Here is a 252,053-nt window from a genome sequence, read left to right as displayed (position 1 = left end):
TCTAAGGTGTTTTAGCTATAGCAACTAGTTGAATGTTCACAGTCCTGTAAACCCAGCCTCTATCAATATTGTCATGTTACAGAGGACAAGCCTGAGGTACCAAGACCTCCTGTAGCTTGCCTGTGCTCCAACAGAGCTGAGATTCCAACAAAGGCAGTTTGGCCTCAGAAACTGAGTAAAATAGTTCAAAGTTGAGGCATTGGTGGATGAGCAGACAGAGAGCGTGGACACCTGTGAGCCTCTGCAAGCGACAGGTTACCTAGGCAACTTACTGACAACCTGAAGGCTGGAAATGCTCACCCAGCACCACGAGGTCCAGAAAATGCAGCTAAACATTTAACGCTGACACATGGCAGCCTTGCCTACCTAAGCTGGCAGTGGAGCTGCTTCTCTTTATTCACCTGGCTTGGTATGCCACAGCTTGAAAGGACAGAACTGAAAGATGTAGAAGTCACATAAATCGTAATCATACACCTGAAGGAACTGAGATGAGAGAAACGGCCAGACCACAGTCTTTCAAAGTGAGATGGCCTTACTTTGTGACAAGGACATTCCTATTTATGAGTGTCTGATGAAGTCGTTGGACCTGCATCTCCCCTATTTTCTGCCTGAATTCAGATACGCAGAGGTCTGGGACAGAGGTGACAATTGTGTGGATCAGAACCTATGCCCAGGACAGGTGGTCACTCTTCCAACTCAAGCATGCCTAGCCTGGAAAATCACCATCAGTGATACTGGCTAATGCTGCTCCTACACCTGAATCCTGCACCCCTAGCTCCAGGGTTCCTTGAAACTTCCCCAGCCATCAGGATCGGAAGGAACCCTCGAAGCTCCGGGATCACAAGAACAGCAGGTAAAACTCTGCTCCTTCATCAGGCAGGCCAGGATTCCTGCCTTCTGTTCATGAAGGTATGTTTGCTGATTAACCACCTAGCTTCCCTGTCTTTGTTTCCACCTTACCAAAGAGGAAGCAGACACTCCTCTCCTGCCAAGCTCGGGAGAGTAAAGATTGAAAATCAGATTCCTGAGCAAATGCTGAGTACTAGGTGCAGGCTGTTTACGGCCGTGCCATGCTCCAGACGCCTTCTTCACCATGCTCCAGTGCCTCCATGCCCCAGACATATAGCATCTATATAGACAAGGGTACGAACTGCACAGGAAGACTTCAGCACCGCCATGGTGCTGGCACTGTAAAGCTGGGTGTTGCGATTGCCTCCCATGGAGGTCTTATTCCACGTGCCGTTTGATTTATGATGGTTTGGGTTTCCTCTTATCTCCCTTCCTAAGGAGATACCCATCTTTTGGCAAGGACTGTGCCAAGTTCGCCTTTCATTCGATGCACTGGAGCACATAAACATTCAAAGTCAAAGTACAAAGTCAAGGTAAGTGTGTTAAACTAAGTAATCAGAAATTAAAAAAGGAGACAGATGCAGTGGTGTGCACCTTTAGTCCCAGCACTTGGGAGGCAGAAGTAGGTGGATCTCTGAGTCTGAGGCCAGAGTTCCAGGGGCTAAACACAGAAACCTTATTTCAAACAACAACAAAAAAAAAAAAACTAATTGATTGATTAGTTAGTTAATTAATTAATTAAATTTAAAAAGGAGTCACTTGTAACAAAGAGCAGGAAGCATGGATTTTGTTAAGAGCCTGTGGTGGCTGTCTTTATGGATGTCAAATAGTCCACACCAAGGGCCTTGTTCTCTCCATCACGGCATTCCAAGTCCTATCAAGGAGACACGGTTATCCCTGTGAATACAGGAGAAGTGAGAAGCAAGGAGGTTAAGGCACCCATCAAAGGTCAGGTGCCAGGTTTGTATCACAGCTGAAGTTTTAGCCCAGACGCATCTGACTCGCCAGGAGGAGTAGACATGCTACCTTCTGCTGTCTGGCCAAGGGCCATGCTTGGTATGTTCTAAAATGGGATTTGCATCTTAAATAGTTGAAGAAAAAAAACGTTCTATTACATAAAATCGGATGGAATTATTTTGGTGTTCATAAACCTCTATCAGGACTCAGACCCATTTGTTCATTTATGCCATACCTGTCTGCCCTTCTGCTCTGGGACACAAGCTAGGATGTCTGCACGAGAGAAGGCATTGCCCCTCCAAGCCTGTGCTTTTGACAAAAGAGTTTATGCCACTTGCTCTATGTCACATCAATCCTTACAGACAGACAAACAGGAGCTTTTCTTACTTCAAGGAAAACTTCCACAAAATCCTTGCTCCCAGGACGCCACACATCCCTTCCCCCAGCCCCCGCAGTAGGTGCTGGCATGGGACTCTGACTTTTGTACGCATGCTCAACCATCTCTAATTTTTGCCGTCACTGGCTCACAAGGGGATTCTGAAGGCATTGCTGAGGGAAGCCACCAGCCTCTGGGAGAGGAGGGATGACAGGCCAGAGCAAGCCCAAGAAGCAAGGCAAAGGGATTTAGAGCCAGAAGCCAGCTTAACTTTATAAATTCCTTTGCCCCCTTATTCACGCTTTCCTGCCGCATCTTGTTCGGCTGTGGACATGCCCGGGCCCCAAGCAGGGACAGGCAAGCAGGAGATGATGAAAGCACAGGACCTTTAGGCCCTAGATCCTCAATCCAGCCTCCACCCTGACCTACCTTGACATATCCCTTCCTACGGTAGTCCTCAGTTTCCTCATATGGAAAGTGAAAGCCTGGCCCAGGTGTCCTGACAGACACACCCTCCCAGAGCTGGCTGCCTGCAGATAAATATATACTGTATTGCTTGTGTAACTCGTTAGGCCTCTCCCCTGCCTGTCTTCACGGTGAATTAAAAAAAGCAGACTCCGCTGTTTGTGGCATTCTTTCATCTGGTAGGGCTTTTGAGGGGCTGCATGTGTCCAGCTCTGCAGAGATACAAAATAAGTGAGGGTGGCCTTCCAAAACTGTTCCAGGAGCTACGCAATGACCCCAGGCAAGTCAGGTTCCCAAACAGATGCTAGGGACCCCCTTTAGATTCGATGTGCTCCTTGTGCCTTGATTTCCATGCTTTCACTAGTGCCACAAAGCATACCCATGGCCAGAGCATCCTACATCCATTTTACAGATAAGAAAACTGAGACTCTGAAAAGTTACCTGCAAGCCAAGTGGCTGTTAAGAGCGGAACTAGACTTCCAGTGCTGGTTTCATGGGCTCCAAAAGTCTCTCTGGTGAGCTGTGTCTTTCAGCATAATGGGCTGCATGCCTGTGGGTGTGTGCTGCATGATCTTCACATATGCCCTTCCACAGCAGCAGAGAGAATACTGAGCCAGCAATAAAGCCTTCTTCTAGAACCAACGCTCTCTGTAAGCCATATATCGTCAGGTGATCTCCCCCACCCCCACCCTCACCCCCAACCCTGCCAAATCTGTTTCCCTATGGTAAAACCAGAGTGAGGGGCTGGGAGGCAGCGTGACGGCCTCAAAGCCCAACCCAGAACCGTAAAAACACAGAGGCTCTCCAATAAAACCCAGTAGTTGGTCCATACAGGTCCAAATCACTAAGCTAAATTAATTTTTTTTTTTTTTAATTAAGATGAAATGCAGACGTGGTAGCGCCCTTCTCATCCCACCCTGCCTCGTGTTTGTTAACTTCTGGCACTCGGGTCTCTGCTCAGGCTTTGACTGCATTTGAGTCTTCAGAGGCTCGTGGGGCAAGGGGCCATCAAAGCTTGGGCATGGCTGTGGCAAGAGACAAGACCCACAGCCTTAAGGATAGGCAGGATTTAGACAATGTTACAGGCAGAGATTCAAAGAAAAACTAAAAGGCCTTTTAGGGAACCTGGTGAGGTCAGCGGTTGGTTTTGATGGGAGTTAGGAAGTTAAGGAGGGCCAGGAAGCATGGGTATCCTGAGTGCTGTCAGGAAATTTAACACGTAAATTGACCGAACAAGGTAATGCACATGTAACCCCAGTACTTGGGAGAAAGGAGGGGATCAGGATTTCATTGCCAGCCTCTGCTCTGTAGAAAGTTTAAGGCCCACTACGGCTCTATGAGATTCTGTTTTTTAGAACCAAGATAAATAAAATAAGATGTAAGTTGACATCCCAGTTGCAACTCAATCTCTATTTTCAAATACTACTAACAAGTGTTTCTTGTAAAGATTTAGCCCTAGTAGGGCTTTCTCTATTAAAAAAAAAAAAAAAAAAAAGTACATGGATGGTCCTAGAACATCTTGTAATGCCAGAAAACAAGGAAATAATTTTTTAAATCCTCAAAATTATTGCCATTGTGACATCATGGTAAATATTTTATTCTACGGTTCTTGGCTCACAACTTTCTCTTTAAGGCAGGCTATAGAAACTAAAGGTTTTTTGTTTGTTTGTTTGTTTCCCAAGCAGGGCATAAAAAAACCCTAATCTTCTCCATCTTTCTGTCTTCGCGGTATCTATAGAGAAATGATCTGACCCACTGGGTCTGATGGTAGGCCAGAAGAGCCCGATTCAGAGTCCGCTGCATGGAACAAAGGCAGCATGGAGCCAAAGAGACACTGGACAGGCAGGGCTGCTGGGTCTCGCCACCCTTTTCCACCCCAGCCTCTCTGTGCAATCCTATCTCTCCACGGTCGTCCCTGCTTCAGTCGTACTTACTCAGCAATAGCTTTACCAAGACTTAAAAAGACGGGGTTCCGGATGCTTGGCGGTAGCTGAACATGCAGAGGAACCTGGAGGGTTGTACACCCCGCAAATGGAAATCCTCTGTCCTGCTCCTTGCACCGCTCCCGGAGCATCTCTTTAGCTGTACCCTGTGTAAGCCTGGAGCTCCAAGTACCCAATTCATGGGGTCTGACCAGCTCCGGGAAAAATGGTCATGACTTAACCCGGCTGGCAGATGCACAGCTGATGTCTGCTGCAGGCCTCACTGCTTACCTGTTGGTGGGGGGGGACACTCACAAAGTGGGGGTCACCCAAGTGATGTGTGTTGCGAGCAAATGCTAGGAGAAACTGGGCTGGTGTTTTCCTCTGTGTCCTTATTATTGCCAAAACAAGGGGAGCTCAAGAAAGTGTCATATCAGAAAAGAGCCTGAGGGGGGATGACAAATAGACGCAGCACAGCCTCCTCCTGGATGGGAGAGCCATGAAAAATGACAGAAAGTTTGACGCCAGAAAAATAACACGTAGCTCTTTGATAGTTTAACACTAGCCTTTGCTGGAAGAAATACATTTTACGGTCTTTTTCCAGGGCAGAAATCCAGTTATTTGTGCTTTGCTTTCAACTGTGTATATGTGACAATTACTAACAGATGGAAGCCATGAACAGAAAAGGACATTGTGAAAAACTAAGGAAATCTGAGTAAACTATGGATTTTTATCACACAGTGATATATCAGCACTGGTTCATTAATTTTGACAAATATAGCATACTAATGGAAGAGGTTAGTAACAGAACACCATGTCGATGAGGGGGCACATGAGAACTTGGTGTACTGTCTGCTCAAAATCTCTTTTAATCTAAAATTGCTCTAAAATGTAAAGCCAACTGAAGTAAAAGCAAACTTAAAAAAAAAAAAAAAAAAACTCGTGGCCAGCATTAGCAGACACTTTGTTAGAAACCCAGGGTGAGGCTCCTGTCCCAGAACCTGCCTCCTATGAGCCAGAGATGCTGCTTAATAAAAAGGCCAAAACCAGCTTGCATGGGCCTCCGGGATGAGAATCTGAGAGTCAGGGATGGGCAGGATCACCCTGTCCTTGAGCCCATCCAGACAGCCCTGGTGTGGAGCTCCCCAGCTGACGGCTCCAACTGCCTTACTTAAGTGTCCCTAATCCAAACGCCCCAAATCTGAAACTCTCTAAACTCTGAAAGGTTTTAAGTGCTGCGGTGATTTTTCCACTGGTGGAAAATTCCACACCTGAGCCCTCACGGCTGCGTTGTAGTTGAAAAGAGTGTATGAGATTCCCTTCTGGTTGAGTATATAAGGTGTATGTGATACATAGATAAATTTCGTGATTCGTTTTGGGTCCCGTACCCAAAATAGCTCCTCATGTACTACTATGTGCAAGTGTACACGGGATATATAAACCCCAAAAGGAGGGATAAAGGACGGAGGGCAGACAAAGAAAAAACTATTCACAGGTGAGGAAGAGGTGTAGTTTCCAGCTTAATACCCGTCGGCAGGGCTGGCTACGACCCTTGCGGCCCTGGACAGCTGTCCTCGCGCAGGCTCCACATTATGACAAACACATCTAAACACAGCCATGGTAGGGGCTTTGAGACAGAGCAGCGGTTACGAGCACGTTGCTCTTGCAGTAGACGCAAGTTTGGCTTTAGCACCCACGTCAGGTAACCCACAACCGCCTGTAACTCCAGCTCTGGGGGTCCAACACCTCTGGACCTCATGGGCCCCTGCACCCACACGCACACACTCACAAACAGGCACAAACACAAATTTTGTCCACGCAGTGTCTGTGGCCTAGTTATAATTTCCCTTTCCGGATGACGTCTGAAATGTATGAAGGGGTGTGGTTGTTTTGTGTATGCCTGTGCTCCCAACTAAGGATGAGCAGGAAAGACTGAGTTCCTTCCCAGGCTATATTACAAGCAGGGCCCTATAGCAACCACAAAAAAACAAAACAAAAACAAAAAAAGTTTTTTGTTTTTTTTTCTAAGACAAGGTTACTCTGTAGCTCTGAAACTCACTCTGTAGATCAGGCTGGCCTTGAACCCAGAGATCTGCCTTCTTCTGCCTCCTGAGAACTGGGTTTAAGGACATTTGCCACCACCGCCTGGCTAAAGAAAACCTGAATTTATAGTTGTTTAAAATTCTTGGTTGTCAAAGAGGAAGGACATCAGAAAAAGAAAAAAACAAGAAACAAGCTAGAAACCCACCACGGAGGGCCTCTGAAAGGCTCTGCCCTGCAGACTATCAAAGCAGATGCTGAGACTTATGGCCAACTGCTGGGCAGAGTGCATGGAATATTATGAAAGAAGAGGGAAATAGTAAGATCTGGAGAGGACAGGAACTCCACAAGGAGAGCAACAGAACCAGAAATTTGAACACAGGGGTCTTTCCAGAGACTCATACTCCAACCAAGTACCAGGCATGGAGATAACCTAGAACCCCTGCACAGATGTAGCCCATGGCAGTTCAGTGTCCAAGTGGCTTACATAGTAATGGGAAGAGGAACTGCCTCTGACATAATCTGATTGGCCTGCTCTTTAATCACCTCCCCCTGAGGGGGGGAGCAGCCTTACCAGGCCACAGAAGATGACAATGCAGCCACTCCTGATAAGATCTGATAGACTAAGATCAGAAGGAAGGAGAGGAGGACCTCCCCTATCAGTGGACTTGGGGAGGGGTATGCATGAAGAAGGGGGGGAGGAGAGAGGGGCTTATGGGGGGATACAAAGTGAATAAAGTGTAATTAATTAAAAAAAATTCTTGGTTGTTTATTTGTTCTTTGAGATTCGTGCAAAAATCTGAAAACCTCAGCTAAAAGACCTACAGGAAATAAATACAAATGCTAAATGCAATAATTAATGAAGAGGTTTTAGCTTGGCATATATCCATTCTGGTCTCATGGTTTTCTTCTGTTCTCTTCTGTCTTCAGCATTTGGATTTCTGGATTTGGGAAACTCTCCTAAGAAGCCAGTGGCCAGTGACAGCAGAGGTGGAAAGCACCTGGGACGCACCTGGAAGCCTCTGCGGCCACTATTCAAAAGGAGAATATAAATGATAGGGTGCCAGGCTGGTGCCCACCCAAACTTCGCTTTCAAGAGCACAGCGCGGGCGCTTTCCTACAGCTGCCTTCTTGTCGTCTTTGGACTTGCACGGTGGAGGTGTAGACACGAGTTGAAGTTGGGATTGTGCCAATGGATGAAGGTGAGTTGAGGCTTGACGCAGCCAGAAGGCCAGGATGCAAAACTTGTAATCATGGTCACACCTTGTCTTCCCCTCCAGGGACCCAAGAGAGGCCTGCAAATCGCAGCAAGGAGTCTGTCTTGCGGGGCAGGGAAAAGCAGTGACAGCTGTGTGACCACCCCCAGCCTTCCACCTCAGAGAACACACAGGAAGCAGAGCCACCCGACCAGATGTGCACCTACCTGTCTATAGGATCTATATGGGCCAATGCATTATTCACTGATGCCATCTTTTTGGCAATTTGTTCATTCCTATCATACTCAGTGCCTTACCTGAGCCGGTTAAGCCCATCTGACACAGGCCCTGTGGGTGTGAGGAAAGGAACATCAGACTATGCAACGAAACGACAATAATAGCAAACCAGCACCCAATGTGTCTCTTTTCTAGCTGCACCTTTGGTTGGGCATGCCCTTCATCATCTGGTTTAATTCTCAGAAGAGTCCTTGCAAGTGAAGAGGATTATGACTCCCATTTTACTCCAGAGAGACCGAGGCTGGGAGAGGTTCAATGTTTTCGGAGTCATATGGCTACAGATAGCCAGATTCAGGAAATCCCAGGCAATCTAGCTTGAGCCCAATCTTTTTTTTTTTTTTTAAGATTTATTTATTATGTATAGAATGTTGTGCTTGCATATACATCTGCACGCCAGAAGAGGGCACCAGATTTCATTTTAGATGGTTGTGAACCACCATGTGGTTGCTGGGAATTGAACTCATGACCTCTGGAAGAGCAGCCAGTGCTCTTAACCTCTGAGCCATCTCTCCAGCCCCCGAGCCCAATCTTTGAACAAGGTCCCCAACCTGTTTTGTCAACTGCTTTCTTTGTGTGTGTGTGTTTACATTGTGTGTGTGTGTTGTGTATGTACATTGTGTGTATAAATTGTGTGTGTGTGTACTTGCATTCATGTGTGTGGGTATGGCACATATATGGAGATCAGAAGGCAACCTCAGTTATCAGCCCTCACCTCCCTTCTCTTCTGAAACAGGGTCTGCCTATTGCCTCTTCCCACTGTATATACCAAGGGGCTGGGAGCGTCCAGGACTTCTATAGGCTCAGACACTTGGAACACTTCCCCCAGTTGGTGGCATTGTGTGGAGAGGTCAGGGGGAGGTTCAGCATTGCTGGAAGAAGCACATCACTGAGGGTGGGCTTTGAGAGTAAAGCCTTGACTCACTTCCCGATATATACATATGTACTCTTTGACAATTTCATGCATGTAAGCAATGCATCTCCATATATACCCAACAATCCCACTCTGTGCCTAACCCCCAAGGTGTCTCCCTCACCACTTCATGTTTTCATCTTATTTTTAATAGCACACTGAATCCAGTTAATACTTCTTATACATCTGGCTTTTTAAGTGGGTTCTCGGGATTTGAACTCGGGTCCTTACATTTTCACAGCCAAACTCTTTTCTCAATTAAGCCATCATCCCAGCCCCCATTAGCTGTCTCACCTGCTGTGGCAGGTAAGATAGTACCCCTTGCTTCTGCTCACCACAGAATGAGACAAAAATTGTCCATTATGATTCTGCACACTCGTGTGGGACTTTCATATGGAGCGGCCAGTACTCACTCAGTATCACATAGCTCCCTATGTCTTGCAGCGACCGTGTGGTGTGGAAGGTGGGGGAAGGTTTTCTGTCCCCATTCAGCCCATGAGGGGACTGAGCCTGACAGGCACGAAGAAGCATGTCAACAGTCACTGTAAGAATTTAGGGAAGGGGCTGGAGAGATGGCTCAGAGGTTAAGAGCACTGGCTGCTCTTCCAGAGGTTATGAGTTCAATTCCCAGCAACCACATGGTGGCTCACAACCATCTATAACAAAATCTGATGCCCTCTTCTGACATGCAGGTGTACACACATTGTATACATAATAAATAAATCTTAAAAAAAAAAAAAGAGTTGTAAAAAAAAAAAAGAATTTAGGGAAGGCTAAGTAGAGAGTGAACTGGAAGTGGGCAGGGCTTTAAAATCTCAGAGCCTAGCCCCACTGACATACTTCCTGAAACAGGGCTGAACCTTCCCCAAACTGCTCCAAACAGTTGGGAGCAAGAGTTCACGTGGCCAGGTCTGTGAGGTACATTTCTCATTCAAACCACCACAGGCTTGGAGGTGAAAGTTTAAGGAGGTCATCATTTCTCAGCCACCTTACAGGACCATGGCAGGTTATCCGTTCCCCCCCCCCATTTCCTGACTGCAAACTGAGACTAACCGGTATGACCTAATCTCACAGCATTAGGTGAAGATCAAATGAGAAAATCTGGGTTCTTTGTAAATGCTAAGGAAGCAGACAGATACCATTATCTTCCATTTGCTAATCATTTTCATCCCTAATTGGCTGTTCTCCATAAAGTAGGTACCAGATTTGAGCATTAAAATTATCTTACTGGAAGAGATGAAATGGATGAAAGGCAACATGCGCATATTTTCACACACATGCATGCACACAGACACAGACATACAAACACACGCACATTCACACACACACACACACAGACACCTGTTGGCATTAGAAACTAGGTTTGGAGCAATCGTCAGGAAGTCAACACTAGCCTTGAAAGAGAAGTGTCAAGTTTTTCAACCTTTGCACCACACTACCAAAGGGCATTGGCCCTGACTCATAGGTAAAACAAATATTTTTTACTCCAGTGTATTTCTTTGTTCAATATGCTCTTCCTGTTTCCTCTGAATCCTCTTCACACGCATCAATCCCATAGATACTTTTGAGTACTGACCCTCAAACTTGAAATGTGATTTTGAAAACATCTCACAGGCACTTTGTAGAGATTCTGCGTTGATTCTGACCTCACAAATCTGCACCACAAGCAAGTTTCCTGGGAGACTCGTGCGTTCTTTGGGATCCCTTCTGGTCTTAAAGAGAAACCCATTCCTTGAAAACTGCTTCAGCTTAGTTAGGGCTGTATATTGTCCGTACCCCACACTCAGTGAAGTTGGCACTAACAAGCAAGAACTATGAGAAAGACTGAAACCCACCATAGTGGATCCTAATCTCATTTTATAATCTCAACCGTCTACATAATTTACACCTCTTCATAAGGATCAAATTCTAGAAGCATTATCTTTCCCAGATCTCTTTTCTAGACCTACCAGACTAGATTAAATGACCCTTCTTTGTGGTTACCCCACCTCGAAACCACACACATCTAGTTGTGGACTTTACCGTTAACCTTTCCCCCAGAAGAGGCCGGTTTTCCCCTTTCCCCAGCACATAGGCTGTGTCACGTCTGTTTTCACTAGGCTGTTCTAGAGATGGCCACTTGTGAAGAAATCAGCAGAGTTCAGGGATGAACCATGAAGAGACTGGTAGCACAAGGTAGATAAGAGAGGGCAGGCAGAGGCTTAGTGTGAGTATGAAGGCCTCATCCTAGGATGGAGCCGTGTATAACTGTGAGGCTGATTGCCAGTGAATAGGAATTTTTACTTTGATTTGGAATACGCGGAGAAATCATTACAAGGCATGGGCAGAGGTGTCTTTTCAGTGCTGTGGGAGGTGTTTAGCACTCTATACTGATGTTGGCATCTTAGGCTGGTCATGCTAAGTCATCTCTGCTGATGCAGTGGACTGTTACAAATTATAGTACTCTTCACCACTCTCTGGTTACCTCCTCGTAAGAAAACCATGCTTAGCCACACTGTGGAACTCACAACTATGTTAGAAAGTGGGCAGCTGTGATCTGACTCATTTCCCAAGAGTCAGTTGGGTATGCCATCTGCTGACATCATAGAATGGAGACAGTGAAATAGCAGAGCTCACATCTAACCATGTGGACATGGAATGCAGGCAGTATACATGTGGAAAGTGTCACTAAGATGTAATCTGGACTTTCCAGGCTTATGTTCAGATGCCCACATGGCCACTTTTGTTTATATGAAATAAAAAGACAGTTTATACTCAATCTTGTTGGCTTAATAACACGTGTCTCTGTGTGTGTGCGTGTTTCCTCTTTAGGACTCGGTTTGATGTCTACGAAGTAATAGGAAGAATAACAATATTATAAAAACATCAAATTTTAACGAATGCTTATGGGTCAAGCTCAATACTTCTTAAAATATTGATTTCATATTCCAACCAATCTCTCCTCCCTCTTCTCATCCCAGTTCTTCTCTCCCATCTCCCCCACGCACATCCTCTCCTCCTACATTTCTTTTCAGAAAAGGGGAGGCTCTCCATGAATATCAGAGTCAGAGAGCCCCTGCTCCCACTATTATGAGTCCCGCATAAAGACTAACCTACACAACTGTCACATATGCACAGAGGGTCTCGGTCAGTCCCATGCATGCTCCCTGACTGGCAGTTCAGTCTCTGTAATCACCTATAGGCCCAGGTTAGTTGATTCTGTAGTTTTTTGTTTTGTTTTGTTTTTTGGTGCCCTTGACCTCTATGGCTCCTACAGTCTTTCCTCTCCCACTTCCACAGGATTCCCCAAGCTCTATCTAATGTTTGGCTGTGGGTCTGTGCATCTGCTTCCATCAGTTGTTGGGTGAAGCCTCTCTGATGACAGCTATGCTAGGTTCCTGTCTGCAAGTATAGCAGGGTTTCCTTAGCAGTATCAGGGGTGTGCTCCCTGTTGGCTTGATAATGTGTCTGTGAGTGTGAGAGTGTGTGTGTCTGCCCTCTTTGGAACTAACTTTGATGTCTACAAAGTAAAGGGAAGTTTGACAATGATAAAAATGCCAAATATTAATGAATGCTTGTAAGTCAAGCTCAGTACTTTTAAAAATCACCTCTTTATAAAAAGCAACTTAGATGAGGATTATTATTAAGCTCAGCTTATAATTCAGGGAATAGCCATGGACTGGTTAGGATACTTGCCCAAGGATACTACAGATACTTAGATACTTAAAATAATTTAAGATGCTGAGAATTATTGATGGAAGGCAAGTGAGTAGTTGACATGGCAGTCCAGCCTTTTGATATCTGCAATTCACCAGGGATCTCTGAGACCTTGTCCATTAGAATATGCCAAGATCCTGTGACACTCCCATGAGGTCACAGTGTGGCCTCATCTTCAGTTTTCAAAGCAAGACTCATTTTCACCACTGCCCTGGTCTTGCAGGGTAAAGAAAACCATGCTTACTATGCTGTGCATGTCTCTGAGGAAGGCCTTGAGAAATGGAGGGGCTGCTTAGTCCCCTACGGAGGCCAGGCCTCCCTGCTGAGGCAGAGGCCCACTCCAGTTACATTCCTCTCCAACGCTGCATCTCGCTGTGTGAGAAATGTGCAAAAATTTGCAGCCAAAGCAGAAAGCTTTTTTGCTCTTGCCAGGGGACCTCTCTTAAGAGAGAGAATTCACCTATTGGAGAATTGGGGATGGCCAGGGGCTGGAGGTAGTCATCATTGAGTCCCAGATAATAGGCCTAAAGAATTCTGTTCACTTCATCCCCCTATCCCTTACAGCAGGTACTGAGAAAGGAGCAAGAAACTAGAACAGCCCAGGAATGGATGTCTGCTGCTTCCATAGTGCACCGGAAGCCGGACACACACAGGCTTCTCCCTCTTCTGCCAGGCAGGAACGACACTGTGGGGGACCATTTGTGTTCGCTCTTATGCTCTCTGGCCCCCTTGCCCCACATCAGTCGTTTGGGAATGAAATGGATTCAAGTCCTATTGACCCACAAAGGTGCTGGGTCCTCAAGAGGAACAGGAATCTCAAACTAAGGAAGGTTCCCAGGACCTATTAGCCCTGGGCACTAACTGGCCCTTGTCCTCAATTCTGCACATAGCAGGCCCAACGTCTCCTGACCTCTGGCCCTGCATTTTAGTCAAGAGAGAAACCCCAGGGCGGGAGCCCTGTTATCATCACCTTGCCTGACTATGGGAAAGTCACTTTAAAATGGTACAGCTAATCACCAGGTGTGACAGCACAGAGCTTTCATCTCGGCAGCTCTAGCCAATCTCTACGAATTCAAGGCCAGCCTGGCCTACAGAGCAAATTCCAGGACAGCCAGGGCTACACAGAGAAAATCTGTTTCAAAACAAACAAAAAAAGTGATGTCCCTCTATCTTCCTTCCCGTCACAATCTCTTCCCTTCCCCACTACTACTAGGAAGTGTGGTAGATTCCGCGAATGCTGCCAGCCACTTTGCTCTAATTCTTGGCAGTCCTAGAAAAGTGACATGGCTGACCTGTGTTTACAGGCGTGTGAAAATTGTACTCCACGTCTTCTCCACGTCTCCCATAGCAGAGTTCATAGAAATGGGGTTCCGTTTTGTCATCTTTAACAGGGTGGAGTTGAAGCATGGGACGACTGAGAATTTTGAGGACTCTTAACATTTGTGTAAACGTGGTTTCCTACAAGAAAGGTCTCCCTTTACACCACAGGTCAGAGGTCCCACTACCACTGTAGCCTTTTGTCTATGCTCTCTGACTATACACTCTGGTGCCCTCCATTCATGGCTCCCTACCATGCCTTCTTTTGAACCACAAAGTTCTTACACCCTCCCCAGTCTCCCCATAGTCTCACATCCCCTCCCTCCCAACCCAGCTCCCAGCTGATCTTGGCCTTGACTCACTGGTGCTGAGTCAACAAAGAAAAGCAGAGCCTTCGGGCAGCTGGACAGTGGACCAGGGCCAGAGCCTGCAGGAGTGAGCAAAAAGGCAGGCCAGAGGCGGGGAATCCATCAATCAGCTTGTCACCAAGTCTTTGCTGAGCCCCCCTGAAGACTTGGTCCCAGGCCGAGCTGCATAATGGGGGTCCAGCGGAAGACGGAAAGAAGACAGGAGCCTTCATTTTGTTCTGTAGTAGCTCAGGAGTTTGCATTGGGGCTCCTTGTATTTGGAGATCACCAAGCGCAGCCTTGCCTTCACACAGAGGTGGAGGTCACACGTTGAAAGGAAAAACCAGTGCTGGTGTGCCGCGTGCATAGGGAAGGTAAGGCAGCACCCAAGGAGGAGGGTCTTGAAGCTGCATTTGCAAAGCTTTGGACACAAGGTCATGTGAGCTGTTTATAGAGATGGGAGAGGGATGAATGGAAACTGGTGATATGAAAGCCGCAAATCACTGTTAGCCCCCACATTTCTCCCTCACAGCCTGCTAAGTGCAAGGCACTGCCTTTGAGTCAAAGCACTGTTTCTACAGTGTCTCTGCCAAAATGAACCTACTCTAAGAAAGTCTCTTTCAAAGATTTTTAAGTTTATATGAGTTTTAACCTGTACTCCATGCATGCAATGTCTGTGTCATACAACCCATTGTAGTCTTTTAATGTTATAGTCTTACTGGAACCCCTACAACTGGAGTTACAAGCCATTATGAACCACCACGTGCGGATTGGGAATCGAACCCAGGTCCTCTAGAAGAGCAGCCAGTGCTCTTATTCTCCAAGCCATCGTCCAGACCTAGCAAGTAGTTTTTAAGCCCCACTTGCACACACAGAGCAGGTAGGGGCCCATAAGCGATGTGAGGGAATAACAGGGCCTGGCATGAGGAGGAAGGCTGCACTTGAAATCCTAAGACCCTAGAAACTGGAATCCTCACACTACTTCTCACCGCCTGCACAACCGACTTATGCTGCTGTCATTTGGTCCCTGGACTTGTGCTGGCTTCATCTTCTGAGGAGAAGGAACCACAACCTCACTGGCCTTTGTGAGGAAGCAGGGCTGTTGGTGTGTTGTGGACACTGGGAAGCAATACGTGTGCACAAGGCAGCAGGGAGAAAAGAGCTGATGGTCAAGTATCAGCAGGGGAAAAACCCTCATTCTTCCAAGTCTGCTAAGACTTAGCAAGCACTCCCCCTGCTGTTCACCACCTGTGCTCCTTTGTCATGGCCTTAGCTTGAGTTAAGAATGTGCGTACTTTTGAGCCCTGGGTTAATCAGCAAAATCCCACTATCAGTTTTAGCAGTATCTCATGGTATTAGCACCTTCCTTCCATCTGATGCTAGTCTTTCAATGTTACAGCCTCATGATTTGCAGAGGTTGGCCTCCAACAACCAAGATCCCCTCACCAGATGCTACTCTACCTTGGTCTCTTCATTTATAAAAAGAACAAAGCTTTTCTGATACCCAAGATAGCAAACAGGGAGATGAAGCTGAAGAACATAACTCCTGGATGAAGTTTATTCTTTCCCCATTCAGTGACCCCCTTTTTGAAGTGGAAAAATCTTACGAGTTTTTGTCATCTATAAAATAACATCAGTTTCTTGCATCTGGAGCAAGGCAAAGAGGAACGAGTACAGGAGAAAAGAAAAGTCGATGACAGAAAGGCATTATAGTAACACTAGCAACAATACAATGAAGCACAGAGCATGTGGCTCCAGCATGGGTGATGCTTAGGGAGCAAATAGGACATGACAGAAGATGGGGCTGGCTACATAGGCAGGACTCAGGTCACGAGGCCTGTAAAGTGTGCTGCTACAGTTCCCTGGAGCTGGGTGGCATTAAATAGAAGGAGCTAGCTCGAGCCCTTAGAATACAGCCTGGATCACACAGAGTGGATGTATCAGGCATTTCTCTCCCCAAAAAGCTAATCAGCACCAAGAGAATGAAACATGGCGGTATATAAGCAGAACAGAATTATGAGTTGAACGCACAGAGGAGAGCTATAAGAGCAGGATGTAGTGGAGTATGCCTATAACTCAGCATTCAAGGGGGCTGAGAGGAAGGAAGAGCAAAAGCCCTAGGCCAGGCTGGGCTACATAAGGAGACCCTATGCAATCCCCACCACGATCCAAACAACAAATAAACAACACCCAACTAAATGACAACAAAACAAACCTAAAAAACTTAGAACATCAAAGAGGAGACTCACATGCAACGCCAATAAATCAGTAAGTACTAACCTTAACCAGTGGACAATTTCAAGTGTGCACATGAGCGTAAACTCAGAGTAGAAACAGTCCCTCTTCCATGGGCATCCCTCAAGATATACTTCCACAGAATCTACCACCAGCTCCACTCAGAAACTGGGATCTCTCTGAATAACAGTAACCTCTTGGCACCCCTCTGTGGCCCTGGATTTTGCTTAGCTTTCCCACTCTGACTTTTGTCTTTCCCACTCTGCTTAGTCACAAAATCCAGAGCAGGGCAATATTGTTACAACTCCCTCCTGTATGATGTTTTCAAAGAAAAAAAAAATTGTGATGAGCCTAATAATGTGGTCAGAGACCTGTATACCTTGAGTTGGGGAACTATTGGCACAATCTTATTCCACGGTGTATATTTATTTTATGGTACATTTTCACTGCAAAGAAGTTTTTATAGTTTTAAAAATCTTAAAATGAAGACACTAACTTTTCTTTTTTGTAACTAGCGGCTCTAGAAAACACACTCAAGTTCATCTTAATTGTGTATTGGTGGGGCATTTGTCCCAGAAGGCCTATGATCACTAACTCCTTTAGGTCTACTTCTTTACCTTAGTCTGCTTGGTTACAGTCTGACATTGTGGTAATTTAAAAAGAACTCAGCACTTACTAACCTTTAAGTCTACACAGGCTAACCATTTTGAACGTTGAGGCTTGTCTTAACCTGTGAGGATCATGAATTCTAAGTGCTGTGTCCTTTCCCACTTATTCTGTAGCACCCCCTTGTGTTCTATATGATGCTTGCAGTCACTACATTTCTGCTTTGCTGTTGTTTTTTTGACTTGAGATAAAGATTTGTCTAAAATTTTCAAGGTTCCAAGGTTAAAGGGCACCATACAAAATTTCAAAACCTAGAGTAATTAGCAACTGTACAATGACATGTTAGGAGGGTAATTTCCAAAGCCAGTAAACAAAATAAATTGTGGACATCTTGATGCACAAGCAATAACTGCCGTTCCTTGTTAAAAGTTTTAGGCACGCCTCAATGTTTAATATCAACAAAATGAAGTGGAAAGTCACAAAGTTGGGGGTAGCTCTAGCTCAGCACAGAAAAAGGTTTTTGTGGTGAGTCTCTGTAATGGCCATCTTTGAAGTGTCAAAATAATCTAAGTATTTTGGTTTTGCTTGGCATAGATACCTACGTTTAGAAACATATAAAAATGATGGCACACGCCTTTAATCCCAAAACTCAGGAGGCAGAAGCAGGCAGATCTCTGAGTTCAAGGGCAGCCTGGTCTACAGAGTACAGCAAAAAAAAAAAAAACCCTCAAACTTTAATAGCTTGCTTCTGGCTTTCTGCTGGCTGGCCTTGTAATTGGGGATCAGCTGGTCCCCTGAAGGGAGAGCACTGCTGAGTTCTTTGATGTTAGTGTGCCCCAGGAACACTTTCAGAGACACTGACGCTTACTGTTTCAGGTTCCACGTCTCCGGGAAACACTCAAAGTCATGCATATGCTTTCTCCTCATCACTATGTGTTGTGCTGTTTAAAAGTGGGACCATCCCAACTTTTTCCTTTCCACTTTTCTCTTTGTGTTCAATACGTCCTCATGGTCTATAATGTACATCTAATTCTTTATAATTTAGCTCTTTATTCAATTTATACTTTATATAATTGAGCTTATCTGTCTTTAGCTTTTAGCTATTTTTTACATGTCACCTGACATATAGGCATGCATGAGCTCTCTACTGTGTACTACTGGGCCTACTAGTTCCTTGTTCTTTCATGTGAGGGCCATGCTGCAGTATGAATCTAAGGCCTTGACTACATCAGGCAAGTCCTCTACCCCTCTTGTGACTGAGAGCTTCTAATTGTACTTCTGTTATAGCCATACATTATGATTACTATAATTTATAATACATGATTACCAGAGATTATGACGTTTTAATTTATAGCTCGACCCCTTCCTGAATACAAAAATCTTAGAACATTTTAACACCCTTCACAAACCTACATCATTTTAAGGCATCCTAATAATGTAGCCCAGGTTGACCTCAAATCTGCCATGTAGCTGAGTGACTCAATTTGATTATCTGACCTTCACCTCCCAAGTGATGAGATTACATACATATACCAGCTTAGAAAGCATCAAGAAATCAGTAGCCTGTTATAGCCATTATTTGCTGCTTTTAAATTCTATATTGTATTGTTTTGTGTAACATTTATAGGGTTTTGTGAATATGTGGCATGCTATCTTTCATTGCTTTTGGAAAGTTCCTAGCCACCATCTTTCTCACCTCCGGTCTCATATGCCCTCATGACATCTCTCACTTTTCCCCATTGTTTCTGGATTTCTTTTGGCCATTTTTCCATTCTATTTTCCCTTAAGTTGTATTTTAATTCAGACTCATCTATAGAACTTTTAATTTTACTTACTAAAATCTTAAATACAAGAATCATTTAACCCCAGCATTCTCTAGGTATAGGCTGCAGCTGAGCTGGAGGCCAGCCTCTTCTACACAGAAAAGCTCTAGGTCAGCCAGGACTATATGTGAGGCTGCCTTAAAGAAAATCACTTTATAGGAATACTGATGATTCTAGCCCAGTAGTGACTACAGCTTACACTTTATCATGTATTTTATAGAGCTGGAGGAGTTGGAATAGTCTCAACATATTTCAGGAACTAGAAATGCTCTTTAATTACAGTATCCTTGTGTGTCTGATTCTCACCCTGTCCTTATTGTAACAAAATACTTGGGCAATCAAGTTTAAAGGCTAGAATCAACGAACCAGATGGTGTATCTAGGTCACCTTTTCTGCCTATTGGTTTATGATAAATGAGTACAAAATAACCAGTTAGTATTTCCATTTAAATATAGCTAAAGTAATGTTCCCTAGAAGAAACACATCACTCTTTAGGTGCTGGGTTTTAAGCTTGGAAAACAAATATGCCTTTGATGAGGCAGGTCTAATTCTCCGTGGGCGGTCCCCCCTCCATCATTTGATTTCTCACATACCCTGGTTTGTGGGCAGACAGCACCATCGACCGGTAGCATTTTTAAAGTTTTTTAAAACTGTAGCCTTGGCTATCCTGGAACTCACTATGTAGACCAGGCAGAACCACCTGCCTCTGCCTCCAGAGTGCTGGGATTACAGGTGCATCACACCACAGGGCTAAAAACGCCTCGAAGTCAACTGTAATTAACCCAGTTTTTCTGGCAGTGCTTGCTGTGCCGCATCACCACACTTCACTGCAGCCTCGCTCCTGAACACTGTGATCACCACACAACCCTGTACACAGCCCCATACACCTCAGGCTTAACACTATTGTTATACAAACAATTCTAACAGAAACATATTTCAATCAGAAACAAAAGCTCTTAGTATTTATCTAACATCCTTTCACATCTACCAAATTATTCCTGGGTTGATTATATTTTGCTATTATGTTTGAACCTAAAAACTGTTGAACAGTTAGTTGGTTTAAGTTTCATCTAATGAATTTTGGGTTATAATTAGGGTCTATCTCTGCCATTTTTTTTAACCACTAAGTGGCACTCTCAGCACTGCCAATTATAAAGCTGAAAACAAACTCTGAAAGTTGCTCTACATCCTGTGGTACCACATATCCAACCAAGATTTTACACGTGTTCACGTTATGCATGTGAAAGTCAAAAAAAAGTTCAAGCGGTCAATTCTCTAACCTACCATCTGGGCATTAGGCTTGACAGCAAGCACCTCTACCCAGAGCTGTCTCATTTGGCCTAAGACTTAATTCTTTGTGTAAAAACAAACATATCACTTGTTTTTGTTTTTGCAAATGATAAAATTACAGTATCTGCAAATGTCCGATTGCTATGTCTCCTTCATATACTTAAGATACCTAGAGCCACATAAAAACTTCAAAAAGAGAAAATGAGCACAAAGCAAGCCCTGGTCTGATACATGCTCTGCTCATTTTTAAGAGTGTCTGTCGGTTAAATAACTGCACAGCACCAAAGGCTCAGAGAAACCTCGTGATGACAACAAGCAACTGTAAAGTGGAAATGCTCAGCATGGGAAAGCTCAGGGTATAACACAACCTGACCAATGTAATTGAAAAAGCAGAAACCTAACTTCTAGCCTTACCCCCAACATTTGCTTACTTGCAGCTTCTGTAAAGTGTCCTATTTCCTTAGCTGCTGAACACCAAGCTCCAACCTCTAACTGCTATCACTAACAGCTGTCCATCATCCATCTGACTGTCACAAAGCAATGGAAAAGAGCCATGAATCTTGGGTCTGGAACCTGAGACCCAAACCCAAACCCAAACCCAGCTCCATCACTTACAAATTACATAGATTTCTTGGGGGTTAAGAGTACTGGTTTTTCTTCCAGAGGATCCAGGTGTGATTCCCAACACCACATGGCAACTGGTAATTCCAGTTCCAGTATATCTGGTGTCCTCTTTAGGCACCCGGCATACATGCATAAAAATCAAAAAAATATATATATATTTCCATTACACAGAGAGAAAGTGTATATAAGCACGTATATGTGCTGCACAGGTTGAACTGCTTGCCCAAGGTTTAATGAACCCAAACTACAATGCCACACCAGCTGGCTCCTTTATCAGCTCTCATTTCTACACAAAGAACAAAAACAAAACAAAAACCCTTCAAAACTCCAAGTTTGTAATCCTAACCTTCACCACATATTCTACCCTAAACCAGGTGCTGTGTGGCAAGAACTCACACTTGGAGGAGGCCACCCGGATGCACCAGTAATCAGGGCAGACATTCCACCATTCACTTGCGAATTCCTGTCAAGGCCTTTCAGCCACCGCCTCTGGGAACTCATCCCTCTTCTTGCCCTATTCCTACTGGTTCACATTATTGAATGCCATCTCACAATACAGAACGCCAAGGGAACCACTTAGAAAAATAGTGCATAACTGAGGATACTCCACTGAGTGGAATAACTTGAAATTTGAAGCTGTTGCTGCGATAGGTCTAGTAAGAGCTAAACCCACAGGAGCACTGCCAAACCTAGAGTAAGCCTTACAGTAAGAAAGCCACTAGGCAAAAGTGTGTGCTGTACAGAAGACAGATATGAGCTCACAAAAGGGCAGTCTTTACCTTGAGGAAAACCAGGTCGGCAACATTAAATCACTGCTATGGATTTGGAAAGCACTGAAAGATCAAAAACAGTTTGGAGGTTTCAGAGTAGCTTAGACACAGCTGAGCAATCTGGCAGCTAACTGAATGGTTTGAGGGGCTAACCGTAAAAATAATCCCAAATAAATTAAACCCTAAATTTATTAAAGGACCCTCATTCTTGATATTTACCTACGCACTGTCATTTGTTATATTCAGTTTAATCTTAGGAACTCTAGTTTGCAGACAATTCGCAGTCAAACCAAGCTATGCACACAACTGTCTTGTACGTTTTACAACTGTACCAATATTTTAAGTGTACTCTTTCTGGAAAACTAAAAGGCACACACCTACACGTTCAATGGAGGACCAGTCAGTCATTCAAGGCTAGCCAGGGTCATACAGTTTATCCCAAAACAACATATACCAAAATGTTATAATTAACCACTAACAAGGCCAGAAAGTTACGTAAATTAACCCATTTATTGCAGACTAGGCAAGTCTAAACAGCAGTGCATCTACTGGTCCTTCAGTTCCTTGAGTCTTCTGATGGCGGACTTCACTGTGACGGCAGAAGTAGTGCTGTTAAGAAAAAGTTTCCAATGGGATTACACACATTAATATACAAAACCTAAGTAAACCTGTCTCCCTGTTACCCTGCAATCCTGAAAACTGACTTTCTCCTGCAAAGAATTGCTCTGAAAGTCTCCTTCCCCAATACCATGGTGCAGTGAATCATACTGTACCAAGTTGGAAAGTCACACTGGCCTGATGGCATCCTTTAAAAGCCACAACTTCAGGCCCTAGAACAATTCTAAGTTCTCAAACATCTGAGTCTCCAACATAAAAAAAAAAAAAAAAAAAAAAAAAAAAAAGGCAGACCCAGACACCACGAGACAAAACAAAACAAACCTATGGTGCTTTCCTCTGAAGATAGGAGAGCAAAGGCAGCTTCAGTACACATGCCCTAAGACCAAACAGCTAGAGCATACATTATATATATGAATATTCACCTGCCAGGACACTCTCCTTTCCATTTTTCCTTTTGCTATCCTAAAACCCACACTATCTTTTCAACCTGCAGCCCACACGTTCAAGACTACATACATACTACTCAAGACACCAGAAACTTCAGGGCTAGCAAACTACAGAGGCCCCCAGGGAGGGAGCTTTAAATTTCAGATGCTAAAGCTCTAAGAACAAAGACAAGAATCACAGGTTTCACCTCAGCAACAACTTCTGGTCCAGCTGGCCTCACAGCACTAAATATGCCCAAACAGCCTCAAAACTGTCTATAAAACCCTAAACCAACCAACCTCGTTTAAAAGGCTATTTTTATACTTGAACTTGGCTTCTAGTGTAAGCCAAGTTCATCACAAACTCAGAAACCAATAATGGTTCCACAGACATCACAATTTCCCAAAGATCCCAGTGACTGCACAATTCAAAATATGAGAATCAAAGTCCAATTTATATTTCTATTTTAACGCAAAAAAATATTTATATATATATCCTGTAACTTTTTTGTTTTTGAGACTGTGTAGCCCTGCCTGAAAACTCTTAACTTTTAAGAATCCCTAAAGCACATTTACTTTGCTGTTCATAAAAATTATGACTAGCCCAATATGTGCCGGGCCTGGAACACGGGCTGCGTGGTCCCATAGACTTCCCCACCCAAATGTGTACTCACTTGTAGGTCCAAGCCCCACCAGCCACTGTTTTCATGCAGGATCCACAGTGCCAGATGCCAACGGCTCGTCTCTTCATCTTGGTCTGTAAAGATTTGAAAAAGGCTTGATGACGCTTTTCCCTCTCTTCAAAGCCATTTATCCTTCAGTCCTTCAGTGTTTCCACGGAAACGAGGCATGTTTTGCAAAAAGCAACCCCATGCCCTCGTACCTCACTTTGGCCCGCCGCTTACAGCGGCCTGAACTCACGAGCAATCCTACCCTCTCCCCTCCCCACCCGAGGTCGACTTACCTTGCCACAGAAGGAGCAAGTGTACTTGGCGTGCTGGCTGATTTCAATCTTCTTCACCATCTTCCGGAGGGAGGCGCCATAGCGGGTCCCGTATTTCCCGACGATCCCGACCTTTTTGGTGCGTTTAGCCTGTGGGCAGACGAAAACAGACGAACCAGCGATATTTAGCGCGACGGGAAGCAGGTCTCTGCACGCCTGCACACCACGGCGCACGTCGGCCGGGCTCTAGCGTTCCCCAAGCTCGACCCGCAAAACCAGCGTTCCCGGGAGCTGAGCTCCGGAGCCGCGCAGGGCCAAGTCCCGCCGAGCCGCCTCCCGGGCCTCCAGGCGCGGCCGAAGACCCCGACGGCACACAGGACACGAGACAACACAGACTGCCCGGGACGGGTGAGGGCGGAAAACTCGGCAGGACGGCAGATGCAGACGGATAACGAATTCCAAAGTCGTAACGCCAACACTCACCATGTTACCGGAACCGAAGCGCAGCCCGAAGAGGAAGAGACGCAATACGCATGCGCGGTTTTAGCACGGCCACCGGAAGTGACGTAGGCGTCCTCTCTAGAACCTGAACTCTGTGTGCTAGAGGGTATTCGCTGTTATTCCGACCGGGCCGTGGGAAATGTTTACATGGGCAGAAGTCCCATCTCTTGTTCTCAGCTGTGATCACCCCTTAGCTTACAAATACATTAAAGTTCTGCCAAAGCAGATGTGACTTTTTTCTGTTCTGTTCGCGAGGAAACAAGTTTTAGGTGACTTGTTTTTAAGTGTCTAAAGTATAACGTTTTTGACTGAACTTCGTTGCTTTCCCCACGACGTTATACTTTCGAAAATCCTCAAACCCCGTGTCAGATGCTGCCCATAGTAAAAGCCGAGAATCTGCTCCCAGGCCAAGTTGCCAGGTCAGCTGGGAATCAGTCGTTTTCGTCACAATTAAGAGTTACGAAACGTTGCTCTGGGGATACGGTAAGGAAGACCGATTACCTGAATCCAAGACCCTAGAATAGTGGCTTTAAACCTATGAGTCGCGATCTCTTTGGGATTGAACGACCCTTTCAGAGAGATCGCCTAAGACCATCGAAAAATAGATATTTACAATTCGTAACAGTCGCAAAATTAGTTATACAATAGCAATGAAAATTTTATGGTGGGAAGGGTCACCTCAGTATGAGAAAGGATGAAAGGATGGCAGGATTAGGAAGGAAAGTTAAGAACCACTGCTCTAGAGCCTGGAATTCTAAGAAAATTGCAGTTGGATTGGAGATGGCTCAGCAGTTAGGCGCACTGGCGAGCCCTAGGGTTGGATTCTTAGCCTGACATGGCAGCTCACAACCACCTGTTAACTCTTAAGTTTAGAGGATCTGAAGCCTCTTCTGGCCTTTCTGTGCACTGGATTCATGGTGCACAGTCCTTATATGTAGGCAGAACACTACATGTAAAAAAATTGTTTAATTAAGAAAAAAATAAAATTAAAAAAAATTGTTTAAAAGGAAAAATATAATTTCAAGGCTAGGATGATGTAACAGTCCAGTTTTGCCTTCGGTTTGGCCACTTAGTCCTGCCTGGGGCCGGCCTTCCCTTTCATTTCAGAAACCATTCCCCTGACCCCATAAACAAGTTTCTGGTCCAAGCCTGAAACCTTAAATTCTAACATCTTACTCTATGATCACCATTTGTTATCTTCTTCCCAGCTCTCTCCAAAGGGTGAGTGAGGAAATCCACTTTCTCTTTAAGGAGAGGAAGGAAGTAAACTGTTGACCTTCCTGCTTGGATAGAAAGGTGTCCTGGGACAGAAGCCTAGGAACCACACATATCTGAAGAGAGAAAGTACCGCAATGGAAGGGTATCCTGAGACCTGGGAGCCCAGGAACCACGCAGCTCTGAGAGAAGGCCTCAGCAGAGGCATTTCGACTCCAGGGCAGAGTATGCCCTGCTGAGCTCAGGAGCCTCAGCCACATTCCCTCTTCACTTCTCTTCTTGGCTTTCAATGAGTCACAACTCAAGATTTATTGGAGGTATGAATCCACCAATAGATGCCCCTATTCAAGGAAGGAGACAGCAGGAAACTGAGCAGAAACAGCCGTTATATAGGATTTTCTAGGGGCTTTACTCTCTAGGGCAGAGATTTTCAGGGTGAGGAGTGTTGAGATTTGAAGGCCTAAGCTTGGGGAAGCTCAGGGATTGGTGGGATCTTGGCCAGACTTTTCACCTAAAATTAGCATAATCTGGGAGAGGTGCTTTTCTGACAGTTACAGGGGCTGGAAAAGCCAATATGTCACTTTAGGGAGGTCCGGAGGAAGGGCTGGCTGCTGGAACTCCTCAGGCAGAGCCCGGTTTCCTGCCTTGATGGGTTTCAAAGTTTACAAAATATACGAAGCTTACAACATTTACAAAGTCTACAGAGTTTACACATGGACTCATGGAAGGCTTTCCCTGTGGCTAGAGTCAGGGTGAATAACTATTAGGTTTTTGTTGTTGTTGCTGTTGTTTGTTTGTTTTGGTTTTTTGAGATACAGTTTCTGTGTGTAACTCTGGCCATCCTGGAACTCACTCTGTAGACCAGGCTGGCCTCAGAAATTCACCTGTCTCTGCCTCCTGAGTGCTGGGATTAAAGGCATGAGCTCCCGCCACCACCACCACCTGGTGTGGCAGCAAAACTTTTTTAAAAGTGTGTTCTACATGAATGTAGAGGAATCTTAATTCAGAACACACGGCTATTCTGGCAAGCTCACATCCGAAGACCTTCTAAGCCTGTGTGGTCTGGCTGGAATACAAACACACCTTTAATCCGGGAGACAGAGGCAAGCAGATCTGAGTTCAGGGCCAGCCTGCTTATAGAGCAAGTTTCTGGTAAAGAAAAGCTTAGGTCTAGGAGTGGTGGTACACACCTTTAATTCCAAACAATGAAGGTAAAGTTAATTTGTAAAAGGAAGCACTCATATTTGAAAGTAATGTCTAATTGAGTAGCAGAAACAGTGATGAATCAAAGAAAGATTTGACTGAAAAGGATATGCCCAACTCTTAGAAAGGGAAGGAAAGCCTCTTAAGGGGCAATTCAGAGGCCCCTGGAGCCCAGATTTGTTGACTCTGTTGATCTCCTTGTGGAGCTTCTGTCCCCTCCTGGTCCTTCTTGTCCCCTCATTCTTCTATATGACTCCCTGTGCTTTGTCCAAAGTTTGGCTGTGATTCTCAGATCTTCTTTGATCTCCTGATAGGTGGACTCTTTCAGAGGACATCTATGGTAGGCTTACATCTTGTACCTTCTCTTCATCTGCTTTCAGTGTCTATTCTGTTTGCCCTTCTGAATGAGAATTAAGCATCCTCCCAAGGGTCCTCCTTGTTATTTAGCTTATTTAGGTCTGTGGATTGTAGTATGGTTATCCTGTATTTTATGGCTAATATCTGCCATAAAATAATAATAATATGATGATGAAGGCAATCCTGATGAGAATTGATAGGCTGGGGTCAGATGGTAGGAGAAGAGGGCTCCCCTTTTCTGAGGACTAGAGGAAGGACCTGGGGGGAAGAGCAAAAGAGGTTAGGATCAACGGGAGACAAGGGAGGGAGGGATCTATAATCAGGATGTAAACTGAATAAATCATAAAAACATAAAATTTTAAAAAGGGGGCAGTGCAGAAAGAGAGGAGACAGTTTTACTGGGAGGGTTTTACAGAGAGAGGTTGAGAGAACAAGCTAGACACAGGTGAAGGCCAAATGAGCCAGATGAGGAGCCAGGAGATTAGAGCAGATTGCTGAAATTAGTTTAATGTCAAGCAGAGTAATTCAGAAGCCGAGAAAAAAAAAAAAGCCAGATTGAATAAGTCAGTTGGAAGAAGAGTTTGAGCCAAAACAGCTGAATTCACCCAGCCAACCCAGACCTCATCAAGAACAAGAAAGGATGAGCTTATTAAGGAGTAAGTTTCAGAGACTGAAAGCATTCTAGGCCTAGGTTAGATTGTATGGAAGCTAGAAGCTTCCGGGACTAGGCCTAGATTAGCAGAAGGAGGAAGAAAGCCTTCCAGACACTTGAAAAGGTGAATAAAAGTTCTTTTTACACTTGAAGAAATAATACCATTTGTTAGCAGGGGGAGATTGTACACCTTTGGTTCTGGTACTCAGGAGGAAGAGGCAAGTGGATCTCTGTGAATTCAAGGCCAGCCTGGTTTACAGAGTGAGTTTCCAGGGCAGCCAGTGCAGAAAACACTGAGAAACCCTGTTTAAAAAAAAATAAAAATGCTGCCTTCTTCCCGCCACCCCACCTCCAAGGGATGGCCAGGAGAAACAAAGCTCAGATAGCTATGGAATAAGAGTGCAAGAGAGGAACCTTGAGAATGCTGCTAGGCATCATGGCACTATCTCGCCTGTTCCCAGTCAGAACACTGATAATGAGCAGCTTCGTTTCACACATCTAATATTTAGTTCAAATGATTTCTTGTGTGTTTTTGTTTCTTCACAATTATATTGAAAGTAGCTTGTAGGCAGGCATGCATTTCATACCTTCCCTTCCTGAGAGAAGGAGCTGGAATCAAACCTTGAGTCCCGAGGACTATGCTGAGAGGGTCACAGGTACTCAACGGCAGCAGATAGGGCATCAGTGATGTCTGTGGCACTGTTTGAAAGGTGATGTAGAATGGGAACAGTCTGCTTAAATGTACGTTCCATTCAGTTTTCCTCATGATCATTTACAGTTGGAAAAAATTTAATTTTAATCTGAATTATTAGTATAACAAATTTCATGCGTTTCTCGGGAACACACACTTTGTAACTGGAGAATGGAGGTTTCTCTACTTAACAGTTGTGAGATTTTTTTCCAAGTTAACTTTTTTCTGTGTTTTGGTTTCTCAAACTATGAAATCTGGATAAGTGTAACACCTACTTCATAAGGTTGTGAAAAACCAACGGGCTGAATGCCTGCAGGGTTTATCCCAGTGCCTGGAACATGGCAAACACCATACAGCTGTAAAATAGCAGTGTCTGGATGAAGAATGGAAGGCTCAGAGTTTAAGAGCCCTGCCCAGGGTCTCACAACAGCGTTGGGGGTGGAAATAGAACACAGTCTTGGGCTGACTGATCCCAAAGTCATTTCTCTTAAATGTTACCAGGCACTAACCCATGTCATAGTAACACTGATGAAACAAAACAGAGGTCAGACAGGGTCCAGGCCAGATTCTGTAAGTACCTATGGTATTTGGGGAACCACAGTCCCTTAGATAAAGTGCCACTTCCCCACTTCCCAGTAGCCAGTATATTTACAGTGAGGGCCTGGGCTGGGTAACCTCTAAAATCATCTATCCCTTCTTTTCTGTGGTTCCAGGAAGAGTTTCCCAACATTGAGTACTGTTGGGACAGTGGTTGACCATGTAGTTTATGCCACCACTGCCACATACAGTTTTTATGGAACAAAAGATTTGGCCTTCCTGCTCGGATGAAAAGGTGTCCTGGGACTCAGAAGCCTAGGAACTACACAGATCTAAAGGGAGAAAGTATCCCAAGGGAAGGGCATCTTGAGACATGGGAGCCCAGGAATCACACATCTCTGAAAGGAGGCCTCAGCAGGGGTATAGCAACTTCCAGGGGAGGGTGTCCCCAGCTGTGCTGAGGCCCATTCCACTTTTCCATCTCTTCCCTTCTTCTCTTCATTGCTTCTCCAATTCTTCCTATGAGAGAGTCACGCAGCAAATCTCTTAAAATAAATTTATTAGGAGTTGGGAGGGTCCAAGGTGTTGTAGAGGGATGAATCCGGGATTGGCTGCCCCTGCTCCCGGGAGAGGACAGCAGGGAACTGAGCAGACACAGCCTTTATAAAGGATTTCTTAGGAAGTGGAACTCTCTAGGGCTGAGATTTCCAGGGTGAGAATTGGTGGGATTTCAAATCCTGAGCTTGAGGGAGCTCGCAGATTTGGTGGGTTTTCCTGCTCAGGGATTGGTGGCCTTTTGTTCTTTCACCTAAAATTATCTTAGTTTGGAAAAGGTCTTTTTGAGGGGCTAGAGATGACAGTTCTGACAGGTATAGAGGCTGGAAATGCCATTATGACAGGGAGGTCTGGGGAAGGGGCCTGGCTCCTCAGGCAGGGGCCTGCCTTGCGGGTTTTCAAAGTCTACAAAACTTATAAAAAAATGGTATTGGTTTACAATCCAAAGAATTAATATCCATGAACTCAAGGAAACAATTGAATAAGTACATGATAAGAAGAGAAAAATCTCTTATAGAACAATCTTAAGTAATTTATGTTAGCCTTGTGGTTGGTGATACATGCTTTTAATCCTAGCACTTGGGAGGCAGAGGTCTGAGTCTGAGGCCAGCCCAGACTGGACTGAGTTCCAGGACACCCAGGGCTACACAGAGAAACCCTGTCTCGAAATAACAACAAAGCAATTTATGTGGATACTCTGCCTCCCATTAAGCAGAAGCATAACTGCCAGTCTTTTGAGTATGAGCTGTACAGACCTTCTTCGAAAGAAAGGCCTTTACAGTAGCGAGGCCTCCAAAGTACCACCCTGACCATGTGATCCAGGTCAACATTAGCAATGATGTCATATTGGTGACCTGTGTTCCTTTTATGATTGATACTTTGCCTTTGTTACTGCGATGTCTAGCACAGCATGATTCTGGGCCCCTGACCTGGGTGGCAGGAGAAGAGAGAAAGGACAAACGCTCAAATACACATACAGAAAAGCTGGAATCAGGAACGTTCTCCTTGTGAAGCGGGACCAATTACACAACAACGGGGAACCTCAGTGCGCTAGGGAAGGAGAGCTTAGTCAGTGTGGGTGGTCTCTGTGGGGAACCAGCCTCAGGCTGTAAACACCCAGGAGGAGGAAGCTGTGATGGCTGCCCTCTTTACACTGTCAATATTCCCTCACAGAGTAGAGGAAGGCTTTGCCAGTTCCCAAGGGGTTTGGGGCAGCAGTTCTTGTCAATAGGACACATTCACTCAGGACTTTATCCACTCCTTACATATTCCCTCAAGTCTCCCTCCACCCCTGATATGTGATAGTTTTCCAAACCCCATCATATTTCTGGAGATGTATACAGGGGTATGGTGTGCGTGTGTGTATGCATGTGAAGGCCTGAAAGACATTAGGGGTCTTCATTGATCATTCTCCACTTTATTCATTAAGGCAGAGTCTCTCAGTCCACCACAGAGCTTGTAAACCCAACTACTCTGGATAATCAGCTTATTTCAGGGATTCCTTGTCTTCTGCCCCCTACTGCTGGAATTACCCAGCATTTATGTGAGTTCTAGAGATTCCTGTCATCACACCTGAATGGTGGGTGCTTTACCTACTGAACCCTCTTCACAGCCCCATAACCCTGTTATAAACCATGAGAAAAATATGAAATTCTAATAAGCTCCTACAAAAAGGCTTTACGAGAACTCAAAATTGTCAGGTTCAACAAAAACTCAGAATGGGTCAACTCCAAGACAGGCCCGAGGTCACATCATGACTAAAGGTATCACAGAACCACAGGACAGAACAAAAGATATTGTGAAAACCAAGATCTGAATAAGTCATGGAATAAAACTATCAAGATTAGGTGAAAAGATATACAAACTCTCTGCACCATTTCATCAGTTTTCTGTAAATTCAAAACCGTTCCAGGCACCAAATGTATTTGAAACCACCACTCAGAGACACCATAGCTAATGACTGCAGAACTGTGTTGGTCTTTGCTTCCCAGCGCACTAACACAAAGCGTGGCATGTTCTGTGTAAGGGTATTTGCTGATTGGAAACTTCATCTTTTGTATGACACGTGATCGGTTTAAGGAAGAGTTTTGCAAGTTTGGATTTTCTTGTCTTCCAAGGTCAATCCACTTACTCTAGAACTGGGTGGGAAGTGGGGGGGGGTTATTCTAGACAAACTAGAAACTAGGGTTCAGAGGCATCTCGGTTTGCCTGAGGATATGCAGCCAGTGAGCGACTTTTAGACTTATATTCTGTCTTCCGTATTTGAAAACTTAAGTCACTGGGTTTGTTTCCTCTGCATACAGAATGCCACACACTCTGTGAGGTCGTGGTAGGCTAAAATAAGCTTGAGGTGTCCAGAGGGCACTGGCTCTGTGGTGGTGATTACATGGTGGAGGTGCTCTCGGTGCCTTTCAATCTTGTCTTCTCCATGCTCCAGGGACTACAACAGGGACAAGCCTTCGATTCTCCTTAATTTCTTCAGCCTCAGCACAGTAACACAACCACTTCACAGTGACCATCACAGGGTGTAAGAATGGGTTTAATGCATCTCAGTTTCATGTCAGGCCCAGCACCCCGCTTTTGCCTCCTTAGGGTGGAAGACTAGAAGAGGCCCAGAGAGCAGCCACTTTTTTTCCCCCAGAAGGAAAGCAGGGTAACCCTAGAAAACTCTCCACGTAAACTGTGCCTGCTTGCAGAAGCTGTACAGCAAAAACTTATTTGTGTTAGTGCAAACAAATGGGATTGATGTTTGGTGGCTGCGGTGTGGAAGAAACAAGGATTCGTAATGGCTTTCCTGTCTAATCTGGGCCTCCTAGGCAGGCATAACTGCTGCCCAGCAGTGGCTGGGTGAGTAGGCACTGTGGTTTTGGGTTAAGGCAGTCTAGGCAAACTCTTTACCGTGGTTCTATAGTCTAATATGGATCACCATTCAGCACGTTAACTGTCTCCCCTGGCATAGCCTCTGGCCTGGTGGGGTTGGAGGGGGGATGGGAAGAGACAGTACATGGGTAAGAATGTGACAGCAGCCGAATGAGACACTTCACAAAAGGAAGAGATTGTTCATGCTCAGAGGGATTTCATCAAACTGAACGTTCTCTCTAAATAGAAAGCTTGAGGATTTACAAACAGCTCTCATGAAGTCAGCTATTAAGTGACTGCAGAAAATTGTTCCTCTCGTAAAGTCTCAATTTGTCTTATTTATGGGCAAATTTCTATCCCATTAGAGGATCATGAGTTATAGATGTCCACCCCATCATGCTCCCATACACGTCTAAGTAAAAATCTTCTCTGAATTAATCACCTTGTTCTTCGGAAGCACTCCGAGTTCACCTTTCACCCCTAAAATACTAAAAGTCACTTTCAGAGAGGATCCTTTTAGCTTCTAAGCCAACCAGTTTTCCTGGGGCATATGCAATATTTTATTCTTAAAAAAAAAAAAAATCTGAGGTGCAAGTCCATTTCATGACAGAGATATAAGGGTTTATCCCAGAGTCACAGGAATGTTGAGTCCTATGAGGCCTCCATAGCAAGTCCTGGACACAGGTCAGCATGCCCAAATAGACTCACACACATCCATCCTGGCCTCTCTTCTGTAGTTTCTCAAATTCACTGAAAGCCATCTGGCAGGATCACCAGTCACTGAAAGGGAGACAGAGTAGACCAACCAGAAACAGTGGGCGAGGGCATACGGAATGGACCACTGCATTGCAACAAATGCAGTACAGTTTTTGTAAAACCCATTTTTAGGTCTATGCGGAATAAATTACAGGCTGTCCCATCTCAAAGTATATTAGTTACTACCTCTAGGCAGTAGTAAGCTAGGAGTGAGCGGGACAAGAATGTAGACTTTCATCTTTTTTACTTATAATGTACACTTCTAGAGTAATTTTACATCAAATATATAGTAGTGAATAAACATCCCCACAGGACGGTCTTTTAACGTGTGGTGCTGCATCGTCATCCATAAAAAATTAACCTTGATCCATCTTCCCCCAGGTGGATAAAGCTAGACATTAAAGGCAAAACAGCTTCTAGATAGTATCTCTGTAACGTTGGGCTTGTGCCTACCCAAGTGCTTATTTCAGTTAACCGTTATATGAACTTTTGGTATATTTCACCCTAAGAGTGAAAGGCTTGGAAGAATGGCTGATACTAAAAACCATCAAACGGAAGTAGAAGGGAAACGTGGGCAGAGGCTGCTGTAGAACCGAGGAACTGCCAGCTGCCAACAGTACCCCAGAGATGGGCCCATGGGCATCGTTGTGCCATTTGCTGAGGTTAGGAATGTTTCCCTGAGACCCTATAGGAAAACAAAACCAAAACACAGGTATCGGAGACCGCTCTAATGAACCCCTTCCAAGCCACATACGATGCTATTCTTGAACTTGCTTCGTGAGAAGTAGAAGGGATAAATACTTGATCAGACTTGATGTATCCATTTTTGCAAAATAAGGAGCAGTCTCAACCTGCGTTCTTTGTTTTCCTGTGGGTTCTCATGACCCTGGAGACAGCCTCAGGTCATGGGGGAGGGCTCCCTGATGTCTCTGAATGTGTGTTATCAAACACACACAGTGTGTGGTTGTCACTATGTGATTATGCTGGTCTCAACCAGAGGCTGGCAAACTACGGACCATGTACAGTGCCTGCCCCCTGCATGTTTCTGTTAAGTTTGTGACCTTAGAATGTTTGAATACTTGCAATGGTTTTAAAAATCAAAATAAATGCTGCTCTTCCGGCTGGATAAACCAACCTCACAAAGGCGTGTGCTTTTTCTTCGATTTAGAAGGTTATTACCTTAGAACAGTGCCTGATATTATGAGATGCTGAATAACTGTTTGTAGTTGTTGAACTTTTTAACTAGATATTGGGGGTTATACAGGAAGCACTTCACTATTTAGGATTGTAAATTACGGGCTGGAGAGATGGCTCAGCAGTGAAGAGCACAGAATGCTCTTGCAGAGGACCCAAGTCCAATTCTCAGCACCCACATTGCTGCTCACAACTGTCTAACTCCTTTTCCAGGGGATCTGACACCTTCTCACAGATATACAGGCAGTCAAAACACTGACGTACATAAAATAAAAATAATTTAAAAAGGATGTAAGTTACAATTACTCTAAGCCACTGTCTCTTTTAATCCAGAAAAGCTAAAAGTAATTAAGCCTCTAAGCAGGCCTCTGTCTAAGAACACAGGAAGGGAAATGCTGGCACCTACCGGCCTTGGACTCTCCTGCTGCATGGCAAAAGGAATATAGGCTTTTAAAGAAAATACTTTATTTCAATGAGTTCCATGATTTTTTAATGTTTCCTTCTGTTTTTTCCTTCCTTTGACCTCTTCAAAAGGGAGAGGTAAAGCTATCCCAGTTATCAGAAAATTCAAGTCTTCCTCTCTTTGGTGGACTGTCTGCGAAGGTGCTTTCATCCAAGAGGTCTCCCAGATCCTGGGAACTACCGGAGGTTAGTTCGAAGGACTCTGCTGCCTCCAGGAGTTCCATGTCACTTCCATCTTCTTCAAAAGACTGCTGGAATAGGTCATAGATGATCTTCTGCTCTGGGTCCTTTAGTAGAGAAAGAAAAGAAACTGTAAAAAGCAGCAGCTAGTCCTAACACCGACACTCATGACAGCGCTAAGGTGAGAGATTGTGCATATTCTTCAACCAGGGACCTACAGTGCTCATCAGCTTGGTGGTAAACCAGTATCCTGAAAGAGAAGTCCCCTTCTTGCTGTCTTCTCTGTTGCTCACTGGCTAAAGACAAGCAGAAAAGATGGGTACAAAAAAGAGGCTGCTCTCCCAGTAAGATGTATGATGGGAATGGTTTTTTTTTCCCCATTCATTTCTTATTTTCCATATCCACACTTGAATATTATAGTAGCTCCGGAAATCTCACTTCTTCCTAAGCCCAAGTCTTTCTACATGGAAATAAGTTAAGCTGTAATTTGTCTTCCATGATGCATTATACCTCATTTTCAGAGTGGACACCTCTTCTTGTGTCTGATGTGAAAGCTACAGATGATCAAAATGCACATCACATACATCTGTCGATCACTGGCAATGTCACTGCCAAGCCCAGCACTGAAAACCGTAACAGATGGCTAAGTCTAAACTCTTAATGCTGACTATCTCCTCTTATAGGTCTATACTTTTAACACCATTGTAGAAATCCACAACACTGTTTAAAATCAAATGCTGAGTCAGGGAGATTGCTCAGTGAGGAATAATGCTTGTTGCTAGGCCTGCTGATCTGAGTTAAATTCCTGGTACCTGCACATGATGGAAGGAGAGAACCAACTCCTGTGAATTGTTTTCTGACATCCACATGTGTATTGTGGCCCATGTATGTGGACACACACACACAGTAATGAATAAACGTGTTAATAATAAAAATACTCTCAACTAATTCCTATATCCACAAAACACAGCTTCTCTCCCTCTTTACAAATCTACCAGTATTTTTCATAATTCCTCTGCTCAAAATTGCCAGTAGTTCTTTGTCTCAACAGGTTTATTATTGCCATCATTTTTTTTTTTCTTAACAAGTTGCTTTAAAAAAGAAAAGATTTTTCCTTATGTGTGTACAAATGTCATGTACATGGGTGCCTAAGGAGGCCAAAGGAAGGCATCAGCTTCCTGAGGTTACTGGAAGTTATGGAGTTATAGGCAGTTGTGAGATGTCCAGTGTGGAGGCCTGGATCCAAACCCTGGTCTTCTGGAAGAGCAGTGAGTGCTCTTAAGCTGTCCAGCCCCTCAGGTTATTTGTAACTCGAGCCATATCAGTTGGTATATGCAAAGACTACAATAGCTCAATTGCATTTCTGTCCCTGGTGTCTTCCCACCTACAAAAGCCTGACTTGACTCCCAAGCAATCCTTTACCAAGATTCCTTTTGTTGCGCCACGGGCTCTCTTGTGTCTACCTGGCTTTCCTGCTTTCTGGATCTCTGTAATTAGGTCTCACCGTAACCAGTTACTATTTTTTAACAGAATTCCTCCACACTGATGAACATCCTTGGAAACTTCAGGGGAGCATATCACATAAGAACTCCGGATCATTGCATTAAACTGTGCCCCAGGATCCCAGCCTTTCAGAACAGGAAGTGATACTAAAGACCACTGAGGGCTTCATGTCCTTCCAAAGGATGCACTCATCAGCCCCTTTGTGAACAAGAGCAAAGTCAAAACTGCAATGCACGGCCGCCCAGTCCTGCTCATGCCCATTTGATTATGAAGGTAACAACACCACTCACAACCTGGAACATGTACAATTAACTGGAAATGAGTTCCAAAATCAGATTATTCTTTCATTTCCCCTCTTGGAAGGAAGGTTGTTTTACTGAACATAAGGTCTTTTTGCTTTTGTCTCCACAAAGGAAACATTTTCTTTTTCCAGTCGCTAATGAAATTCTCAGCTCTATCTTAATAAAAATAGGTAAGCTGATAAAGTTTTAATAAAAATAAATTCTGATAAATCTCATTTATATCACTCTGCACTTGTATTTTGGGCAGAAAGTTTTTAATGGGTTCAAAGTTTCTGAGTGAAAGGCCAGGATGAGAAAAGGGTTGATGAGAATCTCTCAGAAGCTTTTTTCTCTTCAAAGGGCAATATTAACTCAGGTGTCCTTGGCACAGTAAACACCCACAGGAGTCAGCGTGCCTTCAAAACTTCAAGGGAAGGCCATTTTAATGGCACCTTACTTCATGCCACCATGCTTCCCACTATTAAATGTTTTCCAAGAATTGCCATGGCCATGGGGTCTCCTCACAGCAATAAAACTCTAAGACATATGGTCAGAATTGAAAAAGTATATTATCTGTTGAGTGTGGTATCTCAGGCCTATAATCTGCTAACATTTAGAATGCTAACAGAAGGACCTTGAGCCCAAGACCTGCCTTGGGCCATAGGAGAACCTAACTTAAAAAGCCGATTATTCTGCCAGGCAGTGTTAGTGCACACCTTTAATCCCAGCACTCAGGAAGCACAGGAAGGTGGATCTCTTGATTTGAGGTCAGACTGGTCTGCAGAATGAGTTCCAGGACAGCCAAAGCTATACAGAGAAACCCTGTCTCAAAAAACCAAACCAAACCACCCTCTCCAAAAGAAACAGTGAGAACCTCAGACTTTGGTGCTGTAGACCCATGTTCTACAGGGTCTCATTCAGAGAGGAGCAGCAGTGAGTGGGTGTGAAAGGAGCACATGACGCCCTGAGTGAACCTGCACTGTTGACATTGGCGCACCCCCACGAAAGACCCACCACCTCAGACCCACGGGAATGGTAAAGTCTCTGGTAGAGAGCAAATGTTGGCTGGGTGTGCAAGGAGAAGTATTTACAAGCAAATGACCAGTGTGTGCAAACACTAACCCCTACAGCTTCCTCGCCCAAGATGACTGTATCTGGGACGGCTTCCCACCTAAGCCTCCAACCAACAGTAGCTAACTCCTCCTTTACAAGGCTACGCAGAGTAAACGTGAGGAGGTTCTGGCTTGTTTACGAGCTGCTGCTTCTAGAAAAATAAGCCTAGCCTATCTGATCCCGGCTTTTCTGTATGTGTGTCTGTGTATCTGTCCTTTTTCCATTCCCTAGTCACTCCAGTTGGGTTTCCAGGACCAAGCTGTGTAGGATACGGCAAGGCAGGATGGCTCCATGCTCTCCAAGTTGCCCAGAGGCCTCTGAAGGCGTGCACCCATCATGGGAGGATGTTTGCTGGCCTCTTACGTTTTTTGCTACGAGAGCTGACATTACAGAAGGAATTAGATTAAAAAAAAAAAAAAAAAAAAGAGTTGCAGTCTGTCAACCTACGAAAGATAGGAGATGCATCTCTTGTCCTTGAGAGGAATTCATTTTGAAGATCAATGTTCAACAACAGGGAACAGATACTCCATGTAAAGTCTTCAGAAACAAAACAAAACAAACTCTTGGATACTGTCTATGTATTAACTAAATAGCTTAATATCAGTCTGTAAATTAAAAGTAAAACAGTGAAGAAATTGTTTACTAAATGCATCTAGAAGGTAATGAGAAATGGCATGTGTACAAACTTTTTGTTGAATATGATTTTCAAGAATCAACTAAACAGACCTTAACGTATGACCATAAAATTAAGGAATTTTAACTTAAAAAAAAAAAAAAAGGAAGAAGAAGAAGAAGAGGAAGGAATTGTGGGTTAAGGTGGAAAAGCTTCTTTCTGGGGCTGGTCCACATGCCATGTGACATATGACTACGCTGGGACAGTTCTGTGGTGGCCCTGCAGTATGGCTGGTATTGCTGTCTTATGGGGACAACTCAACACCTGTTATGGGGAATTTTCCATCTTTTCTTATGGCCTGATGAGAGACAGCAGCTCAGCCTTGCTCTTGCAGAGTCTTTAGGGCACGTGAGTAGCAGCAGGAACAACCACCACTTCCTCATAAGGGATGCACACAAATGAACAGAATGACTGTGGACCCTCCCATCCTTCTCCTCTCAGGACCCAAAGGCTTGGCAGCCGGCTCACTGCCTCACTTTATATAGTGACAAGGGGTCATGTGTTTGAGTTACCTGGTAGAGATAATCGGTAGCTTCTGTAATTTCCGAGAAACTGGTCTCAGAAAGCCCGGCTTCCCCCAGAACTTTAATCTTCTCTTGAATCATAGGCCTGTGTGGGAGAAATAATCTGTGGTAAACACAACCTACCCAGAACCCAGACTGACTAAATGTGCCCCCTTTCAGGGACTTAAGGGACTGTGATGCAGTAACGGTGGCACATCTTTGCATCTCTCAGTCCTTCCTGAAGTACTTTCTCCATCTCAACTGGAAATAGTCCACTCTTTGTACATAATACCAGGAAATAAATCCTGCCTCATTACAATAAAAACCTGAGTTCGCTGTCAGGAGCTGCCCCATGAGCAAAGCCACTTACAAAGAGTGGAAGTAGGGTGATATGCCTGCAACTCCACAGACACCAGGCTGAACAGACATGGAGAGTGGACACTCATGGGATAACTGAAGAACTTCACATCAGGAGGAAGGAAAGGGATTGAGAAAGAACCCGGAGGAGTTTTACTCAGATGACAGACACATGTTGAAATGTGGCCCGTTAGGCCTGGGGGAGCAAACCTCAGGACCACAGCACCATAGGAGTCCAAGGCTCAAGGATTTGAAAGTCCAAGACCTTCTGGGCTACAGAGAGACTTCAAGGCCAGCTTAGGCAACTTAAGGAGACCCTGTCTCAAAATAAAAAATGAAAAGGATTGGGTGATAAAGCTTAGCGGCAAAGAACTTGGTTAGCGTATGAGAAGCTCTATGCTCAATCCTCTCTAATACACACACACACACACACACAACATTGCAGTCTGCCATGAAAATACTACATGGTTCAGAATAAGCCACTTTCTCCGTTCTCCATGCCTAGCCTTGAAAACAGTGACCATCATATCAGATCACAAAAGAGAAAAAAACACCACCTGTCTTAGAAAGTGCCATAGCTGAGAACAGACTGTTTCTTAAGCTAAACTCCGGCTAACATCTAATTTGTTCTCCATCTTGGGCCAGTGGGAAGTCACTTCCCTTTATTACTACTGGTTTTTGTGTGGATATAAACATGTTTTTGTTTAACCCAGGGGTGGAATGGGATGTGGGACCGATCCCGATAGTCCACAGCAGCAGACTATTAGCCTCATTAGCCTTTGCCAGCTGCAGATAGTTTTAATCTGAGGACTCTGGAGAGAGAACAAATGCCAGAGCTCAGAGAGTGTTGGGGAGCTTTGAGAAAGGACAAGGCTCCTTTCTGCTACTTCCCTTCTGCAGCTTCTGGTTGCTGTTGATACAGTGAGACAAGAAGCTCATTTCTCCTGAAATGAGGATTTGACTGACTCCAAGGAATCCAATGACCCTAACTAGCAGGAAGCAGCCAAGAGAACTGCATCCGTCTCCCACTAACCCTTTCTCTCTCCTACCTCGTGTTGGGATGTTGGAAGGATTGGGGTGGAGTAGGCAGAAAGATATAAAAAAATATAAAAAGAATTTTTTAAAAAGTGTGCCAACAGGTTTCCCCCTGTACCCTGCAAGGAACATTAATGAAGAAAACCAAACATGGCCATGGGAAGCAGGAAGCAGCAGTAACTGGTCTCAGCAAAAGTGAAAGCACTGAAGGAGCAAAGAAACCACACCCTCTGATCCACGCCAGTTCACCTCCTCATCCAGGTCACCCACTCAGGCATACCAAAGGTAGTCATCTGCTGTGCCTTTTGCCACAAGGTAGTGAATGCCCACAGAGTTCGCCTGTCCAATTCGGTGCACGCGGTCCTCGGCCTGGATCAGCACCTGTGTGCCCAGGGAATAAGACAGTTGAGGAAAGGCCTTAGGAAGCCCAGCCCACCACAGTGAGGGGCAACTATCCATCAACCCCCCCCCCCCAGCTGCCTCTATAAAACATTTATAAAACTGAAAGAGACTCGAACCTCAGGACCTGATAGCAGAAGCCATGCTTAGGCACTGTGCGAGGGCTTGTGAGGAAAGCATGCATACAGGCTCTGTCTCTGGTCTCTGTGCTGAGGGGCAAATGACAGAAACAGGCCCACTTCCATTTCTTATCTCTGGAAAATTAGAAGCTGCATTTCAGGGGCTGCAGACGGGCCTCGGCAGTTGAGAGCACTTGTTCTTGAAAGGACCTGGTGGCTCACAACCATTACAACTCAGTTCCAGGGGATGTGATGCCCTCTTCTGACCTCCAAGGGGCACCAGGCATGCACGTGGTATACTGATGTATGTTTAAGCAAAAAATCATACACATAAAATAAAAATGCATCTAAAATTTAAAAAAAATTATCTTCCAAATACCTAGATATATCAATCCAGAAAGGGGGTTCTGAATGAAGAATAGGATTGGATGTTGTTTTTATGTGCTGATAAGCCCCTTAATGACTGACACCAGGACACTGTTTTATGAATAGCCTCCACCCATCACTAAAGCAATGGCTGACATGTAGCCAGTAAAAGCAACATGTCAGAAAATTGGAGGGAAAATAGTATTTTTCTGAAACTTAAAAGAAATGTTTATGAATTCAAACAAATGTGTTAGAACTGCCCTCATATCCCTTAGTTATCAGTCACATCAAGAAGTCAACGACCCAGCAAATACCTGGTGCTGTCACTCTCCCTGAGCCCCCTCCCCCTCCACACCGAAACAGCTCACAGGGACAGTTAACAAAGGAAGCCTGGGCGAGTGCCTCTAAAGGCTTAGCTATATACAGTTCTGGATCTCCACATGGGCTTTCTGTGCCCGCTTTTCTCACAGGGGAGATGAAGGCTAGGACCTTTCTTGCTCTCTGCAGCAGGGCTTCCCCATCAGTAAGACAGAGGTGATGATCCTGCAGGTGGCTGTGAAGACCTAAAAACTGCCCAGCAGTCTTGCAATGCTTGAAACAAGTAAACAGCAACAAGTACAAACAATAGAGTAACCAGAGACAGACAAGACTCAGCACTGGGGAACACTTGCAGAGCATGTCATCTTTAAAAAAAAAAAAATTACTTATTTTTATGTGTAATAACACTTTGCCTGCATGTATGTGTACCACAAGTACACCTGGTATTCATGGAGGCCAGAAGAGACACCTGGGGATTGAAGCTACAGATGGCTGTGAGCCATCATATGGATGCTGGGACTTGAACCCACGTCCTTTGAAAGAGTAGCCAGAGCTCTTAACTGCCAAGCCATCTCCCCAGGCCAAGAACATGTCTTCTGTCACTCATTTATAGACCTTGTAGTTCTCAGTCTTGAGCATGCCCAGGGGGATTCCAATCAAGCACATTCCTTACCCCTGGGTTCCAAAACAGCTCGGCAAACACCACCAGATCAGCTGAGGAGAAGGTGAGGCCCATGTTGGCGGCGGTGATGGACAGCACTGCCACGGTGCGCTCTTTGGACAGCTGGAACTTCTGGCACAGATCCTCTCGTTCTGCCGAGGGGGTGGAGCCATCAATTCGGATGAGCTGTACTTGCTGTATGACAACGGGGGAAACAGAGGTGAGCTGCAACAGTATCTAGGAGCCGCGTCCGAGTAGGGCCCACAGACAGAACCACGATGCTATCCAACCCTCTGCATTCAGGCATTCGGGGCTGTCTCTCCTTTTATAAAGCTGAAGGTTGGACTAACACAATTGTATAAGCACACTCCATCCTAAAAAAAACAATACAAACAGACCTTTGGTTCACGGTGCTGAGTTCCTGTAGTGTAGCCCTGTGTAAAAGTATAGAATACTATTACCACCAGGATTCCAACTTTCATACAACCCATGGATCTTCAGGTTTCCTATGCTATCTGTGTACATGTGTGAGTGTATGTATGTATATATGTAGGCATGTGTGTGCCCATGTGTGCACCCAGATGCTGTGGGGCTGAGCTTTTCCCTTAGCACCATTCTCTGTGGTTGTCAGGTGTCGTCTGTATTGGCAGCCTGCTCACGGTGCTGTGGCGCAGCATCCATGGCACATGCCCACGATCCCATCCACAGAACGGCACCTGGGCAGGACCCACTGGGGATTAGCAGCAGGAAAGCTGGTAGGATGTTTGTGAACAGGCTATTCTGCGTGAACTTAAGTGTTCGTTTCTTTGAGGTAAATATTCTAGAGCCAATTTCTGGAATATAGCACTTGCATGCTTTGTCTGGCTGTCTTCTTTTAAGAGGCATTTAAAATATTCTTCTTTTCAAATGATAAATACTGTAAAACAGAAGTAGTAGTAACATTTCCTATCTATTTTTCCTATTACTCTTTTCTCAATGTATATTGCATATCTTTAAAGAAAAATTATATTTTTTTACCCTAAATCATACTGTAAACTACTAAAATATTTCTATAGTTTAAAGTTTTAGTGCCTATAATTATGTGACAATAGATAATTTAATCATTTTTCTATTTTCTTTTTGTTGTTGTTGTTTTTTCCAAGACTTTTGGGTTTCTCTGTGTAGTTCTGGCTGTCCTGGAACTTGCTTTGTAAACCAGGCTGACCTTGAACTCAGAGATCTGCCTGCCTCTGTCTCCTGAGTGCTGGGATTAAAGGTATGCTCCATCACTGCCCATCTTCTTATTTCTATAGATTTAGGGAACATCTAATTTTTTTCTAAAATGAAGGGATTGGTAGGTATTTATTCATCAGTAGGGGAGTTAAAAAAAAATCCTGTGATATATCTATACAGTGAGGTTCTTAGCACTTCAAAAAAAAAAAACTTGACAAAACAATGATGAATCCCAGTATATGAAAAAAAAAGACAAAAAAAATCCAAAAACCCTAAAACAAACAAAAACCAAAAAAAAAAAAAAAAAAACATAGCGAATGATTCCACATTTATGTCAAATTCCAAAAGATGCAAAGCAGTCAAGACTGAGTGCAGATGAGTAGAGCTCAGACAGATAAGAGCAGGAAGGATCACAGAGGGGCGGGAGGAACTCAGGGCAGGGGGAACGGACGCATTCACTGTCTTATCTATCGGCACAGTTTACGTGTATCACATGGCAGTGATACCTCAATAAAGCCAGTATGTGGTTATTTCTATAGGTTACTAAAACTCACAGACCACAGTGAAAGAGAAAAAAGTAAGATTCTTGCTATCACTGCCAGGCAGCTTTCTGATAAACAAGCAAGAGACATGTGGCCGGAGTGCGGTCTGATCAGCAGTGCAGCCACACACTTTAAGGCCCCGGCTGACCTGATGAAGGAAAACAAACTCAAGCTGAGTGTGGTAGCGCACACCTGTAATTCCGTAATTCCGGCATTCGGAGGCTGGAGGCTTCAAGTGTGAGGCTAGCCTGGGTTACACAGCAAGATCTTGTCTCAAAAAAAAAACCAGCCTGTGTTTTACTTACTCAGTTACTGGTGGAAGTGAACTGTTAAAAACAGCCACTGCTGTTCCTTCTTTCAGCCACCTTTTATTTCCCCTAGTGACCGGGACTGGTCTTGTATGCAGCTACCCCTGTTTCTATGCTATGGAACTTGCTGCTAGTCTCCCTAGCAGATTCCCTTAAATGAGTTTTCCTCCAAATCCTCTTTTATTTTGTGTTTAGGAATATCTTGGCTTTCTTGAGCGGATGGCTCTGTGAGAAGCCCAGGACCCACATGTGGAAGGAGAGCCGCATAATCACACGTACAGTGAACAGTGAGCCGAAGTTTCATTTAATTCCCCTCCCTGCCTCAATTACCCAGACAGCTATCGAAAAATGGTTTGCTGAATAAATGAAAAGAATCCTCGATTGTCTGTCCTCCAGATGTTGGACTGCACAATTCAGTGTTAATGACTTATATACCATATGCGACTTAAGATGTTCAGGGTCAGGTCTCTGATACTGCGGTCCTTTTTCATACCTTCCATACCTCTCCTGCTATTTTCTGAGACGTCCCTAAGGATCACAGGTTTTCTTTATGTTCCCTTTAAAACCCAAATTCAATTGTGCCGAGGTGTGCAGGTCTGTTTGGGAGGCTGACACAGGAGGATCATAAGTTCAAGGCCCTGCATGGTCAACCCAGTGAGACACTGTATCAAATTTTTAAAAAGTAATAAAGGGGGCTAGGGATATAGCTCAGCGGTAGAATACTTTCAGCAGCTGGATCATCTCTTCAGCCCTGGCCAGGGTATTTTTAAAAATAACTCATTTTAGTACAGTTATTTGAATTCCAAATATTGTACTAAAATGTATCCATTCTAATAGTTCTGCAATTAATTGCCTTGGGTTTCTCAAAAACCCTGAAGGTCCTCTAGATAATACAGATTTAGCTATTTTACCCTGTTCCTAAACCATCTCGTAGGCAAGAACCAAACCCAATAGAGTTAAAGATCCACTTCTACAACTTCCAGATAAAAACACCAAGAGCAAAACATTTATAGCCTTATTTAGTGAAAAATCTCTTAAATTAGTCACAAAAAAGCATAAGCCACAAAACAAAACATGGATAAACTTGACATATAACTAAAATGATAAATCTTTTACTCCAAGTTAATGAAGTGAAAAGACAAGATAACTGATAAATAATTAGTAGCCAGAATTCATAAAGAATTTTTCTTAGTCAACAAGAAAAAAAAAGACAATCCAACAGAAAGATAGGCCAAAACAGATGTCAACAGAATCCTCATAGACTAAGCCAACCTGATTCCTACACACCTGAAAGAAGACATATTTTCATGGAAGTCGGAGGAATGCAAATGGGATCAAGGGCAAAGTCAGTTCATTTACTGCCTGGCAAAAGTAAAATCGTAAACACCTGATGATACGAAGTGTGCATGAGAACACAGGGCTGCGAGAGTTCTTTGTTGGGATCATAAATCTGAGCAGCCACCTTTCACAGCAATCCGGGAGAGCTGAAGATGAGCCTATCCTGTGCCTGTGGAAGACCACGCTCGGCCACACACAACCTCATCTTCAGCCTCACTAGTAGCAAGACTACAAGCAAAGGCCAGCATGCATCAGCAGTAGGTGGACGGCCATGCAGCCCAACAGTGCTCTGCGGCAGTGTGTGCCCTGCACACCTACCTACAGGCTACACCTTACGGAGAAATCTCACAAAAGTGTCGAGGTAAAGAGCAATGGCAGATACTTACACTGCGATACTGCTCATGCAAATCCTTTAAACACAAAGGGACCAGATTTAGTAGGGGAAAAGACACTGTGGTGGCTATTCCTGTTTGTCAACTGGATTACATCTGGATTCAAGTTAAACCCAAATGGTTGTGCACACCTAGGAGGGTTTTTCTTAATTAAATCATTTCAAGTGGGAAAGATCCATTTCTTCCAGATCTTTGAGGTGGGAAGATAAAACCTTTAATCCAGATCTTTTGGGTGGGAAGATCTACCTTTACTCTGAACCACACCTTCTACTATATAAAAGACACGCAAGAAGGAAGTGCTGTCTTTCCCTGCTTGCTCTCACTAGCAAGTCCATTCCTTCACTGGCCTACTTCTTTGGGATTCTGGGAAATACTGAAGACCAGCTAAGACATTCAGCCTTGTGGACTGAACAACTACTGGGTTCTTGGACCTTCCATTCATAGGTAGCCATTGTTGGATTAGCTGGACTACAGCCCATAGTCATTGTAATAAACCCTCTTTCTATGTATGAGAGATTCACTTTATAAGCTCTGTTACTCTAAAGAACCCTCACTAATACAGACATGCACTAGATTTAAGACAGGGCCTCTGGGGACGGAAGGAGCGGAATGAAATTAGATTACTTACTGCGGCCCAAGTATTTGATTACTTAAAAACCAGGGAATGGAGAGACGGCATAGCAGTTAAGAGCATGTTACTGATCTTGGAGAGTGCAGAGTTCAGTTCCCAGCTCCCAGACTTGGTGGCTCACCACTGCCTGTAACTCTAGGCCCCAGGGGATTTATTTAATGCCTTGGCCTCCACAGGCATACACATAACACAAATGTAACTAAAAATTAAACAAATCGCCCAGGACTGGTGACAGAGCCCATCATCACAGGTAATGAGTTCTTCAAGGCCTGTCTGAGCTACAGAGTGTGCTCAAACCAGTCTCGATAACTTAGCAAGACCTTGTCTTTAAAAAAAAAAAAAAGTACTGAAGCCTAGAAATGTAGCTCAGTGGTATGTCACATGCTCAATATCCACGGTGTCCTGGACTCAATCTTCAGAGCCACAAAAACTAAACAAATCTTAAAAAACGACAACAAAAAAGTCTTGATATAAATACAGTGAAACTTCCCTATTCAGCATGGGTGGGAGACCCACAGGTACTGAATTTGACTCTGTATCCCTTAAACATTGTAGAAGCGTAGGTAATGAAGGAAGATAAAGGAAATTTATGATCCTACACTAAAGCAAAATGAAGAGTGAGTGAAAATGCAGTGTTTCATTTTAATGAACATCCCTTGAATTCCCTCCAGATAGCTTTTGCTCACTTTATCAAAATCTATCAAATGGTGGTGAAAGGCCAGGCGATGCCACGTGCAATCAACAAAGGCACCTGTAGAGCGACGAGGAGGACACGCTCATGAACACTTTGCCATTTCCTTGCATGTTAGTTATGTTAAGAAAGCAGAGAATGAAAGAGTCCCTGGGGACATTTAACGCAAGGCCCCTGCTTATGGTAGGAGGATGTCAGAGCAACCCACGTGGGGAAACACTTGACCCCACTGTGGTTCCCCAAGTGACAACTGCTTAGAAGGCCTTCAGCAATATTTCTAGAAACCACAGCCTCACTTCTTTGCTTAGTCCTGACCCAACGCTTCAGGACAGCCTGACATACAAAAATGGTGGAAGTCAAGACCCGACGCCAGACTTCAGAGAGGTCTTACCTTCCTCCCAAGTTCCTTAGCAATGGCATCCAGAATCACCTTATGGTGTGCAAACACTAGAAACTTCTCTCGTCCACTATCCAAAAGGTCCAGGATATATTCGCTGCATTCAACAATGATAACAAAGCAGATTAAACATACAGTTGTAGTTGGTTCCCCAAAATGATGTTAAAAACCTACAGGTACCTGCCGCCTCCTGCCCATCTTCCCCCTTTCTGGGAGCCTCTCTTTCTCCTTTCTGCTCACACCAGATCATATGGTCAGAGAAAAAGGGGGAAAACCATTTTCTGTCATGTGTAGAAAGTTTTATATCTCTAGTCATCTTACATACACAAACAATTCTCTGTAAGCTCTTCTCTGTAAGGAAGAGCTCCATGTGTGTCTGCTATGTTACTATGTGGGATTCATGTCATGCAGACTATTAAGATAAATTATCAACTTTCATGTTAGTCATTGTTTAATCTGTTTTCAATACAAACCGGAGGGGGTTAAAGGATTCTTGGTACAAATCTCTGTAAGCTCAACATTGAGAAGTAAGTGATACTACAGAAAAGACATTTGGGGGGACCACAGATGACAGAGCCCACAGTCAAATCAGTGCTAATGGAGGTATCTTTCCAGATAAGAGAACATGATGGAAGGATCCCACTTGCTTGGTCTCCCATTAATTTACTTTTCTATCCACTATGTTTATTTGGAGTTTATTTATTTAATGAGCCGAGCATTTGCCTACATGTGTGTATGTGCACCACATGTGTGCAGCACCCACAAAGGCCAGAAGAGGGCGTCATATCCCCCTAATATGGATGAGGAGTCCCATGGGTGCTAGGAGCTGAATCTGGGTCCTCTACAAAAACAGTGAGTGCTCCTACTCACGGAGCCACCTCTCCAGCCCTGACTGTGGTTTTTTTTCTTAAATTTATACTTTTTATCTACAAGCCTTGGTTCTTGAAGGCAGGGGGCCATTGCTGGGAGCCTGTAGGGTAAGTCACTCAGTCAGCTCTACTCTCCTGGGATTAGCATCATGTTGAAGTTCACAATCTCCAGGAAGAGGTGACCTGTACAGCTAACGAGTGCTCACTTCTTGGACACCAGACCTAGCCCCTGGGTTACCCCTAGACAGCAGCTCGTCTGGGCAGAGTAGAAAAGGCTCTCTTTGGGGAGGGCAGGTCTCGACAGAGTCCTATAATACAGGTAGGGCTGTAAAGGCAAATAGACTGTCATGTAAACCTCTAAGAATCATTTCCAAACAAAATTACAACTGAACAAATTACACTTCAACTTGTAACTACTTTACTAACAGAATCTAATTATTCTGAGAGACATAAAAATTGCTGTGATAAAATTGAAAGTTTTTTTGCCACAGCACTGAAAAACCACAGGGTCACAAAATCAATTTGATCAGCTCATAAAAACCTCCAGCCCCAATTTTCCTACTGACCCTTTTCCCTCCACATCTGACACAGCTTAATTGCTCTGCTTGTTTCAAGTTTCTCTTTTCATTACCAGAACGGACATGTTGGCCTACTACAATATGGCTGTCTGTTTCACTGAAAGATGTCCACTAAAAGGAAAAAACAGCAGCAAAAAAAGGGGAAAGAGAGCAGAGAAATCAGAGTTTTAGGATCCACAATCTAATTTCTATTCATTGGATGTGTATGACTCAGAGGTCTAGAGTCTCACAAGATTTACTTGGTGCCTATGCTTAAAACTGTGTCATTCCCTGGATTCCACACAAAGGCTCTAAGTGTGAAATGCACTAAGGTAAAAACTGCTTAGAAACAATAAAGCACTACACATTTATGACAGGATTTTGAGAAGGTGTTTATCAGGCGTGGCTCAAGCTTATAAGGTAGCAAGATGGCTGGACTGAAGCTAGGGATGCAGTTTCATGTAGTGTTCTTGCCTACTCTGAACAGGGCTCCGCGTTTGATCTCTAACAGTGCAAAAGTCCAAAACAAAACCCAATACCATCCAAGCAATAAGTGAGGATTTGTTTAATGGTTATATTTGAAATTCTAAGGAAAATGGATGGTTGTGGGCCTAGTAACTTAAGAGAGGCACCCCACAGACCCTAGAGGGAATGAGGCAAACAACTGTCCCCTTGTCACCGGACACCTAGCAGCATATAAGAAATGGGTCACCAGGGACAGTTCAGGGACAGGTGGCTTGGCCAGAGGATCTGGGGGATGAGTGAAAGGACAGGCAAATTCCTCTCTCTTTACATGCAGATCTCAGCGAGGCGCTCCTCGCTCACAGGAAATCTGCTTTCATTGTGAGTGGAGCATGAGGACCATTATTCCACCACATAACAAATGAATGGCAAACAATTAAAAAATTGGGCAAAGTGCACATTGTAAGGATTGCCTCAAGTTCCAACTGCAGTGAGATTGTACACACGTGTGCCTGCGTGTATGGAGGCCAGAGGATAATGTCAGGCACCTTCCTCGGTCTCCCTAGTGAGTGATTGTAGTCAAAAGGTCTCTTACTGAACCTGGAGATCACTGACGGGGACCAGAAAGCTGCAGGCATCAGGCCATCTTTGCCTCCTCACAGCTGGGGTTACAGACGTGTGCCACGGCCCCTGGTTTGCTGTGTGGGTGCTGGGATCCAAACTCGGCTCCTCATGCCGTGTGGCAGGAACTGTACTCACAGAGCCACGTCCCTGCCTTGGCCCATAATCATCACTTTAAAACATGAGCGACAGCAAAAGGCGAACAATAGCAACCACTTACATGACACAAGGGATTTTAGCTTCTGCCGTTCTGTTGAAGAAGACGATGAGAGCTTCTTTCTGCTGCTGTTTCTGTGAAAAGAAAGAACAAGAGTTTAAAAATCCACCCCCAGTGCTCTGGAATAAGCTGGCCCAACTGGAAATACCCTTTAGCAACTGCTCTATTCTAGTACATTTCAAAACTGTACGATTCCAATTCTTGTTTTAAAACACAGGTATTAGGCTGGAGAGATGGCTCAGTGGTTACACTGGTTGCTCTTCCATAGGACCTGGGTTCAATTCCTAGCACTAAAGTGGCGTGGCTGATAGGCATTTGTAACTCCTGTCCTGGGAAATCTGTGCTCTCTTCTAGCCTCCACAGGCAACAGACTCACATGCAGTACATAAATATACATGCAGACCAATAACCCATACACATAAAATAAAACCGTAAGAGTGGTGAGGATGAGGCACTGGCTCAGCAGCTCAGAGCACTCGTTACTCGTGCAGAGGAGAGGACCCTACTTCTGATTCCCAGCACCCGCATTGTGGCTCACAACCATCTATAACTCCCGTTACAGTGCATCCAATGCTCTTCTAATCCCTTTGGGCATTAAGTCCGTACATAGTGCACAGATATACAGAAAACACTCATGCACAAAAATATAAATAAACCTAATAAATTTAAAATATTTGCTTATTTAAACTTATATCTAGTTATATACAAACATATTTTATATAGAAAGTTATATGTAAGTATGTAAAATGTTTTATATAGAAAGTCCATGTATAGGACATAGACACACACTCACACACACTGTTTGTTTTCTGAGACAGGGGTTTCTCTGTGTAGTTCTGGCTATCCTGGAACTCTCTCTGTAGACCAGGCTGGCCTCAAACTCAGAGCTCTGCCTACCTCTGCCTCTCAAGTGCTGGGGTCAGAGGCATGTGCAACACCACTTGTCTAGAAATATACTTTTAAAGTAATACACAAATGTGGGCAGGAGAGACAGCTGCCAAGCCTCATGACCAGCGTTCAGTCCCTGAAGTCATAAAGTAGAAAAAGAGAACCAACAAGTCCTCTGATTTCCACTGTGTTGTTTTAAAACATGAATATTGGCCCCCAACATAATAAATAATAAGGGTAATAATATTTTAATACAAATGTTTTATGCAAAAAGTATATGAAATCAAAGATAATTATTTTACTAGAAGGGTGAAGAAATAACACTACTTATGTAAAGTGAGAATTTTGAAGTTTGGTTTCTTTTAAAACACAGAAGTATTATAAGAATATGTTTTCGTTTTAATCCTAGGTATGGGAATACGGGCTGCTTTGAAGCAGCTGTCCATAATTTCCCTTGTGCACTGGTGGGGGCATGATTTTGCAGATAGTTTCTGTGATTGTGTGGGACTTCTGAGAATTCTGGGGACTTTTCAGAGGGTGTATAAATGCTGGGACCCTGAGAGTGGTGGTGGGCTGTTGTTTGATTGTTGTTGATTGCAGTCTGTTGAGTAGTCGTGCTCAAAGAAGAAACAAGAAGAAATTAGATATACTGACAATGAAGATCAAACTTGCCCCAAGGAGCTTGATTCCCCTAATCATCAGGAAGTAGTCTAACAATAACATCACTCCCTTTCCAGCCCCTGACTCTATTCAGGGATCTCTTCCCTTTCCTCTCTATCTTTTTTCTCTCATATCTAGCGTTGTGGGGTTGAAAGGGAAAACAAGAAGAGGTGGAGAAGGGTTGAAGAAAGAGCCCACAAAGCAGCAAATGCTGGTTTCAACTATGGCCATGCAGTACTCTAAGAAATATATAGTAACTCAAAAATGAAAATTGCTGTGAAGAAGGCCTCCACTACACAGATAAGGGCAGTAAAGCAAAGCACTGAGGTAGTTTTAGTTGTTGTAGTTCTACTAAAAAGCAGAGATAGAAACTGTAGTGTTTCTAGGGCTCAAATATCTGGGCCTGGAACCTGATGGTGGGAATTCAGCAGCCAATTCATATAAAGCACCATGCCCAGAAGTCACAAGCGGTCAATAAATCCCACTTATTATGAGTGTTTTTCTTTTACACAGCAGACATCTATTATATTATTGACATTACTGTATTTTCTTTTCCTCTTTTTGCAATGCTGGGGATTAAACCCAGGAGCCTGCACGTGCTAAGCAAGACTCCACCACTGACCTACATCTCCAGCCATGGTATATTTTAATGTGAGAGAAAGCAATAGATTTATCTTTAAGAAGAAAAGAGGCCTTTCTCAAACTGAGTAGACATCATAGCATCCATTAATTATTGAGCCTTTTCTGGCTATGGGGAAGGGATTTTTAAACAACTTGTAGTCTTTGTTCCTGACTCCTAGACTCTTATTAAAATAGATGCACAGGGGTTTTCAGATTTCTTTTCTATGTTGGAAATGTGAATGGACTGCCAACTGACAAGGGAGAAGGGAGGCTGTCACTGGGACTCGGCGTGGGGCTGCTTCATTTTCTTGCTTCTTTTGCTGATCAGAAACGAGCTGTAGACAAAGGACCATTATAACCAGCTTTCCTCAATGAGCAAAGCTTTCATTACAACAGATTTTAATAAGTGGCTGCTTTGCTTTCTCTTTTCTATACAAAGGTTATGATAATGTCTTCCTGATGGAAAGGTTTGAAAGAACAAAGAAACAGTCCTTGACAGACAGGCCAGTGGTGCCTGTCGGAGCAACCATGATGTGGGCTGAAAGTAATGGTAACAGGGAGCTTTCTGCTGAGCCACAAGTCTCATTTGATTATATCCATGCGAACATGGTGCTGTTTAAGCTCATGGACTAAGAGTTTTGTCTGTGGTCACCCAGTCCACTGGCCAGCCACTGCAGGTTCCCCTCCCTGAATGAAGTTAAACATTTGGTTTTCCTGGACAGCAGATCTCAGGGGCTGGACTGGAGAAAGCTCTCGGCTGTATGCTCGAAGAACTTTACCACAGCACAGACTTCATGTTCATCATTTCCCAAGGGGAGTGACTACTCCTCGGTATCTAAGGCAAGGGTGACAGTCACCAGCGGGCAGAGCTAGAGGCAACCGACACTATCCTTATGCACCTCCAGCCCCCTGTCCTACATGTGGTCGCATTAAACTATCCCCTCAAATGTACGGCTGCTTAACATTATGAAATGCCCAACATTTCTAACTGCCATGACTTACCTTAAATTTCACTAATGTTATTGTATTAGTTAGGTATGAAGTCGACCTTTAGGCTGCGTATGAAATAACATGTGGGATTATACACCACACTTAAAGAGCCATGTACACTGGTGCAGGTTAAAAAGCTGCTCACACAATATTGCTGACCTAACTATGGTCCCCGGTGCTTATTTCATCTTTTTCCCTCTTGGCTGCTCTGCCCATCAATGTGATTTTCTTCCTCCATTCAAATGCTCACTAATTGTTTTCTTGGGTTTCTGTTTTTTGAGACAGGGTTTCTCTTGTGCAGCCTTGGCTGTCCTGAAACTAGCTCTGTAGACCAGGCTGGCTTTGAACTCAGAGATCTGCAGTGCATCTGCCTGCTAACTGCTGGGATTAAAGGCCTGCACCTCCACCACCAGGCTGTTCTTGTTCTCTCTCTCTGTGTCTCTCTCTCCTCTTTCTTTCTGGTTTTTCTGTTCTTTTGGTTTCTATGCCAGATGTTCTCAAGCTAGTTCCAAAGGCAGGCCAGGTACAAGCAAGAAACACTAATGGCCTCACTCCAGTCACACCTACAACAAACCATCCTACTAGCAAAAACAAAACAAAACTGTATCTTTGGATCTAAAAACCCTGCATGCCTGAATTCTCCTGGTTAACATTATGATTGCTGCCCTTGTTGGTCTGGCATTAAGGGGCAGTCCTTTAATCCCAGTATCTAGAAGGTAGAAGCAAGTGATCCCTGTGTGTTCCAGGCCATCCAGGTCTATCTAGTGAGACCCTATCTAAAAAGCAAGCTCTGGGCTGAGGGTGAGCTCAGTGGTAAAGCACACATTCAGCATGAGCAAGGCTCTGGGTTTAATCTACAGCACCCCCCTGTCCCCCAACCAAAAAAAAAAAAAAAAGGAGGAAGAAAGAAAATACTTAAAATTTATAATGTTTCTATTTACTGACTTATTTGTAGAAATCAGCAAAAGACCTCCAAGATTGATGTTTGTTGACAGAGCATTGTTCTAACTAGGCATGGTGGCCAAAATCTGCAGTCGTGGCTGTCAGGAGACAGAGACAGGAACCCTGTAAGTCTGAGACTAGCCTGGGCTACAAGCAAGACCTTGTCTCAAAAGGAAAAAGAAGCCACTAACACCACAATGAAAGAGCATGGTCCATTATGTCCACATCAATGAAAACTCCACCCAGAGAATAGCGCTCCCTTTCTGTGGGGTATTCAGGGTACCGCATGCAAAATTCTGCACACACGAAATATGGTATGTCAGGGCTTCCTCTGTCCTGCCCAATTTCCTAAAAGCCATTGGCCAGTCTTGCTTCTCCCACCATAAGCAACACTGAAAACACTGCACATTTTGTCTCTTGCTGTTTCTATTTAAATCTGTCGCTTCACAGAGGCTGAGATGGCAGCAGTGTCTGACTGCCTTTGTTTGGGGGACTATCAGGGCCCAGCTCTGTGACGATGTGAAAAATTATCTGTGGCTATGTATATTCTTGCTAATGAAAATTACAAAGGTTTTATCCCAAAAGACAGAAATAGAGCTGGTACGGATTCTTTGTGGCACTATGGATGCCATGAAAATGAAGAAGAGTCTGAAATAAAAGCCAGCCAACAAGTGTGTCCTGTGTGCAGCTCAGAAGATCTGTATCTAAGCTCAGCTCTGTAAACACCAATTCCAACCCCTCCCAACCCAAAATGCATGGCACAGGCTCACACCAGCATATGCACATGCTTCCTATACACACACACATACAAACACACACACATACACAGACTAGGTCAGGTGAGGAGTGAAATGGGCTGTCTCTTCTTGCTCAGGGAGGCAGAAAAGCTCATGTAAAGCTGAGTTCAAAGATTCCAGACCACGTGCACAGAGCAGCTTTCAGATGGGCACCCGAGGATGCACCCGTTCCACAGTCCCCACTCACCGTCTTGTCCTTGGTCATCTCTTTGGCTGCTGCATCCAGGGCTGCCTTGGCCCTCTTGCTGATCCGACCAGGGTTGACCACCACCATCTTGCGTTGCTTGGCCGGAAGCTGGGAAAGGACGTCAGATTTGAGCCGCCTCAGCATGACTGCCTCCTCCAGCAGCAGTTTCAGCTCGCCCAGGTTGGAGGAACCCGAGTAGTCCCAGCCCCAAGACAACTGAAGAGAAAGACAACTTCTGTTAGCCTAGGACCTCCAGATGGCACTGTTCTCCTAGCACCCCGCGTGAGCTTGAAAAGGCTTTCTGGGACTCAGTGAACCCCAGCTGAGACAGATGAGGGGAGAAAGGACGTGAAAACAGCCAGGCATGAGAGAAACCAAGCACTCTTGTCATGGCAGCTCACGATGCACACATTTCCAGCAGCTTAAGTGACTTGATGTTTCAGGGTTCGAAGAGCCCAGAACATGTTTGTGCTGGTGTGGCTGAAACCAGAGCAAAGTTTTGGAGTGCCCAGGCCATCCCTCATTCCATGGTCCCCGGCTGGGAGGCTGAGAGCTCAGATCCTTTTCTCTCTCATAGAGCTGGAGAAGGTGTTAGAAACTAAAATAAAAACTCTGGCTGAGTATAAAAGGGGGGTCATCAAGCATTTGTCTGGCACATGTAAGGCCTTGGGTTTGAACCCATCAGAGCAATCAACTGACCAACAGATCAGTCAATCAATCAATCATCAATCACGTCCTAGCCTTCTCTGGTAATCTTACTAGAGATGGAACTGATCTCTATGTAGGATACCAGGGAGCACAGGGCCTCTTCTGCTCTGCCTGGTCACAGCCCAGTGCCTTCCTGCCTCACCTTCCCCAGGACCATGAGCTGCCTGAGGTGGGAAGCTCACTTTAGAGGGGTCAAGGACAGAGCATAGTGCTGGACACAGGGAGAGCATCTGCTAAACTGGAAGAAGGAAAAGACGGTCAAGGTTGGGGAGAGAAACTGGTTCAGTGCTGTTTTGTTTTTTCTAAAAAAAAAAAAAAAAAAAAAGCAAATTCAAGGGAAGTTCTGAGCAAATGCCTCTCGACAGCCACTGGGTATCAGAGTTTGGCACAGGTGCTCTCTGGGCTATACTTAAACAATCTCGGGAAGGTATGCATATCTTAATTAATCTGGGTATCTTCCCCCCAGGTTTAATAGTCTAACCTCTTCCCCTTGTAGGTTGAAACTGAATAATTCCAGAGATTTAAAACTGGAATAATCACACTGTAACAAGGTCATAGGCAGTGCACTGGGTAGAAAGACAGATAGAAGGAAGATGGTTTGTTGAGGGGAGGAGAGTGGGGGGGGGGAAATAAGCGGGACTTCGAAGATGGTGCCTCACAGTGTCAGAGACTGGGGAGGAGCAGCCAGACACTGGGGACATAGGAAGGGGTAGTCAGAGTGAGAACAATGAATTCCACCTTAGTCCTTCCCACTCGTGTTATCTACAGACTTGGCTAGTCAAGGGAGGAATCCTGTTCAGAAAGCAGATCATTTGCCAATAGGACGGAGGTAAGAATCATGCAGGCAATGTACAGCAATCTGCTCTGGAAACAATCCTGAGGAGCGTGAGCTGCAGGCTGTGTTAAGGAAGTACGTGGCTTTTAAACATATTTGACAACTGAGGATCCCCATCAATAAACACCTAGCAAAACAGTCTGCCATTAAGCCTACAAAGGCACTGGAGTTTACATGTAAATATTTTGTGAATGAATGAAAAGGCTTTTTAATATGTAAAGTTTTTTTATATTAAAAGTAGTTTCAAAATATGGGAAGCAATCATAAATTCACAGGGCAGGGATGCTCACTCATGGATTGTGAATAACTGCAGCCATTTTTCCAAAGTGTCAGTGTCTCTGCTGCAAATAGGGGCTCGGTATATTTTTTATTTGGTCATAAAACAAATGACTATGGTCTGAATTGTCGAGGGTTTATAAACAGCGATAACGCTTTCATTGCATTTCTGCTTGCAGTACTCTCTGCCATCGTTGGAGAACTGGAGCTGTGCAGACAGCACTTTGGAGTCATATTTAGAGGGGTGACTTGTGAGTCAGGGGCAACTATCTCCTGGGAGTCAGACTCAGAGAGACACCCTCCCAAGCAGCTTGAAATCATGTTCTGTTCTATGTGCTCCAAGGTTCTCTGTGGTCTGTCGTAAGAAAGGATTTCCTTTCAGGCCAGAAACCCTCATTATTTCATCTTCTTTCTTGGATCTGCGTGGGCTCCCTCTAACCTGCCTCAGTGCCTTATTCTGGGGCTGTTTGTGTCTTGGATTTTCCTTCTCCAAGTCTTACACAGGAGCTATAAGCTGGACCCAGACAACACCACTTGGAGCCCTACACAGCTATGCAGTAACTGCTGGACCTCTTCCTGGAAAATGCTACCTAGAATCACTTCAAGTGTTAAAACATGGAAGAACAGACGTCATCTTGCCTTTGAAAGTATCCAAACATCAGAATCAAAGGCAAACTACAGAAAAATTTTCATTTGGTTTTCTGGTCCATTTCTTAGTTCATGCCAATGAGCAGAAAGAAAAATGTCAACATGAGGGTAATAGGAGGCTATGGAGATTAAGAGAATGAATACCCGCTTGGCATCACAGTAGCGACGACCAAAGGCGTGAAACTGAGGGAAGAACGTTGGCTTGACAGCGATGATCTGTGTGTAGAGCTCTGCAGGCCGGGACATGGCTGGCGTGCCTGACAGGAGAATCACCCTCTTGGCAATCTAAAGACAAAACAGCCAAAGATGCTCTCAAAACAGTGGGGAGGAAGTGTTAGGGACTGCTACCCCCCTGCAGGATTCCCTAATACAAAATATCAAACATGCCACAATGAGGCAGCACCTGAATCCCCCCACACCCCAGGAACAGCAAAATCCCCCAGGCTGCAGCAGCTCCATCTTTCATTTCCTGGGCTGACTGCTGGCTGTTCTCCACTGTGTGTGTGTGTGTGTGTGTGTGTGTGTGTGTGTGTGTGTGTGTGTGAGCGCGTGCACATATGCGTGGTGGTACACAAGCAATGTGGGTACCGGGAACCAAGTTCACCTCTTTGGGAACAGCAGCAAGTACTCTTCATCTCTCCAGCCCATTTTCAACTTTAAACATCTCAGATCTTTCCTTTACCAAAGATGGCAAAGACAAATCTCACTCCAGAACTGTGTGGTCTCTAAATCAGGGTACTCTAGCCAGAGAAACCAAGGCCAGGTATGTTGCAAAACCCAAATGCTACTTTTGATGCAAGCAGCTGGATGTCAACTGTCATTCCTTCAGTACCCCCTAGCTGCTGTCATAGCACTTGTGCCTCCTGAACCCCTTTTACTGTGGCCCTCACTCATTTCTTGAGATTGTGATGGCTATTCTTGGTTGTCAATGTGACTACATCTGGGATTAACTAAAACCCAAATGGTTGGGCACACCTATGAGGGTTTTGTTTTTCTTAAATAGATCATTTGAAGTGGTAAACCACTTCTAATCCAGGTCTTTGAGCTGGAATGATACATCTTTTATCTGGGCCACATCTTCTGCTGGCAGCCTACATAAGGAACAGAGAAGAAGGATACTCGCTCTTTACTTGTGTGCCCTCACTCTCTCTAGCAAGTCCATTCCTTCACTGGCCTTACAGCCTACTTTTTCAGGATTCTGGTGTATACTGAAGACCAGCTGAGACATCCAGCCTTGTGGACTGAACAACTCCTGGATTCTCGGACCTTCACTGGTAGACAGTCATTGTTGGAGTAGCTGAACCACAGGCCATAAGCCATCTTAATAAATCCTATATACATACATACACATATAAATATAAATATGTGTGTTCATTCTAGAAGTTCTGTCCCCCTAGAAAACCCTGGCTAATACAGTGATCAAGGACTGGGCTGCATTCCTACTTACTTTCTGTAGCACTTTGCATCTGGCACAAAGTAGGTAATCAATCAATGTACACTACATGCTAAGAAAGATTCAGAGGAAAGCTAGTTAGTGTTGCGGGGAACACGAAGTAAACACAAGGGACCCAGCAATGGAACAGAGCAGAAGAGAGATCAACAGGCCTGGATTTCCTGCAGGGCAGACTTCTGATATTAAAGTCAACTTTACATGGAGGCCAATGGTCTATGCCTCCTGTCTTCCTCATTCACTGTGCTTTATTTTTTTATTTTTTTATTTTTTCTCCATTGCACAGCATTGGCTGGTTGTTTTATTGAACCCACAATGTGCTTTATTTTTTGAGACAGGGTCTCTCATCCATTTGGCTAAGCCTGCTGGCCAATGAGCTCCAGGTATGCCTGACTGCTCAAAACCCTGTGCTGGGATCCAGACTCGGGTCTCCGTGCTGGTGCAGGACACGCATAACTCACTGATTTCCTTTTGAAAGGAAAGAAGTCTTTGTTAACTTCACTGTACTTCAAGACTCAAGCTCATTTTGTTGTTAGGAAGAACTTGAAATGATGGCACTCGGATCGATTGACGCAGCTCAGCCTGGGAGAGCAGCAGCCTGCTCGGCAGTGCGCAGGACGGAAATACACAGCTGGCTGATCCAATGAGGATTCCCAGTTCCTAGCTTCCCGGGGTCAGACCTGCCCCAAGGAGATCACACCCAGATCACACCTCTCAAGGAGACAGATCAAGGGACTATACTGCAACTGGAATGTCAAGTGGCCACAGCTGTGAAGAGGTAAAGTTCATGAAGCTTTGGAAGAGACCCCCCCATAGAGCTCAGCGGCCTAGAAATTGCTTGTTAGCCATGGTAACCTTGAGTTAGGCAGTAATACAAGGCAACTACATGAACTAAGTGTCTAAAGGGAGGAAAGTAGGTTTTAAAATGGCTACACTGACTCGTAAAAATAATAAATAAAGGTGAAACCGTGGGAAGAAAGAGAATTCCTCACAAATACACAACACATACAATTCTCAAAGGGCACTTCTGCCCTCTCAGCCACTGCCTGTATCTAAGCCCGCTCTGATAACAGAGCCAGGAATTTCTCAGGCTACGATTTTCCACAGTTTAGTTCTCATTGGGGCCTATAAGTTTAGTTCTCATTGGGGCCTATAAGTTTCTGCACAGTTTAATGCAGCCTCGTTGATATAACAACAGGAGTCCTGAATGATGTCTGTGCATCAGTTTGTGGCTTTAGCCAATTTCAGGAAAGTGGCAGCAGACCAAAAGGAAAAAGTGGAAATGAAAAGTTTCATCAATAGGAAATATCCCCCCCCCCCCCCATCATCCTGAATCCACTCCCAGCACCTGTTTGCCTGGAATGGAAGCTGGGCTGAACCAGCTCCCAGGCAGGTGGCAGAATCAATAGTCACTGAGTTCTCTCATACATTTCCCAAGCTGGAGTGATGACAGGAGGAGAAAGGAGGAGATGTGGGTGTGGAAAAAGCAGAGGCTTACTGCAGAAACGAAAAAGGCTGGCTTTGAGAAAAAACCAGAAAAGCATTTCATCTGTCAAGGAATGACCTGCTACCTGCTCAGACCCAAAACTGTGGTCAGTCATCTACAAGGCCTTTGATCTGTGCCCACTTGAAAACAGTTGCTATGCTTGGTCTATCTCTGAGAAAGCCACACCTAGGGAAATTAAAATGTATAAAGTGACATAAATCGATACTAACTTAAAATACTGCATGGTCAACTCCCCTGACTTAGGAGACAGCAGCACCTGAGGAAACAAGTGGGGGGACGAAAAAGAAATCCCAAGTACTGCTGGGAAGGTACGGCAGTTCCTCAGAGCAGAGGGTCAGAAGCTCTGCAGGATCCTCAGACGCAGGGCAAGTCAGTACATATAATGCACCAATAGAATGCTTCACAGTTAACCAAAGCAGGTAAGCTACACATAGATTTTAAAGTGTGAGTCTAGGGATGTTCAGAGCAAAGAGCTGGGGTTGTTCAAGTCCATACAACAAACAGCCCAGAAGTTATCACTTTCCATTCACTGTACCCCTCCAATTAAGTCAATAACTGGCGTGGCTGAACCATTCTGATAAAACTTTCTCCAAGGAAATAATACCATGCTCCCCAAAGTTAAGGTCCCTAAGATCTTTTGGCTTTTCAAGACAGGGGTTCTCTGTGTAGCCTTGGCTGTCCTGAAACTCATTCTTTAGACCAGGCTGGCCTCAGAAATCAGAGCTCTGCCTGCCTCTGCCTCCCAAGTGCTGGGATTAAACACGTGTGCCATCATGCCTGCTGAGTCCCATTTTTATAGCCAGTGTTATCTCCAACACTTGAAATAAAGTTATGAAACATATGCCGTTTAGAGTAGGGTGTGCAGGTAATATCAAAGAGAAGGTCATGTCTGCACTGCCTGAGTTCCAGCCCTCCTAACCTTGATGCCATGTGGCACTGTGAGCTATTGAGTTTTCACTAGTTCACAAGTCATTCTAGAATCTTCACAAATAATGTTTAGAATCAATAATCTTCAAATACTGGCAACCCTCGTTTGGAGTCAAGTGACCAAAAATACCCATATCAAAACCAAAAGCAGACTCACAGCCACTCCCCCAGGAGGAAGCAAGCTTGATTTCCCAGGGGGTGAATGGAAGGCCTGAAAAACCTAGAGATGTTCCTGCCATATTCCAAAAATGCTACAGGGCACCACTGTTAATAAGCTGATCTCCAATGCAATGCCCCCGTACTTCATTTTATTTTGTCTGTACCTGCTTGTCTATCTGTACCACGTACCTGCAGAGGCCAGCACTGGATCTCCTGGAACTGGAGTCACCATGTGGGCATTGGGAATAGAAACCAGGTCCTCTGCAAGTCTAACTGGAGCTCTAACCATGTCTCCTGGCCAACACAGACCTCTACACTAAACCAGTATCATTGCTCTCTATTATTACAATTTGTATGCCACAGTCCAAGATCAGTTAGAATGAAGACTGTGACTCCAGGTATATGGAATGGACACACAAAGATGCTACAATGAGAATACAATGCACAGTATAATCGTGGCTTATTAAAGTTATACTAGTCTGAGCTTTAAAGCTTGTTGATAGGTATCTTTAAGATAGCATACATAATAAAATGAAATACTGAGGTACATTTTTTTTCTTGGAAGAACAGTCTCCCCAAATAGTAGACTCCAATAATTTCCCTTTGAAGCCTGATTCTGTAATGAACTTGAGGAAACAAGAATGGCTTGACACAGGGAACCTCTTTCTGTAGCTTTGCCATCCCAGAGGTGAAAAGAGGTCCACCACTGGACATCCTTCTCCCCTGTGGTCTGAGAAGGGCAAAGACGCCTTGGTCTCAGATACAGACTGACTGCTGCTTTCCTAACCCTCTACCCCTTCTGTATCCCGGGAAAAGATGGTCACCGCAGAGCTACACATAAAAGCTTCAGTTTGGGGCCAAGTCCAAGGAGAAGGGAGGATACACACCTTGACAAACTTCTACAACAGAATGCTCTGTGGAAGAATGCGGGAGTCATTTGCAACGGCATGGAATGATTTCCGGGATGCACAATTAGTAAGTATAAAGCAGTGGTTGTTATAAAACTAGGTGTGGGGAATGGATGAAGTCCTGAGCGTGTTTTGTTGATGTGACCATGGCCATATCAAGGATCCCAGTGCCACACACACCAGTGGCAAAGCCTTCCCTGGTTTAGGCTTAGGGAAATGGCAAAGCTGTCCCCTTCTCCAAGGACTGATGTTAAGAGGATTGACCTTTAGCTAAAAACAATGTATAAAGAAATTATTAACCACAGATGCCTCCTCCAGATGACTGTAACCAGAGAATGCTCCCCTACAGGGACCTCCTACCAAGATGAGCTAGCCACGCTCCTCCTCCCGCTGCATACAATACAGCTGCTTCCTCATGCAGGGGTGCATAAATATACCAAGTCTGCTGGCTGCTAGTGTGCACCCACCCAATGCCAGCTTTTCACTAATATGTCTGTTTGCCTGCTTTCTCATCACCCTGGGCAGGTCAATTCCAAAGCTGTCCAAGTTGAAGCAGGGAGATATGGTCGCACACACCTGTGATCTTGGCACTAGAAAGGCAGAGGCAGAAAGATCAGGAGTTCAAGACCAGCCTGGACTATACAATGCTCTGTCTCAAAAAGGAAGAAGAAAAAACAAAACAAAACAACAACAACAAAAAGGGGATAAAACAGGAGCTATAGAATACTCTGCAGAGACTAAAACACACATTTAGAATTAGGCTTTCTTACAGAAGTAATAAACCTTGAATCTGATACCTATGGCTATTTCTGAGGGACAGGAAAGACAAGGGATCCAAAGATGGGAGAATAACACAAGTTTTTTACTCTACGTTTTATAAACGTAATCATCTATTTATATTTTAAAAAGCAAAAAAATAAAGCCCCAAATTTTTGGCTGGCCTCTCATTTAGCCTATTATCAGAACTAGGGACTCTGGAACTGGGCATGATATCACATACCTGTAGTTCTGGCACACAGAAGACTAGGCAGGAGGATCAGAAGTTCAAGGCCATCCTTGCCCAGCCTATGATATTGGAGACTGTCAAAGAGAAAACAAAACAAAAAAAAAAAAACTACACTCACAGAAAAAGGGAAACATTCAATAGGAAAAAGCAGAGGGATGCTAGAGGCTTTTCTCCTTAAAAATTAATTTTGGAGCTAGAGAGATGGCTCAGCAGTTAAGAACACTGGCTGCTCTTCCAGAGGATCCCTGTTTGATTCCCAGAGCCCACATGGTGGCTCTCAACCTAGTTCAGGGGGATCGGATACCTTCTTCTGGCCTCTATGGGCATGGAAGTGGCGCAGAGCCACGCATGCAGGCAAAACTCATACACGCAAAATAAGATTTAAAACTAAAAATAAATTAATTTTGCTATTCTACTGAATCAACATCCAAAAAATTAATGTAAACAAAACCAACTACACAAAAACACACTTCTAAACGTTAAGAGGGATGATAAGCATCATCTGGAGGAAAAGAGCCCCCAGTCAGACTACACTGGAGTCAGATGGTGAGACTTTGTCAGAGTGAACTTCAGAGACCTTCCTGAAGGTAACAACCAACCCAGCAGTTTTGCTGGTAAGAACTGATCCAACAAGAACAAACTATAAACAGATGTTTGTTCATATGAAGAATTATTTGTAACAGCCTAGGGCCTCCCAATGGAGGTTAAATGACTGCCCCCGTGGTCATTAAAAATGATCTTGCCCTAATACTGACTTGTTAGAAAAAGAGCCTAACTGCGAAAAGTGGTTTTCAGATTTTAACGTTGCTGTGATTGGTTTGTATCTTGCCTGTTTTTACACATTTATATATAAAAATAGAATAATATTTCTTGGTATTAGTAGCCCAGGCAAACAGTGCTGTGGGGAAGAAAGAAGTCTTATTTTCCAGGAGAAAATGACACTGACTACAGTCACTGTTTACAAAAGCTATGTTTGGGCTGAGGATGTAGCTTAGCTGGTGCTGGTCTAACAGGCATAAAACCCCGCATTCAACCCCTGGCACCAAACTCGAACAAACAGGTGTGGCAGTACACACCAGTAAGCCTACAACTCGGGAGGCAGAGGCAGGAGGACCAAAAGTTCAAGGCCAGCCTCAAGTGTATAGGCAGCTGGAGGCCAATTTAGGTCTGAAAAGACAAAACAGCTGGGTGTGGTGGGAACTTGAGAGGTGGAGGCAGGGGAATAGAGAACACAGGTCATTCTTGGCTACATAGAGTTGGAGGCCAACCTGTGATCCTGCTTCAGACACACATACACACACACACGCCATAATTCTCTGGACTTGATCTTATTCCACTATCTGTTTGTATGCTAAAATCTAACTGCCTCTTGGAGCTTTTGCTAAAAATATCTTGCTATGTTTTGAGAATATAAAGTTCTGCTTGTCTGTCCAGTATTGAGGATTGAACCCAGGCCAAAAATATATCAAAAGCATCTAGAGTCATTTCTTAGGATATTTAGAGAAGTGCTTCTTTAAGGGACTGAAGGGGATAGGATGTGGGGGAGGAGTGACTTGGTCCTTCTAGGCTGTGACCAGCTGAGTTGTCACAATCAGGAGTACTGAGGGCTGGCAGAGGCCAAGATGGCTGTGCATGGATACTACCATGCAAGCCCAGCCCCACAGCGTGGGTCAGCAGTGTGCTGGATTTGAAAATACAGCAGAGGAGGGAAGAGGTTCCTAACAGACCAGCGCAGGGGAGCTACTCCCCTCCTTCTCCCCACTCGTTTCACTACTAAGTGTTAGGGAGAGTCAGTGTTTCAGAAGAGTTCAAGGTATCTTCAGCAAAAGCCGCCACGTTCACTCAATTCCTACTCTGCCAATCCAGGGCACTGTATAGTATCGAGCAGCTTAACGATCGTCGTTTGAAAACATCACTTTGTAAGCTACGGTCAGATAGAAGGGGAGGAGGACCTCCCCTAGCCGTGGACTTGGAAAGGGTCAGGGAAGAGATGAGGGAGGGAGGGTGGGATTGGGAGGGAATGAGGGAGGGGGCTATGGCTGGGATACAAAGTAAATAACCTGTGATTAATATTAAAAAAATAAAAAAAAATCACTTTGAAATATACCCAAGATACTATTAAAGATGTGCATGCTGCTTCCCAAAGTCTAGCCACAGGCACTCATTTCAGGCCCCATGTGCCTACCTTCACAACAACTGTAACACCAAATTGGTGGCTTCCAAGATGTTATAATAGAACTTAAATATATGTTATCTATTATGCAATTTTTTTTTGTCTAAACAATCAGAGCTAGAGATTTAATTTTACTGATGCCCTAATATAGGAACCACAGTACCAAGATGTATTAATATTTTTCTAGGGAAAACATACTAAAGCCTTTCCAAAGACAGGTTACCACTCTGGGGATGGCATTTTATTTAAGTGTGTTCAGAGTGCATATGACATAACCTTGACTTGTGGTGATTTTTATAAAAAATTAAATCTTGAAATTACTTTTTAAGACAGTTTTGTGGAGAGGTGGGAAAATTAATTTTCAGATGGTAAATGTGGCCAGCATTTAGCAAATATGCTTTCCTTAGTTCACATAAAAACAAAAGCTTATTTTATTAATTACAATTTATTCACTTTGTATCCCAGCTGTAGCCCCCCTTCCTCATCCCCTCCCAATCCTGCCCTTCCTCCCTCTTCTCCTCCCATGCCCCTCCCCTAGTCCACGGATAGTTCTCCTCCCTATCCGACCCTAGCCAATCAGGTCTCATCAGGACTAGCTGCATTGTCTTCCTTTGTGGCCTGGTAAGGCTGCTCCCCCATCGGTGATCAAAGAGCAAGCCACAGAGTTCACATCAGAGATAGCCCCTGTTCCCCTTATTAGGGTACCCACTTGGACACTGAGCTGCCATGGGTTACATCTGAGCAGGGGTTCTAGGTCATATACATGAATAGTCCTTGGTTGGAGTATCAGTCTCAGGAAAGACCCCTGGGACCAGGTATTTTGGTTCTGTTGCTCTCCTTCTAGAGCTTCTGTTCCCTCCAGGTCTTTCTATTTCCCCCTTCTTTCATAAGATTCCCTGCACTCTGCCCAAAGTTTGGCTATGAGTCTCAGCATCTGCTTTAATACCATGCTAAGTAGTCTTTCAGAGGCCCTCTGTGGTAGGCTCCTGTCCTGTTCCGTTTTCTCCCTCTTCCGATGTCTATCCCATTTGCCTTTCTGAATGAGGACTGAGCATCTTATCCAGGGTCATCCTTCTTGATTAGCTACTTTAGGTGCACAGACTTTAGTATGATTATCCTATGTTATATGTCTAATATCCACTTATAAGTGAGTATATACCATGTGTATCTTTCTGCTTCTGGGATACCTCACTCAGGATAATCTTTTCTAGTTCCCACCATTTGCCTGCGAATTTCATGACTTCCTTGTTTTTAATTGCTGAGTAGTATTCCATTGTGTAACGAACATGGTTGGGCAGATGTCCTTGTATACTTGAGTATCTTTTGGATATATGCCTAGGAGTGGTATAGCTGGATCTTGAGGTCGCACTATTCCTAATTGTCTGAGAAAGCACCAGATTGATTTCTAAAATGGTTGTACAAGCTTACATTCCCACCAGCAGTGGAGGAGGGTTCCCCTTTCTCTACATCCTCTCCAGCATGTGCTGTCACTTGAATTTTTGATCTTAGCCATTCTGATGGGGAAATCTCAGGATCGTTTTGATTTGCATCTCCCTGGTGACTAAGGACGCTGACATCTCTTTAAGTGTTTCTCTGCCATTTGACATTCCTCTGTCGAGAATTCTGTTTAACTCTGTACCCCATTTTTTAATTGGAGTACTTGGTTTGTTGCTGCTTAACTTCTGGAGTTCTTTATATATACTGGATATTAGCCCTCTGGTCAGACCAAAAGCTTGTCTGAAGCAGTAAATGCTATGATTTTATTTTCCTTTGTTTGTTTATATAATTTTAGACAGGGTCTCTCTACATCGCCCCGGCTGTCCTGAGACTGTGTAAATCTGGCTGGCATTTGCCTTTCAAGTGCTGATAGTGAAGACACGCAGCACCCTGCCCAGCTGAATGCTGTGGCTCTCACAGCTTGCGCACTACACAGGCTATCTCAGTAGAACGCAGGAAACAACTTGCTCGCTGTTTCCTCAGTCCATGCCCAGCAGCAGTTCTCCTGAGCCACCTGTGAACGGCTTCTGACTCGCCATCAGCAAGTGATACGCCAGAATGCTCCCCTACTTCCTAACCTTAAGAGGAAAAATGACATTCGGGGCTTACTCTCTTGAGAAGCGGGGTCCAGGACATGGGACAATGACGAGGACAGAACTCCATGAGAAGGCATATGGGGAAAAGCGTGACCCTGCTCTTCACGCCCACTGTTGCCTCCTCTGAAGCCAGGACACACCACAGCCCATGCGCTCACGAGAATGCACAGAGAAAGAGTATACAGGTGGCCCCGCTAGTGAACCACAGACCTCAGACCGCATAAAAGGGACAATCGGTCTGCCAGACAAGCTTCAGCTTTGCCTGAGATTATTCTCTGATACCATAGCCCTACCTGGCTCTGCAACTAGGTAACGCATCACACCTTGACAAGAGATGCGCTCTCTCCTGATCCGTCTAGTGACACACTGTGACAGGCTGTTGTGCTGGCAGGAAGCCAGGGGAAGACTCAGGATCTCTCCTCACTTGAGTCTGTGACCCTCAACAGGACTTCACGAGGACTGGGTTCTTGGCAGGATAACCCAAGAAGAGATGCTCAGCGTCAGCGCTGAGTTCCACCCACAGTTTACCGTCCTGGGCTGCATGTGTTTGAACAGCATGGCCCGCTTGCCTGAGTTAATGTCACAGTAAGGCCCCAAGTCTTCTTTCAGCCACACTTACCTTTAGGATAGGCAGAGCAGCTCGGCATCGGGCAGCCTTGATATTTTTGAGGAAGTGAGATTCGTCCTGAAAGACACAGGCACACGGGTGAGCTGGGGCAGTCCTTGATACATAGACCACCCACCTGCCCTGAGCCTCGCCTAGTATTTGCCATGAGGATGCCACCCTTAACTCTTTGCCACTTAAGGAGATGGAGCAGTGTGCTGGGGAAGAACCCAGGCTCAGGGCAGCTTCTTCATTACCAGCTGGACAAGTTACCATCTCTCTAGGGCAGTTTTCCACCTGGAAAGGGAGTCAGTGAACACTTGCCCCAATCTGCCCCATTAGCTACGTGGGTGGACAAAACCCTGAGAGGTGGCTTGCCACCTTAGGGGAAACACTTCACATCTGCATGGCATTAGTCAGGTGTGCTGGGGACCCATTACATGCTCTGAAGTAGTGACAAGTTCTGAGGTCTGGCACTGCCCTCAGGCTCTGCAGATGTCCTGGCAGCGGATCAGGTAGCTATGCCACCACAGCCGTGTACACGAGGCACTGGAGGAACTAAGAAATGAGAAACTGACTGAGTCCTGTCCTCTGGGGGACTGTTATATCGAAAAACACAGCACCTGATAGATTTATAGTTGTACATTCTGTATATAAGAAAGACATAAAGTCTGCCATATTTTCTAAAGACAAAGGAATCGTGAACATATTATTACCCAGGAGGGAAGTTTTTAGGTTGGCACATTGTGGTTGCTTGCTACATGCTCAGAGCCACTAAATGATCTCTCTGGGGTACCAGTTTCCCTACCTATAAAATGGAAATAATGCCAGCTCCTAGTAGATCAGTTTGCTACGTCTGAACTAAGCTAACACAGGAGCAGCCCTCAAAGCTGTCCTGACACCTTATGAGGAGCTATAAGCGACCTCCTCACTGTTCCTGAAAGAATCTACAAGCTTCCCCAAAGTCACTGCATTTCAGCTACTATAGAAAAAAGGGAGGGGCTTCAAAAGTGCAATGCACCAAGTGTGAGGTGTCAAGACAGCATCCCCCAGATGCCTGGGCTACTACATTCATGATCCTAAGTTATGAGGAGTCCTCATGAAAGTCACAAGAATCCCATTTATAGAGAAGTTGCAGAAAACGTATCAGGCATAAAAGGGGACTGGCCCTTTTAACCATGGGTAAACCATGGTTTACCATGAACAAACCACAAGCAGAGGCTGGAGACAGGAAGCCTCATCTACAAATGTGCACTTCTCAGGGCTGCCACTTCGTCCCTTGCTCCAGTGGAGCCAGAAGATGGCAGGCTGTTTGTGTCATTTGAGGACAAACCAACACCAGTGGCAAGCAACTTGCCCTCACTCTCAAGAGCTGGCTGAGTGATGAGCCAGGAACACAAACACAGAGATTCTCCAACGTGCTAGCTCTGTGACTATGGAAAGAATGAATCTGCCTACACTGTCAGCTGGCAGATGCACTGTCAGCCTGAGTGAACTAAAAGCAGGACAGCCTGGGAACACAGGGAACAGTAGTAGTTACACCTGGGACACCCACTACAAGGGCACGTCAGGGCACACAGGCATCACTGTCCCAACATCCTGAAACCACTGTGACCATCCTGGGATGTTTCTTTTAATATTTCAATTCACTGGAATGCTGGCATCCTTTCAAAGTCGCACTTGAGCTTGTTGCCAGGCCCGCATGACTCCCCCAAGGACTCATTACCCAAACAGCACTGATAAAATATGTGTTCTTGTTTGCACACACTAAGAACACAGAGCAGTTCTCATGTCCAGAATACACTAAACATCTCCTGGGGTCTGCGACCATGAAGTCTCCTTCACTGCTCTGAACGGCTACTGTGTTTGTATTTGGGAACCATGTCCACATAGTCTATGCTGACAGCTGGCTGGGTACCAAGTCTGCCCAGATGTTCCTGAAGTGTGTGAAAAATGCAGAGGAGAGCCAGTTGCTGAAAGCAGCGCTGTCAGATCTGGAAGCAGGTAAAGGCATCTTTAAAAACAACTCAAGTAAAAACTGCTTTTCTTGCAGTCAGGGATAGGGGCCTGTCTTCACCCCAGGTGGAAGGGAATTATTGACTGATGAACTATTTGCCTCAGCCCTATTGACAAGGTGGCACCAATGCAGGCACACACCCTTGCTGTGTCCCTGGGACCCAGAAGTCTGGTGTACATGTGCTGGCCTCCACCCCTGGCCTCCCAGTGCAGGAGGGCGCCACCTCCAAAAGACTCATCCCACCTGTTTTAAAATGCTCAGGAAAGTCTGGTATAGAGTCAGGCGTAAGCGCTGCTTCAGGAAAGGAATATAAAATCATTCCCTAGGAAAGAAAGGCAGTGATTTCTATTGCTCCCTCCCTCCCAGACCCAGAGAGGATCAATGAGCCTTTCAGAGTGTCTAAAGAGACAGAGTACTTCAGGACTCTGGCAAGTCACTTACAATAATGACGACTTTAAAAGAGGTTTTTAGGTCCCTCTCCAACTTGGTAAGAAGGTCAAAACTGACAATGTTGACCAAGCCAGCTGTTAGGCAGCCCTTCCCAGACACCACCACGTTGATATTCTCCGGGCTCAGAGAGGGCAGCCAGCGAAGAAAGGCCTGCAGGGGACAGTGAGAGCAAAACAAAGCAGTGGTTGACAACACTCTCAAGTGTGTGTGTGTGTGTGTGTCAGGTTTCACATTCCCGGAAGACACGCTCCCCACCCCTCTCCATATCCTCCTGCATCGGCCATACTCTGGTCACCCCTGCCTGCCTCTAGTCCACCCTCCCCCTTCACTTTACTGACAGGACTCTCTCCCCGAGCAGGCACTTCACATGCCTGTTCTTCTCTGTGATGTCTAGATGTTCCTGTCGAGGAAGAATGGGGTTCTTTCTAAGAATTCTATGAAGGGCCTATAAGAGCAAACAGTGCTTATGGAATGCCATGAAAACATTTATGTTGACATTTTCTTCATAGCTCCCTGCTCGCCCCTACATTTGATCACTAGATAAATCAGGGAACCTGGAACTGTAGGAAGGCCACTGGGTGTCTCCACATTGAAGCCTCAGCATTCACGTGATCCCTACCTTGCCTGTGCTTGCTGTGTCCTGACATCCATTTCTCTCGTCTTGGTCCTGGTTATAAGCAACGACCTGACTCTTTCTGGACTTTCTATGAGACATCTAACCCCTACAGGCATAGAATGACAGTTTTCTACAGACAGTGGCAGGATCCAGACCTCTCCAGCAGCAAGCTGAGGTGCACCCTTGGCACTAAGACCAATACCTCAGGAGGAAGTCAGCCTGTGACAAAACTGACACCTCACACCAGCAGCATAATGCCTTGAAGCTTGGAAAGGAGCCAGGCTTTCCTTAACTGGATTTGCTTAAAGGGATTTAATTATTCAATGTCTACACCAAGCTCCATACATTAGGTTATGTGGGGGCCATTTAACACACTATGCACACAACCACAGAGCAAGCAAAACACTGAGCAGAGAAGTCAGGAAGGTGCCTCCTTATGAGGCAAAGCTCTTGGCCTCCTTGAGACTTCATTTGTTTATCTGAAAAGTGGGTCACTGTCACAGGATTTGGAGAGAGAAAGGAAATAAAGACATTCCAAAAATTGAGTACAGTGCAGATAGGTCTTATTTCCAAGAGCACAGGGGTACAGTATCTGCTGAGGGCCTGGCAATAGGTGCCTCAACTAGCGACCGCTTGGCTTTCCCTCCTGCAGGGATAACATGATTCCCCGTCTTCAGGGACCAGGTCATCTTTCCGCTAGACTCTGACCCACATCTAGACCCAGGGCTTGTCTCTACACTATTATTTTGATGCTCTAACCCTATGAAATCCTTCCCAATCACTCTAATGCAAAGAGAACTAACCTGTTCCCAGGTGAAGCGCACAGAAGAAGGCACAACCACCAGGAGCGGCCATTCCTTCCGGTAAAAAGCTGCTATGCAGATGGCTTGGATGGTCTTCCCCAGGCCCATGTCATCGGCAAGTAGCAGGCGGCCCCTTTTCGATATGGCAAAGCTGCAAGCAGACGAACAGGATAAGGTGAGTATCATAGTGCATGGGGCTGTCCTACCCATCTTAATTAGCACGCACCACACAGAGCTGAGAGGCCCCTTCTATGCTTGCTACAACACTGACCAGAATGGGCCCTGCTCATGGCAGCCAGAAAGGACAGGACGGGAGCCATTTAGGGGACAGAATAAGAGGAAAAGAGGGAGGCAGACAGTGAAAAATGCAGAATGGTAAGTACATTAGAGGAAGGTGCGGAGGGCAAAACAGACCACAGGAGTCAAGAATGAAGCTATGGTGAGAAAAACTGGCCTGAACAAGAGCACAGGGGAACAAGAGAGGCCAGGATACAACATCCACATCCATGGGTTTGATCTCCATTGAGAAATGTGCCCAGGAAGGACAGAAAGAATCAAGAGTTAGTGGGGTTAGGAGTGAGGCATTCTGAAGACTAGAGCTCACGCTACATGCTAAGGAGCTGGGGGAGCCAGCAATGACTAAAACTACTGGCAAAAAGGACAGATGGGGAGAGGATGAGGAGGTGGCTTTAGCAAAGGGTCCCCCCTCCCCACCCCCACCCCAGGCTGGCAGCCTCCAAGCACCTGAAGTACTTAAGTACACTGGGCCCTGCTAATAGTCTGTAGATGAGGAGCAAGACAGGCTGAATTGGGATCTCAATTCTATCACTCAGTAGCTGTGGCTCTGATGCACCCCGACTGTGACAGTGATGTTGGAATAAACAGCCCCTGCCCCAGACGATGGGGAGAAACAGGAAACAAGGCACTTTCAATGGTGCTTGGCACCTTCCTAAACATCATAATCTTCATTCCACAAAAGGAATGGAAGTAATGAGAGCAGAGACAGTGATGAGTCACTGAGAAACTACAGAGATTCTGCACATCAGACATCTGGTCCCCTGCTCCAAACTTCTAGTCCCCTATTGTCTAATTTGTGAAAAGCTGTTGCTGGCACAGAAACCTGGTACTGAGCCGGTGGATAGCTCGCTCTTTCCTTCTTAACACAGTAAAAAACAAAGAGAGCAGTCTCTTCTAATCAGCTTGTGGGCACTATAAAGACTTCAGCTGCCCTTGGCCTGTCTGATAACAGCTTCCCACGCTACAACAACTCAGCAGCTCTGTGGGGACCAGAAGCCAGTACATCAAGGCCCAGCAGCACGCAGGCCAATGGGTATCCTGTCAGGGTCCTTCCTTGTCCTCCCAGCAGCCACAGAAGCAGCTTCCCTCTCTGCAGCACCGAAACAGCACTTCGTGTCTGCTGCCAAACTGTGAGATACTGCCACAAGCTGCTGAGCGGAGCACCTGGCTGAGATGATGCAAGCTAAGAAGAAAGCAGGGAGTTTATGGGGAAACCCTGGGTCTTCTATCCCTGCACTGAGAAATATCCTTCCTTTGATCGATGTGAACTGGGTTTCTGTACCCCTGCAATCCAAAGTCCTGGTTAACTCATGGAATTTGAAATCAGTGGTAACGATGAGCTTTGGTAATATCACACCTGGCTGTTAATGCCTAGATGCTTCCAGACATGTAAGCAAGGTATTCAAAGAAGAAACATGAACCCCACCTGTGCAGAGTGATGAAAGTCAAGGGAGAGAGAACAAGAGGAAGATCGGGAATCTACCTAACTCCCTCTCTCTGAAACGGCATGAGGTTAGACACGAGCTTGGCATCCACTCCAGAAAGGTCAGCTTCTGGCACGGCTACTTTCAGATCGAGAGATGTCTTCTCCAGCTGAGATGCAAATGCCAGGGTCACTGTCTTGGGCAGAGGCTCCAGCTGAACTTGCTGGAGGTCACGTGACCTGGCAACTGGAAAGAAGAGTCAGAGGTGTATGAATGCTCAAATCCAAAAGACCTGGGAAAGGCTTCATTGCACAGAATTCGCTAAGAGCCATTCTGCTATATGCCATTTTCTCACAAGGGCTAACTGCAGAACATGCCACTAGCTGAGCACTGGAACGGACAACAGCCAGCATTCCCTCTCTCTAGTTCTTAAATTCCTACAGATAAGAGGATACTCAGGGACACAAAAGTAGTTTGGCAGACTACACAATGCTGGAAAGAACTGCCCAATGTTTGTGATTTTTTTTTCAACCTAAAGTAATTTTTTTCTTTATAGCACCATTCAAATTCATAGAGATCCACAGCTATTAAAAATCAGCCCGGAGACAATGATTCTAGTCTTAGTTTCATTCTGATGGCTTCAATGTTTGCGGGGAGAGAGAACTCTTAAGTCACCTTCCGTCAACAGGCAGAGGAAACACTGCGGCTCAGAGAAGCAGCCTCTACATGGTCCCAGGTTAGACTGGTGGTGCTGCCAACAAACAAGATAAAAAAGCAGAGTCCACGCAGGCCACAGACCAAGAAAAACTGCACGCTTCCAATCTTGTTTCATATGAAAGTAACTGTCTCCCCTAGAGAGGGCTTTAGAGTCGCCACCTCAATGGCGAAGCAGCTAAATTATCTGTCACTGGGAATATGTGTGCGCATGTGTGTGTGCGTGTGAAGAGAAGGCTCAGCGAGTAAAGGAGCTTGCTGTGCAAACGTGAGAACCGGAGTTTGGAGACTCAAGGCTCCTCCAGGGAAACAGGAGAAAGACACACAATTCCCAGGAGCTCCTGGATCCGCACTACCTTCATGTACGGAGCAGAGAGAGAGAAACAACAAAGAGACCCTGTAGCAAAGATAGAAAGTGCGGGCTCCTGAGGTTTCCCTCTGACCATGCGCCATGGCACCTGCATGCCTGTACACATACACAAATAAAAGAAACAAAGCACACTGAATCCATTACTCTGAAGGGGACTTGCTCATGACCAAGTCTCTAAAGCGGGAGTCAGCCAGCAAAGGCCTGTAGCTTGACAAGCCTGGTTTTGTGCTTTGGCTTTTTCTATATGACAGTTTTTTTATCACACACCCATGCCACTGGATTATGGATTGTCCACTGCTACTTTCCTACAGCAATGACAGGGAAGAGCAGCTGGGACTAGGGCTACATGGTCCGAAGCCCTAAAATATTATCTAACCCAGCATATATAATTTTTTTTGAATGGTAAAATCATGGCTCTCTTCAACATAAAGGCAGTCGTAATCAGCGGTTTCTTAATTCTTCAAGGTTATTCCAAAACTTCTGGACTACAACCACCAGTTGACTATCAGGGCAGACACTGTGTGAACATCGTCGGTTGTGCCCCTGGCTGCTACCTTCAGCTGCTTGGCGTTTTCAGTTTATTCAAATTCATTGCTTGCTCTTCACTAAATATGAGCATCAGGTGGTAGTGAGCTGGGATCAGCAGGTTGAGGAGCTTGGCCCCAAGCCTGGACACCTGTATTCAATCCCTGGAGCCCACACGGCAGAGAAGTCTGAGTCACAACCAATGTTTCCTCTGATCACATGTGCCACGTGCTATGGCAAATATAGATGTATATCCCCTCCTTACTCAAACAGAATACATATAATAAAATTTATATACATGTATATGCATTATGTACATATGTACACACACACACACACACACCAGTTGTTTCTGGAAGAGAATTAACAATATGAAACAGATGAGGCTAATGGCTTTAATATAAAGTAAGCTGTTCCATGTTGATATGGAAATCTACTTTAAATCTCTTAAATCTGAATGTGCTAATTTCTACAAACACTAAGAGACTAAGCACTCGATGTGCTTGGCAGAAGCCATTCTCATCACAATCCTAGCAATCTTCAGAACTGAAGCAAGCAAGCTAAGAGCTGCTAATCTGCTGGAGTGAGAGGCTCTGGAAGCACCACATTCTCTCAGCCACGCCAAGGGGGAAGAACCCAACACCGCGGTCTCCTACAGCCCTGTTGCCAAAGCCTTGTTCCCTGGGTGCTTCCAAGAACTCCACCCTTCCTTGTCATGGCTGTCTACTGTCCATTCCTCGGCACCGGCGGATGACAGTCATGTGCTGCCTGGCTTCATGAGTCATCCCAAAGTCTTTTTCTACCCAGAGCTCTCTGGCAGAGTGTGACAGCCACACAGCTGAGAGATGATCGTGTTTTCAAACAGCAGCTGACAAGACCGGATCATGGAGAACCCTTCTGGACTGTGACAGCCAGGGAAAACAAAAGGCCTCATGCCAATTTCACTGCAGGCAGAAGGCGTCCAGTCACTTGGAAAGAAGAGAAATCCCTGAGAGTCACGTTCCTAGAGGAAATGACTCTCATCATGTCTTTCATAACATGCTCAGGCCTCACCGAGTTTGTTTGTTTGTTTGTTTTCGGTTTTTTGAGGCAGGGTTTCTCTGTGTAGCCTTAGCTGTCCTGGACTTGCTTTGTAGACTATGCTGGCCTCTAACTTACAGAGACCCACCTTGCCCTGGCTTCATTATCTTAATTAGCTTTGGATGTATGTGCTCAACCAGTTTGGGGTTAATGACCCGATTTGACACATGAGGCAGGGGGCCTCCAGATGAGAAAAAAGGAACAAATGCCCAGTCTGCAGCACTAATGGAACCTCTTCAGCAGTACCCTCTTCTCCGGCTTCTCAGGGCTCAGAGCCGGCTTCAGAATTTCTTAATGGGTCAGGATCCAAACGCAGGAGTTTAAATTTTATTCTGACTTCACTGTGGTCCCCAAATGTTCCCAGTAAGGAAAGCAGACGTTTCCTTGCTGAGACAATGAAACCAGGAAAAAAAAAAAAGTATATAAACATTCTAAATCTAGAGCTGCTGACATACAAACTCTGGAAGTTGTGCTCATTGTGTGTACTTCTCTGCACGAAGAACTAAGTTCATTAGATATTTTAAGGTCCATAGTCTGCAAAACCCACCATGGAACCACCATGTAAGGCTGAGCCTTGACACAGTTTCCAAGCATTGAATTTGCCTGCTAATGGTATATATACTACATTGTCAGTCCATAAAAGGCAGAGCTTCTTACTATTCATGTGTATGTCTTTCTTGGTCAAGAAAGGCAATGTAGAGAAGAAAGAACTAATTTCCATCTTGCATCAAAAGTTCAGGTTAGGCAAAACAGTTCACTTTAAACCCTAAGCTCCAAACAGCCAGAGAACTTCCACTCTGCATTGGCCATTCTTCCTGCTTCAGCTGGTTTTTACAGTTGCTAAATAGTTGACCTGATAGTTGACCTGATAGTCAACTTAACCTTACAGTTACAGCAAGGCCTTCCTCCAGGAACAAAAAGGGACTTACTTAATTAGGGTCTTATGTTTAATTAGGTCTTATGGTTCCTGAAGCCAGGCTGGCTTCAAACGTGCTAGGGAGCCAAGGATGACCTTGAACTTTTGGTCTTCCTGCCTCCATCTCCTAGTGGAATAATGGTCACATACCACTGCACACACTGGATCAAACACAAGCCTTATGTATGACAGACAAACACCCTATTATCTCCAGCCCAAAGATGGCTCTTCTTAACATAAGGCCAAGTGGGATACAGTGAGTCATCTACCTGACACCTGATATTGCACAGTAAGTCAGGAGACACAGGGCACGGAAGGCAATCCAGCTCTCCCTCAAAGCCCTAGCCTGAGGAACAAGCACCTAATGACTCCTCACTCCCGAGGCTGGCCAGCTCACTGCTGTGAACGGTACCAACACAGACTTTTCCCAATATCTAGCCTGACCCAGAAGTCTACAGGGCACCAAGAAGTAGAAACGTAACTGTGGAAAATCACCACTTCTTTAAATTAGAGGAAACTAGTATTCCAGAACAGGCTGAGCCATGACCACAACCGCCTTTCTCAGGCACATTGGAATTTTAGTCCGTCTAAGAAGAGTACAAGGATGAAAAACGGTAAGCAAACCAGGCATGCCCCTTTGTGGTCATGGTAGCTTGGTCCATGCCCTTGGTCAGTCTCTAAGTCCTGTTAAAATTCTACACCTATCAGGTCTAGCCTTCTGCATCTTGATAGAATGCAGTTCACAAAGCAGCCTCAAACTAGAACACTCTCCTACCTTCCAGGTCATCGGTTCTGGGGGTAAACTGAGAGGTTGTCTCAAGGAACTTCCATTCCAGCAATGTGACCCTTGCACAAGTCTATATCCTTCTCCTTAACTGTCCATGATGGTGGGAAGGCTTCCAGGCCCCGGGGATTTCAACAGCACCATCCTGTCCACGGAAAGAGTCCGGTGTCTGAATGGTTTTCACAAAGCTACTTGTGCCACAGGCTTGGACAAGGTTACCTGAACACTTCTGTCATTCAGCCGCTCTACAGCAGGGAGGAGAAACCTCACCTCAAAGCCATTTTAAAGCTGAGGTTGCCACTAAAGGTAACAACAGAAGAAAAAGCAGAAAGCTGTGGTCTTCTCACCTAGTTTGTTGTGCTCTTCCAAGAGAAAGTTCCATTTCCTGGTCTTGATATCTGCAATGAGAAGAGATAAGGCACGCTCGAACATTTTCTTTCCAATGTCAAGAACCTCCCGCAAGCTCTCTGATGGATGTGGTGGTCCTGAGGTTGGTGCCACAGCTACCACCAGGGAACTTATTAGAAACACCACCTCACAAGTAGAGTGTTAGCAACCTGCCTCCTCTCCTATGCATGCCTAACTTTGATACCACTGTCTTGGGATATAGAAAGGCATTCTTTGTAGGGCAACTACTGTTTTTCTGGTCTAAGGCTAAAATAGAAAATGGGCTTTAAAATCAAAGCAGCAGAGCATCTGTCAAGACAACAATGACCAGAAAACAATGGTTAAGAAAACTGTAGGATGTTCTCCTTGGATGTTCTGCTTGGAGATGAAGCAGCTGCCACTACTTCTTCATTCTCTGTGACCACCGAGGTGTCACTGACCTGTAGATATAGCTACATCTCTATCAGAAGAGTCAGTTTGAACAGTCAAAGATGGAGACAAACACTGCTGGCATCACAGATCTCGCAGAGATCAGTATCACTTGCCGTACATCCTGGAATCCATCTGTTTAAACAGCGCAATCACCGCCTCCGAATAGCCGATGTCAACCTCGAAGCGGGCCCGGGAGATGAGCACACATCTCCCCGTGACAAAGGTAAGGGATGGAGCCGAAGGGAGGCCACTCTGTTCCCTGACACTGCCATCAACTCCTTCCAGTGGCTGCAGGGAGACCGTGGAGAGCTGCTCAGCTGCTTTCACTGTGAAGAGGAGGAAAGGACTGATGTCATAAGGTAGACAACACTGGAAGACTTTACCTGAGCCTCAGGAAGGCAAGACAGAAAGCAGGCAGAGCAGTCAAGGCCATGAGGAAGACAGGTGAGGAGGTGGAGGCCTGTACATTAGGAAGGCTTATGGTGTACTTTAACTGAGGCTTTAAGCATTTTAACATTTATGAAATGTCCTGTAATTCCATCTACTTAGAAGGCCAAAGAGCTTAAGCCCAGGAGTTGGATGACAGCATAGGCAACATAGCAAGAACCTTGGGGGTTGGGGGTGGAGAGGAAGAAAGGACAGGGAGAAGGAGTGGAGGAGGGGAGAGAGTGAGAGATCGAGAGAGAGCATGCACATAATTTTTCAATTCCTTAAAAATTTTCAGTTAAAAAAACAGATATCAGAAATTAACAGAAGACTGTAGCTTGTGGTGATGGTTAAATGTTGTAAGTAATCTCTGTTGTGCTTTAGAATCTGCTGATGTTCGCACACTACAAAGCACCCAAGGGACCCTATGCATAGCTACTCTACCAACTGCTTAGATAGCAAGAAAATGAGAAATAGGAGCAACAGGCCACAAATACATGGTTTTCCACATTATTTTACTAGCACTTATGTACTTTATAGACTTGAGAACATACAACTAAACTGTCAACAACAACAACAAAAAAACAATGACAAGTATTTGCAGAAAATGTAAAAAATAGAAAGAGCATAAAATGAGAGGATGGAGGTACAGCCAATTTCAAACAGGAAGAAAAGCAACTAGAAAAAAAAAAATGTTCAACTTTACAAATAACCAAAGGGATGATGTAGAGGAATTTTAATCCAGATCATGGCTGCTTTGGCAAAAGATCTTATCCAAAGACCTTCTAGGTCTGTGTGATCTGGCTGGAATACAAACAAGCCTTTAATCCAGGAGACAGAGGCAAGCAGATCTGAGTTCAAGGCCAGCCAGATATAGAGAAAGTTTCTGATAAGGAAAAGCTTAGGTCTAGGCCTGGTGGTACATGCCTTTAATCCCAAAAAAGGAAGAAGGTAAACTTAAGTTTGTAGAAGGAAGCACTCATGTTTGAAAGTGCTGTCTAACTGAGTGGCAGAAAAAGTGACAAATCAAAGAAAGATTTAATAGAATAGGATACACCAAACTCTCATGAGAAGAGAGAGGAAAGGGAAGCTACTTAAGGGGCGATATGCAGAGGAGGCAGTTTTACCAGACAGTAATAGAGAGACAGGATGAAGAGAGGGATGAAGATCGAATGAACCAGAGAAAGAGGAGCCAGAAGATTAGAAAAGATGGCTGGGGTTAGTTTGAGGCCATGCAGAGCCATTCAGAGGCCAAGAAAAAAAGCCAGATTGAATAAGCTAGATGGGAGACAAGTCTGAGCCAGAACAGCTGAGTTGAACTAGCCACCTCTGAGCTAAGTAAGAACAAGAAAGGCAAGAAAGGGTGACCTTATTAAGCAGTAAATCTCAGGAAAAAAAACAAAAAACAAAAAAACATTCTAGGCCTAGATTAGAAGCTTCCGGTACTAGTCCTGGATTAGCAGAAGGGGGCAGTAATCCTCCGAGACAACAGCTGAATAAAAGTTCCTTTTACAGAACGAAAAGCCATTTCTTTACATGTCAATGTTACAAGATGAAAAACAAAACAAACCAACAACAACAACAAAAAACAACCAACCAACCAACCAACCAAAATAAGAGAAAGACATTTATATTACTAGTTGAGAAGAAAACCTTTTGGGAAAATTGGTGAGGCAGGCATGAGTTCTAAGAGGTGATCGACATGACTCTACTTCCGGAAACTGAAAATGTAAACATAAACTTGTACACCCAGGGCTTCCTGTGGATGCAAAACCAGGAAACAGGAAGCAAATTAAACGTCAAGAAAATAACTTAGGCAACTCAGCCATACTCGCACAACAGGATGTTATGCGATCATTAATATTTTTCTGTCAGTAACAAGTTTTGGAAAAAATATAAAATTTAGTATGTTTGATAATACAAAATATTTGAGGTTCACAATGATCCATTATAATGATGACACCCATACATTCATCTCACAGAACTGCTAAACTGCTAGTTTGTAAGAAAGGCAGAGCACAAATTATATACAAATGTAACAGTGTTTTACTTAATGACAGAAAAAAAGAAGGAAACAAGAAGGTTCAAGGTGCCTGAGGTAATGGCTGAGTCCCGAGATTGTGGGCCTAACTGTCCTCCTTTGGGCATTAAATACACTGTGTGTTGTGTGGTGAGTGTGGGGTTAGGGTTAAGAATGCAAAATCCAGTTAGGGGTGTAGCTCAGCACTCAAGGGCTGGCATAGTATACCCGAGGTCCTGGATTCGGTCCCCAGCACTGTCAGAAAAGGAAAGGAGAGACACAGACTCCACAGACACATTTAGAGCGGTAAGTGTTGAAGACAGCACTCCTATGTGATGATGCTGACAAGGACTGGGCCAAAGGATGTAAGTCAGTGATCAAGTAGCTGCTTACTATGCACAAGGTTTGGAGTTTAATCCCCAGAACTTAAAAAAAAAAAAAAAAAAAATCAAAAGCCCGGCCATGGTGGCCTGGTGGCACACATCACACCAGAGGTGTCATGGGCTCAAGTTTGGGCCCCTGAAAGTCCTACGTGGCAGTTACAACTTCCAGTACCTCAGAATAAGACTGTGAGAGAGCACTTTTCAAGATAAATAACATTATTTGGGCAGGCCTTAATAATCCATGACTGGTAGAGGGAGGAATGGAGTAGAGAAATAGGAAGTAGGAAGACAGGACAGGAATAGAATAGGGTAGGGGAGAGAGAAAGAGAGAGAAGCAAAAACAAGACAAGACCAAACTCGACTGCTTGGAGGCTGTGAGAGAATATGGATCAGTGGTTCTCAAATGTAGGCCCTGACCCTTCGGGAGTTCGAACAACCCTTTCTCAGGGTCACCTAAGGCCATAGGAAAACACAGATATTTACATTATGATTCATAACAGTAGCAAAATTATTACAGTTATAAAGTAGTAATGAAAATAATTGTATGGTTGGGGGTCACCACAACAAAAGGAACTGTATTAAAGAGCTGTAGCATCAGGAAGGTTGAGAGCCACTGACATGGACAGAGGATGATCACCATCAAGTCAAGGAGACCTCAGGCGAAACCAAGCCTGAATACACCTTGGCCTCAGATTTGTTTCCTTCACAACTGAGCAAACACGTTTCTGTTTGTTTAAGGCCCAGTTTGTGTCACAGCAGCCCTACCAAAGTGCAGGACACCACCTAGGCATATGTTTCCAAAGACAAGACAAAGGAAAAAACAAGAAAACTGCAGAAACTGGCCTATCACCCCCCTGAAAACGTCCTGGTGAACCGTAAGAATTCTAACTTATGTTTCAGATCCTCCAAGAAGTGATCTGAGCATGTATGCTCAGCTTCTGGAGAGTGGGTGGAGACCTGGCTGCTAGGAACAAGAAGGAACAAGAGGGGAGAATGGGAAACAAGAAGCAGTTTCTCTGACAGAGGCCCCAGGACAAGGGGACAGAAACACTGGTACAGAACAGACTCAGAAAACAGGGGTGCATTCAGGGCTAATGATGACTGGACACTGCCTGAGCAACACCCCCTGAACTCTGTGGTTGATTAGCCAGTGTCAGATGTTAAATAGCCATCTCCCTAGGAGCAAGGCCTGACACAGCTACCTGTCATTGCTGGATCTGCCATAGCCCAGGGGATACAGGCACTCTGGTTTGAAATCCAGCTGAATACCTAATAGCTGTGTGTCTCTGTATTAGTTACTCATTTGAGACATCATTTCCCCATTCGTAAGATGGTTGTTTTAAGAGATAAGAAAGATGGAACACAGGACTGGGAAGAGCCCAGTGCACAAAACCACCAGGTGCCAGCTCTTGCTAACTTTTCACAGCAGGTGAAAGAATGCGTCCACTTACTCAAGGATCTGTAGTCAGTCATGCTGAAGTCCCAAGTCTTTGTAAAAGAATCTGAAATAAACAGAAGGCTGATCACTTTTTGTCTCTATTTGTACTCTGACACTCTCAAAGAGCTTATTTCTATTTCCTGAACAAACAGAGGCCACATTCAAAACTGTTGACTGGCAGGCTCTCGCGGACTTAAAACATCTCTAGAGGAGGCAAATAGCAAATACGGGTAATTCTTTTGTTTCATATAGATAGCAGCTCAGGCCTCATTTAACTAATTGCCTGAGGCAGGTAGGAGTGGAACCCAAATCCTCTGAATTTCGAGTAGTCAGGCAGTGATATGAGCAGGAGCTCCAAGGAATAGTAGAGCTAGCCACAGCCCAGCTCTCCCTTCAGATCAACCAACCCAAGCACATTACTTAACATAACTGAGCGGGTTCAGCACTTCAAAAACTGAAAGAAGGGGCTGGCGAGATGGTTCAGAGGTTAAGAGCACTGGCTGCTCTTCCAGAGGACCTGGGTTCAATTCCCAGCACCTATGTGGCAGTTCACAACTGTCTGTAACTCCTGTTCCAGGGGATCTGACACCCTCACACAGACATAAATGCAGTCAAAACACCAATGTACATAACATTAAAAAAAACAATAATAATAAGTCATTTTTTAAAAACTGAAAGAAGAAGAAAATAAATCTACAGATTTCAAATTACTGTTTTTAGGCTTCAATGCTGCAATACAAATACAACACCTGTCTCCTCAATAAACACCTGAAAGTTCTGTCTATGGTCATGCACTAAGTTTAACATCTGCTTGAGAAAACAGCTATCACAAAGAGAGATAAAATGGAAAATATAGCTAAAATGGAAAAATATAATGTGCCAATGTGCCCTTCTTAATATTCATGGGAAACTGTTAAAAGACGTCTGAGAATAGAAAATAGAAAAGGCCTCATTACCATAGTGTCTGCTGGGCAGAGACTTAAACACAGCAATGAGCTCTTGGTTGTATCCGATCTTTACCCGAAACCGGTCTCCAATCCTTATGCATGTTCCCTGCTGACAGCTTACTTTTTGGGATGAAGTTTGCAGTTTATTTAAGGGTCTCTCTTCTGTGCTAGGTGTTTTTCCACCTAAGGCATAAAAGGTGTTCGAAATGTTCTGCCCAGAGGTGGAGGGCCTCGCTGTCTCGGCCTGTAAGTCGGGATCCCTGGGAAATAGTCCACAGGAAGAAGCTGCTGTGTTCTGGGAACTCTGTGCTTTAGTCAGAGGCTCCTGGGTTGACTGGGGAAGACCCTGACCTGACTTATAACCCAAAAGCTGTTGGTTAGAGACATCTGGAGGAGCTGGGCTAGGCTTTGGGTAGACTGTGGACCTCTCTCCTGGAATCTTCCATATCCCCTTTGCCTGCTCTGATGTGCTGGGTTGAAAATGGTGGGAACTGTGAGGTCTCTGGTCATCAGGAAATGAATTATTGAGATTCTGTTGCTTGAAAAGAGCAGCTTGGCCCACTGGTTTTGAAGGTTCTGCTGGGAGATTCCGGAAAGGGTCCTGCTTGGATTGGGAAGGGCCAGTAACAAAGGAGCCAGAAGCTGTGCTCTGTGGCTGTTCTGCTGATAACTTCTCAGAGCGAAGGGCCAGAGCCTTTTGTCGATTCTCTTCAATCTTTTTCTTCTGCTCCTCTGTAAGCGGCAAGGACATTTTAATAGGAACAGGCTTATGCAGGAATGTCACCTTTAACTGGAAGATGGCAAGAGCTGAGAAAGGTAAAAAGACTGAAATAAAACTTGTGTTCACTATGCTCCTACTTTAATTAATAAGCTTTTGTCATGTATTAGAAGAAGCTAAAGGACAAACTGAACTTTCTTTTCTAATTAAAATGAAAACACACAAATTAGCATATCCTAAAATAATCATCCCGATGAAAAAACTAATGGTAAATCTAAAACTGATTGTATTTTACTGGGGTATTTTTTCTTTTTCTCCTTCCCATTCCCTAGTCAAAGTGAGTTAACAGATCCCAAGAAAGTTTTACAGTGAAACCTAACTTCACTAGAATGAACAAAGATTACATTTTAAACTAGAAATGTATCAGACAGAAAGAGAGCATGTTATTTTGTATTGTGACTTAATTTACCCTAGAATTAAGGTAAAACTGCTGGACCAGTTTTACAATGTTCTAGAAGCAGGGGCCTGAACACCAAATTCTCTGGACGGGTTCTGACTTAAGCCTTACTCAATGGCATTGCCTTAAAATGCTTATAACACGGGGAACACTCTAGGAGCACTGGCAGTCGTCAAAGGAAGGGCTAGACTCTAGACATTAGAGACCTCAAAATTTTGTACCCTGCCAAGACTCCTTCTAGACAAAGCACCCCAAAACATCTCCTCTCACAGATGTTACACTCCACCCGGAGAGCAGCAATTAAAACTCTCAGTCTTGTGTTCAAGTGGGGTGATTTACGTAACTGCCAAAGCCTGATAGGTTGACTGACCAGTAGGGGAGAGGAGACCAAACCGGATGAGAACTTCCACTAAAAAGCCATAAACCACAAATGCACCCCACCACACAGAAGTCCCTTTTTACTGGGACCTAGGCTTCACTTCCTCTCCGGCAGGGGAGAGGGAACGCCCCCACCCACCCACCCACTTTGCTTCTGGCATTTCCACTTGGATTCTCCCTTCCCCGCTGCTTCCTCCTCTAGCTGTATTTGGTCTCGTCCTCCAACGCCGCTGCCCACTTCGCAGCCCACTTTCTTACCTAGCGAGGCCCGTAAGGCGAGGTATCTTCGCAGATCCCAAGCCCAGGAGCGTCTCCAGAGCCTTGCCTAGGAAGTTGACGCTTTAACTGGACTTTTAGAAGAACTAAAAGTCAAGCACTGCAAGTTCACCCACCTCGGAGCGGGCCTAGGGTTTGAATGGCTCGGCCACCGTCGAACTACATTTCCCAGCAGCCAATACGGCCGCAGATTACCGCTATAAATCGTGGGTGCAATCACGCTTGGTGTAGGGTCTTATGGGTTTTGTAGTTTGTGTAGGCAAGCCTGCCCATTGGAGGTTGTGAGTTAAAGGGTGTAACGTTGTGGGCGGGGCAAGGTATGGTGGACCCTGGGAGCTGTAGATCTCAGTTTCTCCAATGGTTTAGTCGGGCGTAAATGCAGCCTGTGATGCCAAGCGTTCGGTAACAGCGGTGTTTCCAGAAATGTCAAACAGCCAGATTGATTTAATTCTTAATAAAGATTTTCCTGGCACACCCCTTTCTAAGAGAGTTGTTTTTATAATTTAAGGCTCGGCCGCTGTCCGATTCTGCTTTCCTGGACCAAAGGGGAACTGGAATTGTTAGATCCTCCATCAGTCAGTGTGCTAATTATTAACCTCAGTTAATCCTTACTACAACCTATGAAACATAAACAGGATCTCCTGTATCCCAGCCTTGTCTAGTACTCATTCTGTAGCCGAGGATGACTTCCCTGTGTCCACCTCCTACCCGCATGGTAGAATTATTACCTTTTTCTCCTTTTCGTTCTTCTTTCTTTCTTTTATGCTCTCTTTTTTTGAGACAGAGTTTCTCTGTGTAATAGCCCTGGCTGTACCGGACTCACTTTGTAGACCAGGATGGCCTCGGAAGTCGCCACCACACCGGGCTTCTGCTACTTCTTCCTCCTCCTCCTCCTCCTCCTCCTCCTCCTCCTCCTCCTCCTCCTCCTCCTCCTCCTCCTCCTCCTCTTCCCTTCTCCTACCCCTCTTCCCCCTCCTCGTCCCTCCTCCTCCCCCTCTTCTCCCTCCTTGTCTCTTCTCTTCTCCCCCTTCTCCTCCCCTTCCCCTTCCCCTCTTCCACAGGATCTCACCATCTATCCCTTGGCTGCCCTAGAACTAACAGAGATCCTTCTCTGGAGTGCTTTGATCAAGTTGTGCACCACCATACCCACTTTGTTATCCTCATTTTACAGACGAGACAACTGAACCAGAAAACTGGTCCACAATTTTAACAAGACAGTATTCAACTACTTTGTTATTCTGATTCCAAAGCCCTCGAATCTATCAGATACTGTCATGGTTAGTTGACTCCATTTCTGAGCACCAGCACTCTTTCCACCCCGCAATGGTTGAATATAATATTCTTCTATCATCAGTGTACTTGTGAAGGTTGTTACGATTCTGTTTTCAAACATAGCTCGTTACAAAGAGGTTGATCTCTGAATACAAAGTTAGTTGGGAAAACGACCAGACGTTTAAGGAAAAGGAGCCATAGTGATAGGTGTATTCTTTAATAGAAAAAGATGGGGGGGAGGTTGCCAAGTGTGGTGTCACATGCCTTTAATTCCAGCACTTGGGAGGCAGAGGCAGGTGGATCGATGTGAGTTCAAGGTCAGCCTGCTCTATAAAGGGAATCCAGGACATCCAAGGCCACACTGTTTGGATTTCCCCCCTCCGCAACCAAAAAATAAAGAAGATGAAGGGGGAAGGAGAAAAAAGAAATTCCTTTACAGGGAAATCCAAACTCCAGCCAAGCCACTGGAAAGTTACATAGAGTGGTTATGTTGGCTACATATGCCAACATTCAAAGCTATACTTCTGTGTGGTTTTCATTTGCTTACATAGACATATGTTTTGTGTCACTTGAAACAATATTTTGTTAATAACAGAATCTGACTTGTATTATAGGATTTAAATAAGGATTAATCCTAAAGAAAATGTTCAAATCTACTGTAAATGCCCCTGGTATTCTTAAGCCAAGCACAAGCCTAATTTCCAGGAGGTAGATGAGGGGAACTCAGGAGACCAGATCAATATACACAATTACAAGAGGTTTATTTTAACCATCATGCAATGGGTCACCCCTACTGGTCAGCAAAGAGTGGCACTGGGAGACAAAGACCTTGGGTTTTTAAAGGCAAGGCACGGGAATTTTCAGGGGTGCAGTCTTAGCAATTCAAGATTGGATGAAGAAGCTATAAGGTCATTGACTTTTAAGATAACTGGTTAGTTTTAGGTGCTCAAGCTTGGCCAGTCCTGCTAAGTGTGGATGTGGCTGCAATTAAAGGTGGGGGTGGGGGGTGATTAGCTCATCCTTGAAGATAGGGGCTGCAGGCTTTTGGCAGAGGTCAGGGGCTACTCAGAAGAAGGATTGAGGCCATCTGGTTTGGTTGCTAAGAAACGCTATCTCGAAGACAAAGGTCTGGTCATTCTTTTTGCTGAGTGAAGGTCAAAGGTCATTGCTTGCTCACTTTCTTATCTCTGTTCTCACAGATGGCCAGGGTCACATTCTTCCGTTCTCTAGAAAAGTACTAAGAGGCTTTAGTTTAACCTGGGCCTAAAACTCAAAAAGATAGGTTCTAGAAGACATACAGGTTACAAAGTTAGTCTGATCCTTCCAGTATGTCCACCAGAGAACACACACGGCCACCCTTAGAGCCGAAAAGAAAGTCTACCATCACAGGCCAGCAGCTGCGCAGGGAACTTGCCTCAATCAGCCATGATCCTCACAGCTGTTTACATTTTATGCACAAACCACATCCTTGCTGGCATACTTCAGTTAGCAAGAACAGTTAGCAAGAAGCAGAACCACAGAGGCCAAATAAGCAAAGTTAACACAGTTATGGGCTTTCCTGAATCCTGGAACTATGGACCAGGTCTTTAATGGATTAGGTCTTTGTTTCTGTTTTGGCAAGTGTTGAGGCCTACATCTTTGATTCTGGAGTCAGAATGGTGCCTCTAACCATGGTGTCAGTTATGCTTAGGTCTGGGGGCCTGTTACATAAACATAGCCACTACACCTTCAGTTTTCTTTTTTCCTTCCTTCCTTCCTTCCTTCCTTCCTTCCTTCCTTCCTTCCTTCCTTCCTTCCTTCCTTCCTTTTTTCTTTTTATTTCATGTGTCTTCACATGGTCTTCTGTGATACCAAAACAGAAACAATATACCTTGCAAGTTAATGAGAGACCAAAACAGGAAGAATGTATCTTGTAGGTTAAGGGTTATGTTTGCAGTTAAGACAGCTAATAGTAAGTTCCTGTTTGTCCTGTGTTGAGTACTTGCAAGTTAAGGTTTTTATTTCTACTCAAGAATTTCCTGTTTGTCCTGTGTTAAGTCTTTAAAAGTTAAGGTTTCTATTTGTGACTAAGAATAAGTTCCTAAAAACAAACAAAAAGAATAAGTTCCTCTTTCTTATATCTGATGTAAACTACTTGCAGCCTGATTCATGTGATGTATATCCTTACCCTTGTTTCTTCCTTTTCATTGTGTCTTTCTAACAATGTATGACACCCACAGCTCTCACCCCTGTGAATACCTTATCTCTCCTATAAAAGGGACTTAAAAAGGCCAGTCAGGACTGTTCTCTAAAACCCCAACTTAGGATAAGGCAGCCAGCTGGCCAGCCCCAGGTGTACCCCAAAAATACAACTTGCTCTAATTCTAATTGGACAGTTGTGGATTTGGTCTTTTCTGGTCAGGATTCTCAGGTTTACCACTTCTGTCTGTGTGTTTGTGCTTTTGTTTTATCTGTAAAGGCAAAAGACATTGACAAAAGACAATATCACCTCGTTATATCTCTTGTTAACAATAATGTGTGAAATGCTTTGTCAACTGTGAAATCCTACAACAGGTGGAAGAGAAATGTTGCTAGTGTTGGTTTTTCAAGCCAACTGAAGCTTGGAACACCCTTGGTAAACTTTGTATTCTTTGTAAACGTTGTAAACCTTCAAGGCACACAAGTGCCCCACCTAAGGAGCTCCAGAGTCCAGGCCCTGCCCTACAAAAGCAAAACAAAACAAAATCCCACCTATCCCTGAGCTTTCCCCAACCAATAGGTCCCCTGGAAAGCTCTGCCCCACTACCACCTCAAGAAAACCCTATACAAACTCTGCATTCTGCCCAGTTCTCTGCAGAGGCAGCCACCCCTCCCAATAAAGCTCTTGTGTGAGGTTTGTCATGAAAGGATCAGACTAACTTTGTAACCTATATGTCTTCTAGAACCTATCTTTTTGAGTTTTAGGCCCAGGTTAAACTAAAGCCTCTTAGTACTTTTCCAGAGAATGGAAGAATGTGACCCTGGCCATCTGTGAGAACAGAGATAAGAAAGTGAGCAAGCAACGACCTTCAACCTTCACTCAGCAAAAAGAATGACCAGACCTTTGTCTTCGAGATAGTGTTTCTTAGCAACAACCCAGATGGCCTCAATCCTTCTTCTGAGTAGCCCCTGACCTCTGCCAAAAGCCTGCAGCCCCTATCTTCAAGGATGAGCTAATCACCCCCCCATCCCCACCTTTATTTGCAGACACATCCACATTTAGCAGGACTGGAAGACTAACCAATTATATTACCTTATAGCTTCCTCATCCAATCCTGAATTGCCAAGATTGTGAAAGGGTTAGACTAACGTTATAACCTATATGTCTTCTAAAGCCTATAGTTTTGAGTTTTAGGTTCAGGTTAAGCTAAAGCCTCTTAGTACCTTTCCAGAGAATGGAGGAATGTGACCCTATCTGTGAGGACAGATATAAAAAAAAGGCAAGCAAGCAATGACCTTCACTCAGCAAAAAGAAGGACCAGACCCTTGTCTTTGAGATAGCGTTTCTTAGCAACGAACCCAGACTTCTTCTGAGTAGCTTTTGACCTTCAGCCAAAAGTCCACAGCCCCTAATCTTCAAGGATGAGCTAACCACCCCCACCTTAAATTGCAGCTGCATCCACATTTGGCAGGACTGGCCAAGCTTGAGCACCTAAGACTAACCAATTATCTTACTTTATAGCTTCCTCATCCAATCCTAAATTGCCAAGACTGCAACTTCAAATCTCCCACAATTTTTCTTTTAAAAACCTAAAGACCTTTGTCTCCTGGTGCCACTCTTTGCTGACCAGCAGGGGTTAATAAACCTCTCGCTTTTACAAGGAGTCTTGGTCTGGGGGAGTTTCTGGGAAGGGCGCAGTCTTGAACTCCTGAGCTGTGAGACCCCAGGTCTTACAATTGCACCCCTGAAAATTTTATCCTTTAAAAACCCAAGGTCTTTGTCTCCCAGTACCACTCTTTGCTGACCAGCAGGGGTGGGTGTGGGTGGAGGGGTGAGGGTGGGGCAGCCACATCACGCAGTGGCTTGAATAAACCTCTTGCTATTGCATCAATGATTCAGTATCCTGAGTTCTCTTCATCTTCCCTGCAAGTTAAGGTCTCCTTGGGCCTAACGGTCATGTGGTGTGACTTTGTGGTATTTTTGGCTGTAGACTGCCAGGATAACTTTTCCCTTAGAGCTGTAACTGGTTGGAGAGGAGCACAGCTGTTAAATTGCATTGGGCAAACTTTCCCAGTAGCTAGAGCAGAACTTGTGTAGGAGAAGGCTTTCCCTTCAGAGCTGTAACACTTACAGTTAGTATTTGAGGTAAATCTTAGATCTTTGGTTTCTGAATACTCAGCATCCATTTCCTGCTACCCAGTGTGAATAGCTACTAATTAGCCAACACCTGTGTCTTGCTCTTCCTGTCCCCACCAGAGTCAGCCAATTTGTTAAGACCAGGTGCTGTGCCCTTCATCTTTCCTGTCACCCAATCACACAACAGTCACCTCACTCTCCTGGCTTAGCTAATTCACCTATAAACAATACACTGTCCTTTGATACAAGTCAGAGAACATATAAATTCATGCATCCTAATCTCTGAACCCAGGACTCCTATAAATTCATGTATTTTGCTCATAGAAATCCCAGTGTACAAAGCCTGGACTTGGACTAAACAACATGCTCTCTCCTTTTAACATCTTAAAATTGAACTGTTCAGTTGTCTTCAAAAACCAAACTAATCAGATTTCAATCAATATTCCTAGCATTGGCTCTGTCAATAATGTAATCTATAGGGTCCTGTGCAAGAGCAGACTACACTCTGAAGCACTAAGAGTTTAATCGTGAGAGATGCAATACCAGGGGAAGAGGTGCAGGGGTTGGGGCAATTGTGTAGCCTAGTGTCATCTTCACAGGTGGACTATTCCTTAGCTCCTGCCACACAACTTTTAGAATGGCCTTGACCTTGCTATTGTAATTTTGAAATGTCCCCCGTGGGCTGATGTTCACGGGCTGATGCTCATTCCTCATTGCTGCTATTATCTTGAGAAGCCATGAAACTTTTAGGAGGTGGGCCTGCCTGCCGGAAGTAGGTCGGGAGGGCATTTGAAGCCTAAAGGAGGCTCCCGTTGGCTCCTGACACTCTCTCTTTGTGCTCTGCTCTGCTGTGATATGAGCATCCTCTACAAGTTCTTCCCATCATGAACTGAGCTGCTGTGCCACACCTTCCTCATCCACCATGATGGAATGAACCCTCTGAAACTGTGATCAAAACAAACAAACAAACAAATAAACAACTGTTTTTCCTCCCTACAGTTGTTTCTGGGTATTATATTCTCCATGACTGAAAAGCAAGGTGACTGTTTGGGGGCATGCAGGATAGGAGTTGAACTTAGGGCCTCATCCAGGCTAGACACGTCCTCATACCACTGAGATTCTCAACCGTCTTGTTATTCTCAACTCTTGATTCTGCTACCTTTGTAAATTATACCTCGCTCATAAATTACTTCGCTCTCATGTTTTGGAGCCAAGATTTATTTCTTTCTTCATCGCTGTGACAAGATGCCTAACAAAAGTGGCTTACAGAAAGCAGGGCTTATTTAGTCTCCCAGTTGAGGGTGCGGTCCGCCATGGTGGGACAGTGTGGTTTCGGGAGGATGAGGCGGAAGGTCACTTCACATCTGCAGTCAGGAAACAGAGAGGCGAATGCCGGTGCTCACGCCTCTCTCTTCTTTTCATTCAGCCCAAGATCAGTGCACAGAACGGTGGCGCTGCCCGAATTTAGGGTGAGTCTTCCCACCTCGTTTAACCGAATATAGAAATTCCCCCACAGACTTGCCCTGCCTTTTGTTTCCATGGTGACTCTAAATCCCAATCAAGATTAACAGAAGGAGAAGGGCATAAATTAACCAAACTCAGTCTGGTGTTTCTATCCACAGATCAATGTCTCCTACCTCTCAGGTCAGCCTCTTCCCCCTCCCTTCTGTCCACTGTTCCTTCATCCCTTCCCCCTTTTTCCCCCTCCTTTGACTAGTTAGCTGTATGCTTACTATGAAAAAACAGGCACAAAACTGAATTTATTGTGAAAGGATCCAAAGGTATGAGCTTGTCATTCTGAGGTTTAACTCAAGTCCTTGAGGATTCTACCTACTCTCTGGGTTGTCCTGGACTCTGGGTCCCTAGAGGACAAATACTGTGTCTAAGTCACATTCTTTCCAGTCTGTAACTCTTTAATTTTCCCCCTTGTGTACCCCAGGGACCTGAAAACAGCAGTGGTGTTGCTGATACATTTGCGGAGAATCTGTGTAACTTTCATCTCTTGACCCATAAAGTGAAATCAGAAGGAACTTTAGAGGGTATCAGTCCCCCCCCCCAAGATTAAAAAAAAAAAAGAAGAAGCCTGATGAACGAGGTCAGCTGGGCCTGATGAAGCAGGCCAGAGACAGGTGCCTTAGCAGGGCTCTTTCTAGGGCTTAATTAGATGTACAAATGGTCACTGCATGCCTTCCCTTGCCTAATGGCCTGTGTCTGGACACCTAAACGAGATTAAAGTCTCCCTCGGGAGCCTCCTGCTGCTGATGTAAACGCTGGGCTTCCATCTCTCTCCTCCAACGCCCTAGAACAGGGCCTGACAGTCTTTGGGGAGGATTTTTGACAGCCGCCTCAAGGGCAAGCCACCACTCAGGTTAATTACACCGGGAGTGCCGCCGTGAAGAGATCCGGGAGCAGACGCGAGGCTTCGAGTCTTGAAGGAGGCCGCTCCTTCCTAAGATTGTGCGGGCTGACCAGGGCATTTGCATACCCAAAGCACAGAGGGGCACTGTGAAGGTTTATAAGGCAAGAAATTCACCTTCCTTGGCGGTTGTTCCGTTCTGACTGACTTAATTACTGAGCCTGGCAGTTCTGCTCCGGCTTGCCTCCCCAAGACCCCTCCCCCAAACTCTAAAGTTAGGTATACCGTCAGGACCTGCTGCAGGCTCCCTACAATCATTCCAGGGACTGCTGTATGGTCCCTCCCAGTGTCTTCATCTCTATGTTTGGGCTTCCAAGCTGGGCTTACTTCACAGGCCTCCCTCTCAAATCTGGCACTTTTTTTTTCTTTCTGGGACAACGTTGCAAATCCTTTGCCAAAAGCATCCCCCTCGACACCCTGCTCCAATTTTCTTCCACTTGTAAAATGTCACTTCGTCTGTTCCTCCAATATTGTTACTTTCACTTTTTTTAAAAAAAAAAAATCCTTTCATTCATATCTTCACTTGAGGAGAAAACTCAAGGGCTGCACAATGGGTGAAGGCATCTGGACTGCAGCCACAAGTCAGGGCCAAAGGATGCTACTCTTTCTTCACAAATCCAAGGTCCAGCAGAGGAGACAGGGCAGAAAGGAGAGGAGAAAAAGAAAGGCTGGGACTCATGAAGGATCTGAAGAAGCCAAGGAGAGAGGGCAGAAGGGAGCAGTTTAGAATGGTCAGGATAGGTGCCATGGACCCCAAAGAAGGAGAGCAGGCAACCAGTAGGCCCCAGGAGCAGAAGCCAGGTGCTGCCTTAGATTGGAACAAACCTCTATTCACCTAAAACAAGGCAAACACCCAAGGCTTGAGACCTACTTACGGGAATGTGAGTGGTCCCTAAACATCTGCATTACTGAAGAGTCTTACTCCTCAGTGGGTGACTGATGTCTCCAAAGCTGCTTAGATGGAGCCCTGCCTTTACTTAGACTTCTACTTCCTGCCTGTTCTAACCTCTCCAGGCAGCCAGGGCTGCAGGAAGGAGTGGCTGAAGCCTCAGGTGGGTGTCTAAAGACCCTCCCTCCTCCTATGAGGGAATCTACAGACTGGAGCTTGTGTAGGTCTCTTACGGCTAGCGGTGGCTGTGCTGATAAAGGTGGTAACTGCCGTGCTGCGTTCAGAGGACAGCACTGAACAGCACAGGCCTGCTGCAGCGGGGCCCAGGCAGGTCTGAGAAACTGTAAGGCAGCTGCTGTGGTTGGGTATGAGAGGGGAACAGCAGCAAGGAGGCTTTAGAGGAAAAAATGATGGGTAACTTGAGGCCTTGAAGGCCGTGAACTGAAGTCTGGATTTTGTTCTGAGAACTGGGGAAGCCACACAAAAGATTCCTACTGGAATGCAGTTATATATGAGTCTGCAGAAGATCACTCTCACTGCAGAGTTAAAGAAGGTCCCTTAGGGACTGGAGAGGTGGCTCGGAGGTTAAGAACACTGCCTGTTCTTCCAGAGGTCTTGAGTTCAATTCCCAGTAACTACTATCCCAGTAACTCACTATCTATAGTGAGATCTGGTGCCCTCTTCTGGCCTATAGACATATATGTAAGCAGAATGTTGTATATATATTGTTAATGTTTTCTTTTGCTTATAGCACTATATCATAGACTGGTGTTAAGGAAAAGGGGTTACAAAAAGGTCTGGTAGCCCAGTTGGAAATGATTAAAGCAAATGGCATGGAATGTGGGGCTGGGAGGTAAAGATAGCTTAAGAGGGTAGTTTCTGCCCAGCCCCAGAGTTTAAGGCAAATTTAAAATCTAACAGGTATCTGTGTCTTTTATTGATATGGTGTCCGGTTAAGTAATAACTGCTGTAATAATTATATGGATTAATAGCAAATACTAATAATCCATATTCAACAACAAAATGATTATTTGGGCTTGTGTTTCTGGCACACATTCAAGGGGCTCCATCTAGTGATATCATTCTGGTCGACAGCACTGAGGCAGGCTGTGCTCACAGGGTATTCCTCCAGGGGACCAAGAAAAACACAGACCAATTGGCTTTTCCAAGACACCTGCCCTCCAGGTAACGTGTTAGCCATTCATCTCATGCCTGGGTGGATCCACTCAGGAGGGGGAGCCCTATTCACCTCTTAACAGTCCTATCTTGACATCTCATAACAGGCATTGAATGGGAGACTCAAGCACCACTGTCCCACCAGAAAGTCTGACTGTATGCCTGGACCCTGCTGCAGTGGCCTAGGCTGCAGAATGCTGTATCCAAGCTCATAGTTCTCCCAGGGATGGTGATAGACTCAAAACTGACTTAGAAAGTTGAGGTAGCGCCGACCTCCCCCAACCCAACCCAAGACAGGGTTTCTCTGCATTGCCTTGCCTGTCCTGCAACTTACTCTGGAGACCAGCCAGGCTGGCCTCAAACTCAGAGATCTGCCTGTCCCTGCCCCTTGAGTGTGGGTAGTAAGGGCATGTGCCACCACTGCCTGGCCGGCGTTGAACTTTCTTAGAGATTGTTTTTCTTTCTAACATTCGGGAGGTTCTTCACAGAATTATAAATCAGAAAAAAAAAAATGATGGCTTTCTCATGGCTGTTCGGGGAAAATGAAGGCAAGCAGCTTGTTCCTGTTACTACTGCTGACCTCTTCTGCTGCTCTGTGGATGTCACAGCAGAGGTGAGCCACCAGCCTCTGACAGGATTTTATTCCTTATTTCTACAAGAAATGTCCTAGTTCGTATCTGATGTGAGCTGAAAGAAATGTAACATTAGGTTAGAAGTCATTCCCCGGTTACAATGTCCCTGAAGACCACAAGGGGGGCAGATAACAGCCCTGTGTCCTTCCTTCCCTAGACCCTGTGCTTCTCTCTGGGTCCCTCTTTTCTTGGTTCTGTGTTTTTAGATTTATTAGCTTCTTATCCTTTTTTTCTCTCTGTTCATTTACATCCACATCTGACCTGCCCATAGCATAGACAAGTGGTTTTCAACCCTCCTAAGGCTGCGACCCTTTAATACAGTTCCTCATGTTGTGGTGAACCCCAACCATAAAAGTATTTGCTACTTTATAACCGTAATTTTGCTACTGTTGTGAATCCTAATGTAAATATTTTTGGAGACAGAGGTTGGTCAAAGGGGTGTGTGTGTGTGTGTCACAGCACACAGGTAGAGAAGCATTGGCATAGACCGAAAGCTTATTTTAAATTATTAGCTTTGTGTCGAATTGCTCCTGGTTTTGAGCTCAACTCTTTTGCTGCTATTTGAGCATCACTGTGTCTACCTGACTGGCCTGAAACTCACTACGTTGGCCAGGCAGGTCTTGAACTCATAGAAATCTGCCTGCCTCTGCCCACTGGAATTAAAGGCTTTTGGGCTACCGTGCCCGCTTTGAGCTCAGCTCTCAATAGATATAAACAAGAGGCCGGTGTGTTAAAGAATTTCAGGAGCAAGGGAAGTTTTAGGAGGCCACAGGACCTGCACCCTGCCTTCACTCAGATATCATCTAACCATCAGCCGAAATGTGGCACGTGGTGGATTGCTGCAGGATATCTGATCCCATTGTGAACCCTGAGATTGTGAACTGTAGAACCCTCTTTCTTGCTTGGTTTGGTTGAGCCCTAACACCTACCTTTAATCCAAGGACTTTCTGTTTATTGCAAACAAGTGATTATGGTGCGGTTCAGCCAGCCCTAGCACACACCTTTAATCCTGTACACAGGATTGAATAAAGTTAACTCTGAATCAAGAGATGGAGCAAGAAAGCGGCTGACAGGGATTAAAGAGTAGGAGGGTCTTTGAGTTGAGGGGTTTTTAAGACAGTGCAGACTAGGAGAAGATGCTCTTCAGCTCCTTGGCTTTGGCTCTCTTGCTCTTTTGGCCTTGAGTTTTTGGCTTTCTCCTCCTGGGCTGTCAGCTGAGCTAGTAAGCTTTTAATTTGGGTTTTTGGCCTTTTCCTTCTGGGATGTGAGCTGAGTAGGAAGTTCAGCTGGGTGCTTTTTCTGCCTCTGTGAGCTAGTAGGTTTTCACCCCAGCATCTGGCTCCTGAGTCTTCATTGATAAAACAGAATGGTTGGGATTAACAATGATGGATCTTGAGGGAAAAGTGACTTTCCCTAACTCCCGCATCTCATACTTCTCCCTATTAGAAGATTCTGCTTACTATCCACCCCAGATTCTCCAAAAGCTCAGATTTATTCTGTCCACCAAAGAAAGATCTCTGGAGAAAGCTATTTTAGAGGCAGCTACAAAGCTGCAGGCTCAGACGTCGGGGTGGTAATGGTACAACATCGCTTTCAGCGGCAAACAGAACAGTTCACATCTGCATTTGATGGAGCCACTCAGACTAATTTGGAAAGGAATGGTTCCATTCATCATGAATGTAAATTATCCTAATAGAGCAGTTAAGAGCAGAAATGCTTTCTAGGTAGCTTACAGGAAGGGGCCTCCCACTCCTGGATGCAATAATAGAAAACCACTGGCTATCAGCTCCATTTGGGAAAGTGTTAGCATCCCCTCTGATCACTTCCTTGGTCCTTAGCACTGTCTTCCAGGAAATCAGCCCCCTCTTAGCAATCAGTTCAAGATTATTTGAGTTTTAATTTTACTTTTCTTCTGTAAGCTTCAGAAAAAAGTAGGCTTGTTCTTCCTTAACCCTATGTGAATAACAAACGATACATCTTCCAGAAAATACCCAAAGCCTTTCAGATTTCTGGCACCAGTCACTATTTCTGGATTATGGAAGTGAACACCCACCTGCACTACCCTGCTCCCATTTAAATAGGCTGTTCCATACTTCTCTCTCTTCGTGCCCTCACCAACTTGCTATAGGCCCCATACTCCTCCGTTTGTACATACGTGAAAGTTTTGTCTCAAAAAAACAAAAAACAAAACCTCACAAAGAATGATGGACAAGTTTCTCGAGGAGCTCTGATTTTGGTTACACAGGGACTATGAAACAAGTTTAAGCTAATGAAATCATATCTTCGATAGACCTTGAAGGATGAGAGGGTATTTGACATCCAAATAGGGAGAACGGTGGTAATACAAGAATATTCAATCTCATACACACAGCAATGCAAAGAAAAACTTGCTTACTTGAATGAAATACTTTAAAAAACAGTATTATTATTATCATCATTATTATTATTTCATGGTATTAAGGATGAACCTGGAGCTGCATCCTAAGCAAGTACTCTACCCCCAAGCTACACCATTCATTTGAGAACTCACTGTTTATCAGAGGCTGATTGACTGGCAGGCTGTTTTCCTGTATGAGACGATCTTTAGGACCCCATGAACAAGGTTGAGGAAGTGAAGAAGCGCTAGACAAGTCTCTTGATGAAAAGTGGTAGAGTCAGGTCTGTGTGACTCTCAGCTGCAAGGAAAGAGGCCACATCAGCCTCCACATTAACACAACCCATCCCTTACGAGCCCCACCTCAGACGGCATCTTCAGCTAGCACTTTATCAGCAGCATGTCCTAACTACATCAGAGACTTTAAAAACATGCCTCAGTGGGATCGTTTCTGCAAAGAAGCTTTTAGTCACAGGGACTGAACAGTTGCAGTTGTTGAGAAGAAATGGGGAGCTTATCAAGTGATTCTACACTTTAGACGTTGATGACACAGTGTTCGGAGCAATGGTTCCTTCATCCGTCTCCCACCATCACCCCATATATCAAATGTTCTAGCACACGTTCAGAATGATTCAGAGGCCATCGGAAAACTTCCAAAGCTCAGACGGGTCTTTATAGGAACTGAATGCAAAGCCACAATAAGGTTGAGACCTTGATCTTGGGAATTAAAAAGGCTCGTGGCTGGGTGAGCTTCCAAAGTCGATCTCCGGAAGAGAGTCAGTTTCTCAAGGATTCGACTCATCAGCTATGCAGAGGCCCTGGCACGCACAGGGTGGGCATCATCTTACCATCTACACCTCTTATCCAACCTCTCCCCACAGTCTAGATTTCCCTGGGCCTCTGGGCCTCACCCAACCAGTGTGTGCTGTGTGTGTGATCAGCAAGTCATTTAGGGAAAAGCCTTTTAATTAAGAGGAGAGCAACAAATTATTAAATCAGAGTCATTTATTACCCTGCCATCTGGCCAGAGATTTTTCTGGCCCCCTTCTTTCCCAAGCCTTCACAGGCATTAAAAAAAAACAAACAAAAAAAAACAACAACAACAACAAAAAAAAAAAAAAACCAAAACAATGATAGGACAGAAACAGGATGTCTTCTTGGACTTGGAAAGGACCATGTAGCCTTTGCTGAAAGCAGAGTGGGGATTCTCGGAAGACCTCTTAGTGGTCTAACCATCTCATAGACAGCTTCTACACCTGTAAAATGGAAATGCCAGTGTCCAGCTGGAAGCCCTGAGGTGCCTTGCAGATTGCTGGCTTAGCAGAGGTGCTCACTGAGACTGAAGGCTGCAAGCCAGGGGTTTTGCTACGGATGATACTGGCAGCGATACCTGCTGCCATGACACCCGAGTAAGGCCGCTAGACCTCCCTGTAAGCCCCACCTGGACCCCCATTTTCCTGTGACCCAAAGGGACATTCCTCACTCTCTTTCTCTGACTGTTAGGGCTGCTTGGGAACCTATGGTCACCACTTGGCCCATTCCACATAACCCTGAAAGCCAGGATGTTAAGGGAAGTTCATCCTCATCCGGAGTCTTGGGTATATATGGGAGTGATTAAACAAAGAGCTAAGAGAGACACAGAACAGGAAGAGGCTAGGGGACCAAACATTGGGGATGCATTTAAATATGTAGCAAGCCGGGGAAGGGTCTTATTGTATGACATAACAGACAGGCTGTCCTAGAAGTAAAATCACTGTGAATGAGACAGCTACAAATAAAAATCCCATACAAGCTTATCGGAGACTCAATTGCTGGGAGCGGCATAACTGTCACAGATGTGACTTTCCAGAATGGTGAACAGCTCCGGTAAAGAACCGAATGAAACAACTTACTAAGAACTTTCAGTCTTCTAGACTTATCATATAATAAAATAACAGTTAAAAAGCTCTGCTTATGGGGCTGTGGTGATGGTTCAGCAGCTAAAGTGCTTTCCACGTAAACATGAGTGTGGGTCCCCGGAACCTATGTAAGAGCCAGGCAGGAGTGGTACCTTGTCTGGAAGGCAAGAAGGCAGGAATAGGGTGTCTACAGGGCAAATTGGTTTAGCTAGATAGCCAAATCAGCAAGCTCAGCTAGAGAATTTTCTTCGGTAACTAGAGAAGATTAAAGAAACAGAGTTTGATAAAGGAAGACGCACAGTATCAACATACACATGCAAACACATACATGCATGTCCACACACACACACAAACATGCCCACATGCATTTGAATATACATATACTCATGCTTGCATGTTTCAGAAACATAAATATGGAAAAAGTCCTGTTTACATTTTGTTATTTCAAAAAAATTGTATTAATTATTGTTAGGTACATGTACGATTGTATGTGTGTGGGCACATGGCTGCTGTGACTGTCAGAGAAGAACTTTGTGGGGTCAATGCTCTCCTTCCACCTTTATGTGGATTCCAGAGTTTAAGCTCGGGCTGTCAGGCTGTGTGACCAGTGACCAACCCACTGAGCCATTTTGCCATCCCAGAAATGAGGATACATTCTAAAGCTCTGACAATGGTTAAGCTTTTCACCTTCGCAAGTATCTGATGGTGCATTTAAAGTTGCGTGGAATAAATCACTTGTCAGACTATCTCATAGATGGCTAAAGATCCAGGTGTCTGGGGTTCCATCTTCTTGGCAAGAGTAAGTCCCTTGCACATCATTTGGGACAAAATACCTCCTAGGGAGTGATCCTGTGCTGGCCTAAAATGAACATGTGGATTAAACTCAATTAAATTTTAAAATGTGGCATGACATAATCAGAAAACCTTAAACTTGAGTGGATGATGTGACTTTTTGTTCATTTTTGTTAAGCATGGTAATAGTCTTACACAATGATAAATACACACATGTACATGTTAATAAAAAGAGCAGATCTACTTCGCAACAAAGCTTAACAGCGACCATTTAAGCACACTCTGCCTATGAGCTTTATAGAAGACAATCTTTGGCAGGCCACTCAGCACCCATTTGCTTCTGTCTGAGAACCCCCTTAATATGACCCTTAAAGGAGAATGTGTGTCACCTCTTCTCCACCCAAAGGTCATTGATCTAGGTCAAGTGGTGCCTCTATTACATACTCTTACACAAAACTTTGGCATTTTAAAAGGAATAATGGGTGGAATTTTAGTCTGTTCTGTGTTGCTTTCACGGAGCACCCAAGACTAAGGGTTTTGTTTGTTTGTTTGTTTTTGTTTTTTGAGACAGGGTTTCACTGTGTAGCCCTAGCTGTCTTGGAACTCACTCTGTAGACCGGGCTGGCCTCGAACTCAGAGATCTGAGTTTGCTTCTGCCTCCTGAGTCCTGGGATCAAAGGCATGTGCCACCATTATAAAGTAGAATGAATAGTAGAACAAATAAGCCAGCATTGGTTTCTGACGAGGGTCTCACGGTGCATGGCCTCACATGCCAGGGCTGAGTGCTGAGATAATGTCTTGTGTATTGTGAGGATGCAGTGGCTGGCCATTAAAAACCCTGTGGTCTATATATGGTCTTCAATCCCCTCAGCTGAGGGTGTATCAGTTACTTGTTTTGCTGCTACAGCAACACACCCATCGAAAGTAACTTAGGGAAGGGTTGATTTTGGCTCACAGTTCCAGGGCACACTGTCTGTCTTGGAAGCAAAGGCGTGGCTGCAGGAACAGGAGGCAGGTGAGTCACAATTGCCTTCGCAGTCAGAAACAGAGAGTCATGAATGCTTAAGCTCAGTCCTATCTCTCCATTTTACTAAGTCCAGGACTCCAGACCATAAAATCATAGACATGTCCACAAATTTGTTTCCGTGATGAGTCCAAATACTATCAAGCTGCCAACCAAGATTAACCATCACAGGGAGAGAAAGACAGACAGACAGGAAGAGGAAGAGGGCAGTGCCACTGTAACAGGAGAGCAAGAAAGCAAGCGAAGAAAATGGAACTTGCTGCCACCCCTGGCAACCAATCCAGTTCTTTGAATACTAATTCCCTCCACAGAGAGAAGCCTTGATCCTTCTGTGTGGAAGGCGGTGCCTCCAATGATCTAATCACTTCTCAATAGATGAGAAGGTAGCCCTTCAAAGTCTTACCTGTGTCTCAATACCGTTATCTCAAGGACCATGCCTCCAGCATATGAACCTGTGTGGGACAAGACTATTAAAACCACAGCAGGAGGACTGGGAGGAGCTGGGTGGAAATGGAGTCACAGGAATAGTACCCAAGGAAAAGCCTGAGGTCTTTAGAGACAATCTATTTCCTGCTTTCTTGGGGTTCAGCAAATACAGTCTGCAACACACCATAGACACCTTCTAGAAAATCATATATCAGAAACAGGTCTGCATCACGTAAAGACAGCCAGCGTAGTCTAGGCTCCTTAGAGGTCGCAACTGGAAGACTCTGAGTTTCTGAATTTGGTTGCATTTGGATAAACTCTGCAAAGGGGAAGCAGCTGAACTCGGCAGATTCCCTTGGCCTACACGAAACCCAACAGTTAATCAGAATAACTGTGATAACCGCTGTGTAGGATTGGCTTCTGTCACCAATCCAATGTTGCAAAACCTTCGTGTCACATGTGACTTCTAAGTCTAGGTCCTGAGAGGCATTGTGCCTTCCATCTTGTTCTCTCTTTGTTCACCCACAAGGGGGAAGCTGCTTTGCCTGTTGGCAAAATGTTACCTTCAGGGAGGGCCATGTGGTGACAGCTGAAGCTCCTGCCAATGGCCTGTACCAGGTTGCCAGGGAGAGGAGTGAGTGTGCCATCTTGGAAGCAGGTTCTCTTGCCTTAGGTAGGCCAAGAGCTCTCAGGTGAATGAAGCCGCTGCCGACAGGCTGGTTACAATCTCCACTGTGAACCACTGAAACCATAGATAGTAATCACCCACCATGTTTTGAAATTTTTGTTATGCTGCAATAGATAAACAATAAAAAAAAAACCCAAAGTCCTCAAAGTGACCTGCTAGCCTCCAGATGATCAGCTTGTCACCTGCCTCTCTCTACATTTTGAATGCTTGCACCCTTTCTTTCATTCTGCGCTAGATACCCCCACCACTCCGCTTTTTCTGGAACGTGCTAGCCATGCTTTTGCTTCAGATGTTTTGCAGCTGTGGCCTCTTTCCTGGACCACTCTTCTCTCACATGTTCAAACAGCTCGCTGCCCTCTCACCCCTTTTATTTCTTGGTTCAAATTACATGTTAATGAAGCCTGCCTGATATCTCTCTTTGAACAGGGAAGTCATCTTTCTTACCTGGAAATTCCATCCATACCCTTGCTTTATTTTTTTTCCATGACCTTTTGCATCAATTAACATACTTTATAGTTCACTTCATCTTTATCATGGCCCCAGGGACAGACAAAGTTCTTTTTTTTTTTTAAGTTTTTTTTTTTTTTAAGATTTATTTATTTTATGAGTGTTCTATCTGCATTTACACCCGCCAGAAGAGGGAATCAGTTCACATTATAGATGGTTATGAGCCACCATGTGGTTGCTGGGAATTGAACTCATGACCTTTGGAAGAGCAGACAGTGCTCTTAACCACTGAGCCATCTCTCCAGCCCCCAGACAAAGTTCTTAAGTGTTTTCTTCATTGCTTTCTGAGGGTCCAGGACAGCACCTAGCATACAAGAAGCTCCCAATAACTATTTCCGAAATGAAGGGATATGAACTAGTCTATTTATCTTAAGCCATTGGATATCTATTGGCTTCCTTGTAAAAACACTAAAAACTGTGATAAGCTTCAGCATGAAATAAGAACCGCTACCTGGAATGATCCAATGCTGGTTTTCCTATACCTTTCTTCTCCGCCACAATCAATCCCCTTTTAGTTGTTAGGAATGGAAATGACTTTGGCTGACCCAGACAAAGTGGGTATTTATCACAGGCTGCGGCAGACTCCAGGGAAAACTACAAAGCACAAAGTGCCTCTGGGCCTTAAGGAAGCTAAAGTCCAACAGACTCCAACTCTAAAGCTTCTCTCTGGCTCTGGGCTTAGGATTTCTGTCCTGTGGATCAGCTTCCTCTTTTCTTCTTCTGTTCCAGTCCTCTCCCCTTAGATCGTAGATTGCCTTCTGCTGTTCTCAGTTCACATGCGCCGTATCTGTCTTGGGACCACCTTGATTTTTCAATCTTGCTGGTCCAGTCTTTTCATTCCCAGTTCCAAGAAGACTGATTATACCAGCTTGAACCAGGCATCCTCTACCGGTGATGAGTCATAAATCTGTATTAGTGGGTTGGATCTACCATAGAGTGGCAAGAAAGTGAGCATGGCTCAAGTAACAAAAATTTATTGTCTTGTGGTTTGGAGGCTGGAAATACGAGGCAGGGCTGGCTCCTTCGCAGAAACCGAAGGAAGAATGTGCTCCTGCCTGTTGCCCAGCTTTCAGTGGCTTCCTGATAACCTTTGCTATTCCTTGGTGGCTTGGTTGCTATGACAAAAACACCCCAACAGAAGCAGCTTAAAGGGAAAAGGGTTTATTTTGCTCACAATTTGAGGTTAAGTCCATTGTGGCAGGAAGTCACAGGAGCAGGAGCCTAAGGAAGCTCCTATCTACTCCCCAGCCAAAGAAAGAGAGAGTGAGGAATACTTGTGCTCACCTCACCTCCTTTTCATAATGGCCAGGATCCCACCTAGGGGATGGTGCCACCCACAGTGGGTGGGGTTTCCCACATCAATTCACTTAATCAAGATAACTCCCCCAGAGGCTCATCTCCCATGATTCTAGATCTCATACAATCAATAAATAAGATAAAGTGTCCCACTTCCGTTCTGCTCATCTGCCTGTATCTGTTATTATCTTCACAGGACACTCCTCCTATCCCGGGTACAATTTCCCCCTTTATTATAAAGACAATGGATTAGGCCTCACCCCAATGATCCTTTCGACATTTAATCATCTGTACAGACCCTATTTCCAAATAAGCCACTGGAATTTAGCTGCTTCTGGAGGGATGCACATTCAGCCCCTGGCAGTCACATTGAAATCATTAACAGGTTTGTTTATTTACCTTCAGGTAGCATTGAATGCTTGTAACTTGTCTAGCACCAACGTTGCTTCCATTTTTCTTGAAAAATGGAGTCATATTACACACTTTTCCCTTTAATGATACGTTGTAAAAATTTTCTATGACAAGAAAGTTGTCTTTATTTTTAATGGCTATGTAATATTTTCTATGGCTATATATATTTTCAAGAAATCTTGGCTTAAATTGCTAGACTTACTTTTGGTTATCATCAATTTGCACACGACTAAAATAAATGTTTAAAAGTATGTGTATATTAATAACTATCTTCTTAAGATAGAGTCCTGAAAGTAGGATTAAAGAATATGAGTTTTGTCCAGTAGTGGTGGTGCACACTTTTAATCTTAATACTCAGGAGTCAGAGACAGGCAGATCTCTGAGTTCTTGGCCAGCCTGTTCTACAGCTTGACAGGACAGCCAGGGCTACACAGAGAAACCATGTCTCAAAATGCCCTCGCAGTCCAAAAAAATAACATGACTTTTAAGAGAGCCATGGTGGTGCACATCTTTAATCTAAGCATTTAGGAGGCAGAGGCAAGCAGATCTCTCTGAGTTAGAGGCCAGTCTGGTCTACATAGTGTGTTCCAGGACAGCCAGGGCTATGAGAAGAGACAATGTCTCAAGCAAACAAACAGTCAAAAAACTTTTAAAAGTTTTTGATAAACACTATCAAGCTGATTTTCAGGATGTTACTTGAGAATGCCTACCTCTCAGACTCTTAGTCAGTATCTAGTAGTGCATTTTTTATTATCCTAACATGAAGCAATTGAAAAATAGCTTCAGGGGGGCTGGAGAGATGGCTCAGTGGTTAAGAGCACTGGCTGCTGTTCCAAAGGTCCTGAGTTCAATTCCCAGCAACCACATAGTAGTTCACAATTATCTGTAATGAAATCTGATTCCCTCTACTGGTGTTCATGAAAACAGAGCACTCATATACATAAAGTAAATAAGTAAAAAGAGAAAAAAATAACTTCAGGTGTTTTTAATTTCTATTCTTGGAAAAAATTTGAATTTTTGAACATATTTATTAGTCATCAAGTTTCTTTTGGGGGAATTGGGTTTTTTAAAATTACTTTAATTTTTCTATATAATTGTTACTTAATTGATTCACATTAATTCTCTAGCGTATGGATATTAACCTCTAACATGCGGTAGCTGTTTATTTAATGGTGAAATTGTCAGAATATAATTGAGTCATCTTTGCCAAACATTGACTAAACAGAGACAGGAGGACAAGAAGGTCCTCAAACATGGGTTTTTTTTCTTATTTTTATTAGATTTAATTAATTTTGTTTCATCTGAGAATTTTGCCTGCATGTATGTGTGGGCACCATTGTGCATGCAGTGCCCAAATTGGCCAGAAGAGGATGCTGTAACCACAGAACCGGAGTTACAGATGCTTGTGAGCCACCACGTGGCTGCTGACAACTGAATGCAGGTCCACTTCCAGAGCAGCAAGCGCTATTAACCCCCCGAGTCATCTCTCCAGTCACATCACGGCTGATTCTCTTGACTGCAGGAATGGCCCCTCCATCATCCATCAAAGCGCAGCTTGCAGCTTGAGTCACAAGGATGCACAGAAACACTTGACTGTCTCAGCTAGGGAAACGATGCCAACTCCTGTGATCAGTCCCTGTGTGTGACAAATGTCCTCCTTCTCTCAAAACAAATGAGAAACTCTGTTTTTAGAAAACTACGGCTGCCCTTTATCTCCAAAAGTTCCCCTAGAGACCCACTCCATGGGTGTCCAAACTGCACCTTTCTGTAATTTACTCCTGGATATATTTCTCTTTAGAGAGCCTATCTCTCTGAACTTCCTTCTAAGTTGACAGTTTTTGTTTGTTTGTTTCTATTTTAGGTAATGAGGACTGAGCCCAGGATCTTGTACCCAGTAGATAAGATAAAACTACCACTGTTTTCATTTGTTTACAGTTATTTTTTAAAGACAAAAATTAATCTTAATAGTTGCCTTTTTGGTTACTTTCAAGAACTTATTTTTATTTGCAAGTTTTTGTGTTTATGTGTTGTTTTTTTATTTTATTGTTATTATTTATTTATTTTGGTTTTTCCAGACAGGGTTTCTCTGTTTTAGCCCTGGCAGTCCTGGAACTCACTCTGTAGACCAGGCTGCCCTCAGACTCACAGAGATCCACCTGCCTTTGCCTCCCGAGCGGTGGGAGATTAATCTATTTTTTATTTAATGTATATGAGTGTTTTGCCTGAATGTACATATATGCACCACATACGTGCCTGATACCAGCAGACATCAGGAGAGGAAATCAAATCCCCTAGAACCTGCAGATGGTTTCGAACCACCATGAGCTGGGGAGTGAGCCTCTGCCAGAACAGCAGTGCTCCTAACTGTGGAGTCATTTCTCTAGCCAAATGAACATAGCCTGTCCAGCATCCTAGTTCAGGGTATGAACTATGCAGGCTGCTTACATGGAGACCTGGGACTCCAGGAGCCTGTGCAGTAAAAATATAATAAGCTTCAGGATCTGGGACATCAGTCCTACCATATTCCTCTGGTCAGGAATCGCTCAGAAACTGCTGAGTCATCCCTCTAGCCAAGTAAAATTTATTAAAAAATTTTTGACGAATACTTTTTTTTTTTAATGTATATTGGTGTTTTGCCCGCACATATGTGTTTTGCCTCTATGTGAGGTTATCAGATCCCCTGAAACGAGAGTTATAGACAGTTGTGAGCTGCCAGGTGGATGCTGGGAATTGAACCAGTGTCCTCTCGAAGAACAGCCAGTGTTCTTGGCCTCTGAGTCATCTCTCCAGCCCTAGGTTTATTTGTTAATTTATTTATTTAAAAAAAAAAAGAGCTTCTGCATTCATGGAGTGCATAGACATTATGCATCTTTCCCCCTCCTCCCTCCCGTAATTAATTTCCTCCCTTTACATCAGAAGTGTTGGTCTATATGTTCCCATTATCACTGGTAGATTAATTAATAGCTTCAAATTCTTCATTATTCTTTGAGAGTGTCAAGCACTTTCTCTTTTAATCAGTGTGGCTTTAATGATTGATTAGAGGAATATGGTAGGGCTGATGTCCTGGATCCTGAGCTAAGTCACTCTTTTTTGTTTGTTTGTTTGTTTTATGTTTTGAGATAGGGTTTCTCTGGTTAGCCCTGGCTGTCCTGGAACTCTGTAGACCAAGTAGGCCTTGAACTCACAGAGATCTGCCTACTTCTGCCTCCCGTGTGCCACCACCACCCTGCTCTAAGTCACATTCTTATTGCACAGGCCCATGGGGTTCCAAGTCTCTATGTAAGCAGCCTGAATACCCTACACCACCATGCTGGACAGGCTGTGTGTAAATACTCCAGAATCCCAGCTGAGCCCAGAATCCCAGCCATTTGTATCAAGAAATTAAACATGTTCATGAAGCCATCTAGTTTCTCTCACAGTTTCATTGTCAACTGAATATCATACAAGCAACCTCTGCCGACAGTAAGTGGAGCAGAAGGATCAGCCAGCTGAGCCCTGTACAATTCTATGACCCACAGACGCACGAGATTGACCATTTGCAGATGTCAGCTTAAGCTGTTGAACTTTAGGGGTAGTTTGTTATGTGACAGTAGGAAACTGGGTCTTCTTGCCCAGGGTGTCATAACAGACTCTTATTATGCTTTGAGATGTGGGTAAAGGTACCAAAGTTCAGAGAAACGGGAGAGCTAAGAGCTTGAACCAGCATATTCTCGTCAGTTGGTGATAATTGATAACTTAAACCTTGCTAATCATGGTGGCCATTGTCTTTAACCCAAGCGCTTGGAGGCTGCAGCAAAAAAAATCTCTATGACTTTCTGGTTAGCCAGAGCTACAAGATGAGACCCTGTTGAAGAAGAAGAAGAGGAGGAAGAGGAGAAGGAGGGGAAGGAGGAGGAGGAGGGGAGGAGAGGAAGGAGAAGGGGTAGAGGAGAAGGTAATAGAGGGGGAAAAGGAGGAAGGGAGGAAAGAGAGGAGCAGGAGGAGGAAGAGGAGGAGGAGAGGAGGACAAGAAGGAGGAAGAAAGAAAAAGTCCACTAGGGTGTGCAACTCGTGTGTACTTTGAGGCAAAAGAAAAGGGAAACCAAAAGATTTTGAGATGAAAAGCATTCTTCTATGCTACACATGGAGCATTTTAAACGCACCATATGCAGAGCAAAGTCTTTGACAATGATTCTCTTGGGTTGTTTGTTTTCAGACAGGGTTTCTCTGTTTATCCTTGGTTGTCCTGAAACTCTCTCAGGGCTTTCCCTTGAACTCAGAGAGATCCATCTGCCTGAATCTAGGGCTGGCATCAAAGGCATGTGCCACAACTACCTGGCCGAGTCTCTTGATTTAGTCCTGACTCTCTGTGAGTACATGCCATCAATGTCTTTACTTTACAGACAAGACAATGGAACTTTGAGAGGTTCAGTAATGTCTGTGGCCACAGAGCTAGAACCAGAGCTTGAGTCTTGGTGTTTGGTGCCTGAGCCTTCGTCACAGGATCATCTCCTTTTGTCGGATTTTGTCAGTCATCCTTTCTGTTGCTGGGACAGAATACCTGAGAGAAAGAACTTAAGGAAAGAAAGGCTTATTCTGGCTCACTGTTTGGGAGGACTTCGTTCGTGTAACTTTCCCCCATTGCTTCTGGGCTTATGAGCTGTAGAGGCAGAACGTCATGGAAGGGAACTCTGTAGAAAAACAAAATGACTTCCCTTTTGACAGTCAGAAAGAGAGGGTGTGCATGAAAGGTCTAGATATAAGATATATTCTTCAAAGGCAGTCTAGGGTCTTCCTTCTTTCAATGAGGCTTTACCTCCTTATAGCCCATTCAACTATGGACTAATCCACTGATAAAGTTAAAGCCCCGTTATTCAATAACCTCTGGAGACAAAGCCTTCAAGATTTTATCTTGAAGCCTTTAGGGGGGCATGTTTAGACTCAAAGTGTAACAGCCTCTGAATGTGGGTAATGCTCTGATACCAACCTTCAGGAAGTACTCCCTTTCCCAAGAGACACATCTGATCTCTCTCCTCCCCACCAGAGCCTGCCACATAAGTATCTCTGAGTCTGTGGGATCAGTGTTGATCCGGATAGTTTTGAGCCTTACAGAACCCAGCCCTGGGCTTGACAACACCAACAAGGCACAGAAAAGTCCACCCTAATCCAGGACTCAGGGGCTTCTGGTTTCAGATGCCTGGATGGACAGGGTGAACTCACTTACAGGACTAGATAATGGAATGGAGGGATCAGAAATGAGAACTGATTCATCATTTCTTCCCTTAAGCTCAGTTTAATGCCAGGCTGCCCCGGACATGTTAGATGTATAGGAAGAGGGAACTGAAATCACAATGACCTAACTAAGACCCTCACCTCCTGAGACCCCTGTAGCATTTCTGAGAGCTTTTTAGAGTACTGCCTCACACATCTAGAAACAAGTTTAAAACGTTTTTTTCACTCGGTTTTATCTCCCAGCTACGGCCTCATCCATCAGTCCTCAGGGCCATGTTCCCAGGCACAGCTGCCCTGTAATTGCTATTGACTTTACGTCAGTGGCCTCCAGGGAAGGGACACTGCTCACTGCTCTGCTACTTGCTCCCAAGTAGATCCCTTCCCTCAGCCACTTCAGTGTCACTGTGGCCCAGCTGTAAATGGCAAGGCAGCTTTTCTCTAAGTTTTCTCTGGGTTAATGGGAGAAAATTATGAAAAGTGTGAATTACTAAAACTACGTTTGTGCATCAGATCAGGCTCCACCTTGAGATCAGATTCCTTCCCTTGATCCCAGCCTGCTTCCTCAACCTACACTCAAGCTGGATATGTCGCAGGCCTCTCTTGGCCTTGGGGTATTAGCTGAAGATATGGCTGACATGTCTTCTTTACAACCTTAGAGGCAGCATTAAATTACATTTTTTGCCAGAGCAATTGACAATGAGAGCATCCATTTGCTTCAGGGGCAAGCTTTTCTCCCTCCCCTTACCACTGAAGTATGTCTGCCTCAGATAAGACAATCACAGAACAACTTGACATTAATCTCTTCAGTTCGGTTCGACAGTCTTATCCATGTACACCTTGTGAATGAATGAATGAATGAATGAATGGGCCAAAATCAAGGTGCTCACCCTGATCACAGCCCACAGTCTTCAACCAACTATCTTCTTAAATATTCAGATATCTTCTCCTTCACACTAGAGCTTATACATTCTTTTCTCTCTCTCTTTTTTTTCCCTGAGACAGTTTTCTCTGTGTAGCCTTGGCTGTCCTTTAGACCAGGCCGGCCTCAAACTCACAGAGATCTGCCTGCCTCTGCCTCCCCAAGTGCTGGGATTACAGGTGTGCACCACCGTACCCAGCCAGTTTCTACATTCTTAACACAATCGCCAACCCCATCAACACGATCCTCCCCTCCTCCGACCACTGTGTACTCTGAGCTCATTAGTCACTCTGCTGCCTGGCAGGACCTTTCTGTCAGTGAATACTCCCTTCTGACCCAGTCTGTCCGCCTCTCTCCTTCATTCCAGCCTCTGACAACAGAACTAAACAAGCTCCCACCTGTTGGAACAAGGGGGACAGAACCCATCGACAGGATGATGGCTCTTCTCCGTTACCCCCTTCTCCTGTAGCCCCCCAACATCTCATCTCTCTACTTCTTAGTAACATGCCAGGTCCTAATAAATCTGGCTTTTGTCTTTCCTTCTGGAATTTTCCAAGGAGTGAGAGGAGGAAGTAGGGAAAATCCTGGGAAGAAACAGCAACATGTAGCATGGCTTTAGGATCACTCCATGCTGTCCTGTGCATCAGAAAAGCTTTTTGGTTTGCTCCCAGATTCTCACCAGAAACAAGTCAAACCTAAAAGGGCTGACTATGGAGAAGAGGCAAAATATGATGGCTTTTTCTGTAGTCCCACTACTTTATTTTCTTCAAAGCCTGCAAGACCCTGGTCATAGAAGCATGAATGAATTGAGTGACTGGTGTCTCGGTAGGAAGCAAAATTGTAAAGCAGGCCGCTCCTGTTTGCTCTGAGCTTCTCGCAGAATTAGCTCTTTGTGCTAAAAGGAGCACACTCATGGGCCTCCCTTCCACTCGCAGGAAGCCTCCTTTAATGGTGACCTGCTGGGAAACATGCCCCATTCTTTGTCATCTAAGACCTATGCAACTCAAATGGTAGGAATGGAAAGCCTGCTTAGAAGGTGGGGGGTGTCCTAGGCAGAAGGGTAGTGGAGATATTTTTAGGTCGGCAGAGCCACAGAGAAGCCATCAGACCACAGAAGCTCTCCCACTCCACCTGTGTGTCAGCTTTAAATTTGGATTGAATTTTGGTGGCACAAAAGAGTTTACCATCAGGAGGACCCATTCTCCTCCCATGCCATCCCTGGCTTTTCTGCCCTTCTGGCATCCAACTGGCTGGACTTAGCCTAACAGAAAGCTGGCTGCTGGACCAGCTTCTCTAGACTGGCCATCTGTCCCCGAGGAGGTTTGTGGCATTGCTCATCCCAGGACCTCCCCAGGCTGCAGCTACTCCAGGAAGAATTTAAAGCTTGTGTTTACCTTGCTGCCAGTCCTTGTAAGATCTGAGTTCTAGAATAGTAACTTCTGGAAAACTAGGACAATTCCTCCACCTCTTTACGGACTTTTTAAAAACTGGGGTCCAGTATCATGCAGGAGACGTAAAGAAACGCAGGCAGAGGCAGAACAGATGGAGACGTGGCTTCTGGGCCAGGATCTGACACTCAGTAGCCACAGGGTTTTAGAAATTGGTTCTTTCTGGTTCTTAGTCTCCTCTTTAAGATATGAAAGTTGGGGAGGATGTATTTAAATTTCTTTTTGCTCTTTACGTTTATGGATGCAATCTTATTTAACATGAAAATATGGCTCACACAGGCAAACTCTACAGTGGTGCGGTGGAATTCGAAACCATGCTAAGTGTCCAAACCCAAGGTACACACTTAATTCTAGGTGGAAGTATCTTTCATACTTGGCAAATGTATGGAGGGGGCTGAGTAGTGCTTTATTCCACATTGTTTGCTGGTGTAGATAAAGTCTGGTAGCAGCCATCCATACCTGAAGCTGGTATAGGTTTCAGACTGGATTGAGTAGACAGGCTTCCAAAGTACTTGTTCCAAAGTCTTCTCGTCTCATGCTGGGGGCTCTGTTCCTCTTCCATCTGTATCCGTCAGATCAGTTTGTTTCTTGCAAACCCCCTACTATATAACAAACTAAAAGCAGCAAAGAACATGTATTGCTTCAGAATCTCACAGCCTTGTCATTCAGGTCCGTTTCTCTTGCTCCTTGGCTCTGCAACCCCTGTGTTTCTTCCACTCTTAGGTAGATGTGTCTTTTGTGATTAAAAGAGAACTTTGAGGAACTTCTGGGGCTATGCACATCCATAGTGAAGTCTATGTCAGTTGGAAAAATTTGAGCTGCAGATAACAAAATATCAGATTCAAGGTAAATGAACAGCAAAGTCCCCCCCCCATACCAAAATCTGAAACCTAAAGCCGAGATGAGATCCAAAATAGATAACTAAATGCCTCAACCATGTCTTTAAGGTGAGGAATTTTGTTCCACCTTTCATTGCATTGGCAATGTTACTTCATCTTTCACGGCTTCCCTATGGCCATACCAGATTAGTTGAAATTCCAGATGTCACATCCGGCCACTAGGACGTGGAGGAAAATGAAGTAAGATTACCTCTTCCCTCTGTTCAGAAAGAACAAAGTATTCCTCAGTGTGGTAATGTGAATAAGAGTGGCTCCGATAGGCACCTCTATTTGAACACTTGGTCCCAAGTTGGGACTGTTTGGGAGAAATTAGCAGGTATGGCCTTGTTCGAGGAAGAGTGTCACTGGGAGCAAGCTTTGAGGTTTCAAAAGACTGTGCAGTTCCCAGTGTTCTTTCTCTCTCTCTCTCTCTCTCTCTCTCTCTCTCTCTCTCTCTCTGCCTCCTGGTTGTGGATCAAGGTGTGAGTGCTCAGCTGCTTCTTCACACTGCCATCATGGACGTTAACCCTCTGAAACCCTAAGCCAAATTAAATGCTTTCTTTTTTATAAGTGTTCTTGCTCATAGCGTTTAGTCACGGCAATGAAGAAAGTCACCGAGATAAAATTTTCTAGGAGGTTTCATGTGCCATATAAGTTAGAATTGTATTACATGGCCATTTCTCAACCAATCATTGAAGTAAGATAAAAATTTCCATGGTCAGCTTAGGCTTAGACCAGTAGTGGATTTTTTTATTTGTCTCGTTTTACCAAGAATGAGGTGCTGCCCCAGTGGGGCTATCTGAGAATATCAGGGAAATTTTTATCACAGTTGTAGAGCTGGATGCTATTGGCATCTAGCTTGAAGAGGAAAGGGTTGTTGCTGAATGTCCTATAGTATAAAACCCATCTGCCCGACTCAGCTCCAAAGAACTACTACCTTGTCAAAAGTTTCAGCCATGCTAAATTGGGAAGTCTTGGCTTAGACAGTCATTTAGGGACACACAGCTAATGTGGAGCCAATCAGTGCCTCCACCCTTGGGGCTTCAACGGGGTTCCTAAGGTGGAGAAATTGGAAGGAATGGGGGGAAGGGACAAGAGACACAGGAATGAAAGCCAAGTCTGTTCATCTGATCAAGGCTTCTGTTTATTAGAAATTTTTACGCAACTTATATAGGGAGAAGACAGGAAAGGGGGAAGGTTAATCTACTGCTGCAGGAAATAGGAAGAGTGCTTCCATGGGTTAAATATTGCACCTGCAAGATACTGTAAGGATGTTTTCTTAAGCTATCTCACAGATGCTCTAAAACTAACAGACGGATGTCCTCACAATCTATCACTCATGATTTCGGGTCCTAGGTAACTCTTTGACTAAATAGCTTTAGGTCTCCAGTAAATGACCTTTGCTCACTACTTGGCTTTGGCTTCAGTAAATAGCTTTGTCTCCACTAAATAGCTTTGGCTCACTGTTTGACTTTGGCTTCAGTAGATAGCTTTGGCTCCTGGTAAATCAGCCATAATGTCTTCCTGTTTAGGGTAAACTGTTCCTTGTAATAGCATTTCTATCAAAATCTCATGATAGTTTGTGATACAAAATCTAACAATGTGGTTGTCCTGGTCACATATCCACCTCTGGACTATGACAAATGAGATACTATATTCGGCATATGCTTTACATCTGAGCAAGGCTTGGGTCAACTCTACCTATAGCACATGAGCTGAGAGCAAAGAAAGAAAAGGTGAATAGTGTGGAGAGAAACAAGTACAGCAACTGACGTGAGAACAGGCACCGGGCAGAAAACAACAACAGCAAAAACCTCAGTACTTTTACAGAATCTTTGCAGCAGGGGCAGCAGTAGAAAGTGAGAGCTTCTCTAGGAACACCCAGGGCTGTGTCATGAGCTGCTGGCAGCTGTGAGCTGCTCATTCCACGGAGCGGGTGGAAGCGCTTTGGCTTCCACTTCCTTCATGTGGGCAGCACTTTATACTTTCAGAGATGCTCAGTTAATGTAGGGGAAGAAAAACCAGGGACAGAAAAGGAGGAGCGAGGGGACGAGGCAGCTAAGACAGGTTAGAAGTGGGAAGACGGGAAACGAGTATTATTTGTTTCCAATCTGGATGACTTCTTTGCCTTGGAAGTTGATCTCTGTGACCCAGGATCTCCTGATACTGTAGCTTCAGATGGGTTTGGCCAATAGAAATAAAAAAAGGAGGGAGAAGAGAGATGAGCTACTTATTCCTGCTTTTTTTTTTTTTTTCTTTCTGATTTGTCAGAGTCCTGGAAGTGGCTACACCCCACACTATGACTTGTTGTTGGATATTTCCCCTAAGACACTACTTTTTCCTTTGGTTTCATTGGGTCTAAAGACAGTATCAGCTCCCTAATGGTACCTTTTTGGACGACTCAAAATTTCCCAACAGTTTCCTTTTTTTTTTTCTACCTACATATCTGTAAATAATACTCCATTAGAAAGTATCTTAGTGTACACGTCACCTGGCTTCTATATGTTTATTGAATGATAGAATAGGCAGTTGATAAAGAATCATTCATACTAAGTTGTCATGACAGGATAGCACATGATTTGATCATACCTAGTTCTTCATGAGTCTAAAGAATAGCCACTCAAACCTGATTTTTCGGATTTAGCCCTTTGTGGATGCCTAGTACAGATTTAAGGACGGATCTTTTGCCTTTCTTTTCAAGCTCTAATAGCTTCATCTCCTTATTTCGTAAGCAAGCAAAAAGTGTGTAAATCATTCTGTATTTGATGACGGTGCTTACCTCATCTTGTGTGCTTACAGTATGCTAGGTGCCAGGCCGAGCACCCCATGTACTTGATCTTATTTAATTTCAACTATTGTGAACCTACTACTGAGTTTCCCATTTTATAGACAGGAACTAAGCAACCTGCCCAAGATAAAAAAAAAAAAAAAAAAAAAAAAAAGAACTCATGGTAATAAAAACCAGTGATCACCAATGTTTTCAATTCTCTTCCTAGGTAAGTGAGAAACAACATTTTCCATCTCTTTAAAATTAGTGCCTTGTGCCCAGTTTTGTCAGTATATTGTGACTCAACTGATAATTCCGAGATGACACATTTAAAAGCTGATATGTGTTGTTTAGTGCTTGGTTCTTGTGCTACGGAAATAATGGTGTTATGTATTCTAATGGAGGTGCCATGGATTAAGAGAGAGAGTTGGACTGCTGAGCCACTATATGAGGACTTCATCCTTGTAGTCATTTGAACTTTCACTGACTTTATGTAAAAATGAAATAAATTTCATTTTGACAAAAATTGGGAAATTTAGTGCCACTTGTTACTAGAGCAAAACATGACTTATCCTGACTGAGACAGTGACTGGGATAAAAATCAAGTCTTTCTGAATCATGGGTCTGTGTCTTTAACCACTAGAAACATTGCTTTCCTTATTTCTTTGTCAAAGAGAATTCTTGGAAGTTATAACTGTGGAAGGATTAGAGGAATGTAGAAAAGAAATGGATACTCATGAGCTCCATTATTACACGAAGGAAAGGGTGAGGAAAAGGTTAGTGAGTAATTATACCTATTGTTGTTACCAAGAACAATTTAAAAAAAAACTTTAAAAGGCAATCTTGATAAAAATATTTATAGACAGGGCCTCAAGGATTTTTTTTCTATCTTGGTCAGTGAATTAACTGCGGCTACTATTTGCTGAAAATAGATTTGCAGCCTTCTCTAGGGAAGCATCAGTAGGAATGGTTTCTGTTTTGGAAGACAAGCACCAGGCCACAGTCCTTCTGAAAACAGGACAGAGCTCCATTTGGGTCATTGTCTCCCTTTGTGGTTTCCCTCTTTCTTAGCTCAACAAGGACAACCTGTTGGTTTAAAGCTGGTTATTAATATTAGCTACCTCCTCCTTTCAGTCCTCTATTACCACTCTCACATCCCAAGAATGGACAGACAAAATCCTTGTTAATAAGTTTGGAAACAGCCCATGGAATGATGTCAGCATTCATATGATCTCAAGGCATTTTATGTAATGATCACATATTACCATGAAACCCAAGTTAAACAGATTACATAGGAGACAAGAGAAGCTGGAGTGACTTTCTTTCTTCCTTCCTTTCTTTTCTTTTCTCTTCTTTTCTTTTTCCTTTTTGTTTTTGGAGACAGGGTTTCCTGTGTAGCCTTGGCTGTCCTGGACTCGCTTTATAGACCAGGCTGGCCTCGAACTCATGGAGATCCATCTGCCTCTGCCTCCCGAGTGCTGGGATCACAGGCATGTGCCACCCCATCTGACTTGTGACTTACTTTTCAGAAGTGAAAAAGATAATACTTTCAATTTTAAAAACATATGTACATATGTTATCGATATATGTACATATCTGTTGATTAGAGCAGAAGCCTGATCCACCTATGTTTCTATTCAGGTGTATGTGGATCCACACACTGGAAAAGCTATGACAGGAGTTACTAATTAGCATGTTTATGCATTTATTGTTAACCTTAATTGCTTGTTTATTAGAACAGGGGCTTCCCTGCTTATCACAGTCATTATGTCTGTCAGGAAGAAGCAATGTTCTTGAATTTCACAAATGTGCAAATTCCGTGAACCTAGCCAGCCTTAGCTAGAACCAAATCTTAATGAAAATGCAGAGAAGGTCATTTTCAAGGAGACATGGCGTTTTTATTTTAACTAATATGGAGTTTTCCTGCTCAGGAGGATCACAGACTTTCCAAGTAAGGAGTCCGGTGAAGACTCTGCCTTTAGCAGGAGTCCATGTTTTTCTTTACGCACTGTGAAGACTAATTATGTGACACGCGTTCTCTTGTTTCCATTCACTTATAACCCTCTAGCATAGGAATGAACAGTCTCATTTTCTACATAAAGAAAGCAAGACTCTGAGAGGCCAACATCATGCCTGAGCATGCCTTATGAACACACACACACACACACACACACACACACACACACACACAACCCATGCCTTGCCAGGGAGTTGGAAGACCAAAATTTATGGTCTAGATGTTGAGGATAAAATTGACCAGTTCGGGGCATGAGAGATCATCAGTTAGGTTTCCGATTACCTGTGATCATTTATTGCTTTTGCAGATTCCTGGGGAAGAGAGGTTGTGACCCACAAATGGTGCTGAGCCTCAAGTGGTCTCTGGCTGTGTCAGTGCCGGGGGGAGGGGGGTCAGAGTAGCTGTAGTCCTAATAGGGAAAGCTGCTGTTAGTGAGTGTTGAGTGTAAGGCACCATGCAAAGTCCTCTGCCTTCATTTGCTCGTTTAATCTGTATCAAGCCTCGTGGGGTTGGCTCATTGTGTTTGCAAATGAGGAAACCACAGAGAGACATTAAATAAAGGGACCAAAATGACAAAATTCAGAGTTACCTAAACCACGGCTCAACATTCTCGTTCACGTGAGCCGGCCAGGGTCTCACATACGAGGCACTCTCTATGGCTCTGGACTTGTTTATGAGGCTAAATCCTGGATTCGAGCAACCAACTTTGTTACACCGAGACATTTACTTATGGGCAATACGTGAACCCTAAGTGGATAGCTTAATGGATTTCTAACCAATATCCATGTAATAGCATTCTTATTTCAGTAATTAGCTAATCCGAACAGGTAAAATGCTAAAGATACAGAACTGCTGTTGCAATTAAAAATTAAAACACACACACACACACACACACAAAAAAAAAAAAAAAAAAAAAAAAAAAAAAAACCAACGTAATTTAGATCCCAGTCACAACAGTATGCTTTGGTATAGCACAAACTGTTGGTAAAGCTGATAGAAACTCAAGTCTTCATGGCCTTAGACGGGTAGTGAAATTAGGTGCTCAAAACATGTCAAGTGCTCAAGTTAGCATGTGACGGCTCATTACTTGTGTTTTTGTTAATTATTACCAATCTCTTGTACAAACAAACTTTTTTGTGCTCTCTCTCTCTATGGGGAAAATGGATGCATCCTGTGAATTCCCCGAGAGGAGAGGACATATAAATTCAAGGTTTCATTATTGTTATGTAAGTATCTAAAAAAAAAAAAAATCAATATTTCTAACTGTCCGGCTATCGATCTACATGTAACCATTGAGCAGCCATTTTAAAGGGCTCCTTTCTAAAGCAACACTGCATTAAGAGGGCCCCCTGTTAAAATGTGTTCTACATGCACGGCTAAAGTTTTTAGCATGTGGGTACCTATCACTGTTCATCTGTGAGCTGGGATTATAATCTGTGAGCAGATTATAATTGGATTAAAGGCTACAAATACGCAAGTATATGTTCTTCTCAGACACCTGTCGATCTATGCATAGTCATGTGTGACTCAAATAAGTGGATAGGCTCTTCGTGGTGAATGGTCTGTGGAGGGCTTTTCCTCACGCGGAACAAAAGCCCACTAGTTCTGGGACCACTTGTGGAGCGGATGACAAGTTAAGAGAGGAGGCCTGGGAAGCACCGGCTAGCTTTTCCCTATCAGCCTGACTGAGCAGGCAGCTATTCCCTCTGCACGGCTGGGAGGCAGGTTCCCTCTGGCATGTCCACTGTCTCACTGCAGGCTCACTAAATGTTTAATGACACTCTTTGCCTTCCCAGAAGGAGCTCAGAGAGGCTGAAACCGTTGTGGGTACAGGAGCTGGCCTCTGCAGGTTGGCCGGTGTCATTTCTCCAGAGCCACCTCCAAACTGGAAACCCTGAAAGCCGGAAAGATATCAGGGAGGAGAGACCATCTGTGTGGCTCCAAGTACCGGGGGAGGAGACTTAGAGAGGAAGAAAAAAAAAATGCTGAGCTGATTATCAGGTGACCATTCTGCGTGGTGAGATGGAAATGAGAGACTTATTCTCAACTTACATGGGGGGACTTGGTTCAGATGCAGGTCTACACAAAAGCCATGGAATGGTGAAGCCAGAAAAAAAACAAAAACAAACAAACAAACAAAAAAAACATTTTCTTTTTGTTCCCAAAATAACTATTTTACAGATTAAGAAAACGGAAGCACTCGTTATAGCCAGTCTCTGAGTCATACAGATGCTTAGTGGTCAAAATGTTTCCATTCTGTGTATTTTGGGATTCTTGCTTGGTAAGCAATCTGAGCAATCTTTTAGATGTGTACTTTACCACTGAGCTACATCCTCTAGCCATCCAAGTAACCTTTGAAAGACTGAACTCTATTGCTATAAATCCTTGCTGGCTTCCATGCTACCATGGAATTGAATGCAGACTTGCTCCCCATTATTAGATGACTTTACGTAGGGTTCTTGCATTACATTCTCATTTCTCCCTTTATCCCTCCCAAACCACCTGGCCTCCATCTAGCCATCTTTCTGTTGCATTAACGTGCCACCATTCCCACCTTTGCTTGCTGACTGCCCTGTTGGAATTCTCTGCCTCAGACCCCATTTATTCTTGGTTTCTTCTCTCTGCTTGCATCTAAACTCAGGGATGGCTTCTATTTCCCCACCAACACACATCCCGCTGAGTTATTCTCTATCCCATTTCTCTGTTTATATTCTTTATAGCACTTATCATTAGAGGGAATTAACTTATTCTACTTATTTTGCTTGTCTCTTTTCCACACTAGGCTATAAACTCTGTGAGGTCGATGGCTTCTGTCTTGCTCTCTATTATATTCCTATCCCTGGGAATAGTGTAGGTTTCCAGCTGCAAACAAACACATCTCTATATAACACCTTCTTCATTTCACTACATCGCCTCCTGTTGATAATGATTTGGAAATTGCTTTGTACTTGTATCTGGGGAGAATGTGAACTCACGCAGGAAGAGTAGCTATCTCTTAACCATGGTGGGCGATAACTGGAAGGTGAGAGCTCAGCTCTGTGCTTGCTGTTCAGGGTCAGGGTTTTGAAAATTAAAGAAAAGCCACTCCTCTGAGCATTGTCCAAGGACGTAAACCTGGCCACAGTGACTGATATCGGATGTCTGGATGTATAAGTTATTACTCGTTATGTAATAAATTATTCCCAGGCTCTGTGTGCTACTCTCACTTAGGAACAGTTTTCTGTTTACTGCAAATTCATTGACAAAGATGGGAGAGGGCAACATGAATGAAGAGCAGAAAAATGACCAGAAATTCAATTTCATTTCAAACTGTTTCTTGTTGAGGGCTCAGTGACAGGCTTGAGAGGATGGGGCTAGGGATATTGGTTAAGATGAGGCTTCAATGTGGCTGGGATGCTCATGATCTGTAAGTAATGGAGAACTATGCTCATAGTGATGATGAGTGTGGTGATGGGTGGGCGCAAACCGTTCAAACATTCATCAAATATTTGTTGAGTACCTACAATGTGTCATCAGTAACTTATGCACACAGTATCCAAATACAACCACCATAATTTGAATTTAAAGTCTAAATTCAAAAAGGGGCATGGAGCAAATGACACTGGTATTCCCTTCTCCTGGGCTCTTAGGCATTTGGGACTTATTCTCTATCATCGGATTCAATGAGAGCTTCTCAAAATTTTCTCTCTTCCAAGGTGTCCAGGCTGGTACCTGTTCAAAAACGGAGTCTGATGGAGAAAGAGTCCTCTGCATGTGTGAGAAGTGGTCAGTGACAGAGTTCAGACAGCTTGAAACAGCTCCGTCTGTGTAAAGGTCTCCACATGTTAGCAACTCAAGCTCAGCTCAGACTCCTCTGGCTCAGGCTCTTCATGGATGTTTGTAAAGATGTGGGGCAATTCTCACATCGTATCAGAGCTTAGCAGGGAAAAGATCCATTTCCAAGTTCACCTATACGGTGGCTGGCAGAATTCAGTCCATTGGCTGTCAGATGATCAGCTTGGTTCTTCACTGGTTGTTAGCTAGAAGACGTCTTCTGTTTCTTATCACAAGGCCCCTCTGTAGCTCCTGACCTGCAGCTGGCTTACGTGGAGTGAGATGAGACAGAGTAAGTGCAGCCAAAGAAGTCAGTCTTTGTATGCTGATCTCTGAAGGGGCGCTCATCCCTTTTTATGTGTGGTAAAAACTTTAATCAAAGCCAGTCATCAGGTTGAGGCTCCTTATAGAATCTCACTGTTGTAGCTCACCAACTACATAAACTTAGACTGGATTCTTCAAGCCAAAATTTGAAAACAAAGCCTACCATGTATGGTGGTTTAAATAGGCATGGTTCCCATAGACTTGTATGTTTGAATGTATGGCCCAGAGGGAATGGCACTATTAGGAGGTGTGGCCTTGTTGGAGGAAGTGTGTCACTGTGTAGGCGGGCTTTGAGGTCTCATATGCTCAAGCTGCACCCAGTGTGGTACACAGTCTCCTTTTGCTGCCTGTGGATCAAGATGTAGAACTCTCAGCTCCTTCTCCAGCATCATGTCTGTCTGCACTCTGCCATGTTTCCTGCCATGACGATAGCGGACTAAATCCTTGAAACTATAAGCCAGCGCCAATTAAATGTTGCTGTGGTCATGGTGTCTCTAACTAAAACCCTAAGACATGAAGAAATAGTAACATTGTTGTGTTTGTTTGTTTTTTAAATCAAGTCAGGTATAGTGGTTCAAGTCTGTAATCTCAACATTTGGAAAGCTGAAGTAGGAAGATAGAATTTGAAGCAGGCCTGGCTTACAATAATGGGTTCAAGCTCAGCCTGGGTTACAGTGAAACACTCCCTCCCCCATTAAAAAATCACCTTGGTAGAACACTTGTCAAAATACATGTTCCTAGGTTGCTTCCCAAGATGTTCTTTTTCAGTAGATTTGGAGGTAACCCCTCTCTCTCCATTCCTCTCTTTCCCTCTGCTTCTTTCCTTTCTTACTCCCTTTCTTCCTGACAGCATTGTACTATGTAGTGTTGGATGGCCTTGAACTCACAACCCTGCCTTAGCTTCCTAGGTGCTGGGATTACAAATGCATACCACCATTCCCAGTGAGAATTTGTTTGTTTTTCTTAATTTTTTTTAAAAAAGATTCATTTATTTTATGTGTATGAATGTTGTGTTGTGTGTATGTTTGTGTGTACTTGTGTGTACTTCATGCACGGTGCCTGTGGAGGTCAGAAGAAGGCAATGAATTCCATGGAACTGGAGTTATCAGTGGTTGTATGTCACTGTGTGGTGCAGGGAACTGAGCCCCAGTCCTCTGCAGGAACAAAAAACTGCTCTAAACCACTGGTCCTTCCCTCCAGCCCAGAGAGTGTCTATATTTTTTATTTATTAACTTACTCTTTCTCCCTCCCCTTTGTGAGCATGAGTAATGTGTGGCTAGATACAGATGTGACCTAGCACATACATGCATATCTGAGGATAACTGTGGAGTTGGTTCTCTCCTTTCACCTCCACATGGGTTTCAGGGGTTGAACTCAGGTTGTCAGGCTTATGAAATACACACTTGGCTCACTAAGCCATCTTTTGTTGTTGTTTTGGTTTCGTTTTTTGAGACAGGTTTTTTTTTTTTTTTTTTTTTTTTTTCTGTGTAGCCTTGGCTGTCCTGGACTCATTTTATAGACCAGGTTGGCCTCAAACACACAGAGATCTGCCTGCCTCTGTCTCCCTGAGTGCCGGGATTACAGGCATGCACCGCCATGCCCAGCTGCTTCTAAGCCATCTTGCTGGCCCCAACAATTCCTATTTTTTAAATGAGTATTCTAAATACCTATAAAGAGGGTGTCTGGTTCAGTATAGAATAGATGTTAATAATTTGCATATTAATAGAAATTCTGCAGTTATTCTTTAGGGTCCATGCATCTGAAGATTGTCAATGGAGATGCTGCAAAATTTGGGAAAGCAAATTATAGGAAAGTTTGGAAGACAGATGAATTATGTATAACACTTTGCTTTGTGATCTTTATCTCAGAGCTTGCTAATTCCTGTAAGACCTCCTCTGTCTTTGGCACACTCTGTCTAGGCAAATAAGAAACAATAACAGCTCGCTGGGAATCCCCTAGAGATTCCCTATTCAGAGAATTAAGTACAATGGCCTCCAGAAAAAGGCTTTTTGGATCTCTGAGAGTCCTCATATTTCTTCCTGGACTATTCCTTGAACCTCATATTCCTTCATTCTTCTTGAAATTCATATGACCCTAGCATCTTTGTATGCAATGAAATATATCTGAAAACAACCTCATTTAAAAGAATAAATCTATTAAGGAGCTCAGAACTTTCTGGCGTGAAATGAAAAATATTGATTGCTTCCTACCTGTTAGCAATGAAATCCCATCCAGTTAATTAACCTGCTCAGCGATAAAGTTTATTTTTCCCCTTCACCTTCAGTTCCAAATCTTTAAAGCTATTAAAACAAGTACGTGGTCAATGAATAAATCTTCTCACAGAGAGGCATTTGGAACCTTCTGTAAACTGGCTCCATTCACGTTTCTGCCTTTACTTTTAGCTACTTGCCTCCAAGCACCTTTCACCCCAACCAAATGGAAGGGCTGACGTATTCTGTGTTCCTGCTGCCAAGAATTGCTTCCTTCTTCTGAATTTTATATCTTTTAACTCAGTTTGGAAGTCATTTATTGAAAAAGGCTTTCCCAGAACTCTGGCACTGATCCCTACCTCCCCCAACATCTTCCCACCTCTCCTAATCACTGCTAAACTGTAGGTATTATCTCCCTATTCTGAACAGCCCTAAAACTTTTCATTCTTTGATAGCACTTATTGTGTGCCTTACATTACGGTTATGCCTGTATTTCTAGTATGGACCTCTTGAGGATTCAGTTCTAACCAATTCATTTTTGTGCTCCTGTATCTTCCAACATCATTCCTTACCTATGATTGGTATTTCATAAATGTTTTCTGAATGTTTAAATGGAGGCCCATTGATTTAACATTTTCTTTATGGTTGTTTTTCCTCTTGTGACTCATGATTCAATACTACCATAGTGGGAGCCTAATTCAGTGAGATATTTTTCAGGATTCATATTACACTCTAAACAGAATTCACAAGGTTCTGTCTTTCTATAGACAGTTCAATTGTTTCCTCCATCATTAGCAGTTTTCTATTTATAGAAATATTTCATTTGCAATAGCAGAGTGGAGCAAGATAATTCTTCTTTTGGCCATCACCCATTTCTACAGCTCTGAATGCAGGCTCCAAATCTCTCTGAGATGTGGATTTTCTATCCCCTGCCCCAGTTTTCTGCACAACTGGAATTAGTAATTTCTTAAGTATAAAACTTTAAAACTCAATTTTAGATGTGACAGATACTCAGTTGTGTTTACATTGAAGGGAGAAGCATGTAGTTTTATTGGAAAGAAAAGAAAAGGCCCTTGGTCCATTCAGTCTTTTCCCTGCTCACCTTCTGGATTTTAGGTGCTGCGTTGTATGATACTGAAGAAAATACAAACACTGGTCCATTCAAAAAAAACTCTAAGTTATATGAAGGGAGACAAGCTTGTGATGAGATCAGCTTTGTAAAGAGTGGCCTGCACGTTGCCAGAGGCAGACACAGGGTAATGCAGAGCACAGATGCCTTTAAACAGCATTTATTTTGCAGCAGTGTTCACGCAGCTACCGATAATCTAAGCATTATTTTACAGCTATTAAAACATCAATATTATTATATTATATTTATTTATTGTATTGTGTATGTGGAGGAGGATGTGTGGGCCATGCTGGCCTGGCATCATTTTCAAATACTGACTTCGAGCAGGATCTCAGCATCCATGTAAGGTGATGGGATATGATTCAGCCAAGCAGCCATGCTTAGTTGGCCAAGACCCAGATATAGGCCTTTCCTCCTTAGGGCTCAAGGGAATGAATCATTCATGGTGACACCAACAAAAGGGCAGTTTTCTTATGATTCATTGAGCTGGAGCTTCATGCCAATGATATTTTGGTGAGGCGATTTTACATTCTACTCTGCCCATAGCTTTAGAATTTCTAAATGCCTCGGCATAATTAGCCCAGCTGTGTGGATGACTCATTGGAGTGTGTTCTCTGAGTCTGTGAGCTGAGAGGGGTGGCTAGGGGTAGGGTGGGCTTCTAAATTATAAATGGCCAAAGTCTGCAGTTGTAAACACTGAGTATTTATACTCAACCCATTTTTTTGTTTGTTTGTTTTGTTTCCTGCTTGGGGCTCTCTGCATTTAGGAATCCTCTTTTACTCATTAGAAATTCCTTGAGAAGGATGGGTAGAGTGATACAAATAAGAAGAAAGGGTAGAGGAAATGAAAATCAATTTCAAATTTCTCCTTGCTGGTGGCTCTGTGGAAGATTTGAATTCGGGGGTGGGGGTGAGGGATATTAGTTAACACGAGGCTATAGTATTGCCTGGATTTTTACGACTCACAGCAGAAAGAACATGACAGCTTGAAGTAAAGGCGACTGTGGCAATGGTGGCTATAAGCCATTAACAAACACATACCTCGCCTCAAGCCTAGGCATATTAGGCATGACTTAGGCATATGGGGATGAAAACCCAAAACACAACAGAGAGAGGGGAGAGAGAGGGGGAGGAGGAGAGGAGAGAAATCTTTTCTTTCCAGTTGCACTTTAAGTTCTAGAAGGTGAAATTGCTTGAAGGTTTAAAAAACGCTTTTCTCATGAGGTCTTAAGCCATGAGAGATTTAATCTCCATCGGGTCTCAGCTTCGATATAGAAGTCACAGAACTTTATCTTTTCCAAAGCTTACAACGTGATAATCTACTTGTATAGAAGAGCACGGTGGATCCTGGTGAAAGGGGAACTGTATCGGGTGTGTATGAGCTGAGGAAGTGCTGAGAGGGTACAGCGGGCAGGGAGTTTACGAATCGTACTGTCCACTCGGATCCTTTCAAGCTGGGAGAAGACGTGGGAGTGAGTACACACGCAGCACTCCGCCATCCAAGTTCCCATTCTGCCTCTTTTACTCTCCACTGCCTCCTCCCTCCTCTCCTAAATCCCTCCTTCTCTTCGTACCTCCCTTTCCCCTGGTCCCTGCCCATCCCCTTCCTTCAAACAGTAGTCTCTCTCCTCCTCTAGCTCCCTCTCTCCCAGTCTCTTTCCCTCCTCCATCCCCCGGCAGCGTCTGCGTCAGACCCCCACTAGCGTGACGCGCACGCGGGGCCCTGGGTGGGAGCTGTCCACTCACCCAGGTGCTGAACGCACCGGCGGCTTCCCTAGCCGCGCGGGTGGAAGTAGAAGGGTGCCTTCTCCGCTCCAAGAAGCTTGTTTCCAGTCTTCGGACCGTCAGCCTACCGCCCGGCACCTCCCTTCCAGCACCACCCCTCTGGGAACTGAGCCAGGGGGGCAGCGGTGGCGGCGGCGGGTGCTGAGCAACGGCGGAAGACAACACCTGGCAGCAGGCTGGAATCTGATTTGCTTCCTTTTCGGCTTCTCTAAGAGATATATTTATATACGGTTCTGGGGAGTCTCCAGGACCAAGCTGGAGCCAAGTGCCGTCTGTCTGACCACCTCGGCCACACCGCCTCTATCCCCCCTCCCCACCTTCAGCTTACACCGCAAACAAGCCTTACCTCGGTGCATCTGAGAGGAGAGGTAGCAACAACCACGAGCCCAGCCAGCCAGAGGCAGCCGGAGGAAGGAGGGGCGGCGTGGGGGTGGGAGCAGAGAGCGGACTGAGGCCGCCCAAGGTGGGGAGAGCGGAGGCAGAGCTGCCTACAGGACCTGGCAGCCGCCCTCCTCCGCCCCCACACGGCAGAAGCACTCTTTTCTGATTATCCAAGAACTAAATTGTTCCATTACTATTATTTTATTTTATTTATTTTTTTATTCTCCCTATCACTTCCCCACCACCCCTACCCCCACGCCTGCCTTGTCTTTGGTTGCATGGCAGCACTGCCCGGGTGCGGGGGCTCAGGGCCAGCCCCTCGGGAAGGAAGAGGAGGAGGATCATGAAGCCCGGAGTCGCGACCGGGCTGGACCGCGGGCAGCAGCCAGAGGACCAGCCGGAGCAGCCCTGGCCCGGGAGACACCAGGACGCCGAGCAGCAGTCGCTTCTGCCGCCACAGCAGCAGCAGCACCGCCGGGCGCGTGCAGACCCAGAGCAGGAGGAGGAGGGCGACAGCGACCCAGAAGAGGACGAGGAGGAGAAAGCGAAGCCACTTTGCAGCCCGGACCTGCCCATCTTCCAGCTCTCCAACCTCGCCCGAAGGGACCTTTGATGGAACCAAGGGGAGGGGCCTCCGATTTACAGACTGCCGCTGAAGTGGGCTGGGGGCTGAGATCATGTAACTATTCCTTTCTCCTGTCCCCTCCCACACTCCCCTTTCTCTGCCTCCTTTCTCTGCTCCATCACCTTCCCAACCCCAAACATACATCCTTCCTCTATTCAGGACCTTAGGCTCTGAAAGGAAGCAGCCTTTCAGGGTTAATGATCTCTTTTTCCTCCACCCTTTCCTGGTCCACCGCCCTACATCCCACCTCTCTGTGTAGCCTTTTGGCTGCATAGGCAAAGCACAAGTTCTTTGCCCAATTTCACCCTCAACAAACCCTCCAATTCCTCTCTTAAGAGCAACTCTGGTGCTGGGGGGGGCGATGATTGCCCCAGTTTTCTGCCCAAGAGAATTAGAACTTTTCCTCCCTTCCCCATTTTGCCTTCCCCTAACCACTTCTACCTGAGGAAGCCTATCTTTTTTTCTCTCTCACGTGCAATCCTCAATTCTTCACTGAGCTGGGTTCCCTAAGCCCGGATCTAGCTGCTCCAAATTTGATTTATAATTTTCTCCACCCTTTTATATGAAAGAGACTTAGCACAGCCTAGAGATTTGAGAAGAACCTAGCAACCCTTTCCTTGGAAACTTTTAACAATTACACATTGGTCATACACCCCAGCCTTGATGCTTCTGTTGCCCTGATCTTAGTAGTCAAAGACAGAAAGGAGACAACAGCCAGAGCTAAGTCTGAGGCTGGGGTGGGGCTGCCAGGGAAAGAAAACTTTTTTTTTTTACTTTGCATTTTCCTAGAAGAGTTCAGAATCATTGACTCACAGTTGTCAGTCTAGGGGGTAATTTATTTACTGCTTGAAGGGGTTATAAGAAGAGCCAATAAGAAAAGAGGCTCCTCCATAACACAGAAACACTGTGGACCCCAAGCCCCACCCTTATCCACTTCTTCAAAGACTCCAGCTGCCCCTCTCCAGTCCTCTGCTTCCCCCATGCGCCTGGGTGGGCTGCTGTGGTGGTACTGCTGCTGTGGCTGGTACTGCTGTGGACTGTGCACCCCAGCCCCCCAGATGTTGCGCCACCAGGGTCTCCTCAAGTGCCGATGCCGAATGCTCTTCAATGACCTGAAGGTTTTCCTCCTGAGGCGCCCCCCTCCAGCGCCCCTGCCCATGCACGGTGACCCCCAGCTCCCTGGTGTGGCGGCCAACAACAACACCCTTCCGGCTCTGGGTGCCGGAGGGTGGGCAGGCTGGAGAGGCCCCCGAGAAGCAGTGGGCAGGGAGACCCCTCCTCCGCCACCTCCACCACCTTTGCCTCCTTCTGTGGAAGATGACTGGGATGGCCCAGCCGCAGGGCCACCCGCCTCTGGGCTCAGCAGTGCCTCCTCTGATGAATTCTGTAAGGAGAAAGCTGAGGACTGCTACTCTCTAGGAAGTAGCTTGGACAGTGGTATGAGGACTCCCCTCTGCCGCATCTGTTTCCAGGGACCAGAACAGGTGAGTCCTCTCCCCTTCCCCTGCTTTGGTGTGTGGTATATCCAGGCCACACAGATTGCCACTTAATTATTCGCCCCAGGGAACCATGATGCTATGTCTACTGTCAAGGACTGTAGTGTTTAGACTTTCTCAATGATGTTTCTTGTGGTGAAGCTTGACCGATAGGTGCCCGAGGGAGCCTGTTTGGTAACTAGCTCAGTTTTGCTTTGATTTTGCACCCTCCCCTCAGTGCAAGTCTTTTCAATTTTATCCCCAAACTTTCACAAGCACCTTAGAACAGAAGATCCAGAGGCAGTGACATGAAGAGACTCAGAGGGACCTTCATGCTTGTTGCTAAAACAGACAAACAAATCAAACACTTTTAGCTGGCTTCTTAGTAGTAAAATTACCTCCCCACCCCAACCCATATTCAGCTCCGCGTTCAAGTTTCTTCTGTTTCTGAAACTGTGACAAGATTATGTTATCGAGTCCTGTTCTCACAGATTGAAGTACGAAAGTCCTGCTTGTTTGGTTTTTGTTTTGTTTTGTTTCTCTGAGGCTGTTTCAGTTTGCCAGAGACACTTCTTGGTGAGCTTACATTTTCCTGTATTGGAAGCAAATAATCTAAGCCAAAGTGCAAGGGACACTGCAAAAGAGTCTTGCTGGATCTAGTCCCCTTCCCTCACCTTCCCTTAAAGTTTCCCCATCCATGTCATGGAACAGAGATTTTTTTTCCTCCCCCAAGGAAGGCAGCTTCTCCCTTCCTTATCTATTTGTATTTCCACAGACAATACCCCCCAACCCCCATTACTCCACTGACTGCCTGGTGTTCACAGCACTGGAGAGATGTGTGGTAATTCACAACAGTTCTGAATTGTGAGAACATGTACCAAAGAATCCCAGGTAGGAAGGCTCGCCTGGAAATCAGCTCTCATCAGTGATGTAGGAGAAGGGGCGTTTGATTGGGATGTAGACAGAGTGCTGTGTTCACCTCAGAGACCTCTTCAGTGGACTCGAAGTGGAGAGATCCTGAGAGTTCATGAATGGGTGTCAGTGCTGCTGGACACCGCATTGGAGCTCCTGGCAAGCCCTGTTCTTACTTACTCTATGGGGTGCAGGCTTAGCTGACATAATCATTCATTTTTCCCCTCTTGTCTCTGAGTGGATGAAGCACTTAGAGACTGGTGATGCCTGGAGCTGCAGCCTGGGCATTATGAACGGAATTAGCGAATAAGTGTCTCGGAGAGACCGAGGGCTGGCCTCCTTCTCCTTAAGACTATGATTACCTGAAGCAGCAAGTGAAATGCTGGTGGATGAGGAGGACAAGGTTGCCAACTACTTCCTTTCTTCTAGCACGCTGCTTCATTGCCAATACCATGCTCCTGGAGATGGTGTGTGAGGTCTGTGGCTAATAGCAAAGATGAGAGCCTCACTTTTGTTCAGGATTTGTCTCATTCGTGGACCTCAGCTTTTCCAAAGCATAGAGTGATTTTGCTTATTACCTTCCTAAACTCTTCCTTCCTTCTTCCATATGGGCTGGTGCATGTGTGCATATCATAGGGGCTGCTGGAAATTCGCCTTCTGGCAAGAGCTCTCTTGTCTCTAGAAAACAGCAAGTCTTGGAATGTGTGCCGAGATAATATTTCACCTGCTGTGAAATATTCTTCAAATAACTCTGTGCCTCTAGGCCCTTATTCCAACTTCCGTGAGATACCGTTTGCTTCCCGTATCCTTTCTTTGTAGGAGAGCCCAGAAGTGTGAAAATACCTTGTAAGAGATTAACATATGATTAACATGTTTTCTGATTATGGAAAAGCTGTATTTTATTGGGGGGGGAAGATCGTCAGCAATGCTATGAACTGTCCTCTTGGGGTGCAAGGCCTGATCAAGGGTTGTGGACTTTTGCTGTTCAATTTCTTTATTATTTGTCATAAATGGAGCTTTGAATAAAAAAGCTAACATCACTAGAGGAATGAATGGGTTCTCTTATTGCATGCGAGGGTGGAAGGGGCTGTGTCTGCCTGGAGACTGGACCAAATCAAGCACTTCTTCAAAGGGATTATCATGTTTGGCAGGGTTCATGTGTTGTAGGACACAAGTGGTTTTAATGAGATTGTGTTACATCGGTCACAGAGGAACGTGAGCGTTACATTAGATGTGAAGAATGTGGTTTCCCACTTCTGACTTTTCTTCACAGACTTTTAATGAGGAAGGAAGACAAAAGAGAGGAGCTGGGGGCACACTAGAGAAAAGTGAGAGGTGGGGATAGAGGAGAGAGAGAGGAAGAAGTGGTCAGGTGGAGATTTCTGTATTTCAGTTCCTGTTGTGAGAGAGAGAGAGAGAGAGAGAGAGAGAGAGAGAGAGAGGGGGAGAGCGCTGACAAGCAGTTGTCTCCACCTGATCTAAATAGCTGAATGTCTTGGTCTTTTCCCAGTCCAAACAAAAGAACTGAAAACTTCCCCTCCCACATACCACACTCTCATTTGCCGATACTCTAAGATCCGAAAGATTGAATATATATATTGAATATTCAATCACATATATATATTCAATCATATATATATATATATATAATCATATATATATGTATGTATGATTTGGTCTCTTCTTGCAAAGTGCTTAGATGTTAAGTGAGGGGTTATGGGAAGATTCTGTTAGGGTCACATTTGGATGTTCCCACGAAGGACTTTGCATTCATTGGCTCACGCACTCGTTTAACAAATGATTAGAAGCCACAGTGTGCCGTGGCTCCAGTAGCAAGCATCTGCGAGTGAACAAAGCAGATGAGATCTCTGCTGTCTTGAAGCTGGCCTTCCAGAGGGGACACGGGAATAAGCCAGTAGAGAAACAAGGTGATTGCAGATGGAGAACCACAGTGAGAACAAGTGAGACAAGACCACATAGGAAAAGGAGTTAAGAAAAAGGCAAGGGTAAGACAAGTACATCCATATTCGACCGTCAGGCAGGAAGAGCCTTCCTAAGAGTGCTCCCTCCGGGCTCTCACCTAAATGATGATGAGGGCCCAGCAGGGCACAGGTTTGGAAAAAGCAGATCAGCTTTCTGAAATGACAGGCCCAAACACCCAAGTGTGAGCAGACTTAGAATATTTGAGAAACAGAAGAAGAGGTCTGGGAGAAGGGAGGGCGGGGTGTGAACAAATGCTCTGACAACCTGTTGGCTCTATGCTTGGAAGTTCCTGGGTAGCCATTCTGGTCTCCTCTCAGCCATTTGTTCAAATAAGACTGTGCTCAAAGTCCCCTGAGAACATACAGCAGGGGCTTTGCAGAGCCCCTCACTCTTTACTTGTGGCTAATGCTGTCTAATCCTCCTGGAAGAACAGTTGCACTGTGGTCGGTAAACTGAGGCTGCCTGAAGCCAGATGGCCCTAACTGGAGTGATGAGTTAGTTACGCGGGCCCAACCGTGCCTCAGATTTCTCGTTTGTAAAATAACGACAGTTCCGGCTTTGTAGGACGATTCTGAACACGAGGTCCCATACTACAGAAGCAGCCTGTTGTTGTGATTATTCTCTCAGATGCAAGACAGTACTCCCTGGCTTTGTTAAAGTGTGTCCCGGCTCACAGGCTGGCAGGAGGGCTGGGAACATTTGTGGACAGCTTCTCTTGCAACACATAATGCTCTAGGTACAGAGCGCTGTTCCTGTTTCAAACACCAAAGTCTTTAATAAGAGACAAGCTAGGCCTGCTGCTTTGCTGAGCAGGGGCTAGAGATGCACTTTAGATATAGCCCTGTCCTCTAGGATGTCACAATCTAACCCAGACATCACAGGGCCTGACAGAGATCAAGAGCGCACAGATGGTGGACCTGAGTGAATTTTTGTTATTATCTGAACAAGAAAGAGGCAGGTTTAAAAACAGCCAGTGGGCTGAATACCTATTCAGGAAGATGGGATTGAAGGATGGGGAGGAGGATTTGCAGTTTGCTACCTTCCCCCCAATTAGTCAGGAAGGCTTCTCTGTTGCTGCTGAAGACGGAGTGAGAAGAAACAGATTCAGGCTGAAAGGTTGAGGTTTGATAGAAGGCAGCAGAGGAGATGTGAGAAAAGCACGCCTTCACAAAAGAGGTGAAGCCACCTGCTAGGCTGGGAAGGTGTGGAGTGCCTGGAGGTGGGGCTAAAGGCTAAGCATGTACAGGTAAGGGAGGGAATACGTGTTTTGGATCTAACGAGAAGCAGGAAACAGGTCTGGAGGAATTTAGTGTACTTGGGTGCTTTTTTTGTTCTTTCAAGGCTAGCTCCCTGAGAGCTTTGTTCACAGGGAGCGAAAATAATGTGGAAGGTTTTAGCCATTGTAGTAGGTTGTTGGACCATAAAATAAAGCTTTTTTTTTTTTTTTTAAGGAAGGTTAAGGGGAACCTGCAGATGCATTGAAAACTCTGGGAATGGAAATCAAGAGCAGTTCAGGACCAGATAGTGTATTTATTCTTCTAGAAACTGCAGTTTGATTTTGTATTTTCTTGTGTGCTTACTACATTATACCTCCTTGCACAATGAACAAACCCACACATCAAACCTATGGCTCTTAGGCAAAGACAATAATAGAAGCTCACATACCATAGGCTAAAATATTTACAAGTCCTAAAGCTAGCTAACAAGCTCTTAAATACAATCCATCTACACTCTCAACCTGACTACTGTGTCTTCAAAGCAACCAGAAGGTTGAATTTGAATTTATAACTTGTAGATTTGTCTGAATTCTGCATTAAGCAATGGAGATGTCCACAGGCCACTCTGATTCTCCTCTCCAAGTTCTGTCTATACCATTCCCTGAAGAATGACTTCTTCCCTTAGTCCTCTAGCCTAGGAGGGAAGTTTATAGGCCTGAAGAATATCCTTCAGGTCCTATAGGTTCCTAGTCAGAACCTCCAGTGTTCCAGGTAATTGGACACATTCCAGAAGAGGGACATGGTTCCTTGATCTTTCAGACTCCTCTGTGGACAGGTATGCTTGAAAAGGGGACAGCTTCTAAAGCCAGGACACTTGCCTGGGTCCAAGGCAGGGACATTCTGAAAGAGCTACAATATCCCAGAGGGAAGCAATCCGTGTATGCTCTTACTAGATCATAAGGTATCAACCCAATACCTGGTACTTGCTTCATGCTCTAAGTTAACTGATGAAATGTTTGCTCAATTGGTCATATCCACAGTCAGGGTAATTGGGAGGAAAATAAAAAAGAATGTTTAGGAGAAAAACAACAACAACAAAAAATCCAAAACACTGCCACCCAATGTTGAAAGCATGTTGTATGAAAAAATGGGCCACAGGTTCAGTGCCTTGGCCAATGAGGAATTTCCATGGATGTCAACTTGGGTTTTGATACCATAAAGTGGTTTCTATCAAAGCTAGGCAAAAATGGTACAGGCTGGTTTAGCGGAAAACTATATAGATGACTGGGACTAGATGACTCAAGATCCCTCCTTGGTTTGAGAGTTTCAGTTCATAAATGACATTGTTGGGAGGGTCCAGAGGGATTTCTTAAATCGAAGCAGAAAGAAATGGCACCATGTTTTCCTGCAAGGCTTGTTTCCCAGCAGGACATCTTGTCCCAGGATACAGAGTATACAGAGTGTTCAAATGTGTTCTTAACAATGGATTTTGTCACGTGTTAGTAGAAACTCTAAGTTGTTGGTAGCATATGACTGGTGTGATTGTGACTTTGCCCCATGTCCACACCGGAGTAGTGGAGCAAGGCCTTCTCGGCCCATAGGCAAGACCCCACCACGGACTGACAGATTCATACAAAAACGATAGCTGCCACCATCAGTTCTTTTCATTGCTGCCTTCTAGTTTTACTTCCATTTGAAGTTCCTACTGGCCCTCCTTACACTGGAAGCTCCAAGGACCCTTTCTTCATCCTAGACACTTACTAATGCTCTAACGGTCTGTTGGGCAATGGGATGAAGATGTTCAAACCTCACCTCAGGGTCCCTGGATATTTTGCAAGTTTGTGTATTATTGACATGTACACAGCATGCTTATGAAAGTACCAGAATATGTCTCTCTCTATATATTTCTGTCTCTCCATCTCTTACACAACACACACACAGAGAAAGACAGAGACAGACAGACAGACAGACAGACACACACACACACACACACATACACACAGAGACAAAGAACTGGGGATGGGTTAGGTAAGATACTTGTCTTGACAACTGTATAGTATAGTTCTCAAATCAGTTTTCTGTTGATCCTCCATACCAGTGTTTCTCAGCCTTCCTAATGCTGTGACCCTTTACTACAGTTCCTCATGCCGTGCTGACCCCCAGCCACGAGATGATTTTTATTGCTACTTTGTTAACTGTAATTTTTGCTACTGTCATAAATCATAGTGTAAATAACTGATATGCAGGATAGCTGATATGCAACCCTGTGTGAAGAGATCATTCAATCCCCAGAGGGGCCGCAACCCACGGGTCAAGAACGGCTGCTCCACACGGTGCTCGGTTGCCGGTCTGTGTCAGTTCGGGGAGGACTCGCTCCTTTACTGGGTGTGCCTTCAAGCCCGGCCATTCAAATAGAGAGTTACTTAATGAAGCTGAGAGGGCTGGAGGCTGTGAACTATGGATTCCAAGAAAGCCTGAGAGAAGACCAACCTGGGAATAGCTGAGAATGTGGTATGCCGGAGAAGCCCTGCTGTGTCCTATGACTTTTGGGGGAGGGAAGTAGGCTGAAGGCAGGGGATATGGTAGAAGGAACTGTGGAAATGAGCGAGCACTTCTGTTTGCCGGGAAGAAAGCCAAGTTGGAGGTGAGCCTAGATGTAAAGAAGCCGGCAAGTGAATATTGTATGGACCAAGCTATTTAGCATCCCCACCCTACCACCCTAACATGTATTGTGTGCAAGCCAGGGTTTACATGATATATATATACATACAGTGCATATTTGATGCCTCCTTGTTTGGGTGTGAAAATCAAATTGTGGGTGTACACAGGGGAGAAAAACTTGAGACAAAACTGAATAAATCACATTTTCAGAATGTCTTTTATTGGTTCTCTAACAATTTCATACATATATAGAGTGTATATTGATCTTATTTGCCCCTGACTCCCCCTCCCACTCCCCCTGAATCTTCCCCAGAATGCCCCCTTCTGCTTCGTATCATCTTCTTTTTATCTTTCATAACCCTCTGGGCCCACTTAGTGTTGCCCGATAGAATGCTCAACTGGTCCTGCTGGCTTGATCTTGTGTGCGCAGCTACCGAAGCAGCAGTGAGTTCATGAACGCGCTGGCTATGTCGTGTCCAGAAGACAGCGCTCTCCCGTCCTCCAGCTTTTACATCCTTTCCACCTCCTCATCTACCGTGCTCCCTGGGCCCTGAGTTGGAGGGTTGATTGAGATTTCCCATTCAGGGATGAGACAGTCACTTACCTTCAGCACTTTTTGATCAGTTATGGGTCCCTGCATTAGCGGCCACCCACTGCAGAGAGAAGCTTTTCTGGCCAAGGTGATGCCAGCACTCGCCTCTGGCATAAGCATACATATTTAGAAGGCAGTTAAACAGCACATCCATGAAGTGAACTACATCCATGAAGTTCCCCACTGGGGCCCTTGGACTCCCAAGCTACGGGTTTTTGATCAGGTCGATAGCATCAAGTATGACTTTGCTCATGAGGAACAGGCCTCAAATCCAATTTAAAAAAAAAGTGCTTGATAATCCGCATCACCTCCATATCACCGATGTTAGTGGGCACAGCTTCCATGGCAGGTCAGTATTGCAGCATTCAGGGTCAGCCCTGGGTAATAGCATGGATGACTCACCCACCCCTGTGGCCTTCTTAGGGCACTCTCAAAGCTAGCCAAAATGGGGGATGTTTTCTGGTCAATTCCAGCTCGGTTTCTCTGTCCTACAACCCAAGTGTGTTGCATCTTCAGTGAAAGGGTCTTAGCATCAGTTATGGTAAGAGTAATAGCAATGACCTTTGTTGTTTGGGGCATCCTTAGAGTCTCTATGACTGAAAACTTGCAGGGAGATATCTCACTCTGGGCACTGGGTATTTTTGTTTGATAGCCATGTCTTCTGGGGCAGGGAAAGCATTGTCAACCCATGCAGGGTACCCGTGTTCAAACTCTTTATTTATTTACTTATTTTTTGTTTTTTGAAGACAGGGTGTCACGAGGTAGCTTTGGCTATCTTGGAACTCACTATGTAGATTAGGCTGGCCTTGGACTCAAAGAGATCTGCCTGCCTCTGCCTCCCAGGTGCTGGGATTAAAGGCATGAGTACTATACCTGGCTTTAGTTAATTTTTAAAGATTCATTTTCTCTTTAAATGATGTGTATGTTGGGGGGGGGTTGTGTGCGTATGTACACATGAGTGCAGGTACCTGAGACCAGAGGCATTGGATCCTCCTGCAGCTAGATGGTTATGATTCAGCTGGCATGAATGCTTGGCTCCTCTGCAAGAACAATACATGTTCTTAACTATAGATCCAGCCTTCCTGCAACCCCCCTCCCCATTTTAACATTTTTATAATTAGCTTAATAAATTGGTGGGTTTCCATAATGTTTTTCCTACATCCTTAGATCAGGTCGATGCCCTCTCTACCATCTCCTCTCCCCGTCCCACTGCCCCGATTCCTACTTAAACCTTGAATCCCTAGTATCCCTTCTCTAACTCCATATCACATGCGTACTGTTAGCCTCCTATCCCTTGGAGAATCTTCCCTTCCCCATCACAAGCCCTTTCTAGCTTCCTGACCTCTATCTACTCCAAAGTAAACACGTACAGCTAAACTTTCAAAGCTAGCTGAGAGAACATAGGAGCAAACAGGTGCCATTTGTCTTGCTGGGCCAAGGTATAAAGTACATGTTGAGGACCAGTTAGATGTCATCAAAAAAAAAAAAAGGTGAGGAATCTGAACATAAAGGTTCTGCCTAGCTTCAGGACCCAAGGGGTTACTTATATCTTGCTCTGTAAAAGGAAGGCCGGTTCCTAATGTGGCATTCAGCTAATTGTTGTCCTGAGGATTTCTTTTCTTTCTTTTTTTTCTTCTAATTTTGTTCTGTCTTTCGTGTGTGTGTGTGTGTGTGTGTGTGTGTGTGTGTGTGTGTGTATTTAAGGTCTCTCTGCATAATTCTAGCTGTGCTCGAACTTACCACATAGACCAGGCTGGCCTTGAACTTACATTGATCCACCTCTGCCTCCCGAGTGCTGGGATTAAAGGTGTGTGCCACCACGCCTGGCCTCAAAGGTTTCTGACTCAAGGCTGTGTGAAGTTGGCAGCTAAAGATAAGTAGCAGATACTAAACTCCTTACTTGGTGTACAGGATGAAGAGAAATAGTGAAAACAGCAGTACCGAGTTATATAACGGGCCAAAAACTCAATACTAGTCGATGAAATTTCGAGTTGTTTACAGAATTACTAAGGAAGACAAATCAAATTACTTTCCTCCTTTATAGAAAGGTTAACTTGAATGTGATGAAAGAGAATCAGTACCACAGAGCTCTCTTGAAGCTACCATCATGGCTAAGGCATGATTCTGCACATAGGAGAAGCTTAGTAGTTGTTGGATCTATCTCTTCCTTCCCGGGACATGCTCATTCCGTGTTAATAATGCCATCTGTGGTCCCTAGTTTATGCATGGTAAAAAGTACATTTGTGAGTGTGTAAGTATCTGTGCTCTCTTGTGTGTGCAAATTAAAATCTCAAGTATGGGGCTTATAGATAATCTCCTCAGAGCTCAACCAGTTTAATTTTCTGATACTGTAAAGACAAATACTGATGATTATTGTCCTAGCCATCATAGTCATCATTATCCTGGCTTGAGACCACATGGCCAGAAACACACTTTTCCTCATTCCATTGAAGAATGATAGGAAACACAGACTTTATTTTTTTTAACCCCCACTCCCCCAGCAGAATTGATATCTTGTATCAACCACCACCCACGTCTCAGGGAACATTGCAACACATGCTATGGCTTCAGAAGGCTGTGATTTCACTCCCATTCTGGGCCCACCCCAAGTTGGTTATCTTGGGCTACTTATTGCACTCCCCTGGATTTGGATTTTGTTGTTTGTAAGACAAGGATACGGTACCGGATTTGAACACCTGTAAGAAGTTGATCCGACACGGTAAAGATCTAAGAACACTGCATCCTCTCATCAGTTAGGGTATAGCTCCCCTTCCATCAGCGTGTCTCAGAGACCTATATGGTTCCCTCTCTGGAACCCTTAGAAGATCAGACATTAAGGCTACATTTGGACCTCTGTGAGACCTCAGCACCGAATATTGTTGTGTGTGTTTCGATACGGAGATCCTGCTCAGCAGCTCCCATTACTATGTTGCCTGACTCAGATGAACTCTGGTCCCTCCTCTGGGTCAGAAACAAACATGGTCATCCATATCCATTTCCACCATCATGAAGTCCTTGACCTTTATCAAGTAGTATTTTATGCTTGGCAGCAATTATTTTTAAAAACAAAGAAGAGATGCTTTACCTGGACTCTGAGTCCCAGAAGCTGGGAGCAGACTACATATGCAGAGGAACAAGCAGAGAAGGACAGAGGAAATCCTCACTCCGTGCACATCCTCAATGCACTCGCGTTCCAGTCACCCCTGGACTAGCGTTTGGGAGTATCTGGGATAGGACGGATATACCTCTAAATAACATTGACCCACACATGAGGCTGTCCAGCTTGTGTCTGGACAGGAATCTTATTAAGGTAACAGTCTGTCTTTAACGTTTTTCTAATGTTGTTAGTCTCCCCTGTTTGCAAAGAGAGAAGGCATCGGACTCAGAGCCTTTAGATTTACTACTACTCCAATATCAAAACAGAACTTTTAATTACTTTGTTTACATTGGTGTCTATCATTTTGGATAGTCCTTTCACGAGTGCATTGTTATGTCAGCAGTCAAACAGAGTGGGAAGTTCAGAGTTCCCGTCATGTCCCAGTCCTCCCGCCATCAATGTCTCCCTCCCAGGAGGTGTTGCTGCCACTGATTAACGGGTCCTAACCTCGTTACCTAGAGTCCATGAGGGTTTGCCGTCAGCTTGATTTGCTTCCACGTTTCCCCCCAACACCACCCGTGTGTTATGATTTGTATTCACCAGTAGAGGGTCAGACAGAATGGTTTCACTGCCCCAATCTCCTCTCCGTTCCACTCTCAGTCAGTTGTTCATTGCTTCCACCGCATAGTCTGACCTTTTTTCAGAATGCCAGATACCTGGGGTCATAAAGCACACAGCCCTTCCTTTAATTCAGCTTTTTCACTTAGTAACATACACTTATGTTTCCTCCATGTCCTTTTCGGTGTGTGTGTATGTTGTATCTGTCTGTGTGTTAGGAGTGTGTATGTATGAGTGTGTGTTAGGGGTACGTGCATGGCTAAGGTGTGTTAGGAGTGTGCTGTGTGTCTGTGTGTTAGGGGTATGTGTGTGATAGGTGTGTAAGTGTACATGTGTGTTGGGGGGTATGTGTGTATGTGTTAAGGATGTGTGTTGTGTGAATGTTAGGGGTGTGTGTATGTGTATGAACAGCATTTTTTAGTGCTAGGTAATGTTTTGTTGAATTGAAGTGCTATAGTTTGGCTACATTTGTGTGTGTGTGTGTGTGTGTGTGTGTGTGGCAAATGACACTAGTTTTCACCTATGATAGCATCAGAAAGCCCCCTTTAGAGTAAATGTACTGAAATAAAGATGTGGGATTATTAAAAATAAATGATAAACTTGGAGAAATAAATATAGGTGGAACACATATAAAAGATCCATGACAGAAGTCTGAATAATGCTCATGTGGGCTTCACACCTTGTCATGGTGATGTTTATCATTTCTGTCACTAATCATCTGATAAGAACCTACTTAAGAAAGAAGGATTTGTTTAGCTTCTTTAGGTGTACAGATTTTAGTAGGTTTATCCTATCTTATACATCTAGTATCCACTTATAAGTGAGTACATACCCTGTGTGTCTTTCTGCTTCTGCATTACCTCACTCAGGATGATCTTTTCCAGTTCCCACCATTTGCCTGCAAATTTCATGATTTCTTTGTTTTTAATTGCTGAGTAGTATTCCATTGTGAAAATGTACCACAATTTCTCTATCCATTCCTCAATTGAGGGACACCTGGGTTGTTTCCAGGTTCTGGCTATTATGAATAAAGCTGCTACAAACATGGTTGAAAAAATGTCCTTGAGAAGGAGGTCCCAGGGTAAGATGATCAATCCTCACTTAGACAAATAAGATGGACATTGGAAGTAGGAGAAAACAAGTAACAGGACAGGAGCCTACCACAGAGAGCCTCTGAAAGGCTCTACCTAGCAGTGTATCAAAGCAAATGCTGAGACTCATAACCAAACCTTCGACAGAGTGCAGGGAATCATATGAAAGAAGGGGGAGTTAGTAAGACCTGGAGAGGACAGGAGTACCACAAGGACCAAATATATCTGGGCACAGGGGTCTTTTCTGAGACTGATACTCCAACCAAGGACCATGCATGGATATAACCTAGAACCCCTGCTCAGATGTAGCCCATAGCAGCTCAGTATCCAAGTGGGTACCCTAGTAAGGGGAACAGGGATTTTCTCTGACATAAACTCAGTGGCGGGCTCTTTGACCTCTCCCCCAACCACTCGAAGGAAGAACAGCCTTGCCAGGCCACAGAGGAGGACACTGCAGCTAGTCTTGATGAGACCTGATAAACTAGGGTCAGATGGAAGGGGAGGAGGACCTCCCCTATAAGTGGACTTAGAGAGGGGCAGGGAGGAGATGGGGAAGGGAGGGTGGGATTGCGAGAGAATGAGGGAGGGAGCTACAGCTGGGATACAAAGTAAATAAACTGTAATTAATATAAAAAATAAAAATTATTTTTTAAAAAAGGAAAGAAAGACAGATTTGGCTGAAGAAGTGGCCTAGTGGTTGAGAGTACTTGTTGCTCTTTCAGAGGACCCAGGTTCAATTCCCAGCACCCACATGTTGGCTCACAACTCCAGTTCCAAGGAGTCTGATGCTCTCTTCTGGCCTCCATGCACGCTTCATGCATGTACTGAACAGACACACATGCAGGTGAAACATCAATGCACGTTAAAAATGCAAATAAATAAATATTTTTTAAAAAAATATTTTAAAAAGGATTTATTTTGGCTCACAATTTGAGGCTGCAACCAGTATGAAGGAGAAGGCATAGTGGTTGAACTTGCTTATCTCTGCATGAACCAGGAAGCAGGGGGAGGGGAATTCCTGTGCACTCCCGCCTTTCTCATTTCCCCCTTTTCATTCACTGTTCGTGAGACGGCCCACAGTTAGAGTGGCTCTTTCCTCAGCTAAACTCTCTCTAGACTCAGCTTCATAGGTACACCCAGAGGTGTGTTCCCAGGAGACTAAGTTTAGACAAGTTGACCATGATGATTAACTGCCATATACTTAGAACCAAAACCATTCTGGCACATTCATGGTCTCCAAAAGGGCCTCAGGAAGGGAACGAAATGTAGTTTGAGGCCATGATCTACTTATGGTATCATACCACAAGTACCTATGCATTTTATAGCACTGGGGCGTTTGTTTTTGATGCCTTTTTTTTTCCTTCTTTTATTTCAACCCCAAGGGTGGCTGGTGGTTCTAAGAATACTGTGTATTAGGAGGCAGCTCTGTGGGAAGAAAAAACATAGCTACAGACCTGAAGTTCTAGGACAGGGGAGGTATAGAGCTTCAGGCATGATATCAGGAGGATGGGACTGTTTGGGAAGACACAGGACCATGTGCCCAGGAAAGTAGTGACATGACACCCAGGACAGAGGCAGGAAGAAATGCCTCACACTTTCCTCTCTTTCTCTGCTTCAAGGATCTGAAAGCTGCCTGTTCCAGACAGGGCAGCTGCTGTACGGAAAGATTCGCCCATGTCGGACTCTGGCAAGGTGTGTGTGTGTGGGGGGGCGCTACCTTTTGTTATGTTGCATTAAGGTTTATGGGGGTTTGTTTTCCCTGTTACTCAGTGAATGTAAGTTTTCTGAATGCAATCGTTGATTCCCACTCCTGGGTTGTGCTGTGTAGTTTTATGTCAGCTGGACATGGGCTAAGAATCTTCTGAGAGGAGGGAGTCTCCATTTAGAAAAGGCCTCCATAAGACAGGCTGTAGGCAAGCCTGTAGGGCATTTTCTTAACTAGCAATCGATGGGGGAGGCTCAGCACATTGTGGGTGGGATCATCCTTGGGTTAGTGGTCCTGGGTTCTACAAGAAAGCAGGCTGAGCAAGCCACGAGGAGCAGGCCAGTAAGCAGCACCCTTCAGGACCTCTGCGTCAGCTCCTGCCACCCAGTTTCCAGTCCTGTATGAGCTCCTGTCCTGAGTCCCTTTGATGATGAACGGTTCTTTGGAAGTGTAAACCAAATAAAACCTCCCGCCCCCACGTTGCTTTGATCATATCGTTTCATCATAGCACTGAAAACCCTAGCTCAGACAGCTGTGTTCAGAGAGTATTTGAATGCAGTCAAGTCTCCCTGGGGAAAAATCTAGGAATCCCTGAACCAGTGAACGGACACTGAACAGACCCTAACCCCTCACAGCTCACTAAGTGCTTCAGCTCAGAGCAACGCATTGATTTCCCCTACAACTCTCCGGCTGCATCTTGAAACATGGTTCCATCTAACAGCAGTCCACCCCCTTCCTCCCCGTGCCCAGAAAGAAAAGGTGCCTGGAGATGAGCGAGTTCTAGAAGCCTCTCCTGCAATGGCGATTGCCTTGCTATTTCAGCGTAGTTGTGAGTGTTGAATGGTACATTCTGTGGCAAACACTGAGAACACAGCCTGCCCATCAGTTCACGCTCTGTAAATACCAGGACTTAGTGGCGGCACTCGCTCCTCTATCAAAGCACAGTATAAAAACTCGAGAATACTCAGGCTGCTTCTAGCTCTGCTGCCTTTGTGACATATTAGAGCAGTGGTTCTCAGCCTTTGTGGGTCATGACCCCTCTGGGGGTCAAACGATCCTTTCATAAGGGGTCGCCTAAGACCAGCTGCATATCAGATATTTACATTACGATTCATAACAGTAGCAAAAATGACAGTTATGATGTAGCAATGACAGTAGTTTCTTCGTTAGGGGTCGCCATAACATGAGGAAGAGTATTAAAGGGTCTCAGCATGATGAAGGTTGAGAACCACAGCGTCGGAGGGAAGGGACAGTGGTGCCCAGGACTGACAGAAATTCAGTTTCTCCTTCCACCAGAAGCTTCTCAAGAAGAATGGCTTTATGAAAGGGGGATGGACAGAACTTGCCTAACATGCTGTAGGCCCTGGGTTTGATTCCCAGCATGAGGAAGATAGGGAGGAGGAGAAGGAAGAAGGAGAAAGAAAAGCCAGCTTTAGAATTGAACATTAAAGACCAAACCCGGAACAGAATTTAGGACACAAGAAGTGAAAACTGATGCACATATGAGTACAACAGGAACACAGAGTCAAATAGGGTTTTGTTAAAATTGGCATGGTGGTTAAGGCCATAGGCCATTGAACTTGACCTTAGGCAAGGGCTGAAAAGCTAGGTCATGAGGCTTGCAGAATCAGGATTACAAGTCCCAGTGTTGCTGTGCAAACGTGTGGCATGGGTTGAGCCACAGACTCCACACTTTAATTTCCTCCACTGTAGAATAAGAAGGAGGTAACAGGGTATCGTTGTGTCAAAACAAAACAAAACAAAACAAAAAAACAGTGAGCAGAGTGCGTCATGCCAGAATACAAGAAAGTTACGAGTGCTCAATAAACAATAAACAAGGATGTCCTTGTCTGACCCCATCTGTCTCCTGCAAATTTTCCTGGACAATTTCTGCCTTGGGCCGTGTGCAACTGTGGCCTAGTGACTTCAGGAGAAGGTGCATATGACTGTAGGAGTGTGAGAAACCAAATTTACCTCAGCATCACCTGTCAATGAAATAAAATTACCTCAGACACGGGAAACATTTTTCATATGGGTAGAGAAGCTGTGGTGGTGAGCAAAATCAAAAGCACCTGTCAACATAGAACCGTCTTTGGTCAATAAATATGCTCAGTGAGTGTCCAAAGTATAGCTAGGATCATTTGAGGGAGCATGAAACTTTTTTTTTTTTCAGCATAACACCAGTCCATTACTTTTAAAAAGCTTATCGCTGGAGGCTGGAGTGATGACTCAGTGGTTACGAGCTCCTCAGCTGCTCTTCCAGAGGACCCGGGTTCAATTCCCAGCACCCACATGGCAGCTCACAACTCTCTGTAACTCCAGTTCCAGGGGATCTTGTGCCCTCTTCTTTCTCACTGCCTTAGAAACCAGGCAAATGTGTGGTGCACAGACACGCAGGCAAAACAATCACACACATAAAGTGAAAAATAAATTATTTTTATAAAAAGCTTTCCACTACAATTATTATGAAGGATACAAAAGAGAAGGCAGACCAAGGCACTCACAGGGTACTTTGTGAAACCTTTTAAACATATTTTTATTTATTATTTAGATATTTCACACGTGTGCGTGGGGTAATTTGTTCACATACACCCCATTCCAACTTCTCCAACACCCCAATGTTTGTCCATATCTCACTCCCAACTTCATGTTGTTTCCTTTGTTGTTTGTTTGTTTTGTAATTATTTTATTAATTACAGTTAATTCACTTTGTATCCCCCCTGTAGCTCCCTCCCACCTCCCCTTCCCAATCCCACTTTCCCTCCCTCTTCCCTTCGTGCCCCTCCCCAAGTCCACTGATAGGGGAGGTCCTCCTCCCCTTCCTTCTGATCCTAGTCTATCAGGTCTCATCAGGAGTGGCTGCATTGTCTTCCTCTGTGACCTGGAAAGGCTGCTCCCTCCTCAGGGGATCAAAGAGTAGGCCAATCAGTTCATGTCAGAGATAGTCTCTGTCCCCGTTACTATGAACCGACTTGGACACTGAACTGCCATGGGCTACTTCTGTGCAGGGGTTCTAGGTTATCTCCATGAGTGGCCCTTGGCTGGAGTATCAGTCTCAGAAAAGACCCCTGTGCCCAGACTTTTTGGATCTGTTGCTCTCCTTGTGGAGCTCCTGTCCTCTCCAGTTCATACTATCTCTTACTTCTTTCATAAGATTCCCTGAACTCTGCCCAAAGTTTGGCTATGAGTCTCACCATCTGCCTCAATACCCTGCAGGGTAGAGCCTTTCAGAGGCCCTCTGTGGTAGGCTCCTGTCCTGTTCCCTGTTTTCTCCCTCCTCTGATGTGCATCCTCTTTGCCTTTCTGAATAGGGATTGAGCATCTTAGCCAGAGTCCTCCTTCTTGATTAGCTTCCTTAGGTGTACAGATTTTAGTATGTTTATCCTATATTATATGTCTAATATCCACTTATGAGTGAGTATATATCCTGTGTGTCTTTCTGCTTCTGGGATACCTCATTCAGGATGATCTTTTCTAGTTCCCACCATTTACCTGCAAATTTCATGATTTCCTTGTTTTTTATTGCTGAGTAATATTCCATTGTGTAGATGTACCTCAATTTCTGTATCCATTCCTCAACTGAGGGGCATCTGGGCTGTTTCCAGACTCTGGCTATTACAAATAAAGCTTCTACAAACATGATTGAGCAAATGTCCTTGTTGTGTACTTGAGCTTCTTTTGGATATATGCCTAAGAGTGGTATAGCTGGATCTTGAGGAAGTGCTATCCCTAATTGTCTGAGAAAGAGCAAGATTGATTTCTAAAGTGGTTGTACAAGCTTACATTCCCACCAGCAGTGGAGGAGGGTTTCCCTTTCTCCCCATCCTTTCCAGCATGTGTTGTCACTTGAGTTTTTCATCTTAGCCATTCTGATGGGTGTAAGGTGAAATCTCAGGGTTGTTTTGATTTGCATTTTGTTTGTTTGTTTTAAACAATGTTCTAAGTCCAATTTGGTGTCTCCCATAGATGTGTGGTTATGAGGAACATGGGCAACCTGCCAGTGATGACGCCTCCAAAGAAAAATGACCTTCTATGAGTAACCAGTAGTTCCTCAGCAAGGGGGTAACCTTTGGGATCGCCTCTCCCATCCATGCTAGAGTTTCTGCTGGCCTGATTTGTGCACATCTTGTACAAGCAACCAGGTCACCGCCTCTGCTATGAGTTCATGAGTCTAATGGTCATGCCTTGCCCAAAAGACAGCATTTCACAGTACTCTATCTTCCGGCTCCTACATTCTTTCTGTCCTCGCCGTCACAGTGTTCCCTGCGATGTGGGAGGTGGGTGATACAGCTACCTCATTTAGGGGGTTTGTAAAACTTTTTGAATATTTAAAAAGGTCTCAATTAAATAATATATTAAAAAAAATAACAGGCTAGTACTTTCCTAAAGTGTCAAGGTCATTAAAAATGATGGACAGGGGAGTTGCCCTAGATGAGAAGACTCTACGCAGACTAGGTTTGCTTTGAACTCCCAAATACCCATCCTCCTCTGCTTCCCGAGTACCAACTGGCAGAATCTAAAGAAATATGAGAATTAAATACAATGTGCGATCCAGTTTGGATTCTGGACAGTAGGGGTAGCTAGTAAAATTAGGACGAAGCATCCAGGGTCTTGGTTTTGATTGCTGTATTATGTTCATAGGAGACATCAACATTTGGGGAAGTTGGGTGAGTGAGAATAGTGAACGGTGATGGATACTTTGCGTTTTTTTGTTGTTTTTTTTAAAGATGAGATTGAGATTATTTAAAAGGTAAACGTTTAAAAATTATTTAAATAAGGGAAGTTTATAAAACATGAAGATTATGGGAATTTCCAGTGCAGAGGGATGGATTGGGTGGCTGTGACATTTTACTAGCACTGTATCTTTTGGGGGGAAAAAATCAATCAAATTTTCTGGATCGCAGTGTCCTCTGTCTGCAACATAGAGTCAGTATAAATACATCATAGAACTGTCGTGTCAAGTTAAGGAAGGGGGCTGGAGAGATGGCTCAGCAGTGAGAAACCCTTCCTCCCGGGGACCCAAGTTTGGCTCCCAGGCAGCGCCCATGTCTGGCGGCTCACAACTGCATGTAACTCCGGCTCCAGGAGGCAGCACACCTTCTGCTGCTCTTCACAGATGCGGGGACACTCACACAGACCCGTACACATCCACATCCGTACGTAAAAATAAATCACACGAAAGAGAGAAATGAAGCAGCCGACACCAGACAGCGGTGGGTGAAGAGAGCCCTAGAAAGCTGCTAGGCTTCCTTCCTGTCTGTCCTTCCTCTGCCGTCCTCTGCCAGCGGATGATGATAGGTTCCACTCACTTCCTAGGTGCAAGCATCCCGTACGGAGATTGACAGGCACCAGAGAAAAGCAAAGCGTTGTGTGGGCAGGAGTTTCCCCACTGTGCAGGCTTAAGTACATAAACAGAATTAATAACTCCCCGTGTAAACAGCACTGGCTGTTATGTGGTGTTCTTCGTCAGTTTTTAACCCGATACCCCAAAAGGAGCACTTTGGTACGCGGAGCGAACGTGGGTTGTATGTTTTGATACATCCTGCGGTGATCCCTCCAGGAGCCACAGATTTGAGCCTCTGTGGAACAATGTTCTGCTTTCGAAAGGAAAGCTTTCCAGGCCTCAGGCTCTTAGCTCTCTGTAAAGTGTTTGGAAAACAACTAATGGCAGCAGAGTGAGTGGGTGAAGAGAGGCGTCACTCCCGTCTTGTGCCTGCCTGTGGGAGTGGGTGTGCATATGGATCTGGGTGTGGGACATAATATTTAATGCAGAAGAAAAAGGCCCTGGAGTGGGTTTGTCCATTTGGCGGCTCCTAACTCAGTGCGTCTTGTTCCAAAGAGGGCCCAGAGGCTCTGGTCTTCACAAGGTCAGTGCAAAATTGTACACAGTGCTCTGGCTCTTGCCTTGCAGGAATATATGTCTTGATTTCAAAGGATTTTCATCCTCCCTCGATTCTATTTGTTAGGGAGTAGCCCTACAGAGCGCTTTCTTATCATTTAAATTAATTTTTAGACTTTGTATGAATCAGAAAGCGTTTGTTCAACATGAGACCTGGAATTTGTTTAAAAACAATCCAGCAAGTGCAGATGAAGCAAGAATTAGTATGTGCTGGAGGTGATGATGGCTATGTGGGATTTATTACATTATCCCTACTTTTGTGCGTGTTTAATTTTTCCTTAATAAAAACTATATATCCTCTTGTTTGGTTAATATAAAGTATTATAAAAAGATAAGCATGAAAGATTCATATGAAAATTCAGGTTGAGCTATCAGCTATGTAGGCTGGCTTTGGGCACGATGATCTTGAGGAATCTTGAGGACCAGGATCAAAAACAGACACCAAGCAAGACCTACCGGTATTTCATCAGTTTTGTTCCATGAGTGGACTAAAGCTGGTGTCCTCTTAAAGGACATTTTACCCTTAGGGTCTTGATTAAATGTGAAAATATCCTGCTACTCATTTCCTTCATGACCACTGGGTCTGGGAGTGGAAAGGAAACAGGTCAACCATCAACTTTGAAGACAGAGTGAGCATAACCGATGCCAGGCCCTAAGAACATAGACATGAGATGCAGGTTGAGAGTCTAGGACAAGAGGCTGGTATGCTCAGATGCAGTCCCAAGGCAATGCAGTGAGTGCCTCAGCCAGGGTTTTGTGCGTTATGATACTGCACTGATACTGCCTACAGAGCTGGAAGAATCCTAGAGACACTAACTGTTGCATAGCAGGGCAGGCTAGCAGGTAGAAAGGTTTCTAAGGCAGATGAATATGCATGGTACAGACATGAGAAACTTTCCTCACCAGAAACATCTTCTCTCCTGGTTGCTCCATCCTGTATGCTTCTCAGCGCTTCTCCGTCACTCTGTTGGGGTTTAGAACCCAGTGTGATATTCTCCAGAGAGCTGGGTGATTGAGTGGGCAGGGTGCAGATAAGAAAGAGTGCTAACTCCTTGTTAGTACTAACTAGTTAATACTAAATAATCTTCCCAATCACTGTTTTTGTAGGTTTGGCCCTAATAGTCTTGTAATAGGAGCCAGTGGTTTGGCTGTACTTAGAGCCACCTGTCTTAGACTAGAAATTACACACACACACACACACACACACACAACCATCCCCTAGTTCATTGAATGTGCTTTTAATCTAGACCTCTCCAAAGAGTCTAGAAGGACCCCCATGAGCCTTATTCTCTGACACAGCGAGAACCACCAGTTAATATTTCTGTGAATGGGAAGGGAGCAGAAGTTATTTTTCTGGCTTTTACAAAAGCAAGAAAACAGGGTCCAGAGAAGTGAGATGATATACTCAGGAAAGATGGCAAGCAGGATAGCACATCCCACCCCAAGAGACACCAGTGAACACATATACAGGGAGAGCAATTCTCCCTGTTCCCCCCTCTTTCCAGCCTCAGATCTGTTTATCCTTCACATCATAACACATCAATATATCACCACAAGGCCTGGAGAACTGAATGAACGGAATACACCAGGGTAGGAGGTGATGTGTGTAGGAGCAGCAGAGCATATGGTTAATTCTATTTTCTAATTAATCTGAGGCTATCCTATAACTTTTATAGACATTGATCAAAATTTCTTTCAATTAGAGGACTATTGATTAAAGTCAGGCTATGCAGTTACAGAGGACACGAAAAACCAAGCTCTCATTTCATCGACCACAGGTGTCTTGGAGATGCTGGTGGGTGGATTTTACTTAAATTGTGTTATCAACCTGTTTTGACCTCTCCTCCTGTGTGTAGAGTAAGATGTCAGGTCATGACAGGAAGCATCTATTGAACAGCTGCTTTGTGTTAGAATGACACAGAGAATTCTGGAGATCATACTGAACCAGGCGGCAGCTCCTGTCCTCTTGGAACGTCTCTAGTCACATGACTTCCAGGGGCCAGTTACAGGATGACAGGGCCCAAAGACTCTGTATGATGGGAATATGGGCTAGAGGACCCAGGAAAGCTTCTCACTAGAGGAGATGCCTATCACAGACCTGCTGTTGCCTGAGACAGAGAATGGAAGGCATCCTAAGCAAGAGGAGAAATAATGTAGACGTCAGGGATGCTTTAACATACCAGTTCTTGCTCATTCCTGACATGCTGGACATGCTCTGATACTGGTGCATTTACTGGCCCCCCAGCCTTCCTTCCTGCCCCCATGAGCACCATCTTATTTTAGCTATGACCTTGGTTCTACTTGGGAGCTTGCTCTGTGACAGTGGGGTACCAGGGTCCTACTGTTTGGGGGTGATTGTCATGACAAAAAGAACTTCGTCTTGTTGAAGACTACAACAGATTGATAAATATGAGTCCAGAAACTCAAGTACTCCAAATGTGTCAAAGTTCCACGAGGGCTGTTGATAAATAGTGCTTCATTCAAGCCTTGGTCATACTTACTCTAGATCTCTTACCCACCGGCCATTTTGTTTTTAAACAAAAACCAAAAGCAAAGGTGGCATCAACTCTTGAGTTTTCCAGACCTTTGTTTTTTCAGGGTCTCCTCATCTCTCTTACTCATCCCTGTTAGGATCTGGTAGATGCAGAATCAAAGTGCTATGTTTGTCTTGATTTTTGTCTCCTTATGACTTTATTATTCCCCGGTTGTCTTCGGCACCATCATTGTCCACCCTAACGCTCAAACAAATCAAAGGTTTGATGAAGGGAAGTGAAATTTAAAACAAAAGGGATTTAAGGTCCAAAGCAGGTGAGTGATACATCTGCGTTATCACTCTGTACAGACACATTGGGCTAGTAGGACACAGTCAGGGATGGACAGGAAACCTGCAACTCCAGTGAGCAGAGGTGAAATCTGCCAGGAACATGGGTCCTCAAATCCTCACAATAGAGTTGTGGTAGGGTTAGGCCATGGGTGACTTGCTGCTGCTTCTTGGAGTTCTATGTAACTCTTGTCAGCTCTCTGTTGGCCAACCCCCATCCTCTTGGAAAACGTTAACAGTTGACTAATGTTCACCTCCACTATGTTTCTGCCTCAGATACTCAATGGTGCCATTTAAATTGTACTTGAAGAAGTCTGGCACACAGTAGACTCAAAATGGTGGTAGTACATGTCCTTCGTTGTCCGCCTACAACTCTGTGGACTCTGAATGAGTAATTATGGGTGATATAAGTGAGCTGAGCAGAAGGGCAGCTATTATGCTCCAGGGATATAATGAGAAAAATCTATGAAATACTGCCATCCCTTATTCCTGTGTGGAGAAGAGGTTACTTTCTGAAGGGTCAGATCATTTGTTGGTTGGTTATAGGGTTTACACTTGGGGCTCCTGAATCCAAGTCCAGTGCTCTTTCTACTGTTTCATTAAATAGCATTTAGTTCAAAGTTATTTTTCAACCATCTGTGACAAATTAAGCATGGTATTCGCTTAAGCATTGCAGGTAAATAAATATGGTCCCCTTTCCTAGTAACTATCATTCTCCACTTGAGGGGAGTGGCCTGGAACTTGGCTTCCAGATTCAGGAGTGGCTAGAGTCCTTTTAGGGTGAGGCCCAAGTGTGCTAAACCGGGGTATGGAAAGGTTTTCCATGGAGTGTTACAGTTTAGCTTTTTTAAGAATGAGATTGCCAGTGGCAATGGAAACTCAGGCATACCAAAGCCAATGGCAATACCAAAGCATTACAGCTCTTAGTTAAGTAGATCAGGGGAGTCTTTTAGAACCTCACTGAGAAAAGGGAGTTCATCATCATAGACTGATCACAAACAAATGGCTATCCCGAGATATCAGACTTGAACGTAATCCAGCAAAGCCCCACACTTCAGTCTAACAAGAGAAACAGCAATGACTGCCATCATGATCACGGCGGACAGACGTCCTTGTTGAGACATGAACAGAAAGGAAGCAGTGGCTGAGTCTTCTTAAAATGAGTCACAGGCAAGTGGCTTCATGGAAAATCCAGAACCTCCAGCCAATAGCAAGAGCTCACCAGAGAGGGGTGTGCGGGTAGGCTCTGACACTTACAAAGATGAGATAGCGTGGCATAGCCTGGTGGTATATTAGAACAAGCAGGTATGTCCCGACTTAGTGATGTGAGAGAGCATCATGGTATGGGCTAACCTGGCTGCGTGTCATGGCATGCTGATGTGGCATGATATGTTTGCAAGGTGGCGGTATGTTCCAGTGTGCTGTGATGGAGTAACACGGCACGGTGGTATGGCGTAGCATGGTAATATTTTATGGTGTGGTACGACAGGAGGATGATGGGATGTCACAGGTGAAGGTGTGGCACCGTAGATATCCTGGTGCAGTTTGTGCTATGATGTGGTGGTTGCAGAAACGCCTATGAGAAGTGTTGGGAGACAGTTGTTATCATAAGCAGAGACTGTTCCATCACATCCATTTTTTTTTTTTTCATTTTCTGAATACCTGCATTGAAAAGGCTGAGGAGAGTATCTGCCTCCCTTCTACCCCACTTGGCAAGTATTCTGAGCAACCATCCTTTTCACTGCGTGGGAAGAGTTCACTTCCACTTGCACAGTGACCGTTGGGGATGGGCAGAATTTGAACTGACTTCTTGGCTCAGCCTGTCATCCCAGCTTCTGGACAGATATTCTGGTCAGTCTCTACTCCTTGTCATTCCCCATAGACAACCGAGGGCTCCCAGCTTTCTCATTTTTATTTGGAGACCTCTTTCTTAGTCACTTTCTTCTATCGCTGTGAAGAGACACCATGACCACAACTCTTACAAAGAAAAGCATTTAACTTTTGGCCTGGTTTACAGTTTCAGAGGTTTAGTCCATTATCATGATGATGGGAAACATGATGGCACGCAGGCAGACGTGGCGCTGGAGACCGCTCCAGCTGAGTTCTACATCCAAATCAAGGGAGCAGGGGAGAGACAGGGCCTGGCTTGAGCATTTGAAACCCCAAAGCCCACTGTCAGTGACACACTTCCTAAAGACCAAGCATTCAAATCTAAGAGCCTCTGGAGACCACCACAGCCTCCTCTCTCCTGAGACTTCCCCTCCCTCTTATGGTATAGGTCCAAACCCTGACCCCCTCCAGCCCTACCTCAGGCATCACCTCTTCCATGAAGCCTTGCTTCCTCCCTGTATCCCCTCGCTCTGCATCTCCTCCCACCCTGCAGTGCATGCTTGGTGCAGGCTGCCTGCCTTGTCGTCACCATGGACCTCCATTGTCCTCTTCCCATAGGCAGGCTTCAGAGAGCATCTTCCAGACCTCCAGTCCACCCACATGCTGCCTACCACCATGCCTGGAAATTGCAGAGATTCGTAGACACAACGAAAAAAAGCCTGTTCCCTGCGCTGGTAAAGTTCTGTGCTTCTCACGACACACCTACCATTGCTCACATGGGTGACGTCCTCATACTTTTGTCAGTCCGTTTAAGAAAAACCGTTTTCTTTATTCAAACTTGCACTTTCCCCTTTCTGCCAAGGCAGAGGAAGGGACATTGTAGATCTCTGAAACATTCTGCTTACAGATGACTGGCACATCAGAGTCCCCATCATTTCATTAGCACACTGAGCTGTACAATCTGCCAGGAACCAATTCCCTCAAGTCCCTGCCCTCAGTGAGCGTTTCTCCCCCAACTCTCCCCCAACTCTCCCCCACCCCCAACCTTGTCAGAAACAGAAACTAGAAAATGGCTGACAGGCACAAACTGAGTGGTGTTTCACAAATAGGCTGACCAATAGTCTTTCAGGACATTGAAGCCCTGGAGAAAAGCTGAGTGAGTCTTGCTGACTGTTGGTAGCCAGAGTTATATCACAGAGAAATGTGAGATGGGATAAGTGGGATTTTGAAAACATGCACACACACACACATGCACGCACGGAGCCTACCAGTGGAAAGGAGCCATTACTGTACCCTCTTTGTGTATGTGGTAATACTAGGTGGAGCAGGGGCAGACGCAAACAGAAGGAAATTGCACTTTAAAAAAAAAAAAAACTTTTCCATAAATCTAGAAACCGTTATTGAAAAACAAAACAAAAATCCTGTTCAGGGTCCTCAATCTTTCTCTGTCTTTTCCCCTTTCCACTGAGGGCAGTTACCAACGCTCAAGCTCAGGCTGTGGCATTTATTTCCCATGTCTCTCCAGTCCATCCCTCTCTTATCTAAATTGCCACCAGCTCAGACCCAGCTGCTCTCATCTCTTTCTGGGACTACCGAGCCTCCCCCTCTCCAGTGGAATATTTTTATTGATTATTTGGGAATTTCACATAATGCACCCTGACCACATTCACTCCCCAGTCTTCCCAGGTCCTCGGCTCCTCCCCTGGGACGTCCTCCAAAGAAAAAACAAATGCCAACTATTTCTGTTGCCTGTGTACTCACTGGAGCATGGTCAAACTCCCAATGGCCAGCCCCTTAACGAAAACTGAGTCCTTCCCCACCCCGACAGCCATCTTCCGCTGCATTTTCCTCACAGATGTGAACCTATGGGTCAAAGGGGCTTTGCTTTTTGGTCTGCTTTGTAGCTCCCTGTTCCCTGCGCTGGTAAAGTTCTGTGCTTCTCACGACACACCTACCATTGCTCACATGGGTGACGTCCTCATGCTTCAGAGGTTCCTGAGCACCATGATGTGTTGAGACGTCTGTCTCTTTCTACTGCTCCCGGCACTTACTCATTGCATACCAGCAGTTCTGTAACCCCTCTAGACCATATCCTCCTTACACCATATTGGGACTGCTGCTTCCTGGCGGACTGCGGCTGCATGCAGAGTAAGAACATTCAATGAGTTGTTTGTTGGTTGGCTGGTTGGTTTCTAGTTTTTTTTAACCTGCCTATTCTGAGTTCTTTTGTTTTATTTTATTTTATGTAGATGAGTGTTCTGCTTGCATGTATGCCTGGGGATCCACTGGAAGTATGGGCAGTTGTGAGCCACCGTGAGGGTTCCAGGACTCAAACCTGGGTCCTCTGTAAGGGCTGAGCCACCTCTCTAGCCCTCAATGAGTTTTTGTTAACTGAATGAACCACCCTATGTTCGATCACTAGCATTACACACGGAACACCAACGCTCCTGGCTGTGTGTGTCCACAAGAGGGTAGGAATACAATGAAGCAGGTCTGACCTTCACTGGTGTGTGTGTGTGTGTGTGTGTGTGTGTGTGTGTGTGTATGTGGGTGTGCATGTGTGTGTTTATGTGCATATCGAGTAACATGATTCCAAGTGTTAGTTCACGTGTGATCACTCATTCCAGTTTGCCAACAACCAACACAGACCTTAAGACATGGCACTTACTCCGCTAATAACTGGAGACTATCAGAGAGTCCTACCTAGTGGTCACCCTGCAAAAATGTCCCAACTATAAGGTAGACGGTTAAACCCAAGAGCCAGCACTCGGGTGTGCATTAGTCGTTTGCCTGAAGTCAGAAGGTACTTGTTTGTTGGCTTGTGGGTGTCTATTTGACACTCCACACAGCATCCTTCAGCCCTTTGCCACACTGCTTAGAGATTGGGAGCTGGGATCTCTCTATTTGGTCATACACAGAGCAGACAAGAAAGCTCAGATGGTTAGATCTCCAGCACAGAGCTCCCCTGACCTCAGCATGCAGCTGAATGGCCCACTGGCTTTGCTCAGCTGCATATTCTAATTTTTCAAGCGCAAGGAGACCTTGAGACTCTGAATTCTCCAAGTACTCAGCAAGGTGTACGCTTCTGGTGGAAAGGACATGCTTGGTGCAGCAGTGAGACTAATGGTTTACGTCCTTAGACAGTAGGGTTATCTGGGGAAATATATTGGTGCCTGGCCACAAAACCAGATCCGTAAAGTCAACCTCGAAGGGCAGGACAAGGCACCGGTATTTTAAACTTTCCTCAGGCATTTCCAGTGTATACTCAGGAGTCCCACAAAGGGAAGTGGAGAAAAACATCACTTGATAAAAGCTGATTGATTGGTCCAGATGGGATAGGCTGTGTGGTCATGTTATCTAGCAAAAGCAGAATCAGTGGTCTCAAAACAGGGACCACTTTATTTTAGAAAGCCCAGAGGCAGGATTCTAAAAACAAAAAGAAAAATTACACAGGGTATAATGGTTTATGGTTTTTGTTTGTTTGTTTGTCATTTAGCAAAGACTCGACAGTCTTAAAGTGCTGTAGCTCAGTGAGCAATCTTGTAGGACAAAGCGGGCCACAACAGACAACGAAAGAGAGTTTGCTTCATCCCACTTTACTCCAGTACCTTCTAGAAGTCTCCACACGGGCCTGGCCTTTTCTCATCGCCACCTGTGGTCACCTCTCTCAGGCATCTTCACTTCCTTTCCCTTCCCTGGCTCTGTCTCTTCTGCAGATGGACGTGTTCACATCTGTGATACTAACTTTCATCAGCTCACCCACGTTCCTCCTTTTCAGCCTGGTTGCCACCTTCAACCGAAAGGGTTCTGGAAGATCTCTGATGACCTAAGTACAAGGTCTTTTAGAGATTCTACCCTCTTGCTCCCTCTGGATGTTAGGTGTTCCTGATCTCCACCGGCCCCTCCCAGCTTCTTCTCTGTAACATCAGTGGCAGTGGCCAATGGGACTGGTTGCTCCACTCACACTGCTTTTGGCTTAGTCTTGTGCTGACTCGACCACACAATTGAATGGCAACCATAAGTTTTTTTCTCTATCCCCCAACTTACGTGAACGTGAGGAGACCAGAACAGGGAATAAACCATAATGCATTGCATGTAGGGAGGTAAGTATAGCCACATAATATACACATCAGGGACACAGCACATGGGCAGTGGGGTCTCGTGAGATTACACTGCCTAGCGATGGCATCACCATCACCATCTTGGTTCATGCAAATGCATTCTATGTTGTTCACACACTAGTAGAATTTGCCTAATGACGTCTTACTCAGGGCGCGCCCCTGTGGTTAGGCAGTACAGGACTGTGTTACTAAGTCTATACTTTGGCAGTAGATAACCTTTTCTTCTAGTTCGTTCGACTGTACTGCCAGAGTAAGAAATGAAAAGGACTCTTTATAGACCTCGAAATTAACATAACACTTCAAAAGATCAAAGTCAAGTCCTGCATGGTGGCTCACATCTGTAATACCACCACTCGGGAGAGGGAAGCTGTTTAAAGATATCCTTGGTTGAAGAGCAAGTTATAGGTCGGCCTGGGCCATGTGTGGTCTCAAAGCCACAGAAAAAATAAACAAAATAAAATAAAAGTAAGACTGTCTTCTGGAAATTGAACCCTCTTTTAGATTGCCTATATTGCTAATGCTTCTTCCCATCCCTTAATTGTTCTGTCATCCCTCCCACTCCTGAAGGCTATCTTCCATCTTCTCTCCACCTCCATACTAAGGCACTTACCTAGAAGCCCAATCTTAAAATCCAGTGTTCTTTCCTTCCTTCCTTCCTTCCTTCCTTCCTTCCTCGCTTACTTTATTTCCTTCCTTCTTTTTTTTTTCTTCCTTGCTTTCTTCCTTCCTCTATCATTTGTCCTGTCTCACTGTAGTTCCAGACATTACCAATGTGACCCAGATAGTGCTTCTGGCTCCTCTTCTGGGCCTCTACTTTCTTAAAGTTCTCTAAGCTTCACTTAGGACCCCAAGCTATCATTCACTCGCAGCTACATGATGCCTTGAATGTTGTTGGACATTTCAAACCTCAGTATCCTTGCCTGCAAAAATAGATATATTCTCACAGACCTGTTCTCAGAATTGGAGATGTGCAGAGAGATGGGAAGAATAGGCATATAAGTAGATACATAAACCTGGACAAAAGATTTACAAAGAGGCTGGAATGCAGATGTTAACTTCCTGCCTCCCAGGCCCCGCTATGCACACTGCTATGCACCGGCTCTGTGTGTGCCCTTTGCCAAATTCAGTCTTCACTGTGGTGTGTGAATTAAGCTGCAGGGGCTTTGAAGGGGAGGTCTTTGAGAGGGCTTAGATGAGGTCTTGAGGGTGCAGCTCCTATGATGGGGACGATGGAGGACAGGAGGAAGAAGATGCAGCAGAAAGGCAGTCTGCTGAAAGTTAGGCAGAGAGGCCTTCCGGATCCCAACCACACTGCTACCCCGGCCTCAGAGTTCTCAGCCCCCAGAACTATGAGAAATAAATGGCTGTGTTTAAACCACTTAACTGATGCTCTTTGGTTCAAGCAGTCCAAACTAAGACTTTGCTATGAAATTTTCCATTGCTCCCTATTGCCAACTGAATAAAATGTCCCAGCTCTTGTCTTACTCCCTTAAAGATCCCTCAGTTTGGCCACAGTCTTTCATTTAAGCCTTCCCTCTCCACTAGTCCCTGTGTTTTCAGCGTGCCTTTCCTCCTACAGACATATACTTTCCTGCCCCCTCAGTTGCCCCTTTCCTGTTGTTGTCACTGCAGTACAACCTCAGAGGAGGTGATCACCAGCCTGCAGCCGGTGGCCCCAGCAGGGACAGGGGAGCAGTCTGGTTGGGAGCTTAGACACAGCAGGCATCTTAGAAGGGAAATGGACTGTTGCTCATGGAAATCGGCTTCCTGGGGCCCGGTGCCGAGAAGCTAGCTCCCAGACCTTTCCACGGGTGTGAGTGAAGAAAACAGCCCATTACTGATTCTCTTGGACAGAATGGTGACTTCTCCACTACAACCTAAGTTAGTTGAGTCTTCCAGCGAGAGGAAACGCCACAGTCTCTGGGACACCCTTCCCCTTTGCCACTTCTACATAGGATCTTCTTCCCACTTCTCTGCCATCCTTCTAGGCTTGTCACAAGTCATTCCCAGTAATCCTACCAGTCCCTCTGAGGGTCTGCCCTAGCGCCAGCCCAGCCAGTAGCAGCGACAGAGATGTCAAAGCAAAGGAACATAGCGGGCACCTGAGCACGCAATTAAAAAAAAAATCAGCCTGCCCGCCACCCTACAATTCAGTTCTTCTTGGAAATTGGAAGATGGAGAGTCAGTAGGCTTCCTTTCCCCAGAAAACAGCTTGTGGGCTGATGCAGAGGAGTAGCTGTCCCTAAAACGATCGGCTGGCTCCAGCCCGTACCTGAACCTCTGTGTATATCGCTGCTACAGAACGTTTCTGCTATTCTCATTCTACGCTGGTTGGCGAGTGGCTGCTGTCTGTAGCGCCACCCTTCTAGCCCTTCAGTTCCTGTTTTGGGATGAGGTTCATCAGGATCAGCAACTAGAAGGTTAATTCATGCACTACAGGAAACCTCTGGAGCCTTCTTCAGGCTCTGTTCAGGTCCAGTTGTTAAATAACACCACTACTATCATGCAGTGAGGTCACCCTTGACCCCTGGGTTCATAGCTGAAAACAGGGCCCCCACACAGAGGACTGAGTCCTGCTTGAACCATCACAGTGCCAGCTGCTCTTCTCATCTGCCCTTTGCTGCTAACACAACACCTCCCTGAACCCTGCCCTCAAGAGGCTCTGCTTTCTGTTCAGGCCTAATGGACACACCCCAGCCGTGGACTGAGGTGGTCCCTTAGTCTGAACCCCTCAGCAGCAAGCAGACACGAGCCAGCATACAGACTGGCTGTCTTTGTGTATGTGGGCAGCCAGAACAGAATCGTTTATGAGAGACCGTGGGTGTAATCAAACCCATGTCATTTCTCAGACAATGGAAACAAACAGAAGAGCCATCTCAGTCAGAGTGGAAAGCACCAGCGGGAAGCAGGCCCACTGGAGAAGCTGCAAAATGGTATAAATTAATGAAAATGACTCTGACTGAGCCTCCCCGCCGGCCTCCTCCTCCTCAGAGTGGTTCTAGCAACAGCCTTCCTGGGGCCTTCACACCCGGGGGCCTGGAACTTGTTTGGAGGACAAATGACTGTCGGGGGAGAAAAAAGAGGGGGCAGTAGAGGAAGTAACTGACATTGGGGAGCAGTACCCCCCCAGTTTCTGGTTTCTTTGGACAGAAACCAGAAACAGTGGATGTGTGGGGCCAGGATGCTTCTGCCTACGCTGCCCTGGCTGTCCTTATAACCTTCATCAAGGCTTGTCACCTCTCAGGGCCACTGTGCAGGTGAGGCTGAGTAGGTGAGGCTAACGGAGTATCCAAGTTCATGAGAGCCCCATGTTCTGTGGCCCCCAAATATTTATCCATATGTCCCCCAAGCACTGTTAACCCTGTCAAAATTCTTCATTTCTTCCTCTCTTCCTCCCCACCCCCTTTGCTGGGTGGGATGAGTGCTAAGGCTGCTTGCACATAGCAGCCATGTGGAGTTCCTTTCAAAGGAAGAGTGGGCAGAACCAGCTGGAATGTCAGTCTCCGGTGGACCCCAGTGGGTCCTCTGAGTCCACATCAAGAGTCAAGCCTAGGAGTGTTCTTGCCTCCCCTCCTCCAAAGACTGTCTTGGTGGGGGGGGTGGCTTGTTCTAGAGTCAGAGCTGGAGAGAGCCATTAGTTAGCTCCTGGTACAACAGAATTGCCACCTCTTCAAAGCCACTTGGGGTTTATATTCACCTGTGGCCTTAAATCAAACAACACTCGGATGGGACATCTTTCCACAGGTGCCTTGTTTTGGCCAGAAGACATAAGCATGGTTGCAGAGCTCAGGCAGGCTCACAAACCTGGCAGCAGCTTTGGAGGTCCTCTGTACCCGGGGCTTCCTGTTGCTTTGCTTTGAGGCCAGGATGGGTAGGAAAAAGAGAGGCCTCCACCCTGGTGACTTAGAGGAGGAGCCCTGCAGGGAAGGAGACACTGCTTCTTCATTTAAGAAATTGTTTTCAAATCTCCCAGCAGGGGCCCCAAAAGATGGTGGAAATTAAGTGTGTAAATCCCCTGGGGCTCCTTGGTACCTGATTGCCCTGACTGGGTCCTGGGTAATAATAAAGGCTCCTGGAGGGGCTTGATGGGATCCTTGGTAATACTGTTTTATACTTTACAGACCCCAGAAAAACCCAGAACCCTAAGTCTACCATGACCTCATAGTGGGCAAATAGATGATCATGTAAACAGATGGATGGTAACCAGGAGGGCAGATGAGGATTGGAAAAGGATTTCTGAACTGCCAGGCTCCTCACGTTAACAGCACTTTTTCTCTAACTGAAGAAAAAAACACTTCTTGGCTGAGCAGCTAAGAGAGAGAAGCATGTTTCACAGGAAGAGGGGAAGGGCGGGTGGAGAGGAATGAATGGATTTTGTGTTTTGACATATTTACTAAGAAATGTGGAAACTGCTTAGCACCTGCTAATTAGAGTCAGAGCAACCTGAATTCCCTGTGATGTGCAGACGCCAAGGGAGCCAGAGCCTGAAAGATGGGTGGATTTTCTAAAGAGGATTATGGGCTTTTCCTGATTGAGGATGGAGGACCTTGAGAAGTAGAAGAGAGAAGGCAGGAGCTGAGGGCAGCGAGGAGGGCAGAGTCATTTCATAGTGCAGCCTGAATTTCTCTACTCCTTTTCTTGCACTAGAAGCCAGGCACTTTCTTCTCTCCTGATGTCCCGAATCAAGCGACTGCTGCTGTGGGGGTCTGGGAGGAATGAGTTTGGAGACCAGGTTATTCGGTCAAGCTGTAGCTCAGAAACTGCAGAACTAAGGTCAAAGGGCTGGCCCAGTGTCTTTAAGTTCCTTCTCTGTGCTTTGATGCTCTTTGAGACTCTTCTCCTAGTTCCTTCTTTCTTCTGTCTAACCAAAAGACAGCCTTGTGGTTATAAGCATGGCTGGGGTCCCACACCTCATTCTCCCATTTGTTATTGGGAAACATTTCTGGGCCTGGAAGACGTTAACAGCACTTGACCCATAGGATTGTTGTGATGATGGAATGTAATGACCAAGCTAAAGGGTTTGATGCATTGTAAGTGCTCAGCAACTCTTGGAAATCACCTTTGAGGATTTCAGGGTTCAAAAGCCCTGAGTATAGCAGTTCTGCCAATGAGTAGCTGTGTGTCTAGCTGGGTCAGGGTCTGTTCAAGGAGGATGTTGGTATAGGGACCTAGTTACAAAGGTTCTGTAACTGAAAGCAGAGGTGAGATATAACACAGGAAGGTGATACCCCAGAGCTGGAAGGGAAGACGTGAATGAGTAGGGCCTGGGAATTCATGCTTCCTGGTGAAAGCTGAGACCACCAAGTGGGGTACTGTGTGTGCTGAAGCCCAGGGGACGAAGAGCCTCTGTGGAAACTGCTCCTACAGCTGGAAGGACCGGGGCCTCTGGGATGTCTCTAACTCCCACCCTTGCCCTTGGCAACCCCACAGAGAAACCGTAGCTTGCAGAACTCACTGCCCCGCTGTAGTCAGCAGAAAGGGTAGGAGAGTGACAATCACATTCTTGCACCAATGACTTGTCCTCCTTTTGAATTCTAAACTGCTTAAGAAAATGTGAGGAGAGGAAAATGAGGCTGGTCTGACTTGCTGGAAGGGTTGGAGGAGATAAGTGTGCAAAACTCAAATCACAGATCTTTTCATCTTCATAGTGTGGGTTTGTGGTGTCTCCGCTCTCCTCATACAAGTTCCGGCAGTGCCCTCTCAGGAAATCTTCACTGACCTCGGTGAGCCAATACACAAGGTACTGCTGTTTCTGATCCAGGATCTGTCTCTTCCACTGGAGTGCATGCTCACAGGATTGCTTTTTCCCTCCTTTTGCTCTCCCTTGCCCCTTGAAGGCTAGCCATACAATACTTAGGCAAACCCCCATACGGCAACCTGTTCCGAACAGTCTCCAGGAAAAGCCAGTGTTTGTAGGCTATGGTTTCACTAACAAAATTTTAAAAGTGGAAAGGGAAAAGTAGGAAAGAGAAGGGAAGTTTAGGGGTGAGGAGAAGGCTTGGCTAGTCAAGGTCAGGTTCTTAGGGCTGCCAGGTCCTCCAGCTTCTAGAAAAGTTAAAACTGCATTCATTATTATTTAGGGGGGAAAAAAAGAGGACACACACTGTATGGAAATTTTAGAAACTCCCAGGTAAATAAAAAATGTTCATCATGCCAATCCCCAAAATAACAGTAAATATTTTGGCACTTATTCATGCAGTCATACACATATGGCATTTCTTATAGAAGTGTCAGTCGGCTTCACAACCTGTTCCTTTTAACTTAGTAACACTGTCTGACATTATGCCTTCACAGCACCGATTTCAAAGCTTCGCACCAGCACATCTACCCTTTCACTCTCTGCATTTAGCCAACACGCTGTTACGGAAAATATAACCCGTGTTTGAGAATTCTATTCATTAAACGATTCTGTCAAGAAATCCACGTAGCCTGATCTGTGTGCACACGGTCATTATTTCTTTAGGATAATTTCTTACAAGTGGCATTGGTGGTAAGAGAATATTTTTACAGCTTGGTCTTAACAGTGACTAACAAATTGCTTTCCAGGAAGCTTTTTAAACTATCTGTTTGTATTTTGCTTGTAATAGAGGAAATGATTCTGGGTAAATTTATCAACACTGAATTTATCTAAAGTCATTTTTCTAAAATTAATTCATCAAATGACCATAAAATATCAGTTAGGAAGATAGATGAGATAGGAAAGACAGATGTTAGGTGACTGATAGATAAATAATGTTAAATAGATTGAAGATAGGAAGATAATGAGAGATGATAGGTGACATATGGTAGATTAATAAAAAGATAAATGATTGATAGATGATAAATAGGAAGCTAGATGATAGATAGGTAGGTGGATAAATATATAGATTATAGATATAAAACATCTCTTTAACAGCCAGTTAACAGGATAAGCAATTTAACAAATGCACTGACGTAGTCAAAGAGCAATTTGTGCTGCATAGGGAGACGCTCGTGTGGTTTTTGGAAACTGCCATCCAGCTTGAATGAAGTGGTTTCATTTTGTTCTTATGACGATAGTTCAAGGATTTCTCAGTTGTTGAAGTAATGGGGGCTCGTGTGTGAGTGTCTTCAACGTCTAAAAAGTTAGGGGTTTTTGTTTGTTTGTTCGTTGGTTGGTTGGCTTGGTTTGTGTATCATTTCCTGTCGCCATGCTGTTATGAGTCATCAGCTAATTTCTCAATGTTCTCTCAGTTTCTAGCACTCAGTAAGGGGAACACAGGTGTTACTGCCCTTCCCCCCTTTTGTCCTCCACTTCGCTTACTGATCTTCTAGCATGATTTTTGGTTGTTTTGCTGTTGTCTTTAATACAGGGTCCTACTATGTAGACCTGGAGACTGGCCTGCAACTGCCTAGCTTATCTCTGCCTAGCGCCTCTGCCTTGCTAGTGCTGGGGTTAAAGGCATACACCACCACACCCAGCTCTCTGGAATGTTGGTTAACCTATTTGTTCATATCCTTTCCTCAACAATACCACACGGATTACCGATGTCCACCCCTGGAGCTATTCTTCACAGCCACATCTTCTTATGCTCCCTTTCTGCTGCTTTGATCCGCATCCTCTTTCATGTCAACTCTTCTCCAATTATGCCCAAGTCTTTCCAATACGCCTCATTAGAAACCCAAATACCAGGCTTTCCTCTTAGATGGGATCATATGATACGATTCCTTTTGTATGTGGGCAGACGTGTGGTCGTTTTTCCCCATCATATGCATGTTTACCGTTCACTTGCTAATTCCTCAAGTGCCCTTCGACCTTGGTGATTTTTTTTTTATTCCTGAGAGTCTCTGTCGGGGGACTCTCACACACCCATTCCTATTTTCCTGTCTTCAGCCATTTGCGGCTTTCTTTCGTCAGCTGCTGAAAGAACAGCAGCTTCTAGCCTGAATTCCTGGAACCCCAAGGATGCAGTTCTTTTTGCCTTTTTCTTACCTTAGCTCATCATGTGAGGTTGATGATGAGTGTGTGAGGCCACTTAATGTTAGGCTCCTTCCTCAATGTCATACTTAGTACAGCGCGTCCTTGTGCAGCCCTGCGGATCTGTTCTACGCTTGGACTTTCCTTTTCATGTGCTGGGCCAATTCTAGCCCAAACTGTGACCTGCCCAAATGTTCTGCAAATCGTTACCAGGTTGATCTTATTGTATGTTTTTACAGTAAAGACATCATTCAGATGACTAGAACCAACAGGCCATCAGAACAGTGGGGGTCACCTCTCACTCTGTCCCCTGGCATCCCAGGTGACTGGTTCTGCCATTTCATATATCTGATACAAATGACTTCTTCAACTGAATGACTTTCTGATTAAGCAGGCTGCTGTCTCGGGAAAGGTCTCTGCCCTTGCTTCTCTGCTAACTGGATCAGTTTCCTCTCCCCGCTGTACCAAACTGCCATAAACTAAGCAGTATTAAACGACAGGCATTTATTTTCTGAAAGTTCTGCAGATCCAAAGTCTGGTGTGGGTCACAGGGTGGGGTTGGACGTGGGGGGAGGGGAGAATCAAGATGTTGGCACACTGTTCCTTTCTAGATGCACCAGGGGGGACTTTATTGTCTGATCATCTGGGTTGTTGTTGTTGGAACTTAGTCCTTGTGAAAGAGGATATGGTCCCTGCTTCCTTGCTACCTAGACTCTAGGGCCATTCCAAGCTTCCAGCTGCCACCAGAGTCTCTGACTCCTGGCTCTCTCCCCCCCCTTCCACACCTACCAGCCCAGTCAACTCTCTCTCTCCTCTCTCTCCTTCTCCCCTTCTTTCCTCCTCTCTTTCTCCTTTTGTGGAGGCATGATTTTACATAGTCCAGAATGGTCCTGAACTCTTGGTCCTCCTGCCTCAGCTTCCTAAGTGCTGGGATTATAGGTGTGTGCCATTTGCCCTGTTCACAGTGAGCCCTTTGATTCACTCTTCTGTATTTTTTTTTCACCTTCAATAGTTTGTGAGATTAGATCCTGCCCATCTGGATATTATATATATATTTTTTTCAGGCCTACCATTGGCTGCTTTGTGTTTCTTTTCTCATACATTCACAGGTTACACAGTTTTGAACGCTGCCACATTTGAAGGTCCTATGCTATCCTGCCTATCAAGCCAGCGTTAGGCATTGGTATAAGTAGGAGGAGAGAGATCACTTGACTTGAGAGAGTGAGAGTAGAGACCCAATAGCCGGTTTCACACTAATACAGAATTTCTACCCACAAATCAAATGTGGGAGTGGCCGCAGCTATGATTTCCTTCTGGGGATGTGGAAGGGATGTATCCCACAGCCAGGCATTCCTTCAAAAGCCGCATCCGCTAAATATAGAAGGAAGGCTCCCGTCATGACCCTGAGGGAGAACAGGTGAGAAAGAGCCTGGGCAGTTTTAAAGAAATTGAGTCAAAAGAAATTATTTGAGAGCGGAGAGACATGAACAGAGCAGGAGCAGCGAAGGGGCTAGTGATAAGATTCCTGTGCCCAGCGACTCCCTGGGCAGGTAGGTGTCTGTGTGCCGGACTCTAGCAGAGTCCGACCGTGGGCGGGTTCATACCCCCCATCAGCAGCGAGCATACCTCACAGCTGCTCCAACACTCGGCCTCTTCGAGAGTTTTAATTTTCCCTGATCTGACGGGCTTACCTGGAACCTCACTGTGGCTTTGTATTTGTCCTTTAAGTTGCTATGTGAGCTGAGCAGGTCCCTGTAATGTTACAGGCCGTTTGGCCATCTACTTTCCTAACATGGTCATTCTCCACTGTTGCCTCTGTAGGCTTCCATGGGCTCTTTATATTTTGGGGTTTAGTTTTTTTGTCACATACATGTTTCACAAATGCCTCCTATTCAGAAACTTGACCTTCCATCTAACTGTTTGATCCAAAGTCCTTAATTTACACGTGTGTGTGTGTGTGTGTGTGTGTGTGTGTGTGTAATGCTATTTGTATGCTCTATGGAAAGTTTTACCCATCTCTCAGATCATAATTTTTTTTTTCCTTTATAGATTTTCTTTTCAGAGTTAAATCATCTAGAATTGATATTTGTGGATAGGGTGGAGATTCAGTTTCTTCTTTCCACAGGAGTATGTGTTTTATTAAATTTTCCTCAAGAGATGTCGACAAATGTTCACTTACTCCAGATAGGGCATTGAAAACAAATCGGAGGAACTAGTCCACCCACATTTAATTTGGTGAAACAGTGAGTTTAATTACTTATGGGAATGTGAGTGAGGAGTGTGATCCCTTACAAGGAAGATCTCTCTCTCTCTCTCTCTCTCTCTCTCTCTCTCTCTCTCTCTCTCTCCAGCAACCATCAAACTGATTATATTCCTCAGAGAGTGATGGCTCCTCCTGTGGGTCTTGTGGGCAGCTTTATAAGCCCTATGGCTCTGCCTCTTGGGCCTCACAGGTCCTGGTAAGCCGTGCGAGCCCTCTTTCTCCTTCAGGGGCCTCAGTGCTATAGAGGTAATCACTATGACTCTGATTTCAATGGCTAAATTATGCCTACCGGTCTCCACTCCACAGTGTGCCGTTGACACCACACTATTTATTGAGAAGACTAGTTTCTTGTTGGCCTACGGTTTCACGTGGTCATGAGTAAGTCTTCGTGTGTCTGTCTGTGGACCTGGACTGGGACACTGCTCGATTCTGTGAATCCCTGTCCACTGGACCCCACACAACATTGGGTTAATGTGGTTCTATTGTAAGTCTTAATATGTGGTACTCCACACAGCTGAACGCTTCAAGGCTGCCTTGCTTACCCTCAGCCCCTGCTTTCCCTTGAAAGTTTTAGAACAGAGGCCAGTTTCCATGGGAGAGGCGGAAATCCGAATGTGATTGCCTTGGAATCACATGCTCTGGGTGGAGGTTGGAGATGAGTTTCTTATTAAATTTTTCTCACCAAAGTTTTGTCATTCAAATTTCTGACGCTTTAGTAAACAAACAACTTTCTTTTTCTGCTGATCATATAAATTAATTTCCCTAGTGGCCTTAAGCCTTTTTAAAAAAAGATACCAAAAACTGCTTTTAAATCATAATTTCTAGATTCTTATTATCTACAAAAAAGAAACAGATTAGCTATAAAAGATATTTTGTTTCTTTTTTAATTCTAATGATGGTTTGTTCAATTTTACTTTATTGACATGCTTTAGGCTTCTAGGTGATAACGAATATATCAATATTATTTCTGACCACAGTAGGGTGAAATCTTTAATAACTTCTCAGGATTTCTTTTTAGGACTTTTGTAAATGGTCTTTAAGACACATAGAAAGTATCTTTGGGTCCTGGTTCACCACATAAGGATTAAATCTATTTTTTTCTTCATCTATTGAGAGAGCATATATGACTTTTCTACTGTACTCTGCTTCCGACACGAATGAAGCTAGTTGGCTTTCATTTGTTGCATAACCTTCTGTAAGAACTGGCCTGGCCGTTCATGTGATGTGTGTGCAGATTCAACTCACTGACTCTGTGTCTAGCATTTATGTGTATTGTCTGACACTGGCCAGTAATTTTACTTTCGTTTAATGTTCATGCTGGGTTTGGTGTCACAAAATGTAGTGTTCCATTTGTTTTTTGTGGTTTTTTTGTTTTGTTTTGTTTTGTTTTTCACGTTTCATGATCAATGTCATTTGGTTCTCAGCTATTTGGAGTAATGCAGCATTGAAGCCCCCAGGCTTACAGCTGTCTTTGCGTGCCATCCTGAACGGTAGGTCATTTAGCTGACCTAGGGACGGTCAGACGATTTATTCTTCTTATGGTGGTTGAGTAAGTTTGTGTTCTTCTTTTCTTAAATCTTATTTATGTATCTCAGGGGAAGGGATTACCCACAGAAGCTAGAAGAAGACATTGAATCCCCTGGACTGGAGTTATGGGTGGTTGTGAGCTGCCCAGTATAGGTGCTGGGAACTGCACTTTGGAGAAGCCCTGCTCTCTCTTAACTGCTGAGCTATCTCCCCAGCCTTATCTCCCCTTTTCTAGCTAAAGCCATTTTATTTGTTTATTTTTATTGAAAATTCACACAATATATTCTGATCATGGTTTCCCCTCCCCCACCTCCCCCCCATATCTTCTTCACCTCCCAACTCATGCAACTCCATGTCCTCTTTCTCTCTCTTTAGAGAGAGACAGGCAACTGAAAAAAAAAGCAAACCAGGATTAAAATAAAATTTTTAAAAGGCACAATAAACACACAAAAGCAAAACCCATAAAATTTACAAAATCAGAAACTATGCTGTTCAAGCAAAACATCAGCAAGATTAAAAAAAAAAAAATTACCCAAAACGATATGAAACAAACAGACAAAATCTGCGAAGACACCACCAAGTTCTGTTTGTGTTGGGCATCAGCTGCTGGTCACAGGGCCTGCCCTCCAGTGTGGTTAGCATATCCAGGGAGACTCCATTGGAGAAAACCGATTTTTCTTTTGTAAGCCATTGTCAGTTGGAGATAGCTACTTCTTTAGGGACGGGAACTCATGTCCACTTCCTCCTCTCGGTGCTGTGGCTCCTTCTGGCTGGAACCCGTGCAGGCCCTGTGCATGCTGCCACAGCGTCCGTGAGTTCATCCGTGCTTCAGTCCTGTTGTGTCTGCAAGACAGTTTCCTTGGCCTTCTTCTCTTTTTTATACTCGTGAGTCTTGTTCGAGATACATGCATTTCATTTAACATTTGTTTGTTGATATGCAGGGCCTCGTAATGTAGCCTGGGCTAGGCTGGAACTTGCTCTTTAGCCAGGCTTGCCTCAAGACGCTTGATCCCCTGCCTCAGCCTCCCTAGTGCTGGGACTGTCATTGTGTACTTCCACAGCCAGCTCTCTATCGCTTGGTCTTTTCAAGAACACAACTTTTGGCTGTGCTGGATTTTTTTTTTCCCCACATGAGCATTTGCTTTCTAGTTCATTCATTGCTGATCTTACTTTTATGACCCTTCTCTTTATTTTGGATTTAGTTTGCTGTTCTTCAGAATTAGTCAGATAAATATCTAGATTTTGGCATTCAGCCTTTCTTCTTTCCTATGTGAGTATAAACAGAAAGAAGTAAAACTGGGGCCAGGCATGGTGGCACACACCTTTAATCCCCGATCTCGGGAGGCAGAGGCAGGCAGATCTCTGTGAGTTTGAGGACAGCCTGGTCTACAAAGAGAGTCCAGGATAGCCAAGGCTCTTGTTACACAGAGAAACCCTGTCTTGAAAAACAAGCAACAACAACAAAAAAAGGTAAAACTGTATTGCTTTCATGGTTTTGGTATGTCACATTTTTGTTTGTTTGTTTATTTCCAGATAGGGTTTCTCTGTGTAGTCCTGGCTGTCCCAGAACTCACTCTGGAACCAGTTTGGCCTCAAACTCAGGGATCTATCCGCCTCAGCCTTCTGAGTGTTGGGATTAAAGGTGTGTGTCATACTGCCCAGTATCACATTTTTATTCTTAATGATGGAAATTTTTACTTGATTTCCTCTTCAACACGGGGATTACTTAGGGCTTGAGTTTGTCACTTTCTGTGACATTTTATTGTGACAAAATACTTGAGATAATTGATTTAAAATGAGGAAAGGTTTGTTTCGGCTCAGTTTCCCTTTAATCTGTAGTCACTTGGTCCCGTTGCTTTTGGGTTGTAGCATTGCCTTATTGTTCTAGTGGCCACCATTGCTTCCTACAGTCTAACACAACCTGGGACCTTTCCCATTTCTGGGACCTTAGATTGTGTAAGCCTGCCACCTTTGGCATAATGGATTTTAATGCTGCAAATCTGTAAAACCTGGTCACCGTTAGGCCGTGATGCAGCCAATGCATTTTGTCCACACGTCTACTTTGACTCACTTTTTTTTCTCGCTGCATTGCTCACAGACAACCGATACAATGTGGATGGTGAGATGGGAACATACGGCTCTAACAGGATAAGGATGGGATGTGGCGGGAGGCACAGGGACACAGATCCACAAGGTGTGAGCTTGAGGTCTGCGCGGGTCACCGAGAGCATCCAAGGCTGGGCTTGCTTCCCTCTTACATCCAGGATTGTATGTTTGCCTGCCTGGCCTGTCTTGTTGGTGTCCTCGGCATTAAAGGAGACAGAAGCAGACATGGAGATTCTTCAAGCCCTAAAGCAGAGCTTTCAAATCCACATGGGCTATATTTAGGCAGTGGGGTGTCCTTTTGGCTTACAGGAGTCTTTCTCGTTTAAACCAAGCCACTGTTTAAAATAGTTTCTTTCACATAAAATATTTACTTCTGCCTTTCTCTTTGGGGAAAGAAAATAAGCCGGACAGCTGGCAACTCCAGCTTTGGTCACTCGCGGGTGGGAGCTAGGTGGAGCCCTCCCCTCCCCCATCGCGATCCTGGTTTTGTGAGGGCAGCAGCGTCTAAGCACGCAGACCCCAGTGCATACACAGCTGTGCCCCTGCTGCCAAGCCCGCTGCACTGTTGTCTCATTATCTGAGCTGTGGCCGTGGTAACACTCTGCCTCCTCGGTAGCTGTTATTACTCATTTAAAGCCAGGGACACACAGGGACAGGGCTTTCTAGTGTTCGGGGTTGCTAAGCGCTGAGACAGGTGACTGAGGGAGGCTGTAGAAACAGTCTCCCCGAGGACCTAAAAATAAAACAGATCCATCCCCAGTCTCTCTCTCTCCAGGATGCAGAGGAGGGAGGGTGAACTGACTATACCACGGGCGATTCCAGGTTTTTAAGTCTGTCTGGGGATGGGGCGGAGCTGTTTTAGAGCCCCATATCTTTTGGACAGAGATAGCAAAATAATCATAGATAGATTACATATCCTAACACAGCCCCAGCACTTGGAAAACAAAAGAATATCTCATAATCCAGATGACAGAAAACATGAGAGCTTTTATGACAACAGGCATGGCTTAGTCAAACTCATTGAACTGACCAATTCAAACCTGTCAATATCACTCTACGTAAATTATATCTCAATTTGTTGAGAAGGGGGTCTTACTTATTATTTGAGCCAGGCTGGCCTCAAATTTGTGATTCTTCTGCCTCCCAAGTGCTAAGATGACAGGGGCTACATCACCATGTCAGCTCTATCTGAATAAATCCTGACAAATCCTGAGGGTAGGCTGTGCCAGTCACTAGGTAGACCACTGGACACAGATTGCTTACACTATCGGATCCTCACAGTAAATTACAAAGTAGGTATAATTATTACACTCATCTTTCAGGTGTTGAAACTGAAATTCAGGTGATGAAATGTATAGCAGTTTCCACAGTTAGGAGAGTTGCACCTTACAGTCCAGATGGAGGAGTTCATATACCCGGGGGCTCTCTCTCCATCTGCTCCATGAGCTAACCATTTGAGTGGTTAGGAAAACTGAGGAAATTTATCCCTGTAAGCTTGAAGATGGAAGGGTGACGAAGACATAACTTCCTGTGGTACCTGCTGGGACGGCCACTGAAAACCACGCTTGTAAATTCAGTATCAGAGGCACAAGGCCTGGGTCCCTCCGCTAGCAAGTGTGCCTGTTTTACTACCTACGGATTTCTGTCTTAGGTGCTGGAACCTGGCCTTGAAAAACAAGTGTTAGAAAGACTGGTGAATCTCAGCTGAGAGGAGAAATATGAAGATGGGTATCAGATGGTGGCAAAAACAAAAGCGTGTCTTAAGTGGTATCATAGAATGCTTATGAAGTGAATAAATTTTTAAATGATTAAAAAGAAGAAGAAGAAGTATTCATTCACAAATCCCAGCCACTTGAAGAGTTATCCCACTGTTGTTATAGCAGGATGACCGGACCGTATGAAAGAGTGGGGTCTTGTGGGTCACTGGACTCTCCTTCCCAAGATGGGCTGTGACTCCCCTGGCCTTTGTAGTAAATAGTTCTGTTGTATGATATGACATTTCATGACAAGATGTTTCCATCCTCACAAAACACACCCCGATGTACCCGGCCAGGTCTGAAGACTCTTCAGACTAGTTGTAAGACTCCTTATGAATGTTGAAACCTCTCTCACAGGAAAAATGGGCATGTGTATATACATATATGTGTGTGTGTGTATGCAAAATAGTAGTTGTCTAAGTTAGGGTTTCCATTGCTGCCACAAGACCCATTATCGTGCTCCCCATCATGACGGCCATGGACCCTAACCACAGTGGAACCATGATTACTTGCTCTCTTTTGTAAGCTGCCTTGGACATGGTGTTGTGTCATGGCATTAGAAAAGGAGCTAAGACAGAAGCGGAAGCTTCTAAATCCGATTCTGTTTCTCTCACGATCCGCTTTTAGGAGAACGTCTAATAACGTATTTCTTCCGCCATATTTTCAGCATAAGCCCTGGTATCCTGAAGTCGTGTGGAGACTCACTGTGTTTCTCACGAGCTTAACAGAGAAGGCTGGTAGCCTCGCTGCCCAGAATCAGAATACTTCTCAAGCCATTTTTCCTGGTCACTTCAGTGTGTGCCCCTTTAGTCTACTCCCCTGAGTTTCCTACCGTTTCCATCAGCACCAGCTACCCTGAACCTTGCAGGTTTCTCTGGATTAGCAGGGTTGCGTGCTGCTTGTTTTTCTATTCGTTCCTTCTATACCGTCAGCAGGTGATCTGCTTACATACTTGCTTTCCCTACAGAAAAGTGTAAAGAGTTTGCTTTAAAGGGGACAAGAAGCTGATATAGGTAGCTCTGTTGGTAAAGGGCTTACCATGCAAGCACCGGGTCCTGAGTTAGGATCCCCCACACTCACGGTAAAAGCTGGGTGCGGCCGTGCATGCCTGTAATCCCAATGCTGGGGAGGCAGTGGCCGGTGGATGCCTGGAGCTTGCTGGATAGCCTGCCTCGCCAAATTGGTGAGCTCTGGGTTCAGTGAGAGACTCTGCCTCAAAACAAACAAACAAATAAAAAATAAGGTGGAGGGACTAAGGAGGTGGATCAGTAATTAAGAGTGCTTACTTCTCTTATAGAGGAGCCAGCATCCATATCAGGTGACTCATAATTGCCTATAACTTCATTTCCAGGGGATCTGGTACCCTCTGGAGTCAAGGGACATAAACTCACACAGGCATGCACTCATCAATAAAATGAATAAATAAATCTTTAAAAATATAAGGTAGAAAGTAAGAAGATAGCAGATGTCAATCTCTGGCCTCCACACTCATGTACACCTATGAGCACGTGCTCCTATACACAAGCAAACACGTGCACACATACATCACATGCAGAAACACCCACCTACACACATACAAAATCACACTGCCAAGCAATTAATTCGCTGCAAGGTAGTCGTTCAGCTAGTATATCAACATCGCCAGAGGGCAAGTCTTCTGTAAGAGCGTTAATTGGAGAGCTCGGCTTAGTATGTGATACGGCTTGAATATGGTTTGTCCTTTGAAATTCAGGCTGGAGTTTGATCTTCCTTGTGAGGCTTAATCTGGTGTTCAGAGATGGAGCCTTGGGACGTGAGTTCAGTTTAGACAAGTTGGATAGAACTCCTGAGACTGAATCCCAGTGGTTTCAGAAGAAGTTGGGGGGGGTTGGAGTGGAGGACTTCCTGTTACCTCAAGATGCCCTGTGCCACCTTGGGATTCTTCCAGAAAGGAAACCATCAACAAATATGGTTGCTCTGACTTCCACCTCCAGCACTCTTCTCTTTCCTTTACGAAGCAGCGGTTCCTCAGAGATTTCAGCGTAGTAAGGAGAAAGCTGGGGGCTCCAGGGAGACACCCACAGCAGGCTTGTACTTCACAAACTCAGAAGTCCCTTCTGGCTGCCCTGCACTCCAGAACCCCTCATCTCTTCTCTTTCCATCCCGGAACCCGTTTCTGGTCCTCTGCCTCGATCATGCCCAACCTTTAGGGTGGGATTCTGGAAACAGAGTGCCCAGACCACCTGCTTCCAGGTCACGCTGGACTCTTCATTTAAATACATTTTCTGTGTAGCATCCCTGACCTGTAAGCCCGGGAGTGGTTGCCAGGAGTGCACAGCGAGCTTCTGCCTCAGATGCCGTCCTTAGTTCTGTGCACTGATCTTGGAGGGCGTCTCTTCTTCCCTTACTCTTCTTCCCTTACTTACACCTTTCCTTCAAAGATGTTTCCTTTTTCTGCCACAAACGCTATTCCTAGAAATCTCAGTGTCTGAGAAATCTCTCCTTTTTTTTTTGTTTGTGTTTCTTTGTTGCAAGGTTTTGTGAACTTGGACTCCCTCCCCCCCCACGTCCATCCCCACCCCCACATCCATCCCCACCCCCACCTCTCCCTGTCCCTCACCCCCATGCCCCACCTCTCTCTATCTCTGTCTCTCTCTCCCACTGGGGGTGGAAGGTGGGGCTTCCGCCATTATAAGAAATTGAGCAGGCTGGCACCCACTACGGGAAGCACAATTAAGAATGCTCACAGCAGGAAGGCTGCTCTCCGGAAAGCACAGAGAGCTGTCAGGACAAGTGACCTTTCTAATCACGCCTGACATTTCACAGCCTCGAAGGCGGAAGAGCTGCCCTTATTCTGGAGGCGAGATGTCGCTCTGTGTCACCCCAGACACCTGCTTCTGAGGCTGCGGTGACTTGGCCTCCGGCCGCGCTCAGTGAATCAGAGCATGCAAAGGGCTTTGTCTCCCCGGGGAAGGAGAACACACGGAGCCAGGAGCTTAGGTGGATGGCAACTAAGTCTAAACCCAGGACAGAGGTATGGAGGAGGATATCTCCTCCTCTGAGGATTAGCCTGCTCCCGAGGGCTCTGGTGGTTAAGCTGATCAAACAAGGACTGTGGGGAGGAGACCAAAGAGGATTACCTTGCAGCGCCTACTGGCTGTCATGACTCACATTTTATCCATCTCCATAGGAAAACAGCTTTAACTTATTTTCTTAGTATAAAAAAGAAAAGAAAAACTTATTCTAGAAAAGGCCAAACCACATATATAAAATATAAGGAGGAAAGGTAAAATCACATTAAATCTTACCAGCCAGATAAACACTCTTAATATTTTGAGGACAGCTGACCAGAGTGGTGATTCGAACCTGTAATCACAGCAGTGTGGAGGCCCAGATAGGTCCCAGGTTCGAGGCCTCTCTCTGGATTGGACTCCCGCATGACACTGTCTCAAACAAAAAGCAAGCACGCAAGAAGAAAAAGAATATTTTGAGGCCATACATATATACAGTATTTTAAAAATGTTTTCATGTGCGTGAATGTTTTGCTTTCAGGTATGTAAGTCCCTGCATATATTCCTGGTACCCACAGAGGTCCAGAAGAGGTCATGAGATCCCACCGGAACGGGATGACTGTGCCGTGCTGCATGGATGCAGAGAAACAAGCCCCTGGAGAGCAGCCAGGGCTCTTAATTGCTGAGCCATCTCTCCGGCCCCTTCTGTATAATATTTTAAAACAAAATCGAATCCTACGTAAATGCTAGGTTGTAAGCTGCATTTTTAAACTTAACATCCTGAGTGCACTTCCGTATCATCTAAATGTAAGCTGAACAAAATCATTCCTAATGATTTCTCTGTGATCCATTCTGGGAAAAGGGCTTCTGGTCGTTGTTGTGATTCCCCTACAGGGCTGTTTCATTCTTGGCGAAGCTGCAATGCCAGGTTAACATATATAGGGAACAGAGCAAGCTCCCAGGCCATCTCCCCATCCAAAGGATCTAGTTGACACATTGTCTTCAGATACAGTCCGAATCAGCTAGTTAGTGGGTAACAGGTAGCACACTTGTTCTCAGCCAAGAGGCCGAGAAGCACTGGCTCTGATTTTTTAGTCACGGTAGACTATTCTAGAGCAAATGTGCTCATGGTTAGATATTCCTATGGAGCGGAGTGAACTTTTTTAGTGCTGTGTTGAGGAGTATTCATACCCGTAGGTGTTTTCCCCTCAGCCCTGTAGACAGGCAAGGCTTGTGTCCATCTCCACCTTGAAGGAAGGGTCTACTGGCCCCACCTGCCATGTGGTTGGGGTTATCTTTTCTTTAAATCTTCACCTTTTTCAGGAGTGAAAATGGTATATCCCAGTGACCTGGGTGGCTCCTTCTTCTTATTTTCTGTATACGGGCGCTTTGCCTGGATATATGTCTGCGCACCCTGTGTGTGCCTAGCGCTCGTGGAGGCCAGAAGAGGGCATCAGATTCTCTGGAACTGGAGCTGCAGATGGGTGGCTGCCATGTGGGCGCTGGGAATGGAATCTGGCTCCTCGGTAAAGCGCAGCAAATGCTCTTAACCACTGAGTCAACCCTCCAGCCCTCGAGCGTGTGCTTCCATGTGTGAAAATTTAGAAGATTACCCTGTGTCTATTGGCCATTGGAGTTGTTTTGTGAAGTTTCCTGATTTTCATTCCTTTTGAGGTGGAGTGCCAAAAAACGCTCTAATATTTAGTTTTAAGTAGCTTGTGTATTATAGTGAGAACTGCTTATTCTCATTATATTACATTTTTCTGGTTTACTACTGCCTTAAATTTCATGTGTGTTCTGCCATGAAGACACTAAAACCTTCTGATGTTGTCTAAATAGCGTATGGTATCATCTTTAAAAAGATAAAGATATTTATAAAGGCCTTATTTATGCTAGGGCACTTTGTCTATTTATTCAGTATTTGCTTCCCCCAGCTAGACTGTAAACTCTACAGAAGGCAGAGATAAATATTTACTGTGTTTTCTTTGTGTGTGTTGTCATTCTCTCAATTTCCAGGCTCTTTTGCTGCTCTTCCTGTTGTCTGTAATGGCCTCTCCTTTTCATGCTCAAGGTAAAGTGACTTCTCTACAGAGAACGCTTCCTGATTGCATACTCTAAGGAAGGTTCCGTCAACCCCATTCTTCTTTCTCACAACACTCTTGTTTCCTCTCTGACCTTTATTTTAAGAAGAAGCATAGACTAGTTCGTCTATTCAATATTTGCTTCTCCAACTAGACTATCAACTCCACGGAGGGCAGAAGTCATAGCTACTTTGCATTCTCAGTGCCTAAACCAACATCTGGTGCATGGCATAAACACAAAAGAAATTTGTTAAAGGTCACTGAATGTTAAGTCCATCTAAAATTTATTTTGGTATAAGGTATGTACTAAAGATTCGGTTTAAATTTTTCCAGATGGCATCTTGTGATTACAGGGCACAGCAACAAAGCAGGCTAGCTTTCTGCTAATCCTCATTTCATTTGACTCCAAGAAATGAAGCCCAGGATGCAGCAGGGGTGTGGAGTTCCTGGCTCTCATTCCCTTTAGCCACATCACCTCCTGTCTTTGCAGTGACTCCCCTTTCTCCATTCCTGTCTCAGCCCTGAGTGCTTCCCATCAGGCTTATTTCAGGGCTTAGCCTAGAGAGGAGTCTTAATTAATGGTATTTACTCGCCGATTCAAATTACTCCAGCGGGGGCGGGGGGATCTTTGATGGGTTTCATCCACACAATAGCCTCTGTAAACGCTGAAGACTCTCTTCTCCCTCCGCAACAATGAAAGACTAGATGATCCTGAACCCTTCGGCTTTCTAGCTTCCCTTCTAATAGTTGTGAACATGATGACAGAACTGGAAGGTTGTTAAGAGGCCAAAAGGGGGAGATGTGCTTTGAAAGTCGTGTCACCTCCATTGACTCCTTCAAAGCCCACCTGTGGGGATGGTGAGATGGCTCAGTAGGTCAAGCCTGACAACCTGAGTTCTGTCTCCAGGACCAACATAAAGACAGAAAAAGAGAACCAGTTATACAAAGTTGTCCTCTGACCTCTGTGCATGTTTTGTGATAACTCCTCCACTTCCTGCACACATGTGATAAAATAATAAAATTAAATTAAGTAAAACTTAACTGTGAGGTAGCTTCAGAAACTTTACAATCAAGCTTTGGGAAGTTATAACATTAATAATTATCAGTAAATTTCTTTCTCAACATATTAACATACTAACACTAGGTATAAAAAAATGGCTGAATTAACAAAAGATTTTGTTCCTCATTATTTAAAAACTTTAATGATGATACTCCAACAAAGGACCATTCATGGAGATAACCTAGAACCCCTGCACAGAGGTTCTAGATAACCTAGAACCCCTGCACATGGCAGCTCAGTTTCCAAGTAAGTTCCCTAGTAAGGAGAACAGGGACTGTCTCTGACATGTACTTAGTAGCTGGCTCTTTAATCACCTCCCCCTGAGTGGGGGAGCTTACCAGTCCTCAGAGGAAGACAATGCTGCCAGTCCTGATGAGACCTGATAGGCTAGGGTCAGATGGAAGGGGAGCAGGACCTCCCTATCAGTGGACTGGGGGAGGAGATGAGGGAAGGAGGGCAGAACTGGGTGGAGAGGGGGCTACAGCTGGGATACAAAATAAATAAATTGTAATAAATAAAAAAAATGCTTTAATGAACTCCTAATACCCAAAGAAGTCCAACTTAATATTTATACTAATTCTCAAAGAGAAAGAGACATCAAATACCATTTAACTGAAAAACAATGGAACTCACAGAGAAGTGCCAATTGTACACTTAAAATTTATTAAATGCAGAGGCCAAAGAGATGGCCCAGTGGGCAAAGGTACTTGCTGCCAAGCCTGATGACCCAAGTTTGATCCTCAGAGCAGGGGGAAGGAGAGAACTTACTCCTAAAAAGTTGTCCTCTGACCTCTGCTTGCATACTGTGGCTCCTGCTTCTACACACATACAAAATTAATAAGTAACATTTTAATGCTACTTAGCACTTTATCTTTAATCCTTATAAAATCATAACAGTTTTTTTGTTTTGTTTTGTTTTGTTTTGTTTTGTTTTGTTTTAACTTATCTGTGGTAGAGGCAGAGAGTCACACAACCTTTGCTAACCAGCAGTGATCAGGTAAAGCATTCTGGTGTTTCTTCCATGCTGAGTCCGTTGTCAACTTCTCCACACTCCCAAGGTTTCCAGGACAATGTATCAGGTAGTCCATCCTAATCACCTCCCCCTATGTCGTCAAAGATGGCCTTGAACTCCTGGTCTTCCTTCCTCCTCCTCCTCCTTCCTTATTCTTTATAATTGCATAATTCATATTGGAGGAGAGTATTAGCATTAGAGGAGAAGTCAGGAAATCCTGATTGCCCTGACTGTAGAAACTATCCCTAAAAAGTACCTGGAAACATGAACACTAAATGAAATGATGAAAGAAATAATGTATTTATTTCAGTGAACTTTTTGCACATGTGAAACTTTGAGGAGGCACCACCTTTGGGATCCTAGACTTTGCTTTTGTCCTATTGTGGGAAACAGAAAGTCTCTTACAGACACCAGTATTTGAAGATGAGAGAGAGTCAGTGAGTGCTTCCTTTGGTTTAAATACCAGCCAAACATTCTTCACATGGAGCCCTAGGATGTGGCTATTGGCAAAATGGGATCTTTAATGATAAAAATATGATTAAACTAAAAATATAATACAAAACTTTTAACCTAACTTATCAAATCCAAAAACATCTAATTTTGTAAATAACGAAAGGATACAATTTAAATCATCAAGCAGATACTGTTTACTCCTAATACACCCAGTATAAAATATGAAACTACAATAATGCAGAATGTCATAAAACAAATGTTTCACAGTCTGGGTGGGAGAATAAAGAAACACATCACTTGACTAGGATTTCCCAGGAACCTTCCAAATTTCATACCCTGGAGAATCAATTTCACTTCTGCAAATCTTATGGAAAATGCTTACCACATGGTTGTTTGGTAATGTGTTAAAATGTGACAAACCTAAGTGTTGACAATAAAGATGGGAGTTTAAAGTTTAGGATTCTAGCCATGGCGGGCTATCAGCTGCAATGCTTCTGTGGGTTATTCGTTGACATAGAATATTCTAACAAATCTAAAAAGGATCCAGATTCGACTCCAGTTTTTATTTTTAAATATTTCATAAGAAAATATTATAAGAGAAATATCAAAGTGTTAAGACTGCTTATCCTAGGTGGTAGGGCTACAAATAAATATTCTTTTTGTTTGTTTGTTTGGTTTGGTTTGGTTTGGTTTGGTTTGGTTTGGTTTTGAGATAAGGTTTCACTGTGTAGTCCTGTTTGGTCTAGAACTATAGAGACCAGGATGGCCTCACAGAGATCCATTTACCTATGCTTTCTGAGTGCTGGGATTAAAGATATACACGATCACATCTGACTAAATTATACTTTTCTTGTTATTATTTTTTAAATTCTTTACAATAAAATGACTTGTTGTTTTAGAAACAGGGTTTTTCTGTCAAATATGACTTTTTAAATTTTATTTTAAGAATAGACCAGCTGGGCAGTAGTGGCTCACACCTTTAATCCCAGCACAGGGGATACAGGCAGGTGGGTTTTGAGTTTGAGGCCAGCCTGGTCTGCAGAGTGAGTTCCAGGACAACTACAGTTACACAGAGAAAAAAAAAAATCCCATCTTGAAAAAAAAAAAAAAACAGAAAGAAAAAGAAAAAAAGAAAGAAAACAGAATAGACAAAGAATTACAGGCAACTAAGGAATGACAAGAAAGGGAAAATTAGTTGTCCCAGGGATGAGCTTCCTAATTGATTATCTAAGACCATGTGGTTATCCCTGAAATCATATATGTACAAGCAACACTGAATGAACACAGCAGGTTGTGTTTATATATTTATGCATTTATATATGTATGTAGCATTAAAGGAAAATATGAGTTTGAGAGGGAGTAGAGAGGCATGGAAGGGGTGAAGGGGAGAGGGGAGATTGGAACTGATCTAATTATATTTTAATTAAAGATATATTTAAAAATGAAAACCTAATTTCCTGCTTATCTCCCATCTCATGCCTTAGTAATATTAACATGGTCATCGGCTAGGTCCACTAAAATCCAAAAATGTTTCTGTGTCTCTCATGTCAGACAAATATCAGCCATGTGCAAGGGAAATGTGTGCACATAGATGTTTGAAGGGAGGTTCATGGTGAATAGACTAAAGAAATCTAGAATACATAGGCAAGGTCTGGAAGCCAGACTACTGCCCTGAAGTAGAGCAAACTCACTCTGTTTCACACAAGAAGAAAGAAGCGGAGGCTGAGAATAACAAAAAGCACAGATATCTGATTAGAGTATCAGCTATCTAGTGACTGCAACTGCCCTCCATGAAGGAGCAGCCTCGAGGAGGAGGGGAACACATCTCTGGGACCAAAGCCAACCCCTTAGGGGCAATACTGAGAGTTACCTGTATCTCACTGAGTGGTCAGGTGGGTAAGTGCCTCCCGGCGTCTCACCAGACCCATATTTCTTGCCTCATCCATCATAAAATGCAGAGTCCTGGACATGCCACTCTCTCAGCCCCTTGTCTGTTTTGAAGAAGGCACCGGTGCCATTTGAGATACCTGATATTGTTTTGGCAGAGATGAGACAGGATAATGCTCTGGCAAACAGTTAAAGCCATTTTGGTTGCAAGCAACAGGAAACCACAGAAACTGTGTCATGCAAAACAGAAAGGAATTGGCCAATACTCAGGGAAGCAAAAGGGAACCAACTGTGTTCTGCATGGGGGAGTTGGGGGAACTAAGGGCTGTGTTTCTATTTCCAGCCCTTAGTCTGTGGAGCTGAGTTTGGCTACAGGAGAAATCAAGCCTGATCATGTGGAAACAAGATGGTCTCTGACAGCCTAGCATTTATGCTGCACTCTTAGCTCGTGCCTCCAGGCCTGACTGAGAGTGTTCTCACATGACTTAGGATATGGCCCTGAGAAGGCTAGCTTGGTCATGTGACCCATTCCTAAATGGATCAGTGTGTCCCAGGAACAGGAGTTCTTCTATAAGTTAAGGTTCTTTCTGTGTACACACTTAGAACCAGCATGTCTTGGGAAGAGATTAGCTATCTGTGGGTTGAGCCAGCTATGGAAAGGGACTGCCTGTATGCATGGTGGAGAGAGGGCTTGTGTTTGTTAGACATATTCCGAAAAAGAGCTGTAACCACTATCATGGAAATGTATTCCGCCGCATGCTAACTCCACTTCTCTCCTGTCTAGAAATCCTCCTGCTGTAGTTTCTGCCCATGGTGTTCTGTTCTGTCTTCAAGATAGATTTCAATCAAAGCCTCTTCCTCAGCAGCCACACTGTGAGGGTTAATTAGGTTTTCCAGAAACCATCTGTAAGGTGCCATGGGATCTTCAGGACCAGATGCTGTATGAAGATAGTTGTCATTAGAATCGACTCTTCATTTTTATGCCTATGAAGAATGGGAGCGGGGGGAGCAGAAGGCTAGGAAAAGGAAATCTACCAATTGCCCCAAGACATCATTTTGAGTATGATAAGCATTTTCTTCCTCTTCCCATTGCTCTGTGGATGCCATTCACAAGGAGCAAACACAAAATCCGTGAATGGGTTTGTACATCCATACCCTTCTCAAAGAGGAACACAAAGCTTGGGAAACTCAGAGCCAGGAGTAGCTGAACGGGCTGTGCCGTCTGAGCTCCAGCATGATTGGCGCCCTGGAGGATTAGCAGCTGGCTGTGTCGAAAGGCTTTCCTTTTTTTAGCTCAGGTTAACGAGCTATGAATGATACATAACTGTCTGGGCAGTGTGAGAACGTTATAGTCTGTGCTCCTCCGTCAGCCTGCAAGATGCCTTTCTGGGGACTGTCAGAGACAAATGCTGGGAAGCCTAGTGGGTCAAAGAGGATTGCAAGCTCAGGGTCCAGGAAGTAAAGCATAGGCTGGCTCACAAGCCATCCCTTAGGCACGGGGCACAGGGCCGGGCTCTTCTGTGCTATCCACTCACATAGTTGACCCATGGTCAACATTCAGAGTGACTCGGGGAAACAAGTTTCTACAACTGACCTGGCAAGGCTGGAAGTCCAGGCTGAAATTCTGTGTATCCAACTTAAAAGCAATAATAATAATAAAAAAAATTAATTTAGAAGTTTAAAGGCATTCAAAACATTAAACTCCGTCCATTTATATTTGCTCAGGAAGTTAAGAATGTACCCCATCATACTGTATGAGGGCACCCATTTATAACTGCCCCCATTTATAACTGTGATAGAGGCACACAGGTCTCTAGCACTCACTGGCCAGCGAGTCTTGCCTAATTAGCGAATTTCAGGCCATCGAGACTATTTATTTAAACAACAGCAACAGCAAGGGTGAATAGCATTTGAGAGATGCTATTCAACACTAGAGGTTGACCTCTGGCCTGCACACCGGCACACACGTGTGTATATGCATGTATGTACACATTAATGCACACACTGTAGTGGTCTGAAAGAAAATGGCCCCCATAGGCTCACAGGGTGTGACATTATTTGAAAGGGTTAGGACACATGGCCTTGTCGGAGTGGGTATAGCCCTGCTGGAGGAAGTATGTGGGCTCGTGGGGGGTAGAGGGCACTCTGAGGTCTCCGGTGCTCAAGCCAGGCCCAGCCAGTGCGTAACTTTCCCCACTGCCTGCCAATCCAGATGCAGAACTCCTAGATACCTCTCCAGCGCCATGTCTGCCTGCATGTCACCATGCTTCCCACCACGATGATAATGGAATAAACTTCTGAACCGTAAGCCAGCCCCAATGAGATGTTTTCCTGTGTAGGAGATGTCGTGGCCATGGTGTCTCTTCACAGCAATAAAACCCTAACTGAGACACACATACACCAAAAAAATAAAAATAAAAAAGCAAAACGCACTATGTGCTTATACGTTTTGAACATGGAAGTGCAATGAAAGACATGTTTCATCACCACAAAGCTTAAACTCTTCCATCTTATCCCAGCTTGCAGCAGACAAAGGCTTATCTTGCATAATTGAGAATCCCCTTTTTCTCCAGAGTTGTTAATCCTCAGATGACATGGAGAACATTGTTTTCTGGAGATGATTACATTTTCTCAAGATGATTACAGTAACAGAAGTGTGGCAGAAAAAAAAAACAAAAAAAAAAAACAAGAAGGCATTCAAAGGCAGGACACTTGGACGGCTTCATCACTGGGGGTCCCCTCTTTTGATGTATGTGTACCCATGTATCTGTATACATAGATACCTATACATGTCTATACATCTACAATGACATATGTTTTTCCCTGAGCCACTTGAGAAAAAGCTACCAATTTTATGGTATTTTACTTTCAAATATTTCTCTCTGGTTTTCCTGAGAGCAAGCATGTGAGGCTGGCGGGATGGGCTAGTGAGTAAGGACGCTTGCGGCAAAGTTTGATAGCGGAAGTTCAACCTCCATTATATCAATGCTAAAGAAAAATATGGAATCCATACAGCCAATGATTTGCCTAGCCCCATGATTTCACTTAAGCTGATTTTTTTTTTCCATCTCTCCTACCTCCACCTCCATCTACTTCTCTCACCTTTGTACATCCCTCAGGATGTCGGTAGTTTTTGGAGAGTGAAAGACTCAGGCTAGTTGTTCTAGAGACAGCATCTCAATTTGACCAGTGTGCTCGTTCCCTCACGGTCACATCTAAGTTAAATGAATGAATTCTTAGCTGTGTGACCTTGAGAGAGTCACCTCATTTTGCCATACTGTTATGCATCTCCTAAGGTGGTTGTGACAGCGGCAGCTATAATAACTGAAGTTCTCAGCATGGGGACAGGCAAAAATCAGCACCAGAAAAGTATTTGTTCTGCCATTAACATTACGGTCGTCGGCACCACCTGAAGCCTAAGGGATTCTCATTTTAGACAGGCTTTCATCTTTCTAGAAATTTCCACATTCCTTAACGTCAGCCTTCTCTTCATCTGCACGTCAGGAATCGTCCCTAAATATTAGCCAGGGTGTTTAGACTCAAATAAGGACAACTGTGATCTGTGCACAGTAAAAACTAGAGCAGGACAGAAGATACAAGGAAACAGCATTATTATCCCCCCGAGCATGCATTCTTTTACATCATTCACCTGTAAAACAGAAAAATCCACAGTAGGGGCTAAAATGAAGTCAGCAAACTAATAAAAATCTTGTTTCAACTCTGTTTAATTGGTACAGTATTTTCAGACGTTAGTTTCCTTATTTTCAAGGGAAAGTCATAGAACCCCCTAAATATTAAATTACAATAAATGTGCTCTGAGTGAAGTTTGGGGTCAGGATGGAATTTTAAGACCACCCCTGTAGGAACCCCGTGGAAGAGGAGGCAGGAAGAACATACGAGCCAGAGGGGGTGGATGACCAGGAAAACAAGGTCCTCTAAATCAGTTGAGCAAAGTTCATGTGAACTCACGGAGACTGAAGCAGAGTGCACAGGTCTGCCGGGTCCTCTGCCCTTAAGTTATGGCTTCCAGTTTAGTGCTTTTATGGGATTCCTGAGTGTGAGAATGACTGAATCTGATTCTTGTGCCTTCTCCTGGGCTCTTTTCCTTTTGTTTGTTTGTCTTGTCCAACTTTGATGTGATAGGTTTTGTTTCACCTTATCATATTTATTTTGTTACATGTTTTGAAAATGTACGTAAGAATGACTATAGATGGATGGATGAATGAATAATGAATGAAAGCCTAGGCACTTGGGTAAAGATTAACAACTAAACTGTCACTTATGCCTGTTGGGAGAGGGAAAATTCAGTTTTCTCCAATAAAGTGACATTGGTCATACCAACCATTACAGAACAGGTCTCAAGTTCAGGAGTGGTTGACCAGCATGTAATGGACTCCACGGTTTTTGGTGTGCTTTCATTTGGTTACAGTTGGGGAGGTTGCTTTGTATCTTTTTATTTTTTATTTTTGGGGTGTGGTTTTATTTTGTTTTCTTGGTTTTGTTGGGGTGTTGTTGTATTGGGTTTTTGTTTGTCTCTTGAGAAAGAACTTAAAGTTGGTTGTTAGAGATGGGGGAGAGGATCTGGAAGGACTTGGGGGGAGGGGAAGAATATGATCAAAATATAGTTACGTTTAAAAATTGTTTTAAAAAACTTAAAAATATAATAAAAAATTAAAAAATCATCCCAGTAAAGCTCCCAGGACAGACCTCAGGTGCTGAGGTGCTAATTCCTTCCCTTGGTTCCTGCTCACAGAGCGAAGCCATTGTTTGTTTTGTATTTCTCCTTCCTGGCCCGTATCTGCTGAGAAACAATAGTAGCTATAAACCCCAATGACAGTTTGCTCCGTTCATTATTAATCACTATTAATTGCCTATGAATATCTTTCCTGGAAACAGCATTAAATGACTTATGCAGCAAGGCTGGCTTGGCACCTCACATAATGAGACAGACAGAGGGTTATCTCCGGCAGAGCTGCTCGTGCTGGGAGCCCCCATACCTGGAGGGCACACATCCCAGAGGCTGAGCCCTCCCCTGACACACCCTGCCCCAGCCTGCAAGCATCCAGCTTTTTTCCTGGGGGGTGGGGTACAGGGCTTTATCTAACAACTCCATCCACATATCATTTACACCAGAGCCATGCTACCCAAAGGAACAGAAAACCATCAAGAACCTAGTTCCTACTGTGTGCCAGGTGGGCCTCTCACTCACCTTCACTCTCACCCCAACAGGCAGAAGAAAGTCCTCACTTAGGAGACTTCTTCATGCTCTGCCAAAGGGGATTCAAACCAAGACCTTTTCAGGCTCTGAAGACTACCTATGATCAAATGAGAAGGCTATAGAGGGACCTATTTTCTTAGAATTTCTAGAGTCATCATTGATGCTACATGGCATACACGGATCCTTGCAACAGTAATGTGCTGGAATCTTTCCAATAACTTTGTGACTCAAAGTACTAATAATACCAGCCAGCTCTTATAGGTTAACATACGCCTGGCCTAGTCCATTCCAACTACCGGCTTTATAGTAACACCTACAGTCTTGGCCATGACCATGTATCATAGGTCCTCCTCCTATTACTGCTATGTATGATGAAGAACTGAGAAGTTCAGTGTCACAGACAGAAGAAATATTGCATAGCTTGCCACTGGTAGTGCTGCGACCTCCTGAGTTCAGCTCTAACAGTTAGGCTCTTAATGACTGCTAAAGCTAAATGAGGATTAGTTACCGGCTCTAGTAATTACAGACAAGGGGATTGAAAGGTTCAGAGGGGCAGGGGGATGCACCCTGGATCACTTGGTCATTACAAGAAAGACTAGGTCACAAAGTGGTGTGAACAAGAAGCCAAGAATCGGTCTACAAATAGTAGAGTCTTGCTCTGTTGGTTGGATGAGGCATGTCACGTGGCTGAATTCTGGAAACAAATCTAAGGGTAAAGCTAAGGAACACTGATGAGAAACTGATGAGAAACAGATATACTGGGAGGGAGTATATTTATTTGTATGGATATATATATAGATATTCATATGGAGGTCAGAGGTCAACACCAGGGGTCTTCCTCAATCTTTGCTTTTACTTTTGTTTTGTTTTGAGATGGGGTCCTTCAGTAAACCCAAACCTGATTTGGCTGGAAGGGCTTGCCTGTGAGCTCTGGGACTCTTCCTGAATCTACTTAGCCCTGGGTATACTGTCATAAGCTGCCATGTTTGGCTTTTTATGTTGGTACTGGGGATCTGAACTCAGGTCTTCATTTTCAAATGGCAAGCACTTTCCTGACAGAGCCATCCACAGCTCCAGACATATTTACTCCCTGTAAACTCCTAGAGTTGGAAGAGAGAAAGGAAAATACTGGTGGGGATTTAGAGTCCTGTAATCAACCTGAGAGCCTTAGGTCAACCTGAGAGTCTCAACTGTCAAGGGTTAGAATTTCCAACCTTAAGAACTGGGCCATATTTGGAACACAATCTAAGTTTCGTTGAAAGGTCTGTGTATAAGATGCTGGGGCATTTCTAAAGGAAGAGGGACAGCTGGCTAAGGAGATGGGACCCAAAAGCTTTGGCACTTTCATCAGGCATCAGGCAGTGAGGGCAGCCTTGCTTCTTTTCTCTAGGGGATCATCTTTCCCCCAACCCCCGGCACCTGAAAACATTCCTCTTTCTATTAACAGTGAAGTTGAGTTAGGTGTGTAATCCTGGCACTTTCAAAGTTAAGCAGCAAGAAAGCAAATTTGAGGCCAGTCTGAGCTACTTAGTAAGTTCCAGACCAGCCTGTGCTAGCCACATAGGGAGACCCTGTCTCAGAAAATGACAACAAAACAAAATAGCAGTGGAAACTACACTAGGATATATTCATACAGTAGGGGTTAGAGTTCTACACCAGTGACACATTAGTACTGTGTACAACAACCATGGCCCATTGATAGCCATGCTCTGCTAAGTCTCTAAGAAAGACACAGCCAGAGGGTCACAGGGCAAACCTGAGTCAGACTGGAGTCAGGCAAGGAGAACAAATGTGATCCTTGAAGCTCAGAGGAAAAGCCAACCAGAAGAACCTACCCAGAGACAAAGAGTCAAGTTGGAGTTGGAAATGTATGTGAAATGGCAAGTCCAGCAGATAAATGGGAACAGACAAGAAAAGCCATGACAGCGAAGGGTACTACAGAGTAGGCAAGACCTGGTGGACTTGCCATTGGCCAGCCAGAATATTTGGAAGAGGTAAACCCTTGGCCCAGAGTGTCTGTCACTGGGGAAGTTTGGGGGACTTGCTTCCTTTACAATGGAGTAACTGAGACCTTTGGCTCTACCTCTAGGTAGAACCTTCTAAGCTGCAAAAAACCCCTCACTCTAAACTTTAAACCAAGTACTGTTTCAAGTAGCGAACTCTATGTCTAATAGAACTATGGGACAGAGAAGCTTTGATATGACTAAAGTCTTTGGTTGTCTCTCATGGTTCGTGGGGTCTACATAGCCACTCACAGTTGAGGTACCACATCACCCAAAGGGCTCCCTCACACAGCCTACAGGGGCACAGAACCCCCTGGATTTGTCCTGTGAATAAACCACGTGGATATACATGCAGGTCCTGTCTAGCTAGTAAAGCTCCCTGTTGTGACCTGAGGTCTGGTCTTAGCCTTTCCTCAACCTCTTCCAACACTGCTCTCTCTCACCTTGCTCTAGTTACACTGGCCTGCTTTCAATCCTATCTCCTGGGATAGATTAGAGATGCCTCTTCCTTTGAGAGACAGGCCCACGTTCCCCTTCTTCTTGGCTCTGCCTGAGTTTCATGACCACTTGAGCAGCAGAGTGCAGTACAAATGATGCTGTGGTGATTTCTTGGTCTCACAATCTTGGAACACGGTCCTTTCGGGCCTTGAGTTACTAGGTACAGTTAGTAAGTACCATGTGAGCCCAGCCTTCCTGCCATCCTTATCAAGATTCCACATGTATGAGACAAGCTGGCTTAAACCTTCCAAGTTAGCTTACCTGTCAACTGAATACCACTCAGTGACCTCAGCCAGTGCCCCAAGGAACAGCTACGCAGGCAATTGCTGCCCACATGTCTAACCCAAAAAAATATGAGATGAATGAGATTGTTGTTTTTAGCCACTGAATTTTAGAGCGTTGTTAGGATATAGGGTGACGGCTTAGTTAATAAAGCACTTTCCATACAAGTGTGAGAGCTTGAGTTCAGATCCCCATGCCCATGTAAAAAGCTGGGTATGGGGCATATACCCGTAACCCCAGGATGTGGTTACATCACAAGCATCTGTTTCCCCTACTAGGCAGCAGCAGGGACCACAAGACCCTGGGCACATAGTCGGCACCTGGCACACGGTATATATGAAATCCTTCAAAAACGAATGGATGGGTGTGGTTACACGGATGCATGCGTGACCCTAGCCTTTCAACCTGTTTTAGAGGGGTGCAACCCCAGGGGCAGAAGCTGCCCACCTTTACACACAAAGTGGCTTTCAGTTTCTTTGTCGTATGTTGATAGTACTCCATAGGATGCACAGGAAGTTGGTCAGACACCTTACCCTCTTTCCAGGGCCCCCCCCCTCTCTCTCTCTCTCTCTCTCTCTCTCTTTCATTTTCTTTTCCTCCTTCTCTTCTTGTAGAAACTTCCACAAAAATAAGGCCTGGCAAGAGTTTATAAATAGAAACTCCTCGTCCTCCCTCTCTTCCTCTATTATCTTTTCTTCCCATCACCCTGTAATTTGTTGTAAAAAAAAAAAAAAGGAAAGTGTCTGGGTGTGCCCTGTGGAAAAGACAGAGCTTTTCCTTGCTAAATCATCTAGGCCATGGGTGCATTCTCCTCCCTGTGCCTAACTGTGAGGACCCATGTAAGGTGTGGCCGTAGGAGCTTTTCTCAGGCGGTCCTGGAGGCTGCAGTGAGATTGATCCACCAGGGATGGAAGAGAGTAAGCTGTTCTGTTCCTGAAGACCAGGCCTTGGCAGAGGTAAGAGGTGTGTGTGTGTGTGTGTGTGTGTGTGTGTTAGGAGAGGGTAGGAGGGCAAGAAAGAGAGAGCAGGAGGTAGGCAAGAAGAGCAAAGTAAAATGTTTTATAGAGGTCAGAGATGTGTGCGAAGCCAGTGAACACAGCGTATTTATGAATGAAGCCAGAGAGGCTGAAGTGAGTGGGGAAACCACCAATGGCGGCACTTAGAGATCCAGTTTTCACTCCCGTCTATCGAGTGGCTCCTGCACGGCTCTGGGCAGGCGACCCTGCGCTTCCCTCTGTTCATTGTGTCTGAAATGGGGTAATGAGACTCACCTCTCGGCACCATCACAGGAGTGAGTCGCGTACACTCAGCAGTTACTAATGGGCTCTTGCTATTATGCAGAAGACATCTTCACTTCATGTTTAGAAACATTTAATACAAGACTCAAATAAGTGGCTAAGGCTGCCCTCAGCCGAAGTTACGACTTATTCAAAATCTGACAGGTTACAAGCACTATACGAAATTATATCAGCAAACTGCGACCTAGAACAACCTTAAACGTGTAAGAATCACGAAACAACACACCAAAAGTATCCAATGACCAAGCTGAAAATAGCGTATTTAATGTGGATCAAAAATGGATGGATTCATCTAATGTATTAGTTAACGCTTATTTTGCTGATAGAATAAAACTTCATGAATTTATCTCAGTGAAAAGTTTTAGGAAACTTGAAAACAGTACCTTTTTTTTTTTTTACTCCTTTATTTGCCTACTGAGTGTGTATGCGTGTGGGCCTGCGTGTGTCTCAGTGTGCACATGCAGGTCAGAGTACCACTTTGGGAGCCAGTCTCTGCTTCTACCATGTGGGACCCAGGGATTGAACTCAGGTTGTCAAGCTGCACAGCAATCACCTTTACCCTCCGAGCTATCCCACTGACCCCTGGAAACAGTTTAAACCACTCCATACTTAAAAAAGGAAACTAGAAAGAAAGACTGCTTACAAACTAAACTGTTTTTAGAAAAGTCCTTTAGGAGAATGCATTCTCCATGTGAGTTTTTTTTTTTTTTTTTAATGTGGCTACACTTCTGATTAAAATGTTACATATGTAAATACGAAATCTAAACGCACTGAAATGGGTTGGCAAGATGATTCAGCTTGCCTCCCACACCCAGAACTGATGCCACAATGCTGTCTGTCCTTTGACAGCGTACTGTGCATACTGTGCCACATAATCACACACACACACACACACACACACACACACACACACAACATGACCTTGAACATACACAATAAAAAAGCTCTGGGAATCCAATGCTTGCACACGTGCCAGCATAGCTGAGACAATGTGAAGCCGTCCCACACATGCCATCAGTTTTCTTGGTGAGCTGTTTATCGGACCTCACCATATCAGTTTAGGCGTACAAACGACGAGTTCGATGATAAGGGGGATGACAAGAACAATGACAATTACGAAAAATGCTTTGGTGAAACAGCAGCATGGTGTGCTTGGTAGGTGTGTTGGGATGTCCTGGTAAGAACGGAGAGGTGTTTATTTAACAAAAGCCATGATAAGATGTGTGAGGCACCATTGCCTTCCTGTTCCTTAGGGTCTATACTGTCATTCCTCTGTACGACTCAGACACAAGGGAAAGGGATAACACGGGGAAGTGAGTGGCTGGCCACGCTGTTCTGCCCTGGATTCCTTTCATATGCTCAGTTTCCTCGAGGCTGTGACAGTTTCATCTCAGCGGGGAGGTGGAAGTTGAAGGTGCGCACATTCCTAGCTCTTTTCCATGCAGTCTGCCTGGAAGTGTACCAGAATGGCTGGGACAGTGTGGAGCCTTCACACCCGGGTCTATCAGTTTCCTTAGTGAGTCCTTTAGTGTATCCTAAACATATCAGTCTGGTCTTTGGGTCCCAGGTAACCGTTCTCTTCTTTCCTTTCCTCTGTTCTTCTTGTCTCCAGTATTTTTGTTTGAGGTTTAGAGTAAGTGCAGGATGATCCTCGTGGCAAATGTGAATATGGCTTTGTCCCAGAAAACAGAGAAATTTTTGCAGAAGAGGTGGAAAGGGGTACTTGGGACAAGAATCATGATCACACACACATTCAGAGAGAGCCAGTGCAGAGCCGTGATCTTACAGCTAACTCCTTTCAATCCAAATATATGCATATGCATACATATACACTGTATATATATATATAGTCTTTTGATCATCTTCAAATCTGTAATACCTCCTTGCCACACTTTACAGATAGCCCTGCTCCTCTGCCTCTTGCAACCCGATATCTGCCCATCCCTCCAGCAGGCACTGGATAGCTGGAACTAGAGTTTTTAATTGCAGTGGGTAGCCTTGTGGGGTCGTGGGCTTCCTACCACTGCGAGACTCGTTGATGATTATGAATACATGCATGAGATACATGTATGTATACTGAGCTGAGTACTTACGTGGTGTCCACATAAGTACATAAGTACAGGTTTTGTACTGTCCTGGGGGGCTAGGACAGAATTAATTGTTAGAGATGTACAGAGTGAAAACAAAGATAGAATAAAAACAAAAATGCCTCGCTGAACGCCGTATACATCTTTAGAGGAGCATCCCTCCATTGCCAGAGGAGGGTGTGGGGGAGAACTAGGAAGAGAGTCACCACTCTTATAGGAATTTTGTCTCCAGCTCTCTGTCTTCTCCTCTGAACAGCTATCAATGCCACAAGTCTAGAATTCTATTCAATAACCTCTTACCATAGGTGATCATACGCAGGTGGAGAAACCTCCTGAGAAACTGACTTGTGTGTACAGTGGAGAGGCTCCTTCTCAATGTCTACAGTGCTTATGTTCCCACGTCAAGGGAGCTCAGTCCAGGATCTTACACAGCAGAGAAGCCAAACAAAAGATGACGTGCTGGCTTAGTGACCCTGGGCACGAACAAGTGAATCGGGTGTTTTGAAAAGGGATTTGGCGTGAGCAATAGAAACATACTAGAAATGCACCTTTGCACTCTGGGGAATGATTCTTCCCAGTACCCTGAAAATTCCTCCCTCCTCCCTCTCTCCTTTGCTGTGTTACAGTTTCACAACACTAAACGTTTCTCTCTACGCCTCCTATTTCAATATTCTGGGAGGGTCTGAGTGGCTGGTGGTGCCATTTCCTAGTGACCTCGTGAGCTTCCCAGCAATGCGTTCACTTCAATTACAAAGCACTCCTGATTCCCCAGCTCTGGCCTAGTTTATCTGCAAGCAACTCCTAGACTCTGGTATTAGGTCTTTTTCATCTGTGAATCTTTTGTATAATTTATAGACTCTTAAAAAGCCAAAACCTGCCAGAGACCAGTAGAGATGATTAATCCAACACCCATTTTAACTAATAAATAAATGGCAGCTCCAGAAAAAGAAGTGGTTCCGCCAAATGTGTGACAGGTGGAGATGCTGGACTGAAAGCCAAACATTTGTCCACCGCTCTGCTATTAGCTACCTAGCTTGTTGTTGTAGCCAAATGCCGGACAAGAAGGAACATAAGAGAAGCGGGACTTTTTGTTTTGTTTTGTTTTGGTTTGGTTTTTGGTTTTCTGAGACAGGGTTTTTCTGTGTAGTCTTGGCCACCCTTGAACCTACTCTGTAGATCAGGCTGGCCTTGAACTCACAGCAATCCACCTGCCTCTGCCTCCCAAGCACTGAGATTAAAGGCATGCACCACTGCCCAGCATGAAGGGCTTATTTAAAGGGATTTTAGTTCACCATGGCAGGGAAGCCACAGGGGGAGGGGCAGGAGCACAAGTCAGCTGACCACATGGTGTCTGGTGTCCACAGTCAGGAAGTAATGCTGGTGCTCAGCTTGCCTTCTTTTTATTCAATATGACTCCTGGGCGGGTGCTGTCCACACTCAAAGTGGGTCCTCCTTCTTCAGTTAAACCTCTGAGGAAACACCCTCAGACACACTCAGAGGTGTGTTTCCATGGTGATTCTAAATCCAGTCAAGCCGACAATGAAGACTATCACGTGTTTCAAGAACATCTTCATCCCTTATGTCATCAGGGATGTGTCCCCTTTGGGCATCAGCACTCGTGGGGCCTTGAAGTCCTCACCCGTAGCTTCACTCCTAACCAAGTATCCCAGACATATTTGATTGCAGCACCTTGGACAGCAGGGAGGGCTCAGGCTCTTCACAGACCTGCTCCCCCTTAAAACCCGTTACCAAATGAGCAACTGCCGGAAAATTCATTCCTTAAAGTGGTAAGCTGATCTGTGCAACACGGGACTTCTTGTGTTGTGTTGTGTTGTGTTGTTTGTTTGTCTCAAAAGCCATTTATTTATTATTCAGCAGGTCAATAACAATAGAGTTGGAAAATATTAAACATGATCACAGCTTCTTTGGCATCTGAGAATCATGCTACCAGAGGTAGTTGTGTCTAAGCTGGAAAAGTTATCCTGTAGACTTTCTGCAAATATTTATAGGTTTATTTATGCAGTCCAACCACAGTTCCCCTTTCCTCCTCTTCTCCCAGTCCCTCCCCTCCACCTTCCCTCTTCCCCCACCCTCCATCCACTCCTCCTCCGTTTGTCTTTAGAAAAGGCCTCCCATGGATATCAAAGGCAACAGAGTCAGACAGCTCCTGCTCCCACTATTAAGGGTCCCACAAGAAGACCAAGCTACACAAGTGTAACACATAGCACATGACTTCTTTAGGTGGCCATTCTGATCATTCCCCAAGCACAGCTGGTCTGCCGGAGCCGGGACACTGAAGTGGTTTTAGAAGAGGGAAAGCTGCTTCTTTTCCTTTCCTCCCATCTCCTTGCCTTCTTCTGTCTGCAGGAGCATGATGGGCACGTGTGTGCATGCAAGTGCGTGGAAGCCAGAAGTTGACACCGAGTGTCTTCCTTTACTGTTCTTGGTGTTATTTTTTGATACAGCTTTTGGTCTCTCACCAAACCCAGAGCTCCCCATTTGGGCTATAACAGTTGGTCAGTAAACATCCAGGATCTTTCTGTCTCCATCTCTGCCCAGTGCTGGGATTAGAGGCATGCCTCTCTGCACCTGGCTTTTATGGGAGTACTAGGGACCCAAACTCGGGTCTCCTTGAGTTTGCAGAGACTGCTCTCTATGTCCTGAGCCCTCTCCCCAGGCCTGCTGCTTTTAGGTTTTTGAGTCAAGATTCCACTATGTAGCCCAGACTGGCCTTGAACTTGTAATCCTCCTGTCTCAGCTTTCCAATTGCTGGTATTACAGGTATATACCACCACCTCTACCTTGTATGAGTTTTTTTTTTTTATAATACCGCAAGTTCTGTTTTGTTTACAAAGGGCAATCAATGTCCTCTTCTTTGAGCTCTTTCTAAAGTCTACAGACTTCCCTCTGCTTCTGTGGGGGTTGAAGTTGCCACCGCTGCAGAGGGTGCTCAGCTTGGTCATAACTTATTCTGACCGTTCTATTTTAATTCCTACATTCTGAGCTTATAACAGAGCGATGCCCTATTCCTCATGAAGTATGAATAGAGAGAAGAACATTGAGAGGGGAAATGAAGCTGAAATGTGCTTTCCTTTTCTTTCGTTCTTCTTTAAAGAAGCGTGTCGTCCTTCATAAGTTATAAAATGTCATTTCTATGATCCCCTTTGAAGGAATTGCTCTCCTTCCTAACTGAATTTATGATGAATTTTCAATAAAAATTTGACAATAAAAGTCCAAATGCACAATAAACATAAAACTGCTTAGTAGTTCTAAATGACAATTCATTGCTTTGAGTTTAAAGTATTAATAAATTAAAGTTTCCTGGAAAATTCTGAATTTGCATCTCATTAAAAAGAGTTTTCTGAAAGTATCATCTTCACCTGTATATTTTTAATGGCCCAGCCTTGGCTTCCTATATCACTAGGTCAACAGATTATAGATGGGTTAATCATGAGTTCCATTTCCTCTACAGTTGAGTCTCTGCTCTGTTCTAAGCACTTAACATCTCATTATTCTTTATGGTTTTATGCAATAACTACGACCGTTACTCTCATTCTCTTGGTGAGGAAATAATGCACAAAGCCATTAACTAACTTGCCTGTCTATCCCTGAAAACCATATGCACCATTGCACATTCATGACAGGAAGCCTGAATTGTCTTGCTTGCCACGGATACATATATTGTCCTCCACTTGTCATCCTTTGTTACATGTGTTCTGGGAATTATAATAACACAGAAATACACACATCACTCAGAGCAGGTTTTCCACAGTCAGTATCACATTCATTTATTTGAATGAGAAAATATTCATGTCTCTCTAAGACAGTCATGGAGGAACGCTGGACCACTGTTTCAAATCGCAGAAACACACAAATGAACACAAATCATGCTAGCTCACAGGCATGCGTGCACACATGCATGCAAGAACATATCATGTTAGCACATAGGTCATGTGTGTACACATGCATGCTAGCACACAAGGATGCTAGCCCCCATCATGCTGGCACACAGGCAGGTGTTCACACACTTGGAGGTGAATCTTGTGTCTGCAGAGCTCTCTGAAGTAGAGGAGCGTTACAGTAGTGACAGTGGCTATGTATTCTTTCTCTCAGGGGAAGACAGAAGCACACAGATGAGAAGGTCTACGAGACTGGCTCTCTTGTGATGAGCACCACGAGCGTGCCACGTGAGAAGGTCCTTCACCCTGGCTATAGTCCAGGAATTGTGGTGCTGCAGTCACGATGACCTCTAAGCGTGGCACCTGCTCACGTACCTCCTTTGGGCTTCCTCCTCGAAGCTTCTCTCACCTGCTTTAGGGGTAAAGACCAACCCTTCTCTGTACCTCCTGCCATGATGCTTTCACAGCCAATTACAGTTCTATTTCATTCCCAGCAAGGGAGCTGGCAGCTTTGGGTCCCCTCAGCAGGACTGGCTGGATGCAATTAATGTCTCTTCTAGGGCCTGATTAGCTAAGGGGAGGCCGGAATTCTTATTCTACCCCCAAGCCCACATGCAAATTAGGAGGTTTCCTATCTTGTTGCCTATATTCAGGATCCTCAGGCAAAATGTGTTAACCCTTCATATCTCACTCTCAATGGTGAAGTTAGATCAGAGAACCAAGATATCATCCCTGGCTGACTCTTCATTTTTAATATCCCCAATCCAGATTAATAGGATGATCTGGGTGCCCATGAGCTCCCAGCTAGAAGAGAGAGAGAGAGAGAGAGAGAGAGAGAGAGAAAGAGAGAGAGAGAGAGAGAGCTAGAAGCCACAGACATAATGCTTAGTATTATGGAGCTCTGAATGTAGAGTGTAATGCATGAGGATGATATGCTAAGGGAAAGACAGAATGTTCAAACGAGGAAAAATGAGAAGAGAAGGAAATTAATAAAAATGGAATTTATTATGTGGTACACATTTTACATATAGTAGAATGAAGAATTGCTATAAAACTGCACTTTTGCAGATAATGAGACTAAGGCTCAAGTGAAGGAAATTGTCCGAGGCCATCTAGCTAATATGGTAGAGTGATTGTCTTGATGGCCTCCCCGTTGTCACATCCTTTTGGCTATGACCATTTACGTCAGTTCTAGAGGAACTACATGACTTGCTTTGGGCGATGGAACCTCGACAAAGTTGATGCAAGCAGAGGCTTAGTGTGCTTGAGGTCTAAGGTCTGGTCTCTCTTTCTAGTGGCCATTCTTCTGTCACCATGCCAACAAGCTGGGCAGTATTACTAGATGCTAGGAGACACATGGGCTGGAGTTGGGTCACGCCATCCTGGATCAGCCAGTATCTAGCCAGCTCATCCATCCAGTCAAGATCAGCCAAACCATATCAGGTGAACCATTCAACTAACTGCTTTGTAGATTTGTGAACAATAGTAAGTGGGTATTTAGGTTTTTGTTTGAGGGTGCCTAGACAGAGGCATAGTTAGAAACCAGGGCTGATTGAGAGAGCTAGTAGATGACAGAGTCTGGACTCTATCCATTTATCATGAAATACCAAAAGGCTGGAACTGTAGCAGGGAAAACACAGGTTTCATTAAGATACCTTTTTAACCACAGGCTCTAAGTCACATGAGGCTTTTCCTGGGAGACTGTAGCATCTCTAAATCTGGAAAATTGTAGGTAATTACCTGGCTGGCAGCTCTTTCATGTTCCAAGTGCTTTAATCCCAAGTGCTTACCCGTATAGTTGCCATCTTGGAATCTGGGTAGAGCAAAGATTCTTGACAGGAGTCCCAAATCATCTCCATCCTCCATCTGTTCCTCTGAGAAGGCAAAACCCCTCAGACTGAGATTCTGCTGGTTTTCCCTGGCCAAGTACATCTTGGTCCTTTCATGGCTGAAACAGCCCCTCGTCTCCTAAACTTCCTTCAATTGCATTGCTCATTGCCTTGAGTCTTACAAGTAAAATCTCTACCTTCCCGAAGACAGAGACAGATTATCCACATTTCCTGAGGCTTCTTTCTTGAGTCATGGATATGACACCCTCAAAAGAGATCACCAAGAATATGGAGAAGGTGCAGGGTGTTGAGTATGAAGTAATAGCCACAAATACTGACTCTAGTGTGAACAGGAGCATTATTTTTGAAGATTAACATGGCAACCTGTGTCCACAGCCTTAAAAATGCCCAGGCCCTTTGAAGGGGTGATTCTGTACCAGGGTTCCCTCCTAAGGACACCTGGACATGATTTGTGAAATCAGAAAATCACTGGGGGAATTCTTATAGAACAGGTATGATTGGAAAATACAAGTTAGAAATAGGCTGTATATTATGTTTCTGATTTGGGGACAATTATGTGGGAGACAGGGCTATGGTTACAGGAAATTTTAACTTCTAATCAATTATTACATGGTTTTAAGATATGGCTTTCCTCTCCCACCACAGCCTCTGAGCAGATAGACATAGTTGGAAAACCTGTCTTAAAAACCTAACGACCAGCAAAGATCTATAAAAAGTGGCTGAAATGATCAACGATGTGAGAATGGGATCTAAATATAGGGCCTTTTAGCCTAGATGGATGATGACTGAGGGGAAAATGAATAAAGTGTCAAATGATTATAAAGTATAAGAGGAGGAACATGGCGCTGGCTCACAAAGTCCCAGAAAAGGCCGAGAACATTAGATCGCAAGCACCTGCTGAATGGTCTGGTCAGCTGACAGAGGCTGAAAGCAAACAAAAGGGAGCTATACCTTATCTATCAGCCCCTAATTACGTGAAACACAAGTGTAAAAGTTGTCCCAAGGGCTGAGACTCTGGGTACATTTGGAATATGTGTCATCATGGGAGAACGTCTCTTGGGCTGGGGCCATTTTGGTTTTCAACACGAGGACTGAGTGGTGGTATTCCATCCAAGGCTGCTGAATGTTCATGAAAGGAGACTGTCCTCACTCCTCAGAGAGAAATAGTGCTGGCCTGTAAATATCTCCCCACATCCCCACATCTTTACAAGCCTGTCCTGGTCCTCTGCCACCTTTCCCCAAACAGATGTCTATGCCTGAGCTCAAAGAAGACATTGGGTGTTAGCACTGCTGAGCAAGAGAGGCTCTTGTGTTCCTTCCGTATGTTGGAATTGGGGGAGTCTAACCAGAGACTAGAATTGGGGAGAGTACCTTTAAGACACACCCTTCCTCTCCCCCCCCCTCTCTCTCTCTCACACACACACACACACACACACACAGTTCCAGAAGTAATGACTATAGAATCCTTTGAAACAGAAAATAAAATTGCCAAGATAACAGCAGCCACGGCGACTCGGAGCTGCTTAGCTTGGAGCCAGCAGCCCGGAGTCTATTCACATGCCAGAGTCATTCAAATTCGCTTAGCATGCTTTCTGCTGACAGGGAGCTGAAGCCAAGATTTCAGGAATAGTATGCTTTCCAGAGAGGTGTGAAAAGAGCCGAGCTGGGTTTGCAACAGACTCTGGCATGGGCATCTCAGTCCCGAGGGGCTGTGGAACCTGCTTTTGGGAGCATGGAACCTGGACAGGGCTCAGAATGGAATCTTTTCTGTCCCATCGCTGCATCCTAAGAGAAGCCACCGCCTCTCTGGGCCTCAGGTTGATCTGTCGGTGGTTCTCAACCTGTTGGTTGTGACACCCTTGGGCGGTCACATATCAGATGTCCTGCCTATCAGATATTTGCATTCTGATTCATAAAAGTAGCAAAATTACAATTACGAAGTTGCAGCAAAATAATTTTATGTTTGGGGGTCACCACAACATGAGGAACTGTGTTAAAGGGTCACAGCATTAGGTAGGCTGAAAACCAGTGCTCTAAGTAAAGTGCAATGATTATGAGGCTGATTTGAAGAAAAAGTCGGGTGTGCAGCAAGAATCACAAACACCATACAGGCTTACCGTAATCTCTTTAAAAAGCAGGCAAGCGAGTACGAGGCAGACGTCTTCTCTTCTCTGAGTCCTCTTTCGCTGTTAAACTCTTTTTCTTAATTATAATAATTAATGTATATTAACTATATAGACTAGCGGGTTTCACGACAATTTTCATGCATGAATATAGTATACTTTTGCATCGTTTTCTATATCCTCCCTTTTATTTTTTTCTTTTTTCTTTTTTTAGTCCCTTTCTACTCTCCTCTCTCCTCTAGTTCCTATGAACACCTAAGATCGCAGCTGTACCCAAAATAGGAGAGGGAAAGAATGATGACCGTAGACATCCATACCTAAATACCCACCCCCACCCACCGTCACAAGAGGCAGAATTCATGAATGTGAAAAAGAGGGCTTGAGCGGGGGAAGGGGAGGTCCTAAAAAAGGAGGGCTGTGGAGGCAGGGGGGTAAGGTTTTGCGGTGCTGGCTTTGTTCTTCCCTCCTCCCAAAATACCAGGGCAGGTATTAATTACCTGGAAACTCCAAGCTCCCTCAAAAGTCACCACCTCATCCCGTATTCCCGGCCAACAGCAACTTCAGGCTCATAGATTTCGGGCTCATGGCTTTCAAGCCAGCAAAGTGAGGTACGTGGTGAGGCCACAGCCGGTAGAATGCTCTCATTTGCAGGGTTGGTACCCACCTTCTTCTGTTAGGCTATGAAAAGTCATGGTAATAGTGTGTCGTCATGAACACTCTCTATGTGTTCCATAGGGTTCTAAGCATTTTCTTCGTCATGTTTGAGCACCCCTCCCCCATTTAATCCTTCTGAGAAATTTAGGAATACAGGAAATGTCTTTGGTCCTACTTTAACCCCTAAGAAAACTTGCCTAAGGTCATACAAGTAATGCATGGCAAAACCAAGGGCCCCACTGACCACGTTATACCACCTAAGACATGTCAGGTACTTCAGATGATGACTGCCCTTTAGCACATATTCAAAGTCATGGACCAGTAAGATCAGGCCGGGTGGTGGTGGCGCATACCTTTAATCCCAGCGCTCAGGAGGCAGAGGCAGATGGATCTCTGTGAGTTTGAGGCCAGCCTGGCCTTACGGAGAAAGCCTATCTTGGAAAGGGAGAGAAGGAGAAGAGAAGAAGAGAGAGAGAGAGAGAGAGAGAGAGAGAGAGAGAGAGAGAGATGCAGCAACAGCAGAAACACTAGTAGGACAGTATAAACATAAATGACAAGATGAGGGCTTGGAGCAGATTAACTTGCCCAATGTCTCTCACCCAGCAAGTGAGAGAGCTGGTATTTGAGCCCAGAATTCAAAGCTTGTGACAGGGATTGGCACACAATAAGTCCTCAGTAAGTTTTAATTATCTGTACTTATTTTTATCTTTATGTACATAGAAGTCTCAGAAGTAACGTAAGAAGACAGAAGGTTTGTTAATGAGTATCTGGTCCAACAGTATACAAAGCGAGTCTTAGCCACGTTTTCTTGAGGCAGGTCTTCACAGAGCTGTAGTCTTTGGGTTGCAGCCAGCACGGGGATACTAACCAAGCTTCCCAGTGATTTGGATACAACTTCAACTGTCAGAAACGATGGATTGAGGCAGAGATCACTTAAACCTGTAGTCACCAGCCAGGGAGTGGGAAAGCTGGGGTTACACCTGGGAAAAGTCCTGCTTTGTTGGCATCAGGGGCAAACCTAAGGCCCTCATCCGAAACATAGGAAAGTTAAGACGTGATTCCAGCCTGCTTGCACCTGCAACTTCTGACTTGTCCCCTAAACCCCCCGAATGATGCATTCATTACAGTGAATGAAATTAATTTTAGGAGAATTTCACCACAGTTCCTCCAAGGAGCATCATGAGGGTTTTGTAGACTTGAGGACGCATATACCTCTGCTATTGTGTAAGGACCATAGACTGACTCAAGGAGACAATTCTGTAATTTCCCCCTAACCTATCAGATGATTTGGCCTGGTTTCTGGGACAAAAAAAAAGTGAACACAGTGGCCTGGTATCCCTGAAGCTTCCTGAGAAGTGTAGTGGCCTGGAACCTTGGACAAGGGCCCAGCCCACTATATGCAAATAGCTCAATTCAGGCTACTCAAGGCTTGTCTGAATTATGTTCTCTTGATCTAGGCAGAGGAACTAGGCCAGATCAGCCTTTAATTTTGGCTCTTTGGTAATGATAGTGATGCTAATGATGAGTCAGACAGAAAGACAAACAGACATTAGATTGCACATTTGGGCCATTAGAATACGGATACAATTATGAATACCCACATTAAGCGTGACCTTCTTTCTTCCTGCGGTTTGTTTACTATGCACGTCATGTTTGACTCCACAGAATTGGATGTTATTTAAATTCAATTATTGTGAGGTTAAGTTCTTCTCACTAGTAGCAGCTGAGTAAATTTAGAAGCAGTTAGAGGAAATAGGTACATATATCTTATACCAGTTAAATTATAGGGAGAGTAAGCGGAGCAGGAATGAAATAATCACCGGGATAATGAATGTCACTGTGTGGAGGGCTTGGGTTCGTCTGTCCACTTTCCTTGTGCCTTTTAGCATTCCTTTTGTTTTGCTTTGAGACAATGAGCAGATAAACTAGGACATTCTCCATGAAGATGGAAGGAGATTACATGTGTGAGGCTGTCCGTGTCTGTGTGTTTCTGAGTGTAAGTGGCTAGTATGGGAATGGAAATAGAAATAGTTTTGTAGGTTAATTGGATTCAGTGTAGATAACTACAGCTTATTAGGGCTTTAAGTCTCCTCTCTTCTTAGCAATAGCATTCTCTCTTCTTTAGATCAAATTATCTCATAGCAATTCATAAATTCTCTCCACTGTTCCTGACATACTGTTGGTCCCTTGAAGCCAAGACTTGGCCTGAGATCCATTGATAAAAGCACAGTCTGACTGGAAAGGGAGTCTGAGTGGGTGGTACAGGTAAACTCTCTTCAGAACACAGAGCTGTTTATGTGCTTTCTAATACAGTATGCACGCAATTCAGGATGGCTTGATTATGAACAATCATGGATTTTCAGGTCTTGGGGCATCTTCGGAGGTCATTACCCTCCCTTCCCTTCATCCTTCACAGTCCACTTTGACCTGCCTCCCAATCCACCCAGACATCAAATAATATCCAGTGAACATGGCCCAGAACGGATCTCAGAGGTGGCAATGAGGGAAAGAGCAACAGGGTGCATAGGTGTCCGGTAAGGGGGATCCCAGGGGGGATCCAGTGAGTTCATCACTCAGGTCAGGACAAAAAAGTTAATGGTCTTACAGGCAGGCTGCTGTGGGTGGAAGAAGAGACACAGGCAATGGAACCACCGTGAAAAGAGGTGATTTGGGGAACTAAGGCAGTTCGATGAACAGAATTGGTTTCAGAGCCCAATTCTTTTTTTTTCATCAATTACACTTTATTCATTCTGCATCCCCCCATAAGCCCCTCCCTCCTCCCCTCCCAATCCCACCCTCCCTCCTCCCTCTGCATGCATGCCACTCCCCAAGTCCACTGATAGGGGAGGTTCTCCTCTCCTTACTGATCTTAGTCTATCAGTTCACATCAAAAGTGGCTGCATTGTCCTCTACTATGGCCTCAGAGCCCAATTCTTTCATTTTCATGAGCATGTAACAAACTCTCTGAATGGGCATCTTCATTCGTGAAGAGGGAGCAATTATTGCTAACCTCACTGTGTTGAGGTGGCAGATGGCCTCACAGCCAGAGACATGTTTTACGGATAGTGACTCTAGATGCAAGAAAAAAAAGGAAATAATGAAAGAAATTAATATTTGAAGGAGATGGGAAGACCGTTTTAGAGACAGGTTTTGTTAATCCCTGTGGTAGTGGTTCTTAACCTGTGGGCTGCAACCTTTTTGGCAAACCTCTGTCTCCACAAATATTTACACTGTGATTCATAACAGTAGCAAAATTACAGTTATGAAGTAACAACAAAAATAATTGTGTGGTCGGGAGTCACCACAACATGAGGAACTGTGCTGTACTAAAGGGTCTCGACAACAGGGAAGTTGAAAACCACTGCCCTATTGTAACCCTTACACACTAGCCTCCATTTAAGTCAAACTCACCTTGCTCCTCTGGTTTCACAGATGAGGTAATTTGTTTTGATGAAAATATCTCTAAAGATCTTCTGGTGTTTTATATCGCTCTCAGCCCTTTGGTGCCTCTTCCCTCCCCTCCCCTCCCCTCCCCTCCCCTCCCCTCCCCTCCCCTCCCCTCCCCTCCCCTCCCCTCCCCTCCCCTCCCCTCCCCTCCCCTCCCCTCCCCTCCCCTCCCCTCCCCTCCCCTCCCCTCCCCTCCCCTCCCCTCCCCTCCCCTCCCCTCCCCTCGCCTTCCCTTCCCTTCCCTTCCCTTCTCTTCTCTTCCCTTCCCTTCCCTTTCTTTCCCTTCATGCCTTTTTTCCCCCACAAACAAAATGGGGAAAAATTAGAAGTAAAGCTTACCGTATTCATAGATAATTATTTTCTCATCTAACTTGATCCATCAACATCTGACAAGGCAGAGAGCTCCCCTTCTCTTAGCATACTTTTGCATTCTTCCTTGGCTTTTGGACTGATGTGTTCTTTTACCTGGCTAGCCTTGCTTTTCACCCTCTTCTGCTGGTTCCCAACAGTTTTCTGACTTCTAGCCACGGTCATTCACCAAGATTAGACCTAGAGCCTCTCTTTTTTGTGGCATATGCTGACCGCTTTGGTTATGTCATCTAAGCGGTGGATTTGAACACTACCCCACTGCTAATGGGGTAGTGATTCTCATGTCCCTATGTGAGCTCAGCCCAGATACCAGCCTAATGCACATTGCAATGTGTGTTTGGCATTCCCGCTTGACAGCTGATGGGCATCACACTGTTGATACTTTTAAAAGTGAGTACCCAATCTTTAAACCTGCTTCTTCTCAGTCTTTCTCCATTCAACCAAAAGCAACTCTGCCATTCTTCCCAAAGCTCAAGTCAAAATTGATATCATCCTCTACTTTCCTGCTTTGCTCACATGCCACACCTAATCCACCAACCAATCTCAACATTCATCTCTTCAAAAACACATCCAGAAACCAACCATTTCTTGGGTTTTGTATCGATACTATTTGGTTTAAATCATATTTGTCCTCCACCTGGATTATTTCAACAGCCTTTTGTCTCCCAGTTCTGTCTTTATTTCCATCTAGTCTGTCCTCAGTATAAAAGTCATACTGTCATACGTAGCCAGATCATCAAAGGTAAGTAGAAGGGCTTAAAGACTAAGCGAGACTCAATAACATTCAAGATTACCCATGCCATCCATAAATGCCATAAAAGCCCTTTCCTCATCTGTTTCCCCACCTTTGATCCATATTTGGGCCTCTTCTGTTTTCCTTCCTCTCACTACTCAATCTTAATATGCCAGTGTCTTTGGTTTTCCTGAAACATGTCAGTCACTTTTCTGCCTTGGAGTCTTTGCGCTTAATCTTCCCTGCCCAGATTTCTTGGTCCCAAATATCTGCCTGGTTCATTCCTTTGCCTGTCTCATGTCTTAATTCAAATACCCCTCTTCAGAGAGAGAGCATCCAGAGCCATTGGCTATGGAATATAGTTACTTTCCTAGTTGCTATGACAAAGTACAAGAATTTTACCCGCTTCTAGATCCAGTCAGGTTGACAACTAAGACATCCCACCTTGGAGTTCCGGGGAATATGGTCCATCATAGCAGGAGTGACAGAGTGGTGAGAACATCAAGCATCCAGGCACGCTGCAGCCCATGGCAGTAATCCGAGAGAGCTAAATGTAATGCTTGTCCTTGGGTCCTTTCTCAGTCACTCTGGTCCCAAGCTGTGGGATGCTGCCACCTACGCACAGGATGGGTCTTCCCTCGAGTCAAGCATTTCTGGAAACAACTTCATAAACACACAGAGAGGTGGGTTTCCATGGTGATTCTAAATGCAGTCAACTTGACAATGAGGAGTTACCATCCTACCATCCTACTTAGCATTTAAATCTACCTCCTCCTTCTCCTCCACAGTCTCTTTTCCCTTTACACGCTTATTTTCTCCACAGCACCTGACAGCATATCTTAGGTAGACATCATTTACTTCTTTATCTGTTTGTTGTCTTTGTCTACCAGAGAACTTTCTGCCTACCATCTAGAAGATGGAGCATGGCAAGTAAATATTGAATGAGCAAAGGATATGGCTTAACACAGTTTAGAGTGGTTAACAGGTTGATCAAGGTTGTACAGACTGTCAGAGCCTGAATAAAGCCGAGACTGTCTAGGATGAGAGCCAGGCTCTTAATCATCATGAGTCTCAATAAAGGAAAAGAACTATAAACTGTGCCCTAAGGCTAGAGTTTTATTGTTTTGATGTCCCAGAGAAGCAAACTTCAGCCCAGCATGTTGGCAGAGATGCCTGGATATGAGTAAGTGGAAAAAAAGCAGGCTTACCTGGCATTGCCATAGCAACTGGGTAACCTAAGGACTCTTGAAGCCAGACCTTCAGACTGAAAGAGGAAGAAAAAAAAAAAGAAAGAAAACCTAAAGCAAGCTCAGAAGTAAACAAGGAAATCTGTGAATGGAGAAACAGCTGTAGCTACCAACTGTTCCAGTGGTAGAAGAATCTTCATTCTTTTCTCGGTCCCTCCCACCAGGTTAGTCATAGCCACAACTAGAAAATTACCTTGCACTGATTCCTGCCTGTAGCACAGTCTCAACCCAAGAGACCTGTGTTCTTCTCTTGTCTAGCATCTCTAAGGTAAAGGTTACCCTAAATACTCCCAGCGTCCTGTAATAACACAAGGACATTTCTGGGAATGTAGAATACTGTGTCCTCATTCCTGTCTCAGAATGACAGACTTGCCTAGAATGTACTTTAAGGCGGCCCTCTCTGTGACCCTGTTGACCAGTTCTTAAGGCTCTTGCTCCTTTCTTACCTATTTGGCTTATATTAGCATGACAGTAGGAACAGAGAATTGTAATAAAAAAAACAAGTTGAAGTCTTAAAGAAATATAAGTTAAAACTGTAATTTAGCAAGAGGGCTTACTTGTGCTGAAGACCGTCAAGCACTTTGCTGCTTCATCTCACTGGATTTTTTTTTTTTTTTTTTTTTAAGGAGATAAGAGTACATGGAAGGTAAAAAGAGCATCACAGACGTTAAGGGCTTGCATACATTTTCTTAGCCAGCAATGGGTGAAGAGACATTCAAAACCATAGCGCTTAATTTCTAAAACAAACATTCTTAGCCACTCTCGCAGACTCCACACCTCTTTCTTGTCCCAAAGCCCTGAGGACACTGAGGACTTTTCCTGGGCATCTCGGTATTGCTAGGTATTGATGGGGTATCAATGAGCAGCCTAAATCTCAGAAGATATGGAAAATGATGTAGTACCAGACTGTGTGTAATGAGGCAGGGAGAGGAGACAGGGCTGCAGCTGGCCATCATGGGAGATTTGGCTGAGGGACCTGAGGTAGACCAGAAATATCCCTCCCTCCTCCGGAGAAGGAGACAGAAAGAGATGCATAGCACAGACTTCAGTGTGGTGAAGCTCAGGGGCTGACACTGGTGGGAAAGCCCTGGCTTCTCATTTTTCTCATGTCCCCTGCTGTCTCTGTGGCATGGACTGTATATTGCATCTTCTCTTGTATTAGGGGATGTTCATACTGGAAGCCTGGGGGAAGGATATCCATCTCACTTTCCATATTACAGCACTTAAACTTGTGTATATATGCATATGTGCATCTGGGCATTTGTGTGTGTGTGTATGCCTGTTGAGGAATTATATGTGCGTGTGTATGTGTGTGTGTGTGTGTGTGTGTGTGTGTGTGCATGTGTATGCCTGTTGAGGAATTGTATGTGAGTGTGTGTGTGTGTGCATGTGTATGCCTGTTGAGGAATTATATGTGTGTGTGTGTGTGTGTGTGTGCATGTGTATGCCTGTTGAGGAATTGTATGTGAGTGTGTGTGCACATGTTTGTGGAGGCTGAAGATCAGTCTGAGGAGCCATCCACCTTCTTTTTGGAGACACGGTCTCTTGGTGAGACCAAATGGAGCTTGTCATTTTTAAGCTGGGCCAGCTGATCAGTGAGCCTCAAGGACCCTCCTGTCCCTGCTTCCCTGTTCCTGAGATTCAAGCATGCACCACCATGCCCAACATTTTATCTGAGTGCCAAGGAGTAAGCTCCTTATACCAAGCGCTTTACCAACTGAACTGAGACATTGCTCCAGCCCCCTCCCCCACGTCCCCTCATTTCAGCTTTTAATGGCGTTTACTGTGAAGAACATATTCATCACATTTAACAGGGTCCCACTTTTGTTGCCAGTTATATCTATTCTATTGTTCTTGAAGACACATGGGTGTAATGAGAAGATGATGCAGGACCCAGGCTAGGTTGGCAGTTTTGCCCTAACCGATAAAAGGACTGTGGTCCTCCTCATCATCCATGAAGAGATATCCTGGGTGATCAGTAAGTTGAAAAGAGCTTCTTCATGGACTTTTTTCTTTAAAACATAGCATTGGTTATTTTCATCAGTCATGTATTTTTGATACCCCATTTTGATACCACATTTACTAAAGGTTGTAGGGTAAGAAGTGACTACCCAGTCTGCCTTTTGGGTTGTCCAGTGTGGATGGTGGGGATTTTTTTTTAACTTTTAAATATTTTTTATTTTTTATTAATTAGAATTTATTCACTTTGCATCTCACCTACATCTCCCTCCCTCCACTCCTCCCAACCCACTCTCCTTCCCTCTTCTCCACCGATGCCCCTCCTCCAGTCCACTGATGGGGAGGTCTTCTTTCCCCTTCCTTCTGATCCTAGTCTGTCAGGTCTCATCAGGAGTGGCTGCATTGTCTTCCTCTGTGGCCTGGTAAGGCTGCACCCCACCTAAGGGGGAGGTGATCAAAGAGCAGGACAATCAGTTCGTGTCAAAGACAGTCCCTGTTCCCTTTACTAGGGAACCCACTTGGACACTGAGCTGCCATGGGCTACATCTGTGCAGGGATTCTAGGTTATCTCCATGCATGGTCCTTGGTTGGAGTATCAGTCTCAGAAAAGACCCCTGTGCCCAGATAGTTTGGTTCTGTTGCTCTCCTGTGGAGCTCCTGTCCTTTCCAGGTTTTACTATTTCCCACTTCTTTCATAAGATTCCCTGCACTCCGCCAAAAGTTTGGCAGTAAGTCTCAGGATCTGCTCTGATACCCTGCAGGGTAGAGCCTTTCAGAGGCCCTCTGTAGTAGGCTCCTGTCCTGTTCCCTGTTTTCTCCCTCTTCTGAAGTCCATCCTCTTTGCCTTTCTGAAGGAGGATTGAGCACCTTACCCAGGGACCTCCTTCTTGTTTAGCTTCTTTAGGTCTACAGATTTTAGTATGTTTATCCCATATTATATGTCTAATATCCACTTATGAGTGAGTATATACCCTGTGTGTCTTTCTGCTTCTGGGATACCTCACTCAGGAAGATCTTTTCCAGTTCCCACCATTTGCCTGCAAATTTCATGATTTCCTTTTTTTAATTGCTGAGTAGTATTCCATTGTGTAAATATACCACAATTTCTGTATCCGTTCCTCCATTGACAGATATCTAGGTTGTTTCCAGATGGCTATTACAAGTAAAGCTGCTACAAACATAGTTGAGCAAATACCCTTGTATACTTGAGCATCTTTTGCATATATTCCTAGGAGTGGTATAGGTGGATCTTGAGGAAGCACTATTCCTAATTGTCTGAGAAAGCACCAGATTGATTTCCAAAATGGTTGTACAAGTTTACATTCTCACCAGCAATGGAGGAGGGTTCCTCTTTCTCCACATCCTCTCCAGCATGTGTTGTCAGTTGAGTTTTTGATCTTAGCCATTCTGATGGGTATAAGGTGAAATCTCAGGATCATTTTGATTTACATTGCCCTGATGACTAAGAATGTTGAGCATTTCTTTAAGTGTTTCTCTGCCATTCGATATTCCTCTATTGAGAATTTTCTGTTTAGTTCTGTACCCCACTTTTTAATTGGATTACTTGATTTGTTGCTGTTTAACTTCTTGAGTTCTTTATGTATACTGGATATTAGCCCTTTGTCAGGTACAGGGTTGGTAAAGATCCTTTCCCAATCTGTCGGCAGTCGTTTTGTTCTGACGACAGTGTCCTTTGCTTTACAGAAGCTTTTCAGTTTCATGAGGTCCCATTTATTGATTGTTGCTCTTAGAGCCTGTGCTGTTGATGTTCTGTTCAGGAAGTTCTCTCCTGTACCAATGAGTTCAAGGCTCTTCCCCACTTTTTCTTCTAACAGTTTTAGTGTGTCCGGTTTTATGTTGAGGTCTTTGATCCACTTGGACTTGAGTTTTGTGCAGGGTGATAAGGATGGATCTATTTGCATTTTCTACATGTAGACATCCAGTTAGACCAGCACCATTTGTTGAAGATGCTATCTTTTTTCCATTGTATGGTTTTGGCATCTTTGTCAAAAATCAGGTGTTCATAAGTGTGTGGGTTTATTTCTGGGTCTTCTATTTGATTCCATTGATCCACCAGTCAGTTTCTATGCCAGTACCATGCAGTTTTTACTATTGTTGCTCTATAGTACAGCTTGAGATCAGGAATGGAGATACCTCCAGAAGATCTTTTATTGTAGAGGATTGTTTCAGCAATTCTGGGTTTCTTGTTATTCCATATGAAGTTGAGAATTTTTCTTTCAAGATCTGTAAAGAATTGTGTTGGTAAGTTGATGGGAATTGCATTGAATCTGTAGATTGCTTTTGGTAAGATGGCCATTTTTACTATGTTGATCCTGCCAAGCCATATGCATGGGAAATCTTTCCATCTTCTGATATCTTCTTCTATTTCTTTCTTCAGAGACTGGAAATTTTTTTCATACAAGTCTTTGACTTGCTTGGTTAGAGTCACACCAAGGTACTTTATGTCCTTTGTGGCTATTGTGAAGGGTGTTGTTTCCCTAATTTCTCAGCCCTTTTGTCTTGTGTACACAGGAGGGATATTGGGGAATTAATAAGTGCCTTCAGGAGAAGCACCTCAGTCTGGCCTCTTGGCCCCTGAGACAGGCGCTTGAACCAGGCCATGCTCAGCATACTCCCTCTGTAGGTAGGTATGTGACTGCTCAAAGGGGTTTAGGAAAAGCTAATCGTCCCCATACAGAGCCAAGGTAAAGAGCCCAGATCAGACTGTGTTATGGGCTGTGTTCAGCCAGTAGCTCTTCCGTGCCTTTTCTCCTAGCTGCTGTTTGGGAAACAAGAAATGCAGACTGCTGTCACTTGGTTTCACTGCCAGCGACCGGAAGTAATGTCTTTTACCTGATCGGCGACTTGACATGGCTGCTTAACAACCCGATTAATCAAACCTAGCTCATCCTGTTAGAATTAATGAGCCTAGGAAACGCTGCCATGAATAATGAGGGCTTTCCCCCTCCCCCAGCACCTCTCTCCGCTCACCCCCTCCCGTTTCCTTCCCAGAGCCATAGCACAGATACTCAGTACCGCGGGGAGTTAGAGTTTGTTGTACTGAGTGGCCAGCAACACGCACAACTCCCTTTTCTTCCCTGCATCAGAGAACCCAAGACTGGCTATGTCCCAGCGGAATAAAACCTCTTGTTCACCAAACGGATTAAGCTCACGATTAGCCGCCAAAGTCAGATGAATGTCTAGCTGTACTGAGTGCTAGGGATGCAAAGTTCTATGAAATACCGTCCTGTGAGGGAATCACAGTGCAATGACCTGTGGACAAATGAAGACGCGCCGCAAAATGAGACTGGGAAAGGCCACGGCCAAGAGAAGGGATCAGTACTTGAAGAGCAGAGTGGGAAGTAGGCGGGGTCTCATGCTGAGCACCTGAGTACCTTCTACCCAGTTAACTCACTGCACAGGTGCATGGAGTTCGGGCATGGCAAAAACTACTGGGTTAATAGGGTGAACGTGGTTCCTAGTCTCACAGAATGGGCCATGCAGGTGCCTAGGAAGACATTTGGCCTATTTTTTTTTTCCATTTAGTCATTCAAACTCAGAGGGTTGCCTTCTACTTTAGGGATTGGCACTGGGGAAAAGAGGTACAAAGATATATACCTCATTCCTGCCTTCCGGTGATCCTTTGGAGGGCGGATAGGCACATGGATAGATCCTCGTGGTCATGTGTTAGATTCTCTAAGCAGGATATGCTAGATATGCTAAACTCATCCACTATAAAGTCCTTTCAGGCTAAAGCACCCATACCCACCTGGTGAAACCATGGGTGACTCCCTGTGAGAAGCGGTATTGAAACCACCTGGAAAAAAAAATTAACCATTTGAGTAGACTGAGTACAAAAGGACTCCATACAAGCCAAGACAAGCCATTTTGCATATGGGAGTAAAATAAAAGGAAAAGATGATTCCAGAAATCATAGAAGGAGACAGCTGGTTCTGTAGTCTACAGTGAAGAGGACGACTAAATAAGCAGATAGACACACTTAGGGACCAGAAGATCCTGGATTTGCTTATTCATGGTTGAGAACAGGCATATTCTTCCTTAAAAAAAAAAAAAAAAAAAAAGAAAGAAACATTCAAATATCCCAAACATAGGGGATAATGTTTGGGGCTCAAGAATTGGGTTGTGCATGGGTCCCTAGAGTGAGACAGAGGAGCTGAATCCAAAATAAGTGATCAGGGGTGGAAACATGGAAAGTAAACCAGGAAGCTTTGAGTAAGACCAGAGGGAATTCAGAGCCCAACTGTTAAAGTCTCTAAGAAGGTGAGAGTAAGAGCTGAGTCAATGGGGATTTAATGAGCCAAGAGGACAGAGAGTGAGCTGGGAAGTAGAAAGAGAGTGAAGAAAGAGAGAGCAAAGAAAAGGAGATGAGAGCCAGGTGGTGGTGGTGCACACCTTTAAACCCAGCCCTTGGGAGGCAGAAGAGGTGGATCCCTCTGAGCTCAAGGCCGGCCTGAACTACAGACTGAGTTCAAGGATAGGCAGAGCTACACAGAGAAACCCTGTCCCAGAACAAAACAAAGCAAAACAAAAGGAGGGCGGCAGGGAAGCTAGGGGGTGAGATTCACAGAGGCACTTTGGGGCCTCATCAGGAGACAAGAGGCACAAGTTTCAATCACACTGTCTGATGTGTCATGGGGAGCTCTGGACAATGAACCATGCTGTGCTGCTGCTCAGTTACAAGAGACTTCAGATCCAGAAACCATCTAGCTTGGCCAGATGGTTTGTTTCCCAGCTTCCAATGCTCCTAAGCTGGTTTTCCCCCCGCCCCCTAAAGTTGGCTGGAGCAACCCAGACCTTCAGCAAGGACATTGGCCAAACTCCAAGATCCCTTAGGATTTAGGCCTGACCTACATTTTTTTCTCTCTCTCTCTCAGGGACCCAGCATGGAAAGAAAGCATCACAGAGAGGGTCAGTGTCTTTGCAGAAGAATGCAAAGGCTCAAGTTCAGGGTCCTATGGCCTATAGGCATCTCTACACTCAGTCAAAGTGACCCCTGTGATATATTTTTAAACTGTTACAAACAGACTGCTGAAAGGTTTAGAGAAAGATTCCTTGTTGGACTGGAGATGGTCTGTATGAGATTCTGGGATCACTCACCAGCACTACCAAAAATACAAATCTGTGGCTAGCTGGAGATGGATGGTACTTTTTGCCCTGCTTTCGGTCTGAGTTCTCCAAATCACACCCGTCTCTACCAGCAGATTCCCATCACTTGTGCTACCTCTCCAGCTCTTGGGGATATTTGACTTTCATTGAGTTTCTAGTGAGAAACTCATGGAGCCTACCAGCCACCATTGGGTGACAGAGGGCTTCCATGAATATCCTGGGTCTTAGGCAGTTCAAGAAGCACTGTTTCGTGTCTTACCAGAGAAGTGGAAGGTCCTACAACTGGTAGTTTAGCTGACTAAAGCCACTTGGATTCTGTGGTAGGAAAGCTGGGGCCCAGGCTTCTTCAGTAGATTCTGGTGCCTCTAGGCTTGCAAGGAGGAGCCTTATCTGGGCTATCGGAGTAGCTCAGACCAGGGTTCCGGTATCCACCCACCAGTCTGTCACGTGCTGGACTGAGGTTCCGGGCTCACCACCATTCCCTCTTTTTCTCCACAGGGAGAGCTGCTAAGCCCGTGCCGCTGTGATGGTTCTGTCAAATGTACACACCAGCCTTGTCTCATCAAGTGGATCAGTGAAAGGGGCTGCTGGAGCTGTGAGCTGTGCTACTACAAGTACCACGTCATCGCCATAAGCACAAAGAATCCTCTACAGGTAAATCCAGGGCCTCCCAGCCTGGGTCCCCTCATGATCTGCTTTATGGTAGGGGAATTACTGAACCTCAGATTCAAGGCAGCTTGGTGTCTAGGTGTTACACAGTCAAGAGGGGGTAAAAGAAGTTTTTTTCTCTTAAGTCTATCCAAGAAGGCAGGGAAGGGTTGGGCAAACAGAAAAATATATATATATGCTATATGGGGAAAGAGGTCAGGGGAGGTGGATGACATAAGAAAACAGATGTGTTGATGAGAAGAGGAAAGGAAGAAAGAAGAAATAGGAGATTGGGGGAAAGGGAAGGACAGAAAGAAAAGGAGGAAGGGAGGGAAGAAGAGGAAAAAAGAGAGAAGACAAAGAGAACAGGTGATTGGGGGAGACATGCTGGGGAAATGAGGCTTGAGTTAAAGCCAAAGGCTTGAAAAGAGTCTGGGTAGACAAGATGGCTCAGTGGCACTTTTCAGTCTTCAACGTGATTGTGATTTACCTGAAGTCTTAATATGTGTATTGCCATTCACTGGGCTAGAGCAGGGTCCAAGAGCCTTCATTGCTAATAAGCTATGAGAGGGAGGTACTCCTCCTGGCCCACAGACCACACTTTCTGGGACAAGGGACAGAGTGGGAATGGAGAAGAAACAGCAAAGAAGGGCAAAGAAAATGGAGAAAGGGGTGTACAGGAAGAAGCTGCGATGAGTAACAAAAGAATACCACCACGGGAGTTAAGGGAAGGCAGGGCCAGAGCTAGAGTAGGGACCTGTCAATCAGATTGGCAGAACTCAGGGCTCTCTCTGCCCACTCTCTCCTCCTCTGCTGACATAGCCATCCACCCCGCCCCCCAGTTGCTGGCAGGGCCTATGCCAATCAGCCAATCAGTGTATCAGTAAGATTGGTACACAGACACACAAACACACGCGCACATGCACACAGAAAGAGCATTCTGCTTCTAAAAATATCTCCACATACATATTGTCAGTCAAGTAAGCAGCCATGTATTTAATTAGCCAGCAAGACAGTGAGGATGGAGACCGCAGGAGCCTGAGTTTCCCTCCTCTCTGAGTGGGGCAGAGAGCCAACCTTGCAAACCCGGGAGGGTTGGGAGCGAGTGACTGCAGTAGGGTCTTTGCAGTGAGGAGCATCTCAAAACACGTGGAGTTGCCTGTGGCGTTCTCCAAGGGGCACTCTCAGGAATGTGGGGGAGGGAGGCACCAAATTCCCAGGCAGCTCAGCCTCTTGATGGGGAGCCCCTCCCAACTGCCGGTTCCATCTTCAGCCATTTGTTTCAGATCTTAAGATGTCTTAAAATAGAAGCGCCAAGCAACAGCTGAGTCTATGTCCTGGGGGTGCAGCAAAGGTCTGAGTGCATTGACCTGCCTGTTTCTTTACAGCTGACTCAGGCCTCAGGAAAGGTCAGATCCACAATCCATGAACTCACTCCAAGACACCCTGATCTTGGTTCCACCTTTGACTCATATAATGAAAAAAAAAATCATTCAGGTATAGCTTTTCTCTTGGCCTAAAGAAAAGGTTATTATAAGCCTATGTCAGGTAAGCAAATGGCAGTGCTGGCAATATCAGTCTGTTAATCTATTTCCAAGTTACTACCCTGACTTCAATTATGAGTTTCTAGGCACTGGGGACCCCTCTGATTCTGTTGGTCCTAGAAATGCAATCGTGTGTGTGCTCAGTAAATGCCAGTTCCTTTTTCTATATAAAACTAGTTTGGCTTTGAAACTGCACTGTATGGTTGTAGCCTAAATTGTTCCAAGTGTGTGTCCTGGGCTCCTCTGGCCTAGCTGAGTGTGATACAACTCTCTGCTCTGCCACAGTGGCCATCCTCTATGCAAAAAGCCCAGCTGGACTGTCTGTAGTAGAGGTTGGGACTGGCAGACCTGACGAAGCCAACAGAGCAACGGATAGAATTTTGCCTTCAGAGCAGGGAGATGCTTTTCCATATATCTTGGCTTTCTTGTGTCTCAAGCAATGAGTAAGAAATAGTTCCAGGCTTCACTATGGGACATTATATTCGTGATCGTCTCAAAGCAAGGTTTGTATCTAGAAATACCTACTGAGAAAGGAGTAGGTCTTGCCCTACGTGCCGCAAGGCCCCATTGCCTGCTTCCCACCTTGTCTTTGGTAACTCTGAACAGCAATTTCATTAGTCCTCTCTTCCCTGTGGTTTGAATTACCCGTGAGCACCTGCAAACCTCCCCCCCCCCCAAAAAAAAACGTTAAAAGGAAAACTCCAGAAATAATTAATAATATTTAACTCTAAGTTGTTCTGGGTAGGGTGAGAAAATGCCCTTCCTTCCAGCTCCATCCTTCCTAGGACATGAGTCATCCCTTTGTTCATCTACTCAATCTACCTATGCTGCATACCCGTTAGTTATTTAGTGGCCACCTCGGCTATCAGATTCACTAGCATGAAACATTACAGTGCTTGGATAGAGGGTCTACTGATGTCTGAGGCTTCAGGTATCTTCAAATTCAAGCCCGTAAACAGCTCAATTGGGGTACTATTGCTATTCAATGCACAGGTTTAGACAATGCAGGCATAGCGGGCGGGATTTGTGAACTTTGGAAGCTGTGCAGCTATGAATCAGTAGAGCATGTTGCTGTCTGCAACAGGAATTCCTGAATCCAGGTACCTGCCCTCTACATAACACCCAGGCACACTACACACGTATGCTTACCCCCGTCTTGACACGTTTGTCTGTGCCTTCACCAAAACATAGTAAAGAAAGCCCTTCATGCCCTGGCTTCACACCTAAGACTCATAATTCCCTAGGAAGAATGGAGGAGCGATTACTTCCATCTTTAAAGAACGGAAAACTAATAGTCACCGTGATTTATTGACTTCTCACTAGCACTCAAGAAGTTTGGGGACACAGCTTGACCAAAATTGGGTCCTCCGATGCCTTACTTGGTGTCCCCTCCTGGTTTAAGGAACAAAATTTCCTCCTTGGACTCTGCCCATTGTCTCTTCACTCCCTAGTGCTACAAGACTAGAGAGGAAGTCTTACAACTTGAGGATCAGAACCTCATTTAGAGTGAAGTTCTGGTGTTCCTGGTATTGAGTGGCAACAGAGCTTGGTACCACTAATGCCCTACTCCATTCCCAGCCTTCCTGTCAGATCTCAGAGCTCTCTGCTTCTCAGCTATCTCCTTGGGGTGTCTCTTGTTACACTTCCATGGGGTCCCACACAGGACAAGAAAGAGCTCTTGTACACATCACCTCATCCTTCCCATTCTTCAGAACATTCACTTTAGTCCGGGGCCCCATTAGGTGGCTTGGGGTTAGAAGGAATAGTATCAGGATAAAGAGGACCTTTCTATGCTTCTATATCTTTGGGATTATGGAGGAGCAAGGGAAGTTGTGGGTTAGTGATGGTAACCTAACTAAATGGTAGAAACAATAAACTCACTAGAAATGCTCTTCTAGACTGTGTGGGGTTGACCCTGGAAAAAACATCTGTTGTACATGAGAGAAGTCTATGTGATAGGACCATCTTCTGGAAAATGCTTTTGTTATGCGTAACCCTAAGCTAGGGATGTGCTGGAAAATTTAAAGGGCTAATTCTCTGTAATGGGATACTATCTGTATAATTAAATGTTAAGGCCCATGTCCTACATTTGGACTAAAAGTGAAGTGTTTTCTAATACTTTCTGTCCCTTGGAAGCCACTGGCCTACCCCATCTGAGCCAATGATGACAGAGGGAGGGGTCCCTGTTGGCAGGTAGAAGGCACTGTGTCTCTTCTCTGTGTTTAGGCCACAATGATTCCTGGGTGAGCTCCAGGAAAGACATTATGCAGATCCATGATGGACTGCATATATAAATTCTTAAAGTAATGTGTTCCCAAGGCTGTGGATGACATAAGGCAAGGGCCTTGTCCAGTTCTGTCTAGTGTTTTAGCTCCATCACCCGGAGTAGTGGCCAGGCACATAGAAATAGTCAATACTTATTTGTTGAGTGAAGCAAACCTAAACTAAAACCCTCTTCAGGGCTAACTTAGGACATTGCTTTATAGATGAGACATAGAATCATAAAATTCCATAGCCAAAAATTCACCCGCACTGGAGCCTCCAATTCAATACTGCTCTAAATATGCAAAAAGAGTTGAAGTACAGTCACTATATTGTGAGCTGGCTTTTTTTTCCTTACTCCCACATCCCGTGCCCTCTCCTACTCTGTCAAATTGTTGATCTCTAGCACGTATATTAAATGGCAAAATGGTGTTGTAGAAACAACATAAAACAGTCAAAGGAAGACCTGTGCCCTCTTGGCACCTATTAGTGATAAGATCAACTGTGCTGCTCTGAAAGGAATATTTCAGCGCCTTGGAACAACACCCACACTGGCGCTTTGTTTTCCTTCTCGCCTTCAGATTTCTATGTCTAGGGAGGTCAAGTATAAGGGTCTCCTCCTCAGCCATGCCTGCTCAGAGCCCCTTCCTTACAATAATATCTGATCATTTTATATGGTGTGGGTCTCCCTTGTACTAAAAGTATAATATGAAAATGCAAAGCTGTCTGTTGTATTACGAATGGAGAAGCCCTTGTTTAAGCTCTCTGCCAATGAGCTGCTGGAGCAGAAGCAAGAGTGTGGGAATGGGATACACTCACTCAAATTTAAAACAGCTAATCTGTCACTCTTTCCTCCCCAGTGGCAGGCTATATCCCTGACGGTCATCGAGAAAGTTCAGATTGCAGCCGCCATCTTGGGTTCTCTCTTCCTCATCGCCAGTATCTCTTGGCTCATCTGGTCAACCTTCAGTCCCTCAGCAAAATGGCAACGCCAAGACCTCCTCTTCCAGATCTGCTACGGGATGTATGGCTTCATGGATGTGGTGTGCATAGGTGGGTCTGGGGGCTTGTCTCCATGAGAAGTGATGAGCTACTTGGTAAAGAAATGGAAAAATCCCTCAGGATCCCTTCTACTTGGAGGCCAAGTGAAGAAGCATTGGGCTTAAGACCCATGATCTAGGGTGAGGCCAGAACTTAGGCATAATAGGTGTGTAAAAGAAGAGGGGGCAGGGCAAAAAAGATAATGCCAAGCCAGTCAGTCTTGTTCAATTGAAGACAAGGCTTGCCTCTGAGGTAGAGAATGTCAGTTGAGGGGTTTATCTGCCTTACGTAGGGAATGGAAGGCTGCTTCTCAGTTACATGCCCTATAGGCCATAACACAGCATGTATATATAGCAAAATACCTAGAAGCACCCATGATGAGAATTGTCTTTTTATCTTGCTGTGTGTAAGTATGTACAGGTAGATTGATCACATGTGTATGAAGGTTTGCACATGCATGCACATGTATTTGGAGGTGGACAACACCCAGAAGACAACTTTGGGTGTTGTCCACAGGTGCCTTCCATCTTTAGTTTGAGATGGGGTCTCTCATTGTCCTGGAACTTTACCATGTAGGCTAGACGAGCTGGCTAGTAAGTTCCAGGGATCTACCTATGTCCATCTGTCTTCTCATCATTTCTGAAACTACAGACATGCTACCATACCTGGCTTTTCATATGGCCTCTGAGAATTAGAACTTACCAGTTCCTCACACTTGTAAAGCAAGCCCTTCTACCAACTAAGCCATCTCTTTGGCCCCTCCATTTTTCTTCTTCTATAAGCCTATCCTAGTATCCCAGATTTCTCTAATCTAGTGGTTTACAAAGTATGTATAAGGCTGGGGGTTCCACACAGGTCCAGGAGCCAGTTTGGGAAATAGGAAGTAGAAAGATGTTCCAAAGCCTCACCCCTGATTCACCATGAGCTTCTGGTTTGGTTTTGTTTGTTTTTTAAAATTCATTACAGGTAGTATTTTGTTTAAAAGGCTTTACTGTTTTAGGAAAAGGTTAGAACCCTCTTCTTTAGTCTTCACGTCTCCCCCTACCCAATTTTCAAGTCAATCTTTCACCTCCTTTTTACCATAGTTGGAAGAACACTGGGTCCTTTTTCTTTCACAGATGTTTGCTGCTATTGATGGCAAAGGTTTGTTCCATGCAAATGAGGAGGTGGAAATGGCCCTGGTTATTCTAAGTGCAATGAAGCATGTTTAAACCCTGGCCCATACGTCCTCATCTGGAACTCTCATATCCCCAGGTCACAGTGCTGGGAGCATGAGAGTAGCACAGTGTTCATCTCTGACACTGGGACATTACATCAAATATGTGGTGCTGCTCTGTTTGACAGGAAGACATCTACTAGTAATAACTTGACTGAGATGATGGTGACAAGAACTTCTTTGGGGTCATTTAATACTAGAAATTGAAAAGACCTGGAGACAACCATACTGATCCCAGAAGCCATGGACCAGTGGTGGCAGCCCTTGTGTGTTTATCTAAGCCAATGTATTCTGTCTCTCTATGCTAATCCAACATATCAACCCAGGGGACAAAGATGACTTTTTTAGATTGTTAAATTTTAAAAGATTCATCTTAGGCTAACTCAACAGGACCTATAGACCTATAGTCCTGTTGAGTAGAACCTATAGTTCGGTGCTTCCCCAGGATGGGCTAACTGACCCTAGAGAATGCTAGGAAGTGAAATAAAACAGAGAGTGCCATGTACCCTAGACGAGGAGCAGGAGGTGATGGTGAGCAGTCGGAGGCCATAAGCAGATTCCTGGGGTGGCTGTAATAATGGTAGCTGTGACGATGACCAGTGGTGAAGCTGGTGGCTGTAAGGGTAAAATTCGGTATCAGCTGCTCTTCCTTTACAGTCCTGTCCCCAGTGATACAGGCAAGTGTGTGGTTGTGAAAATGTAGGGACTTTCTGAAGGGAGGATCAAGTGGAAGCTGCAATATTCACCAGGGATGTTTTTATTTTTGGTCTCAACTTGTCACTCAGCTTCACTAGAAAGCAAACGGCATCTGTCTAGAATGTGTAAGACGGAAAGTCAGGCTTACATCTGCTGGAGAATCCTCAGCGTGTCCCCCCTTTCATGTGCTTCTGAGTCCAGGCTCATCCCTTGGCTCAAAAGCAAATGGGAGCCACAGTGTCATTGCATTGTTTTCCTAGTCCCCTGGAAATGTGGGTTGAGAAAACAATGTTGAGTAAAAGAATCCATATCCAAGGTCCAAGCTTCTTATATGAAGCAATGAAGCGTTGCATAAAAAAATATTGCCAGGAGGAAAGAAAATAAGTCCAGCACAGTACTGGCTCAAAGGAGCTAAAGCATCTGCTGCTATAAGCATCTAGATTTTTTTTCTGTTTCTCAGATACCAGGACCAGTTTGTTCCCTTAAACTGTTAAATAGTCATGGATAGTAAAGAGTGTGTGTAAGCATTAAATAGGCAGTTCTTTATGTATAGATCTTTTAACATGATTTTACTTTTCTATTGGCGTAGTATGATGAGTTGCAGTTCGGGAAGGTGGGGGTACTCTGCGGAGAGATTCTACTGGAAGCCAAGAGCAAACACTGTCTGTTTACTGCTTGTGAAACCAAGTCTGTCTCGTTCGCAGCTGGATCCATCCAGCTGGCTTCTAGGAGCATTGGTTGTCACTGAGAAAACTGAGAGCAATGATTCTCTCAAAGAGTGGTCTTTAGTTCTCATCAAAGGATTTTTCCTGAAGTGGTTTCCAGGGCCTCTAGATTCCCCATTGGATGCAGCCTATTTCCAGGGTTGAGGTCAATGCCTTAGAACGTGAGCATATGTTGGGTTAGAGTCTTAATCTCCTACACCAATGCATGCTACTACGAAAATCAAATGTAAGTTAATGAGAACCCAGCAAACCACAGAATCTCTGGAAAGAAGTGATGAGGGTACAGCAGCTCTTCAGTGATTAGAGGGGTGCGAACTGTGACTGTATTTCATAGGTTTGGTAAAGAGCACCTGTACTCTAGGTCACACAGCTCAGGAGTTGAGAACAGAAGCAAGAACTTCTGGCCCTAATTCCCGGATATTTTCTATGGCCTGTTTTATCTCTGGTTGCTCTGTATGAAATTATATGTATCAGTTAGGGAGGACTCCTAACCCAGCAGTATTGTAATCTAGCAGACTTGAAGGGAGACAAAAACGAATCCAGTCATCACCACCAGCAGCCATCAGAAGTTCCCTGGGCCCCATCTATTTCAGTCTTGGGTTTGGGAGTCAAGGGATAAGCCATGGTTGCACCTTTTTAAAAGTCAGTGCTGCTTTTACACCAGTAGAGAAAAAGGGTATTTTAGGTTAGGTAAACCCGATTCTACTGATCAACATGGACGTGGGAGATCTATTCACTCATACACCAACATTATTGAGAGGACACACACTCAAACATAAGAGGTACTGGTTCTGGTGGATCTTATAGTTCATGGAGAGAAATGAACACTGACACTCTGAAATCAGGGCTTGTGCTGGGGTTTGAATACAGACATGAGTCCCAGAAAGAGGAAACTGGGTCAAAGGGGTTTGGGATGGCTGTATGCATTTTCTGCAGTAGTATTTTCTGGCTGCCTTCTATTTCCTCCAAACCAAGAAACATTAAAAGAGAGATGAATGAGACCTATCTGTTCAAGAACTCAGATCTACAGGTACAATATAACTTACTGTGGTGGTGGAGGGGCTGTTTGTTGGAGACAGAGATGATAGCAGACAGAGAAGAGAGCAATGAACTCTCTTGGAAGATGCCAAGAGACTTGCTGAAGGAATCTTGCCCTTAAGCAAGTTTTAAAAGAGAAATCAAAGTTTGTCCAAAAGAGGGAGAAGAATATTCTAGGCAAAGGAACTTGTCCATGTGGAAACACAGAAAGGTGAAGAAGATACGCTTGGGAAGCCGAGTTTGTTTATATGACAAAGGGCCAGGGCAGGAGGTTGGCGATGAGCAATGAATTTGGGAAAGTTGGCAGAGGCCAAATCCCACAGGGCCATAAATCATGTGAACTCTGATATTACTCTGCTGAGGATGTGGAAGCAATGACAGAATTTTACAAAAGAAAGTCTGATGAGACACAGATTTTTAAACCTGTATATCTAACAACTATGGAAAGGAGAGATCACAGCTGGGCAGACTGGAAGCAGGAAGGACTGGCTGAAAAATTATAATCTAAGCAGGGAACAGAGAGATGCACAGTGGGCAAGAGGTGTAAAGGTGACCTTGAGATTCACACAGCCTGTGGGACGGATGAAATGAGGGAGGCAGTTTCTGGAACAAAAAGGAAGCCAAAGGCATGCTTTGGCTTAAAATCCAGGCATGGGGGCGGAGGTTGTCCCTAAACAACAGTTTTCAGTCAAGAGAAGCAAGTCATTACAGACAGCAGAGATGAGAAGATGGCTCCAGGGAAGACTGATTGGAGGATGGGGCTGAAGGGGAAAAGGTCTTCATAGCATACAGGTAGATGTGATAGAAGATGTGAGATGTGAGATAGAGGAAGATGTTGAGGGCTTTGGACCAGTCCTGCAAGCATTGGTGGGAGATAATAAGGGGCAGTAAAAACTTTGGTCTGTGCCCAGTATTCTGTTGAAAGTTAGGTCGAATTGGAAGCAGATTTGGAGGTCCACAGGAAGAGCTGGGGCTGTGGGTTTGAGGAGTTAATATAAGAGGGATGCTCACAGAAGAAAGAGGTGGCTTAAGGGCATAAGGTGGGTTACATTAAGCATTTAAGGGACTGATGGAGACAGAACGGGGAGAACGGGAAGAAGTGAGTCTCTGATGTCAGAGCGGTATTGTCTGGCCTGACAGGAACGACAAGGTGGAATTGTCTAGGGCCCATAGCCGCATCTCACTCTGTTTCTTACTAAGTTTGTGTCCTTAAGTCCAATCTCCCTTTGCTTCCTGCTCCTCCTCCGTGAAGCCCTAGCAGCAGGAAGTTTGTTAAGAGGACTGAAGCACATGGTAAGAGCGCAGTCCTCTTAAACTGAGCAAAGGTTTGCCAACTGTTACTGCAATCTGAATTCAGTCATGGCTGAGACAGAGTCAGAGCCCGAACCTAGCTTTCTGGCATAATCTGCTGTTTTGTTTTGTTTTTTTAAGACAGAGTTTCTCTGTGTAGCCCCAGCTGTCCTGGAACTCACTCTGTAGAACAGGCTGGCCTCAAACTCACAGAGATCCGCCTGCCTCTGGCTCCCAGTTGCTGGGATTAAAGGCGCCACCACACCCAGTGGCAATCTGCTTTTATTTTGAGCAGCATCTTCTCTTCAAGGTTCTTGGTTCGCTCACACACTCACCTCCCTTCCCCAAGTTCTGATTATACCTGATGGCCTTACCCACCTGCCTCGCCTTCCGTCACCTCTAATGATGTTGTCTTCTATAGCTGAAGTAGATGAAACCTTCCAGCAAACAAATGGGGCATTCTATGCTCCAGTGGGTCACATTATTAAGACTTAACAAGAGAAAATTAATTAAGGGCTTTGGCACCAAAAATAATTTTTAATCACTCTGCAGACATAAGAGATTGGCCATCAAAAAGTCAAGCCTGAGGTCAGCAGTGCAAAACTGAGAATGTCACCCTTGTCGTATGTATTTGTCACTTGTGAGTGGAGTAGGAAAAGAAGAAAGATGATTGTGAGATTTTTTTTTTCTTCCGAAACAATGGAGCAGTTGCTAAAAGTACAGAAACAGTTCTTGTCATAGTGTCTTCTCTGTGTGGTCCCTTGAGGTCCTGTCTTCTTGTGATGTGTAGGTATCTAACCCCTGTCCTCAAAAATATAGAGAGATTAAACTGGGAATGGGAAAAGGAGGAAAACGTATTTTAAAATCTAACTTTAGAGCCAGTGAGATAGCTGGGTGGATAAAGGCCCCCTGGGATCCACAGGGGGAAAGAATAGTCCTGTAATAGTCTAACACAGACATTCACGCGTGCACACACATGCACGCGTGTCTTAATTTTAATTCAAATTAACTCATTCTGGATAGAAATGACTCCACCTGCCAAGTTTGCTAATCCCCTGCTTAGGAAACCGGACAGGAAGCAGAGGCGCAGAGACAGCCTGGTCTGCTACCGTCTAGGAAACTAGATTAGTCACCTAATAACCTCTATGACCTTGAGCGTGCTTCCTCTCTACAAATGTTTACCTCCTCTATAGGATGGGAGTGTTCAACCTGATAATCTCTGAGCTCCCCCCACCCTAGGATTTAGAAGTTGCTTACACAGTAAACCGCTGGGTGAGTTCTCAAAAGTTGATGACTGGGGCTGTGAAGATCACCAATAATGTCGGGCGGGCATGAGAAATATCAGCCTCATGAAAGGACGAGAGGGTGCTCGGTCTATACTCTTATCTGCAAGCGGTTTGTTTCTGGATTAACGTTGACTCATCTCTCACCACGGGAAGCTTCCTGTACAGACTCATCTCTCTCCACAGTGAGGCTGTTGGATGCATTGAGAGAAAGGGTGATGAATTAGAAGAAACTTTATCATCCCCTCCACAGGATGCCCCACAAACAGGCACTTCACTCTTCCAGATGTACCCACAAAGCCCAAAGCATTTTAGGAACACCTCTTAGGGACCGTTCTGAACATCAGACAGATTCAGGAATAATGAGTCTGTTTCTTGGTGGGCTTGCAATAAAGAACAGATAAATAACAAATAAATAACATAGATGCTCAAACCAGTTGATACTTTTGGGGGATGTCATGACTCATACCATCAAGTCACAAACTGCCCTGCTCTGAAGGTATATTTGTGAGGGAAATTCAGCAACCAACTTTGTCCAACCATCACTGGTTTTACCCAGCAAGGTTCTGGAACAGTGAGAGGCTCTCCTCTACAGAATAACCCAGGGCTCCAAGCCCCTCCCACGCTGTAGCCTCATAGTCTTTAGGCTTTTAAGGCAGGCCTTCCTCTGCCACTTTTCATTCCGTATCACTTTCTTAAATGTTGACTTCACCCCTATTCACATTCATACCAGGGATCTAGCTCCTCCTAGTTCCTAAAGGGAACAGGAAATGCCACCCCATCCTAGTGGCAGCTGTCTATGCAGGGAAGACTGGGGTGGGCTTCTGGCCATCTCTACTCCTGTAAGCCCACCCCACTGAAGGAAATGTTCTGGGCTATGACAGTCTGATGGAAGAAAAACACCCTAGTTCCCAAATATCATCTGTTAAAGTCTCAAAGAGCTTAAAAGCCCAAATTCTCCATGGATACAGAATATGTCAGTTATTTTTACATTACTGTAACTGAAATTGCCTGACAGAAACAACTTAAACCTGAGATGTTTGTTTTGGCTCCGGATTTCTGAGGCCGCAGTCCATTCCTGCAGGGAAGACGCAGAGGTGGGAGTGACTCTCCACCAAGGTGAGAGCGTGTGGTAGAGGCTTGTTCATATCATGGAAGACGGGAAGCAGAGAGGGCAGGCTGGAAACCGGGGAGCACATAACCTTCAAAGCCTCCCTCCACCATGACCTACTTATGCCAGCCAAGCCCCACCTCCTTATAGCTTCCCAGCCTTCAGAATAGCACCAGAAGCAGGGAGCTGAGAGCCTGCAGGGGAGGGGGGGGAAGACATTTCAAACAATAGCACAGAGTTTTGGTATGTCTGCCTACGCAAACAACTTTTTAAATTTATAATAACATATGTGAAGCACAGCCTGGCTGTGCCTGACGAGCATGAAGATGTCTCTCCAGAGAGCATGAGGTGGCTTTGCCAATCTGGCGTCCCCAGCCGCACCAAAAATAGCTGGCCGTATTTACGTATTCATTATTTATGTGAGATGAAATCCTGTGATATTTATTTAATAATGATGATAAAATAATAACTAGCATTCATTATGCATTGTGTTCTAAGTACTGTGAAAAGTGCTCCATATACTGTAGGGTTTTTTTTGTTGTTGTTGTTGTTTTTTTTTATTTAACCCATGCAGCTCCATGACATGGCTGCTATTACAGTGCCCGTCTTCCTCATGGGGAAAACCAAGAATGAGAGGTGACCCTCACAGGGTCTTTTATCTAGAACACAATTTCATGTTGGCCACTGTTAAAACAATGAATCACACGTTAAAACATATTGAACAAGAGATCTTATTAGCAATGCTAATACAGGTTGCATAGAAACACACACAATTTAAAAAAAACAGTTACCTTCTGCACAGTTGTTTGAGAGGTTTGCTCATGACCTGAAGCATGGAGGAGGAAGGAGCATCAGCCACGTGGCACTGCTCTGATTTAGAAACACCTAGGGTGATGCCCTGCTTCACAGACCAACTGTGTATCCTTGGGCAAGACGGTTAGCTTCCCTGAGCTCAGTTTCCTCTTCTGCAAAGTGGAGATTGTAAGGTGCCTTACCTCACAGGTAAGTCTCAGTGACAAATAGCTCATTTTTGTAAAGTCCTTTTAGAGTGGCAGAACGTTGTAAGCGCTCAAGAAATACTGACTGTCATCACCACGACCTTCATTATCATCATGACCTTCACCAGCACCTCTAAGCACTGATAACACACAGTGTGGCTGAGGAATGCCAAGCTTCATTTCCGTAGGACAAGAGCTCTCAGCCTCACAAAGGAACCCTGCAGAAAAAAAAAAAAAATCCCTAGTTGCAGAAATGCACCCTCCGATGATACCAGTGCATCTTTGAGCCTCCAAATTTTCTCTCTTCTATCTAGTCCTATTGCATAACTCTCACTTCATTCCCAGGCATTTCAGCCCCCTATTTCTTTCCTCAGCCTCCTATTTCTTTTCCCCTTCTCTTCTGAGGAAAAGAGACCCTTCTATTCTGAAGAATAGAGACCTATTTCTCTTAGGTCTGCATTGCCCTGGGTAAGCAGAGGGGCTGTAAGGTTCTGCCTCAAGATATACTCCATACCTTGACCAAAGGTAACCAGCCCCATCAGGTGACTGCTAGGATGAGAGCTCTGGCAGAAGTCATATCAAAGGGACACTCCCGCTTGGTCCCCAGACACTGAGAGATCACTAAATATAATGGAAGCAGAAAAGAAACTGGCTTCCCACTGACCCTCATCAAACACTCTGGGCATCTTTTGTCCTCCGACTCTTTATTGTTGGAGTCCTTCAAGTCAAAGTGGGTTTGCCCAATTGAGGATGTCCGTCCGTCACCACTTCCCTGGGGAGGCCCCCAGACGTGCCTCCTGGCCACACTTTGAGAAGCATGAAGATATGCCCTAGACAATCCTGAGCAGGTTGGGGCCAACCGGGCATCTCTCAGAAGCAATCTTCCGAGCCCACCAACGCAGACGATTCTATTTCTTTCTTCTAAATTCGCCTGCTACTTTCTTTACTGTAAGTTCCAGGGCTGGGTCTTTGGAGGGATACAAGTTGGAAAGCGAGTATTTGGCCACAGTGGGACTTTGCGTGGACACATAAGGTCACACCCCACAGCTGTCTGGCAGAGGGGAAGCGTGACAGTTTGAATGTGAACGTCCCCATAGGCTCATGTGTTTGAGCCTTCGACGCCTAACTGGTGGCACTTGAAAGGCCGTGGATCCTTTCAGAGGTGCAGCCTCGCTGGAAGAAGTGGGTCTCTGGAAGTGAGCCTTGAGCTCTTCATAGCCTGGCCCCACTTCCTGTCTGGCCTCCACTTACTCATGGTGAAGGCGGTGTGAGGTAGACCCTTCCTCCCTCACACTGCTTCTTGCCGGGTATTTGGTCGCAGTCATGAAGAAGAAAAACTAATAAGGAGCCTTCAAGGGAAGAGGCTGCACTGTATGGAGGACCATGCTGGTGGGAGGGGAGGCTCCAGGACTCCTCACCTCATCAGGGTTCATAAAAACCGTGAGGAAGGGAACAGCTCTTTCAACTGGCTGATGGGAAATGGAGGCCCACAATGAGTGAGTCCTTTGCTGAAGCCACGAGGCTCGAAAGGGTCAGACACACCCTCACTCCATATTTGCTCATTGGCAGGTGAATCGACCCTAAATTGTGGGGACCAATGGCCTTTGGGTCTAGGAAGTGGCCATTTCTACCATTGTCCTACATTTCAACATCTGGCACATCTGGAGATAATATATTTTTTTGAAATTTTTGTGTAGTGTGTGTGTGTGTGTGTGTACGCACACTTGTGTGCAGGTGCATGTACATATGTGTACCCATGTATGTAGAGGCCAGAAGTCCCTTTCAAGTGTCTTCCTCAGTTGCTTCTCTACCTCATATTTTGAGGCAGGGCTCTCACTGAATCTGGCTTCATCTATACTGGGTGGTCAGTGAGCTCTAGGGATCCCCCGTTTCAGCTTCCTGCATAGCTAGGATTATGGGCATCTGCTATGCATCTTTTACATGGATGTCCGGAATCCAACCTCAGTTCTTCGTGCTTGACACAGCAAGCACTTTTGTAAGTACTCTTCCCCTTCCTCCTCTTCTTTGTGTTAAAATAAAAATGTAGCCAGTAGCAGGGTGGTGGTAGCTCACACCTTTGAAGCCCAGCACTTGGGAGGCAGAGGCAGGCAGATCTCTGAGTTCAAGGCCTGCCCAGTCTACAGAGCAAGTTCCAAGGCAGCCAGGGCTACACAGAAGGAAAAATAAAATAAAATAAAAAATGTAGCACCTTCTGTGCAGTAGTGGGCAGGGATGAGAATGTTGTCTAGGCAGAGCTGCTCATTATAGCCCACCGGAAGTGTCAGAATCACCATAAGCCTTGCTGAGATGCGGGTTCTCAGGCCTGGCCCCAGACCCACTGAGTCAGGCTTTCCAGGGATAGAGCCAGGAATCCTCAAGTTACTAAGCATCCCGAAGATCCTCGTACACACCTAAGTTTGAAAATCGCTATAAAAGTTGTCAACTCAGAGTAGGCCCTCAGAAAAGACAACATTGGATCAAGTTGTGTCTCTGTGCTCACAAGAAATACCCAGTGGTCAAAATGCACCTAGGGAAGGTTTGGATTTTGTTTCTTAAGACAACTCTTTGTTGTTGCAACGGTCATAAGGTGTGGAGGAGCAATGTAAGCAGGACTGCCCACTCACGGTGGCCAGCCTTCTTTCCGTTCCTCCCAGTCTGAGCAAAAGGCCGACTTAGCTGAAGATAAGGATGAAGGGAGAGAGGCTACAAAAGAAGAGTCTAACAATCTGTACAACCTATAACCCTGTGAGAAGAAGCCCAAAAGCTGGAAACCTCTTAGATCAAGGGTCTACTCTCCTGAAACTGGACTTCCTGCAGTCAGCCAAGATTTGGGTACATGCAAATAATTGCTCAGTAGCTGTTAGATTACATAGAACATCCCAGGAAAGGACACAGTTAAAAATTTACTACATTCCCTCCCTCGTTCTCTCCCTCCCTTCCTCCCTCCCTCTCTCCATCCATCCATCCATCCATCCTTCTATTTCTTTCTTCCTTTTTTGTTTGTTCTCTGAGACAGTGTCTCATAAAGCCCAGGCTGGCTTCAAACTGTCTATGTAGCCAGTGATGACCTTAAGCTCACAATCCTCCTGCCCTTACCAGCCTCGGGCTAACGGGCTTGACCCCCACACTGGTTCATGCAGCACTGGGGATTAAACCCAGGGCCTGGTAAATATCTGACATGCTTTCTACCAGCAGAGCTACACAGCCACTCCTTCCTTGTCCTAAAGCCTCGGATTCTTCAGGAATAGCCCTCTTTGCTCATCCGAGCTCAACCGCTTTCCCAGTTCATAGCCATTTCTTACCCCTCATCTTTCTTTGCCACCTTGTTGACTGCCTACATCATCTTCCAGGGCAGATGAGCCCAAACTCATTTTCCTTGTTTTTAGAGAATTCTTCCATGCAAGGAATCAATAAGTAATTTGTGAAGCAGGAGGCAGAGGGGGGGCTGAGGGGAGTGAATGCGAATGAGGTAGTTTATGTTTTTCCAACTTTTTCCAAATGAGCGTTATCTAGAAAAACAGGTGCACTCCTCCCCCCCCTCAGCCACCTATCCATTAAAATGGTTTAATTACTGCCTGAACACTAGACAGGCAATTAAAAGGCAGTATTCAAACCAAAAACTTCACGTGCCCTCTTCAATCAGAGTAAAACTGTCTGATCCAGTAGCTAATTAAGAATAGAGTGCAGATTCCAGCCAGAAAGGTTGGGACCTCAAGAGCCCCCAGCTTCTCTGTACCCAAGCCTAAGCTCCTCCTTAGTAAGCCTCTATGATGGTCTTGGTGCAACATTGGCCGTAGAGACTCAGCCAGAGCCTGTAGTCTGGAAAAAGGCACAAGGCAACATGCAAACAAGACACGCTGGACGGATGAACAAATGGCTTCAGTATCAATAGTACATAGGTGCGCATTTAAGGGTAAACAGAGGTAATGGGAGTTGGCACCCTTGAGGACAGAGGGGAAGCCTTTTTGTCCAGCACCTCTCACATTGGGTCAGGGCTCCACAGAGGGTCTTTAGGAAATTATGCTCCCTCTAAGACTATTGGAACAATTTCAATGTCTGGGTACTCCCACCCCCACCACAGAGAGAAGGTGTTTACCCAGGGCTAGGAAACAGTGTGTCTCTTGGGGAACCCTTGAAGATGCACAGAGAGAAATAAAATTTCAGGAGCTGCTGGATATTAGAAGTGGCGGTGGGTGGTTGTTCTTTTTCCCCAGAATCTGTGTTGAATCAGAAAAGCTTTGAGGTGTTCCTGTCCCAGACTTATGCTCTAGTGAGGAGGTGAGGGTGGCCAGTCCATGTTGCTCCTGAGAGTTGGCTCTTGCCCTGGGGTTTCCAAAGCTGCAGGACAAAAGCTGTTTCTTGTCTCATAGCCAGTTGTCTCCTCCATTGTCACATGCTCGGCCTTCCCACCTCTTCATTCTGTGGACAATCATCCTTTTCCTGGTTTGCTCATTCCTTCCACTAGCCTCTCCATGGTGACCTCTGGACAACAAACAGGTCAACATTAGCAACTTGGCTGTGTGTTTCTTTCACCAGAGCAGCTGTACTCTGAGGACACTGCTCCCCTCATAGCTGGCTCTATGGTGGCTGCTCTTCCTTTCACAGGCTATGGGCCAAGAAGTAGTGTCCACAACCTCCTCGCTACCTGCCGCTACACCCATGCTGCCTTCACTCCTCATCCTTCAGAAGCCCCAGCACTCTGAGGTGTGTCCCTCTTTCTTTACCACCTTCCTCCTCAGCGCTGCTGGCTGCTGGCTGCTGGCTGCTGGCTGCTGGCTGCTGGCTGCTGGCTGCTGGCTGCTGGCTGCTGGCTGCCCTCATTGACTTCTCAGGCCTCTCTGCAGATCACTCACACACTCTCTCCCACCATTTCCACCCTCAGCATATTCACACATCAGTATACCACCTTCTCGAAGGCATCTTGGGCATGTATGTGGTTTGCTCTCTCTCTCTTCTCTCTCTCTCTTTCTTTGCATGTGAGTATGCATGCATGTTTTACTTTTCCTTTTATTGAAAATGTTTTTTTCTCACATAATATATCCTGATTACTGTTTCCCCTCCCTCTACTTCTCCTAGTTCCTTCCCAACTCTCCTCCCATCTAGATATACCCACTTTATGACTCTCATTAGAAAACAAACAGGCTCCTAAAAGATAATAACAATATATAACAAAAAAATATATAAGATAAAGCAAGAACTATCACATCAGAGATGGACAAATAAATAAACAAACAGAAGGAAAATAGCCCAAGAGAAGACACAAGAATTGGAGACCCACATGTTCACACACTAAGGAATCCCATAAAAAAAAATACACTAAATTGGAAGCCATAACACAACTATTCTCTACCTGAGGTCATGACCCCTTAGAAGTCTGTGAAAGGGTCGTAACCTAGGACTACCAAAAAATACAGATATTTATATATGATTCATAACAATAGCAAAATTACAGTTATGAGGTAACAACAAAAATAATTTTATGGTTGGGGTCACCACAACATGAGGAACTGTATTAAAGGGTTTTTAGCATTAAGAAGATTGAGAACCAGTGCCATATACATACATAGAGAGGACCTGGAGCAGACCCATGTATGCCCTGTGCATCCTGACTCAGTCCCTGTGAGTTTATACTGTATCAGTCCTGTTGATTCTGAGGGTCTTGTTTTCTTGGTGTTCTCCATCCCCTCTGGCTCTTACACTCCACTTCCTCTTCCATGGGGTTCCCTGAGCCCTGAGGAGAGGGATTTGATGAAGACATCCCATTTAGAGATGAGTGTTCCACGGTCTCTCACTCTCTGCATAATGTCCGGCTGTGGGTCTCTCTATTTGTTCCCATCTGCTGCAGGATGAAGCTTCTCTGATGATGGCTAATCAGGGCCCTGATGATATTTGTCTTTCTGGGTCTGGGACACCTCACTCTGGATGATTTTCTTCTAGTGTGCTTTGTTCTCTAATGCAGTTGTGCCCTGGCACATTGAATTCCTTACCATTTTGTTACAAGTGACTTCCCCTTTTGTTCTGTCATTTTCTGATTATCTATTAAGGCATTCCATTAATTAAAAAACACACAGCAAGCTTGTAACACTTTATGAGCCATGTTTCAGGATAGGAAAGGGGATACTAAGACATATTTGGGAAGTATATATATATGAGCATTCAGTAAATTGTTTGGCTAGGAAGCATGAAGACCCTGAGTGGGTTCTAGGGATCCAACTGTAGGTCATGCATGGCAAGCACTTTACCCTCTGAGCCATGTCCTCAGGCCTGGTGAGAGATTTCTTGCTCTACCCTCACATAGCAAAAAGTAGAACAGATAAAAGCCAACTGTCTATCAGAGTTCTTTGTAAGGCATGTAGTCTGATCGTCAAGAATGAGCTCTCACAACCTAATCACTTTGTAAAGGTCCCAGTTTTCAACACTAACTCACTGGTAACATCCTGGCTTAGGCGCTTGCATTTCCCACCAGGAATGTGTTCTCTCTACAGGTCTTTGCGCATACCTCTCCTTCTCATTTAAGCTTCAACTTAAACTTGCCTCTTTCCATTGCCTTTCTCTTCCCTTTTGCCAAAACAAGACCCCAAATGCTGTAGCCAAGGGGTCCTTAGGCCTATTTCATCTTCCTCCTAGCATGTGCCCACACAGAAAAAGGGTCTGGTTGACTTCTTTGCACATCCTGTATGTGCCTCTTCGCTTAAATATAAGCTCTCCGAGGGCAAGACTTCCTGTCTCAGGCACGACAGAATCTCAAACACTTTGCACACAGTAGGCCTACAAATGATATCCATTTGCCTTGTTGCCAGATGTGGCTTGTTTTCACTAGCTCCTGCTGCGTTTGACCAATATAAATGCAAGAATATTCACTCTGCTGGAGGGATTTGTATTTCAGTAGCACTGGCTGTGCAGAGTGCTAGAGTGGAGTTTCAGATGTTGTTCTGCAGGACCGGAACGACCACAGGATTTCATTTTTGTTGCCTTTTTAAAAGTGCACGGTTCATTCCACACCCGCTAAGCACAGGGTGTCTGAATATGTAATACAGGGAGGAAAAATATTTATATTATGATCTAAACGGAGAATCTGAATTGTGTCAAGTCAAGAAGGGGGCAGGATGGAGCAGAAGTAGGCGAGGACATTTCATGTGGATCCCAGCTATTTTGTGACCTTCTCCCTTCTGGTGACTCACGGAGCCTGGGAACTTAGTGGTGCTCTGGAATCATGTGGTCCAGAGCTGGAAGGTAGACTTGGAATGAAATCAACACAGCGGAACCCCAGCTTCCTCGGTGCCTGTGTGTGTAAGTTAATGAGGTGGGGGCATTCTCCCACAGCCGCTTGCCTTCTCTGCTTAGCTTTTGTTTTCTCCTCTTCCTCCTAGGTCTCATCATCCACGAAGGGCCTTCAGTGTACCGCATCTTCAAACGCTGGCAGGCCGTGAACCAGCAGTGGAAGGTGCTGAACTATGACAAGGCGAAAGACTTAGAGGATCAAAAGTCAGGAGGCAGGGCAAACCTACAGACTTCCTCGTCTGCCCAAGCCAACATCCCCTCCACGGAAGAGGAGGCAGCGAGCCCGCCTGCCCGTGAGGAGGGCCCCGCCAGGGCTGCCAGCCACCCCTCAGACCCTGTGTCCCAACACCACTGTGCTTACACCATCCTACACATCCTGAGTCACTTGAGACCTCATGAACAGCGGAGTAGCCAGAGCAGCAGCCGAGAGCTCGTCATGAGAGTCACCACGGTGTGAAAGACGGCCTGAGAGGAAGGCTGGGAGCACACGAACACACACCACAGGAAAGAGGCTTGGCCAGGAGGGGCCCAGGGAGCAGGGATGGCAGGCAAAAATCTGGCAGTTTGGGGTGTTGGGCCTTGAGGGAGCCTGGAGCAGAGGGGAGCTGTGGGTAGAGCCTGCTGGAGTGCTCTTATGATTTCCTGTCTGTTGCAAGGGAAAACCAACACAAACTCCACAATAGTGGGTGGGAGAGATGGAATCAGGCCTGGGCAGAAAATGATGGCAGGCACCTGGGGTAGCTTCTGTACCTGTGGGTGTTAAGGGCAGCAAAGAGAACAAGCAAAGGCCATCAACCAAGCAAAGAGCTTTCATAATCCGCATGTCTCTCGAAGCCTTGGGTTTGTTCCTGCCCGCGTGATGCTTCCTAGAACTGGGTACCCCAGGGAGAGAGTGGAGCCTTGTGAGCTGGAACCCCTACCACGCTTGTCAGGGGGACCTCTGCACTTTGTAAAATCTCAGTGACTCAAATGGCTTTACGGATCCCCCTGCCCTCGCCCACCCCAGGAGGAGATGGTTCAGGAAGGGAGTTGTTGGTCTTCCTGGCCAGGGAGATGGGGCTGTATCCCCCAGAAAGAACTTTCCTAGCTGTAATTCCAAGTGTCCCGTGAGCTCAAAGAAGGCTAAGGTTTAGAGATGGGTATCTTTCTGTTTCCTTCTTTATTTTATGGTGATTTGGCTCAAAGATGTTTACGGGAGGGGGGAGTAGGGGCTCACACATACATGTGCGTGTAGAGGGAAGCGCAGACTTCTCATGAGAATCTCAAGCACACTTCCACTGCTGTGGCGTCAGCCTCCAAACTGTCAAGCCAGGGATGAAATTTTTTTTTTCCCCCAACTACTGAGCCCCACCCACAACCAGGACAATGCGGTGCCGTGTCCTTTCGGCCTTGGCCTTCGCATAGGGCAAGCACAGAGAGAGATGGGGGGAGAGAGAGAGAGAGAGAGAGAGAGAGAGAGAGAGAGAGACCCTCTCACCTTGGTGTGCTAGAGTGTGGCTTGTGCATCTCAAGGAAGAAATAACCATCAATCTAAGTATTCCTTGCTGCTTGGTACCCTCCCTACAGAGGCCCAGACTGCCTTGTGCTCGGCGCTATGTGCCCCTCGGGCACACCAGGGCACACCAGGGAAGCAGGCAGGAACCCACCTGTATGTTCTGGGACCCTGGCAGGAAGGAAAGGCCACTGGGTGGTCACCTGCAGAGTTTCTTACTGTCATTGCACAATGGACACGTCATCCTTGGGTATTAAATGGACACTGTCAAGTACTTTTTTAAAACTAGTTTTTAGGGTTTTTTAAAAACTGTCTGTTGTTTGTAATATTCTCTTAAAAGCTTGGAAATAAAATCTCTTTCCCTACCATTCGCGTCCCTTTCCTGTGTTTTCTTCCTTTCTCTGTCTCCTCCAGTGAGAGCCACTTTTCTTTCTCTGTTCTGTGAGTTTCCTTAGCAAGAGTTTAAAGTGTCTTCATTTCTTCTTTGAGAGTACAGAGGCTAGGGCAGACAGATACGTTGCCATCAACAGCATCCATGTGTGTATTGATACACAGGTACACGTGATACATGTATGTACATGGTGTGTGTGTATGTGTGCATCGAAACAATGAGATTCCTGGACATTTTTAGGGGGTGGGTGGGTGAGGGTTCTTAACAAATGGATTCCATCAGGCCAAAGCAGGAACTACTCTCAAACCTTCCCCAGGATACAGCCCAAGAATCCTACAAGTATTGGTGCTAGAACAATCTCTAGGGAGCTCCACCACACTGGGTCTATTTCAAATAAATTGAGAGAATTGAGAAGGGAGATCTAGGACTAGGTTTCACTGAATACTTTCATCTGAGGATCAAAGGACAGCACCCAAATCAGAGCCCAAATCAAGGGAAGGCTTAGGTAGATCTCAAGTAACAAAGTTCCCTCTCCTCCCTTAGGACTGACCTGTTCTTCCTTCCTTAGGACTGATGGACGGTCAGACAGTATCATCAGTGGGACACGCAACATGCCTTCATCGTCAGTAATTATAGTTAGGTGAGCAGCTGCTAGCAGGAGGCAGTACTTTGCAAAGATTACATCCCAGAGAATCTTACAATCCTGAGTCTTAGAGAAGCCTGCGGCACTGAAAAAGACGCAATTGATGAGAAATTCTCATAGAATGCTGGACTTTGGGGTATCTTGATGAGGCAAGCTCAAGAAAGAAAAGCCCTGGTTTGTCTTGTTGATTGCTATATAATCAAGGCCTGCAGCAGCCTGGCACATTGCGATGTTAATAGATTCTTCTGAATGAATAAGACAGTACTGGGGGCACTCCTTCCTTCAGAACCTGGGTGACAGACCTCCTCTTCTTTCAACATATACTCTGCCTGACAGGCCAAACACAAGGTAGAGAACAAAAGTCAGAGTTGATTTTTGCTCAACAGGTTAACAAATCCCTTGTGCCTCAGGGAATGGAGCTTATAGGTACCACGAATGGGACCAAACACCAGCTGACATCTGAAATTCTTACTATATGCAAGGCAGCAAATTAAATGTTTGACATATGTAGATCCGTATTACAACAACTTTGTCACGTAGATGCCATTGCTATCTTCGTTCTAAGGATGTGGGCACTGAGGTAAAGAGAAATAACCTGCCCACAGCCACCATTAGTATTCCCACCCAGGGAGTCTGGCTGAAACCATAGCTACTCCATCTTGCTTCCTCTAGACAGTTAGCAGCACTCTAAGAGAAACCTCCACCAAGCTGATGTACAGAGGCCGCCATGGTGGAAGCCTGTAAGGGAAAAATTGAAGGTTGTGGAAATTGGGACTAAATAAAAACAAACTTTTTCCTCCCTAGGGGGAAAACTTTATTTAAAAATCAATTCCTGATGTTATCTAGATAATATCACTGTTGAATGGGAACTTGTTTTTATATTAGAGACTTAATTATGTCTGGGAACTGGGGGATTTTGAAAGGGCAATAGACATAGTTAAAGCACACTTTTATGAGTAAATGGTGAGGTTTTATGAGGGTTCTGAAAAAAAAAAAAAAAAAAGATTACCTACCTAGCCCTGGACTCTGGCTTTGGTTCCCAGTGATGGACAGAGTGCCAGGCTGGGACTCCTCACGGCAGTCACATCACGATGGAGGGTGCTACTGATATGCTATCAGTGCCCAATATCCCCAATTATTATTACTATAACTATAAAAATAATTCTTGGGGAGAATCAGATCTGTTGCCATCTTGGAGCACAGAACCTCTAATATCATACGAGCTTTTTAATAAAATAGTCAACTACCTCCCGGACCTAAGTTACTGCTATCTCTTTGTTTTGTCCTTAAATACAGATAGGTTGCTGGGGGTAGAAGAACGATTTGCTGCGACAGTAACCAACCCCTCAGGGTACCTATATGCTCTATCAACAGGATTCGTTCTATTGTACAGGAGAGAAGGTAAGGGGAAAACATACTTTGCATTTTTCCTCATCACCTCATCTCAAATGACTCTAATTATTAGTATCAAACAGTCAAGAAGTATTTTACCCATGAGGCTCTGACCCAATAGCAGAGATGTAATAGCCCCCACCCTCTCTCTCACTCTCACAGGCAGAATGATGGATCGTGATTTGAAGAGGCGTGTGTGTTGTAAACTGTTGAGGGAGGTTCTAAGAGGATCTGGCACTGACCTGGTTCTGAGCCCAGAGTCTGAGCTGCATTGTCTGGTCCCACCTGATAATGAAGACACTTGTCCCTCTCCCTGCTTTGTCCCACTTTATGCACACCCCATGCACTCTGAATGCCGCCCACCCTGGAATGAGGAAGCCACTGGTTTCCTCGGTGCCGAACCTTCATAAAGTAGAGCACTGAGGACTTCATCCAGATCACTGAGATGCGTTCCCTCCTCCTCAAAGTGCTACACATAACAGCATAGTGGCATGCCTCACTATCACGTGATGCTTAGGAAAAAGGAGGAGCTGGGGGTGGGGAGGGCTTATGGCTACAGAAGGAGGCAGGCACACCCGGAGCCTGTACCCTTTAAGCTTCATATGAAGAAGTCCTAAACTCGAGTATCTCCGGTGCCATCGGCTTTGGTCTCAGCCTGGTCTCTGCTGTCCCAGCTAGTGAGGACAGGTGGAAACTGGCCCTTGGCATCAAGGCACAGAACACTGCCAGGGGTCTATGATCCTGAGGGGTTCTCTCTACAAAGAAGGGGCAATAGGCTTTTTTTTGCATCTATTAAACAAGAAAGTCATATGCTCAGAATCTGCGTCTAACAGCAGTGCCCTTTCTCAACAGAGACATAATAGGAGTAGCTAGCCACACATTGTTTTCCCTTTGCCATGCTCTACTGCCAACATTTTAAGTAATCTGGTTGCCAAAATCAGCCACAGGAATTGAATATCCTAGTATCTCCAAGATTCTATTATCTCCAATTCCGAGGTGAGGAAAGGGAGGCAGAGAGAGGTTAGGCGTGGTACATACAGCCATGCACCTATCCGGCAGAGCTGGAATTTACCCCTTGGCCATCTGATACCTTACATTGGGCTAGGAACACTGTATTACACCGTCTCTTGGAGAAGCAGAAGTATATAGACATCCCAATTTAATAGGCGACGGAGGAACATTAATGAGCTCTTCAGCAGCTGGATGCGCTCAGAGGCCACTTACGTACGTTTCTTCAGTGTCGGCTCAGATCATTTCCAAGCTCTGTGTTCCCCATCCCATGGAAAGACATACCTTCCCTGGGAATTTCTATCATCCAGATCCTAAATAATGTCCCAGCCGCTTCCTACTCCAAATCCAGGGACGCTAAGCTCGGGGTTTCTATTATTCACCTTTGTAGTAATTCCTTTATTCGGACCTTATGTTAAACCCCCATGTTAGCCATGGTTCCTCCACCGCGATTCTGCTGTCTACCTAAACACCGCCACTTACAGTTACGTTTAACACTTTTGCTGGGAATTGGAAGGCAACCTAGAGCTTATTCATAGGGGAGCCTGTGCTGAGAAACTGCTGCGTGGGAAGTTTTTGTCAGATGCGTATCTCAGATATAAGTGAGACATAACCACCTTCCAGGATCCCAGTGCCTCGTTATTAAACCCCAGTAAGAGGCTCAGAGTTTCTCATTGAAAGCTTTTCTCACAAAAGGGCCCACCCCGCCCCACGAGCTCGCTCTCACCTCCTTACTTTTTAAGTAGAGAAGCTAACAGTGCTTATCTCCCCGGGAATTTACATATTTAAGGGGAAATAATACTTAAGCAAGAAGAGCACCTGGGTAAGTGGTAGGGTTCCAGTTATCCAAAATCACGTGAGGGTTGTCACCTTCTTCTACCTCAAAGCATATAGCTACACATGTACACGCGGCACACAGATACACACAGAGAAGGAGACGCAGGCAAGTGACAGATGCATCCTCCTGAACAGCGCACGGAGGCAAGGCCTGTGCCTTAACAGCCTCGCAGTGTTTACACAGGACCCTGGGGCACTCAGGCAACAATGGAGAGGGCCAGGAAGTCCCTGAGCTCTCTCTCTCTAATGTCACTAAAACTTAATTTGGGGGCATCGTCTCCTTTGTCCCAGGGGTCACTTCTGAGAAACCACCCCTCCGTGTTCTGCAATAAAGGCTGCTGTGGCTTTTCCAAGAAAAGGTAAGGTGAGTCCAGAACTGCCATTGCAGTTCATGTTCATGCCAGGCATGCCAAGCCCCCTCCTGCCTACCGAACCATGGTGACCTCACTGTACGCCCTAGGCCTTCCCTCAAAAGGCTCAGGACTGAGGTCCTATCTACAAATCGTTTCATGGACATCCACTATCTTCTGCCTATCCCTTACTCAAACCCTCTTTCCCACAGCAAATCTACACCGAGTGGCTTTGGTAGCATGAATCCCATCAAGCAATCAAGGAGTGGGAACTGTGACCCAAGCTTAGAAAACTAAAGTATCTCAAATAGATCCATGAATTAACCTGTCTTTGGAGATTTGCTCAGAAATGGGTGGATTTCAAAGCTAACCTAACTCTTCCCCAGGATTGATCTATCAAGGCTAGGAGGAAACACTGCTTCCCTGTACTAGGCTTGCCGGCAAGGCGTCATAAATCCAGGGACACCATTGGAAACGTCACCATTTCATGCCACGTGAAAAGTACTTATCTTCAAAATAAAGTCAGAAAGTGGCACACAGAGCCAACAGGAGTGAGACCGTCCTAACTCTCCTGAACCCACACATGACTCCAGTGGCATTAGCCATGAATTCCATTTTGCTTACAGTTGCCTGAAGTGGGTTTATGTTACAACTGAAATACCCATTATGAAATCCCACTACAAAGCTTTGGTTTAAACTTATGGGATGTTTGTTCAGAGGTCATCAGAACTGGAAGGAGCTGCCTCTCTCTCCTTTGGTGTAAGGGCTCAAGATGGCTTTGCATCTGCATTTACAACTGGGATTATTCTTAATTCTCTTTATGGATCTGCTCAGAGTAAACGATTCTTAAATAGGAAGACAGTATGCAGAATCGCATACATGTATTTCAAGAGTGTCTGTTTAAAATTTTTTTTTTCAAGCTTGCATTAGGGGAGATAGTGAAACCAAGGTGAAACCAGACAGACCTGTGAGAAAACATAACTGACTTGAAAGCTCAGAAAGGGACAGAAACAAGCTGTGAGTCTACAAGACAGAGTCAGAGTTCAGAAAAATAAGAGGCAAAGCTAAAAGTAAGGCCTTGGTTTGCTCTCCAAAGACACGAGAGTCTCCATTACTCCTGGCCCTGACCATGGCATGTCCTCACCTATAAGCCTTGAGTCATTTGGTTTATTCCAAAATACAACCTGTAGGACAATATTCACAGTGTTCACGTGTTTGTGGGAAAACAAAGGCCAAACCTTGCACTCAGTGCATTTGAAAATGCCACAGGCCTCTAGACCATTAGCCCCTTTGTTCTTGTTAGATCAAGCAAACACCACGATGCCCCGGTATGAAAAAGGAACGCCTACAGATGCAGCCAGAACTGATTCAGATTCTTTTGCATTTTGATATCTGGTTTACTCACCTTTCAAATAAATATTTGCTATAAGAACTTTGTAAGCCTTACAGACAATACATATAAAGTTGACAGGGAATAATGGCTACCATTATCATTTTATTATATCATTACTACAGCATATAAAAAAAAAAACCCACAAGGTTAAACCACAGCAGACATGGATACCCGGTACTAAAAGCCAACTAACTTTAAGTTTTCATTCGGCCACTAGTTACGTATGCCCAACCAGGACGAGTTAAACAGTAAGGACTTATTTTTCTGTTATAATGATCTGACCAGAGTGGGTACCTGCTGGCATCAGGCTTGCTGCCACTAACAATAGATTTTGCCACTGACAGTCTAAGCTCTTTCTGTCTGTCTGTCTGCTTAGCAAGTTGGTCTGTCATCTGTGGCTGTGACCTCCTATCGCCAAGCGGTCTAGTAAGGCACAAAGCAGGAAAGAAGGAGGAGGACCTCTCCCCAGCCACTTCCCCCCCACTTTACATCAGGAAAAGCTGGAGCTTTCTGGGGACCGTGCTTCAGTGCCTAGATGTTCTCTCTGTATCATTCTGCCGAGAAATGCGTCACAAGGCCACTGTTAGGACAGCCAAAGATACAGTTTACCCTACTCCACTCCTGCTACAGAACTCATCAAGAGAGAAACAGATGGGCTGGGATGCGGGTAGGCCAGCTGGGGGCATCTTCTCCACACTGTGAGTGGGAGGGTAAATCAGTGTAATAATTTTGAGGGCCATTCCCTAGCATTCTATAAGCTTAACGCACACTTACCCTTCAACCCACGAATGTCATTCCTTCGGGACACGGCTGAGAGACGGTGGCAGGTGTTGCATTTTGCAGACCGTTTGAGAAATAAGGATGGGTGTAGCATCGTTGTAACAATGCCACAAACATCTACGCACAAGGAGGGGAGGAAGGACGAGATACTGAGGCCCCCGTGACACCATCAGCGTCTGAGAAAAAAAAATGTCACAAGCCCAAAGAGACTGACAGAGAAAGTGCTAAAAATGACGTTAAATGGAATCATGTAACAGATGCACAAGGGCTGTGTATTTGTGGAACAAGAACAAAACACGAACACCCCCTGCCTTAGTTAACTTTCTCATTGCTGTGACAAAGCACCACGACCAAGGCAGCGTATAGAAGGGAAGGTTTACTTATGGCGTACGGTTCCAGAGGGACAAGAGTCCATCACCGTCTCGGCAGGGAGCGTGGCCGCCGCAGGCAGGCAGGCAGGCAGGCAGGCAGGCAGGCAGGCGTGGTGCCGGAGCAGCAGCTGAGAGCTCAATTTAGATCCACAAACAGGAAGGCCGAGAATGCACAGGAAATGGTTTGTGTCTTCTGGAACTCTGTGACTCACCGTCTCCGACAGGGCCACACTTCTTTAACCTCCCCGTGCTGTGTCACAAAACTGGGAACCAAGCGTTCGAGCATTCGAGCCTCCGGGGGACATTCTCATTCAAACTACCAGACCTTTTTATATTTTATTTTATTTTATTTTTTTAAATTTCAACATAGCCTTCTCCAAAAGAATATAAAGAGATAATCAAACTAATGAGGACTATTCACTGCTGAGACGGTATGAGGCTGATGAACATGATAGAGAACTCGTGCTTGTGTGGTTGGTATTTTTGTTTACATTTTTATAAATATGGATGAGTTTGTGCAGTGTTTGCATGATGTTTTATACTTCTGTGCATCAGCGGGACGAGAAGCCGCCACTGAAAACTGAGTAGGGGCTAGAGAGGTGGCTCAATAGTTAAGAGTACACACGGCCCTCTCAGGGGACCGAAGTTCTATTCCCAGCCCCTATCAGGCGGCCTACAACCAGCTACCTGTAACTCTAGCTTCAGGGGATCAGCCACCTCTGGCCTTGGGGGCACCTGCCCTCACATCCACATACCCTCTCATACACACAATTAAAAACAAAACATATTACAAAAACTGCAACTAAAATGTCTTTAGAAAGTAGGTATCAAATGAGGCATGGCGGTGCACACCTACAATCCTACTACTCAGAAGGTGGCCAGTTTGTGGGTGGCCTGAGATCCAGATAGAGACCATGTTTACACACACACATACACACACTCACTCACATACAAAAACTCACACATATGTACGCACACCACAGGCTACCTGCATTTCTCTATTTTGCGAGAGTCCCAGCTCGCCTTTTCTGAGCATTTTTCAGTGGCTGCTCACTCTTAGAAGCTCTGCACTCAGGAGGTTGTATAGCAGAAAGAACATTATGTTCTTGCAACCAACCTGGGCTACATACACTGTCTCAAAACAGACCAAAGTCAGGGCTGGAGAGATGCCTCAGTGGTTAAGAGCACTGGGTGTTCTTCCAAAAGATGCAGGTTTGATTCCCAGCATCCACATAGAGGCCCAAACTCATCTATAACTCCAGTTCCAGGGGAACCTGCTGTCCTCTTCTGGCCTCTGTGGTACACATACAATAAAATAAAACCAAAACAACAACAACAAACCATTTTTTTTTTAAATAAAAAAGACCTAAGTTTTAAACTGAAAATAGCTTGCTATTGAAGAAAGGCTATCCCCAGGTGTGGCATAGAGGATGCCAAGGACATCTATGCGTCTGACGCTCCAATATAAGAAAAGCTTGAGAGTGAGGAAATTTGCAATGGGGAGTTTACCTATGGGCTAATGGAGGGCTGGGGCAGCAAGCAGATCGTAGGCTACAGGAGTGGCCTTCTCATCTTCTCTCCTCCAGCCTGAAGTTTTGTAGATCAGCCTCTGAAGCCACCAGGGGCTTGTCCTTTGTGCTGCGGCCTCTGTGCTTGGGAAGGGCCTCTGCAGCCAGGCACCTCTGAGACTAGGCCCCACTCTATGTGTCCGGAAGAAGACACAGGCATCTGATGCCCGTGCCTCATCTCATGCCCACTCCAGCCCACAGTCTGCAGGACCCACTGGGCCCTGATAACAGGCACCGATCAGTCCTCTGCCCAGAGACGTGTCAGCTGCAGAGAATCACTGAGGGCTCTTCTTGTCCAGCCAAATGCCTGCAGTCTCCCAGGCGCCATCCTGGCCTCTTAGCCCGCCAGATGTGACTTGGGAAAGTCAATCAAGGAGACTGACAGCAAAGAGCTACTGATGGAGCCAGATGGAGACCCCAGGGAATTAGGCAGAGTAAACAAACACCAAATAAACAGAGCCCTCGTCAGCTAGAACAACAGAGAAGGAACCTTCTCTTTGCCTGTGAAAATTTTCATACTAGAATTAACATAAAGGCCACATCACATTGCCCTTCCATGCCCTCGTAGGTGCAGGCTCAGGCTGGAAGAGGGGGCCCTTTCTGTCCCCATCTTATGCATATTCTACAGATCCCCCAAGGCCCAATTCAAAGGCTACATTCTCTAGGAACCCTTCTTTATCCTGCCTCCCTCTGGCTCTACCCAGCGCAAATACACATACCTTCTTCGGGTTTTTAGTTCATGTTTCTAGGACCAGATTGTCAGGTAGAGCATGTTTCTCTGCAGGTTAATCCTACAGGCCAGCATTTGAGTACGTGCAAGAAATTTTTGTTCACTCCCTCTCTGTTCTCGGCACCTAACACATAGCGTAAGCCAGGGAGAAATAGTAAGTGAATAAAGAGATCAATCTTTCATCCATCCCATGTACATTCATCGCACATCCGGGTATGACAGCCACGTACTAGGAAGTGGCGTTAACAGGATGAACAGGACACGAAATTTCTCAATTTCATGGACTCTACAGTCTGAGAGCTCCAGACAGTCATTGATACAGACAGTTTTGGTAAAGAGTGGACCAGGGAGATGGCTCCGCAAGTAGACACGCTTGCCACACGAGCCCAGTGAGCCAAGTTATGTCTTCTAAAGCCATGTAAGAGGCAGATAAGGTATGCCAGGCCTGCCATCTCCACACTTGGTATGCTGAGATGAAGACAGAGACAAGAGAGAATCATCACAGGTCGGCTAGGCTGGAGTGTAGACCATGGCGGGCGAGGCTGAAGTGGAAGGTGACAGCCAGCTCCTGAAAGCTGTCCTCTGACATCTACACACACTGCAGGCATAAGTGCTTACACACGCGCATGTACACGTACAAACACACACACACATTAATTTTAATTTCCAGAATGATGTAGGGGCAGCAAGCTGGCTTAGTGGGTCAAGGCATTTGCTGCCCTGCTGACAACAATATGAGTTCAGTCCCCTGAAGCCACATCACAGAAGGAGAGCACTGACTTCCAGAGTTGTCCTCTGATCTCTCCATGTACTCACACACACACACACACACACACACACACACACACACACATGAAACAAGTGTAAAAATAAAATCTGAAAACAGTGCTCTCATGAAGTACAGAGAAGGCGGCGGACAGGTGGTATGAAAGAGAGAAGGTCCAGTCTCACACAAAAGAGGAAGGGCTTCAAGAACAAGGTGGCGCTGGCTTTGCAAGTTAGTTTTGAAGGGCAACCAAGAAGTGGGTGATGGTTTGAATGTGTGCCCCAAAGTTCACAGGTTGGAAACTTAACTCCAAGAGCAGCAATGCCGGATGATGGACAAGGCCCAAGAGGACCTCTGTTTGGATCCTAGGGGCATCATCATTATAGTAGAAACGAGTTCTCTCTAGAAGGGCATATCTAAATTCATTTTCTCTATAAATTAACCAGTCTGTGGTAATCTGTTATAAAAGCAGAAAAACGATTAAACACAGGGTTAGGCAGAAGTTTTGTGGTGAGGTGGGAACAGGAAAGGCAGAAAGAACCTTCATACCACAATGCAGACTGACATATATGGAAAAGGAGGCTAGAGTAAAATTAAAAAAAAAAAAAAATCTCAGATCATAGAGCATTTCCAGGAGAGATTTATGGTGGCCTTGAACCAGCACTATCCATTAGATGAGGTTGCGTTAATACTCGGCTGTGTGCAGTCATTGACAGAAACAGCCTGCAGGAATCCTGGGCATAAACAAAGCCAGAAGGGCTGCAGCTGGGGGCATTGCTTGCCAATTAATGCGCTCCTCAGCATGAGGCTTGAGTGACACAGACTCAATGCCTTCATGCTTGCCTTTAGAAGTATCAGTAAAGCATGTAGCTGAGATGTTGTTGGGAGAGACCAAACAAACAAACAAACAAACAAACAAAACGAAACAACAACAACAAAAAACACAGTCCCAGGATGAGGAACCTTCAAAAGCAAAGCTGCCAATGCATAAAACAATGTGGTTCATTTATGGCCCGGC

At 44.8% G+C, this 252,053-nt stretch overlaps 3 protein-coding genes, 1 long non-coding RNA gene and 1 other non-coding gene across 5 annotated transcripts; 1 reads left to right on the top strand and 4 right to left on the bottom strand.

Annotated features, from left to right (window-relative positions):
• Window positions 1-22,104: 22,104 nt before the first annotated feature.
• On the bottom strand, window positions 22,105-24,282 carry Rpl37a (ribosomal protein L37a). Its single transcript, XM_021645384.2, has 4 exons — window positions 24,190-24,282; window positions 23,728-23,856; window positions 23,438-23,520; window positions 22,105-22,329 (listed from the first exon to the last, which is right to left on the bottom strand). The coding sequence occupies exons 1-4, from the start codon at window positions 24,190-24,192 to the stop codon at window positions 22,266-22,268; spliced, it is 279 nt and encodes a 92-aa protein (XP_021501059.1). The 5' UTR covers window positions 24,193-24,282; the 3' UTR covers window positions 22,105-22,265.
• A 10,385-nt stretch (window positions 24,283-34,667) lies between these two features.
• Smarcal1 (SWI/SNF related, matrix associated, actin dependent regulator of chromatin, subfamily a like 1) lies at window positions 34,668-86,839 on the bottom strand. Its single transcript, XM_021645383.2, has 17 exons — window positions 86,653-86,839; window positions 84,851-85,648; window positions 83,908-83,958; window positions 79,741-79,953; window positions 79,156-79,206; window positions 74,479-74,665; window positions 72,699-72,849; window positions 71,271-71,429; window positions 68,828-68,893; window positions 58,130-58,270; window positions 55,519-55,734; window positions 50,437-50,507; window positions 47,702-47,804; window positions 42,209-42,391; window positions 40,614-40,714; window positions 38,951-39,047; window positions 34,668-34,975 (listed from the first exon to the last, which is right to left on the bottom strand). Exons 2-17 carry the CDS (start codon window positions 85,590-85,592, stop codon window positions 34,754-34,756), a joined length of 2,754 nt encoding a protein of 917 aa, XP_021501058.1. The 5' UTR covers window positions 85,593-85,648; window positions 86,653-86,839; the 3' UTR covers window positions 34,668-34,753.
• Window positions 86,840-131,269: 44,430 nt separating this feature from the next.
• On the top strand, window positions 131,270-241,174 carry Marchf4 (membrane associated ring-CH-type finger 4). The gene is made up of 4 exons (XM_021645375.2): window positions 131,270-131,777; window positions 218,680-218,835; window positions 223,496-223,688; window positions 239,404-241,174. The coding sequence occupies exons 1-4, from the start codon at window positions 131,274-131,276 to the stop codon at window positions 239,769-239,771; spliced, it is 1,221 nt and encodes a 406-aa protein (XP_021501050.1). The 5' UTR covers window positions 131,270-131,273; the 3' UTR covers window positions 239,772-241,174.
• On the bottom strand, window positions 179,786-179,973 carry LOC132648166 (U2 spliceosomal RNA). The gene has a single exon (XR_009586546.1). It is a non-coding gene; the product is annotated as a U2 spliceosomal RNA (small nuclear RNA).
• Window positions 208,113-247,955, bottom strand: LOC132648086 (uncharacterized). The gene is made up of 7 exons (XR_009586462.1): window positions 247,595-247,955; window positions 231,827-232,251; window positions 229,899-230,115; window positions 216,824-216,871; window positions 211,057-211,112; window positions 210,293-210,511; window positions 208,113-208,370 (listed from the first exon to the last, which is right to left on the bottom strand). It is a non-coding gene; the product is annotated as an uncharacterized LOC132648086 (long non-coding RNA).
• Between the last annotated feature and the right edge of the window lie 4,098 nt (window positions 247,956-252,053).

Source organism: Meriones unguiculatus, chromosome 15, assembly GCF_030254825.1.
Source record: "Meriones unguiculatus strain TT.TT164.6M chromosome 15, Bangor_MerUng_6.1, whole genome shotgun sequence".
In the NCBI taxonomy this organism is placed as follows: Eukaryota; Metazoa; Chordata; class Mammalia; order Rodentia; family Muridae; genus Meriones; species Meriones unguiculatus.
Note: the sequence above shows the minus strand (reverse complement) of the source record. Positions and strands in the feature narration are given on the sequence as shown.

Excerpts from the sequence above, each read along its gene's own strand:
- Rpl37a (XM_021645384.2), bottom strand. Across the intron at positions 23,521-23,727 it reads CTTGCTCCTTCTGTGGCAAG|ACCAAGATGAAGAGACGAGC; the intron begins GTAAGTCGACCT and ends AAATCTTTACAG. Across the intron at positions 22,330-23,437 it reads GGTGGGGCTTGGACCTACAA|CACTACTTCTGCCGTCACAG; the intron begins GTGAGTACACAT and ends TTTTCTTAACAG.
- Marchf4 (XM_021645375.2), top strand. The coding sequence starts at position 131,274 with ATGCGCCTGGGTGGGCTGCTGTGGTGGTACTGCTGCTGTGGCTGGTAC. Across the intron at positions 131,778-218,679 it reads GTTTCCAGGGACCAGAACAG|GGAGAGCTGCTAAGCCCGTG; the intron begins GTGAGTCCTCTC and ends TTTTCTCCACAG. Across the intron at positions 218,836-223,495 it reads GCACAAAGAATCCTCTACAG|TGGCAGGCTATATCCCTGAC; the intron begins GTAAATCCAGGG and ends TTTCCTCCCCAG.
- Smarcal1 (XM_021645383.2), bottom strand. The coding sequence starts at position 85,592 with ATGTCCTTGCCGCTTACAGAGGAGCAGAAGAAAAAGATTGAAGAGAAT. Across the intron at positions 58,271-68,827 it reads CTGCTCTGCCTATCCTAAAG|ATTGCCAAGAGGGTGATTCT; the intron begins GTAAGTGTGGCT and ends TTTTGTCTTTAG. Across the intron at positions 39,048-40,613 it reads ACAGCAGATGACTACCTTTG|GCCTATGATTCAAGAGAAGA; the intron begins GTATGCCTGAGT and ends TCTCCCACACAG.